At 50.2% G+C, this 263,338-nt stretch overlaps 14 protein-coding genes, 2 long non-coding RNA genes and 1 pseudogene across 27 annotated transcripts; 8 read left to right on the top strand and 9 right to left on the bottom strand.

The window, feature by feature from the left end:
• Positions 1-7,297: 7,297 nt before the first annotated feature.
• On the bottom strand, positions 7,298-13,041 carry LOC148108273 (cytochrome P450 2A13-like). The gene is made up of 8 exons (XM_087853379.1): positions 13,008-13,041; positions 11,738-11,887; positions 11,332-11,492; positions 9,997-10,173; positions 9,429-9,570; positions 8,837-9,024; positions 8,030-8,171; positions 7,298-7,494 (listed from the first exon to the last, which is right to left on the bottom strand). The coding sequence occupies exons 1-8, from the start codon at positions 13,039-13,041 to the stop codon at positions 7,313-7,315; spliced, it is 1,176 nt and encodes a 391-aa protein (XP_087709505.1). The 3' UTR covers positions 7,298-7,312.
• Positions 13,042-30,265: 17,224 nt separating this feature from the next.
• On the top strand, positions 30,266-36,878 carry LOC148108272 (cytochrome P450 2A13-like). The gene is made up of 9 exons (XM_087870805.1): positions 30,266-30,477; positions 30,762-30,924; positions 32,005-32,154; positions 32,400-32,560; positions 33,751-33,927; positions 34,353-34,494; positions 34,899-35,086; positions 35,733-35,874; positions 36,415-36,878. Exons 1-9 carry the CDS (start codon positions 30,298-30,300, stop codon positions 36,594-36,596), a joined length of 1,485 nt encoding a protein of 494 aa, XP_087726931.1. The 5' UTR covers positions 30,266-30,297; the 3' UTR covers positions 36,597-36,878.
• Positions 36,879-52,082: 15,204 nt separating this feature from the next.
• Positions 52,083-90,102, bottom strand: LOC148108271 (cytochrome P450 2A13-like; annotated as a pseudogene). Its single transcript, XR_015720863.1, has 10 exons — positions 90,007-90,102; positions 88,432-88,622; positions 88,200-88,362; positions 56,523-56,672; positions 56,117-56,277; positions 54,782-54,958; positions 54,214-54,355; positions 53,622-53,809; positions 52,815-52,956; positions 52,083-52,279 (listed from the first exon to the last, which is right to left on the bottom strand). The product of XR_015720863.1 is annotated as a cytochrome P450 2A13-like (transcript).
• On the top strand, positions 74,579-81,278 carry LOC123782814 (cytochrome P450 2A13-like). Its single transcript, XM_045783179.2, has 9 exons — positions 74,579-74,766; positions 75,044-75,206; positions 75,679-75,828; positions 76,066-76,226; positions 77,995-78,171; positions 78,598-78,739; positions 79,144-79,331; positions 79,996-80,137; positions 80,678-81,278. The coding sequence occupies exons 1-9, from the start codon at positions 74,587-74,589 to the stop codon at positions 80,857-80,859; spliced, it is 1,485 nt and encodes a 494-aa protein (XP_045639135.2). The 5' UTR covers positions 74,579-74,586; the 3' UTR covers positions 80,860-81,278.
• Positions 90,103-95,879: 5,777 nt separating the features above from the next.
• Positions 95,880-102,492, bottom strand: LOC123782854 (cytochrome P450 2A13). Its single transcript, XM_045783301.2, has 9 exons — positions 102,282-102,492; positions 101,835-101,997; positions 100,631-100,780; positions 100,225-100,385; positions 98,849-99,025; positions 98,282-98,423; positions 97,690-97,877; positions 96,884-97,025; positions 95,880-96,343 (listed from the first exon to the last, which is right to left on the bottom strand). Exons 1-9 carry the CDS (start codon positions 102,459-102,461, stop codon positions 96,162-96,164), a joined length of 1,485 nt encoding a protein of 494 aa, XP_045639257.1. The 5' UTR covers positions 102,462-102,492; the 3' UTR covers positions 95,880-96,161.
• Positions 102,493-104,605: 2,113 nt separating this feature from the next.
• On the top strand, positions 104,606-121,424 carry LOC148108270 (uncharacterized). The gene is made up of 6 exons (XR_015720858.1): positions 104,606-105,907; positions 106,705-106,786; positions 110,344-110,541; positions 118,331-118,431; positions 119,135-119,214; positions 121,146-121,424. It is a non-coding gene; the product is annotated as an uncharacterized LOC148108270 (long non-coding RNA).
• Positions 121,425-131,386: 9,962 nt separating this feature from the next.
• On the top strand, positions 131,387-141,255 carry LOC123782952 (cytochrome P450 2F5). The gene is made up of 9 exons (XM_045783512.2): positions 131,387-131,569; positions 131,663-131,825; positions 134,163-134,312; positions 136,987-137,147; positions 137,510-137,686; positions 138,118-138,259; positions 139,158-139,345; positions 139,928-140,069; positions 141,074-141,255. The coding sequence occupies exons 1-9, from the start codon at positions 131,399-131,401 to the stop codon at positions 141,253-141,255; spliced, it is 1,476 nt and encodes a 491-aa protein (XP_045639468.1). The 5' UTR covers positions 131,387-131,398.
• Positions 134,159-141,134, bottom strand: LOC148108269 (uncharacterized). Its single transcript, XR_015728112.1, has 3 exons — positions 141,030-141,134; positions 135,449-135,551; positions 134,159-134,296 (listed from the first exon to the last, which is right to left on the bottom strand). It is a non-coding gene; the product is annotated as an uncharacterized LOC148108269 (long non-coding RNA).
• Positions 141,256-143,852: 2,597 nt separating the features above from the next.
• LOC123783609 (cytochrome P450 2F2-like) lies at positions 143,853-147,705 on the top strand. The gene is given in 8 exon segments (XM_087870804.1): positions 143,853-144,361; positions 144,961-145,123; positions 145,539-145,688; positions 145,963-146,123; positions 146,340-146,516; positions 146,602-146,778; positions 146,780-147,374; positions 147,455-147,705. Coding segments are annotated over 8 exon segments (1,794 nt in total). The 5' UTR covers positions 143,853-144,172; the 3' UTR covers positions 147,637-147,705.
• A 53-nt stretch (positions 147,706-147,758) lies between these two features.
• On the bottom strand, positions 147,759-156,659 carry EGLN2 (egl-9 family hypoxia inducible factor 2). The gene is made up of 6 exons (XM_045783704.2): positions 156,538-156,659; positions 154,439-155,511; positions 149,505-149,624; positions 148,963-149,099; positions 148,675-148,742; positions 147,759-148,415 (listed from the first exon to the last, which is right to left on the bottom strand). The coding sequence occupies exons 2-6, from the start codon at positions 155,273-155,275 to the stop codon at positions 148,360-148,362; spliced, it is 1,218 nt and encodes a 405-aa protein (XP_045639660.2). The 5' UTR covers positions 155,276-155,511; positions 156,538-156,659; the 3' UTR covers positions 147,759-148,359.
• A 1,445-nt stretch (positions 156,660-158,104) lies between these two features.
• On the bottom strand, positions 158,105-166,604 carry RAB4B (RAB4B, member RAS oncogene family). Of its 2 annotated transcripts, none has more exons than XM_087870802.1 (8): positions 166,430-166,604; positions 165,187-165,267; positions 164,857-164,971; positions 163,422-163,484; positions 163,179-163,333; positions 162,027-162,122; positions 161,784-161,916; positions 158,105-160,316 (listed from the first exon to the last, which is right to left on the bottom strand). In XM_087870802.1, the coding sequence occupies exons 1-7, from the start codon at positions 166,443-166,445 to the stop codon at positions 161,801-161,803; spliced, it is 642 nt and encodes a 213-aa protein (XP_087726928.1). In that variant the 5' UTR covers positions 166,446-166,604; the 3' UTR covers positions 158,105-160,316; positions 161,784-161,800. The 2 variants fall into 2 exon arrangements, with proteins under 2 accessions (XP_087726928.1, XP_087726927.1); XM_087870801.1 differs by having other exon boundaries at positions 158,105-158,475; positions 166,430-166,603.
• Positions 166,605-167,373: 769 nt separating this feature from the next.
• On the bottom strand, positions 167,374-169,809 carry MIA (MIA SH3 domain containing). 3 transcript variants are annotated; one of them, XM_045784708.2, is made up of 5 exons: positions 169,677-169,809; positions 168,830-168,901; positions 168,610-168,743; positions 168,021-168,131; positions 167,374-167,470 (listed from the first exon to the last, which is right to left on the bottom strand). In XM_045784708.2, the coding sequence occupies exons 1-5, from the start codon at positions 169,768-169,770 to the stop codon at positions 167,447-167,449; spliced, it is 435 nt and encodes a 144-aa protein (XP_045640664.1). In that variant the 5' UTR covers positions 169,771-169,809; the 3' UTR covers positions 167,374-167,446. The 3 variants fall into 3 exon arrangements, with proteins under 3 accessions (XP_045640664.1, XP_045640580.1, XP_045640747.1); XM_045784624.2 differs by having other exon boundaries at positions 167,374-168,131; XM_045784791.2 differs by lacking the exon at positions 169,677-169,809 and having other exon boundaries at positions 168,830-168,959.
• A 603-nt stretch (positions 169,810-170,412) lies between these two features.
• SNRPA (small nuclear ribonucleoprotein polypeptide A) lies at positions 170,413-189,123 on the bottom strand. Of its 4 annotated transcripts, XR_006777236.2 has the most exons (9): positions 188,975-189,123; positions 188,738-188,827; positions 188,196-188,290; positions 184,802-184,974; positions 176,084-176,263; positions 174,013-174,186; positions 173,576-173,664; positions 171,962-172,196; positions 170,413-170,541 (listed from the first exon to the last, which is right to left on the bottom strand). XR_006777236.2 is itself a non-coding variant. In XM_045784191.2 (8 exons), the coding sequence occupies exons 3-8, from the start codon at positions 188,266-188,268 to the stop codon at positions 172,037-172,039; spliced, it is 849 nt and encodes a 282-aa protein (XP_045640147.1). In that variant the 5' UTR covers positions 188,269-188,290; positions 188,738-188,827; positions 188,975-189,123; the 3' UTR covers positions 171,815-172,036. The 4 variants fall into 4 exon arrangements, 3 of the variants coding, with proteins under 3 accessions (XP_045640147.1, XP_045640212.1, XP_045640331.1); XM_045784191.2 differs by lacking the exon at positions 170,413-170,541 and having other exon boundaries at positions 171,815-172,196; XM_045784256.2 differs by lacking the exons at positions 170,413-170,541; positions 188,975-189,123 and having other exon boundaries at positions 171,815-172,196; positions 188,738-188,891.
• A 50-nt stretch (positions 189,124-189,173) lies between these two features.
• On the top strand, positions 189,174-195,426 carry ACTMAP (actin maturation protease). 3 transcript variants are annotated; one of them, XM_045783988.2, is made up of 6 exons: positions 189,174-190,124; positions 191,699-191,761; positions 192,233-192,357; positions 192,643-192,772; positions 192,868-192,938; positions 193,711-195,426. In XM_045783988.2, the coding sequence occupies exons 1-6, from the start codon at positions 189,817-189,819 to the stop codon at positions 194,046-194,048; spliced, it is 1,035 nt and encodes a 344-aa protein (XP_045639944.1). In that variant the 5' UTR covers positions 189,174-189,816; the 3' UTR covers positions 194,049-195,426. The 3 variants fall into 3 exon arrangements, with proteins under 3 accessions (XP_045639944.1, XP_045640019.1, XP_045639827.1); XM_045783871.2 differs by having other exon boundaries at positions 189,176-190,124; positions 191,693-191,761; XM_045784063.2 differs by lacking the exon at positions 191,699-191,761.
• Positions 195,423-211,331, bottom strand: ITPKC (inositol-trisphosphate 3-kinase C). The gene is made up of 7 exons (XM_045783614.2): positions 210,087-211,331; positions 205,824-205,923; positions 203,345-203,558; positions 202,573-202,777; positions 199,524-199,625; positions 198,827-198,898; positions 195,423-196,856 (listed from the first exon to the last, which is right to left on the bottom strand). Exons 1-7 carry the CDS (start codon positions 211,191-211,193, stop codon positions 196,653-196,655), a joined length of 2,004 nt encoding a protein of 667 aa, XP_045639570.2. The 5' UTR covers positions 211,194-211,331; the 3' UTR covers positions 195,423-196,652.
• Positions 211,332-214,668: 3,337 nt separating this feature from the next.
• Positions 214,669-231,741, top strand: COQ8B (coenzyme Q8B). Its single transcript, XM_045784868.2, has 15 exons — positions 214,669-214,720; positions 215,144-215,248; positions 215,384-215,503; positions 215,651-215,717; positions 217,514-217,591; positions 220,494-220,616; positions 220,761-220,846; positions 222,096-222,236; positions 222,325-222,406; positions 223,146-223,239; positions 225,112-225,253; positions 225,400-225,507; positions 227,549-227,614; positions 230,441-230,527; positions 230,906-231,741. Exons 2-15 carry the CDS (start codon positions 215,147-215,149, stop codon positions 231,185-231,187), a joined length of 1,578 nt encoding a protein of 525 aa, XP_045640824.2. The 5' UTR covers positions 214,669-214,720; positions 215,144-215,146; the 3' UTR covers positions 231,188-231,741.
• Positions 231,742-232,616: 875 nt separating this feature from the next.
• Positions 232,617-254,895, top strand: NUMBL (NUMB like endocytic adaptor protein). Of its 3 annotated transcripts, none has more exons than XM_045785002.2 (10): positions 232,617-232,857; positions 236,365-236,449; positions 238,036-238,172; positions 239,115-239,189; positions 239,278-239,352; positions 240,258-240,398; positions 247,360-247,549; positions 248,983-249,288; positions 252,187-252,309; positions 253,208-254,895. In XM_045785002.2, the coding sequence occupies exons 1-10, from the start codon at positions 232,834-232,836 to the stop codon at positions 253,834-253,836; spliced, it is 1,785 nt and encodes a 594-aa protein (XP_045640958.1). In that variant the 5' UTR covers positions 232,617-232,833; the 3' UTR covers positions 253,837-254,895. The 3 variants fall into 3 exon arrangements, with proteins under 3 accessions (XP_045640958.1, XP_045640947.1, XP_045640937.1); XM_045784991.2 differs by having other exon boundaries at positions 238,033-238,172; positions 248,986-249,288; XM_045784981.2 differs by having other exon boundaries at positions 232,618-232,857; positions 238,033-238,172.
• The last annotated feature ends 8,443 nt before the right edge of the window (positions 254,896-263,338 follow it).

The following is a 263,338-nucleotide window of genomic DNA, read 5'->3' as shown; positions in this document are numbered from 1 at the left end:
TTTTGACATCAATCTCATTATCAACTTCCATCTCAAGTGACAAGTCAAATTATCCAGAACCAGTTCTGATGTTCTACATAAACCTACCTAAATCCCCATTATAAATTTCTATAATCAATCCCATCCCAATCCTATTGGTCAAAATGAATTCATGGTTTTCTCCCAACTTCTAGCTCCATCTTCGATCCCAAATACTGTCCAATTTGACTGGTCTCCAATACTGATTCTCCATCTAAATTCTACAAATCCAGTCACCAAATCCCACACATTATGTGACAGAAAAACAGAAGGCTATCTATCTAGAATTTAATGCCCAATGAAAAATGTCAACAAATGAAGGAAAGTAGACTTTCTAAAGTCTATGACATTGGAATGAAATCATCAGCAGCAGATCTGCACTACAAAAGATATCAAAGGAACTCTTTCAGGCAGAAGGAGAATGGTACCAACACGATGTCTACAAACGTCCTAAGAACTGCAGAATGATAAATATGTACGTAAATGTAAAGGACTTTTTTTTCTTAAGTAGGGTATGGAACCCAGCATGGGAGCTTGAACTCACAACACTGAGATCAAGACCTGAGCTGAGATCAAGGGTCAGACACTCAACCGACTGAGCCACCCAGGCGTCCCGACTTCTTTCTTATTTTTAAAAACTCTTTAAAATGATTTGGGTGTTAATGCAAAAATAATGATGATACATGGTAGGATTTCTAACACATGCAAAAGGCCAGGAGGAAGAAAATTGCACAGTGCTATCCTTAGGTTCTTACAGATTGTGTGAGGCGGTACATATTACTTGAAGGTAGATTGTGATATGTTCAAGATACCCAATATAAACCTAAAGCAAACACTTAGAAAACCAGATTTGCAACTAGGAAATAGCACTACCGTGTATAATGAATTCACCTTAGTGTTTTACATTTATAAAATGAATCCTCATCATAATGTGTGAGGTAAATTCTACTTTAACCTAATTTTATTTTATTTTACTTTTAAAGGAGTTTCCACATCCAATGTGGGGCTCAAACTCATGACCCTGAGATCAAGAGTTGCATGCTCTACTGACTGAACCAGCCGAGCACCCCTAGCCTCATTTTATTTATTTATTTTTAAGATTTTATTTATTTATTTATTTATTAGAGAGGGGGAGAGAGAGAATGTGAGCAGGGGAGGAGCAGAGGGAGAGGGACAAGCAAACTCTGAGCTGAGTGCAAGCCCGGTGAGGACCTGATCCTACGACCTTGAGATCATGACTTGAGCCGAAATCAAGAGTCAGCCACTCAATGGACTGAGCCACCCAGGCACCCCTCTAACCTCATTTTGAAGAAGAAAAAGAGATAAAGATATTTAAAGCTCTATTCCTTGATCTTTGATCCTTCATAACTTGTGGGTAAACAAATGTATCAGGTGACTCTACAGGTTTCAGTTAAATGACATTTTGTTGTTGCTTGAAATTTTGATGTCATTACATTACAATTTGTCATTTTGTTTTGCACGATGCTCCAGAATATTCTAGCTGCATCCTGTTAATATTCAGCGGTGTATTTTGTACTGTGCCACTGGGTCTTGCAACGTGTTCTGGGCTTCCCCCTCGCCATCCCACATGTCCCCACAGAGAGGCCCAGACTCAATGACAGCGCCTGTCCCTTCTAAGGCCCCCACTCACAGTCCACGTGCAGGAGGAGATCTACCTCATGGTGGGGCATGCAGGGCTATAGGTGCTGGAGGACCACCAGGCCTTGCCTTACACGGGCCCCAAGATCCATGATGTGCAGGGCTTGCCAATGTCATTCCCTGAACTTTCCATCCGTGTCTCTAGGGCATACCACTGATTTCCTCTTCCCCTACAGCAGGGCACAGATGTCATCACCCTCCTTAGCTCTGTTTGCCACAACCCCAGCCAATTCTTGATGCCCTGCGAGTTCAACTGTGAGCCCTTTCTGGATGCCAGTCAGTCCTTCAAGAAGATCCCTACCTTCATGCCCTTCTCAGCTGTTGACTACGGACAGGGTGGGAATCACAGCCTTGGAATGCCCAGATTCCCATTCTCCTACGTCCACCCCAGCCCTGATCCCACTCCCCATCCTCACTGCCTCCTTTCCAGTTATGGAAACACAAGCAGCTTCAAACAGTGTCTGCTTCCTGGGCTCAGAGACACCCCCAGCTCTGACTATCCAGTTCTGGAGTTATAGGCAGAGAGCGATGAAACCCTTTGAGGTAGAGCTTACACCGACATTGTCATCTGGTGCAACAGAAGCAGTTCTAGTTTTTCATATTTAGTCTACCACTAAAATGGGGGGAAATATTAATGTTTACATAGTAGCAGAAAAATGGAAGAATTGTAAGAGGTAACACTTAGGATATTGCCAACCGTGTGCACCCGGCACTTGCGAGAAAGACTACAGGAACGGTGAAGAAGGCACAGAAGCCAGGCCTCCCCTTCTGCGGCTCGGCTCTGTCACTGTTAGCTGTGTGGCCTTGAGCAAGTCACAACCTCTCTTCTCATCTGTCATTTCAGCTCACACCTTGTCCTAACTCCAGGACGTCCCCTGGGCGAGTCGCAGGCGCGCCTGGAGCTCCTCCTCTACCTCACCGCCATCCTGCAGAGCTTCTCGCTGCAGCCGCTGGGGGCGCCCGAGGACATTGACTTGGCCCCAGTTGAATCGGGCGGCAAAAGGCCGCCTAGGCTCGTCCCAATGCGCCTGCGCAAGCGTTGAGTTTTGTTCCGTTTTGTTTTGTTTTGTTTTGTTTTGTTTTGTTTTGTTTTGTTTTGTTTTGTTTTGTTTTTCCCCCCACCCGCCCACATGGGCTGCTCATTCTCTTCGTTGTCACACTCTTTTGGCTGGATCATCCTTGCCATCAAACCCTCCCACTCTCCCTACCATCAGTCTTCTGCATGCTCTGTCGCTCTCGCACGCTTATCTACCAACCCGGAGTCAACAAAAGACCTCAAGGAGGAGAAGCCTTATGTTTTAGCCACTTAAAGACCCTGAAACTTGCCTGTGTCTCTCCCCTTTCTCTGGAGCTTTTGTTTCGTTTCCTAGGAAAGTTATCTTGGAAATGAACACGACACAGTGGGCCCGACTTTAAGGGAGGTGGATGGTTCAATGGTTCGTGGCGAAAGAGAGTGAGGTCACCTCTGCCGGTTCTGGCTGCAAGGAGGATAAACACAGAGATGAAACTCTCACATCGGGGAAGCCACAGTGTAGACTCTGAGTCCCTGGAGGCAGGCTTGGGGGTAAGGACTGTGAAGGACTAAAGAGGAAGGGCAGAGAAAGAAGAACCAAGGTGGAAAAACCTACAAGATACTCTGGACAGAGAGAGAACAGGAGGCTAATAGAGGGATGGGCAGAGAAAGGCACGTGGAAAGCGAGAAACAGAAAGCGAAAAAAGGACACAAGAGAAAGAGAATAAGAGCTAACCTGTTACCCATAACGAATCACCTGGCCCCTAGGATTCTAAACGCTTGAAACATATACTCACTCATTTATGTCCCAAAAGAGACTCATGAACTAGATCCTGAGATATCATCTCTCCTTGGAGACTGGGGAAATGAGGCACAGAGGGACTGAATCACTTCCAGGGTCACATAGCCAGGGAGAGACAGGGCTGGAGTTAAAAACCCAATTTGTCCGGGCCCCCGTGTCCGTGATCTTAATCACTGCTTCTCAATAGAAAAGGAAAACGCAAGGGGGCGTCTGGGGGGCTCAGTTGGTTAAGCGGCTGCTTTGGCTCAGGTCATGATCCCAGCGTCCTGGGATCAAGTTCTGCCTCTGGCTCCCTGCTCAGCAGAGAGGCTGCTTCTCCTTCTGCCTCTGCCCCTGATCATGTGCTCGCTGTCTCTCTAGCTCATTCTCTATTTCAAATAAATACATAAAATCTTAAAAAAAAAAAAGGAAAGAAAAAGACAAGAATGTTATTCATTCTCATTAGTCAGTGCCCTGCCATTGGTATGGTTAATACTTAAAATATCACCCTGCAACTAGTAAGTACTCGGCACTGTACTAGTTAGTAGAATTATATTGGAGAACATTTAACTTCTTTTAACTTGTTGTTTTTTCTTCTTTTGGAACTCTGGCTTGATTTATTTTGGGTAACAAATTTATTTGGGCAACAAACAAACCTGTGTGTCTCCTCAGAAACATATGGTCTTTTGTCGACAGAGCAGAGACTGGACTTGGGTCCCCTCAACCTGACCACAAAAATCCAGCATTTTTTTTAAGATTTTATTTTTTAAGTAATCTCTATGCCCAACATGGGATTTGAACTCACAACCCCCGAGATCAAGAGTCGCATGCTCCAACAACTGAGCCGGCCAGATGCCCCTACAGCTACCTCCATAAGAAAAAAAAAGTTGAAACTCTATGCTTCTTGACTAGCATATCTTGCAGGAATGGGGAGGGAGGATGCTTACTGAAAAGGGGATGCTGACTACTAAGACCAGACCAAACCAGTCTGCACCAACAGGGGCCCCCAGTCCTGAAGTTTCACCAACATTTTCCCTCATTATAATACTAAAAATCATGCCAAGGGTGGAGAGGTGTTTTGTGTTTTTTTTGAAGATTTATTTATTTATTTATTTATTTATTTGAGAGAGAGTGTGTGAATGGGGGGAAAGGCAGAGGGAGAGGGAGAATCTCAAGCAGACTCCTTACTGAGTGCGGAGTCCCAGGCAGGGCTGGATCTCAAGACCCTGAGACCATGACCTAAGTTGAAACTAAGAGTCGGGCGCTTTACCTACTAAGCCACCCAGGTGCCCCCAAGGGTAGAGATTTTTTTTTAAAGATTTTATTTATTTATTTATTTATTTATTTATTTATTTATTTATTTCACAGAGTGAGAGAGCATAAGCAGGCCGACTGGCAGACAGAGGGAGAAGCAGGCTCCCCGCTGAGCAGAGAGCCCAATGCGGGACTCGATCCCAGGACGCTGAGATCATGACCTGAGCTGAAGGCAGACACTTAATCGACTGAGCCGCCCAGGTGCCCCCGAGGGTGGAGATTGAACACGGTGATTAGACAACGCAGGAAGAAGTATAACCTTTCAGTGAACAGGTACTAATAAATCCCCATTCTATATGCTTAGATGTCATGCTTTTCCCACCTAAGTTTCTTAAAAAAAAAACTCTCCCTGACCTCTCCTCGGAAAGTCAGCCTGAGGATCCTTCCCTTTGTGCTGCCTCCCTTGTGCTGGAGCATAAGCCCCGATAAAGCTTTGCCTGTGCTTTTAAATTCTGAGTCCAGCCTGGTTTCTACTGTCGCTGAGTCCGAGGACCCAAGTCCAGTAACCTTTTCGTACAATATTGCATCACAGTTGGAAAGATCTGACTGTCTGGTACTCATTAATATTCTCAGGAATTCAAAGTACACTATATCTAATCTCCAAAATCTTCCCATGCCTTCAATAAAAATTTCTTTTTTTTTTTTTTTAAAGATTTTATTTATTTATTTGACAGAGATACAGACAGCCAGCGAGAGAGGGAACACAAGCAGGGGGAGTGGAAGAGGAAGAAGCAGGCTCCCAGCGGAGGAGCCCGATGTGGGACTCGATCCCAGAACGCCGGGATCACGCCCTGAGCCGAAGGCAGACGCTTAACCGCCGTGCCACCCAGGCGCCCCTCAATAAAAATTTCTAAACATCTAGAAATGATCCTTGTGATGGCTGTCCCCCCTTCATTACATGTTGCTTCACTTGCCAGCATTCTTTTCTGAGGAGTTTGAGCTGAGTAAGATCTAAGGAGGTACTTTGTCTCCAGACAATAATAGGATATTTATTTGCATGTGACTTTCAGTTCCAGACTAATTTTTATGCCATAATTCTTTTTTTTAAACAGATTTTATCGATTCATTTGAGATAGAGAGCAAGAGAGAGCACAAGCAGGGGGAGCAGCAGAGGGAGAGGGAGAAGCAGACTCTTCACTGAGCAGGGAGCCGGAAGTGGGACTCCATCCCAGAACACTGAAATCACGACCTGAACCGAAGGTAGATGCTTAACCGACTAAGCCACTCAGGTGCCCTTTATGCCATAATTCTTATATTTTCAACTGAATCGTTTTCATTGGTATACACACTGTCACCTAAATTCAGTATATATAAAATAAAAGTCATTATGGTCTTACCAAACTCTACTCCATGTATAACGTTGACCTGAGCAATCACAGAGGCCTTGTTATTCATCACTTTGAAGTGACTTTTAACCCTCTCTTTTAGGGTGTCAGTAAATCCTTCCATCTTTTAGTTCATACATTTTCTTTCGTGTGTGTGTGTGTGTGTGTGTGTGTGTGTGGAAAGAACGTTTAACATGATAATTACCCTCTTAACAAATTAAGTGCCCAATACAGTTGTCAAGTACAGACACAATGTCGTGCTGCAGATTTCTAGAACTTATTCAGCTTCCAAAATGGAAACTGTACCCATTGACTAGCAACCCCCCCTTCTCCCCCTTCCTCTAGACCCTAGCAATCACCGTTCCATGAGTTTCTGCTTCTAGGAGTCTGGCTGTTTAAGATCCATGCTACAAGTGGATTCATACCCTGTTTGTTCTTCTCTGATTGGCTTATTTCAGTTGACATAAAATCCTCAAGGTTCATGCATGTTGTCACATATGGCAGGATTTCCTTTCTTTTTATGACTGAGTGATATTCCATTGTATGTACATGTCACATTTCCTTTATCCATTCATCTGTCAATGGATATCTAGACTGTCTATCTAAAAATTATTTCTTTCTACAGTGTTTTGTAGCTTTCAGCATACAAGTTCTGTGCCTGTGTTGTTAGATTTATAGTTACCTATTTCACTTTTGTGAGGACTATAAATGGTATTGTGCTCTTAATTTTTATTCCTAGGGTTCGTTGCTGGTGTATAGAAAAAACAACACAAAAAATTGTAGTATGTTTAGTGACCTTGATAAATTCATTTATTAGGAGGTTTTTTGTCGTTGTGGTAGATTCCTTGGGAATCAGTTAGGATTTGTCACCTGTAAAATGGATATAAAGACTGTTCTCTGTTGCATAGGTTTCCGAGCATTAAGTGAGGTGAACGTGTTAACTTTTAGCATGGACCTGACAGAAAATATTTACTCAATAAGTAATTTCCTTTCCTCTCATACCACTTCTGAAAGATCTATCTCTACCAAGGTGAACAGAGCCCATTTCTTTCCTCTTCCATCCTCTTTGCCCTTCCTATTTCCCTAAGCCACCTCCTTGGGGCTAGCCCTGCCCTTCAAAACCCCGCCCCTCCCCATAGCCACGCCCCTCCCCCTCCCTCTGCTTTGTCCCCCAACCAGCTGTACCTTCCCACAACCCCTTGTTTAGCGGGGCTGGAAGCTCATGGTGTAATTTCGTGGGATGGTGGCTAAGCCCACGAGCTTGGGGGACACGTCGATGTCTCTGGGCAGCTGCGGGGACTTGAAGCGGAAGTTCTGCAAGATGTTGGTGAGGAAGAGAAAGAGCTCCATTCTAGCCAGGCCTTCTCCGAAACAGTACCGCTTTCCTGAAGACACAGAATGGGAGGGCTGGAGGTGAGGCCTGCTCTCACTGCCCCCTTGCCCCACTATCCACCTCCAACTGCTTTCTCCCAGAGAGGAGAGGCTGGAATATTGTGGCCTGAGAGATTTTCAGAGACGCCTCTAATCTCTGAGCATCATTTTCCCTTGTGCATGGGATGGGGGTGAGGTAGCTGTAGCAATGGGAAATTTAGATGCCCCTTCTCTCCAGGTACACACTCAGATATGCCTGCTGGGCTCTCATCTCCAAGCGAGGAATCTAAAGAATTTAAGTGACTTTGGACAAATCTCTGACTCACTAAGGGCTTTGATTTGCCCCATCTCTGAAACAGGTGTGATCATCCTTATCCTTTAGCTTAAGCTCAAGTAGTTATGGGGGTTGCAGCTGATGGGTCCCAAGGTAGATCACGAGAGGGACTTCCATGCTGGAGAAAGACACCAGGCTACACCTTGAAGAGGAGAGCTGGGATGAAGGAGGCCCTGTTGGTGGGAGCGGTGGCTTGGCACAGACTGGTCTCTTACCAATGGAGAAGGGCACAAAAGCATCACTCTTCTTAAACTGCCCATTCTCATCCAGGAAGTGCTGGGGGTGGAAGTCACGGGGGTTGGAGAAGAACTTGGGGTCTCTCAGCACGGAGCCCAGCATAGGGAACACTTCGGTGCCCTGGTGAGGAGGAGAGGGGGTATTTGATAAGCCAGAGTCGGGGTAGAGTATGCTGAAAGTGCATGGAGGTTAGAGGGATAATAGGGGTGCCCCAGATGATGAGATATGGGAGGTGTGGGAGTGTGGGTCCTCTCAGGGAGGAGCTTTGGGAGACAAGAAATTCATGTCTCTGAGATAGGAAGCTATGCAGACATGGGGTTTATGTCTCCTGAAAAGGGAAATTTGAAGAAAACAGGTTCTGTGTGTCTTAGGACAGAAGGTGTGGGGCATGTGCAGTTCATGTCTCCCAAGGCGGGAGGTTGAGAGGACATGGGGGTTCATGTTTCCAGAGACAGGAAGTTTTAAAGACATTGGGTTTGTGTCTCTCTAGGCGGGATGTTTGGGGGACATGAGACTCGTGTCCTTGAGGGAGGAGGTCTAGAGATGAAGTTCATGTCTTTTGAGAGAGGACATTTAGGGACATGGGGTTCATAATCCCCGCAGCAAGAGCTCTGGGGGAGATACAGGGTTCAAGAATCTCTGAGTGGGAAGGTTAAAGGGTCATGGTGGTTGAGGAAGTGTTTGATTGAGGCAGTGGGACAGGGGCTGGGAAGCTTCTAAGGGGAATGAGGTGCTGGGTCACAGGGAGCAGGATGGAGGTCCCCCTAGGCAAGACAGGAAAGTACCTTGGGGAGGAGGAACTCTCGAAACCTGGTGTCTTTGGTGACTCTGCGGGCTAAGCCCATGGGGATTATGTCTCCAAATCTTTGGATCTCGTGGATCACTGCCTCTGTGTAGGGCATCTTGGCCCGATCCTCAAACTTGGGCTGACGGTTCTTGCCAATTACCCGGTCAATCTCCTCATGGACCTTGGCTGTGGGAGGAAAGGGAAAGTGTTTAGGCATCCAGGGGTCTCAGGGCAGGGACGATAGTCCAAATATGCACATCCACGTGTGATGTGGACATAGACCATTCGAAACAGACCTTGGCCATAAACATGTTGGTGCAGCGTCCTATTCACCTGGTCTCAACTCTATGTGGTCTCACATACATCTGACTCAGCACAGGAGCTATTTACCCATCAGTTCAGGTATTTTCAGTATTTTAACAGCCAGTGAAACTCAGCTGGTGCTTATCAGAGAGTATCACCTAGCATCTGGATAACAGGGTATGGCTGAGGTTCCAGGGATCTAGGAAAGGTGGGGACATTGCAGTGGGCTCAGAGGAAGTGTGAGGGTCTGTGGCCCCCACCTCACTGCCCCACCCCCACAGCCTTACCCTCCACATCTGGGTGCTTCATGAGCAGCAGGAACCCGTACCGCAGGGTTGTGCTGACTGTCTCAGTGCCCGCAAAGAAGAGGGCCAATGTGGTCATCACCAGGTTCTTCAAGAAGAACTCCGTGTTGGGGTTGTTCTGCTCCTGCAGGGAGACAGGGCTTCAGGCCAGGCCCACTGCCCTCAGGGCTCTCAGAGGCCTTCCGGGGTCTTCCATTTGGACCCAGCTCTCTTAGGTCCAGACCAGAGGTGGGAAGAGAGACCCTACTTCTGCCAGGGCTTTGTTCAGGTGGATGGCTCTGCCCAAACGCCCTTCCCACACTCTTTCCCCGGCTGCCTACCTGTCCTTTACTCATCAGCCCTGGGTCACTTTTTACAGTAGGAATATGAGGAGAGGGATACAGACAGCAAGTGGGCGGTGTGAAAGTGTTGCTTTATGGATCCCACACAGATCCAGCCCATGACAAGTGCTGGCAGATGGATCAGCCACCATTAATGTTCTTGAGATTGTGAGGATGTTATGAGGGGCTGCCTGGGTTTGCAGCTCTCCGCACTGGCTGCTGGGCTGTACCTCCTGCATGCGGATGAGGAAGGAGTCGATGAAGTCCCTCGGGGAGTTGGGGTCCAGGGTGCGTTGGTTCTGCTCCACCTTCTTGGCTATGAAGTCCTCCAGACCCTGCAGCTCCTTAAATGCCTGTTGCTGTGGCCCTGGCAGGTGTTTCATCACTGAATAGAACATCTCATAGAGCTGAGGATGGGGAGAGACGAAAGGCAGGAAGGATAGTTGTTAGCGGGCTGGTTCTGATGGGAGCCGGACCTTTCTTGGAACAAGGAAGGCACTGGGTTAAAGGCATCTGTCCAGGTGTTTAGGATTTATATGGAGCTTGATGAGAGGAGATAGCTAAGTTTTCAGGTGAGTTACGTGTGAGGGCCCCTGTCCCAGAATGTAGGTGAGAAGGATTGGGACACATATCCAGGTTTCAGGTATTTGGGTGTGGCTGGATTGGAAAACGCATCTAGGTGTTCAGATATTCAGTTGCTGTTGAATTGGGAGACTCTTGTTCAGGTGTTTACCTATTTTTTTCTGACTGATATAGTGAGTCACCTGTTTAGATCTCTAGGTGTGGAGTAGGCTAGTTGGAGACAACTATCCAGATATTTAGAGGATATAGAATGGTGGCTTCTGTGTAGGGGTTGAGGTATTAGAGGGGGGCAGGTATCAATTGTTGAGGTGGGGGAGATACCTGTTCATGTGTTTCAAATATTCACAGAGGTGTTGGGGGGCACTTCTGTAAGTGAGTCAACTGGGTTGGGGGACACTATTTGGGTGTTTGGGGAAACATCTATCCAAGTATTTACATGTGTTGGGGTCTTCTCCGTTGGGGCACCTGTTCTGATGATCAGGTGTTTCAGTGGGCTCTGTAGGGGCACTTACCTAGGTCCAGTAGGCTGGTTTTGCTCACCTGTGTACATGCCAAATGATTTTGGTGGGCTGTATTTTATAGCACCAGGTGTTCATGTATTCAGGAGGTGGGCTGAGGTGGTCACTTGTGAAGGGGTTAAGATATTAAGAGATGGACTATCTCAATAGGGACCAGCAGGTGAGCTGAGATGAGGACACATGCCCCAGGCAGCAAGGCTGGGCAGATAACATGCCTCTTGCCTGCAGGCTCTGTTCTTTGTTTGTTTGGTTTGGTTTTTGTATTTTTGGTGGGGGGAGCATCTGTTGAGATATCCAGGTGTCCTTGGAAAGTGGGTATTCTGGTGTAACTGTTCACTGTCCAAGAGCAGTTTTGATGGAACCTGGTCTGGAGGAGGATGGGAGTTCGGGGCACCTGTCACCGAGTGGGAGAGCAGTTGGTAGGTTGTGGTAGGGGTGTTGTAGAGCCAGACTGGGATGGGTTACCTGCCCCATAGAGGTAGCTGTGAACTGGAAGCTTCCCAGCATCATACTCAGCAGTGACAGGAACTCTTTGTCCTCATAGTCAAAGCGGTCCCCAAAGACAATGGAGCTGATGACATTGGACACTGTTCGGCTCAGGAAGAAGGTGGGATCGATGAAGGCACCTGGGGAATGGGATGGGGTTGGGGAGAGACAGGGATTTGGGGGAGCGTCAACTGGGCAATCTTATGCCTGCCCGAGAATTAGAGGAGGGCACTGGAGTGAGGAGCCAAATTTCCAGCACAAGACCCTTGAGCCTAGAGCCCCGATGCCTTCCCCCAATCCAGTCCCCTTCCGGAGGAGAAAGCTCGCGTTTGCGCGCGACCTTGTGGATGTACTCCTCCTGCTTGCTCACTCCCGCCCAGCTCACCGCGCGTGTCCCGGAGGGCCTCGATGAGGAAGCCCGCCTCCTCCTGGATGCGCTCCTCAATGCCGCGCTTGCCCACTCCAAAGTCCCGCAGGGTAGTGATGGAGAAGCGCCTGAGCTGCTTGGCGCGCTCCCCATTGCTGAACACCACGCCTGGGGAGGGAGCATAAAGGTGTGGTGAGGCAGGAAGGGGCCCGGACAGAGGTGGGCAGAGAGCAGGAGAGGGAGGATGGGCTGGGGGGAGGGGAGACAGGAAGAAACACAACTCAGGGTCAGAGAAATACTAAAAGAGATAGAGACCAGGTTGGAAGAAAAGAATCAGGGAAAAGGCAAGTCAGATGCCAGAGAAACCGAGATACATAAACACAGAGAAAGAGGGGCGCCTGGGTGGCTCAGTCTTTGGGCGTCTGCCTTGGGCTCAGGGCCTGATCCAGGCGTTCTGGGATAAAGCCAGGCATTGGGCTCTTCTGCTGGGAGCCTGCTTCTTCCTCTCCCACTCCCCCTGCTTGTGTTCCCTCTCTCGCTGGCTATGTCTATCACTGTCAGGAAAATAAATAAAATCTTAAAAAAACAAACAAACAAACAAAAAAACAAAAAGCAACAACAACCACAAAAAAAAAAAAAAACCGAGAGAAAGAGGGAGGGAAGGAGAGGAGGAGTCTGACCTTTGTGGAGATCTGAAAAGTGACAATAAAAATCATGAAGGATCCTAACACTGAGCTAGAGAAAGAGGAAAATGTGCAGAGAACAGAGAGGGTCTGGAGAGAGAAGATGTTTCCAGAGATGGAGGCAGGGGTGTGAAACAGAAACAAGGTGAGATTCTTTTTTTTTTTAAGGTTTTATTTATTTATTCGACAGAGATAGAGACAGCCAGCGAGAGAGGGAACACAAGCAGGGGGAGTGGGAGAGGAAGAAGCAGGCTCATAGCAGAAGAGCCTGATGTGGGGCTCGATCCCAGAACGCTGGGATCACGCCCTGAGCCGAAGGCAGACGCTTAACCGCTGTGCCACCCAGGCACCCCTGTTGTGCATCTTCTTATGTATACATCTGTGTGTGTGTGTGTCACTCCGGGCAGGTACATGGGGTCTCTGCACGTCTGAGCTCATGTGTGTATCAGTGTGTCCGTGTTGGTACATGTATTTATGAACACACCTGTCTGTGGAGTGTCTGTGTGTGCAGAAGTTGGTGTCCGTACCTGTTTGTGTCTAGACATGTACATCTGTGGGAGCACATGACAGGGTGTGTGTGCAGGCCAGTGTGCCCGAATGCACACCAGCCTCTTTGTGTTGGCGGGCAGCTGAGTACATGCTTTGGAGCATGCCTGTTGGAGGACGTCTACATGAGTGTCTGTGTGTCCACCCTGACGTCTGACTGTGCATTCACACGTGCATGTGACCATAAATGGGTGTGTGGATGGACATTTTATGAGTGCATTCTGGCATTGTGTGTAGGCATGTGGGCCACGCTGTGTACACAGATCACCTCATTTGTGCTGATCAAAAAACTTCTAACTGGTTAAGACTGCATTTCTGGGGGAGGTTGAACTGCCATTAGGTTAGATATTGAGCCTGGTTTGTTGACTTGGCCTAACATAAGTGACTCCATTTGGGGCCTGTGGTTTTCTTTTTTAACAGTTTTCAGGCAGTACAAAAATAGGCAGCAGGTGGATTTCCCTAATGAACAGTAGCTTGTGACCCATGACATAATACCTTAGAACGGTATTTTAAGTATAAGCCACATTGAATCAATGCTGTGGTTAGGAACCAGGTCCCAACCCCACCACTTACAAAGGGTGGAGTCATAGGTGAGTTACTTCCGTTCCCTGTCTGTACAATGGAGATCCATCTCTCCAAACCATGGGAAGGGTGACCAACAAATAGTAAGCATTATTTAAGTGTGACCTTTCTTTTCTATTTTTTTTCCCCTCACCAGCATCTGGCACCTAGTAGCCATTTGATAAATCTTTGTGAAATTTAAATGAACAGAAACTTCAAATTCGAGGATTTCTTAGAACCATTCCGTCTTGGGATCTGATGGAATCAAGCCATCAGAAAAGTAGCTGATAGGTGTTGAGTCCCTATAAGTGGCAGATGCTAGAGGAGTCCACCGAGTCATTATAATAACCTCACAAAAGAGGCATTATCGTGAGCCCACGGATGCTGAGGAGGCTCTGAGGGGTGATGGGGCGAGAATGCACCCCACGCCCTCATGATCCCGGTACAGATATGAGCCGCCCTCCCACCCTCCCCTGTGCCCACAGGAAAGCGCATCTGCCTGGGCGAGGCCATGGCCCGCATGGAACTCTTTCTCTACTTCACCTCCATCCTTCAGAACTTCTCTCTACACTCGCTGGTGCCCCCCGCTGACATCGATATCACACCCAGGGTCTCAGGCTTTGGCAACATCCCTCCCATCTATGAGCTCTGTCTCAAGGCCCGCTGAGCGCCGCCTATTGGGCGCGGAAGGAACCGTCGGAGAACAGAGCTCTGTCCACAAATACAGGTCCACCACCTCATCTCCTCTAAGGTGGAGAGGAGCTCACGACAGCTTCAATTTCTCCCAACAGCTGTAAGAGAAGGCACTATTCCTACTGTCATGGGACTGCGGGTCAGGGAGGGTCACCTGCAAATATAGAGATCTATATGGGCTGCATCTAGTGGAGAAGAAATGCGCTGTCCGAGATTTCAGCAACAATCTGGAGGATTTGTGTTCTCCTGTTCCCCTCTGCGAGTGCTTTCCGTCTCCACCAAATTCTTGTTGTAGAGTCTATGTCTTTATGTGATAGTGACCCAAATGTAGTTCAGTATTCTTCTCCCTGATTATCATCTCCCACATAAAATAAAATAAAATAAAATAAAATAAAATAAAATAAAATAAAATAAAAGCAGCCAGGGTATCGAGGCTGTTGTGTGTAGCAGGCATCTCGTGTGTTGTGTGCACTGTTGGGTATAGAAAACTACTTAAAATGACCTTTTAGACGTCCCTGTTATTAATTATCCTTTCTAGCAATCCACCACCAGAGATTTCCCACTTGATGGTCCACATTCCCCCTTAATACTCCATTCCCAACCATCTTGCTGGCTCCTTGCCCCAACCTCCTTCAATCGTCTCTTCCTCTAAACCTGCCTTCCTGGTCTAGAGGGCACTTCTTTCACAACTCTCAGATCCAAATTCTCCCCATTCCATTTTAAAGAATAGTTCAGCCACCCCGACTTCTCTTATTCTATTTCCAAACTCCATCAACTTGCTCAGTGGATGAAAGCTTTCCCTCATACTTCATTTAATTCAACCAACATTTATTGAATACCCAACATGTACCAGTATCTTCTTCAAGTACTTGGGATCCATCAGTGAACAAAGCAGACCAAAACTCCTGCCCTGGTGGAGTTTCCTTCTTGTGGGAGAGGTAGACAATGAAGAATAAACATAACAAATAAGTAAATGATATAGTATGTTAGAACAGCAGAGACTCCAGGATTGGGATTATGATCAGGACGGGGTAGGTCTCACAAGGTGTTGGAGAAGGGTTTCTGGCAGGGAGATAAAAAAAAAAACTGCAGAGTTGTAAAGCAGGAGGCTGTGCATGTGTGTTCTAGATTCCACAAGGAGACTGTAGCTGGAGTGGAGGAGGAAGAGTAAGGGGAATGGGAAGAAGGCAGGGCATTAATAAGGGCCAGATTGTGTGGAGCCTCGTGCACCTCAGTTAGGACCTTGGCTTTTAGCCTGAGTGAAATGATGGTTCCTGGTGAGCACAGGGTGACATACACTGACTGACATATTTTAAAAGCAAACTCTGGCTGCTGCATGAAGAATAGATTGAGGGTGGGAAGCAGAGATACCTGTTGTACAGGCAGGGAGAAGTGATGGGCTTGGAATCTGCTATGAAGATGGAGCTGGTAGGGTTTGCTGATGAATTGGATGTGGCGTGGGAGAAAAAGAGGGTGAGGAATGAGACCTCATCCTTTGGAATTTCTCTTTTAACCTCATATGTCCAGGTACATGAGTCCCCATAATAGTTGGCTTTGTAATTTTAGGGAACATAGACTGTGGCTACTCAAGTATATACGTTTGCTGTAAGTTTATGAATAAGTTCATATTATTTTGTGAATCCCAGAGACCCAGGCTCAGAATATGAGTAGGAAAAAAAAAAAAGAGTTAACACTCAGGGGCTGATGCCGCCACTGTCCCCTCAGGGAGCCCTGCAACACTGGACACTGAACCATGGCTGTGGGACTCTTGACCCATTGCCACCACTGTGGACAACTTCCTGATTGTATTTGTCATTTTGTATTACTTCCTCATGATTCAAAGTTCCAGGCAGGACTATTCGGTTAATCACACGTTAAAGTCTTAGGGCTCAGGGTTTGGTGAGGAAGAATAAATGGTCCCTCTAGCTGCTGTGGTGGATGGCCCCTGACCAAGAATCTCACAACTGGGATTCTCCCAAAATTGGAAGGGATTTTGAGATGGGATAGGCAAGAAACAACAAATGTCGTTCCTTACATACAATATGTCCATTGGCTCTTCTGGAAAGCAAAGGCTGGGTTGAAGTTAGGAGGGCAAGCATTTCATGGAGGGGTAATGCCTGTGAATGATAAGAGAGGGAAGAAACAGAATGGTTAGAAAGGTCTTCAAACCCAGGTGTAGATGTGACACACTTGTGGGATGAAAAAGGAAGGAAAATTGGTCAAGAATAGACCTAGATCTTCATGCAGAGCTGACAGAGTCTCAATCCATCAAAAGGTACATCGAGATTGAAGATTGTCTTTTAGGAGTGTCTCATATTGGACACAAACGGTCACGCCCTACCCCAAAACTGTCCTCAGTCTAGAGCTTTCTTGGGAGGGCACGGACTTGACTCCAAGCTGAAGTAGATCCTGACGGTACTGCTGCTGGAGGCTGTCAGCTCACTGCTCTCTTTGCAGCTGAACAACAAGTTCTCGAAGGGGGATCTGGAGCACATCTCCATGCCCACCACAGACATAGACATACAAACACACATCATTACAGCCCTACTGCTCTTTCCATGAGTAGTCTTTAGAGCTACCAACTCACTTAGCAAGTATATAGCCCAATGGTCATTACACATTATTAGCTGTGAAAATCTGATGCCAGATTTTGTGTGCAAGTCCAATTCATGAAATAGGGAAAAGGATTGCTAATCTCCCTCTGCATGAAGCACCGAAGAGCTCTAGACCCTCAAGGATCCTTCACTTTCTCTCATGAGGAGAAGTCCCCAGGGCTACAAGGCATGCAGCCATTCCAGACACATTCCTGTCCTCAGTCCTGCACACTATTGGAATCTGCTGACATTAAGGTGACCAGGAAAGAGTCAATGACCACATGACTCACAGTCCAGCATGTTAATTACTGGTATCAAAGAAAACCAGTAATTAGATAGGTTTCCTCTAACAAAAACAAAAACCAGAGTTATAGAACAGAAAGACAAAAGAGGCAGAAGGAAAAACTAGGCAACGTGGGGACCATGAACTTCAGTTTTCTTTTCTTGATTGGGCTGCTGATAAACTTGCAGCTATTAGAGGCTGGTTCTGCCCTTGGGCAGTTAGATGGATCATCAATAAAAACAAATCAAATTCTTGATTGGATTGTCCAGGAGATCTTGAGACTTTAAATCTGTAGATTGTGAAAGGCTCTCTCTATCCATATCTATCACGTCCTTAGCACCTTCGTGTTTGTTTTTTTATCATTTCCTTTCCAGAATTTCCCACACTGCTCCCTCATGAGACACATGTATTGTCATTCTTCTCAAAATCTGTCAATTTAATGATCAAGAAAAGGTGACACGCTATGCTTTAAGTTTTTATTTCTTTGATTAGTAACGAGACAGGACTTTTGTGTGTTTATCCTTGCATTTCTACTTTCACGAGTTGTCAGTTTATATCCCTCACCCATGTACCTACTCTATATTCAGAATTTTTCTCATTGAGTCTATCAATTTGTCATGCAATGAAGATGCTGACCTTTATTCTTGGCTTTGGGTAAAGAGAGTTCATGATGCATTTGACCTTGAATTCACAGGGTTTTTTTTTTTAATAACAAAATTATTACTTTTGAAGTCAAATTCTTTCTAATTTTTTGTGATTTGTCTACTTATCTCGAGTTTTAGCAATATCTTCTCTGTCTATACCTTTTGACCCAATAGTTATGCTTCAGAAAGTGTGCAAAGATGGAAACAGGGGCGCCTGGTTGGCTCAGTCGTTAAGTGTCTGCCTTCGGCTCAGGTCATGATCCCGGGGTCCTGGGATGGAGCCTCACATCAGTCTCCCTGCTCAGAGGGAAGCCTGCTTCTCTCTCTCCCACTCCCCCTGCTGGTGTTCCCTCTCTCGCTGTGTCTCTCTCTGTCCAATAAATAAATAAAATCTTTTAAAAACAAAAGATGGAAACACAAGGATGTTCATTTCAACTGTGTTTATAAAGACAAAAATAAGACAAATAACCCACATATGCATTTTCTAGCAGAGCAGCATGCATTGGTTGACAATCCCAAGGGAGAAGAACACCATGCACTGGTTACCAATCCCAGGAGAGGACTCCAACTACATGAAGGGAAGGAAAAATCATCACCATGACAACCACCAAGAATAGAAGTCCAAACACTTTTGCCAACTGGATCTTGGTATCAGAGTTACTAAGGAAAATACAGTGCAGTCAAGTATTGGACGGAACAATGGTGAACTGACACAGAGGAGAGACAGCTACATCAGCTTTAATGGTGCCCATTCATCCCTCATGACCAGCAGGTCTCTTCTAGCAGGTGACACAGGACAATTCACCTCTACTGCACCTCTCTTGTGCCACATGGAGGGACCCTGTCCCCATTCTGTGGGGACAGATATAGCGGTGGGGTTAGCCAGGTGCTGTATGCTTAAACAGAATAAAGAAGTACTCATTGAGCTTAAGCAGGAATAGGTATTCTTAGCCAAAGTGATAAGCCCAGCACAGCCTGTGTAGACTCTTTATCTCCTGGTGAGGAAGGGTTCCAGGCCCAAGAATCATCTGTATGTGGCTAGGGGGAGGGGGGTGTGTCAAATGACTGTGCATGTTGAGACAGGCTCTTCCAATATCCATCTATAGGGAACTGACATATCTCACACAATAAGATACTAAGCAACCAATAAAAGTGAAAAGTGAAATTTAGGCAACATAAAATTACATTATAATTTGTAGTGAAATATTTGTATTATGAAACTATCTTCTGTAAATTTTTGGACAAACAGAAGACTCCATCTTTCTAACCAAGCCCTAGCTGAATTAATTGGTGCTTTTCCTCCAATAAGAAAGATCCGGAACTTGAAAAAAATTACTAAAAATGTTTTCAATGAAGTCTCTTTGATTTTCTACTTGATACAATTTTAAGTGAAAAGCAGATGTTACCTGAGCAACTTTCTTGGTTTTTGGAGGCTGGGCTTTCTTCTCTCCACCTCAAGGATCTGAGCATTGGCAAACCCTCCCAATGTAAGAAGGGTGTGCAAAACAGACTCACTGAAGGAGAGAGGATGACAACCTCATTGCTCCCAAGGGCTGAGCTATCAAGACTCTCTTTAACCACTGAAATTAATGACTTTAATGACACCTAATTACAAGCCTCTCTTTCCCATTTTGACCAAGAGAGGAGGAGTGGAGGGGTACTTCCTCTTCCTCTAGACCTGCACCTTCCGGCAGGATTGCCACTAGCCACATGTGACAAGTGAGCACTTGGAATACAGATAGTGAGAGGAAATCACAATTGATGAGGGCGTGTTGCTACCTTGTTATTAACTCCAGTCCACAGTCTCCCTAGGGTTCACCCTAACTGAGAAAGACAAATCCTGCAGCATCTCACTCACATGTAGAATCTCAAAAAGCCGCTTCTATAAAAACACAGGTTAGATTGGTGATTCCAGAGGCTGGGGGCTGGGGGAAATGGGGGATGTTGATCAGAAGGTACAAACTTCCTGTTACAAGACAAGTAAGTTCTGCAGATCCATGTATAGCATGATGACGGTACTTAATAGTTATTATATTACATACTTGAAAATTGATAAGAAAATAAATCTTGAATGTTCTCACCACCAAAGAAAATAATGATTATATGAGGCAATGTGTTAACTAGCCCTATCCTGGTAATCATTTTGCAATATATATGTGCACCAAATCATCACGTCGTACACCTTCCACTGACACAGTGCTACATGTCAGTCACAGATGAAACTGGAAAAGAAACCCAACTTCAGATGAGCCTTGAATATTATAAAGCAGCCTATCACAAGATGCTGGGGAGCAAGGTTTCAGGCAAAGGGAACAGTAAATGTAATTGCGTACTAACATATGCTTATGTGCATTCAGGAAGGTCTGGAAGAGAGTTTACCTAAATAGAAAGTCTTATTTCTATGAGAGTGGATTTAGGGTTGAACTGCTTACCTTTTCCTGGATAACAAAGCACAACACTTATCGTTGGATAAATATTTTTTGAACTTAGGTTTCTGAGGGTCAGCTGGGGGGTTGCCAGTCTGGGTTCAGCTTGGCTAGGTGGCTCCCCTCCCCATGGCCATCATCTTCCTCATGTCCAGTGGCCCAGCCCAGCCCTGTTCTCATAGTGCTGGCAGAGGTGCAGGAGTGAAATTTCAACTGCACAAGTGCCTTTCCTGTCTTCAATCACTCCACATCCATGACTCAAAGCAAGTCCCTGGTCCACGCCCAAGATCAAGGTGTGAAGACATACACTCTATCCATGGGGATGTGGAGAAGGAGTAGACGTTTCTGAATGATAATTTACTCTGAGTTTTACTTTTTTCTTTATTCTTTTCTGTGTTGTTTAAATTATTTTAATAATCAGTGTGTATCATTTTAACATCAGGGGAAAAGAAGTAATAAAGCCATTCAATTTAAAACACAAGAGAAAAGGGATGCCTGGGTGGCTTAGTAGGTTGAGTGACCAACTCTTGATTTTGGCTCAGATCTTGATCTCCGGGTTGTGGGATTGAGCCCTGCTGGGCCTGGAGCTTGCTTGGGTCTTGCTCCCCCTACCCCTCCCCACCTTGTGTGTGTTCTCTCTCTCTCTCTAAAAAAAAAAAAATTAACAAAAAATTTTTAAAATAAGTAAAACAAAAGAGAACAGAGCTGTCCAACTATTTACTTATATTTATTACTGCCTAGTTTTTAAACCATTAAATTTTTGGTGAAACTTATTATATGAGTTTCTTAAGGCTACCATAATGCATTGCAAGCCTCTGTCCTAGTTTCTGCCAGCTGCCTGCAACCCCTGGCATTCCCTGGCTTGTTAGCCACATAACTCCAATCTCTGCCTCTGTTTTCTCATCGCCCTCTCCTCTGTGTGTCTGTCTTCAATTCTGTCTGTCTCATCCCTCTCTCTTTCTTTTATAAAGAAACTTGTCATTGGATTTATGGCCCATTCAAATAATCCACAATGTTCTCCTCATTTCAAGAGTCTTAAATTAATTACACCCATGAAGTCCTTCCTCCCAACAAGGTAACATTCACAAGATCTGGATATTAGAACACAGACATATCTTTTGAGGGTCACCATTCAACCCGCTATACCTATTATACGTACTAATGACTGTATAAAATATACAAGAACTGTTTCAAGAAAAGAAGATGAACACTCACCATTTCACCTAGGAACTAAAACATTAAAACTTTATTTATTTATTTTTTAAAGATTTTATTTATTTATTTGACACAGAGAGAGACAGCCAGCGAGAGAGGGAACACAAGCAGGGGGAGTGGGAGAGGAAGAAGCAGGCTCCCAGTGGAGGAGCCTGATGTGGGGCTCGATCCCAGAACGCTGGGATCAACCCTGAGCCAAAGGCAGATGCTTAATGACTGCACCACCCAGGCGCCCCAAACATTAAAACTTTAGAAATCCACTCTGTCCTTTTCCAATCATATCCCTTGCCTCCCCTGAGAAATGATTTCCATTCTGAATTTTCTGTTTTCTATTTATCATTCTCTTGCCCTTCTTTAGAGATTTCATAGCATTAGAAATTTAAGCTTTACGTGAACAGATTTCACTCGAACCGACCTGTTCTTAGTCCTCTTCGTGTTTCCAACACCTGCCTGGTAGATTGCAATACTGTGTAGTGGTTAAGAGATCCAGCTCTGTGCACAGACGCACCTCGATTCCAGTCTTGGCTCTGCAACTTCTGAGTTGGTGACCGCAGCTTCTTCACTTGAAAGCTGTAAATAATAACACAATCTATCTCACAGAGCTGTTGCTAGAATTAAGCAAGGGTCATGCATGCAGATCACTTAGCATATTCTTGGCACATGGCATTCAATGATCATTAGCTATAATAATAAACACAGCCACTATTATCTGCTGGCTTGTTATAAGATGCTATTTTCTTCCTTTCTGTTTCCATGTCCCTTTCCCCAAGTGGGTTCCTGAGCAGAAGGCCTGTGACCTAAATTCCTGGACACACTCAGAATGTAAGTTGCATTGAGTCAGATGTTGGACTGTTTGGTTGACTGCTATATCCATAACACCAGACACTGTACCCGGCACATAGTAGGTGTTCTATTAATATCCACTTAATAAGTAAACTGCTTGTCTAAATTTTCTGTCCATTTCCTAATCTCATTCACAATAGGCTCTCCTCTCAAGAGCACAGCTTTCCCTAACACTTTCTCCAATGAAGATGACATATTTGACCATCTCCATTGAGACTCAAAGTCAGAAGGTAGGTCAATACTTCTTGCGTCTGAACCACTTGACCTGGAGCATAGACATAATTCGTGCTTTTAAACTCTCTCAGCTTAATTCCAACGTTATGGGCATGCCAAGGTCAATCTCCATCAATTGCTTTTTCTTTTGAGTATGATTATATATTTCTGTATCTTCATATGCCTAGTTATTTTGGATTTTATCCTGGATTACTTGTCATCAAGTAATACATTGTAAAGACTCTGGATTCTGTAATGTTCTACTGAAGAATCTTAATTTGTTTTTTTCTGTTTTGTTCCAGGGAGCAGTTAACTTGGATGATTTCAAATGCAGAGCTCTGAAATCTCCTTTCAGTCTTTTAGACTTAGCTGGTACTACATGGAGTTTCCCAGCACATGAGTACTTCAACAACAGGTCAGAAATTTGGACAGAGTTTATACAGAGATTTGGGGCTCCCCCACTCTGGCTCTCACCTTTTGGAGACCCTATCATGGCTACCACCAGGGACTATAATCACCCTTTTTCTGTCCTCTGGTTCTACAACTCAGAAAACTTACAAAGTTTCTGCTTGGGTTTCAGCCATCCTCAAGGCAACTCCCTTCTGACGCCTATCAGTATCTGCCTGCATTGATCCACTCTCCAGTGATATCAGGGAATCAAGGGTTTTTTTTTTTAAACATTTTATTCTGGGTTGATAGCTATTATTTTCAAGATGCTTCATCCAGTAGGAGCTACTCAACCATTACCAGAGACAGAAACGCCCCAGAGCACTTCTAGAGTATGACCCCCCACACCTTCTTAAGAAAACCCTTCCTTTTTGGAGTCTCTCCTTCGTCCCTGTCTTCTGTCAAACTTCCTCCCTCTCTCTCCTCCAAGACCTGCCCTGCTCCTGCAAGAAGGCACACCACTGGCATGAGCATGAGCTGTCCCAACAACCAGACAGAAAGAACCTTGACTTTCTTCTGCTCCTTGGCTTTCCCCTGACCCATCTCAGCCACACTCGTGCCGCTCACCCTGATCCCTGCTGCCATCTGAAACCCGAATACAAACACTTCACTCTCTGGCCAAACCCCTTGTTCTACTCACTCTCCACTGAGGTGACACTGCTTGGCCAGGTCTTTGGTCATTGTTCCAAAGAACGCAAACCCAACAGAAAGTCAAATATCCCTCCTATTGAGAGGCATGTTTTATTTTTATTTCTTTTTTCACATTTGGAATCTGCTGTGTTAGGCTTACAGGGAAGTTTTTCAAGAACCACAGGATTATCAGGAACAATTTTCTGGTGGCTCATAAAGAGAACAGGTGGGGCTTGGCAGTCCAGCGTGGTGGTTAAGAGCATGAAATCTAGAATCAATAACACAAGGCCATGCCCAAGTTCTGCCCCGATCAGCCATGGAGCCCAAAACAACTCTCTTCCACCTCTCTGGGCCTTGCTTAACTCATCTGCAACTGGGGATGGTGAACCCAGCCTCATAGGCTTGCTGTGAAGACTTCGGTAAGATCATGCCCATAAAAAGCTTCACACAGTAAGATCATAAGCTCACTGAATGCTACCATTACCAGTAGTATTAGCATTTAAATTTGAACCAAGAAGGCTTACCTAAGATTGTCACTTGGGAATGTTCTGAAAGTAGTTAGAGGTGGTTGGTTTCTCAAGTCTGTGAATGTACTAAAGGCCACTGAACTGTTTGCGTAAAAAAGGGTAATTTTTTAATAAGTATTTCTTGATTTTTTAAAAAAATTTTTATTAAGTTATGTTAGTCACTATACAGTACATCCTTTGTTTTTGATGTAATGTTCCATGATTCATTGTTTGCGTATAACACCCAGGGCTCCATGCAATATGTGCCCTCCTTAATACCCATCACCGGCCTATTCCAATCCCCCACCCCCTCCCCTCTGAAGCTCTCAGTTTCTTGATTTATTTTTTGAAATTTATGTATTTATTTATTTAAACTGTATGCTCAACGTGGGGCTTGAACTCACAACCCCAAGATCAAGAGTTGCATGCTCTACTGACTGAGCCAGGCAGGTGCCCCTTCACTTCAATTAAAAAAAACATTCTCATTTGGGAGAGGGTCATAGATTTCAGCCACACTTGTGGGCATGAGCCAGTTTTTTTAGAGAGTTTTGCGTCAGGCTAGGGGGTAGAGGACAGCAAGTTGATTGATGAGGTTGGCAGAGGGAGCAGGGGGTGTAGCAGTCACATGTCTGCTGTGTCCCCTCATCTCACATGTCCAAACCTGGCTTGTGAGGCTCTCTGCCCTGCCCTCCTCTCCTCCCCAACCTGTGAGCTTATCCTGCAAGACCCAGTTCAAACGACAGTTTCTAGGAAGCCCTCCCAATCCTCAGCTTCAAGTACCAAATTATTGCCCATAATTATCAATGAATACTAACGGGATCATTGAGGACTTTAGTTTATTCGGGTCTGCTCTCCCTCTAGTCTAAGAAATCCCTTAAGCAGGGATTGTGCCTGGTTCCCAACGTGTCCAAAGTGGAATTCATTATCTCCTTCCTCAGACCTGCTCCTGATCTGTGTCCCCAAACCAATACATGACACTGCCATCCACCCCCACACTGGGCTCCTCCTCACCTTACCCCACACAGCCAACACATACCCAAGTAAGAACTGGTTCTTCTTTCTATATCTTCCTCCAACACATGCCTCCTCTCCATGCTCATGGCCCTGTCCTCTGTCCCCTTAAGCCTACAGAAGCCACTTCCCTGTCTCTGGACCTCTAGTCTCATCTTCCTCCAAAAATCTGAACGATCTCTCTGAAACACAAATTTGGCCATTTGGTTCCCCTGCTTAAGATCTTTCTGGGGCTCCCCATCATCTTAGGACAGAGTCCACACTCCCCACCCAGTCCCACCAGGTCCAGCAGGTCTGACTCCTGCTGATGGCTACAGCCTCATCAGTGCCCATGGCCCAGTTCCTTTCACTCTAACAGCACCCGACTATGCTCCACTGCCTTGGCACTGGGATTTCTCTGCCCAGATTTCTCCCTCCCTGCTGTCCCCATCCTGCCTTGGAAAAATCCCTCCTTAGCCCTCTAGTGGCTCAGCCTGAACTTACAAGGTTGAAGCAGGGCTATCTCTGGGCCCCTACAGACACCTGTGCCCCCTATCCCCCCCCCCCCCCGCCCACCCCTCTGCCTGTGCCTTCTCATACCAGCCCTGTGCATTCTGAGCTTCACTGACATGTGGCTGCTCCGTCTGCCCTGTGGACTGAGAGCTTCATGAGGGCAGCGCCCAGGGTCACCACTGCGTCCTCAGCATCCCTCAGCACAGGCTGGGACGGACTGGCAGGTTGACTGAGCACTGGCTGGATGACTGTCTTAAAGGTGCTGAGTGGGTTAGGGGGCTGGGGGACACTATGGGAGAGAATTTTATGAGTGGATGTTTGAGTTGATCCAGTAGGAGTTGACCCACCTCCGAATGCTCTCAGGACACACCTATCCCATGCGGGGTTTTTGGCCTCGTGTGACCCTTGAAAACTGAGGGATGCAATACCCTGAAAAATAAGGGAAATACTTGTGTTTTTAAGAAGGGAAGTGGAGCTGGGCCAGGGTTGTGTTTGAAAGCAAACAGGCACAAGCAGATCTCAGCCATGTGTACACAGAGTGGCCCACATGCCTACACACAATGCCAGAATGCACTCACAAAATGTCCATCCACACACCCGTACATGGTCACATACGTGTGAATATACAGTCAGACGTCAGGGTGGACACACAGACACTCATGTAGACGTCCTCCAACAGGCATGCTCCAAAGCATGTACTCAGCTGCCCGCCAACACAAAGAGGCTGGTGTGCATTCGGGCACACTGGCCTGCACACACACCCCCTGTCATGTGCTCCCACAGACGTACATGTCTAGACACAAACAGGTACGGACACCAACTTCTGCACACACAGACACTCCACAGACAGGTGTGTTCATAAATACATGTACCAACACGGACACACTGATACACACATGAGCTCAGACATGCAGAGACCCCATGCACCTGCCCGGAATGACACACGTATACAGATGTATAAATAAGAAGATGTGCAACAGAGGCATCTAGGAGAACCCACTGCACACACTGGCATGAACAGAAAGATCCAGAAACACACAAGAGGGTTGAAGGACAGGCTGACTTGCAGGGAAGACAAAAATAAGACAGACAGACACAAGGGGAGAAACAGATGTTGGGCAAGGTGCTGTGCGGGGCCATGCCTCCCCACCCCAAAACAACCTGAGGGTTTACCCCTGATCCACCCTCCTCACACAGTGCCTACTGCACCGTCCCTCCAGAAGGCCACCTCCAAGTCAATGTTCCATTCGCAGCTCCAGGGGGAAGGCTCAGCTGTGCCAAAGAAGGAAGGGCAGTCAGGTTCCCACAGGCTTCCTCTCCCTATCTCCTTTCCCGAAGAAAACGTATTTGGTACTTTAGACCAGAGAATATAATATCTGAAAGGGGAATTTAGAGAATCCCTTACTCATATCCTGATACTGCAGATTAATAGGAACAGCTACTATTTTTTTGGCACTTACTGCCGTGCACTTCAAACCCATTAATCGATGACTTCTCCCATAATAGGCTAAGAGATACAACCTGTCATTGGCCCCAGGAGGATCAGAGAAGCGAGATGACCTGTTCAAGGTCCCACAACAAAGAAGCAATAAGGTATTCCAATCCATGCCTTAACTGTGCTCTTAACTGCTGTACCATTGTCTGGAAAGGGAAACTGAGTCCCAGGGCGGGAAAGAGATTTTCCTGGGCATGCCCCTAACTCATCCTGGAAGCTGTTGCCCAGGCACTTGCACACTGGCCTTGCACTCTCCAGCCCTTGGGGGAGAAGGCATGTGATGACAGAAGTTGGCCTCACTCCACGTTCCAGGGTTACCAGCGAGGCCAAGCACACTTGACCTCTCTGTTGCCAAGCACTTTTGTTGGCCATATTCCCTGCTCCTCCCCAGGTCACGACAGGCTGTTTGAACACTCAGTGCCCTGGCTGGTGCCAACTTCGCTGACAAACAAACTCTTGAAATTCTACCTCCCTCCTTGCCAAGGAACAGCAAGGGGAAGGGGGGGGGGCCAGGCTTGCAGCCAGCCCAGGTGTAGGCTGGTGTTTGGGATTAAGGGGACTGATACCTGCCAAGCCTGTGCTAATATTTCCCTCCTCTGCTCCCTTTAAAACCAATAAACAACTTTCCTCTCTGCTTTGTTCTCTGCTGTTTGTTCCCTCCCCACAGAATTCCAGCTCAGAGGACTAGAACACTTTGAGCAACGTGCCAGTCCTGAGAGTGCTAACCTCACCCACTGCACTTGTCCAAAGTTAGAGCTGGCATCTGAGCAAATGGGGGGAGGTTTCCAACTGTCAGATGCTGCCTCTGCCCATCGGGGCCCCTATCAGGACCATGGAAGACCAATCCAGCACCCACATGCTGCTCATGTCAGAGCTGGCTGGGACCACCTTAGAGCTACAGGGTGCCACCCTTATGACCCCCTGAAGCCAGCCCCAGTCGCCACCGCAGCCTCCTCTCAGACCCTCCTGGCAGCAGAGGTGGCTCTGTGAGTGTTCTCCTGGCATCAAGTTCAGTCTCAACTTGCTGTCAGCCCCAGTGTCGAGCAGGGGCGAGCTGATGCCAATGGCAGAAGTTGCTAGCGTACCTCTGACAATGCCAATCCCACACCACTTGCTAAACTTGGTCTCCACTTGGCTGTCAGTATGGGCTAGGCCAGTCAGTGGAGGAAGGAGAGGACAGGGTTCAAATCGCAGCTCCCTACCTGCTACCTGGGTGACCTCGAGCAGTAGGGAGGCTTGCTCTTCTGGACAGCAGATGGAAGATGCTATGAACGGAGCCCCCCGGCTAGAAGGATCCCATGAGATCACATGTCCACACACTGGCTCTTCACAATTAGTGCTCACCAAAGGCCAGCGCCCTATTATTAAGGAAGAAGGTCACTGAGGGAAGGACAGCAGGAAGGACACCATCTTTCCCTATTCCCATTTTCAGCCTCCAGGGCCTGGCTCTCTCCCCACTGGGGACTTTTCCCAACCGTCTCCCACCGTCGCTCCCTCTGTGTGCTGCCAGCAGCCCTGCTGAACCCGGAATCACCCCAAAGGGACCTTCCGCACCCTCGCACTCCACCTCCTGCCCTCAAGTTCTCCCTTTCCACTCGGGGAAACCCAGCCCCAGAAAGGGGGAGTAAGCATGCAGAGCGGGAGACACAGGAGCCCCTCCCTCCCTCTGTTGTCTGTCCTCAGTATTCTCACATACCAAGTGGGGAACATTAGTAGCACTACTACAAACAGCAACAATGGAAATGATGAACCTAGTGAGCTCCCCCAAGGATCTGGGTAGGACCGGTGAGGCTTTCTGTCAATGACACCCCTTGAGACAGTTGGGACTATTTGGCACCATATGGATGCTTGTCATTACCATTTCCAAGTCCTGCCCAGGCCCTCTGCCACAGAGACCACAAGTTACTCTTCTTTACTAAGAAAGGTTCCACTTAAACGTGCCTCTGGACTTCTACCCCTTTCCCAACCACAGAGGGTCAGTGACACTGATCCTGACCTTGCGTTGAGGTCCCAGTGGGGATTCTGGGCACCAGAGTTCAAAGCAGTGGCGGGTCAAAGCCTGGGGCAGGTGCGGACTCTTGGATCCTGCTGGACTCCCGTATACTTCTTCTGGGAATCGCCCATGACAGGCAGGGGTCCTCCCTCCCCCCGAGACCCTCAAATCCACTCCCTGGGATCTCCCCTCCCAAGACCTTTTTTTATTATTAAAGTATGCTCCACACCCAGTCTGGAGCCCAACGCTGGGTTTGAATTCACAATCATGAGATCAAGACCTGCGCGGAGATCAAGAGTCCAATGCTTAACTGACTGAGGCACCCAGGCACCCACTCCCCTCCTGAGACCTTTAAATGTACATCCCTCCTCATCAAAAACCCCAAATCCAAATCCACAGCCACACATGCTGTCCCGTTTCAACACTCTTTTCTTTCTTTCTTTCTTTCTTTCTTTCTTTCTTTCTTTCTTTCTTTCTTTCTTTCTTTCTTTCTTCTCTTTCTTTCTTTCTTTCTTTCTTTTTCTTTCTTTCCTTCTTTCTTTCTTTCTTTCTTTCTTTCTTTCTTTCTTTCTTTCTTTCTTTCTTTCTTTCTTCCTTTGAGAGAGAGCGAAGGAATGCTTGGCAGGGGGGCAAGGGAGGAGACAAAAAGGGGCAGAGGGATCTGTGGGCAGAGGGCAAAGCGAGGGGGAGGGGCAGAAGGAGAGGGAGGGGCAGAGGGAGGAGAGGGAGAGAGAGAATCTTAAGGAGGCTCCCCATCCAGCCCAGCTTGGAGCCTGATCTTGAGCTTATCTCACAACCCCGAGATCATGACCGAGCCAAAATCCAGAGTCAGCGGCTTAACAGATTGAGCCACCAGAGTGCTCCCCATTCCAACACTCTTAAACCCGGATCTCTGGATTCTTTTCTCTGGAGACCTCAACATCTACAATGTTAGGGTCCCTTCTCACTCTGAGACCGAAAATCCAAAGCTCAGGGGGCTCCACATACAAGTATTCTAAACTCTTCAGTTCAGGAATTTGTCTACTGCTTCACTCAATTCTATAGCCCTGGGGTCGTCCCTCCTGAAGGGGCAGCACACTCTGTCTTGGGGCCTACTCCCTGTTAATCCTCCTGGGGTCCCCTCCTCCTGCCATCTGGCTGTGTGCCAAGCTCAGCGATGAGTCCAGGGTGGGGGGGGGGGTATAGCTGGGAAGTGAAATGGTACAATTATATAATCAGCACCAAACTCCGCCTTTCTCTCCCGCGTGGTATAAAGGCAAACCACCCCAGCCATCACCATCTGACCTTGTCTCCCGGTGCCACCATGCTGGCCTCAGGGCTGCTTCTGGTGGCTTTGCTGGCCTGCCTGACCCTAATGGTCTTGATGTCTGTCTGGAGGCAGAAGAAACTCGGGGGGAAGCTCCCTCCAGGACCCACCCCGTTGCCCTTCATCGGGAACTACCTGCAGCTGAACACACAGCAGATGTCCAACTCTCTCATGAAGGTGTCAGGACACGGGACGGAACGGGTGGAATGGGGTGGGGCTAGGAGCCTGCCTCACTGAGCTGGGACTTGGTGGCAGGGGATGGGGCAGGGTTGGACCAGAGTCTTAAGAAAGTGGAAATTTGCAGGTTGGGCAGCAGGGTCCTAGACGAGAAAGAGCAGGTCTTGGGATGTCCAGCTCCTTGAGTGTCAGAACCTGGGGGAAATACACGCATAGGTGAGGGCTGGGCACAGGGCCAGTTCCCAGTGGGGGCCACAGCCTCTAAGCACTCCTACCTCCTCCAGATCAGTGAGCGCTATGGCCCGGTGTTCACAGTCCACATGGGGCCCCGGCGCATCGTGGTGCTGTGTGGACACGAGGCGGTGAAGGAGGCTCTGGTGGACCAGGCTGAGGAATTCAGTGGGCGAGGCGAACAGGCCACCTTCGACCGGCTCTTCAAAGGCTATGGTGAGGAGCTCTGGGTGGGGGCATGTGGCCAGGCACACTTGATGGCCTCAGTTTCCCCGCTGTTCTTCTCCTGACTCGCTGGCCCAAGGCTGTGGCTGAGTTTTACCCCTGCTTCCCTCTGTCCTGTCCCTGGTTATTGTGGCCTCTCCCTGGTCTTCTCTAGCTTGACTCAGGGTGTCTGCGTCTCTATTCCCCCTGCTTCTCGTCCCATCTCCTTGTTCTCTCTCACGGATGCCTCTTCTTCCTCTGGGTCTGGGAGGAGCTCTTGGGATTTCTGTCTTGGAACCCCGGTCCTCCATCCTGGTGTCCTTGCCTCTTCCTCCCTCTCAGCTTCTGAGCTTCCCCATGCCTCTGCCTCCCTCTGTCTGCCTCTTCCTCCCCTGTGTGAGAATCTCACCTTGTTTCTGTTTCACACCCCATGCCTCCATCTCTGGAAACATCTTCTCCTCTCTCCAGACCCTCTCTGTTCTCTCCACATTTTCCTCTTTCTCCAGCTCAGCGTTAGGATCCTTCATGATTTTTATTGTCACTTTCCAGATCTCCACAAAGGTCAGACTCCTCCTCCCCTTCCCTCCCTCTCTCTCTCTCTCTCTCTCTCTCTCTCTGTGTGTGTGTGTGTGTGTGTGTGTGTGTGTGTGTGTGTGTGTGTGTGTGTGTTTTGAGATTTTATTTATTTACCCGACAGTGATAGAGACAGCCAGCCAGAGAGGGAACACAAGGAGGGGAATGGGAGAGGAAGAAGCAGGCTCCTAGCGGAAGGGCCTGATGCCCGGCTCTATCCCAGAATGCCTGGATCACGCCCTGAGCCTAAGGCAGACCCCCAACGACTGAGCCACCCAGGCGCCCCTCTTTCTCTGTGTTTATGTATCTCGGTTTCCATGGGCATCTGACTTACCTTTTTCCTGATTCTTTTCTTCCAACCCGGTCTCTATCTCTCTTAGTATTTCTCTGACCCTGAGTTGTGTTTCGCCCTGTCTCCCCGCCCCCAACCCATCCTCCCTCTCCTGCTCTGGGCTCACCTCTGCCCACCTCTGTCCCAGCCCCTCCCTGCCTCACCACACCTTTATGCTCCCTCCCCAGGCGTGGCCTTCAGCAACGGGGAGCGCGCCAAGCAGCTCAGGCGCTTCTCCATCACTACGCTGCGGGACTTTGGAGTGGGCAAGCGTGGCATTGAGGAGCGCATCCAGGAGGAGGCAGGCTTCCTCATCGAGGCCCTTCGTGACACGCGCGGTGAGCTGGGCGGGAGTGAGCAAGGAGGAGGAGTACATCCACACGGTTGCGCGCAAACGCGAGCTTTCTCCTCTGGAAGGGGACTGGATTGGGGGAAGGCATCTGGGCTCTAGGCTCAGGGGTCTTGTGCTGGAAGTTTGACTCCTCACTCCAGTGCCTTCCTCCAATTCTCAGGCAGGCATAAGACTGCCCAGTTGACGCTCCCCCAAATCCCAGTCTCTCCCCAACCCCATCCCGTTCCCCAGGTGCCTTCATCGATCCCACCTTCTTCCTGAGCCGAACAGTGTCCAATGTCATCAGCTCCATTGTCTTTGGGGACCGCTTTGACTATGAGGACAAAGAGTTCCTGTCACTGCTGAGTATGATGCTGGGAAGCTTCCAGTTCACAGCTACCTCTATGGGGCAGGTAACCCGTCCCAGTCTGGCTCTACAACACCCCTACCATAACCCACAAACTGCTCTCCCACACGGAGACAGGTGCCCCAAACTCCCATCCTCCTCCAGACCAGGTTCCATCAAAACTGCTCTTGGACAGTGAACAGTTACACCAGAATACCCACTTTCCAAGGACACCTGGATTCTCAACAGATGCTCCCTCCACCAAAAACAAAACAAAACAAAACAAAACAAAAACACAAACAAAAACCAAACCAAACCAAACAAACAAAGAATAGAGCCTGCAGGCAAGAGGCATGTTATCCACCCAGCCTTGCTGCCTGGGGCATGTGTCCTCATCCCAACTCACCTGCTGGTCCCTATTAAGACAGTCCATCTCTTATATCTTAACCCCTTCACAAGTGACCACCTCAGCCCACCTCCTGAATACATGAACACCTGGTGCTATAAAATACAGCCCAACAAAATCATTTGGTATGTACACAGGTGTGCCAAACCAGCCTACTGGACCTAGGTAAGTGCCCCTACAGAGCCCACTGAAACACCTGATCATCAGAACAGGTGCCCCAACGGAGAAGACCCGTACACATGTAAACACTTGGATAGATGTTTCCCCAAACACCCATATAGTGTCCCCCAACCCAGCTGACTCTCTTACAGAAGTGTCCCCCATCACCTCTGTGAATATCTGAAACACATGAACAGGTATCTCCCCCACCTCAACAATTGATACCTGCCCCCCTCTAATACCTCAACCCCTACACAGAAGCCACCATTCTATATCCTTTAAATATCTGGATAGTTGTCTCCAACTAGCCTACTCCACACCTAGAGATCTAAACAGGTGACTCACCATATCAGTCAGAAAAAATAGGTAAACACCTGAACAAGAGTCTCCCAATTCAACAGCAACTGAATATCTGAACACCTAGATGCGTTGTCCAATCCAGCCACACCCAAATACCTGAAACCTGGATATGTGTCCCAACCCATCTCACCTACATTCTGGGACAGGGGCCCTCACACGTAACTCACCTGAAAACTTAGCTATCTCCTCTCATCAAGCTCCATATAAATCCTAAACACCTGGACAGATGCCTTTAACCCAGTGCCTTCCTTGTTCCAAGAAAGGTCCGGCTCACATCAGAACCTGACCACTAACAGCTATCCTTCCTGCCTTTCTTCTCTCCCCATCCTCAGCTCTATGAGATGTTCTATTCAGTGATGAAACACCTGCCAGGGCCACAGCAACAGGCATTTAAGGAGCTGCAGTGTCTGGAGGACTTCATAGCCAAGAAGGTGGAGCAGAACCAACGCACCCTGGACCCCAACTCCCCGAGGGACTTCATCGACTCCTTCCTCATCCGCATGCAGGAGGTACAGCCCAGCAGCCAGTGCGGAGAGCTGCAAACCCAGGCAGCCCCTCATAACATCCTCACAATCTCAAGAACATTAATGGTGGCTGATCCATATGCCAGCACTTGCCATGGAGGGACCTGTGTGGGAACCATAAAGCAACACTTCCACACTGCCCACTTGCTCTCTGTACCCCTCTGCTCATATTCCTACTGTAAAAAGTGACCCAGGGCTGATGAGTAAAGGACAGGTAGGCAGTCGGTGAAAGAGTGTGGGGAGGGCATTTGGCCAGAGCCATCCGCCTGAACAAAGCCCTGGCAGAAGTAGGGTCTCTCTTCCCACCTCTGGTCTGGACCTAAGAGAGCTGGGTCCAAATGGAAGACCCCGGAAGGCCTCTGAGAGCCCTGAGGGCAGTGGGCCTGGCCTGAAGCCCTGTCTCCCTGCAGGAGCAGAACAACCCCAACACGGAGTTCTGCTTGAAGAACCTGGTGCTGACCACACTGAACCTCTTCTTTGCGGGCACCGAGACGGTCAGCACAACCCTGCGGTACGGGTTCCTGCTGCTCATGAAGCACCCAGATGTGGAGGGTAAGGCTGTGGGGGTGGGGCAGTGAGGTGGGGGCCACAGACCCTCACACTTCCTCTGAGCCCACTGCAATGTCCCCACCTTTCCTAGATCCCTGGAACCTCAGCCATACCCTGTTATCCAGATGCTAGGTGATACTCTCTGATAAGCACCAGCTGAGTTTCACTGGCTGTTAAAATACTGAAAATATCTGAACTGATGGGTAAATAGCTCCTGTGCTGAGTCAGATGTATGTGAGACCACATAGAGTTGAGACCAGGTGAATAGGACGCTGCACCAACATGTTTATGGCCAAGGTCTGTTTCGAATGGTCTATGTCCACATCACACATGGATGTGCATATTTGGACTATCGTCCCTGCCCTGAGACCCCCAGATGCCTACACACTTTCCCTTTCCTCCCACAGCCAAGGTCCATGAGGAGATTGACCGGGTAATTGGCAAGAACCGTCAGCCCAAGTTTGAGGATCGGGCCAAGATGCCCTATACAGAGGCAGTGATCCACGAGATCCAAAGATTTGGAGACATAATCCCCATGGGCGTGGCCCGCAGAGTCACCAAAGACACCAAGTTTCGAGAGTTCCTCCTCCCCAAGGTACTTTCCTGTCCTGCCTAGGGGGACCTCCTACCTGTTCCCTGTGACCCAGCACCCCAATCCCCTTAGAAGCTTCCCAGCCCCTGTCCCACTGCCTCAATCAAACACTTCCTCAACCACCAACATCAGAGATTCTTGAATCCTGTATCTCCCCCAGAGCTCTTGCTGCAGGGATTATGAACCCCATGTCCCTAAATGTCCTCTCTCAAAAAACATGAACTTCATCTCTAGACCTCCTCCCTCAAGGACACGAGTCTCATACCCCCCAAACATCCCGCCTAGAGAGACACAAACCCAATGTCTTTAAAACTTCCTGTCTCTGGAAACATGAACCCCCATGTCCTCTCAACCTCCCGCCTTGGGAGACATGAACTGCACATGCCCCACACCTTCTGTCCTAAGACACACAGAACCTGTGTTCTTCAAACTGTCCTTTTCGGGAGACATAAACCCCATGTCTGCATAGCTTCCTGTCTCAAAGACATGAATTTCCCTTCACCCAAAGCTCCTCCCTAAGAGGACCCACACACCCACACGTCCCATATCTCATCACCTAGGGCAACAATTCTCCTTCCAACCTCCATACACTTGCAGCATATTCTACCCCGACTCTGGCTTATCAAATACCCCCTCTCCTCCTCACCAGGGCACCGAAGTGTTCCCTATGCTGGGCTCCGTGCTGAGAGACCCCAAGTTCTTCTCCAACCCCCAAGACTTCCACCCCCAGCACTTCCTGGATGAGAATGGGCAGTTTAAGAAGAGTGATGCTTTTGTGCCCTTCTCCATTGGTAAGAGACCAGTCTGTGCCAAGCCACCGCTCCCACCAACAGGGCCTCCTTCATCCCAGCTCTCTCTTCAAGGTGTAGCCTGGTGTCTTTCTACAGCATGGAAGTCCCTCTCATGATCTACCTTGGAACCCATCAGCTGCAACCCCCATAACTACTTGAGCTTAAGCTAAAGGATAAGGATGATCACACCTGTTTCAGAGATGGGGCAAATCAAAGTCCTTAGTGAGTCAGAGATTTGTCCAAGTCACTTAAATTGTTTAGATTCCTCGCTTGGAGATGAGAACCCAGTAGGCATATCTGAGTGTGTACTTGGAGGGAAAGGGCATCTAAATTTCCCATTACTACAGCTACCTTACCCCCATCCCATGCACAAGGGAAAAGGATGCTCAGAGAAGATTAGAGATGTCTCTGAAAATCTCTCCAGCCACCATATTCCAAGCCACCATTTCTCCCTGGGAGAAAGTATTTGGGGGTAGATAGTGGGGCAAGGGGGCAGTGAGAGCAGGCCTCACCTCCAGCCCTCCCATTCTGTGTCTTCAGGAAAGCGGTACTGTTTCGGAGAAGGCCTGGCTAGAATGCAGCTCTTTCTCTTCCTCACCAACATCTTGCAGAACTTCCGCTTCAAGTCCCCGCAGCTGCCCAAAGACATCGACGTGTCCCCCAAGCTCGTGGGCTTTGGTACCATCCCACGAAATTACACCATGAGCTTCCAGCCTCGCTGAAGGAGGGGCTATGGGAGGGCAGGGCTGGGGGGGAAGAGAAAGGTGGAGGGAGGGATTAGGGGTGGGACTACTGATAAGGGTGGGGTTAAGGGAGGGGCGGGGCTAGCCGGAGGGAGGTGGCTTAGGGGGAAGGAAGGAGCAAGGTGAATAGGAGAGGAAGGTGAAAGGAACGGACCCTGTCTGTTGACCTTGCTAGAGATAGATCTTTAAGAGGTGGGGTAAGAGGGAGAACCTCTCACTATACTGTTAATAATAATAATGCCTATTATTTATTGTATCAAACTCTGCGTCAGTTCTGTGCTAAAAGCATTACACACTTACATCACTTAATGCTCACAAACCTATGTGTCAGGGAACGGTGTTCATGCCCATTTTACATGTGACAAAGCTTAACTGATTCCCAAGGAATCTACAAGAAGAAAAAAAAATCCTCTTAAAAAATGAGTTTCGTAAGGTCACTAAACATACAAAAGCCTTTTTTCTTTTTTTTTTTTTGTATATATTTTAGGAAATCAAAATTAAAAACACAATAACACTTCAGTCACTGAAAAAAACAAAATACTTAAGTATAAATCTGACAACACATGTACAGATCCTGTAGGGTGAAAACTACAAAATACTGATGAAAGAAAGAACTTGTATTTTTAAAATATTTTATTTATTTATTTGAGAGAGAAAGAAGGAGCACAAGCAAGGGGAAGGGTCAGAGGGAGAGGAAGAAGCAGACTCCCCACTGAGCAGGGAGCCCTATGAGGGGCTTGATATCAGGACCTGAGCCGGAGGCAGATGCTTAACTGGCTGAACCACCCAGGCATCCCCTGAAATTACATATTTTTTAAATAGAGAGACATACCATGTTCATAGATTGGAAGATCAGTATAGTAAAAAAGCCAGCTCTCCCCAAATTGATATATAGGTCTAACGCAATTATTATAGAAACGACAACAAGATTTTTTTGGTATGGATTTAGACATTAATTTGAAAAATTATGGAAAGGCAAAGAAAGAGCTAAAACAATTTTGAAGAAGGATAAAGAATGAAGAATCACACTTTCCAATGTTCCCTTGGGATTCAGCAAAAGCTCTGTTTAGAGATGAGTTTGTAGCCTTACATTTTCATACTGGAGAGGAAGGAAGTCTAAAAATTAACATAAAAATTAAGTGTCCATCTTTTAAAGTTGGAAAAAGAACAACATAGAAAATTCATAGATAGAGGTGCCGGGGTGGCTCATTTGGTTAAGCCTTCAGTTCAGGTATTGATCCCAGGGTCCTGGGATAGAGAGGGGAGGGGGTAGGGGAATGGGATAGGCTGGTGATGGGTAGTAAGGAGGGCACGTATTGTATGGTGTACTGGGTGTTATACACAACTAATGAATCATCGAACTTTACATCAAAAACCAGGGATGTACTGTATGGTGACTAACATAATAAAATAAAAAAATATTATTATAAGAAAAAAAAAAAAAGAATGTGGGATAGAGCCCTGCGTTGGGCTCCCGGCTGGGTGGGGACCCTGCTTCTCTCTCTCCCCCTGCCTGCCCCTCCCCCTGCTTGTGCTCTCTTCCTGTCACATAAATAAATAAAATCTTAAAAAAAGAAAAAAAGAAGGAAAATCCAAAGATAGCATAAGGAAGGAAACAAATATTAATGCAGAAATTAATGGAAAAAAACTTTTAAGTTGTTTTGAAGACTACGGATTCAATATCTATTGTCAACTTGGCTACACTTCCTCTTTTTTTTTAAATTTTGATATAGTTATAGATTCACAAGAAGTTGTAAAAAAAAAAAAAGTACAGAGAAGTTCTGTGTGTTCTTTCTCCACTTTCCCCTAATGGTAACATTCTGCATAACTATAGTACAATACTAAAAGCCAGGAAATTGGTGTTAGTACAATCTACAGAACTTGTTCAGATTTTACAAGTTTTACATCCACGTGTGTGTGTATGTGTGTGTGTGTGTGTGTGTGTATGTGTGTTTCAGTGCAATTTTATCACACCTGTAGATTCAGGTAACCACCACTCATATATAAAACAAAGGACTTATATACAGAGTATGTAAAAAAAACTTTCAAACCTGAACATAAGAAAACAAACAACCCAATTTAAAAATGGGCTAAATTTTTGGACATGCACTTCACTAAAAAAGATATGTGAATGACAAGCAAGCTCATGAATCAATGTGTAACATCATAGTCATTAGGGAAATGCAAAATAAAACCTAATGAGATACCCCACACACCTATTAGAATGACTAAAATAAAGAATAATAACAGTACCTAGCATTGGCAAAGATGTGGAGCGCCTGGAATTCTTCTATATTGCTGATGGAAATGCAAAATAGTGCAGTTACTCTAGATAACAATTTGGTGGTTTCCTTAAAAGCTAAATACACATTTAATCAGATGACCCAAAATCCCATTTCCAGGTATTTATTCTCAAGAACTGAGAATTCACGTTCACACAAAACCTGCACATGAATACTTGCAGGAGCTTTATTGATAATCTCCACAAGCTACAAACAGCCCAAATGTTTTTCAGAGTTGAATGCATGAACACACTGTCAGATTCATCCAACAATACTACTCGGCAATGGAACTAACAACCGTGGATACACACAGCTTGGATGACCTGCAAAGGCATTGTGCTAGGTCAAAGAAGCCAGTCTCAGGAGGTTGTATACTGCCTTATTTCATTTATGTGAAATTCTGGAAGAGGCAAAAATCTTGAAACAGAGAACACATCCATGGTTGCCAGAAGGTAGAGGTGGGGTAAGGATATGAATACAAAGTATAGCACAAGATAACTCTTTGGGCTGTTGAAATTATTCAGTATCCTATCTGCAGTGGTGGTGATAAGAATCTATGCCTTTGTAAAATCTCCTTGTAAAAAGCAAATTTTATTGTATGTAAAAACAGGTTTTTTAAAAAGAGTAACTAGGATTTTTTTTTTAAGGTGAGCCAAATCTGTAGGCAGATTACGGGACAAAAATCTTATCTGCAGATGATCTAAAATGTCCTGTTAGCTTGAGGTCACTGTGAACAGTCATGCGGCTTTTTAAAAAAGATTTATTTATATATTTATTTGAGAGAGAAGGAGAGAGAGCACACAGGGGGAGGGGGAGAGGGAGAGAGCCTTAAGCAGACTGCTGAGCATAGAGCCCAACACGGGGCTTGATCTCATGACCCTTGGATCATGACCCTGAAACCAAGAATCAGACCCTTAACTGACTGTGCCCCCCGCCCTCCAGGCGTCCCATCATGTGGCATTTAATAATCCTATCTGTAAAGGCTTGACTATAGTGCCTCGTGAAACTGTGAGACAACAGACACTAGAAACTGAAAGGACTTTCTTCAAAGTTCATTTCTGTGGAGTTTATGGAAGCCCAAAGTTAGGCTTTGGTGCGATGCCACATTAAGTGTCTATTGAAAAAGGTTTTGCCTTCCAAAGGATTAAAAACTGTGCTGGAAGAAATGCATAGGAAAACATCGAGCAACTCCAAATTGAAGTCTGGACAGTTTCCCAAACAATTATTCTCTGCTATTCAAAATATCCAGGTCCAGAAAGACAAAAGCTGAGAATCTATTCCAGATTAAAGAAGACCAAAGACATTACAACTAAATATAATGTGTGCTCACAGATCCTGAAGTGGGGGAAGTATTTATGCTTATCAGGTAAGTGTTTTGCACATATTTTCTCCCATTCTGGAGGTTGCCTTTTCATTTTGTTATTATTCATTTGCGGTGCAGAAACTTCTCAGTGACGTACTCCCACTTGCTTATTTTTGCTTTACAATTCAGTGACTGGATAAAGAAAATGTGATACACACACACACCGTGGAATGTCATTCAGCCTCTCTCATACCTCAATAGCAAAAAAACACCTCAAAATAAAAAAAGAACCCCCAAATGAAAAAAAAAAACCCACCAGATTAAAAATTGGACAGAGGACATGAAAAGACATTATTCAAGAAAAGACAAACAAGGGCACCTGGGTGGCTCAGTCAGTTAAGCATCTGACTCTTGATCTCAGCTTAGGTCTTGATCTCAGGTTGTGAGTTCAAGTCCTGTGTTGGGCTCCATGCTGGCGTGGAGCCAACCTTAAAAAAAATGACATACATATGGCCAACAGATATATGAAAAGGAGCTCAATATCACTCTTCATAAGAGAAATGCAAACCAAACCCACAATGAGATATTACTTCACATCTTTTGGCTATCATGAGATAAGAGATAACAAATACTGCTGATTTAGTGGATTGGAACCTTTGTGCAGCACTGGTGTGAATGTAATTTGGTAGACTACCAATTTACTACCACGATGGAAATCGGAATGGCTGTTCCTCAAAATATTAAAAATAGAACTACCACGCAATCCAGAAATCCACTTCTGGGTACATGTAAAAAGGAAGTGAAAACACTATCTCCAAGAGATAGCTGCATTCTTAAGTTCGTGGCAGCATAATTCATAGTAGCCAAAATATGGAAACAACCTAAATGTCTGTTGACGGATGAAAAGGTCAGGAACCATGGCAGTGGTTACTCTATAATGCTTTAGTCAGGTTTGAATTAATCTCTTTAATGTGCCAAGGGGTGCACTGGATGTTTTCCCCTATACCCCTACGGATCTGGACCCTTGCTGTAACAGAGGCTCGGGCAGCAGCAGCATAGGAATCGGAGGGTTCTGGTGAGCAGTCCACTCGTAGAGTGTGGACCTCAGCATGCCACCTACCATGGCTTATTTCCTCTTCTCTCCCTCTCTTTTTCAGCTCCCTAGAGATGGCTCTTTCATGAGTGGCCACCCAATGGATTCACGCATCGCAGGGTATAGCCCTTCCTCTGAGTGCTCTGTATCTGGGGCCAAAGCCTGGTTGGGACAGATGACTAATCAGCTACAAGGTATAATCTTTCCCCTGAGTCTAGCATGAGTCACAGCTTCATTCTGAGACACACAAATAAGCCCAGACAAAGACACATGGTCCATGGCCACATTAAGGAGTCCCTGTTACCATAGTCCTGTCCCAAAATGCCTACTCGTTAGTGGAACTTTCAACTTAAGGTCGGCTAAATGAGAGGTTCAACAGTACTCAGCAGTGCACCACAAGGCAGCACAGCTCTACTCACCATCACCTTACCTAGTTGGGGAAGCTAGTTTGTGTGCAAGTCCTTAGCCTGTCTTCTGATTTAGTGATTGGCAAGATAGAAGGGCAAGGAGAGGGAGGAAAGCAGAACTTCAGTCGGCCCCCAAACCGGTCCAGCTCCTAGAATACCCAATCCCACCTTGGCAAGTATGAGAAAGAAGCAGAATTCCCTTCTATGAACTTGCAACCCCCAATTAACTCACACCCAAAAGTACCTGGATGCCTGCAGAAGACTGGAGCTGAAAAGGCACCACATCCACCGACTCCTTTTCTGAGTCCAACTTCTCTCCCACATACTACTAGAACTTTCCCCTCTATTTCTAGGCACAGAGTGTGTCTTGGGGGAAAGAAAATCCACTCCCACTCCTCCAGAGTCTTCTCCTGAAGGCTGTGTGATTTCACACCTCCTGTTCCTATAGCATTCTGTCAAAGGGTCATGACCACATCCAGTGTGCGGTTTGTTTTCTGAACAGCTGAATCTGGGAATGGAGCTGGTTAGGCAAGAGAAGAACTGGGCCAGAGAGCAGTGGATTTGAAAGAGAGTGACTCAGAAAATCCTGCAGGTGTGGAGGCCCCTCCCACAGCACCTGGAGTGGGGATTCCCCCATGTATCCATGCAAATCCACGGAGGAGACAACACACTCCAATTATCGAGATGTGGCAGCTGAATGGGATGTGATGGAGAGAGAAATAAGTAACAGGAGAATTTGGGGAAAGGAGTAGCTAAGAAGGAAGAAAGGCAGAGTCCAACAACACAGAGCCTGAGGGGTGCTGAGAGACAGATACTAGAACTGAGCCAATGGATTTCTGACATTTATGCCACTCGGGGGTGGTACTTAGTTCCTGCAGCCCTGGCAAGCTAATATGTCTAGCAGGGCCAGGAACAATGACTCAGTGGGAGGCACCCAGCACCTCCCTCCCCATCATCTCCTTTGGGCTTGATGCAAAAGGCCCTGATAATATCTGGGAGCTGCTGACAGTGGTGATTCAAGAACATAAGGGACCTGGTCAGTGCTGTGTGGTTCTCAGGCTTCCTCCCCAGTAGCTTGGGGCCATAGTTCATCAGTTCTGCAGGCAAACACTTTGTGAGAAATATCCTGGGTGTGCATGTGGAGAACCTGTTGAAATCCCTGAAAGAGGTGATGGGGAAGGCAGGGATGAGGGAGGAGAATGTGGGCACCTGCTCTTCCACCCCTTTCTCCAAGCTGACAGTCAGCAGAGCAGGGCAGGAGTGGGGGGGAGTGGATGAGGAACTCAGGAATGGGAGTTCTGGTTTCAGATAGGAGATGAGAGCGTGAAGGTACAATGGGTATGTTTTAGAGACGTGGATCTTAGCCCACCTCTGCCACTGAAGCTTTGTGTGGAAATTCACAGCCCCCAAAATAGACAAAATCCCTGTCTTCATGGAGCTTACATTCCAGAGGATTGAGGTGTCTATGATTCTAAAGTTTCATGGTTCTAAGACTGGTTGGATCCAAGGATAAATGTTTTCAGGATTTTTCTGTTACCCCAAAAAACAGTCACAATGTACTATTCTGAGGGTTGCCAACTTTCTCACTCACAATGTCTACCACATAGGATTCCAGGGACTATGAGGAAGAGAGGGACAACCCCTGGATCTCCTCATCCTACATCTCCCAGCTCAGCCATTTGGGCACCATGGGGAATTCCCTATTGCCCAGACAATGAACCAGGGGGATGGTCAGAACTGCTCTGGAACTTTCTCCCACTGCCCTACCCTCTTCCCTGCACAAAACCCCTGAGGCACCTGTTGAACAACGTCAAATGGGAACCATGTCAACTGGGAACTATGAAAAAGATGTAGAAATGTGGAAAGATGGAGACAGACACAGGGAAGAGGAGACAGAGAGATGGAGGGAAAAAGAGAGGAGGAGAAGGGAGAGAGGTGACCTCTCTCTCTCTCTCTCTCTCTCAGTTTCTCCCTCTCTCCAATGTCTCTCTGGGTGTAAGTTCTGTCTCTTTCTTGCTCTATCTCTGCCTCTGTCTCTCTATCCCTGTGTAAGTCACTCACTGCCAAGCTCTTTCTGTCCTTTTCCCTGTTTCTCTGTCTTCCTTGATGTCTGTCTGGTTTCCTCTTTGTCTCTCTGACTACCTCTTTCTTCATGTTTCTCTCTCTGTCACTGCCTCTTATGCCTCTGCTACTCTTTCTCTCTCTCCTTCCTGTTCACCTTCCCACCCTTTCTCTCTCTAGACAGATTCCCTGTCTCTATTCCTCTCTGCTTCTTTTCCTCTCCTCCTCTTCCCCTGTATCTGGGATCTAGGGAAGGCACGTACCAAATGGAGATGAGAGAGGCAAAGATCCCCTGCCCAGCCACAATCTCTCCCACTTTTCCTTTCAGGTATTGCCTGTAACCGCCCTCACCATGGACATTTTGAGTACAGCCATCTCCTGCCCCTGATTCTTACCTGTCTATTCCTGACCCTCAACTCAAGATGCAAGGACCAACTTCCCCCAGGGCCCAGATCCCTCTCAGTACTGGGGAAATTCTGCACCTTGGCTTCCCAAATGTGCTGATGTCCCTCAGAGAGGTGTGGGCCCCTCAGCTTGGGGAGGGGAAACAAGGGAGCCAAATGTAAGCTCGGTCTTGCTGCCCATAGCTGAGTAAGGAGTATGGCTCTGTATACACCTTGTATCTGGGATTCAGGCTACTGGTTGTCCTCAGGGGATACCAAGCAGTGAAGGAGGCCCTTGTGGACCATGATAAGGACTTCATTGACCAGAATGACTTCCTCTTATTTTCCAAGTTCAACAAGGAAAATGGTAAGCCTGTTCCTGCTCTCCTGCATCCCAAAAAACACTTTCCTCATTATGGCAGCATGAAAGAGGGAGATAGTTCTTCCATCTTGGTGTCCTTCAGGGTCACTGATCTTGCTAGCGACATGAGAAGACATTGAAACTGCAGAGTCCAGGACCAGGGATAAAGTTGTCCAAACTTCACCTTCCCCAGATACAATAACTATCTTAACGTGTATTTTATTCCAATCCCCCTTTCCATTTCAAGCTCATCCCAACCATTCTCATCCCAATCTTTATTTTGACATCAATCTCATTATCAACTTCCATCTCAAGTGACAAGTCAAATTATCCAGAACCAGTTCTGATGTTCTACATAAACCTACCTAAATCCCCATTATAAATTTCTATAATCAATCCCATCCCAATCCTATTGGTCAAAATGAATTCATGGTTTTCTCCCAACTTCTAGCTCCATCTTCGATCCCAAATACTGTCCAATTTGACTGGTCTCCAATACTGATTCTCCATCTAAATTCTACAAATCCAGTCACCAAATCCCACACATTATGTGACAGAAAAACAGAAGGCTATCTATCTAGAATTTAATGCCCAATGAAAAATGTCAACAAATGAAGGAAAGTAGACTTTCTAAAGTCTATGACATTGGAATGAAATCATCAGCAGCAGATCTGCACTACAAAAGATATCAAAGGAACTCTTTCAGGCAGAAGGAGAATGGTACCAACACGATGTCTACAAACGTCCTAAGAACTGCAGAATGATAAATATGTACGTAAATGTAAAGGACTTTTTTTTCTTAAGTAGGGTATGGAACCCAGCATGGGAGCTTGAACTCACAACACTGAGATCAAGACCTGAGCTGAGATCAAGGGTCAGACACTCAACCGACTGAGCCACCCAGGCGTCCCGACTTCTTTCTTATTTTTAAAAACTCTTTAAAATGATTTGGGTGTTAATGCAAAAATAATGATGATACATGGTAGGATTTCTAACACATGCAAAAGGCCAGGAGGAAGAAAATTGCACAGTGCTATCCTTAGGTTCTTACAGATTGTGTGAGGCGGTACATATTACTTGAAGGTAGATTGTGATATGTTCAAGATACCCAATATAAACCTAAAGCAAACACTTAGAAAACCAGATTTGCAACTAGGAAATAGCACTACCGTGTATAATGAATTCACCTTAGTGTTTTACATTTATAAAATGAATCCTCATCATAATGTGTGAGGTAAATTCTACTTTAACCTAATTTTATTTTATTTTACTTTTAAAGGAGTTTCCACATCCAATGTGGGGCTCAAACTCATGACCCTGAGATCAAGAGTTGCATGCTCTACTGACTGAACCAGCCGAGCACCCCTAGCCTCATTTTATTTATTTATTTTTAAGATTTTATTTATTTATTTATTTATTAGAGAGGGGGAGAGAGAGAATGTGAGCAGGGGAGGAGCAGAGGGAGAGGGACAAGCAAACTCTGAGCTGAGTGCAAGCCCGGTGAGGACCTGATCCTACGACCTTGAGATCATGACTTGAGCCGAAATCAAGAGTCAGCCACTCAATGGACTGAGCCACCCAGGCACCCCTCTAACCTCATTTTGAAGAAGAAAAAGAGATAAAGATATTTAAAGCTCTATTCCTTGATCTTTGATCCTTCATAACTTGTGGGTAAACAAATGTATCAGGTGACTCTACAGGTTTCAGTTAAATGACATTTTGTTGTTGCTTGAAATTTTGATGTCATTACATTACAATTTGTCATTTTGTTTTGCACGATGCTCCAGAATATTCTAGCTGCATCCTGTTAATATTCAGCGGTGTATTTTGTACTGTGCCACTGGGTCTTGCAACGTGTTCTGGGCTTCCCCCTCGCCATCCCACATGTCCCCACAGAGAGGCCCAGACTCAATGACAGCGCCTGTCCCTTCTAAGGCCCCCACTCACAGTCCACGTGCAGGAGGAGATCTACCTCATGGTGGGGCATGCAGGGCTATAGGTGCTGGAGGACCACCAGGCCTTGCCTTACACGGGCCCCAAGATCCATGATGTGCAGGGCTTGCCAATGTCATTCCCTGAACTTTCCATCCGTGTCTCTAGGGCATACCACTGATTTCCTCTTCCCCTACAGCAGGGCACAGATGTCATCACCCTCCTTAGCTCTGTTTGCCACAACCCCAGCCAATTCTTGATGCCCTGCGAGTTCAACTGTGAGCCCTTTCTGGATGCCAGTCAGTCCTTCAAGAAGATCCCTACCTTCATGCCCTTCTCAGCTGTTGACTACGGACAGGGTGGGAATCACAGCCTTGGAATGCCCAGATTCCCATTCTCCTACGTCCACCCCAGCCCTGATCCCACTCCCCATCCTCACTGCCTCCTTTCCAGTTATGGAAACACAAGCAGCTTCAAACAGTGTCTGCTTCCTGGGCTCAGAGACACCCCCAGCTCTGACTATCCAGTTCTGGAGTTATAGGCAGAGAGCGATGAAACCCTTTGAGGTAGAGCTTACACCGACATTGTCATCTGGTGCAACAGAAGCAGTTCTAGTTTTTCATATTTAGTCTACCACTAAAATGGGGGGAAATATTAATGTTTACATAGTAGCAGAAAAATGGAAGAATTGTAAGAGGTAACACTTAGGATATTGCCAACCGTGTGCACCCGGCACTTGCGAGAAAGACTACAGGAACGGTGAAGAAGGCACAGAAGCCAGGCCTCCCCTTCTGCGGCTCGGCTCTGTCACTGTTAGCTGTGTGGCCTTGAGCAAGTCACAACCTCTCTTCTCATCTGTCATTTCAGCTCACACCTTGTCCTAACTCCAGGACGTCCCCTGGGCGAGTCGCAGGCGCGCCTGGAGCTCCTCCTCTACCTCACCGCCATCCTGCAGAGCTTCTCGCTGCAGCCGCTGGGGGCGCCCGAGGACATTGACTTGGCCCCAGTTGAATCGGGCGGCAAAAGGCCGCCTAGGCTCGTCCCAATGCGCCTGCGCAAGCGTTGAGTTTTGTTCCGTTTTGTTTTGTTTTGTTTTGTTTTGTTTTGTTTTGTTTTGTTTTGTTTTGTTTTGTTTTTCCCCCCACCCGCCCACATGGGCTGCTCATTCTCTTCGTTGTCACACTCTTTTGGCTGGATCATCCTTGCCATCAAACCCTCCCACTCTCCCTACCATCAGTCTTCTGCATGCTCTGTCGCTCTCGCACGCTTATCTACCAACCCGGAGTCAACAAAAGACCTCAAGGAGGAGAAGCCTTATGTTTTAGCCACTTAAAGACCCTGAAACTTGCCTGTGTCTCTCCCCTTTCTCTGGAGCTTTTGTTTCGTTTCCTAGGAAAGTTATCTTGGAAATGAACACGACACAGTGGGCCCGACTTTAAGGGAGGTGGATGGTTCAATGGTTCGTGGCGAAAGAGAGTGAGGTCACCTCTGCCGGTTCTGGCTGCAAGGAGGATAAACACAGAGATGAAACTCTCACATCGGGGAAGCCACAGTGTAGACTCTGAGTCCCTGGAGGCAGGCTTGGGGGTAAGGACTGTGAAGGACTAAAGAGGAAGGGCAGAGAAAGAAGAACCAAGGTGGAAAAACCTACAAGATACTCTGGACAGAGAGAGAACAGGAGGCTAATAGAGGGATGGGCAGAGAAAGGCACGTGGAAAGCGAGAAACAGAAAGCGAAAAAAGGACACAAGAGAAAGAGAATAAGAGCTAACCTGTTACCCATAACGAATCACCTGGCCCCTAGGATTCTAAACGCTTGAAACATATACTCACTCATTTATGTCCCAAAAGAGACTCATGAACTAGATCCTGAGATATCATCTCTCCTTGGAGACTGGGGAAATGAGGCACAGAGGGACTGAATCACTTCCAGGGTCACATAGCCAGGGAGAGACAGGGCTGGAGTTAAAAACCCAATTTGTCCGGGCCCCCGTGTCCGTGATCTTAATCACTGCTTCTCAATAGAAAAGGAAAACGCAAGGGGGCGTCTGGGGGGCTCAGTTGGTTAAGCGGCTGCTTTGGCTCAGGTCATGATCCCAGCGTCCTGGGATCAAGTTCTGCCTCTGGCTCCCTGCTCAGCAGAGAGGCTGCTTCTCCTTCTGCCTCTGCCCCTGATCATGTGCTCGCTGTCTCTCTAGCTCATTCTCTATTTCAAATAAATACATAAAATCTTAAAAAAAAAAAAGGAAAGAAAAAGACAAGAATGTTATTCATTCTCATTAGTCAGTGCCCTGCCATTGGTATGGTTAATACTTAAAATATCACCCTGCAACTAGTAAGTACTCGGCACTGTACTAGTTAGTAGAATTATATTGGAGAACATTTAACTTCTTTTAACTTGTTGTTTTTTCTTCTTTTGGAACTCTGGCTTGATTTATTTTGGGTAACAAATTTATTTGGGCAACAAACAAACCTGTGTGTCTCCTCAGAAACATATGGTCTTTTGTCGACAGAGCAGAGACTGGACTTGGGTCCCCTCAACCTGACCACAAAAATCCAGCATTTTTTTTAAGATTTTATTTTTTAAGTAATCTCTATGCCCAACATGGGATTTGAACTCACAACCCCCGAGATCAAGAGTCGCATGCTCCAACAACTGAGCCGGCCAGATGCCCCTACAGCTACCTCCATAAGAAAAAAAAAGTTGAAACTCTATGCTTCTTGACTAGCATATCTTGCAGGAATGGGGAGGGAGGATGCTTACTGAAAAGGGGATGCTGACTACTAAGACCAGACCAAACCAGTCTGCACCAACAGGGGCCCCCAGTCCTGAAGTTTCACCAACATTTTCCCTCATTATAATACTAAAAATCATGCCAAGGGTGGAGAGGTGTTTTGTGTTTTTTTTGAAGATTTATTTATTTATTTATTTATTTATTTGAGAGAGAGTGTGTGAATGGGGGGAAAGGCAGAGGGAGAGGGAGAATCTCAAGCAGACTCCTTACTGAGTGCGGAGTCCCAGGCAGGGCTGGATCTCAAGACCCTGAGACCATGACCTAAGTTGAAACTAAGAGTCGGGCGCTTTACCTACTAAGCCACCCAGGTGCCCCCAAGGGTAGAGATTTTTTTTTAAAGATTTTATTTATTTATTTATTTATTTATTTATTTATTTATTTATTTCACAGAGTGAGAGAGCATAAGCAGGCCGACTGGCAGACAGAGGGAGAAGCAGGCTCCCCGCTGAGCAGAGAGCCCAATGCGGGACTCGATCCCAGGACGCTGAGATCATGACCTGAGCTGAAGGCAGACACTTAATCGACTGAGCCGCCCAGGTGCCCCCGAGGGTGGAGATTGAACACGGTGATTAGACAACGCAGGAAGAAGTATAACCTTTCAGTGAACAGGTACTAATAAATCCCCATTCTATATGCTTAGATGTCATGCTTTTCCCACCTAAGTTTCTTAAAAAAAAAACTCTCCCTGACCTCTCCTCGGAAAGTCAGCCTGAGGATCCTTCCCTTTGTGCTGCCTCCCTTGTGCTGGAGCATAAGCCCCGATAAAGCTTTGCCTGTGCTTTTAAATTCTGAGTCCAGCCTGGTTTCTACTGTCGCTGAGTCCGAGGACCCAAGTCCAGTAACCTTTTCGTACAATATTGCATCACAGTTGGAAAGATCTGACTGTCTGGTACTCATTAATATTCTCAGGAATTCAAAGTACACTATATCTAATCTCCAAAATCTTCCCATGCCTTCAATAAAAATTTCTTTTTTTTTTTTTTTAAAGATTTTATTTATTTATTTGACAGAGATACAGACAGCCAGCGAGAGAGGGAACACAAGCAGGGGGAGTGGAAGAGGAAGAAGCAGGCTCCCAGCGGAGGAGCCCGATGTGGGACTCGATCCCAGAACGCCGGGATCACGCCCTGAGCCGAAGGCAGACGCTTAACCGCCGTGCCACCCAGGCGCCCCTCAATAAAAATTTCTAAACATCTAGAAATGATCCTTGTGATGGCTGTCCCCCCTTCATTACATGTTGCTTCACTTGCCAGCATTCTTTTCTGAGGAGTTTGAGCTGAGTAAGATCTAAGGAGGTACTTTGTCTCCAGACAATAATAGGATATTTATTTGCATGTGACTTTCAGTTCCAGACTAATTTTTATGCCATAATTCTTTTTTTTAAACAGATTTTATCGATTCATTTGAGATAGAGAGCAAGAGAGAGCACAAGCAGGGGGAGCAGCAGAGGGAGAGGGAGAAGCAGACTCTTCACTGAGCAGGGAGCCGGAAGTGGGACTCCATCCCAGAACACTGAAATCACGACCTGAACCGAAGGTAGATGCTTAACCGACTAAGCCACTCAGGTGCCCTTTATGCCATAATTCTTATATTTTCAACTGAATCGTTTTCATTGGTATACACACTGTCACCTAAATTCAGTATATATAAAATAAAAGTCATTATGGTCTTACCAAACTCTACTCCATGTATAACGTTGACCTGAGCAATCACAGAGGCCTTGTTATTCATCACTTTGAAGTGACTTTTAACCCTCTCTTTTAGGGTGTCAGTAAATCCTTCCATCTTTTAGTTCATACATTTTCTTTCGTGTGTGTGTGTGTGTGTGTGTGTGTGTGTGGAAAGAACGTTTAACATGATAATTACCCTCTTAACAAATTAAGTGCCCAATACAGTTGTCAAGTACAGACACAATGTCGTGCTGCAGATTTCTAGAACTTATTCAGCTTCCAAAATGGAAACTGTACCCATTGACTAGCAACCCCCCCTTCTCCCCCTTCCTCTAGACCCTAGCAATCACCGTTCCATGAGTTTCTGCTTCTAGGAGTCTGGCTGTTTAAGATCCATGCTACAAGTGGATTCATACCCTGTTTGTTCTTCTCTGATTGGCTTATTTCAGTTGACATAAAATCCTCAAGGTTCATGCATGTTGTCACATATGGCAGGATTTCCTTTCTTTTTATGACTGAGTGATATTCCATTGTATGTACATGTCACATTTCCTTTATCCATTCATCTGTCAATGGATATCTAGACTGTCTATCTAAAAATTATTTCTTTCTACAGTGTTTTGTAGCTTTCAGCATACAAGTTCTGTGCCTGTGTTGTTAGATTTATAGTTACCTATTTCACTTTTGTGAGGACTATAAATGGTATTGTGCTCTTAATTTTTATTCCTAGGGTTCGTTGCTGGTGTATAGAAAAAACAACACAAAAAATTGTAGTATGTTTAGTGACCTTGATAAATTCATTTATTAGGAGGTTTTTTGTCGTTGTGGTAGATTCCTTGGGAATCAGTTAGGATTTGTCACCTGTAAAATGGATATAAAGACTGTTCTCTGTTGCATAGGTTTCCGAGCATTAAGTGAGGTGAACGTGTTAACTTTTAGCATGGACCTGACAGAAAATATTTACTCAATAAGTAATTTCCTTTCCTCTCATACCACTTCTGAAAGATCTATCTCTACCAAGGTGAACAGAGCCCATTTCTTTCCTCTTCCATCCTCTTTGCCCTTCCTATTTCCCTAAGCCACCTCCTTGGGGCTAGCCCTGCCCTTCAAAACCCCGCCCCTCCCCATAGCCACGCCCCTCCCCCTCCCTCTGCTTTGTCCCCCAACCAGCTGTACCTTCCCACAACCCCTTGTTTAGCGGGGCTGGAAGCTCATGGTGTAATTTCGTGGGATGGTGGCTAAGCCCACGAGCTTGGGGGACACGTCGATGTCTCTGGGCAGCTGCGGGGACTTGAAGCGGAAGTTCTGCAAGATGTTGGTGAGGAAGAGAAAGAGCTCCATTCTAGCCAGGCCTTCTCCGAAACAGTACCGCTTTCCTGAAGACACAGAATGGGAGGGCTGGAGGTGAGGCCTGCTCTCACTGCCCCCTTGCCCCACTATCCACCTCCAACTGCTTTCTCCCAGAGAGGAGAGGCTGGAATATTGTGGCCTGAGAGATTTTCAGAGACGCCTCTAATCTCTGAGCATCATTTTCCCTTGTGCATGGGATGGGGGTGAGGTAGCTGTAGCAATGGGAAATTTAGATGCCCCTTCTCTCCAGGTACACACTCAGATATGCCTGCTGGGCTCTCATCTCCAAGCGAGGAATCTAAAGAATTTAAGTGACTTTGGACAAATCTCTGACTCACTAAGGGCTTTGATTTGCCCCATCTCTGAAACAGGTGTGATCATCCTTATCCTTTAGCTTAAGCTCAAGTAGTTATGGGGGTTGCAGCTGATGGGTCCCAAGGTAGATCACGAGAGGGACTTCCATGCTGGAGAAAGACACCAGGCTACACCTTGAAGAGGAGAGCTGGGATGAAGGAGGCCCTGTTGGTGGGAGCGGTGGCTTGGCACAGACTGGTCTCTTACCAATGGAGAAGGGCACAAAAGCATCACTCTTCTTAAACTGCCCATTCTCATCCAGGAAGTGCTGGGGGTGGAAGTCACGGGGGTTGGAGAAGAACTTGGGGTCTCTCAGCACGGAGCCCAGCATAGGGAACACTTCGGTGCCCTGGTGAGGAGGAGAGGGGGTATTTGATAAGCCAGAGTCGGGGTAGAGTATGCTGAAAGTGCATGGAGGTTAGAGGGATAATAGGGGTGCCCCAGATGATGAGATATGGGAGGTGTGGGAGTGTGGGTCCTCTCAGGGAGGAGCTTTGGGAGACAAGAAATTCATGTCTCTGAGATAGGAAGCTATGCAGACATGGGGTTTATGTCTCCTGAAAAGGGAAATTTGAAGAAAACAGGTTCTGTGTGTCTTAGGACAGAAGGTGTGGGGCATGTGCAGTTCATGTCTCCCAAGGCGGGAGGTTGAGAGGACATGGGGGTTCATGTTTCCAGAGACAGGAAGTTTTAAAGACATTGGGTTTGTGTCTCTCTAGGCGGGATGTTTGGGGGACATGAGACTCGTGTCCTTGAGGGAGGAGGTCTAGAGATGAAGTTCATGTCTTTTGAGAGAGGACATTTAGGGACATGGGGTTCATAATCCCCGCAGCAAGAGCTCTGGGGGAGATACAGGGTTCAAGAATCTCTGAGTGGGAAGGTTAAAGGGTCATGGTGGTTGAGGAAGTGTTTGATTGAGGCAGTGGGACAGGGGCTGGGAAGCTTCTAAGGGGAATGAGGTGCTGGGTCACAGGGAGCAGGATGGAGGTCCCCCTAGGCAAGACAGGAAAGTACCTTGGGGAGGAGGAACTCTCGAAACCTGGTGTCTTTGGTGACTCTGCGGGCTAAGCCCATGGGGATTATGTCTCCAAATCTTTGGATCTCGTGGATCACTGCCTCTGTGTAGGGCATCTTGGCCCGATCCTCAAACTTGGGCTGACGGTTCTTGCCAATTACCCGGTCAATCTCCTCATGGACCTTGGCTGTGGGAGGAAAGGGAAAGTGTTTAGGCATCCAGGGGTCTCAGGGCAGGGACGATAGTCCAAATATGCACATCCACGTGTGATGTGGACATAGACCATTCGAAACAGACCTTGGCCATAAACATGTTGGTGCAGCGTCCTATTCACCTGGTCTCAACTCTATGTGGTCTCACATACATCTGACTCAGCACAGGAGCTATTTACCCATCAGTTCAGGTATTTTCAGTATTTTAACAGCCAGTGAAACTCAGCTGGTGCTTATCAGAGAGTATCACCTAGCATCTGGATAACAGGGTATGGCTGAGGTTCCAGGGATCTAGGAAAGGTGGGGACATTGCAGTGGGCTCAGAGGAAGTGTGAGGGTCTGTGGCCCCCACCTCACTGCCCCACCCCCACAGCCTTACCCTCCACATCTGGGTGCTTCATGAGCAGCAGGAACCCGTACCGCAGGGTTGTGCTGACTGTCTCAGTGCCCGCAAAGAAGAGGGCCAATGTGGTCATCACCAGGTTCTTCAAGAAGAACTCCGTGTTGGGGTTGTTCTGCTCCTGCAGGGAGACAGGGCTTCAGGCCAGGCCCACTGCCCTCAGGGCTCTCAGAGGCCTTCCGGGGTCTTCCATTTGGACCCAGCTCTCTTAGGTCCAGACCAGAGGTGGGAAGAGAGACCCTACTTCTGCCAGGGCTTTGTTCAGGTGGATGGCTCTGCCCAAACGCCCTTCCCACACTCTTTCCCCGGCTGCCTACCTGTCCTTTACTCATCAGCCCTGGGTCACTTTTTACAGTAGGAATATGAGGAGAGGGATACAGACAGCAAGTGGGCGGTGTGAAAGTGTTGCTTTATGGATCCCACACAGATCCAGCCCATGACAAGTGCTGGCAGATGGATCAGCCACCATTAATGTTCTTGAGATTGTGAGGATGTTATGAGGGGCTGCCTGGGTTTGCAGCTCTCCGCACTGGCTGCTGGGCTGTACCTCCTGCATGCGGATGAGGAAGGAGTCGATGAAGTCCCTCGGGGAGTTGGGGTCCAGGGTGCGTTGGTTCTGCTCCACCTTCTTGGCTATGAAGTCCTCCAGACCCTGCAGCTCCTTAAATGCCTGTTGCTGTGGCCCTGGCAGGTGTTTCATCACTGAATAGAACATCTCATAGAGCTGAGGATGGGGAGAGACGAAAGGCAGGAAGGATAGTTGTTAGCGGGCTGGTTCTGATGGGAGCCGGACCTTTCTTGGAACAAGGAAGGCACTGGGTTAAAGGCATCTGTCCAGGTGTTTAGGATTTATATGGAGCTTGATGAGAGGAGATAGCTAAGTTTTCAGGTGAGTTACGTGTGAGGGCCCCTGTCCCAGAATGTAGGTGAGAAGGATTGGGACACATATCCAGGTTTCAGGTATTTGGGTGTGGCTGGATTGGAAAACGCATCTAGGTGTTCAGATATTCAGTTGCTGTTGAATTGGGAGACTCTTGTTCAGGTGTTTACCTATTTTTTTCTGACTGATATAGTGAGTCACCTGTTTAGATCTCTAGGTGTGGAGTAGGCTAGTTGGAGACAACTATCCAGATATTTAGAGGATATAGAATGGTGGCTTCTGTGTAGGGGTTGAGGTATTAGAGGGGGGCAGGTATCAATTGTTGAGGTGGGGGAGATACCTGTTCATGTGTTTCAAATATTCACAGAGGTGTTGGGGGGCACTTCTGTAAGTGAGTCAACTGGGTTGGGGGACACTATTTGGGTGTTTGGGGAAACATCTATCCAAGTATTTACATGTGTTGGGGTCTTCTCCGTTGGGGCACCTGTTCTGATGATCAGGTGTTTCAGTGGGCTCTGTAGGGGCACTTACCTAGGTCCAGTAGGCTGGTTTTGCTCACCTGTGTACATGCCAAATGATTTTGGTGGGCTGTATTTTATAGCACCAGGTGTTCATGTATTCAGGAGGTGGGCTGAGGTGGTCACTTGTGAAGGGGTTAAGATATTAAGAGATGGACTATCTCAATAGGGACCAGCAGGTGAGCTGAGATGAGGACACATGCCCCAGGCAGCAAGGCTGGGCAGATAACATGCCTCTTGCCTGCAGGCTCTGTTCTTTGTTTGTTTGGTTTGGTTTTTGTATTTTTGGTGGGGGGAGCATCTGTTGAGATATCCAGGTGTCCTTGGAAAGTGGGTATTCTGGTGTAACTGTTCACTGTCCAAGAGCAGTTTTGATGGAACCTGGTCTGGAGGAGGATGGGAGTTCGGGGCACCTGTCACCGAGTGGGAGAGCAGTTGGTAGGTTGTGGTAGGGGTGTTGTAGAGCCAGACTGGGATGGGTTACCTGCCCCATAGAGGTAGCTGTGAACTGGAAGCTTCCCAGCATCATACTCAGCAGTGACAGGAACTCTTTGTCCTCATAGTCAAAGCGGTCCCCAAAGACAATGGAGCTGATGACATTGGACACTGTTCGGCTCAGGAAGAAGGTGGGATCGATGAAGGCACCTGGGGAATGGGATGGGGTTGGGGAGAGACAGGGATTTGGGGGAGCGTCAACTGGGCAATCTTATGCCTGCCCGAGAATTAGAGGAGGGCACTGGAGTGAGGAGCCAAATTTCCAGCACAAGACCCTTGAGCCTAGAGCCCCGATGCCTTCCCCCAATCCAGTCCCCTTCCGGAGGAGAAAGCTCGCGTTTGCGCGCGACCTTGTGGATGTACTCCTCCTGCTTGCTCACTCCCGCCCAGCTCACCGCGCGTGTCCCGGAGGGCCTCGATGAGGAAGCCCGCCTCCTCCTGGATGCGCTCCTCAATGCCGCACTTGCCCACTCCAAAGTCCCGCAGGGTAGTGATGGAGAAGCGCCTGAGCTGCTTGGCGCGCTCCCCATTGCTGAACACCACGCCTGGGGAGGGAGCATAAAGGTGTGGTGAGGCAGGAAGGGGCCCGGACAGAGGTGGGCAGAGAGCAGGAGAGGGAGGATGGGCTGGGGGGAGGGGAGACAGGAAGAAACACAACTCAGGGTCAGAGAAATACTAAAAGAGATAGAGACCAGGTTGGAAGAAAAGAATCAGGGAAAAGGCAAGTCAGATGCCAGAGAAACCGAGATACATAAACACAGAGAAAGAGGGGCGCCTGGGTGGCTCAGTCTTTGGGCGTCTGCCTTGGGCTCAGGGCCTGATCCAGGCGTTCTGGGATAAAGCCAGGCATTGGGCTCTTCTGCTGGGAGCCTGCTTCTTCCTCTCCCACTCCCCCTGCTTGTGTTCCCTCTCTCGCTGGCTATGTCTATCACTGTCAGGAAAATAAATAAAATCTTAAAAAAACAAACAAACAAACAAAAAAACAAAAAGCAACAACAACCACAAAAAAAAAAAAAAACCGAGAGAAAGAGGGAGGGAAGGAGAGGAGGAGTCTGACCTTTGTGGAGATCTGAAAAGTGACAATAAAAATCATGAAGGATCCTAACACTGAGCTAGAGAAAGAGGAAAATGTGCAGAGAACAGAGAGGGTCTGGAGAGAGAAGATGTTTCCAGAGATGGAGGCAGGGGTGTGAAACAGAAACAAGGTGAGATTCTTTTTTTTTTTAAGGTTTTATTTATTTATTCGACAGAGATAGAGACAGCCAGCGAGAGAGGGAACACAAGCAGGGGGAGTGGGAGAGGAAGAAGCAGGCTCATAGCAGAAGAGCCTGATGTGGGGCTCGATCCCAGAACGCTGGGATCACGCCCTGAGCCGAAGGCAGACGCTTAACCGCTGTGCCACCCAGGCACCCCTGTTGTGCATCTTCTTATGTATACATCTGTGTGTGTGTGTGTCACTCCGGGCAGGTACATGGGGTCTCTGCACGTCTGAGCTCATGTGTGTATCAGTGTGTCCGTGTTGGTACATGTATTTATGAACACACCTGTCTGTGGAGTGTCTGTGTGTGCAGAAGTTGGTGTCCGTACCTGTTTGTGTCTAGACATGTACATCTGTGGGAGCACATGACAGGGTGTGTGTGCAGGCCAGTGTGCCCGAATGCACACCAGCCTCTTTGTGTTGGCGGGCAGCTGAGTACATGCTTTGGAGCATGCCTGTTGGAGGACGTCTACATGAGTGTCTGTGTGTCCACCCTGACGTCTGACTGTGCATTCACACGTGCATGTGACCATAAATGGGTGTGTGGATGGACATTTTATGAGTGCATTCTGGCATTGTGTGTAGGCATGTGGGCCACGCTGTGTACACAGATCACCTCATTTGTGCTGATCAAAAAACTTCTAACTGGTTAAGACTGCATTTCTGGGGGAGGTTGAACTGCCATTAGGTTAGATATTGAGCCTGGTTTGTTGACTTGGCCTAACATAAGTGACTCCATTTGGGGCCTGTGGTTTTCTTTTTTAACAGTTTTCAGGCAGTACAAAAATAGGCAGCAGGTGGATTTCCCTAATGAACAGTAGCTTGTGACCCATGACATAATACCTTAGAACGGTATTTTAAGTATAAGCCACATTGAATCAATGCTGTGGTTAGGAACCAGGTCCCAACCCCACCACTTACAAAGGGTGGAGTCATAGGTGAGTTACTTCCGTTCCCTGTCTGTACAATGGAGATCCATCTCTCCAAACCATGGGAAGGGTGACCAACAAATAGTAAGCATTATTTAAGTGTGACCTTTCTTTTCTATTTTTTTTCCCCTCACCAGCATCTGGCACCTAGTAGCCATTTGATAAATCTTTGTGAAATTTAAATGAACAGAAACTTCAAATTCGAGGATTTCTTAGAACCATTCCGTCTTGGGATCTGATGGAATCAAGCCATCAGAAAAGTAGCTGATAGGTGTTGAGTCCCTATAAGTGGCAGATGCTAGAGGAGTCCACCGAGTCATTATAATAACCTCACAAAAGAGGCATTATCGTGAGCCCACGGATGCTGAGGAGGCTCTGAGGGGTGATGGGGCGAGAATGCACCCCACGCCCTCATGATCCCGGTACAGATATGAGCCGCCCTCCCACCCTCCCCTGTGCCCACAGGAAAGCGCATCTGCCTGGGCGAGGCCATGGCCCGCATGGAACTCTTTCTCTACTTCACCTCCATCCTTCAGAACTTCTCTCTACACTCGCTGGTGCCCCCCGCTGACATCGATATCACACCCAGGGTCTCAGGCTTTGGCAACATCCCTCCCATCTATGAGCTCTGTCTCAAGGCCCGCTGAGCGCCGCCTATTGGGCGCGGAAGGAACCGTCGGAGAACAGAGCTCTGTCCACAAATACAGGTCCACCACCTCATCTCCTCTAAGGTGGAGAGGAGCTCACGACAGCTTCAATTTCTCCCAACAGCTGTAAGAGAAGGCACTATTCCTACTGTCATGGGACTGCGGGTCAGGGAGGGTCACCTGCAAATATAGAGATCTATATGGGCTGCATCTAGTGGAGAAGAAATGCGCTGTCCGAGATTTCAGCAACAATCTGGAGGATTTGTGTTCTCCTGTTCCCCTCTGCGAGTGCTTTCCGTCTCCACCAAATTCTTGTTGTAGAGTCTATGTCTTTATGTGATAGTGACCCAAATGTAGTTCAGTATTCTTCTCCCTGATTATCATCTCCCACATAAAATAAAATAAAATAAAATAAAATAAAATAAAATAAAATAAAATAAAAGCAGCCAGGGTATCGAGGCTGTTGTGTGTAGCAGGCATCTCGTGTGTTGTGTGCACTGTTGGGTATAGAAAACTACTTAAAATGACCTTTTAGACGTCCCTGTTATTAATTATCCTTTCTAGCAATCCACCACCAGAGATTTCCCACTTGATGGTCCACATTCCCCCTTAATACTCCATTCCCAACCATCTTGCTGGCTCCTTGCCCCAACCTCCTTCAATCGTCTCTTCCTCTAAACCTGCCTTCCTGGTCTAGAGGGCACTTCTTTCACAACTCTCAGATCCAAATTCTCCCCATTCCATTTTAAAGAATAGTTCAGCCACCCCGACTTCTCTTATTCTATTTCCAAACTCCATCAACTTGCTCAGTGGATGAAAGCTTTCCCTCATACTTCATTTAATTCAACCAACATTTATTGAATACCCAACATGTACCAGTATCTTCTTCAAGTACTTGGGATCCATCAGTGAACAAAGCAGACCAAAACTCCTGCCCTGGTGGAGTTTCCTTCTTGTGGGAGAGGTAGACAATGAAGAATAAACATAACAAATAAGTAAATGATATAGTATGTTAGAACAGCAGAGACTCCAGGATTGGGATTATGATCAGGACGGGGTAGGTCTCACAAGGTGTTGGAGAAGGGTTTCTGGCAGGGAGATAAAAAAAAAAACTGCAGAGTTGTAAAGCAGGAGGCTGTGCATGTGTGTTCTAGATTCCACAAGGAGACTGTAGCTGGAGTGGAGGAGGAAGAGTAAGGGGAATGGGAAGAAGGCAGGGCATTAATAAGGGCCAGATTGTGTGGAGCCTCGTGCACCTCAGTTAGGACCTTGGCTTTTAGCCTGAGTGAAATGATGGTTCCTGGTGAGCACAGGGTGACATACACTGACTGACATATTTTAAAAGCAAACTCTGGCTGCTGCATGAAGAATAGATTGAGGGTGGGAAGCAGAGATACCTGTTGTACAGGCAGGGAGAAGTGATGGGCTTGGAATCTGCTATGAAGATGGAGCTGGTAGGGTTTGCTGATGAATTGGATGTGGCGTGGGAGAAAAAGAGGGTGAGGAATGAGACCTCATCCTTTGGAATTTCTCTTTTAACCTCATATGTCCAGGTACATGAGTCCCCATAATAGTTGGCTTTGTAATTTTAGGGAACATAGACTGTGGCTACTCAAGTATATACGTTTGCTGTAAGTTTATGAATAAGTTCATATTATTTTGTGAATCCCAGAGACCCAGGCTCAGAATATGAGTAGGAAAAAAAAAAAAGAGTTAACACTCAGGGGCTGATGCCGCCACTGTCCCCTCAGGGAGCCCTGCAACACTGGACACTGAACCATGGCTGTGGGACTCTTGACCCATTGCCACCACTGTGGACAACTTCCTGATTGTATTTGTCATTTTGTATTACTTCCTCATGATTCAAAGTTCCAGGCAGGACTATTCGGTTAATCACACGTTAAAGTCTTAGGGCTCAGGGTTTGGTGAGGAAGAATAAATGGTCCCTCTAGCTGCTGTGGTGGATGGCCCCTGACCAAGAATCTCACAACTGGGATTCTCCCAAAATTGGAAGGGATTTTGAGATGGGATAGGCAAGAAACAACAAATGTCGTTCCTTACATACAATATGTCCATTGGCTCTTCTGGAAAGCAAAGGCTGGGTTGAAGTTAGGAGGGCAAGCATTTCATGGAGGGGTAATGCCTGTGAATGATAAGAGAGGGAAGAAACAGAATGGTTAGAAAGGTCTTCAAACCCAGGTGTAGATGTGACACACTTGTGGGATGAAAAAGGAAGGAAAATTGGTCAAGAATAGACCTAGATCTTCATGCAGAGCTGACAGAGTCTCAATCCATCAAAAGGTACATCGAGATTGAAGATTGTCTTTTAGGAGTGTCTCATATTGGACACAAACGGTCACGCCCTACCCCAAAACTGTCCTCAGTCTAGAGCTTTCTTGGGAGGGCACGGACTTGACTCCAAGCTGAAGTAGATCCTGACGGTACTGCTGCTGGAGGCTGTCAGCTCACTGCTCTCTTTGCAGCTGAACAACAAGTTCTCGAAGGGGGATCTGGAGCACATCTCCATGCCCACCACAGACATAGACATACAAACACACATCATTACAGCCCTACTGCTCTTTCCATGAGTAGTCTTTAGAGCTACCAACTCACTTAGCAAGTATATAGCCCAATGGTCATTACACATTATTAGCTGTGAAAATCTGATGCCAGATTTTGTGTGCAAGTCCAATTCATGAAATAGGGAAAAGGATTGCTAATCTCCCTCTGCATGAAGCACCGAAGAGCTCTAGACCCTCAAGGATCCTTCACTTTCTCTCATGAGGAGAAGTCCCCAGGGCTACAAGGCATGCAGCCATTCCAGACACATTCCTGTCCTCAGTCCTGCACACTATTGGAATCTGCTGACATTAAGGTGACCAGGAAAGAGTCAATGACCACATGACTCACAGTCCAGCATGTTAATTACTGGTATCAAAGAAAACCAGTAATTAGATAGGTTTCCTCTAACAAAAACAAAAACCAGAGTTATAGAACAGAAAGACAAAAGAGGCAGAAGGAAAAACTAGGCAACGTGGGGACCATGAACTTCAGTTTTCTTTTCTTGATTGGGCTGCTGATAAACTTGCAGCTATTAGAGGCTGGTTCTGCCCTTGGGCAGTTAGATGGATCATCAATAAAAACAAATCAAATTCTTGATTGGATTGTCCAGGAGATCTTGAGACTTTAAATCTGTAGATTGTGAAAGGCTCTCTCTATCCATATCTATCACGTCCTTAGCACCTTCGTGTTTGTTTTTTTATCATTTCCTTTCCAGAATTTCCCACACTGCTCCCTCATGAGACACATGTATTGTCATTCTTCTCAAAATCTGTCAATTTAATGATCAAGAAAAGGTGACACGCTATGCTTTAAGTTTTTATTTCTTTGATTAGTAACGAGACAGGACTTTTGTGTGTTTATCCTTGCATTTCTACTTTCACGAGTTGTCAGTTTATATCCCTCACCCATGTACCTACTCTATATTCAGAATTTTTCTCATTGAGTCTATCAATTTGTCATGCAATGAAGATGCTGACCTTTATTCTTGGCTTTGGGTAAAGAGAGTTCATGATGCATTTGACCTTGAATTCACAGGGTTTTTTTTTTTAATAACAAAATTATTACTTTTGAAGTCAAATTCTTTCTAATTTTTTGTGATTTGTCTACTTATCTCGAGTTTTAGCAATATCTTCTCTGTCTATACCTTTTGACCCAATAGTTATGCTTCAGAAAGTGTGCAAAGATGGAAACAGGGGCGCCTGGTTGGCTCAGTCGTTAAGTGTCTGCCTTCGGCTCAGGTCATGATCCCGGGGTCCTGGGATGGAGCCTCACATCAGTCTCCCTGCTCAGAGGGAAGCCTGCTTCTCTCTCTCCCACTCCCCCTGCTGGTGTTCCCTCTCTCGCTGTGTCTCTCTCTGTCCAATAAATAAATAAAATCTTTTAAAAACAAAAGATGGAAACACAAGGATGTTCATTTCAACTGTGTTTATAAAGACAAAAATAAGACAAATAACCCACATATGCATTTTCTAGCAGAGCAGCATGCATTGGTTGACAATCCCAAGGGAGAAGAACACCATGCACTGGTTACCAATCCCAGGAGAGGACTCCAACTACATGAAGGGAAGGAAAAATCATCACCATGACAACCACCAAGAATAGAAGTCCAAACACTTTTGCCAACTGGATCTTGGTATCAGAGTTACTAAGGAAAATACAGTGCAGTCAAGTATTGGACGGAACAATGGTGAACTGACACAGAGGAGAGACAGCTACATCAGCTTTAATGGTGCCCATTCATCCCTCATGACCAGCAGGTCTCTTCTAGCAGGTGACACAGGACAATTCACCTCTACTGCACCTCTCTTGTGCCACATGGAGGGACCCTGTCCCCATTCTGTGGGGACAGATATAGCGGTGGGGTTAGCCAGGTGCTGTATGCTTAAACAGAATAAAGAAGTACTCATTGAGCTTAAGCAGGAATAGGTATTCTTAGCCAAAGTGATAAGCCCAGCACAGCCTGTGTAGACTCTTTATCTCCTGGTGAGGAAGGGTTCCAGGCCCAAGAATCATCTGTATGTGGCTAGGGGGAGGGGGGTGTGTCAAATGACTGTGCATGTTGAGACAGGCTCTTCCAATATCCATCTATAGGGAACTGACATATCTCACACAATAAGATACTAAGCAACCAATAAAAGTGAAAAGTGAAATTTAGGCAACATAAAATTACATTATAATTTGTAGTGAAATATTTGTATTATGAAACTATCTTCTGTAAATTTTTGGACAAACAGAAGACTCCATCTTTCTAACCAAGCCCTAGCTGAATTAATTGGTGCTTTTCCTCCAATAAGAAAGATCCGGAACTTGAAAAAAATTACTAAAAATGTTTTCAATGAAGTCTCTTTGATTTTCTACTTGATACAATTTTAAGTGAAAAGCAGATGTTACCTGAGCAACTTTCTTGGTTTTTGGAGGCTGGGCTTTCTTCTCTCCACCTCAAGGATCTGAGCATTGGCAAACCCTCCCAATGTAAGAAGGGTGTGCAAAACAGACTCACTGAAGGAGAGAGGATGACAACCTCATTGCTCCCAAGGGCTGAGCTATCAAGACTCTCTTTAACCACTGAAATTAATGACTTTAATGACACCTAATTACAAGCCTCTCTTTCCCATTTTGACCAAGAGAGGAGGAGTGGAGGGGTACTTCCTCTTCCTCTAGACCTGCACCTTCCGGCAGGATTGCCACTAGCCACATGTGACAAGTGAGCACTTGGAATACAGATAGTGAGAGGAAATCACAATTGATGAGGGCGTGTTGCTACCTTGTTATTAACTCCAGTCCACAGTCTCCCTAGGGTTCACCCTAACTGAGAAAGACAAATCCTGCAGCATCTCACTCACATGTAGAATCTCAAAAAGCCGCTTCTATAAAAACACAGGTTAGATTGGTGATTCCAGAGGCTGGGGGCTGGGGGAAATGGGGGATGTTGATCAGAAGGTACAAACTTCCTGTTACAAGACAAGTAAGTTCTGCAGATCCATGTATAGCATGATGACGGTACTTAATAGTTATTATATTACATACTTGAAAATTGATAAGAAAATAAATCTTGAATGTTCTCACCACCAAAGAAAATAATGATTATATGAGGCAATGTGTTAACTAGCCCTATCCTGGTAATCATTTTGCAATATATATGTGCACCAAATCATCACGTCGTACACCTTCCACTGACACAGTGCTACATGTCAGTCACAGATGAAACTGGAAAAGAAACCCAACTTCAGATGAGCCTTGAATATTATAAAGCAGCCTATCACAAGATGCTGGGGAGCAAGGTTTCAGGCAAAGGGAACAGTAAATGTAATTGCGTACTAACATATGCTTATGTGCATTCAGGAAGGTCTGGAAGAGAGTTTACCTAAATAGAAAGTCTTATTTCTATGAGAGTGGATTTAGGGTTGAACTGCTTACCTTTTCCTGGATAACAAAGCACAACACTTATCGTTGGATAAATATTTTTTGAACTTAGGTTTCTGAGGGTCAGCTGGGGGGTTGCCAGTCTGGGTTCAGCTTGGCTAGGTGGCTCCCCTCCCCATGGCCATCATCTTCCTCATGTCCAGTGGCCCAGCCCAGCCCTGTTCTCATAGTGCTGGCAGAGGTGCAGGAGTGAAATTTCAACTGCACAAGTGCCTTTCCTGTCTTCAATCACTCCACATCCATGACTCAAAGCAAGTCCCTGGTCCACGCCCAAGATCAAGGTGTGAAGACATACACTCTATCCATGGGGATGTGGAGAAGGAGTAGACGTTTCTGAATGATAATTTACTCTGAGTTTTACTTTTTTCTTTATTCTTTTCTGTGTTGTTTAAATTATTTTAATAATCAGTGTGTATCATTTTAACATCAGGGGAAAAGAAGTAATAAAGCCATTCAATTTAAAACACAAGAGAAAAGGGATGCCTGGGTGGCTTAGTAGGTTGAGTGACCAACTCTTGATTTTGGCTCAGATCTTGATCTCCGGGTTGTGGGATTGAGCCCTGCTGGGCCTGGAGCTTGCTTGGGTCTTGCTCCCCCTACCCCTCCCCACCTTGTGTGTGTTCTCTCTCTCTCTCTAAAAAAAAAAAAATTAACAAAAAATTTTTAAAATAAGTAAAACAAAAGAGAACAGAGCTGTCCAACTATTTACTTATATTTATTACTGCCTAGTTTTTAAACCATTAAATTTTTGGTGAAACTTATTATATGAGTTTCTTAAGGCTACCATAATGCATTGCAAGCCTCTGTCCTAGTTTCTGCCAGCTGCCTGCAACCCCTGGCATTCCCTGGCTTGTTAGCCACATAACTCCAATCTCTGCCTCTGTTTTCTCATCGCCCTCTCCTCTGTGTGTCTGTCTTCAATTCTGTCTGTCTCATCCCTCTCTCTTTCTTTTATAAAGAAACTTGTCATTGGATTTATGGCCCATTCAAATAATCCACAATGTTCTCCTCATTTCAAGAGTCTTAAATTAATTACACCCATGAAGTCCTTCCTCCCAACAAGGTAACATTCACAAGATCTGGATATTAGAACACAGACATATCTTTTGAGGGTCACCATTCAACCCGCTATACCTATTATACGTACTAATGACTGTATAAAATATACAAGAACTGTTTCAAGAAAAGAAGATGAACACTCACCATTTCACCTAGGAACTAAAACATTAAAACTTTATTTATTTATTTTTTAAAGATTTTATTTATTTATTTGACACAGAGAGAGACAGCCAGCGAGAGAGGGAACACAAGCAGGGGGAGTGGGAGAGGAAGAAGCAGGCTCCCAGTGGAGGAGCCTGATGTGGGGCTCGATCCCAGAACGCTGGGATCAACCCTGAGCCAAAGGCAGATGCTTAATGACTGCACCACCCAGGCGCCCCAAACATTAAAACTTTAGAAATCCACTCTGTCCTTTTCCAATCATATCCCTTGCCTCCCCTGAGAAATGATTTCCATTCTGAATTTTCTGTTTTCTATTTATCATTCTCTTGCCCTTCTTTAGAGATTTCATAGCATTAGAAATTTAAGCTTTACGTGAACAGATTTCACTCGAACCGACCTGTTCTTAGTCCTCTTCGTGTTTCCAACACCTGCCTGGTAGATTGCAATACTGTGTAGTGGTTAAGAGATCCAGCTCTGTGCACAGACGCACCTCGATTCCAGTCTTGGCTCTGCAACTTCTGAGTTGGTGACCGCAGCTTCTTCACTTGAAAGCTGTAAATAATAACACAATCTATCTCACAGAGCTGTTGCTAGAATTAAGCAAGGGTCATGCATGCAGATCACTTAGCATATTCTTGGCACATGGCATTCAATGATCATTAGCTATAATAATAAACACAGCCACTATTATCTGCTGGCTTGTTATAAGATGCTATTTTCTTCCTTTCTGTTTCCATGTCCCTTTCCCCAAGTGGGTTCCTGAGCAGAAGGCCTGTGACCTAAATTCCTGGACACACTCAGAATGTAAGTTGCATTGAGTCAGATGTTGGACTGTTTGGTTGACTGCTATATCCATAACACCAGACACTGTACCCGGCACATAGTAGGTGTTCTATTAATATCCACTTAATAAGTAAACTGCTTGTCTAAATTTTCTGTCCATTTCCTAATCTCATTCACAATAGGCTCTCCTCTCAAGAGCACAGCTTTCCCTAACACTTTCTCCAATGAAGATGACATATTTGACCATCTCCATTGAGACTCAAAGTCAGAAGGTAGGTCAATACTTCTTGCGTCTGAACCACTTGACCTGGAGCATAGACATAATTCGTGCTTTTAAACTCTCTCAGCTTAATTCCAACGTTATGGGCATGCCAAGGTCAATCTCCATCAATTGCTTTTTCTTTTGAGTATGATTATATATTTCTGTATCTTCATATGCCTAGTTATTTTGGATTTTATCCTGGATTACTTGTCATCAAGTAATACATTGTAAAGACTCTGGATTCTGTAATGTTCTACTGAAGAATCTTAATTTGTTTTTTTCTGTTTTGTTCCAGGGAGCAGTTAACTTGGATGATTTCAAATGCAGAGCTCTGAAATCTCCTTTCAGTCTTTTAGACTTAGCTGGTACTACATGGAGTTTCCCAGCACATGAGTACTTCAACAACAGGTCAGAAATTTGGACAGAGTTTATACAGAGATTTGGGGCTCCCCCACTCTGGCTCTCACCTTTTGGAGACCCTATCATGGCTACCACCAGGGACTATAATCACCCTTTTTCTGTCCTCTGGTTCTACAACTCAGAAAACTTACAAAGTTTCTGCTTGGGTTTCAGCCATCCTCAAGGCAACTCCCTTCTGACGCCTATCAGTATCTGCCTGCATTGATCCACTCTCCAGTGATATCAGGGAATCAAGGGTTTTTTTTTTTAAACATTTTATTCTGGGTTGATAGCTATTATTTTCAAGATGCTTCATCCAGTAGGAGCTACTCAACCATTACCAGAGACAGAAACGCCCCAGAGCACTTCTAGAGTATGACCCCCCACACCTTCTTAAGAAAACCCTTCCTTTTTGGAGTCTCTCTCCTTCGTCCCTGTCTTCTGTCAAACTTCCTCCCTCTCTCTCCTCCAAGACCTGCCCTGCTCCTGCAAGAAGGCACACCACTGGCATGAGCATGAGCTGTCCCAACAACCAGACAGAAAGAACCTTGACTTTCTTCTGCTCCTTGGCTTTCCCCTGACCCATCTCAGCCACACTCGTGCCGCTCACCCTGATCCCTGCTGCCATCTGAAACCCGAATACAAACACTTCACTCTCTGGCCAAACCCCTTGTTCTACTCACTCTCCACTGAGGTGACACTGCTTGGCCAGGTCTTTGGTCATTGTTCCAAAGAACGCAAACCCAACAGAAAGTCAAATATCCCTCCTATTGAGAGGCATGTTTTATTTTTATTTCTTTTTTCACATTTGGAATCTGCTGTGTTAGGCTTACAGGGAAGTTTTTCAAGAACCACAGGATTATCAGGAACAATTTTCTGGTGGCTCATAAAGAGAACAGGTGGGGCTTGGCAGTCCAGCGTGGTGGTTAAGAGCATGAAATCTAGAATCAATAACACAAGGCCATGCCCAAGTTCTGCCCCGATCAGCCATGGAGCCCAAAACAACTCTCTTCCACCTCTCTGGGCCTTGCTTAACTCATCTGCAACTGGGGATGGTGAACCCAGCCTCATAGGCTTGCTGTGAGGACTTCGGTAAGATCATGCCCATAAAAAGCTTCACACAGTAAGATCATAAGCTCACTGAATGGTACCATTACCAGTAGTATTAGCATTTAAATTTGAACCAAGAAGGCTTACCTAAGATTGTCACTTGGGAATGTTCTGAAAGTAGTTAGAGGTGGTTGGTTTCTCAAGTCTGTGAATGTACTAAAGGCCACTGAACTGTTTGCATTAAAAAGGGTAATTTTTTAATAAGTATTTCTTGATTTTTTAAAAAATTTTTTATTAAGTTATGTTAGTCACCATACAGTACATTATTAGTTTTTGATGTAGTGTTCCATGATTCATTGTTTGCGTATAACACCCAGGGCTCCATGCAATATGTGCCCTCCTTAATACCCATCACCGGCCTATTCCAATCCCCCACCCCCCTCCCCTCTGAAGCTCTCAGTTTCTTGATTTATTTTTTGAAATTTATGTATTTATTTATTTAAACTGTATGCTCAATGTGGGGCTTGAACTCACAACCCCAAGATCAAGAGTTGCATGCCCTACTGACTGAGCCAGCCAGGTGCCCCTTCACTTCAATTAAAAAAAACATTCTCATTTGGGAGAGGGTCATAGATTTCAGCCACACTTGTGGGCATGAGCCAGTTTTTTTAGAGAGTTTTGGGTCAGGCTAGGGGGTAGAGGACAGCAAGTTGATTGATGAGGTTGGCAGAGGGAGCAGGGGGTGTAGCAGTCACATGTCTGCTGTGTCCCCTCATCTCACATGTCCAAACCTGGCTTGTGAGGCTCTCTCTGCCCTGCCCTCCTCTCCTCCCCAACCTGTGAGCTTATCCTGCAAGACCCAGTTCAAATGACAGTCTCTAGGAAGCCCTCCCAATCCTCGGCTTCAAGTACCAAATTATTGCCCATAATTATCAATGAATACTAACAGGATCACTGAGGACTTTAGTTTATTTGGGTCTGCTCTCCCTCTAGTCTAAGAAATCCCTTAAGCAGGGATTGTGCCTGGTTCCCAATATGTCCAAAGTGGAACTCATTATCTCCTTCCTCAGACCTGCTCCTGATCTGTGTCCCCAAACCAATACATGACACTGCCATCTACCCCCACACTGGGCTCCTCCTCACCTTACCCCACACAGCCAACACATACCCAAGTAAGAATTGGTTCTTCTTTCTATATCTTCCTCCAACACATGCCTCCTCTCCATGCTCATGGCCCTGTCCTCTGTCCCCTTAAGCCTACAGAAGCCACTTCCCTGTCTCTGGACCTCTAGTCTCATCTTCCTCCAAAAATCTGAACGATCTCTCTGAAACACAAATTTGGCCATTTGGTTCCCCTGCTTAAGATCTTTCTGGGGCTCCCCATCATCTTAGGACAGAGTCCACACTCCCCACCCAGTCCCACCAGGTCCAGCAGGTCTGACTCCTGCTGATGGCTACAGCCTCATCAGTGCCCATGGCCCAGTTCCTTTCACTCTAACAGCACCCGACTATGCTTGGCACTGGGATTTCTCTGCCCAGATTTCTCCCTCCCTGCTGTCCCCATCCTGCCTTGGAAAAATCCCTCCTTAGCCCTCTAGTGGCTCAGCCTGAACTTACAAGGTTGAAGCAGGGCTATCTCTGGGCCCCTACAGACACCTGTGCCCCCCATCCCCCACCCCCGCCCACTCCTCTGCCTGTGCCTTCTCACACCAGCCCTGTGAATTCCGAGCTTCACTGACATGTGGCTGCTCCGTCTGCCCTGTGGAGTGAGAGCTTCATGAGGGCAGCGCCCAGGGTCACCACTGTGTCCTCAGCATCCGTCAGCACAGGCTGGGACGGACTGGCAGGTTGACTGAGCACTGGCTGGATGACTGTCTTAAAGGTGCTGAGTGGCTTAGGGGGTTGGGGGAACTATGGGAGAGAATTTTATGAGTGAATGTTTGAGTTGATCCAGTAGGAGTTGACCCACCTCCGAATGCACTCAGGACACACCTATCCCATGCGGGGTTTTTGGCCTCGTGTGACCCTTGAAAACTGAGGGATGCAATTCCCTGAAAAATAAGGGAAATACTTGTGTTTTTAAGAAGGGAAGTGGAGCTGGGCCAGGGTTGTGTTTGAAAGCAAACAGACAGGCACAAGCAGATCTCAGCCACATTTACACAGCATGGCCCACATGCCTACACACAATGCCAGAATGCACTCACAAAATGTCCATCCACACACCCGTACATGGTCACATACGTGTGAATGCACAGTCAGACGTCAGGGTGGACACACAGACACTCATGTAGACGTCCTCCAACAGGCATGCTCCAAAGCATGTACTCAGCTGCCCGCCAACACAAAGAGGCTGGTGTGCATTCGGGCACACTGGCCTGCACACACACCCCCTGTCATGTGCTCCCACAGATGTACATGTCTAGACACAAACAGGTACGGACACCAACTTGTGCACACACAGACACTCCACAGACAGGTGTGTTCATAAATACACGTACCAACACGGACACACTGATACATACATGAGCTCAGACGTGCAGAGACCCCATGCACCTGCCCGGAGTGACACACACACACACAGATGTATACATAAGAAGATGCACAACAGGGGAGCCTGGGTGGCACAGCGGTTAAGCGTCTGCCTTCAGCTCAGGGCGTGATCTCAGCGTTCTGGATTCGAGCCCCACATCAGGCTCCTCCGCTATGAGCCTGCTTCTTCCTCTCCCACTCCCCCTGCTTGTGTTCCCTCTCTCGCTGGCTGTCTCTATCTCTGTCGAATAAATAAAGAAAATCTTTAAAAAAAAAAAAAAGAAGATGCACAACAGAGGCATCTAGGAGAACCCACTGCACACACTGGCATGAACAGAAAGATCCAGAAACACACAAGAGGGTTGAAGGACAGGCTGACTTGCAGGGAAGACAAAAATAAGACAGACAGACACAAGGGGAGAAACAGATGTTGGGGGGCGCCTGGGTGGCACAGCGGTTAAGCGTCTGCCTTCGGCTCAGGGCGTGATCCCGGCGTTATGGGATCGAGCCCCACATCAGGCTCCTCTGCTATGAGCCTGCTTCTTCCTCTCCCACTCCCCCTGCTTGTGTTCCCTCTCTCGCTGGCTGTCTCTATCTCTGTCAAATAAATAAATAAAATCTTAAAAAAAAAAAAAAAAGAAACTGATGTTGGGCAAGGTGCTCTGCGGGGCCATGCCTCCCCACCCCCAAACAACCTGAGGGTTTACCCCTGATCCACCCTGCTCACACACTGCCTACTGCACCGTCCCTCCAGAAGGCCACCTCCAAGGTCAATGTTCCATTCACAGCTCCAGGGGGAAGGCTCAGGTGTGCCAAAGAAGGAAGGGCAGGCAGGTTCCCACAAGGCTTCCTCTCCCTTCCTCCTTTCCCAAAGAAAACGTATTTGGTAATTTAGATCATAGAATGTATAATCCGGAAGTGGGTGTGGAGAACCCTTTGCTTGTGTCCTTCTTCCTAAGGATTAAATAGGAACAGCTAATATTTGTTGGGACTTCATACCCATGAGCCAATGACTCCTTCCATAATAGGCTAACAGGACAATTCTGTCATTGGCCCCTGGAGGATCAGAGAGGTGAGATGACCTGTTCAAGGTCCCACAACAAAGAAGCGACAAAGGATGCCAATCCATGCCTTAATCTTGCTCTTAACTGCTATGCAGGCTGGTGGCTGGGTTTAGGGGACTGATACCTGGCAAGCTTGTGCTAATATTCTGGCTCTCCTTTTCCCCCTTTAAAACCAACGAACATTCCCAGCCAATGTGCAAAAACAAAACAAAACAAAACAAAACAAAAACCAACTAACAACTTTCCTATCTCTGCTCTGTTCTCTGCTCTTTGTCCCCTCCCCCACAGAATTCCAGCTCAGAGGTCTAGAACACTTTGAGCAACATGCCAGTCCTGAGAGTGCTAACCTCACCCACTGCACTTGTCCAAAGTTAGAGCTGGCATCTGAGCAGATGGGGGGAGGTTTCCAACTGTCAGATGCTGCCTCTGCCCATCGGGGCCCCTATCAGGACCATGGAAGACCAATCCAGCACCCACATGCTGCTCATGTCAGAGCTGGCTGGGACCACCTTAGAGCTACAGGGTGCCACCCTTATGACCCCCTGAAGCCAGCCCCAGTGGCCACCGCAGCTTCCTTTCAGACCCCCCTGGCAGCAGAGGTGGCTCTGTGAGTGTTCTCCTGGCATCAAGTTCAGTCTCAACTTGCCGTCAGCTCCAGTGTTGAGCGGGGGCGAGCTGATGCCAATGGCAGAAGTTACTAGCGTACCTCTGTGTCCAATGCCAATGCCAATCCCACACCACTTGCTAAACTTGGTCTCCACTTGGTCGTCAGTATGGGCTAGGCCAGTCAGTGGAGGAAGGAGAGGACAGGGTTCAAATCGCAGCTCCCTACCTGCTACCTGGGTGACCTCGAGCAGTAGGGAGGCTTGCTCTTCTGGACAGCAGATGGAAGATGCTATGAACGGAGACCCCCGACTAGAAGGATCCCATGAGATCACATGTCCACACACTGGCTCTTCACAATTAGTGCTCACCAAAGGCCAGCGCCCTATTGTTAAGGAAGAAGGTCACTGAGGGAAGGACAGCAGGAAGGACACCATCTTTCCTCACTCCCACTTTCAGCCTCCAGGGCCTGGCTCTCTCCCCACTCGGGACTTTTCCCAAACCTCTCCCACCGTCATTCCCTCTGTGTGCTGCCAGCAGCCCTGCTGAACCCAGAATCACCCCAAAGGGACCTTCTGCACCCTCGCACTCCACCTCCTGCCCTCAAGTTCTCCTTTTCCACTGGTGGGGAAACCCAGCCCCAGAAAGGGGGAGTAAGCATGCAGAGTGGGAGACAGAGGAGCCCCTCCCTCCCTCTGTTGTCTGTCCTCAGTATTCTCACATACCAAGGGGGGAACATTAGTAGCACTACTACTAACAGCAACAATGGAAATGATGAACCTACTGAGCTCCCCCAAGGATCCGGGTAGGACCGGTGAGGCTTTCTGTCAATGACACCCCTTGAGACAGTTGGGACTATTTGGCACCATATGGATGCTTCTCATTACCATTTCCAAGTCCTGCCCAGGCCCTCTGCCACAGAGACCACAAGTTACTCTTCTTTACTAAGAAAGGTTCCACTTAAACGTACCTCTGGACTTCTACCCCTTTCTCAACCAAAGACAGGCGGTGACACTGATCCTGACGTTGCGTTGAGGTCCCAGTGGGGATTCTGAGCACCAGAGGTGACTCTGTGTTCAAAGCAATGGCGGGTCAAAGCCTGGGGCAGGTGTGGACTCTTGGATACTGCTGGACTCCCGTATACTTCTTCTGGGAATCGCCCATGACAGGCAGGGGTCCTCCCTCCCCCCAAGACCCTCAGATCCACTCCCTGGAATCTCCCCTCCAGAGAGCTTTAACTGTACATCTGTCCTTAGCAAAAAGTCCGAAAGCTATGGCCATACATGCTGTCCCATTCCAACACTCTTAAACCCAGATCTTTGGATTCTTTTCTCCCAAGACTCCCTAATCCATAATTGTTGGGTCACTCCTCACTCTGACCTCAAATCCAAAGCTCAGGACTCTGAATCCATACATTCCAAAATCTTAAGGTTCAGAATTTGTCTACTGCTTCACCCAAGTCTACAGACTCTGGTGGCCCTTCCTGAGGGGCTACACATTCTGTCTTGGGACCCACTCTCTGTTACTCTCCCTGAGGTCCCCTCTTCCTGACTTGCTGACTTGTCCCAAGCTCAGCTGTGAATCCGGGGGTGGGGGTGGGGAGACACTATAGCTGGGAAGTGAAATGGCACAATTAACAAACAGAACCAAAGTCCACCCTTCACTCCCGGGTGGTATAAAGGCAAACCACCTGAGCCAGCACCATCTGACTGTCTCTCCCGGTGCCACCATGCTGGCCTCAGGGCTGCTTCTGGTGGCTTTGCTCACCTGCTTGACAGTAATGGCCTTGATGTCTGTCTGGAGGCAGAGGAAGCTCTGGGAGAAGCTCCCTCCAGGACCCACCCCGTTGCCCTTCATCGGGAACTACCTGCAGCTGAACACACAGCAGATGTCTGATTCCTTCATGAAGGTGTCAGGACGTGGGATAGGTGGAATGGGGTGGGGCTAGGGGCTAGCCTAATTGAGCTGGGACTTAGTGGCAGGGGATGGGGCAGGGTTGGCAGAGTCTTAAGAAAGTGGAAATCTGCGGGTTGGGCAGCAGGGTCCTAGACAAGAAAGAGCAGGTCTTCGGATGTCCAGCTCCTTGAGTGTCAGAACCTGGGGGAAATACATGCATAGGTGAGGGCTGGGCACAGGGCTAGTTCCCAGTGGGGGCCACAGCCTCTAAGCACTCCCACCTCCACCAGATCGGGGAGCGCTATGGCCCGGTGTTCACAGTCCACCTGGGGCCCCGGCGCATCGTGGTGCTGTGTGGACACGAGGCGGTGAAGGAGGCTCTGGTGGACCAGGCTGAGGAATTCAGTGGGCGAGGTGCTCAGGCCACCTTCGACTGGCTCTTCAAAGGCTATGGTGAGGAGCTCTGGGTGGGGGCGTGTGCCCAGGCACACTTGATGGCCTCAGTTTCCCCACTGTTCTTCTCCTGACTCGCCGGCCCAAAGCTGTGGCTGAGTTCTACCCCTGCTTCCCTCTGTCCCTGTCCCTGGTTATTGTGACCTCTCCCTGGTCTTCTTCAGCTTGACTCAGGGTGTCTGTGTCTCTATTCCCCCTGCTTCTCGGCCTATCTCCCTGTTCTCTCTCATGGATGCCTCTTCTTCCTCTGGGTCTGGGAGGATCTCTTGGGATTTCTTACTGGAACCCCGGTCCTCCATCCCTGCGTCCTTGCCTCTCTCCTGATTCTTTTCTTCCAACCCAGTCACTTCCCTCTTTCAGTATTTCTCTGACCCTCAGTTGTATCTCTCTCTGTCTCCCCCACTCCCATCCCATCCTTCTCTTACTCCTGCTCTCTGCACACCTCTGTCCCCGCCCCTCCCTGCCCCACTAGGGGTGACGTTCAGCAACGGGGAGCGCGCCAAGCAACTCCGGCGCTTCTCCATCATCACCCTGCGGGATTTTGGAATGGGCAAGCGCGGCATTGAGGAGCGCATCCAGGAGGAGGCAGGCTTCCTCATCGAGGCCATTCGGGGCACAGGCGGTGAGCAAGCCTGGGAATGAGCAAGGAAGAGGGGTACACCCACAGAGACCCGTATTTTCTCCTCCAGGAAGGGGACTGGACTGGGGGAAGGCTTCGGGGCTCTAGGCTCAGGGGTCTTGTGCTGGAAGTTTGGCTCCTCACTCCAGTGCCCTCCTCTAATTCTCAGGCAGGCATAAGACTGCCCAGTTGACGCTACCCCAAATCCCTGTCTCTCCCCAACCCCATCCCGTTCCCCAGGTGCCTTCATCGATCCCACCTTCTTCCTGAGCCGAACAGTGTCCAATGTCATCAGCTCCATTGTCTTTGGGGACCGCTTTGACTATGAGGACAAAGAGTTCCTGTCACTGCTGAGTATGATGCTGGGAAGCTTCCAGTTCACAGCTACCTCTATGGGGCAGGTAACCTGTCCCAGTCTGGCTCTCCAACACCCCTACCACAACCCACCCACTGCTTTCCCACACAGAGACAGGTGCCCTGAACTCCCATTCTCCTCTAGTCAGGTACCCTCAAAACCAGCCCCCACTCTTGGACAACTGAACAGTTGCACCAGAACCCAAGACAGGTGCCCAGTACCCAGTTTCCAAAGACACTCGGATATCACAAGAGTAGCGCCTCACCAGAAGGAGAATGAGAAGAAGGAGGAGGAGAAGAAGTGGAGGAGGAGGAAGGGGATGGAGAAAGAGGAGGAGGAGGAGGGGAGGAGGAAGAAGAGGAGGAGGAGGAAGGGCAAGGAAGGTGGAAGTGGACAGAGGAGGAGGAAGAGGAGGAGGAGAGATGGGAGGTGGAGGAGGAGAAGGAGGAACAGAAAGAGGTGGAGAAGGGGTAGGGGAAGAAGAAGAAGAAGAAGAAGAAGAAGAAGAAGAAGAAGAAGAAGAAGAAGAAGAAGAAGAAGAAGAAGAAGAAGAAGAAGAAGAAGAAGAAGAAGAAGGAGAAGAAGAAGAAGAAGGAGAAGAAGAAGAAGGAGAGGGAGGGGGAGGGGGAGGGGGAGGCGGAGGAGGGAGGGGGGAGGAGGGAGGAGGGAGGATGGGTAAAAGAAGAAAGCGACCAGAGCCTGCAGACAAGAAACACATCCTCATACCAGCTCTCTCACCTAGGCTGGTGTTTCCATTCCGACTTACCTTAATACCTAACAGTTCCTCCCTGTTAAGATATTCCGTCCTTCCATCTGAATATCTTAACACCTGGACAAGTAACCACATCAGCCAACCTCCCAAACACCCGAACACCAGGTGCTATAAAATCCAGCCCATCAAAATCATTTGATATCTACACAGGTGTCCCACACTGGCCATTAGAATAGCTAGGAAGTGCCACCTACTAGCCCAGTTAAATATCTGAACATCAGGACACGTTCCAATAATGATCCCCTAAATGTGCAAACATACCTGGACAGACTGCTCCCCAAGCACTGAAATAAGTATCCCCCAACCCAGCTCACTCAAACACCTACAGATGTGCCCCCTATCGGCCCATGTGAAAACCGAAACACATGAAGAGGAGTCTCCCCTCACTTTAACACCTGCACACCAGCCCCACTTAATACCTGAACACCTGAACAAAAGCCCCCAATTCAGATCCCCTAAATATCTACACAATTGTCTCAAACTTCTGAGACCACATGAATGCTTAAACACCTACACCTGTGTCTCCCAACCAAACCCTGCCTGAATAACTGAACACCTAGATGCGTTCTCCAATCCAGCCACACCCAAATACCTGAAACCTGGATATGTGTCCCAATCCTTCTCACCTACATTCTGGGACAGGGGCCCTCACACTTAACTCACCTGAAAACTTAGCTATCTCCTCTCATCAAGCTCCATTAAATCCTAAACACCTGGACAGATGCCTTTAACCCAGTGCCTTCCTTGTTCCGAGAAAGGTCCGGCTCCCATCAGAACCTCCCTGCTAATGGGGCGCCTGGGTGGCTCAGTCGTTAAGCGTCTGCCTTTGGCTCAGGGCGTGATCCTGGCATTCTGGATTCAGCCCCACAGCAGACTCCTCTGCTGGGAGCCTGCTTATTCTCCCACTCCCCTGCTGTGTTCCCTCTATCGCTGGCTGTCTCTCTCTCTCTCTGTCAAATAAATAAATAAAATCTTAAAAAAAAAAAAAGAACCTCCCTGCTAACAAATATCCTTCCTGCCTTTCTTCTCCCCCCATCCTCAGATCTGTGAGATGTTCCATTCAGTGATGAAACACCTGCCAGGACCACAGCAACAGGCGTTTAAGGAGCTGCAGGGTCTGAAGGACTTCATAGCCAAGAAGGTGGAACAGAACCAACGCACCCTGGACCCCAATTCCCCAAGGGACTTCATCGACTCCTTCCTCATCCGCATGCAGGAGGTACATCCCAGCAGCCAGTGCGGAGAGCTGCAAAGCCAGGCAGCCCCTCATAACATCCTCACAATCTCAAGAACATTAACGGTGGCTGATCCATCTGCCAGCACTTGCCATGGGCAGGACCTGTGTGGGATCCATAAAACAACACTTCCACACCGCCCACTTGCTGTCTGTACCCCTCTCCTCATATTCCTACTGTAAAAAGTGACCCAGGGCTGATGAGTAAAGGACAGGTAGGCAGCCAGGGAAAGAGTGTAGGAAGGGCGTTTGGGCAGAGCCGTCTGCCTGAACAAAGCCCTGGCAGAAGTAGGGTCTCTCTTCCCACCTCTGGTCTGGACCTAAGAGAGCTGGGTCCAAATGGAAGACCCCGGAAGGCCTCTGAGAGCCCTGAGGGCAGTGGGCCTGGCCTGAGGCCCTGTCTCCCTGCAGGAGGAGAACAACCCCAACACGGAGTTCTGCTTGAAGAACCTGGTGCTGACCACACTGAACCTCTTCTTTGCGGGCACCGAGACGGTCAGCACAACCCTGCGGTACGGGTTCCTGCTGCTCATGAAGCACCCAGATGTGGAGGGTAAGGCTGTGGGGGTGGGGCAGTGAGGTGGGGGCCACAGACCCTCACACTTCCTCTGAGCCCACAGCAGTGTCCCCACCTTTCCTAGATCCCTGGAACCTCAGCCATACCCTGTTATCCAGATGCTAGGTGATACTCTCTGATAAGCACCAGCTGAGTTTCACTGGCTGTCAAAATACTGAAAATATCTGAACTGATGGGTAAATAGCTCCTGTGCTGAGTCAGATGTATGTGAGACCACATAGAGTTGAGACCAGGTGAATAGGACGCTGCACCAACATGTTTATGGCCAAGGTCTGTTTCGAATGGTCTATGCCCACATCACACGTGGATGTGCATATTTGGACTATCATCCCTGCCCTGAGACCCCCGGATGCCTAAACACTTTCCCTTTCTTCCCACAGCCAAGGTCCATGAGGAGATTGACCGGGTAATTGGCAAGAACCGTCAGCCCAAGTTTGAGGATCGGGCCAAGATGCCCTACACAGAGGCAGTGATCCATGAGATCCAAAGATTTGGAGACATAATCCCCATGGGCTTAGCCCGCAGAGTCACCAAAGACACCAGGTTTCGAGAGTTCCTCCTCCCCAAGGTACTTTCCTGTCCTGCCTAGGGGGACCTCCATCCTGCTCCCTGTGACCCAGCACCCCATTCCCCTTAGAAGCTTCCCAGCCCCTGTCCCACTGCCTCAATCAAACACTTCCTCAACCACCATGACCCTTTAACCTTCCCACTCAGAGATTCTTGAACCCTATATCTCCCCCAGAGCTCTTGCTGCAGGGATTATGAACCCCATGTCCCTAAATGTCCTCTCTCAAAAGACATGAACTTCATCTCTAGACCTCCTCCCTCAAGGACACGAGTCTCATGTCCCCCAAAATCCCGCCTAGAAAGACACAAACCCAATGTCTTTAAAACTTCCTGTCTCTGGAAACATGAACCCCCATGCCCTTTCAACCTCCCGCCTTGGGAGACATGAACTGCACATGCCCCACACCTTCTGTCCTAAGACACACAGAACCTGTGTTCTTCAAACTGCCCTTTTCAGGAGACATAAACCCCATGTCTGCATAGCTTCCTATCTCAGAGACATGAATTTCCTGTCTCCCAAAGCTCCTCCCTGAGAGGACCCACACTCCCACACCTCCCATATCTCATCACCTGGGGCACCGTAATTGTCCCTCTAACCTCCATGCACTTGCGGCATACTCTACCCCGACTCTGGCTTATCAAATACCCCCTCTCCTCCTCACCAGGGCACCGAAGTGTTCCCTATGCTGGGCTCCGTGCTGAGAGACCCCAAGTTCTTCTCCAACCCCCGTGACTTCCACCCCCAGCACTTCCTGGATGAGAATGGGCAGTTTAAGAAGAGTGATGCTTTTGTGCCCTTCTCCATTGGTAAGAGACCAGTCTGTGCCAAGCAACCGCTCCCACCAACAGGGCCTCCTTCATCCCAGCTCTCCTCTTCAAGGTGTAGCCTGGTGTCTTTCCCCAGCATGGAAGTCCCTCTCATGATCTACCTTGGGACCCATCAGCTGCAAACCCCATAACTACTTGAGCTTAAGCTAAAGGATAAGGATGATCACACCTGTTTCAGAGATGGGGCAAATCAAAGTCTTAGTGAGTCAGAGATTTGTCCAAGTCACTTAAATTGTTTAGAGTCCTCGCTTGGAGATGAGAGCCCAGCAGGCATATCTGAGTGTGTACTTGGAGGGAAAGGGCATTTAAATTTCCCATTGCTACAGCTACCTTACCCCCATCCCATGCACAAGGGAAAAGGATGCTCAGAGAAGATTAGAGATGTCTCTGAAAATCTCTCCAGCCACCATATTCCAAGCCACCATTTCTCCCTGGGAGAAAGTATTTGGGGGTAGATAGTGGGGCAAGGGGGCAGTGAGAGCAGGCCTCACCTCCAGCCCTCCCATTCTGTGCCTTCAGGAAAGCGGTACTGTTTCGGAGAAGGCCTGGCTAGAATGGAGCTCTTTCTCTTCCTCACCAACATCTTGCAGAACTTCCGCTTCAAGTCCCCGCAGCTGCCCAGAGACATCGACGTGTCCCCCAAGCTCGTGGGCTTAGCCACCATCCCACGAAATTACACCATGAGCTTCCAGCCCCGCTAAACAAGGGGTTGCGGGAAGGCACAGCTGGTTGGGGGACAAAGCAGAGGGAGGGGGAGGGGCGTGGCTATGGCGAGGGGCGGGGTTTTGAAGGGCAGGGCTAGCCCCAAGGAGGTGGCTTAGGGAAATAGGAAGGGCAAAGAGGATGGAAGAGGAAAGAAATGGGCTCTGCTCACCTTGGTAGAGATAGATCTTTCAGAAGTGGTATGAGAGGAAGGGAAATTACTTATTGAGTAAATATTTTCTGTCAGGTCCATGCTAAAAGTTAACACGTTCACCTCACTTAATGCTCGGAAACCTATGCAACAGAGAACAGTCTTTATAACCATTTTACAGGTACAAATCCTAACTGATTCCCAAGGAATCTACCACAACGACAAAAAACCTCCTAATAAATGAATTTATCAAGGTCACTAAACATACTACAATTTTTTGTGTTGTTTTTCTATACACTAGCAATGAACCCTAGGAAATAAAAATTAAGAGCACAATACCATTTATAGTCCTCACAAAAGAGAAATAGGTAACTATAAATCTAACAACACAGGCACAGGACTTGTATGCTGAAAGCTACAAAACACTGTAGAAAGAAATAATTTTTAGATAGACAGTCTAGATATCCATTGACAGATGAATGGATAAAGGAAATGTGACATGTACATACAATGGAATATCACTCGGCCATAAAAAGAAAGGAAATCCTGCCATATGTGACAACATGGATGAACCTTGAGGATTTTATGTCAAGTGAAATAAGCCAATCAGAGAAGAACAAACAGGGTATGAATCCACTTGTAGCATGGATCTAAAACAGCCAGACTCATAGAAGCAGAAACTCATAGAACGGTGATTGCTAGGGTCTAGAGGAAGGGGGAGAAGGGGGGGTTGCTAGTCAATGGGTACAGTTTCCATTTTGGAAGCTGAATAAGTTCTAGAAATTTGCAGCACGACATTGTGTCTGTACTTGACAACTGTATCGGGCACTTAATTTGTTAAGAGGGTAATTATCATGTTAAACGTTCTTTCCACACACACACACACACACACACACACACACGAAAGAAAATGTATGAACTAAAAGATGGAAGGATTTACTGACACCCTAAAAGAGAGGGTTAAAAGTCACTTCAAAGTGATGAATAACAAGGCCTCTGTGATTGCTCGGGTCAACGTTATACATGGAGTAGAGTTTGGTAAGACCGTAATGACTTTTATTTTATATATACTGAATTTAGGTGACAGTGTGTATACCAATGAAAACGATTCAGTTGAAAATATAAGAATTATGGCATAAAGGGCACCTGAGTGGCTTAGTCGCTTAAGCATCTACCTTCGGTTCAGGTTGTGATTTCAGTGTTCTGGGATGGAGTCCCACTTCCGGCTCCCTGCTCAGTGAGGAGTCTGCTTCTCCCTCTCCCTCTGCTACTCCCCCTGCTTGTGCTCTCTCTTGCTCTCTATCTCAAATGAATCGATAAAATCTGTTTAAAAAAAAGAATTATGGCATAAAAATTAGTCTGGAACTGAAAGTCACATGCAAATAAATATCCTATTATTGTCTGGAGAAAGTACCTCCTTAGGTCTTACTCAGCTCAAACTCCTCAGAAAAGAATGCTGGCAAGTGAAGCAACATGTAATGAAGGGGGGACAGCTATCACAAGGATCATTTCTAGATGTTTAGAAATTTTTATTGAAGGCGTGGGAAGATTTTGGAGATAAGATATAGTGTACTTTGAATTCCTGAGAATATTAATGAGTACCAGACAGTCAGATCTTTCCAACTGTGATGCAATATTGTACGAAAAGGTTACTGGACTTGGGTCCTCGGACCCAGCGACAGTAGAAACCAGGCTGGACTCAGAATTTAAAAGCACAGGCAAAGCTTTATCGGGGTTTATGCTCCAGCACGAGGGAGGCAGCACAAAGGGAAGGATCCTCAGGCTGACTTTCCAAGGAGAGGTCAGGGAGAGTTTTTTTTAAAGAAACTTAGGTGGGAAAAGCATGACATCTAAGCATGTAGAATGGGGATTTATTAGTACCTGTTCACTGAAAGGTTATGCTTCTTCCCACGTTGTCTAATCACCAAGTTCAATCTCCACCCTCGGGGGCACCTGGGCGGCTCAGTCGATTAAGTGTCTGCCTTCAGCTCAGGTCATGATCTCAGCGTCCTGGGATCGAGTCCCCCATTGGGCTCTCTGCTCAGCGGGGAGCCTGCTTCTCCCTCTGTCTGCCAGTCTGCCTGCTTATGCTCTCTCACTCTGTGAAATAAATAAATAAATAAATAAATAAATAAATAAATAAAATCTTTAAAAAAAAATCTCTACCCTTGGGGGCACCTGGGTGGCTTAGTAGGTAAAGCGCCCGACTCTTAGTTTCAACTTAGGTCATGGTCTCAGGGTCTTGAGATCCAGCCCTGCCTGGGACTCCGCACTCAGTAAGGAGTCTGCTTGAGATTCTCCCTCTCCCTCTGCCTTTCCCCCCACTCACACACTCTCTCTCAAATAAATAAATAAATAAATGAATCTTCAAAAAAAACACAAAACACCTCTCCACCCTTGGCATGATTTTTAGTATTATAATGAGGGAAAATGTTGGTGAAACTTCGGGACTGGGGGCCCCTGTTGGTACAGACTGGTTTGGTCTGGTCTTAGTAGTCAGCATCCCCTTTTCAGTAAGCATCCTCCCTCCCCATTCCTGCAAGATATGCTAGTCAAGAAGCATAGAGTTTCAACTTTTTTTTTTCTTATGGAGGTAGCTGTAGGGGCATCTGGCCGGCTCAGTTGTTGGAGCATGCGACTCTTGATCTCGGGAGTTGTGAGTTCAAATCCCATGTTGGGCATAGAGATTACTTAAAAAATAAAATCTTAAAAAAAATGCTGGATTTTTGTGGTCAGGTTGAGGGGACCCAAGTCCAGTCTCTGCTCTGTCGACAAAAGACCATATGTTTCTGAGGAGACACACAGGTTTGTTTGTTGCCCAAATAAATTTGTTACCCAAAATAAATCAAGCCAGAGTTCCAAAAGAAGAAAAAACAACAAGTTAAAAGAAGTTAAATGTTCTCCAATATAATTCTACTAACTAGTACAGTGCCGAGTACTTACTAGTTGCAGGGTGATATTTTAAGTATTAACCATACCAATGGCAGGGCACTGACTAATGAGAATGAATAACATTCTTGTCTTTTCCTTTCCTTTTTTTTTAAGATTTTATGTATTTATTTGAAATAGAGAATGAGCTAGAGAGACAGCGAGCACATGATCGGGGCAGAGGCAGAAGGAGAAGCAGCCTCTCTGCTGAGCAGGGAGCCAGAGGCAGAACTTGATCCCAGGACGCTGGGATCATGACCTGAGCCAAAGCAGCCGCTTAACCAACTGAGCCCCCCAGATGCCCCCTTGCGTTTTCCTTTTCTATGTGAGAAGCAGTGATTAAGATCATGGACACGGGGGCCCGGACAAATTGGGTTTTTAACTCCAGCCCTGTCTCTCCCTGGCTATGTGACCCTGGAAGTGATTCAGTCCCTCTGTGCCTCATTTCCCCAGTCTCCAAGGAGAGATGATATCTCAGGATCTAGTTCATGAGTCTCTTCTGGGACATAAATGAGTGAGTATATGTTTCAAGCGTTTAGAATCCTAGGGGCCAGGTGATTCGTTACGGGTAACAGGTTAGCTCTTATTCTCTTTCTCTTGTGTCCTTTTTTCGCTTTCTGTTTCTCGCTTTCCACGTGCCTTTCTCTGCCCATCCCTCTATTAGCCTCCTGTTCTCTCTCTGTCCAGAGTATCTTGTAGGTTTTTCCACCTTGGTTCTTCTTTCTCTGCCCTTCCTCTTTAGTCCTTCACAGTCCTTACCCCCAAGCCTGCCTCCAGGGACTCAGAGTCTACACTGTGGCTTCCTCGATGTGAGAGCAGGAGTTCCAGCTCTGTGTTTATCCTCCTTGCAGCCAGAACCGGCAGAGGTGACCTCACTCTCTTTCGCCACAAACCATCGAACCATCCACCTCCCTAAAGTCAGGCCGACAGTGTCGTGTTCATTTCCAAGATAACTTTCCTAAGAAACGACACAAAAGCTCCAGAGAAAGGGGAGAGACACAGGCAAGTTTCAGGGTCTGTAAGTGGCTAAAACATAAGGCTTCTCCTCCTTGAGGTCTTTTGTTGCCTCCGGGTTGGTAGATAAGCGTGCGAGAGCGACAGAGCATGCAGAAGACTGATGGTAGGGAGAGTGGGAGGGTTTGATGGCAAGGATGATCCAGCCAAAAGAGTGTGACAACGAAGAGAAAGAGCAGCCCATGTGGGCGGGTGGGGGGAAAAACAAAACAAAACAAAACAAAACAAAACAAAACAAAACAAAACAAAACAAAACGGAACAAAACTCAACGCTTGCGCAGGCGCATTGGGACGAGCCTAGGCGGCCTTCTGCCGCCCGATTCAACTGGGGCCAAGTCAATGTCCTCGGGCGCCCCCAGCGGCTGCAGCGAGAAGCTCTGCAGGATGGCGGTGAGGTAGAGGAGGAGCTCCAGGCGAGCCTGCGACTCGCCCAGGGGACGTCCTGGAGATAGGACAAGGTGTGAGCTGAAATGACAGATGAGAAGAGAGGTTGTGATTTGCTCAAGGCCACACAGCTAACAGTGACAGAGCCGAGCCGCAGAAGGGGAGGCCTGGCTTCTGTGCCTTCTTCACCGTTCCTGTAGTCTTTCTCGCAAGTGCCGGATGCACACGGTTGGCAATATCCTAAGTGTTACCTCTTACAATTCTTCCATTTTTCTGCTACTATGTAAACATTAATATTTCCCCCCATTTTAGTGGTAGACTAAATATGAAAAACTAGAACTGCTTCTGTTGCACCAGATGACAATGTCGGTGTAAGCTCTACCTCAAAGGGTTTCATCGCTCTCTGCCTATAACTCCAGAACTGGATAGTCAGAGCTGGGGGTGTCTCTGAGCCCAGGAAGCAGACACTGTTTGAAGCTGCTTGTGTTTCCATAACTGGAAAGGAGGCAGTGAGGATGGGGAGTGGGATCAGGGCTGGGGTGGACATAGGAGAATGGGAATCTGGGCATTCCAAGGCTGTGATTCCCACCCTGTCCGTAGTCAACAGCTGAGAAGGGCATGAAGGTAGGGATCTTCTTGAAGGACTGACCGGCATCCAGAAAGGGCTCACAGTTGAACTCCCAGGGCATCAAGAATTGGCTGGGGTTGTGGCAAACAGGGCTAAGGAGGGTGATGACATCTGTGCCCTGCTGTAGGGGAAGAGGAAATCAGTGGTATGCCCTAGAGACACGGATGGAAAGTTCAGGGAATGACATTGGCAAGCCCTGCACATCATGGATCTTGGGGCCCGTGTAAGGCAAGGCCTGGTGGTCCTCCAGCACCTATAGCCCTGCATGCCCCACCATGAGGTAGATCTCCTCCTGCACGTGGACTGTGAGTGGGGGCCTTAGAAGGGACGGGTGCTGTCATTGAGTCTGGGCCTCTCTGTGGGGACATGTGGGATGGCGAGGGGGAAGCCCAGAACACGTTGCAAGACCCAGTGGCACAGTACAAAATACACCGCTGAATATTAACAGGATGCAGCTAGAATATTCTGGAGCATCGTGCAAAACAAAATGACAAATTGTAATGTAATGACATCAAAATTTCAAGCAACAACAAAATGTCATTTAACTGAAACCTGTAGAGTCACCTGATACATTTGTTTACCCACAAGTTATGAAGGATCAAAGATCAAGGAATAGAGCTTTAAATATCTTTATCTCTTTTTCTTCTTCAAAATGAGGCTAGAGGGGTGCCTGGGTGGCTCAGTCCATTGAGTGGCTGACTCTTGATTTCGGCTCAAGTCATGATCTCAAGGATCAGGTCCTCACCGGGCTTGCACTCAGCTCAGAGTTTGCTTGTCCCTCTCCCTCTGCTCCTCCCCTGCTCACATTCTCTCTCTCCCCTCTCTAATAAATAAATAAATAAAATCTTAAAAATAAATAAATAAAATGAGGCTAGGGGTGCTCGGCTGGTTCAGTCAGTAGAGCATGCGACTCTTGATATCAGGGTCATGAGTTTGAGCCCCACAATGGATGTGGAAACTCCTTTAAAAGTAAAATAAAATAAAATTAGGTTAAAGTAGAATTTACCTCACACATTATGGTGAGGATTCATTTTACAAATGTAAAACACTAAGGTTAATTCATTATACACGGTAGTGCTATTTCCTAGTTGCAAATCTGGTTTTCTAAGTGTTTGCTTTAGGTTTATATTGGGTATCTTGAACATATCACAGTCTATCTTCAAGTAATATGTACCACCTCACGCAATCTGTAAGAACCTAAGGATAGCATTGTGCAATTTTCTTCCTCCTGGCCTTTTGCATGTGTTAGAAATCCTACCATGTATCATCATTATTTTTGCATTAACACCCAAATACTTTCTAAAGAGTTTTTAAAAATAAGAAAGAAGTCGGGACACCTGGGTGGCTCAGTCGGTTGAGTGTCTGACTCTTGATCTCAGCTCAGGTCTTGATCTCAGTGTTGTGAGTTCAAGCTCCCATGCTGGGTTCCCTACCCTACTTAAGAAAAAAAAGTCCTTTATATTTACATACATATTTATCATTCTGCAGTTCTTAGGACCTTTGTAGACATCTCTGTTGGTACCATTCTCCTTCTGCCTGAAAGAGTTCCTTTGATATCTTTTGTAGTGCAGATCTGCTGATGATGATTTCATTCCAATTTCATAGACTTTAGAAAGTCTACTTTCCTTCATTTGTTGACATTTTTCATTGGGCATTAAATTCTAGATAGATAACCTTGTTTTTCTGTTACATAATGTGTGGGATTTGGTGACTGGATTTGTACAATTTAGATGGAGAATCAGTATTGGAGACCAGTCAAATTGGACAGTATTTGGGATCGAAGATGGAGCTAGAAGTTGGGAGAAAACCATGAATTCATTTTGACCAATAGGATTGGGATGGGATTGATTATAGAAATTTATAATGGGGATTTAGGTAGGTTTATGTAGAACATCAGAACTGGTTCTGGATAATTTGACTTGTCACTTGAGATGGAAGTTGATAATGAGATTGATGTCAAAATAAAGATTGGGATGAGAATGGTTGGGATGAGCTTGAAATGGAAAGGGGGATTGGAATAAAATACACGTTAAGATAGTTATTGTATCTGGGGAAGGTGAAGTTTGGACAACTTTATCCCTGGTTCTGGACTCTGCAGTTTCCATGTCTTCTCATGTCGCTAGCAAGATCAGTGACCCTGAAGGACACCAAGATGGAAGAACTATCTCCCTCTTTCATGCTGCCATAATGAGGAAAGTGTTTTTTGGGATGGAGGAGAGCAGGAACAGGCTTACCATTTTCCTTGTTGAACTTGGAAAATAAGAGGAAGTCATTCTGGTCAATGAAGTCCTTATCATGGTCCACAAGGGCCTCCTTCACTGCTTGGTATCCCCTGAGGACAACCAGTAGCCTGGATCCCAGATACAAGGTGTATACAGAGCCATACTCCTTACTCAGCTATGGGCAGCAAGACCGAGCTTACATTTGGCTCCCTTGTTTCCCCTCCCCAAGCTGAGGGGCCCACACCTCTCTGAGGGACATCAGCACTTTTGGGAAGCCAAGCTGCAGCATTTTTCCCAGTAGTGAGAGGGATCTGGGCCCTGGGGGAAGTTGGTCCTTGCATCTTGAGTTGAGGGTCAGGAATAGACGGGTAAGAATCAGGGGCAGGAGATGGCTGTACTCAAAATGTCCATGGTGAAGGCAGTTACAGGCAATACCTGAAAGGAAAAGTGGGAGAGATTGTGGCTGGGCAGGGGATCTTTGCCTCTCTCATCTCCATTTGGTACATGCCTTCCCTAGATCCCAGATACAGGGGAAGAGGAGGAGAGGAAAAGAAGCAGAGAGGAATAGAGACAGGGAATCTGTCTAGAGAGAGAAAGGGTGGGAAGGTGAACAGGAAGGAGAGAGAGAAAGAGTAGCAGAGGCATAAAGAGGCAGTGACAGAGAGAGAAACATGAAGAAAGAGGTAGTCAGAGAGACAAAGAGGAAACCAGACAGACATCAAGGAAGACAGAGAAACAGGGAAAAGGACAGAAAGAGCTTGGCAGTGAGTGACTTACACAGGGATAGAGAGACAGAGGCAGAGATAGAGGAAGAAAGAGACAGAACTTACACCCAGAGAGACATTGGAGAGAGGGAGACACTGAGAGAAAGAGAGAGAGAGAGAGAGAGAGGTCACCTTTCCCCTTCTCCTCCTCTCTTTTTCCCTCCATCTCTCTGTCTCCTCATCCCTGTGTCTGTCTCCATCTTTCCACATTTCTACATCTTTTTCATAGTTCCCGGTTGACATGGTTCCCCTTTGACGTTGTTCAACAGGTGCCTCAGGGGTTTTGTGCAGGGAAGAGGGTAGGGCAGTGGGAGAAAGTTCCAGAGCAGTTCTGACCATCCCCCTGGTTCATTGTCTGGGCAATAGGGAATTCCCCATGGTGCCCAAATGGCTGAGCTGGGAGATGTAGGATGAGGAGATCCAGGGGTTGTCCCTCTCTTCCTCATAGTCCCTGGAATCCTATGTGGTAGACATTGTGAGTGAAAAAGTTGGCAACCCTCAGAATAGTACATTGTGACTGTTTTTTGGGGTAACAGAAAAATCCTGAAAACATTTATCCTTGGATCCAACCAGTCTTAGAACCATGAAACTTTAGAATCATAGACACCTCAATCCTCTGGAACGTAAGCTCCATGAAGACAGGGATTTTGTCTATTTTGGGGGCTGTGAATATCCACACAAAGCTTCAGTGGCAGAGGTGGGCTAAGATCCACATCTCTAAAACATACCCATTGTACCTTCACGCTCTCATCTCCTATCTGAAACCAGAACTCCCATTCCTGAGTTCCTCATCCACTCCCCCCCACTCCTGCCCTGCTCTGCTGACTGTCAGCTTGGAGAAAGGGGGAGAAGAGCAGGTGCCCACATTCTCCTCCCTCATCCCTGCCTTCCCCATCACCTCTTTCAGGGATTTCAACAGGTTCTCCACATGCACACCCAGGATATTTCTTACAAAGTGTTTGCCTACAGAACTGATGAACTATGGCCCCAAGCTACTGGGGAGGAAGCCTGAGAACCACACAGCACTGACCAGGTCCTTTATGTTCTTGAATCACCACTGTCAGCAGCTCCCAGATATTATCAGGGCCTTTTGCATCAAGCCCAAAGGAGATGATGGGGAGGGAGGTGCTGGGTGCCTCCCACTGAGTCATTGTTCCTGGCCCTGCTAGACATATTAGCTTGCCAGGGCTGCAGGAACTACGTACCGCACCCGAGTGGCATAAATGTCAGAAATCCATTGGCTCAGTTCTAGTATCTGTCTCTCAGCACCCCTCAGGCTCTGTGTTGTTGGACTCTGCCTTTCTTCCTTCTTAGCTACTCCTTTCCCCAAATTCTCCTGTTACTTATTTCTCTCTCCATCACATCCCATTCAGCTGCCACATCTCGATAATTGGAGTGTGTTGTCTCCTCCGTGGATTTGCATGGATACATGGGGGAATCCCCACTCCAGGTGCTGTGGGAGGGGCCTCCACACCTGCAGGATTTTCTGAGTCACTCTCTTTCAAATCCACTGTGCTCTGGCCCAGTTCTTCTCTTGCCTAACCAGCTCCATTCCCAGATTCAGCTGTTCAGAAAACAAACCACACACTGGATGTGGTCATGACCCTTTGACAGAATGCTATAGGAACAGGAGGTGTGAAATCACACAGCCTTCAGGAGAAGACTCTGGAGGAGTGGGAGTGGATTTTCTTTCCCCCAAGACACACTCTGTGCCTAGAAATAGAGGGGAAAGTTCTAGTAGTATGTGGGAGAGAAGTTGGACTCAGAAAAGGAGTCGGTGGATGTGGTGCCTTTTCAGCTCCAGTCTTCTGCAGGCATCCAGGTACTTTTGGGTGTGAGTTAATTGGGGGTTGCAAGTTCATAGAAGGGAATTCTGCTTCTTTCTCATACTTGCCAAGGTGGGATTGGGTATTCTAGGAGCTGGACCGGTTTGGGGCCGACTGAAGTTCTGCTTTCCTCCCTCTCCTTGCCCTTCTATCTTGCCAATCACTAAATCAGAAGACAGGCTAAGGACTTGCACACAAACTAGCTTCCCCAACTAGGTAAGGTGATGGTGAGTAGAGCTGTGCTGCCTTGTGGTGCACTGCTGAGTACTGTTGAACCTCTCATTTAGCCGACCTTAAGTTGAAAGTTCCACTAACGAGTAGGCATTTTGGGACAGGACTATGGTAACAGGGACTCCTTAATGTGGCCATGGACCATGTGTCTTTGTCTGGGCTTCTTTGTGTGTCTCAGAATGAAGCTGTGACTCATGCTAGACTCAGGGGAAAGATTATACCTTGTAGCTGATAAGTCATCTGTCCCAACCAGGCTTTGACCCCAGATACAGAGCACTCAGAGGAAGGGCTATACCCTGCGATGCGTGAATCCATTGGGTGGCCACTCATGAAAGAGCCATCTCTAGGGAGCTGAAAAAGAGAGGGAGAGAAGAGGAAATAAGCCACTGTAGGTGGCATGCTGAGGTCCACACTCTACGAGTGGACTGCTCACCAGAACCCTCCGATTCCTATGCTGCTGCTGCCCGAGCCTCTGTTACAGCAAGGGTCCAGATCCGTAGGGGTATAGGGAAAAACATCCAGTGCACCCCTTGGCACATTAAAGAGATTAATTCAAACCTGACTAAAGCATTATAGAGTAACCACTGCCATGGTTCCTGACTTTTTCATCCGTCAACGGACATTTAGGTTGTTTCCATATTTTGGCTACTATGAATTATGCTGCCACGAACTTAAGAATGCAGCTATCTCTTGGAGATAGTGTTTTCACTTCCTTTTTACATATACCCAGAAGTGGATTTCTGGATTGCGTGGTAGTTCTATTTTTAATATTTTGAGGAACAGCATTCCGATTTCCATCGTGGTAGTAAATTGGTGGTCTACCAAATTACATTCACACCAGTGCTGCACAAAGGTTCCAATCCACTAAATCAGCAGTATTTGTTATCTCTTATCTCATGAGAGCCAAAAGATGTGAAGTAATATCTCATTGTGGGTTTGGTTTGCATTTCTCTTATGAATAGTGATATTGAGCTCCTTTTCATATATCTGTTGGCCATATGTATGTCATTTTTTTTAAGGTAGGCTCCACACCTGCATGGAGCCCAACATAGGACTTGAACTCACAACCTGAGATCAAGACCTAAGCTGAGATCAAGAGTCAGATGCTTAACCGACTGAGCCACCCAGTTGCCCTTGTTTGTCTTTTCTTGAATAATGTCTTTTCATGTCCTCTGTCCAATTTTTAATCTGGTGGGTTTTTTTTTTTCATTTGGGGGTTCTTTTTTTATTTTGAGGTGTTTTTTTGCTATTGAGGTATGAGAGAGGCTGAATGACATTCCATGGTGTGTGTGTGTATCACATTTTCTTTATCCAGTCACTGAATTGTAAAGCAAAAATAAGCAAGTGGGAGTACGTCACTGAGAAGTTTCTGCACCGCAAATGAATAATCAACAAAATGAAAAGGCAACCTCCAGAATGGGAGAAAATATGTGCAAAACACTTACCTGATAAGCATAAATACTTCCCCCACTTCAGGATCTGTGAGCACACATTATATTTAGTTGTAATGTCTTTGGTCTTCTTTAATCTGGAATAGATTCTCAGCTTTTGTCTTTCTTGACCTGGATATTTTGAATAGCAGAGAATAATTGTTTGGGAAACTGTCCAGACTTCAATCTGGAGTTGCTCGATGTTTTCCTATGCATTTCTTCCAGCACAGTTTTTAATCCTTTGGAAGGCAAAGCCTTTTTCAATAGACACTTAACGTGGCATCGCACCAAAGCCTAACTTTGGGCTTCCATAAACTCCACAGAAATGGACTTTGAAGAAAGTCCTTTCAGTTTCTAGTGTCTGTTGTGTCACAGTTTCATTAGGCACTATAGTCAAGCCTTTAGAGATAGGATTATTAAATGCCACATGATGGGACGCCTGGGGGGCGGGGGGCACAGTCAGTTAAGGGTCTGATTCTTGGTTTCAGGGTCGTGATCCAAGGGTCATGAGATCAAGCCCCGTGTTGGGCTCTATGCTCAGCAGTCTGCTTAAGGCTCTCTCCCTCTGCCCCTCCCCCTGTGTGCTCTCTCTCTTTCTCTCTCAAATAAATATATAAATAAATCTTTTTTAAAAAGCCGCATGACTGTTCACAGTGACCTCAAGCTAACAGGACATTTTAGATCATCTGCAGATAAGATTTTTGCCCCGTAATCTGCCTACAGATTTGACTCACCTTAAAAAAAAAATCCTAGTTACTCTTTTTAAAAAACCTGTTTTTACATACAATAAAATTTGCTTTTTACAAGGAGATTTTACAAAGGCATAGATTCTTATCACCACCACTGCAGATAGGATACTGAATAATTTCAACAGCCCAAAGAGTTATCTTGTGCTATACTTTGTATTCATATCCTTACCTCACCTCTACCTTCTGGCAACCATGGATGTGTTCTCTGTTTCAAGATTTTTGCCTCTTCCAGAATTTCACATAAATGAAATAAGGCAGTATACAACCTCCTGAGACTGGCTTCTTTGACCTAGCACAATGCCTTTGCAGGTCATCCAAGCTGTGTGTATCCACGGTTGTTAGTTCCATTGCCGAGTAGTATTGTTGGATGAATCTGACAGTGTGTTCATGCATTCAACTCTGAAAAACATTTGGGCTGTTTGTAGCTTGTGGAGATTACCAATAAAGCTCCTGCAAGTATTCATGTGCAGGTTTTGTGTGAACGTGAATTCTCAGTTCTTGAGAATAAATACCTGGAAATGGGATTTTGGGTCATCTGATTAAATGTATATTTAGCTTTTAAGGAAACCACCAAATTGTTATCTAGAGTAACTGCACTATTTTGCATTGCCATCAGCAATATAGAAGAATTCCAGGTGCTCCACATCTTTGCCAATGCTAGGTACTGTTATTATTCTTTATTTTAGTCATTCTAATAGGTGTGTGGGGTATCTCATTAGGTTTTATTTTGCATTTCCCTAATGACTATGATGTTACACATTGATTCATGAGCTTGCTTGTCATTCATATATCTTTTTTAGTGAAGTGCATGTCCAAAAATTTAGCCCATTTTTAAATTGGGTTGTTTGTTTTCTTATGTTGAGGTTCGGAAGTTTTTTTACATACTCTGTATATAAGTCCTTTGTTTTATATATGAGTGGTGGTTACCTGAATCTACAGGTGTGATAAAATTGCACTGAAACACACACACACACACACACATACACACACACATGGATGTAAAACTTGTAAAATCTGAACAAGTTCTGTAGATTGTACTAACACCAATTTCGTGGATGTAAAACTTGTAAAATCTGAACAAATTCTGTAGATTGTACTAACACCAATTTCCTGGCTTTTAGTATTGTACTATAGTTATGCAGAATGTTACCATTAGGGGAAAGTGGAGAAAGAACACACAGAACTTCTCTGTACTTTTTTTTTTACAACTTCTTGTGAATCTATAACTACATCAAAATTTAAAAAAAAAAGAGGAAGTGTAGCCAAGTTGACAATAGATATTGAATCCGTAGTCTTCAAAACAACTTAAAAGTTTTTTTCCATTAATTTCTGCATTAATATTTGTTTCCTTCCTTATGCTATCTTTGGATTTTCCTTCTTTTTTTCTTTTTTTAAGATTTTATTTATTTATGTGACAGGAAGAGAGCACAAGCAGGGGGAGGGGCAGGCAGGGGGAAAGAGAGAAGCAGGGTCCCCACCCAGCCGGAAGCCCAACGCAGGGCTCTATCCCACGTTCTTTTTTTTTTTTCTTATAATAATATTTTTTTATTATATTATGTTAGTCACCATACAGTACATCCCTGGTTTTTGATGTAAAGTTCGATGATTCATTACTTGTGTATAACACCCAGTACACCATACAATACGTGCCCTCCTTACTACCCATCACCAGCCTATCCCATTCCCCTACCCCCTCCCCTCTCTATCCCAGGACCCTGGGATCAATACCTGAACTGAAGGCTTAACCAAATGAGCCACCCCGGCACCTCTATCTATGAATTTTCTATGTTGTTCTTTTCCAACTTTTAAAGATGGACACTTAATTTTTATGTTAATTTTTAGACTTCCTTCCTCTCCAGTATGAAAATGTAAGGCTACAAACTCATCTCTAAACAGAGCTTTTGCTGAATCCCAAGGGAACATTGGAAAGTGTGATTCTTCATTCTTTATCCTTCTTCAAAATTGTTTTAGCTCTTTCTTTGCCTTTCCATAATTTTTCAAATTAATGTCTAAATCCATACCAAAAAAATCTTGTTGTCATTTCTATAATAATTGCGTTAGACCTATATATCAATTTGGGGAGAGCTGGCTTTTTTACTATACTGATCTTCCAATCTATGAACATGGTATGTCTCTCTATTTAAAAAATATGTAATTTCAGGGGATGCCTGGGTGGTTCAGCCAGTTAAGCATCTGCCTCCAGCTCAGGTCCTGATATCAAGCCCCTCATAGGGCTCCCTGCTCAGTGGGGAGTCTGCTTCTTCCTCTCCCTCTGACCCTTCCCCTTGCTTGTGCTCCTTCTTTCTCTCTCAAATAAATAAATAAAATATTTAAAAAATACAAGTTCTTTCTTTCATCAGTATTTTGTAGTTTTCACCCTACAGGATCTGTACATGTGTTGTCAGATTTATACTTAAGTATTTTGTTTTTTTCAGTGACTGAAGTGTTATTGTGTTTTTAATTTTGATTTCCTAAAATATATACAAAAAAAAGAAAAAAGGCTTTTGTATGTTTAGTGACCTTACGAAACTCATTTTTTAAGAGGATTTTTTTTTCTTCTTGTAGATTCCTTGGGAATCAGTTAAGCTTTGTCACATGTAAAATGGGCATGTACACCGTTCCCTGACACATAGGTTTGTGAGCATTAAGTGATGTAAGTGTGTAATGTTTTTAGCACAGAACTGACGCAGAGTTTGATACAATAAATAATAGGCATTATTATTATTAACAGTATAGTGAGAGGTTCTCCCTCTCACCCCACCTCTTAAAGATCTATCTCTAGCAAGGTCAACAGACAGGGTCCGTTCCTTTCATCTTCCTCTCCTATTCACCTTGCTCCTTCCTTCCCCCTAAGCCACCTCCCTCCGGCTAGCCCCGCCCCTCCCTTAACCCCACCCTTATCAGTAGTCTCACCCCTAATCCCTCCCTCCACCTTGCTCTTCCCCCCCAGCCCTGCCCTCCCATAGCCCCTCCTTCAGCGAGGCTGGAAGCTCATGGTGTAATTTCGTGGGATGGTACCAAAGCCCACGAACTTGGGGGACACGTCGATGTCTTTGGGCAGCTGCGGGGACTTGAAGCGGAAGTTCTGCAAGATGTTGGTGAGGAAGAGAAAGAGCTCCATTCTAGCCAGGCCTTCTCCGAAACAGTACCGCTTTCCTGAAGACACAGAATGGGAGGGCTGGAGGTGAGGCCTGCTCTCACTGCCCCCTTGCCCCACTATCTACCCCCAAATACTTTCTCCCAGGGAGAAATGGTGGCTTGGAATATGGTGGCTGGAGAGATTTTCAGAGACATCTCTAATCTTCTCTGAGCATCCTTTTCCCTTGTGCATGGGATGGGGGTAAGGTAGCTGTAGCAATGGGAAATTTAAATGCCCTTTCCCTCCAAGTATACACTCAGATATGCCTGCTGGGCTCTCATCTCCAAGCGAGGACTCTAAACAATTTAAGTGACTTGGACAAATCTCTGACTCACTAAGGGCTTTGATTTGCCCCATCTCTGAAACAGGTGTGATCATCCTTATCCTTTAGCTTAAGCTCAAGTAGTTATGGGGGTTGCAGCTGATGGGTTCCAAGGTAGATCATGAGAGGGACTTCCATGCTGTAGAAAGACACCAGGCTACACCTTGAAGAGAGAGCTGGGATGAAGGAGGCCCTGTTGGTGGGAGCGGTGGCTTGGCACAGACTGGTCTCTTACCAATGGAGAAGGGCACAAAAGCATCACTCTTCTTAAACTGCCCATTCTCATCCAGGAAGTGCTGGGGGTGGAAGTCACGGGGGTTGGAGAAGAACTTGGGGTCTCTTAGCACGGAGCCCAGCATAGGGAACACTTCGGTGCCCTGGTGAGGAGGAGAGGGGGTATTTGATAAGCCAGAGTCGGGGTAGAGTATGCCGCAAGTGCATGGAGGTTAGAGGGACAATTAGGGTGCCCCAGATGATGAGATATGGGAGGTGTGGGAGTGTGGGTCCTCTCAGGGAGGAGCTTTGGGAGACAGGAAATTCATGTCTCTGAGATAGGAAGCTATGCAGACATGGGGTTTATGTCTCCTGAAAAGGGCAGTTTGAAGAACACAGGTTCTGTGTGTCTTAGGACAGAAGGTGTGGGGCATGTGCAGTTCATGTCTCCCAAGGCGGGAGGTTGAAAGGGCATGGGGGTTCTGTTTCCAGAGACAGGAAGTTTTAAAGACATTGGGTTTGTGTCTCTCTAGGCGGGATGTTTGGGGGACATGAGACTCGTGTCCTTGAGGGAGGAGGTCTAGAGATGAAGTTCATGTCTTTTGAGAGAGGACATTTAGGGACATAGCGTTCATAAATCCCTGAAGCAAGAGCTCTGGGGGAGATATAGGGTTCAAGAATCTCTGAGTGGGAAGGTTAAAGGGTCATGGTGGTTGAGGAAGTGTTTGATTGGGCAGTGGGACAGGGGCTGAGAAGCTTCTAAGGGGAATGGGGTGCTGGGTCACAGGGAACAGGTAGGAGGTCCCCCTAGGCAGGACAGGAAAGTACCTTGGGGAGGAGGAACTCTCGAAACTTGGTGTCTTTGGTGACTCTGCGGGCCACGCCCATGGGGATTATGTCTCCAAATCTTTGGATCTCGTGGATCACTGCCTCTGTGTAGGGCATCTTGGCCCGATCCTCAAACTTGGGCTGACGGTTCTTGCCAATTACCCGGTCAATCTCCTCATGGACCTTGGCTGTGGGAAGAAAGGGAAAGTGTTTAGGCATCTGGAGGTCTCAGGGCAGGGACGATAGTCCAAATATGCACATCCATGTGTGATGTGGACATAGACCATTCGAAACAGACCTTGGCCATAAACATGTTGGTGCAGCGTCCTATTCACCTGGTCTCAACTCTATGTGGTCTCACATACATCTGACTCAGCACAGGAGCTATTTACCCATCAGTTCAGATATTTTCAGTATTTTAACAGCCAGTGAAACTCAGCTGGTGCTTATCAGAGAGTATCACCTAGCATCTGGATAACAGGGTATGGCTGAGGTTCCAGGGATCTAGGAAAGGTGGGGACATTGCAGTGGGCTCAGAGGAAGTGTGAGGGTCTGTGGCTCCCACCTCACTGCCCCACCCCCACAGCCTTACCCTCCACATCTGGGTGCTTCATGAGCAGCAGGAACCCGTACCGCAGGGTTGTGCTGACCGTCTCGGTGCCCGCAAAGAAGAGGTTCAGTGTGGTCAGCACCAGGTTCTTCAAGTAGAACTCCGTGTTGGGGTTGTTCTGCTCCTGCAGGGAGATAGGGCTTCAGGCCAGGCCCACTGCCCTCAGGGCTCTCAGAGGCCTTCCGGGGTCTTCCATTTGGACCCAGCTCTCTTAGGTCCAGACCAGAGGTGGGAAGAGAGACCCTACTTCTGCCAGGGCTTTGTTCAGGCGGATGGCTCTGGCCAAATGCCCTCCCCACACTCTTTCCCCGACTGCCTACCTGTCCTTTACTCATCAGCCCTGGGTCACTTTTTACAGTAGGAATATGAGCAGAGGGGTACAGAGAGCAAGTGGGCAGTGTGGAAGTGTTGCTTTATGGTTCCCACACAGGTCCCTCCATGGCAAGTGCTGGCAGATGGATCAGCCACCGTTAATGTTCTTGAGATTGTGAGGATGTTATGAGGGGCTGCCTGGCTTTGCAGCTCTCCGCACTGGCTGCTGGGCTGTACCTCCTGCATGCGGATGAGGAAGGAGTCGATGAAGTCCCTCGGGGAGTTGGGGTCCAGGGTGCGTTGGTTCTGCTCCACCTTCTTGGCTATGAAGTCCTCCAGACCCTGCAGCTCCTTAAATGCCTGTTGCTGTGGCCCTGGTAGGTGTTTCATCACTGAATAGAACATCTCATAGAGCTGAGGATGGGGAGAGACGAAAGGCAGGAAGGATAGTTGTTAGCGGGCTGGTTCTGATGGGAGCCTGAGCTTTCTTGGAACAAGGAAGGCACCGGGTTAAAGACATCTGTCCAGGTGTTTAGGATTTATATGGCGCTTGATGAGAGGAGATAGCTAAGTTTTCAGGTGAGTTACGTGTGAGGGCCCCTGTCCCAGAATGTAGGTGAGATGGATTGGGACACATATCCAGGTTTCAGTTATTTGGGTGTGGCTGGATTGGACAACGCATCTAGGTGTTCAGATATTCAGTTGCTGTTGAATTGGGAGACTCTTGTTCAGGTGTTTACCTATTTTTTCTGACTGATATGGTGAGTCACCTGTTTAGATCTCTAGGTGTGGAGTAGGCTAGTTGGAAACAACTATCCAGATATTTAAAGGATATAGAATGGTGGCTTCTGTGTAGGGGTTGAGGTATTAGAGGGGGGCAGGTATCAATTGTTGAGGTGGGGGAGATACCTGTTCATGTGTTTCAGATATTCACAGAGGTGATGGGGGGCACTTCTGTAAGTGAGTCAGCTGGGTTGGGGGACACTATATGGGTGTTTGGGGAAACATCTATCCAAGTGTTTACATGTGTACGGGTCTTCTCCGTTGGGGCACCTGTTCTGATGATCAGGTGTTTCAGTGGGCTCTGTAGGGGCACTTACCTAGGTCCAGTAGGCTGGTTTGGCACACCTGTGTACATACCAAATGATTTTGGTGGGCTGTATTTTATAGCACCAGGTGTTCATGTATTCAGGAGGTGGGCTGAGGTGGTCACTTGTGAAGGGGTTAAGATATAAGAGATGGACTGTCTTAATAGGGACCAGCAGGTGAGTTGGGATGAGGACACATGCCCCAGGCAGCAAGGCTGGGTGGATAACATGCCTCTTGCCTGCAGGCTCTATTCTTTGTTTGTTTGGTTTGGTTTTTGTTTGTGGTTTGTTTTGTTTTGTTTTGTTTTGTTTTGTTTTGTTTTGTTTTTGGTGGAGGGAGCATCTGTTGAGAATCCAGGTGTCCTTGGAAAGTGGGTATTCTGGTGTAACTGTTCACTGTCCAAGAGCAGTTTTGATGGAACCTGGTCTGGAGGAGGATGGGAGTTTGGGGCACCTGTCTCTGTGTGGGAGAGCAGTTTGTGGGTTGTGGTAGGGGTGTTGTAGAGCCAGACTGGGACGGGTTACCTGCCCCATAGAGGTAGCTGTGAACTGGAAGCTTCCCAGCATCATACTCAGCAGTGACAGGAACTCTTTGTCCTCATAGTCAAAGCGGTCCCCAAAGACAATGGAGCTGATGACATTGGACACTGTTCGGCTCAGGAAGAAGGTGGGATCGATGAAGGCACCTGGGGAACGGGATGGGGTTGGGGAGAGACTGGGATTTGGGGGAGCGTCAACTGGGCAGTCTTATGCCTGCCTGAGAATTGGAGGAAGGCACTGGAGTGAGGAGCCAAACTTCCAGCACAAGACCCCTGAGCCTAGAGCCCAGATGCCTTCCCCCAATCCAGTCCCCTTCCAGAGGAGAAAGCTCGCGTTTGCGCGCAACCGTGTGGATGTACTCCTCCTCCTTGCTCACTCCCGCCCAGCTCACCCCGCGTGTCGCGAAGGGCCTCGATGAGGAAGCCTGCCTCCTCCTGGATGCGCTCCTCAATGCCACGCTTGCCCACTCCAAAGTCCCGCAGCGTAGTGATGGAGAAGCGCCTGAGCTGCTTGGCGCGCTCCCCGTTGCTGAAGGCCACGCCTGGGGAGGGAGCATAAAGGTGTGGTGAGGCAGGGAGGGGCGGGGACAGAGGTGGGCAGAGGTGAGCCCAGAGCAGGAGAGGGAGGATGGGTTGGGGGCGGGGAGACAGGGCGAAACACAACTCAGGGTCAGAGAAATACTAAGAGAGATAGAGACCGGGTTGGAAGAAAAGAATCAGGAAAAAGGTAAGTCAGATGCCCATGGAAACCGAGATACATAAACACAGAGAAAGAGGGGCGCCTGGGTGGCTCAGTCGTTGGGGGTCTGCCTTAGGCTCAGGGCGTGATCCAGGCATTCTGGGATAGAGCCGGGCATCAGGCTCTTCCGCTAGGAGCCTGCTTCTTCCTCTCCCATTCCCCCTGCTTGTGTTCCCTCTCTGGCTGGCTGTCTCTATCACTGTCGGGTAAATAAATAAAATCTCAACACACACACACACACACACAGAGAGAGAGAGAGAGAGAGAGAGAGAGAGAGAGAGGGAGGGAAGGGGAGGAGGAGTCTGACCTTTGTGGAGATCTGGAAAGTGACAATAAAAATCATGAAGGATCCTAACGCTGAGCTGGAGAAAGAGGAAAATGTGGAGAGAACAGAGAGGGTCTGGAGAGAGGAGAAGATGTTTCCAGAGATGGAGGCATGGGGTGTGAAATAGAAACAAGGTGAGATTCTCACACAGGGGAGGAAGAGGCAGACAGAGGGAGGCAGAGGCATGGGGAAGCTCAGAAGCTAAGAGGGAGGAAGAGGCAAGGACACCAGGATGGAGGACCGGGGTTCCAAGACAGAAATCCCAAGAGCTCCTCCCAGACCCAGAGGAAGAAGAGGCATCCGTGAGAGAGAACAAGGAGATGGGACGAGAAGCAGGGGGAATAGAGACACAGACACCCTGAGTCAAGCTAGAGAAGACCAGGTGAGAGGCCACAATAACCAGGGACAAGACAGAGGGAAGCAGGGGTAGAACTCAGCCACAGCCTTGGGCCAGCGAGTCAGGAGAAGAACAGTGGGGAAACTGAGGCCATCAAGTGTGCCTGGGCACACGCCCCCACCCAGAGCTCCTCACCATAGCCTTTGAAGAGCCAGTCGAAGGTGGCCTGTTCGCCTCGCCCGCTGAATTCCTCAGCCTGGTCCACCAGAGCCTCCTTCACCGCCTCGTGTCCACACAGCACCACGATGCGCCGGGGCCCCACGTGGACTGTGAACACCGGGCCATAGCGCTCACTGATCTGGAGGAGGTAGGAGTGCTTAGAGGCTGTGGCCCCCACTGGGAACTGGCCCTGTGCCCAGCCCTCACCTATGCGTGTATTTCCCCCAGGTTCTGACACTCAAGGAGCTGGACATCCCAAGACCTGCTCTTTCTCGTCTAGGACCCTGCTGCCCAACCCGCAAATTTCCACTTTCTTAAGACTCTGGTCCAACCCTGCCCCATCCCCTGCCACCAAGTCCCAGCTCAGTGAGGCAGGCTCCTAGCCCCACCCCATTCCACCCGTTCCGTCCCGTGTCCTGACACCTTCATGAGAGAGTTGGACATCTGCTGTGTGTTCAGCTGCAGGTAGTTCCCGATGAAGGGCAACGGGGTGGGTCCTGGAGGGAGCTTCCCCCCGAGTTTCTTCTGCCTCCAGACAGACATCAAGACCATTAGGGTCAGGCAGGCCAGCAAAGCCACCAGAAGCAGCCCTGAGGCCAGCATGGTGGCACCGGGAGACAAGGTCAGATGGTGATGGCTGGGGTGGTTTGCCTTTATACCACGCGGGAGAGAAAGGCGGAGTTTGGTGCTGATTATATAATTGTACCATTTCACTTCCCAGCTATACCCCCCCCACCCTGGACTCATCGCTGAGCTTGGCACACAGCCAGATGGCAGGAGGAGGGGACCCCAGGAGGATTAACAGGGAGTAGGCCCCAAGACAGAGTGTGCTGCCCCTTCAGGAGGGACGACCCCAGGGCTATAGAATTGAGTGAAGCAGTAGACAAATTCCTGAACTGAAGAGTTTAGAATACTTGTATGTGGAGCCCCCTGAGCTTTGGATTTTCGGTCTCAGAGTGAGAAGGGACCCTAACATGGTAGATGTTGAGGTCTCCAGAGAAAAGAATCCAGAGATCCGGGTTTAAGAGTGTTGGAATGGGGAGCACTCGGGTGGCTCAATCTGTTAAGCCGCTGACTCTGGATTTTGGCTCGGTCATGATCTCGGGGTTGTGAGATAAGCTCAAGATCAGGCTCCAAGCTGGGCTGGATGGGGAGCCTCCTTAAGATTCTCTCTCTCCCTCTCCTCCCTCTGCCCCTCCCTCTCCTTCTGCCCCTCCCCCTCGCTTTGCCCTCTGCCCACAGATCCCTCTGCCCCTTTTTGTCTCCTCCCTTGCCCCCCTGCCAAGCATTCCTTCGCTCTCTCTCAAAGGAAGAAAGAAAGAAGAAAGAAAGAAAGAAAGAAAGAAAGAAAGAAAGAAAGAAAGGAAGAAAAGAGTGTTGAAACGGGACAGCATGTGTGGCTGTGGATTTGGATTTGGGGTTTTTGATGAGGAGGGATGTACATTTAAAGGTCTCAGGAGGGGAGTGGGTGCCTGGGTGCCTCAGTCAGTTAAGCATTGGACTCTTGATCTCCGTGCAGGTCTTGATCTCATGATTGTGAAATCAAACCCAGCGTTGGGCTCCAGACTGGGTGTGGAGCATACTTTAATAATAAAAAAAGGTCTTGGGAGGGGAGATCCCAGGGAGTGGATTTGAGGGTCTCGGGGGGAGGGAGGACCCCTGCCTGTCATGGGCGATTCCCAGAAGAAGTATACGGGAGTCCAGCAGGATCCAAGAGTCCGCACCTGCCCCAGGCTTTGACCCGCCACTGCTTTGAACTCTGGTGCCCAGAATCCCCACTGGGACCTCAACGCAAGGTCAGGATCAGTGTCACTGACCCTCTGTGGTTGGGAAAGGGGTAGAAGTCCAGAGGCACGTTTAAGTGGAACCTTTCTTAGTAAAGAAGAGTAACTTGTGGTCTCTGTGGCAGAGGGCCTGGGCAGGACTTGGAAATGGTAATGAGAAGCATCCATATGGTGCCAAATAGTCCCAACTGTCTCAAGGGGTGTCATTGACAGAAAGCCTCACCGGTCCTACCCAGATCCTTGGGGGAGCTCAGTAGGTTCATCATTTCCATTGTTGCTGTTAGTAGTAGTGCTACTAATGTTCCCCCCTTGGTATGTGAGAATACTGAGGACAGACAACAGAGGGAGGGAGGGGCTCCTGTGTCTCCCGCTCTGCATGCTTACTCCCCCTTTCTGGGGCTGGGTTTCCCCGAGTGGAAAGGGAGAACTTGAGGGCAGGAGGTGGAGTGCGAGGGTGCGGAAGGTCCCTTTGGGGTGATTCCGGGTTCAGCAGGGCTGCTGGCAGCACACAGAGGGAGCGACGGTGGGAGACGGTTGGGAAAAGTCCCAAGTGGGGAGAGAGCCAGGCCCTGGAGGCTGAAAATGGGAATAGGGAAAGATGGTGTCCTTCCTGCTGTCCTTCCCTCAGTGACCTTCTTCCTTAATAACAGGGCGCTGGCCTTTGGTGAGCACTAATTGTGAAGAGCCAGTGTGTGGACATGTGATCTCATGGGATCCTTCTAGCCGGGGGGCTCCATTCATAGCATCTTCCATCTGCTGTCCAGAAGAGCAAGCCTCCCTACTGCTCGAGGTCACCCAGGTAGCAGGTAGGGAGCTGCGATATGAACCCTGTCCTCTCCTTCCTCCACTGACTGGCCTAGCCCATATTGACAGCCAAGTGGAGACCAAGTTTAGCAAGTGGTGTGGGATTGGCATTGTCAGAGGTACGCTAGCAACTTCTGCCATTGGCATCAGCTCGCCCCTGCTCGACACTGGGGCTGACAGCAAGTTGAGACTGAACTTGATGCCAGGAGAACACTCACAGAGCCACCTCTGCTGCCAGGAGGGTCTGAGAGGAGGCTGCGGTGGCGACTGGGGCTGGCTTCAGGGGGTCATAAGGGTGGCACCCTGTAGCTCTAAGGTGGTCCCAGCCAGCTCTGACATGAGCAGCATGTGGGTGCTGGATTGGTCTTCCATGGTCCTGATAGGGGCCCCGATGGGCAGAGGCAGCATCTGACAGTTGGAAACCTCCCCCCATTTGCTCAGATGCCAGCTCTAACTTTGGACAAGTGCAGTGGGTGAGGTTAGCACTCTCAGGACAGGCACGTTGCTCAAAGTGTTCTAGTCCTCTGAGCTGGAATTCTGTGGGGAGGGAACAAACAGCAGAGAACAAAGCAGAGAGGAAAGTTGTTTATTGGTTTTAAAGGGAGCAGAGGAGGGAAATATTAGCACAGGCTTGGCAGGTATCAGTCCCCTTAATCCCAAACACCAGCCTACACCTGGGCTGGCTGCAAGCCTGGGCCCCCCCTTCCCCTTGCTGTTCCTTGGCAAGGAGGGAGGTAGAATTTCAAGAGTTTGTTTGTCAGCAAAGTTGGCACTAGCCAGGGCACTGAGTGTTCAAACAGCCTGTCGTGACCTGGGGAGGAGCAGGGAATATGGCCAACAAAAGTGCTTGGCAACAGAGAGGTCAAGTGTGCTTGGCCTCGCTGGTAACCCTGGAACGTGGAGTGAGGCCAACTTCTGTCATCACATGCCTTCTCCCCCAAGGGCTGGAGAGTGCAAGGCCAGTGTGCAAGTGCCTGGGCAACAGATGAGTTAGGGGCATGCCCAGGAAAATCTCTTTCCCGCCCTGGGACTCAGTTTCCCTTTCCAGACAATGGTACAGCAGTTAAGAGCACAGTTAAGGCATGGATTGGAATACCTTATTGCTTCTTTGTTGTGGGACCTTGAACAGGTCATCTCGCTTCTCTGATCCTCCTGGGGCCAATGACAGGTTGTATCTCTTAGCCTATTATGGGAGAAGTCATCGATTAATGGGTTTGAAGTGCACGGCAGTAAGTGCCAAAAAAATAGTAGCTGTTCCTATTAATCTGCAGGATCAGGATATGAGTAAGGGATTCTCTAAATTCCCCTTTCAGATATTATATTCTCTGGTCTAAAGTACCAAATACATTTTCTTCGGGAAAGGAGATAGGGAGAGGAAGCCTGTGGGAACCTGACTGCCCTTCCTTCTTTGGCACAGCTGAGCCTTCCCCCTGGAGCTGCGAATGGAACATTGACTTGGAGGTGGCCTTCTGGAGGGACGGTGCAGTAGGCACTGTGTGAGGAGGGTGGATCAGGGGTAAACCCTCAGGTTGTTTTGGGGTGGGGAGGCATGGCCCCGCACAGCACCTTGCCCAACATCTGTTTCTCCCCTTGTGTCTGTCTGTCTTATTTTTGTCTTCCCTGCAAGTCAGCCTGTCCTTCAACCCTCTTGTGTGTTTCTGGATCTTTCTGTTCATGCCAGTGTGTGCAGTGGGTTCTCCTAGATGCCTCTGTTGCACATCTTCTTATTTATACATCTGTATACGTGTGTCATTCCGGGCAGGTGCATGGGGTCTCTGCATGTCTGAGCTCATGTGTATCAGTGTGTCCGTGTTGGTACATGTATTTATGAACACACCTGTCTGTGGAGTGTCTGTGTGTGCAGAAGTTGGTGTCCGTACCTGTTTGTGTCTAGATATGTACGTCTGTGGGAGCACATGACAGGGGGTGTGTGTGCAGGCCAGTGTGCCCGAATGCACACCAGCCTCTTTGTGTTGGCGGGCAGCTGAGTACATGCTTTGGAGCATGCCTGTTGGAGGACGTCTACATGAGTGTCTGTGTGTCCACCCTGACGTCTGACTGTATATTCACACGTATGTGACCATGTACGGGTGTGTGGATGGACATTTTGTGTGTGCATTCTGGCATTGTGTGTAGGCATGTGGGCCATGCTGTGTACACATGGCTGAGATCTGCTTGTGCCTGTTTGCTTTCAAACACAACCCTGGCCCAGCTCCACTTCCCTTCTTAAAAACACAAGTATTTCCCTTATTTTTCAGGGTATTGCATCCCTCAGTTTTCAAGGGTCACACGAGGCCAAAAACCCCGCATGGGATAGGTGTGTCCTGAGAGCATTCGGAGGTGGGTCAACTCCTACTGGATCAACTCAAACATCCACTCATAAAATTCTCTCCCATAGTGTCCCCCAGCCCCCTAACCCACTCAGCACCTTTAAGACAGTCATCCAGCCAGTGCTCAGTCAACCTGCCAGTCCGTCCCAGCCTGTGCTGAGGGATGCTGAGGACGCAGTGGTGACCCTGGGCGCTGCCTTCATGAAGCTCTCAGTCCACAGGGCAGACGGAGCAGCCACAAGTCAGTGAAGCTCAGAATGCACAGGGCTGGTATGAGAAGGCACAGGCAGAGGGGTGGGCGGGGGGGGGGATAGGGGGCACAGGTGTCTGTAGGGGCCCAGAGATAGCCCTGCTTCAACCTTGTAAGTTCAGGCTGAGCCACTAGAGGGCTAAGGAGGGATTTTTCCAAGGCAGGATGGGGACAGCAGGGAGGGAGAAATCTGGGCAGAGAAATCCCAGTGCCAAGCATAGTCGGGTGCTGTTAGAGTGAAAGGAACTGGGCCATGGGCACTGATGAGGCTGTAGCCATCAGCAGGAGTCAGACCTGCTGGACCTGGTGGGACTGGGTGGGGAGTGTGGACTCTGTCCTAAGATGATGGGGAGCCCCAGAAAGATCTTAAGCAGGGGAACCAAATGGCCAAATTTGTGTTTCAGAGAGATCGTTCAGATTTTTGGAGGAAGATGAGACTAGAGGTCCAGAGACAGGGAAGTGGCTTCTGTAGGCTTAAGGGGACAGAGGACAGGGCCATGAGCATGGAGAGGAGGCATGTGTTGGAGGAAGATATAGAAAGAAGAACCAGTTCTTACTTGGGTATGTGTTGGCTGTGTGGGGTAAGGTGAGGAGGAGCCCAGTGTGGGGGTAGATGGCAGTGTCATGTACTGGTTTGGGGACACAGATCAGGAGCAGGTCTGAGGAAGGAGATAATGAGTTCCACTTTGGACATATTGGGAACCAGGCACAATCCCTGCTTAAGGGATTTCTTAGACTAGAGGGAGAGCAGACCCAAATAAACTAAAGTCCTCAGTGATCCTGTTAGTATTCATTGATAATTATGGGCAATAATTTGGTACTTGAAGCTGAGGATTGGGAGGGCTTCCTAGAGACTGTCATTTGAACTGGGTCTTGCAGGATAAGCTCACAGGTTGGGGAGGAGAGGAGGGCAGGGCAGAGAGAGCCTCACAAGCCAGGTTTGGACATGTGAGATGAGGGGACACAGCAGACATGTGACTGCTACACCCCCTGCTCCCTCTGCCAACCTCATCAATCAACTTGCTGTCCTCTACCCCCTAGCCTGACGCAAAACTCTCTAAAAAAACTGGCTCATGCCCACAAGTGTGGCTGAAATCTATGACCCTCTCCCAAATGAGAATGTTTTTTTTAATTGAAGTGAAGGGGCACCTGGCTGGCTCAGTCAGTAGGGCATGCAACTCTTGATCTTGGGGTTGTGAGTTCAAGCCCCACATTGAGCATACAGTTTAAATAAATAAATACATAAATTTCAAAAAATAAATCAAGAAACTGAGAGCTTCAGAGGGGAGGGGGGTGGGGGATTGGAATAGGCCGGTGATGGGTATTAAGGAGGGCACATATTGCATGGAGCCCTGGGTGTTATATGCAAACAATGAATCATGGAACACTACATCAAAAACTAATAATGTACTGTATGGTGACTAACATAACTTAATAAAAAATTTTTTAAAAAATCAAGAAATACTTATTAAAAAATTACCCTTTTTAATGCAAACAGTTCAGTGGCATTTAGTACATTCACAGACTTGAGAAACCAACCACCTCTAACTACTTTCAGAACATTCCCAAGTGACAATCTTAGGTAAGCCTTCTTGGTTCAAATTTAAATGCTAATACTGCTGGTAATGCTAGCATTCAGTGAGCTTATGATCTTACCGTGTGAAGCTTTTTATGGGCATGATCTTACCGAAGTCTTCACAGCAAGCCTATGAGGCTGGGTTCACCATCCCCAGTTGCAGATGAGTTAAGCAAGGCCCAGAGAGGTGGAAGAGAGTTGTTTTGGGCTCCATGGCTGATCGGGGCAGAACTTGGGCATGGCCTTGTGTTATTGATTCTAGATTTCATGCTCTTAACCACCACGCTGGACTGCCAAGCCCCACCTGTTCTCTTTATGAGCCACCAGAAAATTGTTCCTGATAATCCTGTGGTTCTTGAAAAACTTCCCTGTAAGCCTAACACAGCAGATTCCAAATGTGAAAAAAGAAATAAAAATAAAACATGCCTCTCAATAGGAGGGATATTTGACTTTCTGTTGTGTTTGCGTTCTTTGGAACAATGACCAAAGACCTGGCCAAGCAGTGTCACCTCAGTGGAGAGTGAGTAGAACAAGGGGTTTGGCCAGAGAGTGAAGTGTTTGTATTCGGGTTTCAGATGGCAGCAGGGATCAGGGTGAGCGGCACGAGTGTGGCTGAGATGGGTCAGGGGAAAGCCAAGGAGCAGAAGAAAGTCAAGGTTCTTTCTGTCTGGTTGTTGGGACAGCTCATGCTCATGCCAGTGGTGTGCCTTCTTGCAGGAGCAGGGCAGGTCTTGGAGGAGAGAGAGGGAGGAAGTTTGACAGAAGACAGGGACGAAGGAGAGACTCCAAAAAGGAAGGGTTTTCTTAAGAAGGTGTGGGGGGTCATACTCTAGAAGTGCTCTGGGGCGTTTCTGTCTCTGGTAATGGTTGAGTAGCTCCTACTGGATCAAGCATCTTGAAAATAACAGCTCTCGACTCAGAATAAAATCTTTTAAAGAAAGGGGTGCCTGGGTGGCAAAGTTGGTTAAGTGTCTGCCTGAGGTTCAGGTCATGATCCCAGGGTCCTTGGATCGAGCCGTGTGTCCAACTCCTTGCTCAGCAGGGATCCTGATTCTCCCTTTCCCCCTGCTTCCGCCTGTTCTTCCCTCTCCACCCTCTCCTCCCTCTCCTCTCTGCTCATGCTCTCTCTCTCTCTCTCTCTCATATAAATAAATAAAATATTTTTTTAAATATTTTATTTATTTATGTGACAGAGAGACAGCCAGCGAGAGAGGGAACACAGCAGGGGAGAGGGAGAGGAAGAAGCAGGCTCCCAGCCCAGGAGCCTGATGTGGGACTCGATCCCGGAATGCCAGGATCACGCCCTGAGCCAAAGGCGGACGCTTAACGACTGCCCTACCCAGGCGCCCCAATAAATAAAATATTTAAAAAAAAAAAAAAGAAGTTTCATACTTTGCTGTTGGGGATGCATAGTCATACAATCCCTTCAGGAAACTGGCAGTTTACTAAAACTGAACATATGCTTAACCAATGAGGAAGCAAAATCTTGGTATATATGCAGGAGTGATGAGTGCATGTCCCACAAAAGGTAAGTACTAGAATGTTCACAACAGAGTTGGTCAAAATAGCCAAACACTGGAAACAACCCAAATGTCCATCAGCTGTAGAGTAGGTAAGTAAATAATAGCCTATTCATACAATGACAGTCTGCATAGCAATTTATTTATTTATTTATTTATTTATTTATTTATTTATTTATTTATTTATTTATTTTAAAGATTTTATTTTATTTATTTGACAGAGACAGCCAGCAAGAGAGGGAACACAAGCAGGGGGAGTGGGAGAGGAAGAAGCAGGCTCCTAGTGGAGGAGCCCGATGTGGGGCTCGATCCCAGAACGCTGGGATCACGCCCTGAGCCGAAGGCAGACTTAACGACTGCGCCACCCAGGCACCCCTGCATAGCAATTTAAAAAGGAACAAGTTACAGGTACCTGCAAGGTGAGTGATTATCATAGATGTGAAAAAAAGCCAAACACAGAAGAAAACATACTCTGTGACTCCATTTATGTGAATTTCAAAAACGGGCAAAACACATTTGTGAAGGTCAGGACAGCCGTTGAGTGCGGAGTGAAAACGACTGGATGGGACCCGGAAGAGTCTTCCAAAGTATCAGAAACATTCTGAGTAGTATCTACATGGTCTCATACAAATGTAGAAATTCTTCAAGTCCATTCATTCAATATCCGTGCTCATTACTGCATGTAATTTATAGTTGCCAAAGGAAGAAAAAAGCAAAAAATTGAACAGGAAACAGCAAAATATATACAAGAATGATAGTTTGCTTAAAGTAGATTCCTTTGGGGGCACCTGGCTGGCTCAGTCAGTAGAACATGGGACTTTGATCTCAGGGTGGTGGGTCGGGCATGAAGCCTACTTAAAATAAATAAATAAATAAATAAATTTTAAAGCAGTTTCCTTTGACTGAGGGGTGTTAAAGTTCAGAGGATACATTGGAGCAAGCCGATTTCACTTTATATCGATTTATAGGTTTTGGAATTTGGAACCAAGTGTGTTACTTGTTCAAACAGAGTAAGTTAACAAACCTGAGCAGAGGGTATGTCTGTTTCCAAATGAAGGAAGGAGAAATGATTGGGCCAGCTCCCCAAGAAAAACTGGGCGGGGCTTAGCAGGGTTGCTATAATCACCAGTAATGGTCATGGTGTTCTAATAGTCTTTAGGTTCTATTTGAAGGGCTTCACATTTAGTGACTCACTTAATCCTCTCAACAATCCTTTGAAGCAGATACAATTATTACATCCATCTTACAGATAATCAAACTACATCCCAGCTAAGCTGAGTCATTTGCCCAAGAGAGAGCAGAGAACAAGAGGCAGACGTGGGATTTGAGGCCAGACAGCTTGATCTCAGAGCTGTGCACTTAACTATGGTGTTACACTGCCTCTCTTGACAAGCACCATATATATATATATTACATATATATATATATATATATGTATATATGTATATATGTGTATATATATATATATATATATATATATATATATATATATATATAATCCCAAAAATGAGCTTCTAGGATTATGGCTCTTCTGCTACATGTCACATGTTCAGATGTGGTTCCCCAGTTATGATGAGTGAAGTTGAAGTCTCTTCCAGCTTCTACCTTGCGCTCTGCCTGGACCAGTTCCTTTTCCATCAACATGTATGCAAGGTGACCTACTACAGGTCACTTCTGCCCTCAAAGTAAGAGTCCCGCTAGGGTCCTTGGAGTCTTTTTGTGGCATCAGACTTAAACCAGACACATCCCAATCTATGAGAGGGGCTCTAAGAAAAATGAGCTTCGGGGCACCTGGATGGCTCAGTCGGTTAGGCGTCTGCCTTCAGCTCAGGACATGATCCTGGAGTCCTGGGATTGATCCCTGTGTCAGGCTCCTTGCTCAGCAGGGAGCCTGCTTCTCCCTCTTCCTGCCACTCCCCTACTTGTGCGCTCACTCTCTCTGTCTGACAAATAAATAAATAAAATCTTTTTTAAAAAGAAAAAAAGAAAGAAAAATGAGCTTTGAAAGAGGAAATGTTAGAATGTCCTAGCAGGTTCCTTGACCCCTAGATAAATTTATCTCACTCTAACCCAGAGACCAGCTCTCCACTGAAGAAGAGATTTGCCCTGGACACATTTTATCCCTTATCAATATCCCTTCCTTTGAGAACAGTGCCTCCTCCATTGCATTGAAAACTTGCTCAAGTTCATGTGTGGTTTGGGGTGGAGAAGGTAGCGGTGGGATCATGATGCAGGCACAACCAATCACAGAACACCACTCCTTGCCACCACCATGATTTCATAAGATATGGCCACATGACCACTTGGATTTCTTCCTGAAACTTCTACTCAAGCTACTGGAGAAAGAGTTGTCCCTTCTCTAAAAATTAGAACTATAAATATAACTTATCAGTCAGCTTAGACTAAGTTATACGGCACTAAGGAATGATTCAGCAAGGATACAGTACTCACGAAAAATCATGCTTGTTGCTAATTAGCTATGGATTTACTTCATGTGTTCTTTGTTGCTGGACCAATGCTGAAGAGGGAGCATCTACCTGGGATAGGCCAGTACCATGCGAAGGAAGAAAAGTAGCAAAGCAATTAGATGATCCTTAAATTTTATGCTTACCAGCTCATTTTCAATCACAGTTTATTCCCCAAAGCAAGTTAAATGGGCAAAATGCCCAGTAGGGAAGGAATATAATCTTCCAAAGACAAGGTAGGCCTAAGACTGTCAAAGACCATCTTACAACCACTTGGGGGAAATCCTAAAAGAGAACAAAGTCATACATAGACCAGTAGATCCAAAAGATGCAGTTATGAGAAGACTCATCTGAGCACCTGAATCCAAACTCAGGGTGAGTTAACAAATTACCATTTTTGCTAAAGTTGGGCTCAACTGAGTCTCTACTACTTGGGACAGAAGAGTCCTGACCCAAGGCTATTGGAGAGGCTTTTGTTTATCCCAGTCCTACACCTCTTCCAGGGATTTGAGGGATAATGCAACTCAAACTGGAATCTGTTCTAACATGAACAGGTATGACCACGAAGATACCTAGAAGCAAACAATTTCTCTTCTTCATTCTCCCTAACGAGCCACGCCTTGATGCACGGATCCAAAGCTGTAGAGTAAGAACTTGAGAATCACTCACTCTCTAAATCTTAGCATCACTCATATTGAGAGACTACATCTGAAGATCCCCTAGAATGGCAGATCTCTATTTGAAGAAGTTGGTATTTCTTCCCAACACCCATCAAAAATCCCTCCCACCATTGCACAACGAAGAAGGTGGCTACATTTGGCTTGGTTCTGTAAACGGAGGGCTCATTCCAGAGAAGGACGTGGGACTGGCTGATTAGTAGGCAAGTGAGGATGGATGGGAAGAGGGAAGAACAATTAATCCTATAATCGCAGAGCTAACAGAGAAGGTAGGTGTGACCATATGTCAGCAGAGGTGCTGAGCTGAATCATCTTCGAGCCAACAATTCCCCCCTGCTCTCCCTTGACCAAACTGTTGCCGTGCCCAGCTCAAGAATTTCGAAAGGTGACTCCCCATTTAGTGAAAATCTCAATTCATGACATTAGTTGGAAGGTTAAACAGCTCTAAGAGGTCTAGAGGTGGGGGAGGCGGAAGAGATGGCTTCTAGCCCAGGACCTGTCACCTCACCCTATACTATCCTAGCTCCCACAGTTGGCCACTGTTTTCCCCTTCTATGAAATGGGGATGGTGATGACCTCTGCCTCCTCACTCAAAAGTCTCACTTTTAGGTCAAAATGGAAACCAGATGGTAAAGGGCTTGGAAAACTGCCAGTGGCTGCAGGGATAGGAGCAATTAACAAGTGCTGAGCGCCTTCCATCAAGCACTGCCTTTTCTATGTGCTTAATCCTTACAGCCCCCAAAGGGAGATATGGTGATTACTCCCATTTTACAATAACATGAATAACATGAAGCAGGAGGTGCCTGGGTGACTCAGTCCGTTAAGCATCTGCTTTGGCTCAGGCCATGATCCCAGTGTCCTGGGATTGAGTCTGCATTGTCTCCCTGCTCAGGGGGAGTCTGCTTTTGCCCCTCCCCCCTGCTCATACTCTCTCTCTCTTTCTCTCTGTCTTAAAGAAATAAATAAAATCTTAAAAAAGAGAAAATCTTAAAAACATTAAAAAACAAAAAACAATAACATGTAGCAAAAAGAGATTAAGTAACTTGCCCGTGTCATACAAGACAGTCTGGATTCAGGGTGCTTGCTCTTGTACACCATACTATCTTAGGGATTCAGACTCAACACCGGTTATCTGTTGGGTCATATATGTCTCAGCAACCCAGCTTCCTTCATCCAGAGCCCTTTGACCTGATAATCAAATATCATCTACACCTGTCCTAAAAAATAGCAATCAGATAATAATAAACAACAATTGTTGAGTGACTGTTTTGTTTAGCCATATAATAATAATGATAAGGGTTAACATTTATTGAGCCTGTCAGTAGACATGATAACCATTTCTCTTGGGTGGTGTCACGCATTTTCACAACAAATTCGAGAGGAAGGGATGGTATCAGTGGTATACTGGGAAGTGTCTAACAGCTGGCTCTCTGCAGTTGGGGTGGGGGGATGCTCTGAATTCTAGCTGATTTCAAGCTATTAACTCAACATAAAGTCACTAAGCAGCAGAATTGTGAAGAGATGCGCAGTGGCTCTCGTGAATTGGTACTGGCCTATTCCAGCACACCACTAGTTTATGTTCATTTTACAAAAAGAAAAAGTAAGATTTCAGTAGGTGAAATGATTTGCTTAAACTCACAGAACAAGTAAATGGTGAATTGGGTATTTGAACCAAAGCAGTTTAGATGCAAAGCCAAGACTCTTAATTGCTGTCCTGTACTGTCTTTCTGGGCTGGGTTCCTCCTTGGACCACAGAAAATTCATAAAGATTATCCACTAGGAGGAATTAGCAGATTTATTCCCTGGAGAAACAGTTCCTCACTTGCTAGTGTCCCCTAGCAGAGACTAAAGTCCTGATTATAGAATATTAAATGGGCACATAATCTTTACTATCATGAGCTGATTAAAAATTTATTTATTTATTTTTGGGGCGCCTGGGTGGCACAGCGGTTAAGCGTCTGCCTTCGGCTCAGGGCGTGATCCCGGCATTATGGGATCGAGCCCCACATCAGGCTCCTCCGCTATGAGCCTGCTTCTTTCTCTCCCACTCCCCCTGTTCCCTCTCTCGCTGGCTGTTTCTATCTCTGTCGAATAAATAAATAAATAATCTTTTTTAAAAATTTATTTATTTATTTTAGAGAGAGAGCGTGTGCGAGAAGGGGGAGGGGCAGAGGGAGAGGGAGAGGGAGACAAGCAGACTCCCTGCTGAGTGGGTAGCCCAATGTGGAGCTCAATCCTAGGACCATGAGATCATGCCCTGAGCCAAAATCAAGAGTCGGACACTTAACCAACTGTGCCACCCAGGTGCCCCGAGCAGAGTATTTTATCTTACCTACCAAACTACAAAGTTGGATGCATGCAGCAATCATCTATTGTCAAGTGGAAATGGTATATGGATATATGAACAAGGTAGTTGTATGAGCAGTTGGCTCAGATTTGGTTGACACCAACTCCTGGTGCATTGTCTTCTCTTTCCATTTACAACTTTGGCTTCATGGGGAGGTTTCTTATGATCAGTTGATCAAAGACAAAACAAAAACAAAAAACCCTCAGGCTTGGTTTACATATGTTTCTAAATGTTATGCTGACACCAACTGGAAATGGACTGCTTGCTGAAGCATTAAAATTCAGTTAGGGCCACTCCTGAAAGGAAGTGAATAAGTGAGAACTCCCAGTAGTATATTTGACCCGACTGGGAGATATCCAGACGTAGGAATATATAGTAACTTGTGAGAAGCCATGGATCCTTTAGCCAAGTGCTCAGGGACTTTGAAGAAAAAAGATTGATGAAAAGCAGATCTGGGGAAGAGGCATTTGGACAGACCTCTCAGAATGGCCTTAGACGTTTTGGGTGTTGTTGTTGTTGTTGTTGTTTCTGATATGAATATTCAGTAAGGCACATCCAATATGGAGTTTGTGCTCAGTAATCACATGTACAGGGTGATCCATACTGTGGATTTCACTCATTCTCCACCTCCAGCCACCTAAGTGCTTCCTCAGTTGGCCCATATATAAAACAGTGTCAAGAGTGAGGACTGTGGGGGCGCCTGGGTAGCGCAGTCGTTAAGCGTCTTCCTTCGGCTCAGGGCGTGATCCCGGCGTTCCGGGATCGAGTCCCACATCGATCGAGTCCCACATCGGGCTCCTCGGCTGGGAGCCTGCTTCTTTCTCTCCCACTCCTCCTGCTTGTCTTCCCTCTCTCGCTGGCTGTCTCTCTGTCACATAAATAAAATAAAATCTTTAAAAAAAAAAAAGAGTGAGGACTGTGCATGAGCTGAACAACACAGACTTAAGTTCAGCAAGGCTAACTTCCTTACCTCCAATGCTAAGAGCCTGCCACCAGCAGAGACCAAAGTAGCTACTTTGAGTAAGTGACTGATACATGATCCTATTTCTCCTACAGGATTCAAGAATCAGTGGTGGAATGGGGCATGGCACGTTTCATTAATAACTCACTTGCAGGATTTTTTCTCCCTGCAATTTTAAGCTCTGCAATTTGGGAGGTCTTACTTCCCAAAAGAAAAAAACTTTCAACAGAGCACCCGGCACTGATTCAATTGAAAGGGAAGTGAAGATTGCATCTCAACATTTTGGGCTTCTTATCCTACTGTACTAATGGGCAAAGAAACACTATTAGATGGGATGGGTGATCTCAATTAGGAAGGAAAGATTGGGTTGCTGATACACAAGTGGGGCATAAAGAAACATATCTGGCACTTAGATGAGTCTCTGGGTACTTCTCAAGACTTCTATGTCCAATAAGAAAGGTTCGTGGAAAATTACAACAACTGCAAAAAAATCAAGCTATTGAAGATTTAGATAATTCAGATACAACGTTTTGGGTCACATCACCCGTAAATGACCCAAACCGGCTAAGGTCCTCGTTAAGAGGAAAAGAACATGCAATTTGGTAGTGGTAGAAGAAAATATAAATATCAGGGCCAGGAGGATATGGTGGTGAGGATAAGGTGCCAAGGCACCATGGTTTCCATGCATGGGGAAAATGTTGAATTTTACCAAACTTGGGTGGGATGTTTCTGAGATGGCAGGAGTTCCATGCTGGGGAGACCTAGCTGGGATAGCAAAATGGATCATGGTGGGACAGGCAAACTGATGACTTTGGGGCCCTTGATTCCTTACGACTATTATTCTCATTTTGCTGGTGAGGAAATGGAGTCTCAGAGCCTTTGAATGACATGGCCACGATTACACAGCTAAAAGGTAGCCATACCCAGACTTGAATCAGATCTTTTTGGCTCTTTCTTGCCCTTTCTTGTTCTACACACAGGCTAAAGAAAAGTCAAGTATGAAGTAACTTAACCTTCAGAGCCCTGTGTGTTTCATAATACCATAGTTATCCAGTTCCGAATGTTTTCAGATTTGTGTGAACAGCTCAGGTTCCAGTTTGGGATGCTTTCCATGGGGGAGGGATGGGAGGGTACGAGGAAACCCCAAATCCACGTGTCTTGTTTCATAACGAGCACATTAATAACAAGTGCCTGTTCAGACTGTAACCATCCACGTGCACTGTCTCTTGGCAAGAAGCTGAAAACTTTTGACTCACACACTCTTCGACGTATGGCATAAAGATTCATGAAATCTGGAAACAACACTCTGAGTACCAAAGACTTGAAATATTATAATCATCGTACACAGAATCATAGTCCGTTAAAAATAAAAATGTTCTAATATGAACCTTCAAAAATTTCTCTTAACTACTGTGATCAGAGATTCCAAGATGAAAAACAAACACATTCACACACCTCATTTATTCAATTTATTATTCCAGATACCTGCCTATCATTAACCAGAAATCTGGTATCCCTATCTTGAGAATTCTTAGTAGCCTCCAGGACAGTTCTCCAAACATTTCGGATTATGGATTTAGTCTAAACCAGCAACTGTGGAGCTGTGGATTGGTACAACCCCTGAGCACGGTTTAACTATATCAGCCAAAATTATAAAGATATATGTATTATTTGACTCAGCAATTCCTCATCTAATAGTTACCCTATAGATTTACCCAAATGTGTGCAAAGTGACCTATGTGCATCTATGTGTTGCAGCTTTGTGTCATAGTGAAAGATTGGAAATAACTGTAGTCCAATGACCAACCACACAAAACAGCCATACAATGGAATGCTGTGTCAGGATCCCAGCAGGAAAGGTGAGTCACACACAAATGGAATCATTTGGAGTTTAATGAAAGGACTATTTACAAAACTGAGGGAAATCCAGCAAGGGGCACTGGAATACCTGTAAACTAGCCACCATGAGGCTGCCCTGCATCCTTGAAGGTGCAAAGGCAGGGAGCAGTTGCTGGAACCCGACGAGACCTATAGGTACAAAGAAGGCCAACAGGAGGCATGGCCAAAGCAAGTTACATGACCAAGCATGTCAGCGGGGACAGGAAAGTGTAATCTTCTCCTAACGAAAGGACCAGTGGGAGGGAAGAAGGCATTTTGAAAATAAAACAATCCACCACTGACAAGGTAAGCCTTAGACTTCCAGCAGCTCTCCTCCCATCGCAGGGATAATGCCTGTCAGATGGTAAAGTCAGAAAGAAGTGGGGCACCTGGGTGGCTTAGTCAGGTAACCATCTGACTATTGATCTCGGCTCAGGTCTCTATCTCAGGGTTGTGAGTTCAAGCCCCACATTGGGCTCCATGCTGGGTGTGGAGCCCACTTAATAAAAGTAGATGGATAGATATATAGATGATAGATAAGGCAAGCAAGGAGTGCAAAGAAGGTGATTCTTCTCTTTGCTTCTGGTACTATTTGCAGGCACACCCATGTTCTCTGTTAACTTTGGGATTTTGGAGATTAACCTTCATTCCTTCCTCTCTGTTGTCTCTCCCTGTGTGTGGCAGTCAGCCGACCTCAAATGCTTCTCCTGAAGGGGCTCTGAGTTAGCAAACAGCTGGTTCCAGCCTCCCCTTCTTCACAAGTGGTGAGTAGGAAGGATTTATGATGACTGGTGGAAAGAAACCTTATTTTCTTAGAAGAGATTTGCTACCAAGGAGAAGCTATGGATGTCATCTGCAAAGATGAATGCAGAAGAATCTTGGAATCTAAATTTTTGGGTGTCCCTGATTCTAAGATTTGGGGAGTCTGAGAGTCTCAGATGCTTATTCTGGTACTAAAATTTGTTTCTAAGTGTCAAGGGATGACTCATCTTGAAGAATTAAAAAATAATGACAAAATAAGTGGCAGATATCAGCGCACTTCCCTTCACAAATTGTATTATCCCAGGATGGCGTGGTGAATGAGAGTGTGGGCTCAAGAGGCAGGCTGCACTGAATTTCGCTGTGTCTCAGTTTACTCATCTGTACAATGAAGATAACAGCAGCAACTAACTCTTGGGATTGTTGTAAGGATTCAATCAATTGAAGATTTAAAAGCACTTGGAACAATGCTTTACATGTAGGGAATACTGAGCACATGCTTAATGGTTACTGGAGCCATTGACAGTTTCCAAGCTCCTGGCCATCTGGCTACACTTTGGCTTTTATGGAAGACTTTCAAGGAAGGGAGCAATGGCCATCATCATATCCGAGATTACATAGGGACTTGTGGCAAACCCTGGGCAAGATCCCAACACCCCTGCCTTCCCTAATTCTTCCCTTTCCTACACCCCAGAGATGCCTGAGATTTCAGCTGAGAGCTGAGCTGGGTTTCGCTGTTATGTGGGGAGTGGCCCTTCCAAAGTGTGGAGTGGGGATGGGCTTGGTTTGGACAAGAAAGATCTGGAAAGTTGGTGGTACCTCTCATTCACCACGCCATCCTGGGATAATACTGAGCCAAAGAAATCAGGCATAAAGCACGTTCTGCACAATCCCCTTTATATAAAAAATAAAAGGGGCACCTGGGTGGCTCATTTGGTTAAGCATCTGACACTTGATTTCAGTTCAGGTCATGATCTCAGGATCCTAAGATTGAGCCCCAGGTCAGGGTATGTGCTCAGAGGGGAGTCAGCTTGAGAGTCTCTCCCTCCCTCTTCCTCTGCCCCTCCCCCAGCTTGCACTATAAGTAAATAAATAAATAGCAAATAAATAAATAAATAATAAAATCTTTAAATAAATAAAAGCTAGTATCTTTTAAAAAATAAAAAAGAAATCTCACAGGGCACAGAAAAGATAAATATCAATGAGTGGGAGAAGACATACCAACCTGATGTCCTCTGAAAGAAAGTGTGGCTACGCATCTATAGTATAAAATTGACATTATGGCAAAAGGAAATGTCCGAAGTACAGAAATAAAAGAAGTAAAACCAATGAATTGTTTAAGTAGCAATTAGTAGAAGTTTATTGTGTACACACCAGAAAGAGTTTGCAAACCAGGAGCATCCAAAACATAGAATGAGGCTCAGGGGCATAGTGCTGCTATAAAACGCTTATACAGGGAGAAAGCAGTGACTATTTATTCTTCACAGTGATTGGTTATAATATTGGCATTTTCTTAAATGAAAGTTTTCTCTTCTTTTAAGATTTTATTTATTTATTTGAGAGAGAAAGAGCACAAGCAGGGGAGGGGCAGAGGGAAAGGGAGAAGCGGACTCCACGCCGAGCAGGGAGCCCTGACATGGGGCTCGATCCCAGGACCTGAAATCATGACCAGAGCCGAAATCAGATGCTCAACTGACTGAGCCACCCAGGCGCCCCTGAGGATTTTCTTAATCATTGATCCATGGTTACCTTATATCAACCTTGGGAAACAGGGCAAGATTTGCACATCATTTCCAGAAGCATAAGCAAGAAATGACCCAGGTCAAGTTAATCTTCCAAAATAAGCTACATGAAGCTTAGTTTTTAATAACTGCACTGGTTTTGTCTGGTCAGGGTGTTTTCAAGGCTGGTCTCTGTTTGTTTTTTATTTTAACAGAATTATTAGGAACAACAGGAACATTGTGATAAAAGGAACAGTGCACCAAGAAAATATACAAATCCTGACATATGACAATATAGCTCTAAATTACAAGATTTTAACTTACCCCAGCAGTAAGTTTGATAAATCAAACAGATAAAAAATTAATAGAGGTGCAGAATATTTGAAAAAGATAATTAGGTTGATCCAATTAACAACTGTAGATCCCTAAACTCTTCATTTGTGAATCCTCATTCCTTTCAATCACATGTGAGGTTTTATAAATATTAGCGACAAACCAGGCCAAGACATAAATGTTTATAAGTATTGAGGAAATAATATCACAGACAATACAGTCTGGTCACAATGGAAAGAAAGAAAGAAGAAAGGAAGAAAGAAAGAAAGAAAGAAAGAAAGAAAGAAAGAAAGAAAGAAAGAAAGAAAGAAAGAAGAAAGAAAGAAAGAAAGAAAGAAAGAAAGAAAGAAAGAGAAAGAGAGAGAAAGAAAGAGAAAGAAAAAGGGGGAAGGAGGGAGGGAAGAAAAGAAAAGAAAAGAAAAGAAAAGAAAAGAAAAGAGAGGGAAAGAAAGGAAGAAAGAGAGACAGAGAGAAAGAGAAATCAACAGTAAAGATGAGATCAAATACCAAAATGCTTAGAAATATTAAAGCATACTGCTCTATAACAGATGAACCAAGTAGAAATCATATTGGAAATTAAAAATATTTACAGCTGAATCTACATCTCAACACTTAGAGGAGGCAGGTAAAGCAGACTTTCAAGAGGAGTGCTTATATGTGAAAACAGGAAAACTGCAAATTAAGGAGTTTAGCATCCAATATAGGTAAATAAAAAAAAAAATAACAGAGCAATCCGTTCTAAAAGGAAAAGGGAAAGAAATAATAAACATGATAGCAGCAATGAGTGAAGCACAAAACAACAGAAACAGTAGAGAGAATCTATGAAATCAAACACTACTCCTTTAAGAAGAAAAAAGTTGTTTAACTTCTTGTAATAAGTGTGGTAAACAGAATTCTAAAAATGATCCCCCAAGGACCAACACCTTCATATAATCTCCTTCCCTTGGGTGTGGGTGGGACATGTGAATAGGATAGGATGTCACTCCCATGACTATGTTACATTATATGACAAAAGGGATTTTGCAGATGTAATTAGAGCACCAAATCCACTGACCTTGAGGTTAATCATAAAGTAAGATCATTCCAGGAGGGCCTGACCCAGCCAAGGGCTGAGCCCTCCAAAGGGGCTGGGGCCTTCCAACCAAGAGCTAGCAAGCAGACCAAATAGTAAACTCCTATAAACCAATCAGAAAAAAAAAAGAAAAGAAAAGAGAAAAGAAAGGAAAAGAAAAGAAAGGAAAGGAAAAGAAAGGAAAGGAAAGGAAAGGAAAGAAAAGAAAAAAGAAAAGAAAAGAAAAGAAAAGAAAAGAAAAAGAAAAGAAAAGAAAAGAAAAAAAGAAAAGAAAAGAAAAGAAAAGAAAAGAAAAGAAAAGAAAAAAAAAGAAAAAAGAAAAGAATACTCAGAGGCAGTCCACAGTGCAGGAAATTGAACGGCCAACACACGTGCTCAACTCAGCAGCCAGCCAATCGGAGAAAAGTAAATGAAAGCAAGATAGATTTTCACCCTCATTGGATTAGCAAAATTTTATAACTGACAGGATGGAGGATTGAATGACAACACAGGAGTCTTTTTTTACATACTGTTGGTGGGAGTATAAATTAGCTCAGCTGCTTTGCAGAGCAATTTGGCAATGCCAAGTTCAAGCCAGCAACCGCAGCTCTAGCGATCGACCCTAGAGAAACACTCACAGCTGTGCACAGGAGGTAACCCAGATAAAATGTCACCTCCGTGAGAGCAGGGCATTTTTGTCTGTTTTATTCTTTGCTCTATCTCCAGTGCTTATACTTAGTTGGTGTTCGATTAATATTTGGTGACTCGATTAATGAATGAACTAAAGATGTGGTGATATTGGGAAAGATTGCTCTGACTCCATTGAGGAGGTGAGGACTGACAAGAGGCAGGAAGAGGGATGTACAATGATACAGCTGGAAAGAGACAGTGTCTCCTCCAAGAGGACTCTCATGAAGGCCAGTTCAAACGGAGTGACTGTCCCAGTTGCACCACTCAGTTATTCCCTGGTAAACTCATCTCCTTCCTCCTCTGATCATGGACAGCCTGAGGGTCTCTGCCTCAGCTCTCACCCGAGAGGTCCTTACGCTCCTCTTTAGTAAACCGAGAGTCAAGCACTGTGTGCAATGGGACTCATCACTCAGCAACCGTGTTCCAAGACCTAGAAAACGAAGTCTGAGCTCCTCAGCCTGGCATTCCATGCCTTTTAATACGTACCGTCCCCGGGGCACCTGGGTGGCTCAGCTGTTCAGCATCTGCCTTCAGCTCAGGTCATGATCCCAGGGTCCTGGGATCGAGCCCCGCATCAGGCTCCCTGCTCGGCGGGAAGCCTGCTTCTCCCTCTCACACTCCCCTTGCTTGTGTTCCCTCTCTTGCTGCCTCTCTCTGTCAAATAAATAAATAAAATCTTAAAAAAAAAAAAAGAAAGTACCGTCCCCTACACTCAAATGCCCCCAGGCCACCAGCAAGAGATTTGGACTGGGAGGGGTCTGGGGACTGAGAGCAGGTGCCCCATCTAAAGTGGGCAGCCACCACCAGCCCAGCAGACAATAGGACAGTCCTCCTGTCTGTTACTCTCACCTCTGGGATCTTCCACCCCTGGGAGTATGTCTTTGCCTGACACCCACACCCATCCCGTGTGAGAACTCCCCTCCCAGTGTCTTCTAGCTGTGCTTCTCTGATTCTTGCCCCTTCATCCCCGGTAGCTCTTCTCCAGAGCTCCCATGCTTGCAGTTTTCCCATGTTTTCTCCTTATAAAGCCAGCCCCTCCTCGAAGTCCTTCAAGTGTTCTCCCCCGAATGTTATCTGTCCCACTGATATGGAATAGCTGTGGTTGTTTGATTCTCCTGCAACTTTCTTCCACGTGTTTCTCCTTGGCTTATCCTCCAATCTCTTACTTACTCTCCACAAATTGCTCTATCTAGGGGAACTGGTTATAATGCTGTGTTCTCACCTGCAGTGATGTGTCTGCGGGAGGAGAGAGGGTTCATCCTCTTCTGCTCCACTCAAATCCCCAGTTCCTGTCTTTACTTCCTCAGTTCCCCCATCTTTGCTTCGAACCTGAGGTCAAGTCTTCACGTCTATGACTGAATAAGGAAGCCACATTGGCTTCATCAAGCCACTGCCCTTGACCCTTTGCATGCCAAAGGGAGACTGAAGGGATAGTGAGGGGGAGTGTCTGTGAGTCCCCAGGGTTGAAATGGAGAAGGCTCTGGAGGGATGTGACTGCTCTTTTCTGCAGGGATCTCCTTGTGCCCAGGAGCAGAGGAGGAGGAGAGAGTACCACCAAGCATTCCACCAGGCAGACAGATAGGAAGTAGTCTCAGCAAAGGATGTGGCGGAAGTGGGAGCAATTTCTTCTTTTTCTGCAGGAATCCAGGTATTCATGTTAATAGAGTGGGTTTGGGATTCTCAGGTTCTAGAATGCGACAGTTCAAACCCCTTCTTAACCTTTCCTGGGATGACAAGGGGCTCTCAGAGCTGGATTGGCCCTTGGTGGAGCAGGAGCATTCATTTTGCTCCCCTGCTGCCCCTGCCCTCCCCTGCCACTACCTCAGGAAAGGGTCACGACTGGGGCACAACCCAGCTGTAAGCCGACACTGCCACAAACCACCTCAGCCTCCTGTTTGGGATTCTCCCCTCCCCCTTTTCATCAGCTCCCCACCTGGGAAGAAGATCTGGGCGCCTTTACCTGGGCTTTGGGAGCTCCAGGAAGGACATTAAGAACAGTTAGTTCTCAGATGCCAGGCTTTTACACTGTCAGGGGCTCTGCCAAGCATGTGACCGGCTTGAGTTCACAGAGGTCTCTCAACAGCCAGATGGTGCAGAGACCAATACCCCCATTTGTCAGAGGAGGTCACGATGGCTCACTTATCCAGGACACACGGAAAGGACCAGGTAGAGCTGGGATTCATGCCACAGTCCACGCCTCTATAATACCTGCTGGTTCACTAAACATTCCTTGAGCACCTACTATGAGTCAAGCACTGTGGACACTTCCAGAAGGGCAAAGGCTGTAAACAGATAAACATTTATATTCTAACATCTGGGAGCAGTGAGTGCCTCCAGAAGATACAGCAATTCATGGCTGCAGAGGGATGGAGGTGCCTGTTTCCCATAAGGTGATCAGAAAGGCTTCTGTGAGGAGGAGAATTTGATTAGAGATCTGAATGAAGGAGTGAGCCACGCAGACGAGTTTGAAGAACAAGAGAAGGCAGCCTGTAGAGCTACACGCAGAATGCAGATTTTTTTTAAAGATTTTATTTATTTATTCGACAGAGATAGAGACAGCCAGCGAGAGAGGGAACACAAGCAGGGGGAGTGGGAGAGGAAGAAGCAGGCTCATAGCGGAGGAGCCTGATGTGGGGCTCGATCCCATAATGCCGGGATCACGCCCTGAGCCGAAGGCAGACACTTAACCGCTGTGCCACCCAGGCGCCCCTATTTTTTTAATTGAAGTATAGTTGGCACATGATGGGACATTGGTTCAGGGGTACCACGTGATGATTGGACAACTTTATAGGTTATGCTATGTTCACGGTAAGTGGAGCTCCCATCTGTCACCAAACAATGCTATTATGCGATCGCAATACCATTGACTATATTCCTTATGCTGTACCTTTCATCCCCGTGACTTATAACTGGAAGGCTGTACCTCCCACTCCCGTTCACCCATTTAGCCCTTCCCCCTCCCTGATCTGGGAACCATCAGTTCTCTGTGCTTATGGGTCTGGTTTTTTTTTAAGTTTTATTTATGTAAGTAATCACTACACCCAACATGGGGCTCGAACTCACAACCCTGAGATGAAGAGTCACATGTTCTTCCAACTGAGCCAGTCAGGCCCCCCTCATTGTGGTTTCGATTTGCATTTCCCTGACGATGAGTGATGTTGAGCATCCTTTCATGTGTCTATTGGCCATCTGGATGTCTTCTTTGGAGAAATGTCTGTTTGGGTCCTCTGCCCATTTTTTATCAGATTGTTTGCTTTTTTGGTGTTCAGTTGTATATGTACTTTATATATTTTGGATTTTAACCCTTTATCAGATATACCATTTGCAAATACCTTTTCATACACAGTAGGTTGTCTTTTTGTTCTGTTGATTTTCTTCGCTGTTTTGTTGGTTTTCTTCACCGTGCAAAAGCTTTTTATTTTGGTATAGTCTCAATAGTTTATTTTTGCTTTTATTTCCCTTGTCTTAGGAGATACATCTAGAAAATATTGCTAAGGCAGATATCAAAGAATTTACTGCCTATGCTTTCTTCTAGGAGTTTTATGATTTGGGGTCTTAAGTTGGGTCTTGATCCATTTTGAGTTTATTTTTGTGTATGATGTAAGAAAGTGGTCCAGTTTCATTATTTTGCCTGTAGCGGTCCAGCTGTCCACCATTTATTAAAGAGACTGTCTTTCACCATTGTATATTCTTAGAATGTAGATTTTTAAAAATCTTGTTTCACATGGTATTAGATGAAGCTTATCTCATAACCAAATCCTCCCAACTTCTGATCCCTTTGAAAATCCAGAGCTGTGTCCTTTGGTGTCCTCCATCCTCACTCCCCAACACACAGCATCCATAGCTCCTCACTCCCCAACACACCCAACCACAGCTTCTGCGCAGAGCAGCCCACTGGGTTTCCAACACTGAATGGTGCTGTCCAGGTGAGAGGTTCTGAAAAAAATTCTCCTCCACCGTGCAGAGGAGCTTGGGACCTGTAAGGAGTTCCTTCCACCACAGGATAATGGAGCCTGTGCCAGGACATATCTCCCCAAACTCTCCCTATTCCTTGACGTTCAAGCTAGAGGTACTTAGAAAACATATGACAGGAAACTCATTTCATTCATTTAATCAATCAGCAGCTCTAGGGATGCCTGGGTGGCTCAGTCGGTTAAGTGTCTGCCTTCGGCTCAGGGTGTGATCCCAGAGTCCTGGGATCAAGCACCACATCAGGCTCCCTGCTCAGCTGGGAGCCTGCTTCTTCCTCTCCCACTCCCCCTGCTTGTGTCCCCTCTCTTGCTGGCTGTCTCTCTCTCTGTCAAATAAATAAATAAAATCTTTAAAATAAATAAATAAGCAAAAATAAAAATGTGCATTCTAAGGGGCGCCTGTCTGGCTCGGTCAGGGGAAGGGAGGTGTAGCGTGTGACTCTTGATCTCGGGGTCATGAGTTCAAGAGCCCCACACTGGGTATAGAGATTACTTAAATAAATAAACTTCAAAAAAATCTGCATTCTAAGAATATACAATGGGGAGTTTATAAATATTCATAAATTGGAGGAGCCTCAGAAGACACAATGTGAGATTCTAGATGAGATCTTGGAATAGAAAAAGGACATTCATGGAAGAACTGATAAATCTAAATAAAGTGTAGTCAGTAGCGTTGTACCAATGCTAATTTCCTAGTTTTGCTCATTGTACCATGATTTTGCAAGGTGTCCTCATGAGAGAAAGCTAGGTGAAGGGTAAGCAAAACCTCTCTGCACTCTGCAACTTCTCTGCACTTCTGAAAGGATTTCAAAATTTGTAATTTTTTAAAAGACTCTTCAAATACCTGCCATTTTTAATCTTCCTTGGTATCTTTCCACTGCATGAAAGCTTTTAATCAGATAATAAAAGGGACTCCTGAAACTCTTAACATCATTTCCCTCATTAATTACCCTAAACCACAGCTCTTTGGTGTTGTATCTATTGACCACTCCTGTGTGACATTCCCCCCAGCCCCCTTCACTGCAGAATGGCTTATAGGCAAAATGCGAGGTCACTTCTGGAACATCTTAGAACGACCTAGCTTGTATCTAGGTCAACTTCTAATTTCAGTTTCAGCATCAGAGAGATGGGTAGAGACCAGACATATGGCTAAACATCCTACCATGCACAGGATAGCCCCCATACACACACAAAGAGTTATCCAGCCCAAACGTCAATAGTATCAAGGTTGAGAAACCCTACAACACAGCCCTCCCTACCCCACGTTTTCTCTGTAGCAGGAGAGCAAGTCAGACTACAAGAAGAACTCAAAGCCCTTCAAAACCCCTTCTCGTGAATGCTAGGTTTCCCAGTGAGGCAGTCCCATCAGGACCCTCTCAACCCAGTTCTAGGGTCAGGGAAAAGTAACTTATAGGCTTCAGGTGGGTCCAGTCCTGCCCCCTCCCCCAGAAGTAGGAGTAGATGCCAAAGGAAACTGGAGATATATAATCCCATAATCAAGCCTTCACCCCTCTTGCAGGACCTGCCCTAACCAGCCTCTCTGGGACTTAAACAAGAGCATGGGCCCCACCTCCATCTTGCCACATGCCTGGGACCTGAGGTGTCAAGTTCCCCAGGACCTTCAAGCACTTCCTCCCTCACGTCCATGGGAAAGGCAAACACGGTGTCTACCCACGGAACTGTGGGGGCACCCGCACTTCCACCTAGCTTCCCAGACCCTTGACCTCAGGGGTTCTCTCCCCTACCCTAACTCCTAGGACTGGAGTCCTAGCCTAGATCCATGCTTTTGCAACCTGCCCTTCTGACCTGGCCAGTTTCTGGGGCAGGAACCTGAAGTAGACACAGCTGGTGGGGGCTGAGGAGAGCAGGGGGAAGACTGTGTAGGCAGAAGGTGGCAGGGGAGTCATTCAAATCTGAGGTCCAGGGGTGCTGGGTGGCTCGATCAGGAAAGCATTAGACTCTTGATTTCAGGGTTATGAGTTCGAGCCCCACATTGAGTACAGAGATTACTTAAAAATAAAATCTTTAGGGGTGTCCAGGTGGCTCAGTCAGTTAAGCGTCTGATTCTTGGTTTTGGCTCAGGTCATGATCTCAGGGTCATGAGATCGAGCCCCACATTAGGCTCCATGCTGAGCGTGGAGCTTGCTTGGGATTCTTTTTCTCCCTCTCCCTCTGCCCCTCCCTGCCCCACTCACACTCTCTCTGATCTCTCTCTAAAACAAAAATAAAATCTTAAAAAAAAAACAGAAAACAAATCCAAATCTGAAGTCCATTCTCCTCCACTTCCCCCAAATTCTCCCTCAACCTCAGCTCACCTCAGTCCTGCCCACTGCAGTCTGACTCATGGAGGCATGAGAGACAGAAAGAGAGATACTCCCAGAGAGTCAGGAAGAGATGGTGACTGAGAAGGACTTACAGGAAGAGGGAAGCAGAGAGAAAGAGAAAAAGCACAGAGAGAATTAGAGACAGAACAGAGATGAGAGACCCAGAGACACAGAGGGTGAGAGAACGAGAGAGGCAGAGGTATAAAGAGAGACCAAAAGATTCAGAGGCAGAAGCAAAGTGAGACACACGGAATTTCAGAGACAAACCGCAAAGGACAGAGAATGGGAGAACTCTAGCCCAGAGCAGAAAGGAACTTGCCTGGGGTCACGTGACCAGTCAGGGGCAGAAATGAACGTGAACCCAGAGAAATAGAGCCGAGTGCCCAAAACACCAAAAAGACCCTGCCCCAATCCGCAGCTGGTTTTGCCGAGCCCCGAAACCCCAGATCAGACATAAAACCACCAGACCCAGGTCCCCAAATGGCAAAAAAAAAAAAAAAAGGAAATTTTTGGGACACGTGGGTGACTCAATTGGTTAAGCCTGACTCTGATTTCAGCTCAGGTCATGATCTCAGGGTCGTGAGTTGGAGCCCAGCGTCAGGCTTACACTGGGCATGGAACCTGCTTCAGATACTCCATTTCCCTCCCCTTCTCCCCGCTCACGCCCTCTCTCTCTCAAATAATTTTTTTTTTAAATGGGAAAAATCTTGCCCTCCTCCAGGACAAATGGCTGCTACTGACCACAGTAAGGAGAGCTCAGGTCAGCCTCAAAGAGGCCATTGGAGGGCTCCCAAGGGGTGGTACCCACCCGAGGCATCACTCCAGCTGGCGGCCAGCCCCGAGCCACTCGCAAGGTAAGGCAAGAAAATGGAAGGGATTATAAGTCATTGGGAAAACTAGGGGCGGGGGTGTGTACAGAGATGATTTAAGAGCAGCCCCCACCCCCGAGGCACACCCAGAGCTGCAGGGCACAGAACTGGAGCCGATCGCACCTCCGCTGCCCGAAAGCTCGCAGGTAAAGGACCAGGTGCAGGTCACAGAGGAGGGTGGCTCTCAAGAGAGGGGTCAGCAGCTTCACCTCCCTGTCGCTAAGACTGGCTGGGATCTCCCTCGTCACCTCCTCCAAGGGTTCTCTAGGTCTCTGGGCTTGTCTCTCTGGGGCTTTCTCTGGCTCTCTGTTGGTTCCTTGGACACGTTTTAGAGCCCGCAGCAGGGCTGGGCACCGGCAGCTCGGTACTGGTGCTTTACCCAGCAGGTGGCATCTCTGCGGACCGAGTCCCTGGCGTCAGAACCCCTGATTCTTTTCCCTCTGCTTCTGCTTCTGCCCCCTCCTCTGTTTCAGTCGGTCTTGATCTCTGTCTCTGCATGTCTCTGTCTAATGTTCCATGTGAGTGTCTGTGTGTCTGTCTTGGTGCATCTCTCCTTTCTGTGTCACTCTCTCTCCCTCAGTCGCTGTTTAGTTCTGTCTCTCTTTCCTGCCCTTTCTCTTTCAGTGTCTGTCTGTATGTCTCTCAGGAAGTATGTGTCTCTCTGTCTCTCCATCTCTCTCTTCTGTCTTTCTCTAGCTCTGTGTCTTCATTTGTCTGTCTCTGCCCCTGTGTATCTCTGTCTCTTACCACTGTCTCTGTGTGAGATTTGGTCTCATGATAGATGTAGATAGATAGATAGATAGATAGATAGATAGATAGATAGATAGATAGATGATAGATAGACATCTATAGATACTCAGATATCTCGCTTGGTTTTTCAATATCCGACATTATCTCCATGTGTCTCTCTGTCTCTCTGTCTGTCTCTGTTCTGTTGCTGTCTCTCTTACTGTCAGTCTCTCTGTATTTTGACTGTCTCTGCCTCTACTGTCCACCTGTCCCTGTGTCCTCTCTCTCTTGCTCCCCTCCTTTCCACTTCTCTTCCCTTATCCCCAGGGCTTTCCCCATCCCTGCCTCTCTCTACCTCCTTTCTTCTCTTCGCCTGCCCTCACTCACTTCTAGGGCCTGGGGAAGTCAAGTCCCAGGAGAGGAGGAGTGAAGGGATCTCACTCCCCTCCCAGTCCTGCCCTGTCCCACTCTCCCCCACAGATGCCTGCAGCTGCTTTCACCATGGACAGTCTGAGCGTAGCCATCTTGCTCGGCCTCCTGGCTCTCACCTGGCTGTTCCTGATCCTCAGTTCAAGGGGCAAGGGTCAGCTGCCCCCAGGCCCCAGGCCCCTCCCATTCCTGGGAAACCTGCTGCAGCTTCGCTCCCAAGACATGCTGACCTCTCTCACCAAGGTGCAGGGACCTAGGCTTGGAGGAGGGGGCAGGAACGGGGGGAGGGGTCTCAGGGCTCCAGAACCCCTGTGACGTCTGTCTTCCTACTCCCAGCTGAGCAAGAAGTATGGCTCGATGTACACAGTGCACCTGGGCCCCAGGCGCGTGGTGGTCCTTAGCGGGTACCAAGCTGTGAAGGAGGCCCTTGTGGACCAAGGGGAGGATTTTAGTGGCCGTGGTGACTACCCTGTCTTTTTCAACTTCACTAAGGGCAATGGTAAGCCTGTCCCCTGTTTTCTCCACCCCAACTCATTCCACACTGAGGGAAGGGATAAGGGTAGGAGACTGTCCTCCCAATTTTTGTGATACTCAGGGCCACTGATCTCACCGATGACACCAGCTAGGATGCCAGACAGTGCTAGTCTAGGTAGAATCTGTTCCACCTTCATCCATCCCCACATCCCACCGCCATCTTGAAATGCACTTCCACACCAATCCCCACCTCCATCCAACTCCAACCCCATTCTCACCCCAATCCCTACCTCTAGCGTAACCACGTCAATAAATTTCCATCTCAGTCAAGTGGCCAAATTATCTGGCCCAGCCCACATTGCCCACCTCCACCCTGTCCTCATCAACCTTACCTCCATGTTCCCCATTCCAACCTCAACTTCATCTTTATCTGCAACACTGAGTCATCTCCCTCCCTCCATTCCCATTATGAACCTTCTCCCAGTCCCCGTGTTAAAATTTGTTATCAACCCCATCCTAACCCTTCATTCAAACTGAACTCCACCATATTTTTCTCCCCAGCCCTATCTTCTATCTCAATCACCTATTGAAGTTTTTGGTCCCCAGTTCCATTTCCAACCCTAAACAAACTACCATCACCAAAACCAACCCTGGCACATATCTACCCAAGCCCAAGCTCAATCTCAACCCCAATCTACCAATCCTTCCCATTCTACACAACTCCATTCCCATAAACAACCTCAAACCCAATTTTATCATGAGTCCCATAATCCTCCCTTACCCCGCCTTCTTTTCCCATCACAATCCAAGCCCAGATCCACCCATCCAGCCACTCGCATCAACTCCAAACCTCATCTATCTCAATATCCTGTCCTCCTTAGGTTTGAAATCACCTAGTCTTGTGGGTTTTCTTTTCTTTTCTTTTTTTTAACGTTAATCTTTATTCAAAGGAAGCCATATGACAGGGCCCAATAAATGACAAAGGAGAGAGAGAGAGAGAGAGTAAGTTGGCAGAAAGTTGCTCTGATTGAAAAGGACATCCTGGAGACTTGCATCTTGGACTATTTTTCTTCCCCTAAAGAAGCCCTGGGGCTCCCCCCCCATCCCCCTCACTAGATAGGTCCCAGCTGCTCCAGAATTTGGAAGTAAAGAGCTCTGGTTAAAAGCAAAAATCCACCTATTGTGTATTGAATACACTTTCCACCTTCATGTCCCCTTCCTGGGCTTGATCTTATGACCTCACCTGTCCAGGGACACTAAATGCAAGGAGGTGGACACAGAGCAGTTGAGAAATCACCTTGCTACTTTTGCACAGAGAAAATCTGGATACGTACATTATCTGTTACTAAAGATAGCCACCATCTAATTCTTCAATACATAGTGCAGAGGGTAACAAACAACAGGGTTCTGTGGCTTACTGGCTGTGTACCTTTTGGACAAGTGGCTTCCTCTCTCTGACCCTGAGTTAGCTAGCATGAGAAAGTTGTTACAAGTCAATGAGATAATGCTGACAATGCAGGGGAAGCACTGAGATTTTTTTTCTTCTTTAGCATCTAGTTCTTTGCTTGTTCCAGGGAAATCAGAGATAAACACATAGGAGACCTTCTTCTACTATAGCCCCATCAACAGACTATGACCACCTACAGTGGTCAGGGCTGGGGTACGGGATGCCAGGGAAACTGTGGGAGCCCAGAGGAAGCACCTAAGCCAGGCAGGGAGGGAGGGCCAGCAAGGTCTTCCTGGAAGAAGGGACCTCTAAGTTGAGACCTAAAAGATGAAGATCACCAGTCAGGAGCAGACAGAGGGTGAGGAAGTTCTGGAAGAAGGACCAGCCTGTGCAAAGACCCCTGAGTCCAGGGAAAGAAGAGAACAGGGTCTGTCTTGTTCCTGGATGAGGTCCTAATGTCTCAGTGTTTATTTCTCTGGCTTTTCTCCCTTATTTGTCTTTTCATTAATTAATAAGCAATCACCAGCACGTCCTATGGGGTAAGCCCTGCACTGGACAATGCTAGGGACACAGTGGTGAACAAGACAGCCCCTCCCTCCCTCTACTCCCACCCCCACCATCACAGCTTAGAGAAGGAGATAGCCCGATGGCCAGGCTGTAATAATCCAGAGTGATCAGGTCTGGGTTGAGAGAAACAGAGACAGAGTGATCAGGACTATGGTGAGGAAGCCCAGGGCCCTATGGAAGCTCAGAGGTGGCCCCTGACCCAGCCTGGAGGGTTAGGAAGGACTTCCCGGGAGGGGGTAGATTCCAAATTCTCAGTCTCTCTCCCAGAAGACACCAGGAAAGGGGGCTCAGATGGCAGTGATCTTGGGGACAAGTCATCAGTTGAGCTGGCCCCTCCCCTCTCTCCAGGCATCGCCTTCTCCAACGGGGACCGGTGGAAGGTCCTGAGGAAGTTCTCTGTCCAGATTCTGCGCAACTTCGGGATGGGGAAGAGGAGCATTGAGGAGCGGATCCTGGAGGAAGGCAGCTTCCTGCTGGCAGAGCTAAGGAAAACCGAAGGTTGCGGTTCCCGAATGCAGTAGATACCCCTAACTCACACCCATCCTACTTAGTGGTCAGAACTGCCAGATAGCTTGGGCACCCACTCAAAACTCCGGGAGACCCCTCGCTTGGCCTGGCAGGAAGAGTGGTGTCCCCTGGAGGTGGATTGGCTTCAGGTGCCGTGTTCCTTGAGGTATGCGCTGTCTCTGTGTGGTATTTTATTTGTTTGTTTTTAAGATTTGTTTATCAGAGAGAGAGAGAGGGAGAGAGAGTGGGCAGGGAGGAGCAGAAGGAGAGGATCTTCACACCGACTCCCTCGTGAGTGTGGCAACCCACCTGGGGCTCGATCTCCTGACCCTGAGATCATGACCTGAGTGAAAACCAAGAGTCCACCACTTGACCAGCTGAGCCACCCAGGCGCCCCCTCTGTGTGGTATTTTTTCTTTAAACGAAAGGTTGTTGTGGTGGTGGTTGTTTTAAGATTTTATAAATTTATTTGAGAGCGAGAGAGAGAAAGCACGAGACAGGGGAGGGTCAGAGGGAGAAGCAGACTCCTGGCTGCGTGGGGATCCCCATGTGGGACTCGATGGGGGGGAGGGGGCGGAACTCCGGGATCATAACCTGAGCGGAAGGCAGACACTTAACCTGAGCCAGCCAGGCGCCCCTCTGTGTGGTATTTTGAACGCAGTTTGTATAATTGGGGTGGATGACGATGACGATGATGATGCTGATGATGGCGACACTCTTGTGGGGCCCTGTGTTAAGCACATTTTCATGCATAAGCCCCTTAAGCCTCGGAAGGATCCATTTTGCAGATGAGGAGACAGAGGCACAGAGAGGTTAACTGACTGGCTTGAAATGATAAAACTAGTCAGTGAAGGAGCCGAGATCTAAACCCGTGCCTGAGGTCCGCACTCAACACGCTGATGCACGTTTCCTGAGTGCTTTCTGGGGACCGGGCACCGGACTAAACTCTTCACGCAGATGAACACATCTCACTTCCCCTAAAACCCTGGGAAGTTATTACAAGCGATAAACCTGAGGCCCAGAAGGGTTAAGTCACGTGCCCAGGAAGTGGCAGAGTTGGGATGTGAACCCAGGTCAAGGCTGTGCACCCACGAAAAAAAATTAAAAATAACCAACACTTGGGGTACCTGAGTAGCTTGATTAGGCATCTGACTCTTGATCTCAGCTCGGGTCTTGATCTCAGGGTCATGAGTTCAAGCCCCTCTTTTCGCTCCATGCTGCGTGTGGAGCCTACTTAAAAAAGAAAAATAAATATAAATAAAAATAACCAGCACTTACATGGTACCTACCATATGCCAGCACTGTTCCAAGAACTTCACGTATCTTACTGCCTTGAATAATCACTCAAACCTAAGAAGGAGACCCTATTACAAACCGCAATTTACAGGAGAAGAAACAAGCAAAGAGGTAAACAGCCCTCTACCCTGATCTCCAAATCTTGCTGGCTTTTGGGGGGGGGGGGTAAAGGGGTGGGAAATGTGGCCAGTGATGCCGCAAGGATTAAATAATAAGATGTAAATAAAGGAATAATGACTACCTGAGCTAGTTTTCTATGGCTGCTATTTTTTTTTTTAAAGCCACAAACTTAGTGACTTAAAGCAACACAAATTTATTGTTGTACCGTTCTGGAAGTCCATAAAACTAAAATGGGTCGGCCAGGCTGGCTCCTTCTGGAAGCTGTAGGGGAGAATCCATTTCCTTGCCTTTTCCAGCCTTGAGAGGCGCCCTGCATCCTTGCCTCGTGGCGCCTTCCCCTATCTTCAAAGCCAGCAACATAGCCACCTTCCAAAATCTCTCCCTCTCTTCTCTCTCTCTCTCTCTCCACCAACTCATCACCTTTCCTTACTCAGACCCGTCTGCCTCCCTAGTGATTACATTAGTCCCACGTGGATAACCCAGAATAATCTGCCCATCTCAAAATCCTTAACTTAATCACGTGTTCACGGGCTCTTAGAGATGAGGACATGGACATTTGAGGGGGACCATTATTCAGCCTACCTGGTTCATACAGGCTCAGGACCGGCCAGGCCCTTAGCCAGCCACACTTTCACCGGCTCCCTACAACAGCTCCATGAGAAGACTGTCATCAAGCCCATTTTGCAAACGAGAAAACCGAGGCTCAGAGAAGGGAAGTCGGTTCATCCGGCCACACCGAGACTGAGAGGACAAGCCAAGATCCAAACTATGTGGAGCTAATGCCAGACTCAGTCTCCTGGGCCACGCGTTGCCGTAATAGCTAATGTGTTCTTTTCTGTGATTTGTTCAGTCGTCAGATCACTGGGTGTCAGGTGTCGTGTTGAAGGTGGTGTGCCATCGCTGGCTGAGGCTGTAGTATTGTCAGGCACTGATGTGATATTGTATTGTGTTGATATTGTATGTATGTTGTTTTGTCTTGTGCGTGCTGTGTGTCCTATCGTGAAGACTAGCCTGTTCCGTTGTTTGGTGGTGGTGTCGTTGTGCTGAAGGATTTTGTGAGTTCTGTCTGCCTGGCGTGTTGCCAAGGACTCGCGGGGTGTGGGATGTCACGCTGCAGGTCACGTGGCCAAGACCGTTTGTTCTGTGCTGCGAGGCTGGGTTGGATGCTGTGCCCTCTAGAGCTGTTGCCGCTGGGGGTCTGGTGTGTTGCACAGTGCGCCCCCTGACCCACTCCTCCCCTCGCTCTCAGGCAAGCCCTTCGACCCCACGTTTGTGCTCAGCCGCTCCGTGTCCAACATTATCTGCTCTGTGATTTTCGGCAGCCGCTTCGACTACGACGATGAGCGTCTGCTCACCATTATCCGCCTCATCAATGACAACTTCCAAATCATGAGCGGCCCCTGGGGAGAGGTCAGGAGGCCTAGTTCGGGCGGGACAGGGTTGGGGTTTATCCAGTCCTGGGAAAGGGGAAACAGAGGCAGAGGCGGGGGGGGGGGGGGGAGGATGCGATTGACTCTGCCTGGCCACGCCCCCTTCCTGTCTGGCTCCGCCCCCACGTCGCACCACCGGGTCAAGGTCAAGCTCCCCAAGTTGCTACAGATACCTAGACCCCCCGCCCCACCTCGGTTTCCCAGAACCCAGCTGACCTACAAGGTCCCGCCCATGCCTACCTGCTCCACCCTGACCTTACTGGCAACCCCCCCACACACACGCACACGCACGCACACACGCTACCTGACCCTCCAAACCCCTCCGATTCCCCTTATCCCCAGTTGTACAACATCTTTCCGGGCCTCCTGGACTGGGTACCCGGGCCGCACCGACGCCTTTTCCGGAACTACGGGTGCATGAAGGACCTCATCGCCCGCAGCGTCCGCGACCACCAGGACTCCCTCGACCCCAGCTCTCCCCGGGACTTCATTGATTGCTTCCTCAACAAGATGGCACAAGTAAGCCTGGCCTGAAAGTCTCATCTCTGGTCTGACCTGCTGCCCCCGCCTCAAACCCACGAGGATCCCGGGCTGAGCGGGTTTGAGAATGGTGTCCCTACATCTGGGGAGTGAAGTTGGAACATCTGGCTCCGCTCTGCTGGAGCCCGGAGCCACTCGGGGCTCACCGCCAATTAACAGCTCATTAAGAAGTCCTTAAGGATCTGTTAATCGTGGGCCCTGTGGCTGAGGTTTTCTCTACCAGCCCTTACGCGTGCTCCCCAGCTTCCCTGAGGAAAGAAAGTTAAGCAGAGGAGGGACTGAACGGACGCACCCAGAAGGAGTCCTGCAGATCTATGCGGAGCGGGTCGCACGGACTCTGAGCTTGTGGTCAGTGTCCGGGCCGGATCTCCCGGCCCGGGCTCATACCCCTACCCCCTCGACCCCCGCAGGAGAAGCAGGACCCGCACAGCCACTTCCACATGGACACCCTGCTGATGACCACACATAACCTGCTCTTTGGTGGCACCGAGACCGTGGGCACCACCCTGCGCCACGCCTTCCTTGTACTCATGAAGTACCCAAAAGTGCAAGGTGCGTGAGCCCCAAGTCTGGCCCGGAGATCCTGGACACAGCGCTCTGGGGCACACCTGCTCGTGCCCCACCAGCCTCAACTAGCCTACCTCTAAGCCCCGCCGACAACCAACGGGCGCCGCTCCACCCAGCATGCCAGATAGCCCAGGCCTCCAGTTTATGCCTGAGAGCCCCAGGCAAACCCACACGGAGGCCAACCCCATCCACAGGGCTCCCGCGGTCCACAGTCCGCTGGAACCTGGACTTCGTGGTCTCTGGTCTTGTTTTGGGCCCACCTCTGACCCTGACCACACACCACGCGTCCGGCCTCAGAGCCCCGATCTCACAGTCGGCTAGCTAGAGCCTGGCCCCGAGCCTCAGTCGCAGGGCCAGCCAGGAACCATCAGTCTGACCCTCACAGTCTCACCACGTGCCCACACAGAATGGTCTGGGACCCCACCACCCCAAACCTCGCCTCTGGGCGGATCCCGGAACCCTGGCCTCCAGCAGAGTCTATTAGGGTCCATACCGCCTGCCCCACCCCCCGATCTCTCCTAGCTTTCGCACAGTCCACCCACTCGACCCACACTCCATCCGGCCTGGTCCTCGAACCTCGCCCGCAGTCCCATCCCAGACCTGGATTCTGGGCAGCCCCTCAGCCCTGCCCGCACAACCCCGCCCCCACAGCCCCGCACAACCCCAAAATTTGGTTGGCCCTTACACCGACCAAATTTTCGCCCTCAACTACGTCTCCCAAACCAACCCTTCCCCTCGAGGCTCCCGCTAACCATCACAGGCATCTCTGCAGTGGCGTCCCTACTGAGAAGCGTTGGCTGGACCCCGCCCACACATGCATACGCTTCTGCCCCCCCAGTCGAGCCCACTGGGACCCTTGACTAAGCTCCGCCTCCACCTCCAGCCCGCGTACAGGAGGAGATCGACAGAGTGGTGGGTCGCGCGCGGCTGCCGGCGCTGGAGGACCGAGCGGCCATGCCTTACACAGACGCGGTGATCCACGAGGTGCAGCGCTTCGCAGACGTCATCCCCATGAACTTGCCGCACCGCGTTACTCGGGACACAGCCTTTCGCGGCTTCCTGATACCCAAGGTGTGCTGGGCACCTGGCAATGGACGTCTGGCACACTAGGAAGAGGCATCCAAGATTCGCCAATGGCATCTGGGTCTCTAGCAAGGAGGATCCCAGGCCCTAGCAATCAGTACCCAGGGCCTTAGTGACGGGCACCCCAAGTTCTAGCAACAAACATCTGAAACTCTTAAATCCAGAACCTCAGCCCCTTCCTAGGATCTATTCAGCACTATAATGGACACGATCCTGACCTGAACCCCAGTCCCCTTCCCCATAACAGCTCCCCTCCCTAGGACCCCTCTCCAGCATCCCCAGGGTAAAACACTTCATCCTGGGGACCCCCTATGCCTTAATACTGTTCTGAGAGAACTCTCCCTATTCCCAGAAACCCCAAATCTGTTCTGACAAGGGGAGGTATCCCTCATCCCTGTCAACACAGCTTCCAGAACCCATCACCTGGAACCCAAGACAGCGACACACATTTCCTAAATCCCTGTTGGAGTCCTAAGCTCCATGTCCCATTATCAAGTCCTCCCTCAAATTTCAGCTTGAGAATCTCCCAGATCTTCTACCCCCACTAATTCTGCCTCCCCACCCACACAGGGCACAGATATCATCACCCTTCTTAACACAGTCCATTATGACCCCAGCCAGTTCCTGACGCCCCAGGAATTCAACCCTGAGCATTTTCTGGATGCCAATCAGTCCTTCAAGAAGAACCCTGCCTTCATGCCTTTCTCAGCTGGTGAGAGCCTTGGAGACAAGAGTCAGGGTCTTTTGGGCCCCATATTCCTACGCACATTCCTCATTCCTAATTCCACTCTCCAAACCCTCTGGCTTCTTCATCCCACCGCATCCTCAGCTTTGGACGTGCAGAGACATTTGTTCTGCCTCCCAACTCTGCTCCTATAGGCAGATAATGGCTAAAATCCTTATGGAGGGAGGTGGGGAGACAGGATATTAATTCAACTTGGAAGTGGTCACCGTCAGTCTCTCCACTAGGTGGCGGAGGTGAGCAGTTCTAGTTTCCTTGGCTTTGGTCTTTATCCTGCGGGGGGGAAAAATCTTCCCCGTTTAACCCAGTAGCAGAAATAAAAAGGGGGAGGGAGGAATAATAATAATAAGCCACTTACCATATTGCCTACTGTGTGCCAAGCGCTACCTCTAAGAAGAGCTATTAGAGTGGTGGAGGGTTAGGTTTTCTAGCCAGACCCCAGCTCTGTCATCTCCTAGCTATAATGGCCTTGCATGTTACTTCACCTGTGTGTGCCTCAACGTCCACACCTATAAAATGGAGAATGATAAGGCCCACCTCTTGAAATTGTTATGAGGATTAAATTAATATCAGTATAGTGCCTAGAGTAACATACGACACGCAGTATGACATACATGGCATTATAGTCTCATTTCTTTACCTGAATTTACCATTCACAACAATCTAAAGAGGCACTACTATCATCCCTATTTTATTTTTTATCATCCCCATCTTAAATACCCAGAAACTGGCTTGCCCAAGATCACAGAACTAGTAACGTCAGAGCCCGAATTTGAACCCATGAACTTGTCTTTGTGTTGGCCAGATCCTTTTTGGTCCCGGATTTACTTAAAGCACCTTTCCCAGACCTTTAGACCGGTGGCTCTGTGACGTCTCCAATCATTAGCTTCGTATGTTTTTCTCCGAGCATTTGGGACTGCAGCGCCTCACCCCATCTTATGTCGCCGCTCCTCCGCACCCTCCCACTCCCGCAGGTCGCCGACTGTGCCTGGGCGAGTCGCTGGCGCGCATGGAGCTCTTCCTCTACCTCACCGCCATCCTGCAGAGCTTCTCGCTGCAGCCGCTGGGGGCGACCGAGGACATCGACCTGACGCCGCTCAGCTCCGGGCTCGGCAATTTACCGCGGCCTTTCCAGCTGTGCGTGCGCACGCGCTGACGCCGCGGCCCTTCCAGACTCGCCCGCGAGCCGGGAGGGGGCAGCGGGGAGGAGCTCGGTCCCCTTGTTCGTTCCCCTGTGCCCCCATCCCTCTCGCTCTCACGCTCGCTTCCCCGCACCTGTGCCTGCCGCCTGCCCACCCTCCAGTCCCCAACTTGACCTGGTCTGAGCCCCCAGGGGCAGAGAAACGCAAGGGGAGGGGGAAGAGCTTGCCTCATTCCGTTGCGCGTCCTTTGGGGGACTGTTTTTATCATTTTCTAATAAAGTATCTTTATGAAAGATTCAAATCTGCCCGGGCTGAATTACAGGGAGGAGGGCAGCCTCCTAGGATGGGGAGAAGGAACGTCTGGCTCAAAGGAGACCCCGAACTGACTAGTTCTACCCTCACGCTTAGAGGGGCTAGAAATTGGGAGAAATTGTTTCCTGGGGTAAGGGCTGGACGACAGACTGACGACAGAGAGTTAGAGAAACCAAGGCAGAGAAAAAGCCGCCCAGAGATACACAGACCGGGTCTGCAAGAGATGCAGGGTGCCCTACAAAGATGAGATGATCGAGATGGAAGCAGGGAGAACGTGACAGAGCGGGAGACAGACACAGAGACGGAGAAAGAACACTGATATTTACACAGTGCTTCCTATACACTCTAAACCTGCCCATTTAAATCTCCCTATAAGATAAAGAGGCATTATACACTTTTAAAAAGATTTTATTTAAGAAAGAGACAGTGAGAGAGAACATGAGCAGGGAGGAGAGGGAGAAGCAGACTCCCCACGGCTGGGAACAAAACTCAGACTCCAACCCTGCTCCCTTCCACGTCACAAGTCAGATGCAGAGGGATACAGGGACGGAGAAATGGGGAGACGGAAGAGAGACAAAAAAAGAAAGAAATGGCCAGGGAAGGCCAGAGAGGAAGAGCACTGAAGGGGAGAAGTAAGGCACTGGAAGACCATTCAGACTATTCCTTTGTCTTGCAATTCCGGGACAGCACGGGGCCTCCCAACCTGGGACTGGATTTGTCAGCCTGACATCCTGCTGACAGAAGCTTTTCTCAAGAAAAGGTGCGTCTTCAGATCCATGGAGCCACAGTCAGGCAGAGCAGTGGTGGCCCCCCAGCCATGGGTGGAGGTGGCCCGGCGACCCTACCCTAAATGGGGCTCCCCAAGGCCATCGAGAAGCTGGGACATGCTCTGCTGAGACTTATAGGCAGTCCCCACACCAGGCGTTGGCTCCTTAATCCCTATGCTGTTCCCACCATGGGCCAACCAGAGAGTCTGCCCCAAGGCCCCAGGCAGGGACAGGGAGGTGGAGAGAGAGAGGGAAAGACTCCGAGGTCCTGAGGAAGAAAGGAGGTAGCCCCAGGAAGAGGCAGCAAAGAGAAACACATGGAAATACTAATAAAGAGCTGGAGAGAGATAGGAGAGACAGAGAGATGCAGACAGACAGACAGGAAAGATCCTGAAAATCAAGACGGGGAGTGAGAGATACAGGGAGGCACTGACAGGAAGGAAGAGACAGATGCCTGGAGAGAAGGGAGACAGGAGATTCTAAAGCAGAGCTAGAAATTGAGAGGAACAGAGATGAAGACAGACAGAAATCTGAGAGCAGAAAGAAAAGGGAGCTAGAGAGATAGGAGCCTTAAAAGATGAGACATAGAGACAGCAAGGAGAGAGACAGTCACAAGGATTCAGCAAAAGAGACAGAGGAAAATAGAGTCCGAGTTAAAGACAGAAACAGACAGAAATCGCGGTAAAGAGAGTTAGGCATTCGCTCTACATTTACTGAGCACCCACTGTGTGCTGAGTACTGTTTTAGTGCTGGGGATGCAGAAGTGGACAGGACAAACGCCAGCTCTTGAAGAGACCCAGAGAGAGCAGCTCATGGAGGAGAGCCTGACGCAGTGGGATGGGGTGGGATCCGGCGAGGGCACACCCCACCGCGCCCCCCTGCTGTCTGTGGAGTCCGCACCCTGGAGCAGGGGCCCTGCCGCAGACCCGCTGCTAGTCCCCAGGGTTCCTGGACGGAGAAAGCCTGACAGGTCGGGAGCCCCAGGGCAGAGACAGAGGCAGGAGACGGGGAAGGGGAGCTGAAGGGAAAAAGAAACTGAGAGGGATACAGACAGGAACAAAAGCAGACAGAGTAAAACAGAGGCGGAAAGAGAGAGCGAGATGAACAAAGAAACACAGAGGAAGAAGCTGAGAGATGAAACAAAGATAAACAGAGAGAGACAGAGACCCTGAGAGACACTCCCAGAGACAAGGCCAGTCCCAGACGCTGTGCCGCCCCCGTCCTCTCCCCAGGTCTGGGCCCTGGGCCAGGCACCTGGCGGAAGGCTGGATCCGGCCAGGCAGGGGCCTGCGGGAGGGTGGGCCGCCTTCCTGAACAGTGTACCGGTACAGCATTCACGGTTCCAAGAGCAAGGGCAGGGAAGTGACAAGGGTTCAGGCGCCGGTCCCCAGCCATCACCAGCACAGGGCACAGGAGCGCCAGGCTAATGGGTATGTCACCAGAGGTGTTTTGGGAAGTGTATTTGGAAGTCAGGAATGTATTTAGGAATCAACATAGGGTACAGCATTCAGGGGGTCACGGGCCCAAAGGTGGCCAGGGGACTCAGAAGTGCACACCTATGGGCCAAGAAGATGGATCCAAAAGACCCAAAGGCTCAGTGGGTTGCCCCTGTTGGTCAGGTGTATTGACACAGAGAAACTTGTGCAATAAAGCAGCCAAATAGGGCAGGCTGTGCCTGGCACAACGGTGACAGAGCTGGGGGGCTGGGTGGAGACCTTAGTTTGGGGAAGCTGCAAAATGAGCAGCCTGGAGACGCCCACCTCTCCCACTCCCGGTATCCACCCCGACTCCACCCAAGACCCAAAGGGAATCAAATAAAGGCCAAGGGGGCAGGCATGGAGGATAAGAGGGCATGATGTTCACAGGCCTCACAGCGCTGCTGCTGCTGCTGCTGCTCCTGCTGCTGGCCCTAGCCAGGAGGGGTTGGGGTGCCTGGGGCACTCAGACTCAGGGGGCCCTACCCCCCGGGCCTACACCACTCCCACTGCTGGGGAACCTGCTGCAGCTGGAGTCCGGACGCCTGGACCGTGCACTCATGGAGGTAGCCCCGACGGTGGGTTGGGGGACTGGAAGTCCTGGTTCTCTGAATGAAGACAGCTGAGGGCTCTGACCCCATGAGTCCTGGGGAGGGTTGAGGGGCCCAGAGTCCTGTGTTCCAACAAAGAAGGAGACTACGGGTGGAAGCTGGGAGCCTGGACATCTGCTTGAGAGAGGAAAGGGACAGTGGGCCTGAGTTCCTGGTTCCTGGCAGAGTCGTCCTGGGATCCCTTCTTCCCCGCCCCCAACTCCTGGGTCCTGAGGGAGGAGGAGCCTGGAGTGAGAAGTCAGGCGGAGGGGCGGGGGTGTCAGCTCTCCTGGTTCAAGGTGAGGAGAGTACCGAGGGCCCAGACACCTAGTTCTGAGGGTGCAGGGGGCTCGGGCTCTGGTCTTGTAGATCCAAAGGGAAAACAGAGCTGGGGGCCTGGACTCCGGCGGAAGGAGGAGGAAGGAGGTGGGGATCTGACCTCCTCCGCCAGTAATGAGGGGATGAGATGGGGACTCCTGGGTCGGAAGGAAGAGGGAGCTGGGGGAGGAAGTTCAGGGATGGAGGAGGTGGTCAGAAGCCCCAACCAGGACCCGCTGAGCACCCGCTCCGCGTAGCTGTCTGGCCGCTGGGGCCCAGTGTTCACAGTGCGGCTGGGCTCGCGCCCTGCAGTGGTGCTGTGCGGCTACTCGGCGCTGCGGGACACATTAGTGCTGCAAGCGGATGCCTTCTCCGGCCGCGGGGCCATGCCTGTTTTCGAACGCTTCACTCGCGGAAACGGTAAGTCCCAGGCGGCGGAAGCGCTGGCCTGGACCACCCAGTTTGAGCGATCGGGGGCGGGGCCAGGGAGATGGGGCGGGGCCGAACGAGAAGGCCAATGACGGCCAACGGTGAGAGGGTGGGGCGGAGCTAAAGTATAGGGGCCGAACTGGAAGGGGCTGGTTCCTGATGCAGCCAATAGAAGAAAGAGAAGAGCCCAAGCGTCAAAACCGAAGACAGCAAGCACTGGTTAGGGATCGAGACCATCGGCGGTGGGACCAACGTGTGGATAGGGCCGAGAAGGCTGAGGTTGCAACCAAGAGATCTGGAAACCAGCAGAATTGAAGGGTTGCTAGGAAGCCGGCTCCAAAACTGGACGCTTCCAGGATGGGGCGTGGCCAACTCCCCGGCACGCCCCTTCTCTGCCCACGCCCAGGCATCGTGTTTTCTAACGGGCGGCGCTGGCGGACGCTGCGCAATTTTGCGATGGGAGCACTAAAGGAGTTCGGGCTGGGAACGCGGACCATAGAGGAGCGCATCCTGGAGGAGGCGGCTTATGTGCTTGGCGAATTTCAAGCCACCATTGGTGCGGCCTGGTCGGGAAAGGAGAGTGGGGCCTTTTGTGGATGTGGCCAATGATCAAGAAGGGGCAGGGCGGGGCGACTGGCTAGCTCTGTCCCTAGAGCCAGCGACTCCCCATCTGGGTTGTAGGTTCCGGCCCCAGGTTTGGTGTAGAAATTACTTAAAAATAAAATCCTTAAAAAGCAAGGGGGGGGTGGGGGCGGAAAGGCATCTGTAGTGGAACGAAGTCAGTAAGCCGAGCCACAGAGAAAAGACCCCCGTCCTGTTCCCACTCCCAGGAGCGCCGTTCGACCCCCGAAGGCTACTAGATAATGCTGTCTCTAACGTTATCTGTTCGGTGGTCTTCGGGAACCGCTACGGCTATGAGGACCCAGAGTTCCTGAGGCTCCTGGATCTCTTCCATGACAACTTCCGAATCATGAGTTTCAGATGGGGCGAGGTGAGAGGGCCAGCCTCAGCCCCTCCCTCCTGTGCCTAACCTATGCCAAACCCGGGGTACATAGACCTACCGACCTTGGATGTATAGATCGAGTCTTAGAATCTTGGAACGGAAGAGTTCTAGAACTTAGAACATCAAAGTCCTGGTGCAAGCTCCCCGCAGGAGAACTAGTGGTCTTGTTCAAGGTCCTGTTGCGGTCTGCCCCACTACCCCCAGATGTACAACATCTTCCCCTCCCTCCTTGACTGGCTCCCGGGCCCACACCACGGAATCTTTCAAAACTTCACGGAACTTCGGTTCTTTATCTCTGAGCAAATCCAGCGGCACCAGCAGACACGGCAGCCTGGGGAGCCCCGCGATTTCATCGATTGCTTCCTGGATCAAATGGATAAGGTGCAGGCCCCTGCTACCGTAAACTCTCCCCATGCCGCCCACCAGGAGATGCCAAGCACGCCGCAGCACCCATCTCTGTCCGCAGGAACAAGACCCAGAGAGCCATTTCCAGGAGGAGACATTGGTGATGACGACGCATAACCTTTTCTTCGGGGGCACGGAGACTACGAGCACCACTCTGCGCTATGGGCTTCTCATTCTGCTTAAGTACCCAGAGGTGGCAGGTCCAGGAGCTGGAAAGCCTGGGGTGAGGGGGCTAGGGTTTGGGGATGGCTGGGGGACAGGGCGTGCGCAGCTCACACTCTCTGCCCACCCCAGCCAAAGTGCAGGCCGAGCTAGATGCTGTGGTAGGGCAGATGCGCACCCCGAGGCTGGAGGACCGTAAGCGCCTGCCCTACACCAACGCCGTGCTGCACGAGATCCAGCGCCTCATCAGCGTGCTGCCGTTGGGGCTGCCACGTGCCCTCACCCGTGACACCCACTTGCGCGGCTACTTTCTGCCCAAGGTGCCCACCAAGCATGGAGATTCTGTGCGGGCCTGGGAGCACCTATACCTGGAATCATCAGCCCTGAGCATGTGCAATGCCAATTCACAAAGCCCTGGTAGCAGGAAAGAAGGCCCGCCTTCCCACTGGCTTTACAATGGGGTCTTGGATGGAGGAAAGGCAGTGACTAACCAAGTCCCCGGGGGTTACCCCTGTGTACCCCCCCACCAGGGTACCTTTGTGATTCCTCTGCTCGTGTCTTCACACCGGGACCCCACCCAGTTCAAAGACCCAAACTGCTTCAACCCCACCAACTTCCTGGACGACAAGGGCAACTTCCAGAGCAACGATGCCTTCATGCCCTTTGCCCCAGGTCTGGGCCAGGAAGGGAGGGGACAAGGCTGGGCAGGCCCCCAGAGGCATGGTGCCCACCCTGCATCCCTGTGTCCTCAGGAAAGCGGATGTGCCTGGGTGCAGGCCTGGCGCGATGGGAGATCTTCCTCTTCTTCACCACCATCCTGCAGCGCTTCTGCCTGCTCCCTTTGGGGAGTCCCAGCAACATCGACCTCACCTCGCAGTGCACTGGCCTGGGCAACATCCCCCCAGCCTTCCAGCTCTGCCTAGTGGCCCGCTGAGTCAGGCTCAGCTGCCCTCTGCTCTGGCTCCCAGACCTCCTTACCCACTTTGGTCAATAAAGGCCCTGAACTGCAGCTGGATGGGTCTCCTTACCAGTAAGAGGGAGCAGGAGAAGCAGATGTTTGCAGCTCTGAGGTAAACTTTTACTTCTTTCTTGGCTGACAGGACTCTTCACGCCCATGCTCCTCCCAGCACCTTTTCTCCTGCCCACACAGTGGCAGCCTAGTCCAGAAGGTGCCATGGCCACAGGGCTTGGGGAGTCCCCTCACATTCCAGGCTGGAGGCGTGGGGGCCTTAGGGAAACCGTCCCCCCAACAAACCTTTGCCAGCAAGAGGCCATGACATCCCCAACCCCTCATCCTGCATCCTGGTGGGAGGTGGCAATGCCTCCTTCCAACTCTCCACGTCTGAGAGGAGCACAACCAGACAGGGCAAGCCGCAGGGCCCCAGCTCCAGTGATGTCAGCTCCCGGCAATGGCCCCTGCCCAGATCGCAACCCCAGCCCCCATCACAGGGCAGCAGAGGTCTCTCCTCCTCCTTGGTCCTCAGCGTCAGACGGAGCCCTCCACACCAGGCAGGACAGAGGCAAAGCTGGAAGCAGCAGCGGTGGCAGAAAAGGAGCAGGCACCCAGACTGGTGGGCTGCTGCGCCAGCAGCACGGGGCCAAAGGCTCTGCCGAAGTCAGGGCAAGCTGTCTGTCCATGCAGCTCTGGGGCTGGCCACTAGGTGGGCGTAGTCGGCTGTGACACAGGTACTTGGACACCTTTCTGTCCGGATGCTAGGGGTGAGACAAGAGGAGACAGGGAGTCATCAGGGAAGGGACACAGAAGCCAAGAAAAACATGGGAAGATGGAGGAGAGGACCGCATGCTGGGGCTACCAGGAGAGAGGGCCGTCGAGGGAAGATGGCCAGAGGAGAGAAAAAAGGAGTCGCAAAATTTAGGAAGAGATTGACAAGGTGGATAAGGGGACTTGAGGCCTTGTGAGGTACATGGAATAGGAAGGGTTTGAGAGGGGTGATGTTTGGGAAGCAGGTACCTAGCTGATACTTGTCTTTGGCTGCTGCCCGCTCCTTAGCATCAAAATACCAGACAGTGATGGCGTACCTGGGGATCAGAGCAGCCCCGAAGGGCAGTTAGACATCACTTTTCTTCAATTCCAGCCACCACATCCACAATGACACTGCAGTCCACCCTTCCGAGCCTGGTTCTGTTCCCACCTAGTCCCCTCTAAGCTCTTCACATCCTAGCCCTTCCTGGGGTCTGACACGACTTTGTTGGCACAGTGCAGGACACCTGAGCCCACCCCCGCAAATATCGGTCATACCTGGTGGCATAAGCTGGTTTCACCTCGTGGGGGTTCCGCCGATCAGACCAGAAAATAAGCAACCGATCAAAGAGGGGCTCGATGTTGGCAACCACAGGGCGGCCCTCAGGGAAGATCTGCAGCAGGCCGCCATGCACCTGAGGGCAGGCCAGAGGGTGAGGCAAGAGGCTGGCGGGTCCAGCCTGAAGCCTCTGCCTTGCATCACCCCACCCTCCGGAGCCTGCGCTCTGATATGGCGGCTGCACATATCCCTCCCTCCCACCACTCAGCCTCTTAGAGTGAATGAATGACAGCCCAGAGTCTGCATCACCATGGAGCCAGGCAGAAAGCTACAGAAGACAGGAGATGGGACGGGGGGGGGGGGGGGGGGGACGGACGGACGGACGGACGGGGCGGGGGACGGGACGGGACACAGACGGACAGGACTGCACTGCCCTGCTGTGGGCTGAGAAGAGGAACCGAAGGATGTTAGAAGCTGAGCTGGGAGTGTAAAATGGCGTGGATGCAGCCGCCTCACCCCCACCCTCACCGTCACCCCCTACCTTGACATCCCAGTTCTGATTCAGGTAATAGATACAGGTGATGCAGCGCCCATCGCCGTGGGGATTGTCGACATGCCTCACGTACCCCAGCCCGTTGCCTGGGTAACACGCCACCATGGCCTGGCAGAGACAGATGGAGTGGGCTTAGGGGGCGAGGCAGGGATATTTGGGGAAGCAACCATTACCTCCTCTTTCTCACCCCTCCTGGCCCCTCGTCTCTCCCCGGACTTCTCCAAGGGCTCCAGCCCCCAGACCTCCTTGTCAGCCAAGCCACCAACTGTCAGAAGCCTCAGCCCTTGGGCCCTGATAGCCCACTCCCCATACACACATGCCCAGAGCCTGGTACCCATATGGGGCTCAATGAATAACTAAGAGTTTTGTTTTTTTAAGGATAACCTGACCCTCACCCCCACCCCCACCAGACCTTTCAGAATAAAACCAATTTACATGTTTTCTGGTATGGAGGGATGTGGCCTCACAGCACTGCACCAGGGGTTCTTGACCTTGGCTTCAGCATGGAATCACCTGGGATGCTGATGCCCAGGCCCATCTCAGAGGTTCCAAAATACTTGGTCTAAGGTGGAGCCTGGCATTTGTAAAGGTTCCCCCAAATAATTCTAATGTGCAGCAATGTTGAGAACTGATGTTCTTGACTACAAAGAACCCCCACTAAACAAATGCTGTGTTTCCTACACATATGAACAAGTACCAAAGCCCTGAGTGTGACTAGATCCTGAGCTCCAGCCCCTACTCCAAGGATAGCCTGCTGGGTAGCCCTTGACAGTCCCATCACCTGAATGGGCCTCAACGGCCTCATCCGTTAAACAGGCTAATAAACACCTCCTGTTTACAGACCTGGTGATTCCTGGCCCCCAAAGACCTTGGCTTCTGTCTATACAGCTCTAGCCAAGGGTTCTGATCTCCTCTCCCTGGTGGCTGCTGTCCCCCTTGACCATGTGGAGGTCTCGGCCCCAGCTGCTCCGGGACCTGTTTCACATCAGGGAGCTGACAGAAAAGTGGATGTGGAGCGAGGGAAAGGGCCCATGCGTTCCTTCAGACCTAACTCCCAGGTTCAAGGCCCAGTGCTACCACACCAGCTGTAACATCGGGCAGGAGACTTCACTTCCTGTCTCAGGTTCCTCATCTGTGAAATGGAGCTGATAAACTACTTCACAGGCAGTGTGGGAATTGAAGAAGACAAATGGAGGGCACCAAGCATAATGCCTGCCACGTGATGGAAAGCCGAGGCACAGACTGAAATGACATTAAAAAACAAAGTCCCTGTCCTACTCTTTGCCCAGAGCCACTTGGGAGGGCTGCATAAGGCAAACAGGGGAGTACTGGCATGCAGACCCTCCAGCTCCTTGGACCACGTGTCTTGATACCTTGACCCACACTCATTCCAGGCCAGAGACGGCCACCTGCTGCTCCCCACTAACGCTCAGCTACACCTGTGGGCCAGAGCCCCAAAACACAGCCGGGGATAAACATTCCTGATCAAAAAGATGGGCATCTGCTGCCAAACAGGAGGCCGGCCTAGCACTCCCAGGCCAGCCAGCTTGACTCAATCTTCAGCCTGCTTCCAACACGTTACTCCCCAGTCCCACCCCCACCACGAGCGGTGGGCAGCTCTGCATTAAACCTGTGTGTGTACCCGAAGCACCACAGCACCCGCCCCGGGAACGAGGCCAGGAGGGCTGCAGCCGGGAGAGGCCACCCAGCAGTGGAGAGCCATGCTTCTCTGGCCGCACCGGGGCAAGACCTTGGCCCCCACCCGCCCCCCCCAGGTTCAGGAGAACCTTCTTTGCACTGTTCACTCACTACAAACGGGTCAGTGCCTTGAGCAACCACCTCACTGGGAGAAAAGAACGTGGCTAAGCCCAGGTGGCTGCAATCCGTGAATCACTGATGAAGGACGGGCAACCCCTCCCCAGATAGAATCCAAGCAAAGATTCTGCTGGTTCTGCACAAAGATGGGGTGGGGACAGGGGTCCAGTGCTGCAGCCTCTTTCCCACAATCCATCTCCACACAGCGGCCAGAGACCCTTTCCTCCAGCTCTTCATTGCTCAAATCCCTTCAAGACCCCCACCACACCCCGAGAAAATACAAAACATCAATTTCGTATTTTCACAGCCTCAGCCCCCAAGGTCACCAATCTCAACTACTATTGCCTTCACTCTGCCCCAGCCTCTCAGGCCTCCTGACTGCCCTCTGACCAGTCCAGGCTCATGCACAAGGCCTCTGCCCCTGCCTGGAACACACCTCCCCTGGTCCTCCTTGTTATTCACATCTCAGATCAAAGGGCACCTTGAGTACTCCAGCTGAAGGCATCTAGGCTGATTTTCCATTCCACCCCTCTCAAGGTGAGATCAGTCCAGGTACTTGTTTACCTAGTACTAGTCCAACGGGCAGTCCCGTGGAAGCCCCTGGGGCCAGGCGTGTCTCCCTAGCACCCAAGCAGTAGCTGCTTACGGAAAGCACTCCTCTGGGTCTCAGGGCCTCCGCTGCGTCCTGCCCTGCACATCCTCACACAGGGTCTCCCACTATGCAGGCAGGGACAGCGTCTGTGTTCTGGCGCAGAATGGGAGTCATGCATGAAGGCTAGGCACAGAAACAAGCCCTTTAAACTCCCATCAATCCCCCACATACACACCTTGGTGCGGAGGGGGGCATCCTCTGGCCCCAGAGAAGCACCTACTTCCTGCCCCCACAAAGGAAAGGGACTACAAGCAGAATGACATGGAAGCCCACTCTTCACCCTGCCATCTCAGGGAAGGGGCAGCTAGTATCAGAGCCAGGAGACTAAAGAATTAAAGACTATTGGTGACAATGTGCCAAAAGCCCCAACACCCACACCACACACACACACACACACACACACACACACACACACACACACACACACAGTATGTTTGAATCTGGGGACTGAGCCAATGACAGCAGGCCCCACCTCCAAGCTGCTCTTAAAGGGGCAACCAAGCAAGCCAGGCCCCCCCTGTGGTCCCCTATGGTTGTCCTTGATGCCAATGGGAGTCAACTCTTTCCCACCTGCAGGTCAGCTGAGCAGAGGGACTAGAGACAGCTAGAAGAGAACACAGGAGCTCCATTCAGGAATGACCAACAGGCAGGTTGTTGCTGGCCCCAGCCACACTGGTGATCTGCCCCCACCACCTCTGTGATCACCCACCTCAGCACCCCACACTCTTATTTCAGAGCCTGGGGGGGGGAGTCCAGAGGTGGTCGTTGAAGGTGGGGAAGCCTGGAGTGGGCGTCTCACCAGGGTGGGGGGAGGGGGGGTCTGAGAACTCCCATGATTGGGTTGGCTCCTCCCTCCCTTCTCAGTCTAGCCAGGTTTGTTCTTACCTCCCAGGACAACAGAAATCACCCAGAGCTAAAACAGTCCCAACACCCCGAACCCCCAGTCTTCGCTAGGGCCCTGCCCCCAACCACATCCCAAGGCACCAAAGGGGAAGACATCTGCTCACTCTACTTTGCCCTCCCCTCCTAAAACTGCCAAAGACTAGCTGGGGACTTGACTGATTTTCTTATCCCATGGATGAGCAAACTGAGTCTGAGGAAAGCATGCTGCCCTGGGCCATTCAGTTCTCACGACTCTCCTCAAACTCCCTCCTGCAAGGATGGGTGACCTGGGGTGAAGATGCTGAGCACCTTGTGGCCAGGGAGACTCCCTCTCATCTCTCCTGCCTGCACAGGGGCAAAGCCCAGGGAAGGGCCTCCTCTCGCTCTCCAGCTATCAAGTAATGGGAGGGAGGGGGAAGTAGGACAAGTTTAGCTGGGTAGGGGGGGGATGCTGGCCTTGGCCCGAGGGAGCCTGGGTCCCTGAGCCAGCTCCACCCGGAGACAGAAGCTGCACAGAGGCAGAACCCAAGATGGGATCAGAGGGAAGAGGGAGGAGACATCAGGAGCACAGCCTCATGCCCGCAGGGAAGCAAACAGCCCTGCCATCACCCAGGCATCACTGGTGTGCAGTAGGCACTCCCTACGGGGACTTAGCCAAATGACACTAGCCTTGGACTCAAGGCCAGAGCCCTCCCATCCCTCTATGAGGAGGATTATTGTGTTGGAAGGCCAGAAAAGCCCAAAAGACCACTGTCTTGTGCAGAGCTCCTGACCCTAGGTTCTCGAATGGGCAGCTGGAAGCTGAGGAGGTGCTGATGACTGCCCATAAACTAGACAAATGAGCATTTTTCTTAAAAGAGGGTCTGTGGTTTCAGCAGATTCTTGAAAAAGCCCAGGTTCCAAAAAAAAAAGTGTATTAATAACTACTGTAAAATAAGAAAAAGGTACCAAGAAGGGACACAGAACAGAGAATCAAGGGAACAGATCAGAACCGACAAGAATACAGTGGTGGACAGACAAGAAGGATACAGGACAGGCATTAGGATGGGGAAGCACAGGAAAGATGAAGGACAGGACACACACACCCCCACGCCAGTACACAGGCACCCAGTGCCACCCTCAGGAAGCTGTCCTGCCCACAGATGCCACAGTATGGCACAGGGGAGTACAATGTAGTCCAGCGCCAAGAGCAGTGGGCAGCACCTCCTCCCTCAGCCCGGCACGGGCCTCACCACTGCCACCCTCCCCACTCTGCCTCCTGGTTCTCCTGCCTGGGAGACAGAATGGACAGACCAGAGGACAGACCAAAGACAGGCAACTGAAAGGACAGACAAGACAGAGGTGGATAAAAAAGAGGCAAACAGGGAAAGAGAAAGTGCACAGACCCCCAAAATCCTCACAGTAGGGAGAGCCCAAATCAAACTCCAAGACCAACGCTCACTCCACTGGAGCTGCCTACATCCTTCTGTGACCCCAGAAGCCTATCTCCAAGGGCACCGATACTCAGAGCACCAAGTATCCAACAAGCGGGTGCTGGGGGGGCCCCCTCCATGCAAGGCCCTTACAGCCTTACCTTGGTGCGCCCATTGATGATGTAGCCACCCAGGCGCCCAGCGCAGTGGCGAATCACAGCATCCACGTGGGCCATGAGGACCCCGATGCTTCGGCAGCCCGGCTCATGGCCTTCCACCCAGGCAATCTGGTCCCCACGAATGCTGCGTGGCGGGATAGCCCGCTGGCTCACCAGCTGCCCGTCACGCAGGCGCCCGCTCCGCTTCAGGGCCTCCACCTCGGCCAGCACGCAGCCACCCAGTGCCGCCCCAAGGAAGCTGTCCTTGACACAGATGCCGTAGTACCGCATGCAGGGCACGATATAGTCCAGGGCCAGGCGCTCAGGCGCGGTGGGCAGCACCTCCTCCCTCGGCCCCACGCTGGCCTCGCCATTGCCACTGCTGCAGCCCATGCTGCCCTCCCCTTCAGCCTCTGCCTCCTGGTTCTCCTGCCTGGCCCAGGACCGCTTGCTGGGTGCTGGGGCATCCCCACCATCCTCTGCCCACTTCCGTTTGGGGGCCTCAGGCCGGGCGCCCTGGGCCGCCAGTCGCTGGCACCCCTTGGTGACCAGTGCTGCAGCGCCCTCACTCTGCAGTGGGCGCAGCTCACCACCATCCTGCCCGCAGATGCCCTCCCGCAGGGGGCTGGCTGTCGTGGAGGTGGCTGTGGCCCTGGGGGTCCCACTCCCCGCCGAGGCCTCACCAGGTGCTCCTGGGCGGTGGTAGGAGGGAAGCAGGGGACAGGGCAGGTAACTCTCCACCCCCATCCTGGCCCGACCAGGCTCCAAGGGCTCTGACACAGAACCCGGCAACTGAGGGAGAGCCTGACTCAGGGGCTGCGGCTGGCACGGGCTGTCCATGGCAGCAGCGTCTTCATCCCCCGGGCATGGAGGGCACGGCCCGGGCCCATGGTGCCACCCTCCTCCGCCTCCGCCTCCTCCACTTGATGCAGCTGGGGGCCGGGGCGGCTGAGCCTGGCGTAAGGCAGGGTGAGGCAGGGCAGGCAGCAGAGGCTCTTCTCACACCCTGGGGGTGCTCGCTGGTCCCCAAGTCCTCTGCTGCCCCTAAGGGCTTGGGAAAGGACCCGTCAGGGTGGCTGAAGGGGGAGAAAGAAAAAAAAGAAAGTGAGAAGAGCTAGAGGCACTCCGACCGGGGCAGGGGGTGAGGGGTGGCAGGGGCAGTAAAGAGGAAGACAGATTTGGCTACACGGTCCCCCAAAACGCAAGGCCACGTTGGGGAGAAGACCATGGGAATTGTGGGGGGGGGGCAATCAAGAAGAGAAGAGGCAGTGAGGGAGGCAGTAGGAGGAGTGAGGCTGGGGAGATGACCCGAAGACACAGGGCTGCGGTGGGGGCTGCGGGAGAGCATCCTCGGACAGACACAGCGAACAGAAAGAACAGAGGAGGCCTGAAGTAGAAAAGGAATGCTGGAGCAGTGGGCAGCGGGAGATCTGCCTGGGGACTCCAGAGACACACGGCGGGAACGGGGGAAGGGGGATCCACAAGCAGAGCAAACAGGGGAGCCCAAAGACAAAGAGAATGGGGGGCCCAGAGACGGAAAAACCGACCGGGGAGAAGCTGGGAGGGCGGGCCTGAGACAGCCGGACAGAACGGGGCGGAGGGGTCAACCTAAGCCCAACGGGAGGAAGCCATCCGGCGGCTGACACACACCCAGACGGAAGGGAGGGCCTAAGACAGACAGACAGACGGAAGGCAGCCGCGGGAGGAGGGTCCACGGCGACGAGGGGAAGGGCGGGGGAGGATTCACGCACTCGGGGACAGGACGGGAGAAGGCGGCCCCTCCCAAGACCCTTCGGTGTGGGCCTCCCGGCTCGGGGCTCTGTAGGCGACAGAGGCCGGGCCTAGGGACGGCTCGGACCCCGCGCCCCCCACCTCGGCTGGCGCGCGCTCCCCGCCCCCCACCCCAACCCCCCAACGGCCGGCACTCAACGTGCTCGACGCGTTCCCTCCCCCACACCCTACCCCCACCCTTCCTTCCCCGGGGTCGCCGCGCTCCGCCACGCCGGGCAGGCGCGCGCCCCCACAACCCGCCGGCTCGCGCCAGTGCCCGGGCTCGAGCGCCTTCTTCGCCCCGTTCCCTTCCCTCCCCGAGCTCTCCTCACCGAGCTTTTTCCTCCGGCCTCGGCGCCGTCGTTTGTGCCAGCCGCCCAGCGCCGCACAGCGCGCCATACCCCGCCCCCACCTCCCGCGACGCTCCGCCCCCGCCTCGCCCGGTGGGCACGTGACCGCGCCCGCGGAGGAGACGGTGCGTGCGCAGGCGCGAGCTGCGCGGGGCGGTGCAAGGAAGTTCAGAACACACCCCCTCGAGATTGGGGAAATGGGTCGGTCGCCAACGTGAGGCTCATTTGCATACTGTACTCCGCCCCTTATGGGCGAGAGGAGGAAGACTGTTAGAAAGGGCTGGATCCGGGAGGGGTGGGGGGAGTTCAGCAGTTAGGCCAGCGACGTGTGAGGGGCATGCAAACAATTAGCATAGGCCGGCCCACCCTCTCAGAGTCCCTAGCCCCGGAGAGTGACGCGTACCCGGGCCGGACAGCGGCATGCAAATGATGTTATTTACATGGACAGCCCCGCGTTCTCGAAGCCCAAGAACAGGACAGTGAGAGAGAAATGTCTGCGCAGTTAGTTGAGAAATGTATGTAAATGCGCAAATTAGTAAGTAATTTACCTAAGTACTTTCTGTGACGGAGGGAAAAAAGTGCGGAACGTCCCTCAGAGAGGAAGACAGACTGGAAGGGATGCCACAGTATGACCCGCTCCACCCTGCCCTTTCGGGACAATTGTGGTACTCTGAATAAAGCGACCTAGTAAAGCTACTCAGAGTACGCAGAGAAGACATTTATCTAACAGCCTCGGGTCTAAGAACATTTTTGGGTGACCCAGCCTGGAAGGACTATGCAGATGCGGTCATTTAAATGCCTCGCTCCTCCACCGTCGCCAGGGCGTGAGTGGGGGCGCTCAGAGGCTCAGGCCTACCCTGTGGATGGGCTAGTGCTGACTTGGGGATGGCAGAGAAGTTGGGGGTGGCATGAGGGGGCTGCACCTGTCCCTGGCAGAGTACCTGTATTGTCAGTTCACCAGGACACAAAGAGATAGACACCGGTTGCAAGTATGCACAAGTCAGTTGCACAAAGGCCTACAAAGTTCTCGGGGGCATACTCAGGGTTTATGGTCACACGCAGCTGTATCAAGGGTGCCAAATTCACACAAGACAAACACAGACCTCAGGGGCATAAATGCACAGTCACACATGCAACAGTCAGACGCTGCCTGGGGTCTCCAAGCATCAAAGATGCATGGAGATCACCTATAGGCCCGAATTTTCATTCCCTGGCCTTGGTCCCAAACACCACCAGCCTCATGGATGCAATCGCCAAGGACACAAAGTAGTCACAAGCAACAGTGTCACACTAACAATCAGCACATATTCACACACACATCACAAACACAGGCCATCAGTGCTACACAGGTGGGCCTCCAGCATGCCTTGTCACAACACTGGCAGTTACAGACTCCCTCCACAACACCACCTGAGTCATGGTGTCCCCTCCACACCATATCCAATCCAGAAACATGACCCCCACACACCATGACACATGGTTCTTCCATCAGGGACCTCTTCTGTCTCCCCTCCCTCCCCATCACCCCAAAATAAGAGAGGCCAAGACACAGGTGTAAACAATGCTTTATGGGGGTGGAGTGGGGACGGGAAGGCCTCCGGGCAATAAATAACACGTACTCGCAATGGCAGGGAGCTGGGGCCAAATGCCCTGGTCTCAGGCTTTGGGAACTCTTCGAGTATGGTTAGGGGTTCCGGGGGGACAGGGGTTAGCCAAGACAGAGGAAGCAGCAGCAGGTACGGATTCCCCCTTCCCCCATGGCTCAGTCTTGCCCCTCAGCCAGGCCCCACTAGGCCAGGGAAGGGGGATAGGTGGCGGGGCAGCTTCTCTGGGGCCAGGACAGGTGAGGGGCTCGGCCTCCCAGGGCCTGGGTCTGGGCCCTGGCCAGAAGGGCAGGGCTGGTCCTGGAGAACGGGTGAGCTGAAAGAAAAGTGTGTGGTGAACTAAAGGGACCCTGGGTCAGCCTGGCTGGTGTCTCTGTCTCATTTCTGGGTATCTTCCTGCCCTCCTATCTGTGTTTGTCTGTCCATAGCTTCCTCTTTCTTCCAGAGTTTCTACACTGTCTGGTTCTCTATTTCTTGTCTGCAGGTAATTTGGGGCTGTCTCTCTGAGGGTACTTGCATATCTCCCTGTTTGTCTCAGAGGGCTGACCCCTTAAGTCTGCAGAGGGGTATCTCAGTATCTAAATTTCACGTCCCCACCTTGGTATCTCTGTGTCCCTCTTGTTCCTGGATCACCCTAGCTCATTCCAGTGTTTTCCAAACTGAGGAGACACCTTCAGTTAGTGGTTGTTGCTTCAGCTACAGATAGCATTACCTGGGAGCTTCTAGAAATCTGGAAATCACTTCAGAATCTCTGGGGGTGAGGCCCAGGCATCAGACTCTTTTAAAGCTCTCTAGGTGATTTCAATGGGTAGCACTGCATTAGTGGGTTGGGAAATCAGTGTGGTGGGCCTTGGCCAATTTTTCAATGAAACAGAATAAAATAGAATAGAAAATATCAGAGGGATGGGGCGCCTGGGTGGCGCAGCGGTTAAGCGTCTGCCTTCGGCTCAGGGCGTGATCCCGGCGTTGTGGGATCGAGCCCCACATCAGGCTCCTCCACTATGAGCCTGCTTCTTCCTCTCCCACTCCCCCTGCTTGTGTTCCCTCTCTCGCTGGCTGTCTCTCTCTCTGTCAAATAAATAAATAAAATCTTTAAAAAAAAAAAAAAAAGAAAAGAAAATATCAGAGGGGTATTGGTCATGTCATAAGAGTATCGGTCCATACCGACAGCAAGCAGATTGGTGTGTGTCAGAGGCTGGGGATGGGGGGTGGGAATGGGGAGTGATTGCTTAATGAATATGGGGTTTCCTTAGGGCAATGAAAATGTTTTGGAACATTTTCATGGCTAATGTATGCCATGTGAATTTCACCTAGATAAATAACAAAAAACAAAGAATATTGGTGCTATAAAAATGTTTCAGCTTTATGTGTGTGTAACTGCATCAGACTGAGATGCGTAAAATGTATTTTCTCCTACAGATTGCAGTCAACAAGGTTTGAAAAAGCACTGTCTCATTACCTTTGATTCACTGAAGGCAAACTCTGAAACGGACACTATCCTAAGCCCTCAGGTGAATACACACCCATCCATTTCTACGCAGCCCAGACTCTTTAAAATGGATAGTAAAAAGAAAAATAATAACCAGCCCTCATTTCTTCACTAAGCGTCAGCCCCTCTGCTAAGGACTTTACATGAATTAATGTAATTAATCTTCTCGACACCCAGAGGAGGTAGGTACTATTATTAGCCCCAATTTTACAGGTAAGGAAACCAAGAACCCAGAGTGATTAAGTAATTTGCCCAGAGTCACGCAAGTAGGAAGTGACAAGTCAGAGTTCAAACCCAGGCAGCCCAGCTCTGGAATCTCTGACCTGTCACCTCCTTCCCTTCCAGATGGGGAAGACAAACACAATAATGTTCAAGTGTTCAGAGCTGAATGCTTTAAAAAGTAGGGGGCAGCTGTGAGACCAGCCGGCTAGAGGTAGTGACCCCAACTGGGAAGCTGATAAAGGTATCCTGCAGGAAGAATCATTCTAGCAAAGACCAGATGATGAGGGGCAGTTGGCGGAAGAAAGGAGGCTGGAGGACAGGCACGCCGAGCCGAGGCACAGCAGATGCGGAGGCATGGAAGGAAAGAGGGCTGCCTGAAACACTCACCCTTGGCTCCTCTCTCTCAAATGCCATATCCATTCATCAGGAAATCATGTTGGCTCTGCCTTCAAAGTATATCCAAGGTCTGAGCTCTTTTCCCCACAGCCGCCCTGGAGCCGCCAATGGTTGGAAGCCAGGGCGGGGCGGGGGGAGGGGGGGACGTGAAGCACAGGGGGAACTGGCAAGACATACACACTCTCGAAAAGATGGGGATGGGACCTCATCCTGTAGGACCTTGCAAGCCCAGCAAGGAGTATGGAAGCAAGGCTTCCTGAAGGAGGGGAAGGAGGGAAGAGAGGGAAGGAACAGTGTTCCTGGCAGAGGGAAGAGCATGAATAAAGACCCAGAGAAACGGGAAGAACTTCAGGGTGGCTGCAGCGGCCTGAGCGGTGGGGAGAGGTGTGAGTTGAGGCAGGTGAGGCTGGCAGGGGTAAACACCAGGCTAGGAGCTTCGGCTCTGTGCCATGGACCCTGGGAGCCATGGGTGGTTTTAAACGGGGGAGGGACAGGATCAGATTTGTGCTTTAGAAAGACCCAGTGGCTACATCAAGAGGGGGCGAGACTGGAGACAGAGACCAGGGAGGATACAAACCTAGCCACGTCTCAGTCCCTCCTCTGCCCGTCCCCCCCGCCATCTGTCTACCATTGTCTCTCAGTCTGACTCTGCGGTAGTCTCTCACTGGTCTCTCAGCAACCACTCCTGCCCACCGCCCCCCTCCTCTATATGTGGCCAGAGGGATCCTAGGAATACCTGAATCAGGTCCTGTCCCTTCTCTGCTCAGAGCCCTCCCATGGCTCCCATCCGACTAGAGATATAACCCAGAACCTCCTCATGGACAGCAAGGCCCTGTCTGCTTTCCCCCACCTCTGACTTCTCTCCTGCTCACCTCCCCTGCCCCCCAACACACACACATACTCCACTCCAGCCACACCGGCCTCCATGGACTTACTCAACCAGGCCAGGCATGCCCCTACCTCAGGGCCTTTGTACTGGCTGTTCTCTCTGCCTAGAATACTCATCCCCCAGGGACCCATATGTCCCCCTCATTCCCCTCCTTAAGGTCTTTACCCAAATGTCACCTTTTCAGTGAGGGTTTCCCTCATCACTGAAAATCTCCACTCCTCCCCCCTCCACACTTTCCCTTTATTTTTCTTTATAGCTCTTATCTTCCTAACTACTATATCATTTTCTCATGTGTCTTGTTTATTGCCAGTCTCCTCCCAAGAGCATGTTGGCTCCACGAGGGCAGGGACTGTTTGTTTGGCCCACTGCTTGCACAGGACCTGGCACACAGCAGGCATTCGATAAATATTTGCTGAATTATGAATGGGTGGGTCAGAGATCCAGGGCAGAGAGCTGGTGGCAAGATGGATAGGCCATCCCCGAGGCCAGGACGCTGGCTCCTTTCACTCGACTGTATTTGCATCTTTCTCACTCTTTCTCTCATTGCCCCTCCTTTTCTGTGTCTCTGCTCCATATTCCCCCCTTGCCGGAACCCCACCCCTGTCGTTCCTGGGCCCCAGGCTCCCACCTGGCTCAGCACACGTCTCAGCAGCCACAGGGCTGAGGGGCCACGGCCTGGGCGCTCCGAGGCTGCCTCAGTTGGCGGAGTGAAGCATCCCCGTACTGAATGCCTGAGCCCATCCTCTCGGGGTCGAGCTCGCCTGGGGGGGTGCAGGGGAGAGGTCAGGACTGGTCGCCTGGAGACCCCTGGGCCCTGCCTTCCTCTCCCACTCCCACTCCCACTCCCACTCTGGGCAGTCAGGGGCCTCACCTGAGTCGATTTTGTTCAGGATGGTGCGGGCACACTTCAGGAAAGCCTCTTCCACGTTCTCACCTGTGAGGGCACTAGTCTCCAGGAACATCAGCTCTGGGGGACAGGGCCTTGGTCAGTCCCCACCCTCCCCTTGACAATGATCTGCCACCTCTCATTCTGCTCCTCAAGCTTCCACCTCTGCCCTCACTCCAGGCCCTTGCCCTGGGCCCCCCTCCCCAGGTGGTTCCTGCCTGCACACCTCCTCCTCCAAAAAGTCCTCTCTGACCTCCCAGCATGCATCAGGTGCCCTCTCAGCCCCCTGGGCTCCCAAAGCCCCCTGTGCCTCCCCTCTCCCGGCCCTGACCTCTCTGGCCTGTCACTGTCTGGAAAGGGTCCTGTCTCCCTTCCCTACCCACTGGACTGTGAGCCCGTGAGAGCTGGGCCCAGGGTGTCTTTAACGCTATGTCCCCAGCACCATCTAGGACAGGCCCAGGCCCACCACAGTTTGCCCTTTAGCCATGTGACAAGGCCTCACAGAACGTAAGAGCCAGGACTCAAGCCCACATCTTTCAGGATGGCAAAACATCCTCAAACCTGGAGGTTACCAACTGGAGGGACGACAGACCCTGAGCTATAAGGTGTTTGGCCAACACAGAAGTTCTCAAATGAGTTTATAGTCGCACACCTTTTGATGTGGCTGTCGGTCTGGTCCACACCCCTAATGCTAGTGGCTGCTAACTTGGGGTCTACCCTGTCCTATTTCCCTTATTCACAAAACAGACCTGTCCCCTCGAGCCATCAGAGTTTGCGACCTCCATGTTACACCAACACCCTGCACTGGTTGAAGGCTTCTTAGCAGCCAACATTAACCAAGCGCCCGCTCCCGAGTCCAGGGAGTGCTGGGGGCTCTCTTGGGACCGACCCCCTTAACCATCATGTACTACGTGAGGCAGAAACACTGTGATTCCCACTTCCCAGATGAGGAAATAGGACCAGAGTGGTCACACAGCTCACATGTGGCAACACTCGCATTTGAACCCAGACCTCTCAATCTCCACATTCCCCTGCTAGGCACAGCTACAGAGAGCCCGGAGGCCCATGGGCCCCAGTGGATGGCCCCTGCTTTTCTGCTGAGCCCCCTTCCCCACTGGCCCACCATAGGGTCCTCACCATTCTCCTGGGCAAAGCGGGAGGCCTCTAGGAAAGTGACCTCGCGCTCGGGGTCCAGGTCTTTCTTGTTGCCACAGAGGATAACCACGATGTTGGGGCTGGCCAGCGTGCGGGCGTCGGTCAGCCAGGCAGCCAGCGAGTTGTACGTCTCCCGGCTATAGAGAAGGGAGAGAGGAAAGAGGGAGGCAGGCACAGGATAGGGGCCCCACCCACGCCCTGCCCCACTCTCCCCGAATCACCCACCTGGTGATGTCATACACCAGCAGGGCTCCAGCCGCCCCTCGGTAGTAACTCCGTGTCACCGACCTGTGAGGCCAGGGGGACCCAGTCACCCCCGAGGCTGGGGTCTGCCCTGAGATTGCCCCCCTCTGCGGAGAGAGACTGGTGGTTCGGAGGCCCCCCCCTTTACTGCTGGCCCATCCCCCAAAAGCTGGCGGTGGTCTGGTGTCACAATTTCCTTCTCTGCTGGTCTCTCTGCCTCCCTCAATCTCTGTCTCCCTTAGCTGTCTGTCCGCCTGCCTCTGTCGGAGTCTCTCCCTGTCTTTGACTCTCCCTGCGTCCCTGTCTTTATCTCTTCATTGGCCTGTGTCTTTCTGCCTGTCACTCTGATGTGTCTCTCATTCCCTAGGTCTATCTCTGTCGCTCTGCCTGTGGTTCTCTCATCCTCACTCTTGATTTCTCGTGCATTCACTCATTCCTCATTTCCTGCCACCTCCCCTTCGCCCAGTCCTGGCCAGGCACTCTGCAACTACCTCTGCTCGTCCCTCTCCTGCCATGTCCCAGGGACGCCCTGTTCCCAGGGTGGCAGACTGCGCATCTCGATGTCACCTGTCTGGGTCCCCCTTGAACTCAGGCAGTCATTTCACAAGCATTCACTGAGCACGTACTGCAAACCCAGCACCAGCCGCATACCCTTCGCCCTGTCTCTCTCTCACACAGCGAATCAATGCACCAATATTAACTCAGCAGCTACTATGCCCTGGCCTGGGGCCCACACCTCTCCACGGACTCGATTCCCTCATGTCCCTCCTCTCTCTGTCTCTGTTTCTCACGCTCAGGGTTTCCATGCATCCACCACCTTGTCTACAGCCATTTCCTGAAGGTTCTTTCCAATCTGCCACACACACCCATTTCTCCATCTGTCTGGCTCTGCCTGTCCCACCCTCCCGGTTTCTGGCTCTGACCTGTTTCTCTTTGTGTTTATCACCCTTCCCTTGCTCTTCTCAGTGTCAGTCTTTCTCTGTCCCGTTCAGAGTGTACCTGTTTTCCAGTTTCCCTCTCTTTCAATCTCTCCCTTTCCACGTCTATCCCTTGCCCCCACCCCAAGCGCCTCTCCCTGGGCACAAGTCTCCATCTTTCCAGCCATCTATTGGATGGCCTATATAGGGTCGATCTATTGCAGTCTCTCTAGGGTCTGTGAGTCCCTTCATTATACTCCTTTCTCAACCTCATTTTCCCTTGCTATCCCTGCTCTCTTTCCAGGATCCCTGCTCTCTCTGGCTGAAGGTACCTGTACCCAGTCTCCGTCTCTCTCCCTTGGCCCTGCCTGCCCTCTCAATGTCTCTGTGCTCCTGTTGGATCTCCAAGTGACTGCACACACCTCTCTCTCCTCATCTCCCTCTCCCATTTTCTCTCCTCTCTCCTCTGCCCCCCTCCCTTGGGAGCCCGGCCCACCTACCGAAACCGCTCCTGGCCGGCTGTGTCCCAAATCTGGAGTTTCACAGTCTTCCCACCCACGTTGACCACCCGAGATCCAAACTCCACGCCGATTGTGTGGTTGGAGTCCTGTTTGACTGGGAGTGGGAGGAGAGAAGAGGCAGTGCAGGGGCTCAGAAGATTCCCTGATCCCAGGCCTCCTCAGTCTGTACAAAACCATTCTCGTTGCTGGGGTGACTGAGGCTCAGGGAGGATCTAGCAAACACGAGGGCCAGGCAGCCAGCCCTGCCCCTGCCCCCACCATGCCCACACCCACAGTTCAGTGCCCCCGGGACCACTCCCAGAAACTCACACTTATTCTCAATGAATTGATGAAGGAGACATGATTTGCCAGTTCCTGCACTGCCAATCACCAGGAATTTGAAGAGGAAGTCTGAGCAGATGGAGCCAAGATCAGGGAAACCCGTACGGAGAGAATGATAGAGGGCAAAAGATGGAAACCAAGAGACCGTCACAGTTACAAGGGGACAAACAGACACAGGCAGAAACAGAGCAACAATAACAACAGCAACAGACAATTCTTATACAGTGCTTACCATGTAACGCACAGTTCTAAAGTTCTTTACTACAGCAAGCTCACTTATTCCTCAGAAAAACTCTATGAGGGAGGTATACTAACAAGTATCCCTGTCTTCCAGATAAGGAAAATGAGGCCAGAAAGGTTAACTGGCTTGCCCAGGATCCCACAGCTGGGCAGGGCTGGGATTCGAACCCAGGTCAACCGGCTCCAATGTTCAAAAGCTTAGCTATTACCTTGTTGAAGCCTCTTGAGAAGCCACATTATCGAGGACCACAGGCTTGCCCTTGCCCCTCACGACTTCACCTCCTACCACCCTGGCCTTCAGTCTATTCCCTGAAAATGGCAAGCTGGTTCCCGCCTCAGGATCTTTGCACTTGTTCCTTCGGCTTTTCCCTACTTGTTGAAGGAATGTGGCTCCTTCTTACTCTTAAACTAGTGCTGTTTCTGCCGCACCCTGTCCTTCCACCTCCTCTTCATCCATTCATCCAGATTTTCCAATTCTGGGTCCCTCCATCCCTCCCTTTACCCAAGGCACTGCCCCTAGTCTCAAGTTTAAGCACCACCCCTTGCCACTAGTCCCTCCCACCACCTAATTCAAGGACAACTCATCCCCAACCACACTGCGGACCTCTCAAGCCACAGCAGTCTCAGGGTCCACAGCATCCCCTTGGGGTTCTCGCAGCCCACCATCCTCAAGCCCTGCCATTCACACAGTCAGCCTCACCCCATCCACTCAGGCTCCGCCCACCCTTTCCCTCACGGCCTGCGCAGGTCCATCAAGACGGGCTCCCTCAAATCCCGCCCCAGATCTCTTTAACCTACACACCAGACCCTCAGGCTCCGCCCAAATCGATGGAGCTCTGCCTCGGACCCACTAAACCCCGCCCAGCATCCACTAGGCCCTGCCCCATGCCAGACCCCGCCCCCTGATGCATAAGGCCCCGCCCCATTCCCCAAAGGCCGCATCCTCCCCGGGCTCAGACCCCAGACCCCGAATTCGGCCCACCACCCTCACCGTAGGTCTCGGCCATGACTCGGTCGCGGCCGCTTGGGGCCGCAATATGGCGCCGCGGCCGCGCCTGCTCCTCGGCTGGCAGCCGCTCCGCTCCGGCTGCAGCCCCGGCTCCTTCCTACTCCCGGGGCCGGCGCCGCCACTTCCGCCTCCACCCCCCTACGGCGCGACCCGCTAGGGCTGCGGGATACCAGGCCACGCTTCCCAAAGGCAGGGATTGGCGAGCTCGGCGGCCAGGAGGCGGGACAAAAGGCGCGGATTGGCGGCGTGAGAGGGGACGGGCCAAAGGGGGAGGGACCAAGGCGAGCGATTGGCGGAGCAAGTGGGAAGGGACCGTACAGAAATGCTTAGCCGAGCTGAGAAACGGATTTGGTCAGGAGAACGGATGCAGAGTTGAGACTCCGGATTGGGTAGGAGCGGACCTGGGGGCGGGGACATGACTGCAAAGAAGGGGGCAAGGACAGAATTGACAGACCCTGAAGAGGAGCAGATATTGAGCTGGCGAGCCCTCTTTCTGACCTCAAAGGCAAGAAAGAGGAAAACTCGGGCGGGGGGAGGATACGTGCAGACTAACTTCCCACCTCCCTTTGCAGATGATCTTCCACGAAAACCTCTATTCTGTGATTTATGTCTTCCTCATGGTCCGATTGACTCATTCCCAATAATTCAACTCCCTCCAATTGGTCTAGAAAGGTCACAACCCACACCCGGGCTGTTCAGGTTATTCCGCCTTCTCATTCGCTGTGTCTAGTATCTACGCTTAGGAGCCCACCTCCGGTACCCAGCATGGAGCGAAGAGCTTTTAATCGGTGGAACTCTGCCTAGCAACCACTGACGTTACCACAGTCAGGGGTCTGACTGGCTAAATTCAGGAACCTGGGGAAGCATTTCCTTTGTTACACCTCCTCCCCGCACCCCCCCCCCCATAAAGACCACAGAGACCGGCAAATTTTGCACTTGGCTGATATATTTGCATAAAGCCGGGAAGAAAAAAACAGCAGGGACAGTGGTAGGCTGAGCTCACTGGCAGAAGAAATCCCATTTCTGAAAAAGAGAAAGGGAAAACAGTGGGGAGAAAACCAGCGGTCACACCACAAAGGATCTAGTGGTTTTAGCAAAGGCTGTAGCGGCAGGGGCCAGGTTTGGCCAAACACGTGCTATGCAAATTAGCCCAGAGCCCCTTAATCTTTGCACCTCTCAATCTGACAGGCACTTAAAAATCACTCCCCATTTTACAGATAAGAAAACTGAGGCAGAGGGGCGCCTGGGTAGCGCAGTCGTTAAAGCGTCTGCCTTCGGCTCAGGGCGTGATCCTGGCGTACCGGGATCGAGTCCCACATCAGGCTCCTCCACTAGGAGCCTGCTTCTTCCTCTCCCACTCCCCCTGCTGTGTTCCCTCTCTCACTGGCTGTCTCTCTGTCACATAAATAAATAAAATCTTTAAAAAAAAAAAAAAGAAAAGAAAACTCAGGCAGGAAATTTGTCCCAGCGCACAGAGCTACGCTGCCAGGGAGCCAAAGGCAGAAGCATTTCTGCCATCATCACAACCCCAGGGCCCTCCCTCTCGATCCCTGTCAGCCCCCAAGACACTCACATCTGTCTTCACATCGATTTTGCCAGGTTTCAGAGTCTGGTCCTCACGTACAACACTACTGGGGAAGTAGCCCAGGCGAGCAGCTAAATCTCCATAGTAATCTCCCTGAACCTGGAGAGGAAGAATTCAATGCCAGGGTCTGGGAAGACAGCAAACTCGTTCCTGCTGAAGACCATAGCACTTTTCTTCCTGATCTCCAGATGGCTGGCTCCATCCTTGTCACTCAGATCTCAGCTTACAGTCACTGCGTGCAGGCCTTCCCTGACCACCTGAAGTAGCCCCTGAGTCAGTGTGTATTAATTCTTGGAGGAGCACATATTTGCTGATATCTTTTGATGACTTGTCTCCTTCCATTAGAATAAAAGGGATCATTCGCTGTTGTATCTTCGGGGTCTGGAACAGAGCCTGGCACTACAGTGGGTGCCCCATAATTGCTCAACAAGGTAAAAACCAAGTAGATCACAATACCCCCTCCCTCCTGCCAAACTATTTCAGTCCATCCCCTCAAATCTTCCCTTTGGGAGGAAAATTAGGGTATACTCCCACCCCAGCCCCACATCCTTTCCTCTTCTGTTCTCCCAAGACTCACGCTGCCTCCCCAGAAGAGCCGCCCTCGGCCCTTCAGCTTGGAGAAGACGTACACAACTTGGCCCCTGTGTATGGTCAGGAAACGGCAGTCGGGGGCCATGTAGTCCTGAAGGGCCACGGCCATGGAGATGGGGTCTGGGGAAGGAATAGAAGGGAATGACAGCACCCTCTACACGGGCTGGCAGCCCAAGCCCCCAGGCTCCCCAACCCCCAGCTCTTACAGCTGCATTCCTCATCAGCACACAGCTTGCGGTCAGCCAGCTTGGGCATGGCGCGGCCCCCGACACTAGGCCCTGGGAAGGCAGACAGCAAAACGATGACACCGAGGAACACTGGCAAGCCAGCCATCATGGACTTCGAGCAGGAGAGTGACCGAGGGGGAAATGGGTCTCCAGTTTCCTTCTGCCCTCCCTCTCTCCAGCAACACAAGGAAACCTGTGTTCTCGGTCCAGTCTCCACCCTTAACCAGTTCCAAATTTCTCCCACGACACCTAGAGGTTGCTACCCAGCCAGAACCACTTCAAGGCCAGGGTGAGGGCTGCCTGCCCAAGGAAATGCCCAGATGGGCCCAAGCAGTCCAGGCCACTCCAAGTGAGAGCCACCCCCCTCCCCCTCCACAATCAGAGGCCAGACAGGCAGGCTGAGATATTCAATTCCATCTTCTCTTGAGGCTGCTTGGGTACCTGGGCCCCTCTGCTGCCCCCTCCAAGAACAGAAAACAGGGAGCTAGTACAGAAACTACCTTGGAATTTCCTGTGCTCAGGACAGAACAAGGCAGCCTTTTGATCGCCAGGAACAGCCCCCACTCTCAAGGACCAAGTATTATATGCTGGGTCTTAAGGCTAGCAATGCCCTACCATAATCACTATTTATCTTCATAAGCCACTTCCTGACTGGGTGACCTGGGCTAAGCGATTTCTCTTCTGAGAGCCTCGCCTTACTCCTCTGTAAAATAGGGACCAGGAAAGCTAACCGTTACTTAAAGACCACTCTGCACATAATTTTTATCTTATTAACTCAAATGGACACTCAACATCACCTTAAGAGGGCTGTTATAACCCCACTCACCATGGAAATGGCAGGGGAGAGCCTTCAGAAACTTGCCGAAGGTTAGAGCCAGGAAGCCGAGGGGCCAGATTTGGCTCAGGCCCACACCCATCATTCTCTGAGTATGGAGTTGTCCATTGTCGCCAAAGGTCAGGAGAAAACAGAGGCGGAATTTGAACTCAAGTCTCAACCTCTAAAAACTGCGTCTCCAATAGATCCCCGTGCCAAGGTCACTCTCCTGGGTGGCCATCTCCCGTCCTCGGGCATTCTCACCTTTGGCCTCAAGTTCAAACTTTTGTGAGGGGGAAATGGATTGGGTGTGCATGGACTTGGGGGTGCGGAAGAATTCATCAGCGGCAAGCCTGGACCTCAGCCAACTCCATGCACCCAATACACAGCACCGCCACCATGGATGGGAGAAGGAGCTCTGCTCAGAAGTCACGTCCAATGATAGCCTTTCCTTGATCACCCGGGACCATTCCCAGCCCCGTGGCCCCAGTTGTTTATCAGAACACAGTATTTGCAGTTAGCTTGCCTATTTCGTTTACCACTGCGTGTCTTGTGCCAAGAACAGTATTTAGCACGACAGGTACTTAAGTATTTGCTGAGTTTATAGTGCTTCCTGAGTACCTGGCAGTGGGGGTGCACTGGGGGTAGTGGTGTGTACCAACAAGAAATACCACGGTACTAACATGCAGGAATTTTTCCCTTACACGGGAAGAAAATGAAGCTTGGAGTGGGGACATCAATTGCTCATGGGGAACAGAAAGAAGAAGAAAAACCAGGACCTGTGGCTGCCAGTGTGGTGGGCGAGACATTTCCACTTGCCATTAGCAATAAGACTTGCCTCTTAGCGGAGACAACGATCCCTTTCTCCTTTCAGATCCTACAAGGAGAAAGACTGTATTTGGTGCTGTTAAGTCTTTACCACTGCAAACACTGATGTTCCTCTTTAACAGAAAAGAGCAGAGCAGGAGGCGGCTTGGGCTGAGAGCCTTCACGGAAGATGACCACACAGAATTTAACAGTCTTCTAAGATTTATTTTTGTGGTCAATTTTCTACTTCTGGCAAATGATCTCATTTTTCTGTGTACATGGCCTGAAAAAGGGTCTTAAGCAATATATGTATTTTTGAGTCAATTAAAAAAATGTCCAGAGGCGCATGGGTGGCTCAGTCGGTTAAGCGTCTTGACTTCAGCTCAGGTCATGATCTCAGGGTTCTGAGATCGAGCCCCCTGTTGGACTCCCTACTCAGCAGGGAGTCTGTTTGTCCCTCTTCCTCTGCCCCCTGCAACCCACTGTCTCTCGCTCTCAAATAAATCTTTAAAAAAAATTTTTTTTCCGGATCAGGTGTGCAAGAGCCTGCCAAAGAAGGTCCCTCTTTTGATCTCCCCTCTTACCCATAGCTTCAGCCAGATTACATGACTGTCCAATCAGAAACTCCATTTCCTACACTCCCCTGCAGCCAGGGGACTGGAGGATGTGGTTCAGACACCTGCCTGAGGCTCCTGGCTGGCAGGTGGCCAGCACGGAAGATCAGCAGTGTTTGAAGTGGCCATACCCTTTGTGCCTGGTCAGTAGCTTCCCATGTGGGATGGGCACTTCCATCAGCAACAGTGGCGCCTTCCTGAAGTCCAGACTGCAGCGCAATCAGAGACTGCAAGCTTCAACTCCAGAGTCTCAAACCCAGGCTACCACTCCTTCTATCCTTCCAATGAATTCCTGAACACCCAGTTCCCTTCCTTTTCTTCCACGAGTATCTAGTGTGATTTCTCGGGACTGTTGCTATGACAGAGGACATTTGTGTGAAGATTCAAAAAAGGTGAAGAAAAACCTTTCTGGACACTCTATCATGTTAAAAAAACATACGAATCTACAGAGTGAATAATGTGCCCTTAAACGTGGCATCCTTGTGTAGTACACAACCTGCCCAACTGGACGTGGCAGACTGGGTTTCAATTTCCTGCTCTGAATGCTGATTGAGACAAAACAGGCATTTTTCCAAACTAGGAAAGATGCCTGACGCTTAGACAAAGTTACTACACTATTCTCTGTTTTCCCAAGGTTGCAAACCCCAACATGCTGAGGGGTCCCAACACCCTATTCTGAAGTGCAAGAAAAGGCGGCACAGAGGACAAGAAAATAAAAACGACAAATGGTTGTGAAAAACCAGACCTCAAAAACACCACTTTAATTCCGGCCTAACAGCGCCAGGTGCAATGTCTGGGGACAGACTCTGGGTACAATGCTGTGTGGCGACCACTCACTCACACACGGCTCTGAGAAGGCCCCCGAGGGGGACTTACCTTCAGGGGGCTGAGCCAAGGGGGAAAAGGGGTGGCCCCAGAACAGTGGGCAGGGGAAGGCAGGGGGAAAAGGTGCTACTTCTTGGCGAAGGAGATCTTCATGGCGTTGTTCTGCGTGATCTTGAAGCCCTGCAGTGCATCACGAGCAGCCCCCGCCTGGACCTCGTTGTCAAACTCCACAAAGGCGATGTCGTGCCGCCCGGGGACCAGGCGGACCTCCTTGAAGCCAGGGAACCTGAAAGATGGGAAGAGACCTCAGGGATCCAGACTCAGCATCTCCCCCAAATGCTCTGGCATCTAGAGCGTGGAGGCCAAAGATGCTAAGATCCTACAACGCACCCCAAATGCACCCAGTGCTAATTGGGGTAACCCCAACACAAGCCAAGTACACACAGGTATCATTTAAGGAAGTACCTCAACGGGAACACCTATGCCTATGCAACCACAACTCAGAACAAGAAACAGGACACATGGGGGCGCCTGGGTGGCTCAGTCGGTGAAGCGTCTGCCTTTGGTTCAGGTCATGATCTCAGGGTCCTGGGATCAATCTCCGCATTGGGCTCCCTGCTCAACAGGGAGCCTGCTTCTCTCTCTCCCTCTGCCCCTCCCCCTGCTTAGGCTCTCTCTCTCTCTCTCTCGGTCTCAAATAAAATCTTCAAAAAATAAAAAAAAATTAAAAATAATAGTCATAAAAAGAAACAGGACACTGCCCCCACCCCGTCCTTCCCCAGTCATAACCCACCCACCCCGTTCCAGAAATAAACACTACCTTGACTTTTTATGATCCGCTGTTTCTCTCATTTCCCCCTTCTCTTCCCTAACTTCCTTCCCCATCGGGCAACCATCCTCTTGCTTGCTGGGGACACTTTCTGCCGCTGTTCTTACAAAGTACGTATTGTTTTACAGAAGGATATACGTGTGATATTTTTTCTGCCTTACGGAGTTTCTCAAAATTCCCTGTCGGCACTGTTACAAAGAACCATCCGCGCTGCTCTGTTCCTCCAACTGCCCCAGAGCAGGCCACGGCCAGTAGCACGTCTGACCTCTCTCCTTTGCCCGGGCCGCCTCCAACTCCCCACCGCCCGGAGGAATGAACCCCACACCTCTTGGGACTCGTCTTAAGAGGATCTTTAGGATACTAAGATTAGAAGCAGGGTCGTCAGGTGAGCACATACCCCCTCCTTTACTGAACAGTGAACAGTTACCCTACGCGATAGCCATACGGTTTACACCCCATTACCAGCACGTGAGGGTTCAATCATCCCCACCCCCCACCAATGCAGTTTGATTCTGTAGCTGATTTGGGCCTCGAGCCAGTGCTCGATGCCATCTCACTGTTACTTTATACGCACCTAGCATTTTTCTGATTTAGAGGCTGCCAAGACGAGGCCCAGGGACTCCCCCACCCCGGACAAAGGTGAGGAAGGTCCCGTGCTGCTATGCCCTAGGCTTGCCATTACCACACCTCCCACCTTTTAGGCCTCCAGTCACTGTCCTGCCTAAAATTCCTAAGCAGGCTCAGGGCTCCACCAGCAGAACTCTGAGGCCTGGCCCCATGGTGCCATCTCCTGGCCGTCGCCCTCTGGCCCCTGCCCAGCTACTGGCCCCACTTACTGGTTGAAAAGCATGGATAGCATGAGTTCGTTGGTCTCCTCGGGCAAGTTGGTGAGGAATAAGATGTGATTTGGTGGATTTTCTGAAAGCTGCAAGGAAGTGACAGAGCCCATGAGTCTAGTGGGGGACCTACTGCCTTCCTGTTTCCCACCCCCGCCCCACTTGAATTCTTTCTGGCCCCTTTACTTGACATCCCTGATGTTGCCTGTCTACACCGCCTTGCCCCCCCCACCAGAATACAGGCCACAGCGGGTGCTCCACAGAAGTTCACCGGGTCCGATAAAGTTCTGGTCGCCGCTCCAGCCTCACCCTGACCCTCCCAAGCTCCCCAGCAGACCTGTCAATCCCTCTCTGCCCCTACAACAGAACCCCCACTTGTCCCTTTTTATTCCCATGTTCTAGCTGTTTATGAGATCCCAGGGGAAAGAGACACTTACAGGCTGGGCAGGTGGCATCTGCCCCGGCATAAGCTGCTGTGGGGGCATGGCCCCTGGCGGGATCTGGCCAGGAGCCAGGCCTGGAGGAGGGATCATGCCAGGAGGCGGCATGTAGGGAGGCTGGCCAGGCATGTGGTGCATGATGCGGGGCGCTTGGGTCATCGGAGGCATGCCCTGCAGAGAGAGAGAGGGCAGGGCTGAGCGGGGTGGCTGACCCGCTGGAGGCAGAGAAGACCAGACAGTATCAGGAGACCTAGGGTGTGAATGACACAGGGAGAGAGCCCAAGGCACCCACGGAGACAAAGGTCACCCAAAGGAAAACGGATGGAGCAAAACTGACCCAGGCTCAAGGTGGACAGCAAACTAGAAACTTAAAAAAAAAATTTTAACATAGAAAAACTGGCCAATGTGATCCAACTGTTTATCAGTGTAGGAGTAAAAAAAAAAAAAAAAAAAAAAAAAAAGACTGGAAAAAAATCAAATGCTAACACCTATTAACAAAAGGAGTGGAAATAAACACTATGAAGAGCATGCTATGCTTTTCCTTCCAGAAACACACTTTAAGGGAGGAGAGAGAAAAACCGGACCTACAGAGAAAAGAGGAACAGACAGTGGAAGGCAGAGACGGACAGGGACAGAGACGGGCAGGGCAGAGGCAGAGAGAAATGGGAGGCGTGGTGGGGAGGCGGGGAGAAGGGAGCTCTGGCGCCCACAGGCGCACAACTCATGCCTCCAGGGGAGACAGGATGGCCAGAGCGGGAACCACAGGACTCAAAGGTTGACAAAAAGCTGGGTGTGGAACAGGGGAGTAGGTAAGACCAGGGAGGCTGGGCAGGAACCCCGGCTCCACTGCTGACGCCAGACAGAAAGTGAGCTGGCATTGATGAAAGCCGGACAAATAGTGTGTGACTGGGCACAAAAGCCAACGTGGAGACCCAGAAGCAAGGAGTAGATGCAATTCATCTAGCTTTTCTGAAGTACTTCGTGCTTTCTCCGTGCTGCTTAGAAAACAGGATGTTTCTACTTCTCGGGCCCTCACAAAGGTCATGAAGAGAAATTCCTGTTTCCTTCTAGAAGCTTTATTGTTTTAGCTGCCACACTGAGGTCTACGATTCATCTCAAATTAACTTATATAGCGGAATTAAGACTAATTCATTGCCTCATAGACATCCAATCCGTCCAGCATCATTTTTTAGCAAAAAAAAGAGAAAAATCCTTTCACCACTGGACTGCGGGTGGAGCCTTCACCCGCTGAGAAACCATGCCTGTGTGGACCTATTTCTGGACTCTCTTCTGCCACCTGGTCCATCTTCCTCCCCAACATCACATTATCTTGATGACTAGAGCGGGCCCCCCAGCTTCATTCTCCTCATCAATCTGGCCTTGCCTTTCCGCACGCCTGTGGCAATGGGCCACTAATGTCCCCCAAATTCCTGCTGGCATTTTGATTGGAATTGTGTTGAGTGTTAGACCAATTTGGAGGACTGGCATCTTAACAAGTTTTGAGTCTCCCGTCCATTTGCTGAATTCACATCCCATTTCTCTCAGTGATGGTCTATATTTTTAGTGGGTGGTTTTTGCACACCTTTTGTTGGATTTAATCCTGAGCTATTTTTAAATCTGAAGTCTACTTGTTTGCTGCTAGCACAGAGGAATAAAACTGACTTCTTCCACACTGACCTTATCTCTGGCGAGCCTGCTAAATTAAATTCACTAATTAATCCAAAAAAGTTGGTTCGTGGCTTCCTCTGGATTTTCTGTATAGACATTAAGGCACAGACAACAAGATCAAGGTCAAGGGGAGAAAGAAACCAAGGAACGGAAACACAGAGAAAGAAAACTCCCAAAAAAGTCAGGCCAGCACAGAAGCATTTCCAAGTGCAGTCCATCACCCAAGTGCGCAATCCCTCAGAGAGAGGCGTACAAGTTCTGAAAGGAAATGGAAAGGGAGGGGGCCAGAACCCCAAGGGCAGACCTTCTACCCCCCCCCCAACCCTGTGCCCACAGGCCAGGCCACAAGGCTAAGGCAGACCTGATGGGGAAAGAGCAGCATCTCTGGGCCCTGGCTTACCGGGACAGGCCCCTGGACAGCCCCCACCACGGGGGCAGCTGCCCCACCCTGCACGGCCTTCTTGGCTGCTGGGGTCTCCTGGCTCTTGGGCTTCCTCTTCTCCCGCTTGCGGTCCCGCTCCACGAAGGTGCCCTTCATCTTGGCAATGATATCCGAGTCAGTCTTGGCGTACTGAATGCGCTGCCAAACAGAGAGCGGAAGGGTGAAGAGCCTTCAAGGCCAAATTGCCTGGGTGCAAAACCAGACCTTCACCAGAAGCTCGGTAAGGTTACAGAAATCGCCTGGCCTTAACAACCTCATCTGTAAAATGGGGATTGTGGAGATTTCCTGACTGTTAAGGACTAAAGGGACTTAAGTGCTTGGAACAGTAGCTGGCACACTTACCGTGTTAGGTCAGTGGGTTGCTGGGATTTTGAGAAGATGGGACAGTCCTGAGCATCGGGCCAAAGGCAGAAGCCTAAGGAAACAAGGCCAGGACAGGAACACTATGCGGGGGGGGGGGGGGGGGGGGGTGTCACACAAGAGTTTAGACCCCCAGGCTAAAGCTCATTCTCACCGATCTATGGAGAACCTCTACTCTGGGGGTACAGCAATGAGCCCATCAAATGCCCCTGCCCTCATGCTGTACTTGGCGAGAAAGATACAATGAAAAAGATGAAAAAGTGGCTGACTCAGAGCATGCAACTCTCAATCTCAGAGTTGTGAGTTCGAGCCCCGGGCTGGGCGTGGAGCCTACTTAAGAAAAAAAAAAGAAAAAGGTAAAAATCGAAAATTTCGGAATGTGGCTAAAAGAGGCCTCAGTGAAGGGGAGTTAAGATGGCGGAGGAGTAGGGGACCCCTTTTTCAGCCGGTCCCCTGAGTCGAGCTGGATAGGTACCAGACCAGCCTAAACAACCACGGAATCAGCCGGAGACACAGGAAGATACATCTGGATCTCTACAAATGAACATCTCCAGCGCTGAGTATTGAGGTACGAAGTGGGGAGCCGTGAAACAGCGCACAGATATCGGAAGATAAACGGAAGGGGGAGGGAGCCGCCGCGTTCGGGCGCCGGGAAGCGGCAGCCACCTGCACGGGGGAGCAGACGGACTCACGGACAGCACCGAGAGAGTGGGCGGACTGAGACCGGTGAGCCGGGAGCACGCGCCACCAGGCATCTCATGGAACACCGGAATCCCGGTGTGCTCACGGGATCCAGACTGAGACCGGGAGCTCCCGGAGCGCTCGCAGGGCGGCTGGCGGGCCACCTGCACGGGGGAGCGGGTGGACTCGCGGACGGCACCCGCGAAACAGCAGACTGAGACCCTGAACCAGGTGCGCGCGCCACCAGGCTTCTCACGGAACTCCGGAATCGCGGTGTGCTCACCGGGCATAGACTGAGACCGGGAGACCCGGGAGCGCGCGGGGCGGCTGGCGTTTGTAGAAACACAAAGGACAGAGACGCAGCGGCCCTGGAAGTGAGGGCAGGGACGCCGGGTGTAGGGCGCACATCCTGGACGCTGCAGGGTTGAGCAGCACCAACAGTAACAGAGTTAAAGTGGCCAGATCATCAGTGGAGAACGGGCTGCAATCCCTCTGTTCTGTGACAATTCGGCCTCTGCTGCTCTGACTCTCAGAAGAGGCATAGCCGGCCGCCAGGGAAAGCCGCCAGAGAACAAAAGCCTGGAAATACCGGCTCAGAGAGTGCCCATCCCCATCCTCCCTCGCAGGGGACACGGAGACTCTACCCAAACAGGGTTGCCTGAGTATCGGCGCGGCAGGCCCCTCCCCCAGAACACAGAAGGCAGGCTGAAAAATCAAGAAGCCCACAACCCGGGCGCCTGGGTGGCGCAGTCATTGAGCGCCTGTCTTCGGCTTAGGGCCTGATCCCGGCGTTCTGGAAAGGAGTCCCTCATCGGGCTCCTCCGCTGGGAGCCTCCTTCTTCCTCTCCCACTCCCCTGCTTCTGTTCCCGTTCTTGCTGACTGTCTGTCTCTCTCTCTCTCAGATAAATAAATAAATAAAATCTTTAAAGAAGAAGCCCACATCCCTAAGATCCCTATAAAACAAGGGGCACGACCTGGGACCCAGTCAATAATTTGGGCTCTGGACAACCCCACAACCTCTCCTCATCAGAATGACAAGAAGGAGAAGCCCCCCCCAGCAAAGAAAAGACAGTGAGTCTGTGGCCTCTGCCACAGAAATAATGGATATGGATGTAACCAAATTATCAGAAATGGAATTCAGAGTAACGATGGTCAAAATGATGAGTAGACTTGAAAAAAGTATTAACGAAAAGGTTACTGAGAATATAGAATCCCTAAGGACAGAAATGAGAGCGAATCTGACAGAAATTAAAAATTCTATGAGCCAAATGCAGGCAAAACTAGAGGCTCTGACGGCCAGGGTCACCAAAGCAGAGGAAAGGGTTAGTGAATTGGAGGATGGGTTAATAGAGGAAAAAATGAAAATAGAAGATGGTCTTAAAAAAATCCAAGCCCACGAATGTAGGTTACGGGAGATTACTGACTCAATGAAACGTTCCAATGTCAGAATCATTGGCATCCCCGAGGGGGTGGAGAAAAACAGAGGTCTAGAAGAGATATTTGAACAAATTGTAGCTGAAAACTTCCCTAATCTAGCGAGGGAAACAAACATTCGTGTCCAAGAGGCAGAGAGGACCGCTCCCAAGCTCAACCACGACAAACCTACGCCACGTCACGTCATAGTGCATTTGCAAATATTAGATCCAAGGATACAGTATTGAAAGCGGCCAGGGCAAAGAAATTTCTCACGTACCAAGGCAAAGGCATCAGAATTACGTCAGACCTGTCTACACAGACCTGGAATGAGAGAAAAGGTTGGGGGAGCATTTTTAAAGCTCTTTCAGAGAAAAACATGCAGCCAAGGATCCTTTATCCAGCAAGGCTGTCATTCAGAATTGATGGAGAAATAAAGACATTTCAGAATCGCCAGTCATTAACCAATTTCGTAACCACGAAATCAGCCCTACAGGAGATATTAAGGGGGGTTCTATAAAGGTAAAAAGGCCCCAAGAGTGATACACAAAAGAAAGTCACAACCGATACAAACAAAGACTTTACTGGCAACATGGCATCATTAAAATCATATCTCTCAGTTCTTAGCGCTAATGTAAATGGTTTGAACGCTTCCATAAAACGCCACAGGGTTGCAGATTGGATAAAAAGAAATGACCCATCCATTTGCTGTCTACAAGAGACTCATCTCGAACCCAAAGATGCATTCAGACTGAGAGTAAGGGGATGGAGTACCATCTTTCATGCAAATGGACCTCAAAAGAAAGCTGGGGTAGCAATTCTCATATCAGATAAATTGGATTTTAAACTAGAGACTATAGTTAGAGACGCAGAAGGGCACTATATTATTCTTAAAGGAAGTATTCAACAAGTGGATATGACAATTATAAATATATATGCCCCCAACAGGGGAGCAGCAAGATACACAAGTCAACTCTTAACCAGAATAAAGAGACATATAGATAAAAATACATTAATAGTAGGGGACCTCAACACTCCACTATCAGAAATAGACAGAACACCCTGGCAAAAACTAAGCAAAGAATCAAAGGCTTTGAATGCCATACTCGACGAGTTGGGCCTCATAGATATATATAGAACACTACACCCCAGAACCAAAGAATACTCATTCTATTCTAATGCCCATGGAACATTCTCAAGAATAGACCATGTTCTGGGACACAAAACAGGTCTCAACCGATACCAAAAGATTGAAATTATCCCCTGCATATTCTCAGACCACAACGCTCTCAAATTGGAACTCAACCACAAGGAAAAATTTGGAAGAAACTCAAACACTTGGAGACTAAGAACCATCCTGCTCAGGAATGACTCGATAAACCAGGAAATCAAAAATCAAATTAAACAATTTATGGAGACCAATGAGAATGAAAATACAACAGTCCAAAACCTATGGGATACTGCAAAGGCAGTCCTAAGGGGGAAATATATAGCCATCAAAGACTCACTCAAAAGAATAGAAAAATCTAAAATGCAGTTTTTATATTCTCACCTCAAGAAGCTGGAACAGCAACAGAGGGACAGGCCTAATCCACACACGAGGAAGCAGCTGACCAAAATTAAAGCAGAAATCAATCAAGCAGAAACCAGAAGTACAGTACAGCAGATCAACAGGACTAGAAGCTGGTTCTTTGAGAATCAATAAAATTGACAGACCACTGGCAAGACTTATCCAAAAGAAAAGAGAAAGGACCCAGATTATTAAAATTATGAATGAAAAAGGAGAGGTCACGACGAACACCATTGAAATTGGAAGGATTATTAGAAATTTTTATCAACAGCTATATGCCAATAAACTAAGCAATCTGGAAGAGATGGAATCCTTCCTGGAAACCTATAAACTACCAAGATTGAAACAGGAAGAAATTGATTTCTTAAACAGGCCAATTAATTATGAAGAAATTGAGTCAGTGATAAACAACCTTCCAAATAACAAAACTCCAGGCCCGGACGGTTTTCCTGGGGAATTCTACCAAACATTCAAAGAAGAAATAATACCTATTCTCCTAAAGCTATTTCAAAAAATAGAAACAGAAGGAAAGCTACCAAACTCATTCTATGAGGCCAATATTACCTTGATCCCCAAACCAGGCAAAGACCCCCTCAAAAAGGAGAATTACAGACCGATTTCTCTAAAGAATATGGATGCCAAAATCCTCAACAAGATACTTGCTAATAGAATCCAACAGTACATTAAAAGGATTATCCATCATGATCAAGTGGGATTCATACCTCGGATGCAAGCGTGGTTCAATATTCGCAAATCAATCAGCGTGATACATCATATCAACAAGAAAAGACTCAGGAACCAAATGATCCTCTCAATTGATGCCGAAAAAGCATTTGACAAAATACAGCATCCTTTCCTGATTAAAACCCTTCAGAGTGTAGGAATAGAGGGTACATTTCTCAATCTCATAAAAGCCATCTATGAAAAGCCTACTGCAAATATTATTCTCAATGGGGAAAAGCTGGAAGCCTTTCCCTTAAGATCAGGAACTCGACAAGGATGCCCACTCTCGCCACTATTATTCAACATAGTACTAAAAGTCCTTGAAACAGCAATCAGATGACAAAAAGGGATCAAAGGTATTCAAATCGGCAAAGAAGAAGTCAAAATGTCTCTCTTCGCAGATGACATGATACTCTATATGGAAAACCCAAAAGAAGCCACTCCCAAACTATTAGAAGTTATAGAGCAATTCAGTAACGTGGCGGGATACAAAATCAATGCTCAGAAATCAGTTGCATTTCTATACACGAATAACGAGACCGAAGAAAGAGAAATTAGGGAATCCATCCCATTTACAATAGCACCAAAAACCATACGTTACCTTGGAATTAACTTAACCAGAGACGTAAAGGACCTATATTCTAGAAACTATAAATCACTCTTGAAAGACATTGAGGAAGACATAAAAAGATGGAAAGATATTCCATGCTCATGGATCGGAAGAATTAACATAGTTAAAATGTCCGTGCTACCCAGAGCAATCTACATTTTCAATGCTATCCCGATCAAAATACCGAGGACATTTTTCAAAGAACTGGAACAAATAGTCCTTAAATTTGTATGGAACCAGAAAAGGCCCCGAATCTCCAAGGAACTGTTGAAAAGGAAAAACAAAGCTGGGGGCATCACAATGCCGGATTTCGAGCTGTACTACAAAGCTGTGATCACAAAGACAGCATGGTACTGGCACAAAAACAGACACATAGACCAGTGGAACAGAATAGAGAGCCCAGAAATGGACCCTCGGCTCTTTGGGCAACTAATATTTGATAAAGCAGGAAAAAACATCCGGTGGGAAAAAGACAGTCTCTTCAATAAATGGTGCTGGGAAAATTGGACAGCTACATGCAAAAGAATGAAACTTGACCACTATCTCACACCATACACAAAAATAAACTCCAAATGGATGAAAGACCTCGATGTGAGACAGGAATCCATCAAAATTCTAGAGGAGAACATAGGAAGCAACCTCTACGACATTGGCCAAAGCAACCTTTTTCATGATACATCCCCAAAGGCAAGAGAAACAAAAGAGAAAATGAATTTATGGGACTTCATCAAGATTAAAAGTTTCTGCACAGCCAAGGGAACAGTCAGAAAAACTAAGAGGCAGCCCACGGAATGGGAGAATATATTTGCAAATGACACTACAGATAAAGGACTGGTATCCAAGATCTACAAAGACCTTCTCAAACTCAATACACGAGAAACAAATAAACAAATCAAAAAATGGGCAGAAGATATGAACAGACACTTTTCCAATGAAGACATACAAATGGCTAACAGACACATGAAAAAATGTTCAAAATCATTAGCCATCAAGGAAATTCAAATCAAAACCACACTGAGATACCACCTTACGCCAGTTAGAATGGCAAAAATTGACAAGGCAAGAAACAATAATTGTTGGAGAGCATGTGGAGAAAGGGGATCCCTCCTACCTTGTTGGTGGGAATGCAAGTTGGTACAGCCACTCTGGAAAACAGTGTGGAGGTCCCTTAAAAAGTTAAAAATTGAGCTACCCTATGACCCAGCCATTGCACTACTGGGTGTTTACCCCAAAGATACAGATGTAGTAAAGAGAAGGGCCATATGCACCCCAATGTTCATAGCAGCAATGTCCACAATAGCTAAATCGTGGAAGGAGCCAAGATGCCCTTCAACAGATGACTGGATTAAGAAGCTGTGGTCCATATATACAATGGAATATTACTCAGCTATCAGAAAAAACGAGTTCTCAACATTTGCTGCAACATGGACGGCACTGGAGGAGATAATGCTAAGTGAAATAAGTCAAGCAGAGAAAGACAACTATCATATGATTTCTCTCATCTATGGAACATAAGAACTAGGATGATCAGTAGGGGAAGAAAGGGATAAAGAAAGGGGGGGTAATCAGAAGGGGGAATGAAACATGAGAGACTATGGACTATGAGAAACAAACTGAAGGCCTCAGAGGGGAGGGGGGTGGGGGAATGGGATAGACCGGTGATGGGTAGTAAGGAGGGCACGTATTGCATGGTGCACTGGGTGTTATACGCAACTAATGAATCATCGAGCCTTACATCAGAAACCGGGGATGTACTGTATGGTGACTAACATAATATAAAAAACCATTAAAAAAAAATAATGAGGACATACAAAAATAAATAAATAAAAGAGGCCTCAGTGAAGTGACACTGGTGTAGAGACAGAAAGAGAGAGGGAGGGAGATCTAGGAAAAGAGCGTTCTAGCAAAGGAAATGGTAGACAAGGTATGCAGCATGTTCAAGTTCAACAGGGTGGGGAGGGGGGAGACAAGATCACAGAGGCAACGAGCGACTCTGGAGGCTGTGCTGAAACTTGGGGTTTTTCTCCTGAGAAAGCTGGGAGCCACGGAGTGTCCTAAGCAGGAAGCGAGGAGATTTCACTGGTGTGCTGGAAGCAGCACTGGAGCCACGCAGGGAGAAGAGCCTGTGGGGAGCAGGGGTCCAAGCAGAGACCAGCACTGCCACAGGGGAGGACAGCCACAGGGCAGCATGGTGGTTCCGAAGGCAGGCTTGACAGACACCCTGATGGAACTCGCTCCTGCTTGAGTGTTTGAAATGGTCTGAGCGGTGATCTGGGGAACAGATCTGGTCTTTATACTTCAAGAGCTAATTCCCAGCTGCTCCAGAAAGTCATGGAAGATGTGCAAAGTTGGGGTTCACACCCAGAGGCGACAGCAGGCAAATCAGTACACTCTCCACATGGAAGGGAGGGTTCCAGGCTACCCCATGGCTCCCGGGGCCCACTGTCTTCCACAGGAGGTGACCCGCCTGGGACCTGGACATACCAGCACTTGCTGTTCCCTCCCCAGGGGAGTTGGTTCAAGGAGGCATATTCCCATCAGGTGAAACTCAACTGACAAAGGGATAAGGGAAAAGGCCCCAAGAATCAAAGATGGCTGCCAGTGATGGGGCAGGAATGCTAGTTCAGGGAGGGCACTTTAAGCCATTCCCCACCTCCCAGAATGCACCCACCCTGGCTGTCCACTTGGTCTCTTGAACCCCTGCAACCCACCCGTTTCTACCCATTCATGGCCCCTGCCCTGGTCCTGCCCCGAACTCTCACACCTTGGGAGCCCTACCCAGCCTTGCCTAACCTCCCACCTCTAATCCACTCTCCCCAACAGCCAGTCACCTCCCTAAACCCTTCCATGGCTCCCCAGCATCCCCACCCCACGCTCACCCTTCGCTCCAGCCAAACCAACTTGACCTACTTCCTCAACTACAAATGCTCCCGGTTACCTAACACTTTTTCCCCCAGCTTCCCCAGCTAGTCCTTCTCCTTTGAGCCTCACATCCAGAAAGCCTTCCCTGAGCCCTGGGTGAGGTGTCTCCCCCAAGCTCCCCCAAGCTCCCCCAAGCTCTGTGCACTTCCCCTATCCCAGCCCTGACCCCTCTGGGTCGTCACCATCTAGGGTCTGAAAGGGCAGGGCTGGGGGCTCCCTCGGTCACTGGGTGTCCCCACCCTACGCCCTAATACAAAGAGCAGTGAATGCTGACAAACAGCCAGACAGACTCCCAACTTTAGGGGACCGGACTACAGGTGACAGGAGGTCCAGACCCACCCCATCTGCCACAGCACTCTACAGCACACGCACACCCTCCACACCCACAGCGCTCACCATGGGCTTGTCGTAGAAGGGGAAACCCTGCATGGAGCGCAGGGCGTTGGTGGCGCTGCTGACCTCCTTGAAGATGACAAAGGCCTGACCCCTCATCTTCAGGCTCCGGGAAACCAGGATATCCAGGATCTGGCCAAACTGGGAGAAGATGGCGTAGAGGGACTTCTTCAGCTCTGCAGGGGGAAGAAGGGAAGGCCTGTGGGTGACTGGAGGTCTTGGTACCTTGTCCTGGGGTCTGAGTTCCTTTTTCAGAGCCTAGTGAGGCCCAGCAATCCCTCAAGGGCCAGCAATCCCAGAAGCAGCCAAGAACCACTGGGGTGGGTTGTGGGGGCGCCTCTGAGAGCACGGAGGATACCGGTACCTGCCCACCCCCCCCAACCCCCGTGCTGCTGGATGAAGAACAGGAGGCCCACATAAAAAAGGGCCCATGACGAATGCTCGATAAATGTGAGCATGCTTTTCCCTGTCACTAGCACCTTGACCCATGCCTGTGTGAGGTGGCCCTGGCCACCTTCTCCAACTTGGTCTCCCCACACTCCACCCCACTCCCTATCTCCAGTCACACTGGCCTCACAGCCCTTTCCCAGGCCAGTATGAAGATGCTGCCTCAGGACCTTTGCCCTGGCTGCTGCCTCCACCACAAGGACCTTTCTCCTGATGGGTACAAAGCTGCCTCCTTCTAGTCAACCAGGTCTCAGGCAAAGTGTTCCCACTTCAGAGACCTCCCCCGACCATCCTGTCTTAATAAAGGTGCCCTGTAGTCACTCTCCCGTCTCCTCATACCCTACTTGCTTTTCCTTTGCGGTATTTCCCGCCTCCTCACATCACATCTGCTTACTTGTTTTAGCCATCCTCACCTACAAGCCCCTCCAATTTGCTTACTGCAGTGGCCCCAGGCTGAGCGCAGACTCCAGCACCACGCTCCTCCAAAAACACTTGCATGAATAACGATAACATTAAATGTTTTATGGAAAAAACTTCACTAAATTCTCACAATCACTTCGTGAGAGAGCAACCAGAACGGTCTCAATTTTACTAACAGGGAAATGGGCTCTCGGAGGATTTGTCACTGGCTCAGAGTGTCCTGAAGGTACCGGGGAGAAGCTACAGAGCGGGGACCTGAATCGGGACCCAAGTCCACCTGAACCCCATGCCACCGTATCTCACTGACAAACTACCACACCTGACAGGAAAAAACACCAATCTTATGCAAAGAAGGCATCTGAGGGACACCTGGGTGGCTCAGTCGGTTGGGCGTCTGCCTTTGGCTAGGGTCATGATCCCAGGGTCCCAGGATTGATTCCCGCATGGAGCTCCTTGCTCAGCGGGGAGTCTGCTTCTCCCTCTGCCGCTCCCCCTGCTTGTGCTCTCTGACAAATAAATAAAATCCTTAAAACAAAAAACAAACAAAAAACCAAAGGAAGCATGTGAGCTGAAGACACCTGCTGAAAGACTATGTGAGGGAAGAAAAGAAAATAGTGGAGTAAATAGGGAAGCAAAGGCATTTTGGGAAAATTCATCAAAAATTCTCCTGATGCCATTTCTGGTGTTTCTCTCTACCCCCACGAACCCAGTTTGGGCCTCGGTCATTCCCCCGGACTCTGGGCCTCTCTCCCTTCTCCCCTCTTGCCCACTCAAGTTCACCCTCCATGCGTCACCCTCACACCAGTCTGTGTCCCTGGCCTGGCTCACTGATGGCCTCAGGACAAAGTCTAACGGCCCACCTGCCCACAAGATCCCGTGAACCATCTCTGCTCATTGGAAGGCATAGAGGGACTGCGACACAAGCCTCACACACAAAACTACTTGTCGTTTCCAAAATGGCTCGGGCTCTCTTTGGCCGCCAGACATCTGCACATGTTGGTCCAGGCTCGGAACACTCTTCTCCCTCACCACAACACACACACCGCTTCCTCTACCTGGAAAGCTTCTCTGAAATATCTAGTCTTCTATGAGAGGGAACAAACCCCTCTGTCAGGGGTGCCCCATCCCAGTCCTGGCCACTCTGCTTGTGCTTCCCTGATCACGGCCCTGGCTACTCTGGGCTACCATTGTCTGAAAGCAGGTCTGCCCTCCCCACAGGACTGTGGCTCCATGAAAGCAGGGCCATGGGGCACCTGGGTAGCTCAGTCGTTAAGCGTCTGCCTTAGGCCCAGGGCGTGATCCCAGGGTCCTGGGATGGAGTTCCACATTGGGCTCCTCCACTGGGAGCCTGCTTCTTCCTCTCCCACTCCCCCTGCTTGTGTTCCCTCTCTCGCTGGCTGTCTCTCTCTCTCTGTCAAATAAATAAATAAAATCTTAAAAAAAAAAAAAAAGAAAGAAAGAAAAAAAGCAAGCAAGCAAGCAGGGCCAGGACTCTGTCTCCAGTGTTTCCCCAGCATCACAGAGTACTGGCTGGGCATGATACTCTCAAAACACATAGGGGATTACGTGGCTTGTCTGGTTTTCTGCAATAGTAACTTTATTGGTAACCTCAAACTTAATCCCAGCAAACTCCTTTGGTTCTACCCGAGATTTTTCTTAAGGAGATAATATGAAGTAAATTTTATCCAGCCCCTAGTAACAACCGGATACCATAAAAGGAAGGACCGCATGGATGTTTGGCTTTGTAATCCATATAACATCCATGCAAAGAAAGTATTAGAGCTTTACTCAATTTTCAAATATAGAAAACAAAATTCAATAAAAGCGATAAAGAAAATGGAAAAATACGTCTAATGTCAAGAATCGAGTTCTTAAGTCGAATTCCACACTGGTGGCCTCAACCACGTTACCTTGCTGTGTGACCCTGGGCAAGTCACATCACTGGAGTCTGGTTCTTAATCTGAGAAAGAGGAGTAACAGCTCCTTCCTGAAGGATTGTTGTGCAAATTTAATGCAGTAAAGAGGTACGAATCAATACCTGATTATGGTGTTAGCCATCTTACCATTATTTCATTTTCTTTTTGAAATCAAACACCTCCATCGTGGGCTGGTAACTGAAAACACCGCGGTGACCAAGACCGTCCCAGCGCTCACCCTCAAGAAGCTCACAGACCAGCAAAGACAACCCCATTAACAGCCCAGAACAATGAGGGCTTGAGTGGAACATGTCCAGGGCCTATGGGAAGTCAGAAGCAGGCACCTGAGGGGAAAGAGGACGCCAAAGGCCTCTGGGAGGAGTCCTATGAGCTGAAACCTTGAAGGATGAACAACAGTGACCAGGCTAATGGCCAGAGTGTAAGATGGACTGGAGGTGCGTTAAAGACACAGGAAGCAGCGTGTACAAAGGCTGAAGGATTAACTCTGACAGTTTGGCTGGAGAAAGCGAAGGAGGAAAAGTGAATGCGGGGGATGGAAAAGGGGGCCGGCTCCTGCGAGGTAACCTGGAGTCTGGACTATCCCCAGAACTCACCATCCTTCTTGATCTTCTCGTTGAGGTTGTTGATATAAATAGTGTGGTTGGGGCGGGTCTCGGGAACTGCCATGGAGAGAGGTGCCGAGGTAGAGCTGAAAGAAGGAAAAAAGGTAACTTCAGTCCTGGGTTTCTCCAAATTCTTTGCTCCAAAGCGGGCTTAACGGGCTGCTCAGGGATCTTCCTTCCAGGAGGAACTCAAGAGAGGCGGGAAGGAGGCACAGCTTGGAAAAAAAGCGAAAGCAGGACACTTGCTTCCTCACCCCGCGTGGTAGAGGGAAACGTCCAGAGGTTTACTATGAGTCCCAAGATGCTCTACGCGGAGCGTCCTAAGTGACGAATCCCATTGGCCCACGAGCTCAAAGGGCGGCCCAGGAGAAAAAACCCGGATGTATGAGCCAGTTAAAGAAAGAGACGACTCTGATTCGCCCTAACCTCGCGCAGCGGGAAGATAGTTTCCCCACACGAGGCGCAACAAGGCCCAGGCGGCAAGCGCTCCGGTCGCCCGGCGTCGACGGTCGCCGTTGCCTGAGATTACTCACCAACAGAGCCGCAGCTCCAGCAAGTGTCGCCTCCTACGTTTCTGAGAGCAGACTACAAAAGCTTCCTCTCCTGGTCCCGCCTTTGTCTTTCTGCAAACCAATCCCGCGCGGAAACTCAGTACCTTGACAAATCAGAGTCAGTCTCGCCCCTGGGCCCAAATCTTGCCAATCAAAACGACATTTGGGTTCCCGCCTCGGCAGAAAACCCCGCCCAACCCGGCCCGATGCTCTACGGACCAGTCAGCGAAGGCCACGCCTCCTCACGCGCTTCCTCCCAATGGAGAAGCCGCTCAAGCTTCGGTCTCTTCCGGGGCGGTCCTTTAAAAGCCTCTTCTACCGGCCACGGCCCCGGCTTCTCTTGTCACGTGACGCGATAGGGGCGGACACGAGTCGCGTCACGAGTCGCGAGTCCCGTCACGTGATGGGGGGAAAATGTGTGCTGCGGCCGCCATTTTGCTGGAAGGGGAGGCGCGTTTTACTTTCAGGCTGCGTTACTTAACTTGCCTGTATCGCGGCTCTCAGCCTCCTCCGATCTCTGAGCCTTCCCCAACCTACAGGACTTTTCCTTTTGCGCTCTGATTCTAGGACCTTCTCCACGACTAAGCCATTCTCCCTGCCAGGTGCCCTTTTGATCTCCTGACCTCTGATTCAAAGTTCAGCTCCAAGGTTCGGAACTAGGGCCTGGGATGTGAGGGGTTACAGAGCCTAAATTCCCTGGTCTTTAGCCCTCGGCCCCCCAGATCCCACCCTTTGGGCACCCCACCCTAGATCCAAGCCTTCATTTTCCCAAATCTGACTCCGGAGTTTCCAAACCTCGGCTCGGATAATAAAGTAACTTAAGTTCCCCTCCTGGAGCCTTGCAGCCCAGCCCCAAACCACAAATCTAGTTCCGGCTGAAGGACCCGCCCTGTTAACTCCCTGCTTCCATGGTTCCAGGTGTCAGTCCTGGTCTTTGAGGCCCACTACTCAGCACGCAAGTTCTGGAACTCCGCGCTAAAACCTTCAGAACGTTCATCCCCGCGACTAACTCATTTTAGACATTCTTGACCTTCCAGCACTTGAATGCCATAGACCCCAAAATGAGTTCTTCTTGCTCTCCTCCCGTCGAGTCCCCAGCCCCTCCACAAACCCCTGTTCCCCAAGCCCCCATCACTCCAGTTCCTCTACCCCCAAACACCCCTAATTTAGCTTTTCCACCTCCCTCAAGTCTCCAGGCCCCTATTCCCCCACCCCCACCGCCGCCTCCACCTCCTGTCAGGGGACTGGCTCCCCCTCATGTGTTCGGCCTAGAGAAGAGCCAGCTCCTGAAGGAGGCCTTAGAGAAGGCCGGCCCAGTCCCCAGGAGCAGAGATGATGTGAAGAGACTCCTGAAGCTGCACAAGGACCGGTAGGGTCTCACCGAACCACCTGGCCCCAGGTCACTTGAGCTGTCTCCTCTTGGGGTTTCCCATTTCCTCAAGGTCAGAGAGCCTGAGTGCCTCAGCTCCCTACTTAGACCCAGTCAGGGTGTGCCTGCACCAGAGAGAGATCCTGCCCTCACAGGCACCTAGTCCAGTGGCAGAGGCAGAGCCCTCCCTCACCAGGGACAGCCCCGAGTGGTCAGAGCTGTAATGAGGGAGCACTGAGGGCGGGCCTGGCTGAGCTGGGAGTTAGTGGGGCCTGAGAGCTGCCCTGGGTGTGATGAGGACAGTAAACAGCCTGTGCAGGGCGCAGGCTGAAACGAAGAGGTGTTCTTTTCAGGAATCTGCAAATATTTCTTTAACAGGACGGGGGGAGGTGGTATAAACATGGGATTTCACAGGTTGGACGGGGGCCAGATCACACAGGGCATGGGCGCCACGTGGAGGGAGGTGGACTATCCTGAGGACCCTGGCAAGCTGTGGCAGGGCTGTTCACGGGGAGGGAGGCTACCTGTGGGCCCAGAGGTGGTGAGACAGTCGGGGGGTCCAGGAGGAAGCTGGGGCACCCAGAGACCCAGGTGGGAGGGAGCTAGGCCCCAGACTCACGGAAGAAACTTCCAGCGCTCTAGACAAGTTTATAAGCTGTTTGGTTAGGACATTTGTAAGGCACTATTCTAAATGTGTTTAGGTATTTATTTCAACCTCTCAGTGATTTTGTAAGATAGGACCTATTGTGTCATTTTCCAGATGAGGAAACTGAGGCTTATGAGGTGAAGTCACTTAGCCACTCTTCACTTGGAAGAGCCCAGTTTGCACTCTGGCAGCAGGCCTTCATGCTTTTAGCCACTGTGCTGTGTTACCATCTTCCATCAGGATGGTGCTTCAAACGGAACCAGGAGTTTTGGGTTTTCCCCCCAGCCTTCCTTGTTCACTGGCCTGGAACAGAAATACTGGATAAGCATGTTGCCCGGCCCCTGCTGAGCCCTGGGGCTGCATCAGGATCAAAATTTTCTGAGTGACTTCCCCAAGGGTGGGGTGGGGCAGGCCTCCAAGGGCTCATTATCCAGGTGATGTCCTGGGCCTGGAGCATACCCTTACCTGGTTCTACTCTAAGCCAAGTTAAGGGATTTTCATCCCTATTAAAGAGGCTTGAGAAGGGTTGAAAGTCACAGGAAGGGTTTGGGTAGAGAGACATCCCTTCGAGAAATTTCCTGTAATAAATCCATTTTTCTGGCTCCGAGTTGCAAAGATTTTGCACATCTGTTCTTTGCCCCTATAATAACCGAGAGAAGGAGCAAGGAGCAGCAGGTGGAAGGATGATTCCCACTGAGCAGATGAGGACATGGAGGCTCAGGAAGGGAGACGTGCCTCATCAGGGGAGAAGGAAGTCAGCATCAGAGACTGGAGCTGCCCTCTGGCCTTAGGACAGCCAGACCTGGGTTCCTTTCCCCACCCCTCAACACTCCACTCCCAGTCACACCTCACGGGGGCGGGGGTTTGGGGGGGGGGGATCTAGGAGCTGGTTCCCATGTGATCTGAGCACGCTCTGATTCAGTTTCAGAAGTGACTTGCAGTGGATCCTCTTCTGTGCCGACCTGCCCTCCCTCATCCAGGAAGGTCCTCAGTACGTGCCCTGATCTGGGACTCTGACCCCTCTCTGCCTTTGCTGTGCTTCCTGAGGACCGATCTGTAGAGTGGGAGGCCTGGGTTCATCCCAGGCATCTTGGGAGGAGGCAGAGGGGAGGGAAACGGGGGCTGGAGGGTGGGGTCCCTGGTGCATGCGCAGTAAACTGTTGGAACAGACAAGTAAGCAAGTGAGCAGTCTTCACCTCTGACTCTGCTTCAGCCCCTCCTCCTGGAAGCCAGGTGACCTCTCTCCCCACCTTCCTGCCCTTCCTGCAGCCCTCCAGCCCTAGCCTTAGGCCGAGGTCACCCACTCCCCCATGAAGCAGAGTCAGGTCTCCCAACCAGGACTGGGAAAAGGGAAACTCCCCCAGCACAGCAGACCTGTTCCTTACACTCCAGCTTCCGGGGCAGAGGGGGCTCAGTAAAGACAAGACTTAGGGGTGGAAGGACTGGGCCTGTCTCTCCCCAGGTGTGGGCTGGTGGCCTTGTGGATGGCAGGCACGCTCCTGGCACCGCCCAGCGGCGTCCCCCTGGAGAGACTGGTGCAGATGGCCGTGGAGAGAGGCTACACAGCCCAGGGAGAGATGTTCTCTGGTGAGTTGGGTGTAGAAGGGTCTCAAGCCAGTCCTGTGAGGGGACTGTATTCCAATGCTCAAGCCCTTCTCCCTGTCCCAGTAGAGTATTGGGAGGTGGACTCTGGAGACAGGTTGTCTTCATTCTCAGCCCAGCTCTGCCCCCTCCTGCTGGGTGGCTGTGGACAAGCAGCTTACCCTCTTTGTGCCTCATTTTCTGCATTTGTATGAAGAGGTGGCAGTTGCAGTGATGATTCGAGGTGCAGCCAGGCACACAGCTATCCATCTGTCTCTGTCACCCTTGCAGTGGCCGACATGGGCAAGCTGGCCCGGGAGGCACTGGGCTGCGAGGCTGAGCAGCTCTGCGGTGGCCTGGGCGGTCCCAACAGAGCCCGTGTCCTGCAGCACCTTGTCTCCGGACATCCCCTGCTCATCCCGTATCCCAGGGCCCAGAAGGAGCTGGGTGGGGATGGAGAAGTGTGGGCGGGTCCCAGGGCCACACCACAGCTTTGGCCTTAACCCCCTGCACCAGCTACGACGAGGACTTCAACCATGAGCCGTGTCAGAGGAAGGGTTACAAGGCCCACTGGGCCGTGAGCACAGGTGGGTCTTCCCCCCCCCCCGTACTCCTATATGCTCACCCTGTTTTCCCCAGCCCCCCATTACCCCCACACTCTCAACGTGACACTGGCCCTTCTCCCGTACTAAGGCGGGGACCAGGGCTGGGCTGTCCCCATCCCCACAGGATACTTAGTAGGGACCTGGCAGGCAGCAGGTGCCTCAGTATCTGCCAGTCAGGGTTTCCATGAATAGAAGCTCAGAACATGGACTTTAGGATCAAACAGTTTAGGCTCCAGATCTGGTCCAGCCACTTCCGGGCTCTGAGACTCTGGGTTTTCCTTCCTCTGTCTGGAAATTGGGGTGACAGTGGGCAAAGCATATAAAAGTCTGAACGGCACAGGCACGTTGCATGTGGCGGTCAGTGCTGGCCTCAATCGGCCTTGTTGTCTTCATTCCACCCACCTGCAAGAAGGCTGGTTTGCATGTTAGGTGCCTGGGAGGCTCCCCATGCCTGGGTCCGTGGCCTCGAGGGCTCCGGGCTCCTCTGAGCATTCTCTTACTAGACCGCAGGAAACCACTGGGTGATGATGCCTGCTTGGTTGAACGCCACCTCCCCGTCTTTGCTACCAGCTGTAGAAGCCAGGATCTAAAAGCCTGTAACCCTCAAGCCGGACACCCTGGGTCCAGTCCCAGCCCAGCCGTGTGCCCCACCGACTGCTCCGTGACGCGGTGTGGAGGCAGCACCCACACCTACCCCAAAGGGCAGCACCGAGTCAGGGCTCACTCCCGCTCACAGCCTCCCCTCTCCTCGCAGGGGTCCTGCTGGGTGTGCGGGCCGTGCCAAGCCTCGGCTACTCCGAGGACCCCGAGCTGCCAGGTCTGTACCACCCAGTGCCCAGCACACCCCGCCAGCCACCAGCCCTGCCAGAAGAAGGTTCCCCAGGAGCCGTCTACCTTCTGTCCAAGCAGGGCAAGAGTTGGCATTACCAGCTGTGGGACTACAACCAGGTCCGGGACAGCAACCTACAGCTGACAGATTTCTCGCCCTCACGGGCCGCCGACGGCCGGGCGTACATGGTGCCTGCTGGCGGAGTGCGGGCCGGCCTCTGCGGCCAGGCCCTGCTCCTCAGACCACGGGACTCCAGCCACTAGCCTGCGGCAGCCCTGAGCCACACTGACAGGGCCCCGGCCACAGCTTGGCTCTGTCACCATAAGAGTGCTTGTTTCTCCGTTCACAAGAGCCCGCAGGTGTGGGCTGCGTTCCCAAGGACCTTCAGCCAGAGATCCTCCATGAGGAGTCCCCCTCCTGCCCCAGTCCATGGGTCCCAATCCCCTTCTCCCACGCCCACCCCCCTGTATTGGGCTCCTGATGTGTGGCTGGGGTTCAAGCCAGGAGCCAGCCAGCCAAGCTCCCTCTCCAGGGAAGATACTTGACCACAGCTCAACCCACAGGCCCTGTCTGCCCGACCTGAATGTTGGAGCCAGCCATTTCTCACTGGTGACCAGCCTCTTCTAAAGCACCCTCCTCTCTCTCTGGACACGTGCAGGAGCCTCCTCACCGGACCGCTAGCTGCCGCCCAGCATCTGTTCCCATGGAACCTAGGAAGCCTTGCCTTTCAAAATGCAACCCAGGTCTTACCACTTGCCTCCAGAGAAGCTTCCAGCAGATCGTGGTTGCTCACAGAATAGGGATTAAACTCTCTCAGCCCCAGCTCATCATGCTTTCTGCCACCAGCCACACCGGCCTTCCAGGTCACTCGAGTGTCCTATTCCCCTGCACCCAAGCCTCTGCTAACAGTAACTCCTTAATTCTGTTTTGGCTCAGAAGACTCCCTAGCCCCAGGTACGGCCCCTCCCCCACCATGTGTTCTGATTTAGAAACGGACAGAAAGTGCTTCTGTGTGCCAACCCCTTTGCCCAGTTTAACTCAGCAAATTCTCTAACTACGGAAGGAAGGTACTAGATCTTCCTCTATTTTACAGGTGGAGAGACTGAGGCGTGGAGAAGTGCCGTCACTGGCCTGAGGTCACATGGCCGGCAAGTGGCAGGGCCAGGATTCAAACCCGGCAGTTAGTAGCTATACAAATGGGGGTGGAGAAAGAGGTTATTGATTGAATGAAAACCTGTTGCTTCCACTCTGAACAAGTCTGTCTTGGTCCCCGGTGTAGCCAGTGCCCGGCAAAGGGTCTTACTTAGAGCGGCTGTACAGTGTGGTGTTTCTTCCCTGAAGAGGAGCGCCCCTGCTCTCACGCCTGTGCCAGAGCACCCTGGCCCTGCCCCCCTGGTTGGTGCTGTCTGGTGCACTGTCCTAGGAGGCCCTGAGGGTGCAGCTGGGAGCTGTCTCAGTCACTCATCTGTTCCCTACATTGTCCCACACAGCCAGGCACAAGAGCAGCAGCTGGGTGAATGCCGAGTGAAGCGGCCTCCTGTGCACCCCAAACTGCTCATGATCCCATTACCCCACCCAGCACTAACGGGGAGCTTTGAGCCCACACACCCCAGATGCGAAAGAAAAAATCCACAAAGTTGACCGTGACTGTGCAATTTATTGGGGCGTCGTCATGGGGGGGGAAGCACACGAAATGATTTTGCCTTCTGTTCCCCAACACTGCCCCAGCTAACGACTACCTCTCTCATATAAATAAGTATAAAGACGGTCAGTAGAAAAGGAGCACACCTCCTCAGGCCTGGAAGACACATGAGCTTCAGCTTAGGGAAGAGGGAGGCACCTGGTTCCCAGCCTCAGAGGCTAGGAAAGCCAAAGGTTCAGGTGCTGGAGGGGGGGGGGCATCACCTATCCTTGGCTGTGCTACTAGGGTCTTTGGTTTGGACCAGGCTTACAAGCCCCAGGCCACAGCCAGTGGCCCCACCACCCTGCACCTCTGATTCCCAAACCTGCTTTTCCATGGCTGAAAGCCCTTCCTGCCACCAGCTGGCCAGGAGCAAGGGAAAGGGGGTAAGGGGTGGAAGGAGGAAGTCTCAAGGCTGAGGCTGGTGCCCAAGGAACAAGGTTGTGCTGGTCACAGTGCCAGCACGGGGATGTGGCTGTGGTTTTGGTGTGCAGGGCTTCAGCAGAGCTCTTTCAGGAGCGGGGAGGATCCCATGGGGCCAGGGGGGGAGGGCAGGACAGGGTGAACTGGGTCCCGCCCCACAGCAGCAGCTCTCAGATCGGCCCCATGGTGTCACACCCTCCCCAGAGTCTGTCAGCACTGGAATGGCTCCCAGATGAACGGATGGGGCCAGAACAGACAGGTGCTCCTGCCTTTGTTCACATGTGAGGCCTGGTTCTCCAGCACACCAGTGATGAGAGTGACCTTCCCCCGGCCTCCAGGAGCCAGCTCGCAGCCGAGGGGGCTGACAGGAGGCAGTGATTACAGTCATTCCTACGGTGAGAGGCACCACATCACGCCTGTGCCCTGTGGCATCCGAGTTGTGTTCTGTCAGGGCTCATGGTTTAGTTATGGTCTCCAGCAGCCCCTCAGAAACTGTCCTGGCTAGTCGGAGGACCCAATCTGGTTCTGATTCACCGTGGGATGTGGCCATGTCATACCCATCCTCCAGTTTTAAAACCTCCCTATCATGAAAGGGCCTGGCGCTACCTGGTCTCCAAGGCCCTTCGGACCTTCCACTCTGGTCTCACGTGGTGTACAACACAACCTCTCCCATCCCCGCGGTCAGCCCCCCATAGCCAATTTCGGGGTACCACCAGCCAGATGGGCACCATCCAATAAATAAACCTGGCAGTGGGCAAGTGGGTCAACCCTGGGCCAGCCCCTGAAGGAGGTGGATCAAGTTGTCCAGACCCCAGAGGTACCCATCCTCGTGGTTGCCCTCGGCCCAGGGCAGTCGGTGGCTGAGCGTCTGGTGGTCAGGCAAGGCCACTGTCTTGCCGAAGTCAATCATCCAGACCCTGGCCAGGCCAGTGTGGTCATGCACAAAGAGGAGGGAGCTGCCCACCACCTGTAGGGAAAGAGGTCGGAGGTTAGGGGCAGGAGCAGGCACCGGCCTCGGGCCCCTGCCCGACAGGCAGCTGAGCAGGGTGATGAACTCTGGAGCCAGGCCGTCTGGGTTCCAATCCTGGCTCTGCCACTGACTGGCTACGTGCGCTTGGACAGGTGACGTAACCTCTCCGTGCCTCTGCTTGCTCCTACGCAAAGTGGGAATAACGGAGTGATAGTGCCATTTACCTCGAAGGTGGCTGTGCACATTACAAGTGGGAATTCATCCACACAAAGCTCTTACGCCAGCTGCCAGTAGAGCAAACGGACGGCCGATGTTAACCATTACCCTTTCCCACGCTGGGGTACAAACTCAGATGCCTGCAGGATCTCGCATGGGTCAAGAGAGCCCGGCCGGCACTACGAAGTGGATAATGGCTCCCCCGTGGAAAGACCTCGGACTGCAGCTGGTGATGATGTTCCCTCCTCTGGAGAAAGGTGATGACGGTAACAGCCCCCCTCCCGCCCCCCGCTAAGGTCACTGGCAGCATTCCACGACACACACACGCTCATGAAGGGCCTCGCGGTGCTTGGCACACAGCCCTCGGTAGATGCTGGCTTGAAGGGAGTTTTTTAAATTAGAAATAGTACTTTCGATGCCTTCATGGAACTCCAGGTGTGCAAGGCCCCCCCCTCTTCTAGTCGGGTTTCAAACCCCACTGCTCCCAGAGAACCCGGGTGCCGGGCGGGTGAGCAGATGGCCGGCAGGAGAGGCAGCCGCCGCCCCGCTCTGTTTGGCTGTTGGCATACGGCGAGCAGCCCGGTTGTTGCCACGTCTCCCAACGGGCCGGGGCAACCGGAAGTCCCGATTCTGGTGTCAAGTCTCATGTCTGAGATGCTGGCAACTCATTTTTTCAAATGCTAAGTCACCAGGTGGGTGACACCGAACCTGAGCGCAGAAGAGAGGAGGTCCCCGGGCCTCCCCTTTGGGACTTGCGAGCAGAGCCCAAGGGGCAGCGACGAGGACAATGAGGGTGACATTTAACGATAAGGAACACGACAGTCACAGCTGGCACACACTGAGGGCTGACTACGGGCCGTGCTTCCATATGTATTAACCTGCCTTATCCTCGCCCCGCCCGGGAGGCTGGTGCCCTGTTAGCGCATCCTGCCTGTCAGGAGACGGGTCCCAGGCCCAGGTGCTGGGGAGTGCAGACCGGGTTCAAACCCGGAGGCCCGACTCCCCGATCAGGGATCTCTGGGGAGTTGGGGATACCAGGAAAGAGAAGTGAGGGGGACCTGAGCGGGAGTGGTAGAAGAGCTTGGAGAGAAGAGGGAGAGGACACACACACGCAGTGAGGTCGCCACTTCACGGACTTCCTGCGACAGCCCAGAGAAATTACTGTTTCCTAAGAGACGCAGGCTGCACAGGGGAGGGGGGAGGGAGGGAGAGAGCCACTGAACAGGATGGCTGACACCGATAATTGGAAATCATTACAATTACAAAGTAATTTTAAGAGCAAGAAGTTAGGGCGCCTGGGTGGCTCTGCCTTCAGCTCAGGTCATGATCCCGGGTCCTGGATCGAGCCCCGCATCAGGCTCCCTGCTCAGTGGGGAGCCTGCTTCTCCCTCTCCTTCTACCCTTTGCCCTGCTCACACTCACTCTCTCTCTCTCTCAAATAAATAAAAAAATGTTGTTTTTCCCTGTGTTAAGAGGACGCTGAGGCCCTAGAAGGTTAAGTCACATGCCCAGTGTCGAAGAGCCTTCCTTGCAGACCACCTGGCTCGAGCCTCTGTTCCCAGCGATCCCATCTCCCTGAAACCCTCTCTGCCACCTACCCTAAAGAGCAAACCCCAAAACGTGGGGGTTCCCCTTAATAGCTTTGCCCCGTGACTCTGTCAGCAGTTTCTCTTTGGTGCCACCCGGATGCTGACACCCCCCACCGCCCCCCACACAGGGCCTTCTGCTCCCACGGCCGCCAGGACTCCCACCTCGTGGGTTTTGAAGAAAGGAGAGTTCTCCAGAGCCTCTCGGAGTTCTTCCAGGCGAGCCACGTACTTTCTCTGTGTGGGAGGAAGCGTTTCTTGGTTAGCACAGGGACTCTGTGGGTCCTTCCCCACCCTGAGAGCTGACATCTTATACCCCCAAAGGAGCGGGTGGAACCCGGCCAGGATGGGCTCAGGGGAACCGCGGGGAAAATGGGAGGCGGGGGGAGTCTTGGAAGCCTCTGGGTGGCACAGAGCAGAGTGTGGTGAGAGATACATGAATACCCACAATTCCTAGCAGCTCCTCCAACCGAGAGTCCCTTTAATCTCGGCTTGGTCAGAGGACTTGCTCTGGCCAATAAAACGGGGCAGAAATGATGGTGGCCTTTCCAAGCCGTCCTCCATTTTCACTCGTTCTCTGGGCCACCGGCTCCTACCCTGAGAATGCGCCCAGGCTCGCCTGCTGGAGCGTGAGAGACAAGTGGCCAAGTCGTGAGCCGAGACAGTAAGCCCATCACCAGACGTATGAGCAGGACCCAGGAGGGGTCCAGCCGGCTCTCGCCAAGCCACCAGCTGACCGCCGATGGTCAGCAAGGCAGGCCGGTAGCGGCCAACCCGGGCCTACAGCAGACCACCGCCTCAGGAACAACAATGACGGCGGTGGTCTTAGCTGCTAAGTTCAGGGCATGGGTGCCCCGCTCACCAGGATTGCACGGTTCCCATCCACAAAGTCCTCCAACACCTTCGTCACCTGCTCCAGCTCCTGGGTCTTCTTGAAATTGGTGTTGCAGGTCCCGTTGGCCTTCTGCAGGGCAAGGGGCGAAGGCAGAGCGTCACACCTTTTCCTTCCCGAGCAGGACACCGAGCAGCCTCAGGCACCACCCGGGACCACCTGCCTGTCCCCCCGCTCCTAGCTGTTCAGGAGGAGCGGCCAGCTCACCCGCCAGCCCAGCCCCACCCAGCCTCAAGGCGCACTCCAGAGCAACCGGTCCTTCCCAGGCTAACCTTGAACCCCCTGGCTAAGCCAGGCTAGCCCAGTGGACTTTGGAGAGGGGTGGGTCTGGCTTTGAACAGTGACTCTGCTGCTTCCTAGCTGGCGGCCTTAAACAAGCTGCTTCGCCAGCCGTGGCCTCAGTGCCCACATCTGGAAAATGGGGATTGTGTTGGTATTTACCACCGTTAGGTTAAAGCTGGTATAAGGATCAGAGGAGACTGGATGTGTGCAGGATGCATGGCACAGTGCCTGGCACACAGTTAAGTAAGCACTGCCTAATGAGACTGTTATTTTTTTTTTATATCTGAGAAGGGCACAGAGAAGCCACCTGAGTCATTCCGCCACACTCTGTCAGGTGCCGTGTGGGCGCTGATAACATGGAGGTAACAGGACAGACACACAGTCAGGTGAAGGAAGCAGGTATGGTATAAGATCATCACAAAGGGAAATAAGAATAATGAGGAAGTAAAGAGATGGCCCTGATCTGGCAGGGTAGAAATCAGGGTGGGCTTCCTGGAGGAAGTGAAATTTAAAAGCAGACAGAAGGGGCGCCTGGCTGGCTCGGTCTGTAGAGCAACTGCCTTCAGCTGGGGTCATGATCCCATAGTCCTAGGATCGAGCCCAACGTCCGTCAGGCTCCCTGCTCAGAGGGGACTCTGCTTTTCCTTCTACCCCTCTCCCCTGCTCATGATCTCTCTCTCTCTCTCTCAAATAAATAAAATCTTTAAAAATTAAAAAATAAATAAAAAATAGGGCCGCCTGGTGGCTCAGATGGATAAGCATCTGTCTTTGGCTCGGGTCATGATCTCTGGGTCCTGGGATCAACCCCCGAGTCAGGCTCCCTGCTCAGTGGGGGAGTGGTCTGCTTCTCCCTTCACCCCTGCCCTTCCCTGTTGTGCATGTGCGAGCGCACTCTCTCTCTCTCTCTCTCTCAAACAAATTACATAAATAAATAAATAAGTATTAAAGTAAAAAATAAAGTAAAAGGAGACAGGAAAACGACTGGGAGTCAATCAGGGGAACAGTAGGGGGAAGAGCATGTGCAAAGTTCCTGTGGCAGGAAAGTACAGGACTCTTTCAAGGAAATGAAAGTGCTTCACTGTGGCCTAAAGGTAGAGGAGGAGGAAGAGACGGGGGGGGGGGGGGGGGAGAGATGAGGCTAGACCCTGGAGCTCCCTCTAGGCCAGGGAACTTCTCTCGAGGGGACTAGGGAGCCATGGAATAGGAGACTAACAGTAGGATGTACAAGTAGAAAGATGGCTCAGGCGAGGCCATGGGGAAACAGGCACTCTCATGCACCGCTGGTGGGGTGCACAATGGTCCCACTCCTGTGAAAGGAGCTTGACAATCTCAAGCAAAATTCCCAATGCACCTCATCTTCAATTCTGTCCTCCTGCTTCGGGGAATCTTGTCTACAGCTAAACCTACCCACTCGCAAAGTGTCTTGTGTATAAAGTGATTCACTGAGGCACTGTTTATAATGGCAAAGAGTGGAAACCCAGGTGGCCATCTGTAGGGGACTGTGTCTCATCCACAGAGAGCTATTACACAGCTGAGTAAGACAGGAAGGGAGGAAGGGAGGAAGGAAGAGAAAGGCAGGCAGGCAGGCAGACTTTCTATGGAATGATATGGAAAATTCTCCGGGGCTATATACTTCCTTTTGGAGGAGGAAAATTTAGGATATACAGTTGCATTTGTTTGTATTTGCAGGAAGAAACAGAAGAAACCATCAAGTAGTTCTCCAGGAGCAGACGGGGGTGGGGGGACAGAATGGGGAGGACAGAAGCAGGGCTGGGAGAGAGATTTCCCCTCTATACCCTTTTATATTATTTTGATTTTTGAACTGTGTGAATACCTCTTCAAACAACTAGGTTTAATTTACAAAAAAAAAGGAGAGAAAGAAAAAAGGAAAATCTTTCCCCAAACGGGGGAAAAAGGATCCTTCCAGCTGCCATGTCAGATGAGGATCAGAGGGGGTGAGACAAGGACCTAGGAGCCCAGAGAGACTACGGTGGGAGAGACCAGGGAGGCTAGGGAGGGAGAGACCAGGGAGGCTAGGGAGGGAGAAACCAGGGAGGCTAGGGCAGAAGAGACCAGGGAGGCTAGGGCAGAAGAGACCAGGAAGGCTAGCGGGGGAGAGACCAGGGAGGCTAGGGCGGGAGAGACCAGAGAGGCTAGTGGGGGAGAGACCAGGGTGGCTAGGGCAGAAGAGACCAGGGAGGCTAGGGGAGAAGAGACCAGGGAGGCTAGCGGGGGAGAGACCAGGGAGCCTAGGGCGGGAGAGACCAGAGAGGCTAGTGGGGGAGAGACCAGGGAGGCTAGGGCAGAAGAGACCACGGAGGCTAGGGCAGAAGAGACCAGGAAGGCTAGCAGGGGAGAGACCAGGGAGGCTAGGGCAGAAGAGACCAGAGAGGCTAGTGGGGGAGAGACCGCTAGGGCAGAAAAGACCAGGAAGGCTAGTGGGGGAGAGACCAGGGAGGCTAGGGCGGGACAGATGGATGGACTAGGGCAGGGCCATGGGGAGTGGAGCAGACAGAATCAGTAGCTGTTCAGGGAGACAGATAAACAAAACTTGGACACTGATAGGGGTGAGAGAGAAGCAGGACCTCCCCGAGCCCCTGTCTATTCATCTTCCACAGTCTCCTGCTCTTTCTCCACATCCTGCTTCTTCCCAGCTTTCCCTGACACCCATGTTCCCCAAGAGGCCCTGCCTCTGATCTAGCACTCAGCCCCCAGGCTAGCAGCTCCTGGCCCTCACCTTGATGCCCTCAATCCGGAAGCCCAGGGTGGAGGTCGAGCTCACGGTCTCCCTCCACTGCATGTAGCGGGGCTTGGTGACAGCACCCTGGGCATGTTCCTCAGGGGTGGGGGCCCTGGGGTCCACAGCCACCATCTTCTCATACATGTCCTTCCGGGGCCGGGGCCTTTCTCGGGCCTTCACTAGCTCCTCCTCCAGGTAGGTCCTGGGACACAGAGGACGTGACAAAGAAAACTATGAGGAACAAAGATGGAGGACATACTCTCTGATATCAAGACAAGTTATAAAGCCACAACATGGCACAAGAATAGGCAATTAGATCGATGGACAGGAACAGAGTCTAAAAACAGACACACATGTGTACATTTACCCAAGTCATGACAAAGAAGGCCCAGCAATTCAGTGGGGAAAGGGAAGTCTTCTCAATAAATGGTGCTGGGTCAATAGGATTGCCATATTGGGGGGGGGGGGCTTCAATCCCTACCTCACACCATGTATAAAAATTAATTCTAGATGGACTGCAAATCTAGATGTGAAAGTTAAAACAATAAAGATTGTAGAAGAAAACAGGAGATCACACAGTCTTGGAGTAGGCAGATTTCTTAAACACAAAGCTACTAATCATAATGAAAAATGACAAACTGGCCTAAATGAGAAGTGCTCCTGTTTATCAAAAGATAACTATTAAGAGAGTGAAATGGGGGACGCCTAGGTGGCTCAGTTGGTTGAGCATCCCCAGACCCTCTGCCCCCTTGGCTGACCCTCAACCTACCTGCTGCCCATCTTGCAGTCCATGATGGAGGGGCCCTCAAAATCCGCCAGGAGATCTTCCATCTGGTTGAAGGCCTGGCCATCCCGCTGCACCATGCCATAGTAGGTGGGCACGAAAGGCCGCAGGGGGTCACTCATCAATTGCTCCAGGCTGCGCTGCTCACACTGACAGAAACGCTTTAGGATCCGACCATCCTCTCCTGCCTGGAAGTTGCCTACAGGCAGCACAGTCGACAAGAGCGTCAGAAGCTGCATCAGCCAGAGATCTTCTCATCTCCCGGATGCATCTTACCTGACCCTTCCGAAAGCCTTTCTCTCCCTCCCTGCAACTCTCACTGTCTTGGCCTCTGTGTGGCAAGGACAGGACCTATGGCTGCTCCTTGTCGAAATGGAGTCCTGTTCACAGCACTGTGTCCTCATTTGTTTTGTCATTTTAGATTGTGAGCTCATGATCGGCTGTGGGGCTCTGTGTGCGGTCTGAGTCGAGAGCATGATGCTCCAGAGCAGATCTGCATTTGCTCTGGGCACCTGGGGGGCTCAGTCGGTGAAGCGTCTGCCTTCGGCTCAAGTCATGGTCCCAGGGTCCTGGGATCGAGCCCCACATTGGGCTCCCTGCTCCACGGGGAACCTGCTTCTCCCTCTCCTCCCTGCTCCTGCTCTCTCTCGCTATCTCTGTCTCTCTCTCCAATAAATAAATAAAATCCTTAAAAAAAAAAAAAGATTTGCACGTGCTTCTGCCTGGAGTTCCACTGTGCTAACCCCTGGGACCAATTTAAGTTAACTGACAAATCTGGCATTTCCTGGACCCTGCAGACTGTGTAGATTAGAGTTATGAATTCTTATGGGAGCAAATTGTATTTTCAGATTATATTCTCCAAAGATGGCCCAACAATAGCTCCTGCCTCACAGGTCCTTCTAGAATTTCACCACTCCCCATCAAGAAGCGGAATCTAATTCTTCTTCCCCCCTTGAATCTGGGAGGGCTGATGACAGAAGCAACCCTGTGACTTTGGAGTCTAGGTCACAAGAGGAGACGTGATTCCCACTTTGCTGGCAGAGACGCTTGCCTTTGCAGTGCTGAGCAGCCCCGGAAGAAAGCGGACTAGTCCGAGTCCACCATACTGTGCGGAAGCCCAAGCAGCAACACAGAGAAGCCACATGGAGGCGGCCCCCGCTGACAGCCAGCCAGCAACTGATCGCGAGGCATGTGAGTGAATGAATCTCAGAAGTTTCTGCCTTGCAGCGTTCAAAAGAGTTGTCCAAGCTGAGTTCCCAGAAACCATGGCACAGCAACGAGCCGTCCCTGCCAAGCCCTGTCTGGCTTCCTGACCCCAAACATGTGAGTGTAATAAAATGGTCCTTTTCTTCCACTAAGTTTTCTTTTAACCACCACTACCTTCTGAGGGGTTTTCTGGTATTTTAACTCAGCTAGAGTAACGCGAACACATAGAGATGGCAGCCGTGTGGCGGGGGGCGGGGGTTGGCTTTTCAACAACTCGAATCTAGGGACGAAGAAGGTAGGTAAGTTCCCTTCTTGTCTTCCTTTGCCGGTGGGCCCACCTAATTTTTCTAGTCCCCGCTGGTACCCTTTTTTGTAATAAAGTTTTATTGGAACACAGACACACTCCTGTGTTTAGGTATTATCTATGGCTGCGTTCATGCTGTAACAACAGAACTGAGTAGCTGCGACAGAGACCATACGGCCCACAAAACCTCGGATGTTTACTATCTAGCCCTTTACAGAAACTGCTACGTGCTGGGCATTGTACTACCACGTGCCACAGACGTCACGCTCGGGCCTGCGGAAAACCGTTACAGCTGCCGTTTATTGAGGGCCTATAATACTCTGGACATGAGGAGAGAACAAGGAATGATTATTTCCATTTCTGAGGGGCCTGTGTTTCAATCTTCGTAGAGATTTTGGTTTATCATTAATTTTTAAAATATTTTATTTTCTTTTTATTTTAAGCAGGCTCCACACCTAATGTGGGCTTGAACTCACAACCCAGACATTAAGGGTCGCGTGCTCTACCGACTGAGCCAACCGGGTGCCCCGTTCATACACATTTTGATTTTAACCCTTCAGTTAAGCCCGCAAGGGAGGTATGATTATCTTCGTATTACAGGTGAGAAAACCAAGGCCCAGGGAGAGAAAGTAACTAGCCCAGGACCCCCATATATAAAGCGCAGAATGAGGATTTGAGCCCAGGACCACGTTTTCCCCAGGGTTGAGGATTTGCTCCCCGTCCCCCTGGCGCTGAGACCACAGGGAACAGCCCTCAGCCCTGATGTATGGATGGCCCGGCCCAGGCCCATGCACTTCTCATAACAGCCTCATGAGGTGGAGACAGTCCCCAAGCCCATCTGACAGCTGGGACAACCTGAACTACAAAGAATGGCTCTAGAACTTTCTTTCCCCAGCCCAGGCATCTCTGCCCAGCCTGTCTGCCCCCTGCCGTCCCACACACCCCTGCTCTCACCAGCGTGTCCCGACAGCTGGACCCAAGGGTAGTGTTTTCGGAAGGAGACCATGAAGGGCGAATATCTCAGAACCGTCTTCAGCTTCTTCCAGGGTTTGTTCTGTGTGGGGCAGAGCAGGGTGGGGTCAGTGCCAAGGCTGGGGAGGGGAGGGGGTAGGATGCTGCACTGAGGGAAACCAGGTGGACTGGGGGTCTTTCCAGGGCCAGGGGGCTTCTTGCGATCGCTGCTCCCAAGCTCACTGGGGTGAGCAAAGCCCACTACTTCAGCTATCTCGAGATCCCCCAAAGGCCTCAGCAAAGGTGAGGAAGAGCCTGTCCATTGTTCTTTGTCCTTCTCCAGTGAGTAAAAATAGGCCAGGTCTTTTCACAGTCACAAACAGCCCCCAAGTCTTCCCCTCCACAGACACACACCAAACACCTGGAAATGTCACTTCTGTCCTGAAACCCAGTCAGAGCTTCTGGAGAAGATGACAGAGGCAGGAGCTGATGAGTGGAGGCTGAACCACACAGAAAGAGAAACAGAGCCAGATGGCAAGGTGACGACAGAGGCAGAGAGAAGGGCACAAGAGATGGCGACCGGGACAGTCATGAGAGCTGCTCCCCAAAGGGCTCCAGCCCCTCCCCCTTCCAGGGACGTCCCTGCCGTCTTGACCTTAGGTTACTGACGTGCTTTGGCCAATGAAATGTGAGCAGAAGCTTGAAAGCCAGTACATGATTCTCCGTGTCCTTTGCCCTGCTGTAAAAGGGGGTGGGATGCGTGGAGAGAGAAAGAAAAGCTTCCTCAGTCTGGGCCCTGAGTGAAGACAGCATGGAGCAGGGCCCCCTCACCCACCAGTGGCTCATGGTCCCTGTGCAGTATGAACAAAAATAATCCGGTGTTGTTCCAAGTCACTAAGTTTGGGGGCTGTTTGTTACTACAGCAAACCCTGACCTAGCCTGACTAATACAGAGACAGGGTTACCAAAAGACCAAGAAAGCATAGCAAGACAGAAAGGGAGACACGGATACAAAGTAATGACAGGAAAGAAAAAGATAAGTAGAAACAAAGAAAGAGAGAGAACTAGCAATAGAAAACCAGTACAGCAAACTGAAAACAAAGATTTATTTGTATCAGGTTGACTCAGTCAAGAGGTTCTTGAGACCGGGTCAGCGTCTGAGTCACACGCATGAGCACGCGTGCACACACATGAATACATTCTGCGCCAAGGCACAGGCCCTGAGGCAAGTACTAGGAGAAGCGGTCCTCTCCACAGAAGGAAGCTGTGTGGCCCATCCCCCACTACCCTGGGGTCAAAGCCATGTTCTCTCCCACCTGCTCAGAGCCCAGCTACCTAGCAGACGTCTACGTGATGGTGGGAAGGTCAAGCAGAGGCAGGGTGTTGGGACCGCAGGATTCAGGAAAGGCCAGTCCTTCCACCCTCCAGCTGCCAGCCGTGGAGAGGAGGTGATTAATAAAGGTTCCTGTTTACTAAGCACCTGGGACATTCCAGGCACAATGACAAAGACTCGGTGAGCCATAACCTACTTAATCCTAAAACACAACCCCAGGAGGACTGCTGCCTCTGTGTTACAGAGGAAACAGAGGCTCAGAGAGATGAAGTCCCTTGCCTAAGTCATACAGCACAGTGCTGGGGTTCCAACTCAGAACCCACAGCCCTGGGCTTACATGCTATACCCCTGCTGGACTATGAAGTCTGAAGGCAGGGATTGGGATTATCATGGTTACACCTGTGTCCCCAGCCCATGACTCGCACACAATAGCTGCCCAAAAACGTTGCTTGAAGAAGTTTAATTTAACGGTCTTTTTTTTTTTTTTTTTATCATTAAGCAGATTCAGTATCTTGTCTCTTTCTTAGACCTGACGGTTAATCCGGGCTTTCTTAGATCGTTTCACGTTGGTCTCCTCTCCCATGCCCCCTCCTCCAGGAAGCCCTCTCTGATACCCCAGGTGCGGCCAATCACACCACCCACCCCCAGTGGTCTTCTACAACACTCGGTTTCCCCCATCATCCCAGCCCTGACCTCTCTGTATGGTGATGGGTCTGTCTTCTCCACTGGCCTGGGAGCCCCATGAGGGCAATGCAATGTCTCAATCACTGCTGTGTCCCCAGCAAAACCAACACAGGGCTGGACACATAATAGAGGCTCAGGCTGTTGGTTGTCTGATGAGGAGGACAGGATGGATGTGCGAAGGAAGGGAAATAGGAAGGAAAGGAAGAAAGTAGTGGGACTTTAAGGTCGGATGGGATTTCAAAATGAAGCGAGAAGGAAGGAAGGGTTTGTTTTCTGGGCAGTGAGAGCAGCTTGAGCAAGGAGGGGAGGCAGGATGGTGTGTCCTTGGGCTTCGCGGCAATAGAGGGGGGTCAGGAGGGGAGCAGGGAAGCTGAGCATGGGAAGCAGTCTGGAGACAGGAAGCTCTGAACACAGGACTGAACTTCTGATCGCTATCTAGAGGGCCCTGGGGAGCCACGGAAGGTGCTGAAAGCAGGGAAGTTTCCAAAGTTGATCACAAGTGGGTCTTGGAGGCAGATTCTGAAAGGATGAAGAAAAACTGGACACAGGGAGGTCTGGGAGGAAACAAGTGAGGGACAGATCCACCCATACACCCCAGAGGTTCAAATAACTGGGTTTTAAACTCAGCCAGAACTGAGTTAGAATCCTGGCGCCGCCTGGGGCGCCTGGGTGGCACAGCGGTTGGGCGTCTGCCTTCGGCTCAGGGCGTGATCCCGGCGTTATGGGATCGAGCCCCACATCAGGCTCCTCCGCTGTGAGCCTGCTTCTTCCTCTCCCACTCCCCCGCTTGTGTTCCCTCTCTCGCTGGCTGTCTCTCTCTCTGTCGAATAAATAAATAAAATCTTAAAAAAAAAAAAAAAAAGAATCCTGGCGCCGACCAGGCTTGACCGATCCTAAGCAAGTGGCCAAACCTCTCTAAACCGGTTTCCTCCTCTATAAAATGGACATAATAATAATCCCAATCTCATAGTGATGTTATGAGGATTCGGGGTTAACACACACACACGACACTTAGAAACGTGCCTGGTATTCCAAGGGTATGAATCCCAGCTGTGTCTTCCAAAGTGTGTGACCTTGGACAAGTGCCACGGCCTGTCTGGGCCTCAGTTTCCTCATCTATAAAATGGGAATAGTAATACTAGCTACCTCACAGGGCTGCCATGAGGATTAAGTGAGTTAATATGAGCGAGGAGCTTGTACAGAGCTGGGCATAAGTGAGCGCTAGCTATTTTTTCCCCATCCCCTTCCAGGTCAGCTGTTCTGAGATGCCAAGAATGTGAGAGTAGGTGGAGGGAACAGCTAAGGCAGAAGGACCAGAGGGTCAGCTCCAGGCAGGTTGAGGCAGCTCTGTCTCTACCTGTAGCCACATGTGTGAGCACGTTCCTAAGGGAGGCCTGTGGGGTGAGGGGGACTCAGGGCAGACTCCAGCCAGAGGCCCCACGAGAACGGAAGGACCCAGCAGGCCAACCCACTGGCGGCTCTCACACCTGCCTCGGTGCTGACCCTCCCTGAACCTGCCCTGCCCAGCCCTCCTGATTCACCAGGGAAGAACCGCACCCAAGCTGGGGGTGAGGGTAGAGGATGTAAACAAGAGTCTGCAGGGGGCTCCGTGGGGAGCTGGGGGGGCAACGGGGAGACCAGAAGGTCCCTGGCTACGCTGGGGGTCCTTAGCATTTTGGGCTCACACAGCCCTTCAAGAATCTGATAAAAGCTGGGGGGCTCAATCCCTACAAAAGTGAATGGCTAAAGGGTGGTGAAGGTTCATGACCCCTTAAAACAGCCACAGGAATCTAGACTAAATAATTTGGGGTAAAAAGTGCACCCTTTCTGTTCTCCTCTACTAGAGCTCTTCAGATTTTGAGGTTACATACTTCCTAGAAGATCCGACAGAAGTCAAACATGCCTGCTGCAAAAATATATGTGTATACACACACAGACGCACACAATTACACAATTTCAGGAGTTCCTGGGCACCATGAAGTCGGCCAGTGGCTGTCCATTTTAGACCCCAGGACTGGAGGCAGTCGGGGAGGAGAAAAGGAAAGGATTAGGAGGGTGCCTGGAGTGGGCTGGTAACCTGGCTGTCAGAGGGAGGAGGTCGACAGATGGAAGAGGTACCCGGAGATGAAACTGTTGGTGGCTGCTAGAAAACTTCTCAAAGCAAAGGCAGGGGGATGGGATAAAGGTCTGAGGGGATGGAATAAGGGGTCTGGGGGGATGTGGCTCAAGGGAAGGATGGTTCCCACTCACCCCAGACCTGTCCTCGGGGTCGCTGGCACCTCCGCCCCCGGCCACCACATCATCCTCAGACTCGTCGAAAGAGGAGGCAGAGGAGAAGCCGCCACTGCCCCCCTCAGCCCGGGAGGGGGGTCCCATCGGCTGAGCCTCAGGCTCAGGTGTTTCAGGAGTGATGATGAGGCGGGGCACAGGGGTCAGGGGATTACACTCCAGGTGAGAGTACAGAGGAGGCCCCAACTTCCCAGGTTCTGGTTCCTCTAATAGGCCATCCTGCTTGGACTCCCCCAAAAAACAGTCTGTCCCAGGTTCTGTCTGCGGTCCATGAGTATCTTGTATCTGGGGACCATCAGTGCCAGGCCGTGTCCAGGAGCCAACAGTATCTTGCTGTGTTGGGAAACCATCAGTGCCAACCTGTTTCCAGGATGTTTTAGTATCCTGTTGTATCTGGGAGCCATCAGTGTACAACTCTTTCCAGGAGCCATCAGCACTTGGCTCTGTTGAGGGACCGGCCCCCTCTGGTTGAGTCCGGAGGCTGGACCTGTTCTTATGGGTCCGGAGGTTATCAGCCAAGGTCTTGGCCCTCTCTGGTTGAGTCTGTGACCCACGTATCTCTACCTCCGTCCAGGGCCCATCAACTCCCGGCTGCGTCCAGAGGCTGGCCCTCTCTGGCTGAGACTGGAGGTCAGACCTGTGTGGACCAGTCCAAAAGCCATCTGTCCCAGTTTCCGTACAGGGACCGGCTGTCTCCAGTTCTGACCAGTGGCTGCTCCTCTCTGGACATGTCCGGAGGCTGGATATGTGTGGCTCCGTCTTTTGGCCGGGCCGCTCTGTCTCTGCTCCGAGACCAGCTGCTTTAGGCTCAGCCTGTCCGTCTGTCCCCGGCTCAGGCCCGAGGCCGACCCTCTCGGGCTCGATGTGGAGGCTGGACCCCTCGGTCCGGGCCCGGGGCCCGCTCCCGTCCGGCCGCCCCGCCGGGCCCCCTGCGCCCGGCCCAGGTCGCTGCTGCCCCGGCTGCCGCCGCCGCCCCCCTCGCGGCGCCTCCAGCCCCATGCGGGCCGCTCCCGGTAGCGCCCCGGCCTCTGCCTCGCTCAGGCTCCCTCGGCACGGGCAGCGCCTCATGCCCGCTCCCTAGGTTCGGGCTTCGACCCGACCCGGCCCCTCCTGCCCCTTTAAATCCCGCGAGGGGTGTGGCTGGGGAGCCCCGACTCGCGGGTTCCGGCCCGCGGAGTCCTGCCCGTCCGGCCACGCAGGGGTTAAACGATACTCTGCCCCCCCCCCACCGGGAAAGCCCCGAAGCACCGCCCCGGACATGACGCAGAGGGGACGGGCCTTGCCTGATCCCGCCCGCTTCTGTTGGAGGGGGTGGCCTCTGAGCGCTCCAAGCTGGTCCAGGTTGGTTGTGAGCCGCCGCGGTCCCGGCTGCGGGCTAGTGGGGCCCATTCCTAGACCCCCGCAACTAATCCGACCTTCCTACACCCTCTAGTGACCAGTTTAGCCTCCCTGTAATCCTCGGTGACGAGTCCAGCAGCGCGCCCATTCTTCAGTCAGAGCCTGGACTGACTTTCAAAGACTTCGAAATCCTACTGACCTAAGTTCAAGACCCGCCTCTGCCACTTAACTAGCAGTGTTACCTGCAGTGTGTGACTTACAACTTCCTTCCTGCCCCAGCCCCAGGCTCAATTTTCTCACCTGTGAAATGAAGATACATAATATTATTATTTCAGAAAATGTGTGTTCGATGCCACAAGAGCCAAGCGTTTTTACTAGCAGGGATATTGAGGCCCAGAGCCGTGAAAGAATTTGTCTAAAGGCAAAGTGAGGTTAGATGAGGGGCAAGCCAGGACCTTAACTCTGAAGCTAGGATGCCTGGCTTCAGATCTTGGCTCCAGCACTCACTTCTTGGATGCTCTTTCCCTGCAGACTTGTCTCCTTTGAGCCTCTATTTTCTCATCTGTGAAAAGGGGATAGCGGTGGATAATTTCCTCACAGGACCGCTAGGGGAGTATTTATTAATTTGCAACAACATTTACATTTGTTTACTTGTTTTGTGCCAGGTGCTGTACTTACCAGTTTATACCCCAACTCTTGTGAGGTGGGGATCATCATCATTCCCTTGCACAAACAGGAAAACAGGCACAGAAAGACAAAGCAGTGAGTCCAAGATCACACATCTAAGTTGTGTAGATTTGAACTCAGGCCCATTTAATCTAAAGTCTGGGCTTTTGGTCCCTACAGGGTGATATAATTTGCTTTTGAGGCTGGGGGTGTGAGTGAAAGAGCCAGAAGTTGAGAGTATTTTCTCTAAATTGGATCATGTCCTCCTCTGCTCAAAACCCTCCATGATTCCTATCCCACAGGGTAAAAGCCATAGTCTTCACTGTGACTCACTATCCCCTAAGGGACCTGCCTCTAATTACATCCCAGACCTCCTCTCTGTCTTTCCCTCTCACTCACTACGCCCATTGGCCTCCTTGCTATTTCTCTGAGATATTTTCCACCACAGGGCCTTTGCACTGGTTGTTCTCTCTGCTTGGAACGTTTTTCCCTCAGATATTCCAGTAGCTCCCTCCCTTGCCTCTTTCAGGTCTTTATTCAAATGTTACCTCCTCCGTTACCTCCTCAGCGAGGTCTTCCCTGACCACTCAAAATCTGTTTAAACTTGGAGCGCCTGGGTGGCTCAGTCGTTAAGCGTCTGCCTTCGGCTCAGGGCGTGATCCCAGAGTCCTGGGATTGAGCCCCACATCAGGCTCCTCCGCTGGGAGCCTGCTTCTTCCTCTCCCACTCCCCCTGCTTGTGTTCCCTCTCTCACTGGCTGTTTCTCTCTCTGTCATATAAATAAATAAAATCTTTTTTAAAAAATCTATTTAAACTCAAAATCTCTCTACTCCTTGCCCCCTTCCCTGGTTTATTTTTCTCTTTAACATATGTCACCTTATTAAATATACTTATTTTTTTCGTTTATTTTGCCCCTCATTGGAAGCAAGCACCAAGAGAGTAAATATTTTTGTCTGGATTACCCCTTGTTGTGTCCCCTAGAAAAGCCTAGAAAAGCATATGATAAGTGCTTAGTAGGAAATTTGGAAAGAATGACTTTTCCATAAGAAATTTCTCTCATGTAATAGAACTCTTGTTCTGTACCAGGTCTTGCGCCAAGCTCATTACAGACACTATTTCACTGCATCTCTTTCTCTAACACGGAGCAAGACAGGATCCACAGCCCCATTTTACAGATGGAACACTGAGGCTCAGAAATCTGCCAGCCTCTAGCCTTTGCTTGTAGCCTTTGATATGACCTCATAAAGGGAAAGCATGTAGCACCGGGCTTGGCACTATCAGCCACAGTCCTGTAGGGTTAATTATTGTCATAGGTGCTTTTTATATATTTTTGCCCCCAAGGGTGAGCTGTCACCCAGCTCCTGAGTCAGACCCTTACGTCTGGAGGGTGACAGGGGGTGTTTTGTCCTGAAGTTGAGTCATGTGGGAGTGGGGCATTGGGCACAGACCCAGGGCTCTAAAGTGAATCATCTCTTCACAGACCGGTGAGAAATCATAGCAGGAGCCCCCTAACAAATCATACAGGCTGGGAAGATGAAATCCAGAGAGTTGGGGCTCTTCTGAGGTCATAGCACAGGGACAGAGACAGGGAGGTCTGGTTCCAACAAAAGGGGTTAGACAGTTGGGGTGGGGGGAGGTTACGTGAGGAAAGCGTCACATCCCTCCTTCTCCCAGTGGTGGGAAAGATGCCCCAGCCAGCTGCTTCTATTCCAGACTGTGAGGAGGGGTGAGTCAGCCTATTGTGGGGGGAGCAGGCTTTAAGCCTGCCTGCCCTCCCCCCGCCCCCCAAACACACACCCAGATGGGCTGGGAGCTGGTTTTCTGGGATGCCAGGGCTCCTGACTCAGCAGTGGGAATCTTGGCTGAGTGTGTTCTGGGAAATGTCAGGCCTACAGGAAACGGAGGGCTCCCACTCACACCATCTCGCAGGTGGGCGGGGAGCAGAGAGAGAGAGCAGGCAGTATGAGAGAACAGGGGCCCAGTGTGCAAGGGGCTGAGTGTGAGGAGGTTTATGTGTACGGGAGAGTTGAGAGTATGAGGAGACAGTTGACAAGCAAGGCAAGGGGGGTTATATGTGCAAAGGAATAAGCTGGATGCAGGGATGTGGGTGTTTGAAGCAGAAGGTGGATATGCAAAGTGGAGGGGGGTCCCAGTGCAAGGGACATGTTTGCTGGGAAGATGTGTGTTCAAAGGAGAGACGTCCAGTCCGCTGGGGGTAAAAATAAGCAGGTTGGCAAGATGTTCGTGCAGAGAAGAGATGGGGAGTTTTTGCGGATGTTCGCAAAAAAGACGGTGTGGGGAAAAGAAAGGTCTGCCGCGCATACGCCACAGTGAGGTGCGTGGAAGGGCATAAAAGGGCACGTGTGCAGCCCCCGCGCTGCCCCCGCGGTGCCCCAACAATCCCAGCAGGCCCCAACGCCCACCCTTAGGCTCCGCCCCCAGTGCCGCCCCTCACGCACAGCGGGGCGTGCTACGCGCCAGTCAGTGAGCTGCTGCTCTGCCATTGGCTAGCTGACCGGAGGGGGCGGGCGTGCAGAGACTCCGGAAGCGCAAGAGGTTCCCGCATGTAGCGGACCCGGATCCTGGGAACAGTGGGTGCTTAGCAACGGGGGGAGGTGCCCAGTAACCGGCCGGGGGGGGGGGGGGAGAGGCAATTGTGGGTGCCTAGCAACAGAGAGGAAGGCGGTGCCTAGCAACGAGGGGGGCTCAGAGGAGTAAAGAGGTAGCCCTGGAGGATCTGTGGGTGTCTAGCAACGGGGGAGGACCCTAGCAACGATGGGGAGTGGGACAGGGCGAAAGTGGGTTTTGGGAGGTGCGCAGGAAGAGCTCTGGGTTCCTAGCAACCAGAGAGGGAGCCAGGAGAAACTGGGGAACTATTAACAGGAAAGGAAGTCTTTGGTGGGTGGGAATCTTAGGGTGGACACAGAGGAATGTGAGGGCTTAGCAAAGACAAGGGCAGAGCAGAGAGGTCAGTGCCAACTCCTACCCGAGTAATCCCTCCCATTCTCCCCCAGGCAATGTGGCTGGAGGTGGGGGGCTTACTACGGGGGACCTGTGGACAGCTGGGCCGGACTGTTGGTTTACCTTGTGGGGCCCTGGGGCCTGGGCCTCACTGGTGGGTAAGAGACTGGAGAGGGTCTCCAAGGGGGAGAGGATGAGGGAGGTTTTAGGGTGTAAAATGACAGGGAGGTATCCAAAAGGGTCACGCAGATCCCATGTCTTCTACTCCTTACCAATATCCACTTTTCTTGCAGGGACCATGTGGGGGTTCTTGGGCCCAAATGTTTCATAAGGATGGGCCTGGCAGAGGCCTGGGTGAGGAGGACATTCGCAGGATACGGGAAGCCCGGATCAGGAAGACCCCCCGGCCCCAGGTATCACTGTCTCCCACCCACCTAGCAGCACCCCCTGAAGGCAGCCGGCCTCCTAAGCTTGGGGAAGGGTATGGTGGCAGGTTGGGGTTGGACTCCCTGGGTACTGTGCTCCCCTTCCCACCCTCAGACCTTCTCCCCATTTCCCAGCTCAGCGACCGCTCTCGAGAACGCAAGGTGCCCGCTTCCCGCATCAGCCGCTTGGCCAACTTTGGGGGTAGGTGTGACTGTGGGAGATTGTGACCTAGATCAGAGGAGGCCACGTTTACAGAATTAAGCAAGGGGGAGAGGGTGAATCAGAGACAGGGAGAGGAGTGAGAGATGGAAAGAGAAGGAAGGCAAAGGCCTGCAAAGCCAAGAGAAATAGAGAGGAAGGTAACATTTATTGAGCATTTGGAATGTGCAAGGCCCGATGTACACTCGATCTCTCTGCACTGAATTGATGAGTGTTAGTTTCTACTCTATAGTTGAGGAAATGGAGGCAAAGGGAAGTGAAGTGACCTGACCCCAGATTATGCAGCAGGATTGTTCACACTTCAGGTCACAGTCTGCATGAAATAATTCAGGGGGTTGCAACCAACATTAAAAAGAATAGAATGGGGGGGCCCTGGGTGGTCAGTTGGGTAAACGTCTGACTTTGTCTCAGGTCATGATCTCAGGGTCCTCGGATGGAGCCTGAGCTCAGCTGGGAGCCTGCTTCTTCCTCTCCCTCTGCCTGTCTCCCTGCTCGTGCCTCTCTCTCTCTTTCTCTCTCTCTCTCTCAAATAAATAAAATCTTTTAAAAAAAAGAATAGAATGGAAAATATGGGTGTACATGTAGAATAAAGGAAATTCTTGTTTCGTGAAACATACATATATCTCTCTACTGTTATAATGCATGTGTCCTCTTTAGTGTGCATCATGGTTCAAAGATTCACAGTAGGAAAAGGAAGTTAAATACACTGGTTAGAACTTTGACACCAGGCTGCCCGGGGTTCAAGTGATTCTGCCTCATTCTCACTTTGTGACTCTGGACGAGTTACTTAACCTCTCTGAGCCTCGGTTTCCTTTTCTTTTTTTTTTTTTTTTAATTTTTTCAAAGATTTTATTTATTTATTCGACAGAGAGAGACAGCCATCGAGAGAGGGAACACAAGCAGGGGGAGTGGGAGAGGAAGAAGCAGGCTCATAGCGGAAGAGCCTGATGTGGGACTCGATCCCGTAACGCTGGGATCACGCCCTGAGCCGAAGGCAGATGATTAACCGCTGTGCCACCCAGGCACCCCTCGGTTTCCTTTTCTGTGAGGACAAAATGAGTTAATGCATATAAGTCACCAGGAATGGTTCCTGGCATGTAGCAAGCATCCAGAAAATGCCAGGTACGATGATTTGCAGAGATGGTGACTGTGAAAGAGGCAGAGAGACTCAAGATGTCTTTAGCAACAAGGAGACAGGAGGCAGAGGAAATCAAAGCCAGAGGGATAACATCAAAAGGAGGGACAGAGAGAAAGAGGCGTGAACTGATATGCCAGGAGGAGGGAAGGGGGAAGACGGAGATAACTAACTTAGACAAGGAGAGGTGAACATGAAGGTGAAGTGTGGACAGAGAAATGGGAGTCATAGGAAGACCGACCCAGGGGGGATCATTTCGGGGCCTTCTTACTCTTAGCCGCACACTAGAATCTCGGGATGCTTAAAATATATATATGAATTCCAAGGCTCATCTCAGGCCATAGAACCTCAGCCTCGTATTTACAAAAGCTCCTCACATGGCTCAGATGTGCAGCCAGGGGTGAGAACCGCTGACCCGGGAGACAGACGTGGACACAGTGATGGAGAAAGAGGTAGCCGCACCTCGAAGGGAGCCCCAAGGAGGGAGAGAGTAAGAGACTGAGTTGGGAACAGAGACAAGCAGAGAGTTGCCAACAGAGTGCTGGGGGACAGATTGCTTAGGGAGAGGCTGAGAGCAGATAGGGGGTCGAGGGACAAGGCCTGGGGGGCAGGCAGGCACCCAAGCTCCTCTCTCACTCCCCAGGACTGGCTGTGGGCTTGGGGCTGGGAGCGCTGGCTGAGGTGGCCAAGAAGTCCCTTCCAGGAGGACGTCTGCCATCAGGTGAGTGAGTGAGCCACACTGCCTGAGTTCAGACCCTGGCCTTGCTGTGTGACCTGGGCTGAGTGGCTTCACCTCTCTGGGCCCAGTTTTCTCATCTGGAGAATGCATGATCATGTACCCACCTCTCAGGGTCATCGTGAAGCCGCCTGTCGTGTGAGAAAAATAATTGGAGTTGAATTCCTAAAACTCTGAGCAGGAGAGAAAAGCTGAGAATAGGAGTGTCAGGGAAGGGGAGGGGTGTCTGTGCACAACAGAGAGAAAGACGTGTGTGGAGATTAGCACTGGGGGCTAAGATTCACCCACAAGCCTGTGTCCGGAAGCAAAAGTGGGGCTGGATATTTGGGGTGAGAAAGAGACTAAGGCCATAGTAACGACAGATGCAATGTGTGACCCATGATTGGATGTCAGCTTGAGAAAAATAACTGTTAAAGACTTTTGGGGACAACTGGGAACATCTGAATTTGGACTGAAGAGCAGCTAGAATTCTTGTTCATTTTCTGAGGCGTGATGATGGCCCTGTGATTGAGTAGGGGAATATCCTTATTTTTCGCACAGGTTGTGTGCAACTACAGGCAAATGGGCCTGCAAAAAATAAGGGCGAGTGTTTGGGCACATACACACAGATAAATTATGCAGGTGAGGCCGAAGGTGAAAAGTTTGAATCGGAAAAAAAAGAAAAAAGTTTGAATTGGAGATGCGGGTATCCGTGATGCTGTGCATGTGACTTTTCTGTTCATTTGGATTTTTTTTCTTTTTTTCAAAATGTTGGGTGTAAATGGAGGATTAGGCTTGAGGTAAGGCCAAACTGAGTCTACACCCTGCTTTGCCACTTCTGTGCTGTGTGACCCAGGGCCAGGCATTGTACCTCTCTGAATGTCTTGCTTCCTCACCTTGAAAATTGAGGCATTGGGGCGCCTGGGTGGCACAGCGGTTAGGGCGTCTGCCTTCGGCTCAGGGCGTGATCCTGGAGTTCCAGGATCGAGCCCCACATCAGGCTCCTTTGCTATGAGCCTGCTTCTTCCTCTCCCACTCCCCCTGCTTGTGTTCCCTCTCTCGCTGGCTGTCTCTATCTCTGTCAAATAAATAAATAAAATCTTTAAAAAAAAAAAAAAAAGAAAAGAAAATTGAGGCATTGGTAGTGCTTACTTTTTGGCTAATTGTGGGGATTCAGCCAGAGAATCCACAGAGACGCTTGGAATTCTGCCTGGCACAGGGCGAGCCCTAGCTAGATAAAGAGCTCAATAAAATTTTTTCATGAAATAAATAAAAGCTTAATAAACACTTTATTGAATAATCCTGTAATTTGCATGTGGAGCTGGGCACATCTCCTAAGTGTATAGCTTGGTTCGTTTTCACAAAGTGGATACATCTGTGTGCCCAGATCAAGAAACCCTAAGACAACAGTTCTCAAACTTTTCAGTCTCAGGATCCCAGCACCCCCTTACAACTTAGGGATGGATAAACAAAATATGTTATATTCGCACGATGGGACATTATTCCGCTATAAAAGAGAATAAAGTACTGATCCATGCTACAATGTGGATGAATCTTGAAAACTATGCTAAGTGAAAGAAGCCAGACACAAAAGGGTCACATACTGTATGATTCCATTCATATGAAATGTCCATGGAGACCACAGATTAATAGTTCCCAGGGACTCGGGAGGAGGTGGTTGGGAGAAATGGGGGAGGTGACTGCTAATAGGTGTGGGGTTTCTTTTTGGGCTGTGAAAATGTTCCAAAATTGCTTGCGGTGATAGTTGTACAACTCTGAATGTACTAGAAGCCATGAACTGTACTCCTTAAATGGGCGAGTTCACGATTTATGAATTATATCTCAATAAAAAATAGAATGAGAACCCCAGAGAACCTGCTTATGGATTATATTTTAGCGTTATATTTATGGATATTTACTGCATTAGAGATTAAAGTGGTTTTTTTATGTTTCAAGTTTTATTTAAATTCTAAATAGTTAACATATAGTATAATATTAGTTTCAGGAGAAAACAAATTTTTAGAACGCAGGAATACACACACACATGCATTCCATCAGCCGTCAGAGCAATGGCATCATCACAGGTCATGGAGTTTCTGGAAAACTCCACTGAGTATTTATGGGAGAATGAGAGTAAAAAAGGGGCAAATAACATTAATATAATTACGAAAATAGTTTTGATCTCACAGAGCCTCCTGAAGGGTCTCAGGGACCCTCAGGGTTCCCGGAACCACACTTCGAGAATCACTGCCCTCATTCTCCAGAAGCTCCTATCTGCCCCGTCTTGGCTACTCATGCCACCAAGGGAAACCACCGTCTTGGCTTCTGACTGCCACGATTAGTTGTGACTGGTTTTGCTCTTCACGCAATGTCATCAGACGGCGTGTCCTCATATGTGTCTGGCTGCTTTTGCTTCACATTCTGTCTGAGGGATGCCGCCATGTTGCTGTGGGTAGATGGCGGTGGTGTATGGCGTATTCAGTGCTGTTGGCGGTGGTGTATGGCGTATTCAGTGCTGTTGGCGGTGGTGTATGGTGTATTCAGTGCTGTTGGAGTCACTTTGTGACTGTTCCAGCATGCTTTTGTTCATTCTGTGGACAATTTGGGGACCATTGGGTTATTTCCAGTTGGGGACCATTTTGGAATAACTGTCAGCGGACACACATATGCCTTTTCTTGGGTATATACCTAGGAGAGAAATCACATCAGCTGCAGGTGTGTGCTCTGCTGGAAACTTCCCAAAGGGCTTGTGCCACAACACTCATCAGCAACGTGGTATTTAGACTGCTCCATACCCTTGTCAGCACTTGGTATTGTCGGTTTCATTTTAGCCATGCCGGCGGTTATGCAGTGGTGCTATCATGATTTTTTGTGGTCATAATACTAATGATTATTCTCTCCACTCCAGAGAGCAGCTCCCGGCCAGGCTCCAGCCCTTTCCTGTCAGAGGCCAATGCCGAACGGATTGTGCAGACCTTGTGTACAGTTCGGGGGGCTGCCCTCAAGGTTGGCCAAATGCTCAGCATCCAGGGTACGGCATGACCCTCAATTCCTGACCCTGGACCTCACTCCTTCCGCACCCCCACCCACCCGCCAGCACCGCCTTCAGATATTCCGGCAGAGGCCCCGCCTCGCCTCCTCCCTCACGGCTGCTCTTGTCTCCCTGTCTCCCCAGACAGCAGCTTCATCAGTCCTCAGCTGCAGCGCATCTTCGAGCGCGTCCGCCAGAGCGCCGACTTCATGCCGCGCAGGCAGATGCTGGTGAGTGCCCGTCAGGAGGCTGGTGAGGGAGGCGTGCTCCACCTGCCTGACACTCCCCCACCCCTCAGGCTTCATTGCTGAAGCCTCAGTTTCCCCATCTGTAAAATGGGGATCACTAAAGCACACATCTCAGAGAGTTGTTGAGATGATGACATGAGGGAATGGTGCAGAGTACTTAGTTCAGTCCCTGGTGGGCTCAGGGCTCTGTCACGGCTACTAAAGAGGCAGGAAGTGGCTAGGGGCCGGACTTTGTGAGTGCAAATCCTGGCCCTGCCAGGTACTGCCTGAGTGATCTCAGACATGTGGCCTGACCTCTCTGTGCCTCAGTTACCTCATCTGTAATTGGCCAGAGTGGTAACAACACCCACATCCTAGGGTTACGTAAATTAGTATATGTAAAGCACTTCGAAAGGGCCCCTGACACACCGTGAGTGACATGCAAGTTGTTGCTATTATTAGTACTACGCTTTTTTAAAGATTTATTTACTTGAGAGAGAGTGCAGGCATGTGAGTGGGGGCAGTGGGGGAGGGGCAGGGAGAGAGAATCTCAAGCAAACTCCACACTGAGTGCAGAGCCCGACATGGGGCTCGATCTCACAACCCTGAGATCATGACCCGAGCTGAAATCAAGAGTCAGATGCTTCACCAACTGAGCCACCCAGGCGTCCCCAGTACTAGTTTTTTTAATTAAAGGAGATCATGTCTGTAAATAGGTTGGTGCAGCACGTGGCACCCAGTAAGTGCCCAAGACATGAACTGTTCTTCTAGTGATTGGGTAAGGGTGTGGAATCCTCATCCAGCTGCCTACCTTCCTTCCAATCTCTGCTCTGCTCACTTGCCTGGTGACCCTGCGTCATTATGGCCCCTCTCCAAGCCACTCCGGACAGGTCCCGGCCCACAGGAAGCCCTCCGTAAATGTTGGCTCTTCCTTATTGCATTAACTTCGAGCTGATAATACAATCTAGGAGTAGAATGAAGGAGTAGCAGTCCCCACAGTACCCCACACAGCCTTGGGAGTACAGGCTGAGGCTGGGCCTCCCAGTCTGCCAGCACCTGGCTTGCCACCTCGGCCAAGAGACTTCTCTGTGAGCCTCAGTCTCCTCATCTGTAAAGATGGGTAGTAGCCAGGAGCATAGCCCAGAGCCCAGCATATGGTGAATGGGCTTATTCACATAAAAAGCACTCAGCATAGGGAGTGAACTCAGCTGCCCGTAACTGCAATGATGATTGTTTCAACCACTGTCCCCAGAAAGTTCTCGAAGAGGAACTCGGCAGGGACTGGCAGGCCAAGGTGGCCTCTTTGGAGGAGGTGCCCTTTGCTGCTGCCTCCATCGGGCAGGTGCACCAAGGCGTGCTGAGGGACGGGACAGAGGTGGCTGTGAAGATCCAGGTGAGGGGGGAGGCGGGGCAGGGCTGGGAGTGGGCACCCTGCTGTCCCAGAGGAATGACTCCCGCCCTCCGTCCTTCCCTGCTCACAGTACCCAGGCGTGGCCCAGAGCATCCAGAGTGATATCCAGAACCTGCTGGCGGTGCTTAAGATGAGCGTGGCCCTGCCGGAGGGTGAGGCGCCACTCCACCCCGAGTGTGGGAGGGATGCCCCGAAGGGAGAAAGTGGGGCTGGATGGAGAAGACACGCCAGCTCGGGGCAGGGTGTGCCCGAATGTGTGAGCGTGGGCGAATGTGCAAGTCTGTGTGTTTGCGACAGAAAGAAGGGACACCAAGGCAGGGAGACCCCAGGGAGTCTGAATGTGTGGGAAAAAGCCAAACTTAGAGATTCTGACAGACCCAGAGACAGAAGCCCGCACTGAAATTCAGAAGCAGATACACAGGGTGCCCAGAGAGGGCCTGGCGGTCTGGGAAAGAGCCACAGAAGCAGGAAGGGAGTGTAAGCGGGACCTCATGTGTGGGTGCGTGTGTATGTGTGCGTGTGTGTGGCCTGGAAGTAAGATTTTGAAGCCCTGAGGACAGCATGAGAGACTATGAAACAGACAGGGTAGGTAGCATGTGTGACCATGAAAGAGATGCCTGGGGCCTGGCATGCGTTCCTAAGAAAGAGACCCCAGGAGGGAGGCTGCAGGAGAGGCCGCAGCTGTGTGAAGGATGGAGGGGAGGTGTGTGTGGACAGATGATGTAGTAAAAGGCATGGAGCAGAAGGTGTGAGGGACTGTGACAGACAGACAGACAGTGAGAGACATGACTGGCAAGAGAAGACACCCCTGAGTGGAAGCCTGGGGCGGGGGTGGCTGTCATGGTGGGGACAGGCTGTGGCCTTCCCTGCCTGACATGGCTGCCCCCTCAGGCCTGTTTGCTGAGCAGAGCCTGCGGGCCTTGCAGCAGGAGCTGGCCTGGGAGTGTGACTACCGTCGTGAGGCAGCTTGTGCCCAGAACTTCAGGTGAGCTGAGCCCCCTGCAGGCCCCCCAGGACCCCTTGCTCCCCTCCCAGGATGAGCGGGAAGTGGACGTCTCCACAGTGGCTGGCAGCTGGAGGCCTGGGGTAGAGCCAGCAAACTCTTTTTCTTCTCATTTGTTCATCCCTCCCTCCATTCACTCCTCACTTGATTTATCCCCTGTGTCCTCTGTGAGCGGGGGCACGTCACTTCCTCTCTCTGTGAATTTTCTCACCTGTCAAATGGGATGCATGACCACTGTCGTCTAGTGGGGGAGATGGACTTGTCAACAGGCCCTTAGTTACACCATGAAATACCGCCACACCACTGGACGGACAAAGCATACACAGCCTGACAGCATCACGGGCGGGAGAGAACGGGGCTCCAGGCCATCCCTTAGCCACTGTGGGCAGGAGGAGGCTTTGAGATAAGCATTTTGGAGAGCAGCCTGGCCTCATCGAGGCCCAGTATTCATATACAACCTGGTAACCACCCTCCTTGCTAAACAAATGCTCTAGGGACACTTTGGCTGGTGTACACCATCAGCCTGTTCCAGAATGCTCAGAGCAGCGGTCGCCCCAAACTGGACACGACCCAAATCTATCAAGTTCATCCAGCAAGGTGGATAAATAAATAACGGTATATTCACCAGCGGAATATCATACAGCAGCGAAAATGAATGAACTCAGCTACAGGGGAACAATAGGGTTGTGTCTTAGAAGCATCGTGGTGTGCAGCAGTTAATTGCACCCAGTGAGGTCCTCCCCTCATGGCCCATGGGTGTCCTGGGCCAAGGTCTGTAGATACGGCGCGAGAGCAGGGGCAGCAGAGGGCAGTGGTCCTGGGCATGGGCCCTGGACTCAGATGTGGGATCCAATCCCAGGTCAGCCCTTTACTGGCTGGGTGGCCTGAATCCGCACCCTCAGGAGAGCATCCTCCTCATAGGGGGGTGAGGGGAAAAAGGGGATCGTGTCCATTAAATGCTTGGCACAGGGCCTGGCCTGTGAGGAGCGGTTCAAACATCCGAGATTTTATAAACAGTGACAAAAATACAAGAAGTGGGACCCTGAAGAGAAGAGTATGAAGTGAGCTTGGCCGGGACACACCTCTGCGGGATCTGGAAACCCCTTCCCTCCAGGATTTCCCAGTGCCCTTAGAATAAAACCTGGATCATTCCCCAGCCCTCCCCATCGCCCTACCCGCCCCCCAGCCATCCCACAGGTCTCAGCCACGGATTTTGCTCATATTCTTTGCCTCCCAAATCTTACACTGACGCGCTTAACTCAATCTGTTATTGGTCTGCCCGTATATGTGTTAAGAGTATGGTCTCTGGTGTCTGGGGGGCAGGCCCAGAGCTCATCCACTGCTGTCACGCATCGTCCCACACAGGGACGGACACCAGGAAGGAGTCAGTACTAACTGGTGTTCAGAGTAATGACTCCAAGGAGTGGCCAGTGAGTATCACTGTGGACTTGGAGATTTGTATATCAGCAACTCTTTTTCTGAAAAGGTTAATTCATAAACTGATGAAAAAGTAATGCTCATCAGGCTTAATACATGGAGCTCTATCCTGGGGCAACCGGAAGTCACAGACGTGTTTCCGGTAGGGAAGTGGTAACTGGGGCTCCAGCAGCACCCAGCTTAGGGATAGGGATAGGCACAGAGTAGGCACTACGGAGATACTTGATGAATGAGTGAATGAATGAATGTCAGTCCAGCCAGGTATTGGCCATCACTCAGGACAGACAGGCAGGAGGGGGGGAGGCAAGACATAGACTGTTCAGGGAGTGCTTCTCAGAAGAAGAGGAGGAGGCCTTGAGCTGGGCCACGGGGGCCTGAAGCATGAAGTCTCGTCCCTTCCCCTCCCTCCTGCCCCAGGCAGCTGTTGGCAGATGACCCCTTCTTCCGGGTACCGGCTGTGATTAAGGAGCTGTGCACAACGCGGGTGCTGGGCATGGAGCTGGCTGGAGGGGTCCCCCTGGACCAGTGCCAGAGCTTGAGCCAGGACATCCGGAACGAGGTACGGGGTCTCGAGGGACAGTAGGGAGGACGCTGCCTCTGGGCAGGGCTCGTAGGGCTGGCCAAACCCACAGTCCGCCTCCCGGCCAGAGAGAGCTTTATAGGAGTGGACGACTGTGAGATGTCTGTTACTCCTCCCTGCTCCAGATCTGCTTCCAGCTCCTGAGGCTGTGTCTGCGGGAGCTGTTTGAGTTCCGATTCATGCAGACGGACCCCAACTGGGCCAACTTCCTGTATGATGCCTCCAGCCACCAGGTTGGTTCTTTACGATGTGGATCACGGTACATCAGATGCTTTAACAGATAATTCCCTATATTTCAGTAGCACAACACAATAGCAGTTATTATCCACATGACGGGCTGGAGTGGCCCTCCTCCACATGGTGACTCAGGGACCCAGGCTCCTTCCCGTCTGTGATTGTGCCATCCCCTAGGCCTTGCAGTGCTCTCCTTCCAGTGAAAGGGGAAAGAGAGGTTAAGAGGGTAGTGCCCTGCCTAATTGCTTTGGCCAGAACTGACACATTGTTTCCCATACCATTCCATTGAGAAGAATTGGTCACATGGCCTATCTAGGTGCAAGGGTTGTTGGGAAATGGAATCTCCGCTAGGCAGTGGTTCCCTAGCGGCACAACTTTTGGAAGGCAGTTAGTCATCACTCCCACACCCGGCTTTCATTTAACACACCAAGATTCTGCTGCCCCTTGACAGTGATGCCAAGACAACCCTAGTCCTCGCCTTCTCAGAGTTCCCAGTCCAGTGGAGGGACCCACATGTGACCAGATGGTGATAACCAAGTATTTAGCACCATGATGGGGAAGCACAGGCCAGAGTGGTCAGTGACAGGGGAGGCACAGGGGGCTATGGGGAGCCAGGGAAAGTGGCTGACCCGGCACAGGGTAGGTGAGGTCAAGGTAGGCTTCTCAAAGGAAGTGCCATTAAAGCTGAAACCAACCAGAAAGATGAGAAGGGGACGGCCACCTGAAGAGCAGGGAAGAGTGTTCCTGGCAGAGGACACAGGGTGGCCAATGGCCTGGGGTAAGGGTTTGGACTGAAAGTGAACGTGGCTGCCAAACGCTCTCCAAAGTGATCTGTACCCATTCCATCCCCAGATGGATCTTTCGAAAACACAAATCTGGCCAAGCTGTCCCTTCCACAGCTCCCCAGCCCCTTGAGGATCAAGTCTGAGCCCTTTGCTGAGTGCAGTGTGGTCCCGCTGAGTCTCTAGCCTCAGTCCCTTGCCACTGCCTCCCTGCTAAGTGCACAGATAGCCTGTGTCGCTGCTAGGCTCACACCATAGGGAAGTGTTTTTCTAACTCAGGGTGAGGGGGGCAGTGATATGAGTCCTGACATCAATTTATTGGGTCTCTACAGCATTTTTTGTTTTAAAGCCACGGAATAGAAGATACCATTGTGCCGCAGATGGAAGGGATCCATATTATTTCAGGATGCTTTTGTTTGACTTTATATTTCGGTGTGCCTGGGCCCTGGTGCCCAGATACAATCTGTATTTCTTGCTATGGGTTGTGATCAATAGTGTGAATTCCACTGCCCTGGAGAAACTCTTATACATGTGCCCATCAGGTGCTGTTTTTAATAGTAAAACCCAAAACAACCACAGTGTCCATCAGCCAGATAAATGCACTGTGATATATTCACACGATGAAGTCCTTCACAGAAAAAATGAACGAGCTAGGGCTGCCCATAGCAATGGGGATAAGTTGCAAAACCATGTTGGGCACAAAGAACGAGCCACAGGATAACTGTCATAAATACCGTTTATATGAAGTTTTAAAATACGCAAAACATGCCTATTTATTGTTCACAGGTACACACATATGTAGAGAATGTAGAAATGCACACATGGGAGTTTCAGGAAATGATAGTTTAGTAATGATAATCTCAGGAAAGTGGTGACCCTGGAAGAGAGGATGGGGGGTTGGGATCAGGCCGGGGTCCCTGGGAGGCTCTGCCTGGATTGGTAATATTTACTATTTTAAGTGGAGTGCTGGGATATGTGGGTGTTCATTTTATTTTTCCACATATTTTATTATTCTTTAGATTTTTTTCTATACCTAAAACATATTATTATAAAGATAGGACCAACAATATAAAAGCAAGGTCCTTCAGTTTCATATGGGGGTGGGTAAGTGTGGAGATGGGAGGCCAGGAATCCAGGCAGGCAGCAGGGCGGGGACTCTGACGAGGGACAGTGTGGGAATGGACCTGGGGCCCCCCACCTCAGACAGTGGGGAGTGGTGGTGGACTCCCAGCATCCCTTTCACCTTCCCTTGTCCCAGGTGACCCTGTTGGACTTTGGTGCAAGCCGAGAATTTGGGACCGAATTCACAGACCATTACATCGAGGTGAGTCCCTCCACCCCTGGGGGCTTTGAAGGGCCTCAATCCTGATCCTGAGGTGAGGGTGAGAAGGAGATATATAGTATCTGGAATTAAGAAATTGTAAATAATAGCAGTAGTAATAGCTAATAAATAAAAAGCCCTTAATATGATGTCAGGTACTGTTTTAGGTTGCTATCCATGGTAACTGATCTAAACCATAGAGTAACTGTATGGGGTCAGGACTATTTTTAAGCACTTTTTAAAAATTGTATTTATTTATTTGAGAGAGAGAGAGCACACACGAGTGGGGGGAGGGGCGAGGGGGAAGCAGACTCCCTGCTGAGCAAGGATCCCAATGTGGCACTGGATCCCAGGACCCTGATATCATGACCTGAGCTGAAGGCAGACACTTAACACACTGAACCACCTAGACGCCCTGTGTTAGGACCATTTTTAGTCCCACTTTACAGCTGAAGTTCCTGGAGCTCAGAGAAGTGAAGTCACTTGGCCCAGGTCACAGCAGACCTGGGATTCAGACTCAGGGAGCCTAGGTCCAGAGCCCATGCTCCCAAACCCTGACTAGCCCCTGTTGGCCCACAGTGGCCATCCTGCCCCTTCCCCACACCCCAGGCTGTCCCCGGCCTTGGTATTCAGCCTTACACTAGCATACCTCCCTGGCCGGCTCCTCCTTGGGGGGCAGCTCTCTCCCCAGGAACATCTGTTGCCCATCATTTCTACCCACCTACCTAAGGCATATATCTCATTAATTTGTTGAGATTGGCTACTTGGCATGGGTCTTCTACTCATTTACTCATCAATTCCAACATTCTCTGACACCCCCCTGTGCCCAGCCCTGTTCTGGGCAATACCAACCCAGTGACTAATCAACCCAGTCTCCGCCTTCACGGAGCTCACAGACTAGGATGGGGATAAACAGTAAGAACCCAGAGTGGTCAGGGCTGGAATGGGGGAGCACAGGAGACTGTGGGAGCCCCGAGGAGGAGCCTGGGCCAGCCTAGGGGGTCAGGGAGAGCTTCCTGGAGGAAGAGGCATCAAGAGTTGAGACCTGAGGGATGAGACCAATCAGGAAGAGGCAAGGAAAGTATTCCAGACTGATAAACCTCCAAAGGCCAAGAGGAGAGAAGGGATATTTCCATTAGAGCAACGCTTCTCAAACTTTAGTGTCTATGAGACGCTCACGGCCCCCACTACCAGCATGAGCCTAATAAATGCAGACCGTGGTCTGGAGGCCGGCATAAGATGCTGCATTTCTAACACTCCCAGCTGATACCAAAGCTACTGGTACAGGAACCACACTTTGAGTAGTCAGTCCTCGAGGACCAAAGGGAAGTTCGTTTCTGACTGGGCCAGCAGGTGAGGAGTGGAGCAGGAGCCAGCTATGAGGCTGCAACCAAATCACCCTGAGTCTGGAAAGCCGCGCTTTGCACCTTGTACTTTATCCGGGTGCTGTGGGGACCCACAGAAGGGATTTGAGCAGGGGAGGGACAGAGCATTAGAAAACTCCCTCAGGACAGCAGGTAGCCTGTCAGACTGGGGGCTGGGAGCCCAGGGAAGGGAAGAGAGGACAAGGCCTGGGGCTCTGGCTTGGGGACTGGGGGATGGTGGGGCCACCCCTGACATAGGAATAGGAAGGAGGAGCTGGCAACCCCCTCGCCCCCCCCCCCACACACACACAAAGTCTCCTTAGGCCCTCTCTCCAGGCCACTTGAGGCACAAAGCCATGGCCTTTCTCTGGGTAGCTGGGACATCTTGTGTGTCCCCCTACCCACCCCCCTCCAGGCCTATTTGGCATGGCTCTCCTCCGGTCTCCCCAGCCTTTTCCAGTTTAAAAAAGCCCCGTCACACTGGTCCCTGAGGACCACAGGCCTGACAGATGGCCAGACAGCCTCGGGCAGGGGGAGCTGAGACAGACTAGAACTGCCAGATTGAATCCTGTATTCCCCTTCCTCCCGAGAAAGTGGTTAAGGTTTTCCCTCCTGGCCTTGCTATTTCCGTGAAGTTGGGACCTTCACATCCATCTCCTAATAACGGTAGCTCCTCACGGTCACGGCGGTTCCTACATGCAGGCACAGTGCCGTGCCCTCCACAGACACCTCCTCCTGCCTCCCAGCAACCCCCGTAAGGAAGAGCTTTTCATCATCCCCGCTTCACAGATGAGAAAGCAGAGGCAGGCCCAAGGCAAAGTGCCTTGCCCAGACTCTCTCAGCCAGCAAGTGGCAGGGCTGGGATGAAGCCTCGCACCCTCAACTCAACTCCTGCTCTCCCCACGTGCACCCATGGCTGGAGAGGTGCATCGCTCCACACACTAATTTGCTAAGCAGAGGTTCACCAAGGGCCTCCTGAATGCCAGGCCTTGTCCCACAAGTCCGGTTGGGACTAAACCTAGCCGGCATCCCTGGGACTCCAAGCCCGGTGTAGGAGACAGACATCAACCAGGCAGGTACAGAGATTGCCCAGTGGCAACCGCAGTTGGAGTTCTGGGTCATGGTCACATCCTTGTCCAGTTGAATGTTTGGACCCATGAATAGCACTTGACATTTAATTTCCTCCAGCTGTTGCACCGTGGTAGTTTCCAGGCAGGCTCTACATTCTAGGCCAGGTGGGAAAAAACCCTGACTACCCCCTCACCACCCTGCCCACATACACACACCCAGGCTCTGGAACAGTCCTGAGGGAGATAGAGACAGGGGCAAGGTGAGGAGGGAGAGGCTTCTAGGGGAGAGGGCTTAAGTAGACCAGAATGTAGGGAGGGCCAGGCCAGTTTTCAAGACTCCTCCTTGAACCCCACTCCCTTGGCCTTTGACCTCTGCCAAACACCCATTTCCCTAGGTGGTGATGGCAGCAGCCAATGGAGACAGAGACCGGGTCCTGCAGAAATCCCAGGACCTCAAATTCCTCACGGGCTTTGAAACCAAGGTTGGTGGGCTGCTTATCTCTACTGGGGGGCTCTGGGGAGGAGTGGGGGGAATGGAGGCTGCTTGGCTACTCAGAGACCCTAGGAAAATGGGCCCCATTTATCTATTCTAGAGGGAGAGAGTAGGGGGCTGCTAGTGGGTACTGGGGGTGGGGAAGTGGAGGCTGTTTCTCTGGTGTAGAGAATGAGGGCTACTTGTCTCCTGGAGGTTCTGAGAGGAAGTAAAGGGCCATTTTGGGGAGGCCTAGGGGCTCTGGAAGGAATGGAGGCTGCCTATGACTCCTCAGGGAGTAGGGGGCTTGTGTTTATACTTGAGAGTGCTCGTTAAGTGGGGGGCTGTACCTCAACACACCGTGCCTCTTGTTCTCCCCTATCCATAGGCATTTTCTGATGCCCACGTGGAGGCAGTGATGATCCTGGGGGAGCCTTTCGCCACCCCGGGCCCCTATGACTTCGGGGCAGGTGACACTGCCCGCCGAGTGCAGGGCCTCATTCCCGTGCTGCTGCAGCACCGGCTGCGCCCACCACCCGAAGAGACCTACGCCCTGCACCGCAAGCTGGCAGGGGCTTTCCTGGCCTGCACCCGCCTCCGCGCCAACATCGCCTGCCGGGACCTCTTCCAGGACACCTACCACCGCTACTGGGCCAGTTGCCAAGCATAGCCACTGCCTGCGGCCTCCTGACCAAAAGGGAAGTCTGGTCAGACCCCGTAGACAGCCTCCATCCCAGGATTCTGGCCCCAAAGCAGGCCATCCCCTGCTGTCCATTCTCCTGCAGGTCGGGGAGCACCCCCTTTGGGCTTCCCAGTCTTGCCTAACTCCCTTCCTGGGGGCTGGGCAACCCTGAGGCTAGGGAGCTCCCAGCTTCACAACCCCATAGCCTGCTCTCCCCACTCCAGAGTGGGCATCCAGGAACTCTGCGCCAGGGATTAATTTATTTTTGCCAACATTTAAGAGCCTTAGGGCCCCTGCCCGCTGGCATGCATAACCAGACTCCTGTAGGTGGGGAGCCCCTCACCTCTGCCTCAGGTCTCCCACGGATCTGGACAGTGAAAGGGGAGGGCGGTGGTTGGTGGAGGCAGCCCTCACCTTTGCTGCCCTCACCCCTCTACCAGCTGCGTTCTCCCCATTCTCCCGGGCTCCATCTTTTCTGTGTGTTGGGAGGGGGTAGGGGAGGGGGTTTGAAACTTCAGATGGAATAAAAGCGGCCTTCCCCCTCCCGTCTCCTTTCACTGCGCTGGGGGGTGGGGCGGGGGGCGGGGAGGAGCTCTCAGCCAGCCTCCAGGTGCAGATGGCCAGCCCCCTCCCATCCTCTGGTCTGAAAGCCCCAACCCAGCCTAGGCCATCTGTTGCCGGGAACCTCCTTCTACCCTTTCCCTCCCACCCGCCCCTCTTCCCGCCCCTCCCGCACGTGCTGACCACCTGCTCGAAAGGCTGTGGCAGCTGAGAAGGCCTGCCCCCCCCTCCCAGCCTCCCCGCTCCCTCCCCTCAGCTCCCGGCAACCTCGCCTTTGCTAATGGGCCGTAATGCCCCTGCCAGCTGCTTTGCCAAACCCACAGGACTGAGCGGGAGCGGGGGTGCAGTGGTGACCGGAACCGCGCGCTGGTCCCAACCCGGCGCCCCCGCCCCCAAAGCCGAACCGCTCGCGCACTAGGACGCCGGGGTCTCTTCATTCCCCCTCCCCTTCCTTGCAAAAAGTGCCTCGTCACCGCTTCTGCCCGCCCCCGCTGGGCTGGGAGAACCGTGGGGTTAGCTAGAAGATTTGGGTATGTGGGGCGGCAGAGAGATTCCCGAAGCAACTCTTTTACGGACGTGGAACAGAAGGGGACCTGAGGTCAAGAGTCACAGAGGGGAAGAGAGCCCACGCCTGGACGGGCCTGGGGGAAGGTCTCTGCGAGGCTCACATGCTGGCTCAGCCAAGGACTGGCCAATGGGCGTGGCGGGGCGGTGGCCGCACCAGAGAAGGCGGGGTCATATCTGCGTATAGGCGTGGCCTGCAGGCCAGGGGGTGGGGCTTGAGCCGGCCAGGCGCCGGGCTGGGGCGGGGTTTTCTTGCATATCCCGCAGGCGGCGGGCCAATGGGCGGGGCTGGGGCGGGGAGCCGAGGCAGGAGGGGCGCTCCCCCGCCCCCGGAACGGAATCCTCCGGGGAGCGGAGCAGGCTCGCGCGCGTGCATCCCGCACCATCCCCCGGCCCCCGGCCCCGGCCCGCGTCAGACCGAGCTGCCGCCGCCGCCGCCACAGCAGCAGCAGCGCTCGGGGATCCGGGCCCAGACGGGGCCGCGGGAGGCGGGGGCGCCCGGGCCCTGGATGTCCCGCAGCGCGGCGGCCAGCGTGAGAAGGGCGGGAGAGGGGGACTCGGGTGGGGGGCGGCGCCGCTGCTGATGTGGCGGAGGGTGGGAGGCGGCTGCGGCGCCCGGATGGAGAGAGGGTGCCAAGGCTGGGGAGGGTGGGCCTGGGTGGGGGTCCTGAATAGGCCCCCTCTCAGCCGAAGCTTGAGAGACAGGGGTCCGGGGCACAGGCCTTCTCTTGCCAAGGCCCTGGAGATAAGGATCTTGGACATAGACCTGTCCCTCAGAAAAAATCAAGGGCAGGGGGACAGATTCTAGGTAAAACTCCCTGGGCAAGATTTTGGGGATGGGGTCCAGGACACAACCCCCACATCAAGCAAGGGCCTCCAGGAGGCCATTCCGGAGCAGACGCAATCCCTACCCCTCCCTGCCTGAGGTGGTCTGTGAGCACAACAACCCTCTAGCCAAGGTCTTGAAGATGGGGGTCCCTGGGCACAGCTTCCCCACCAAGCCAAGGCCTGAGGGAGATTCCAGGCACAGTCTGTACCCAGGCCTCAGAGACGTCCTGAGCACAGCATCCCCCCCAATCCTTGGGCGGTGTCCCAGGAATAGCCCCTTCTCAAAACAAGGTCCCTGTGCCTGGGACTCCACCACCCACCCAGCCTGAATAAAATAGGGAAATTTCAGGCAACCCCCAAAGGCTTGGTCAAGGGTCCCTGGGGCTGCCCAGCTGCCTGGGAGTGGCCCCACCCACAGACAATGCGCTGCCTCCCTCTCCTGGGTATGGCCCCCAGGCTCCAAGATTCAGGCTGGGGGTGGGGGGCGGCTCCCCAGGGACCAAGTGCAGCCCTGTCTGTCTGCAGCGTCTGCGGGTGACGGCGGCTTTGTGTGTGGTACCTGGGGGGAAGGGGGAAGCAGGCGATAGGGAGGTGGCTAAGAGTGTGACCTGGTGTTTGTGTGACTGTGGCTGTGTGTGCGCGCATGTGTGCTGGAGCTGGTGACTCTGAGGAATCCTGTGCGTGTGTCTGTGTTTTGTGCTGGTGGTTGTGTCTAGTAATGTATGCGATGGGGTCTGCATGTGACCCTGGCATTTGCGTGGCTCTATGTGTGTGTGACAGCTGCTCCTTGTCCAGAACCCTGTACTTTGTAGTCTGTGTTTGAGTGTGTGTGTGCATGGTTGTGACTGTGTGGTTGTGTCTGTGATTACATCTTTTGTGACCCAGGGTGTGTGCTTTGGAAACCATAACTGGGTTGTGACAGTGTGTGTGTTGGGTCTGGAGTTGGGCGACTGTGTGCCTGACAAGCTGTGGGTGGAGTTGGGACTGTGTACGTGGAGTTGTGTCTATGACTCTATGGCCATGTGCCATTCTCCCAATGACTTGTGAATGTTTGTGGTTGTGCCTATAACTGATTATATATGTGGGTCACACATATGTCTATGTGACACATAACTGTCCCTGCAACTCGGGGTATGTGACTGCCGTTGTAAATGAAGACACATCGTGCCCGGTTGAGGGTTGGCCCTGTGAGCGGTTGTGTGTTCATGGCCACATCTATGTGTGTGACCAGGATTGTATAAGTGTCCCCGTCTAGCTCTTTGTGTTGATACTCAGTGTGCGCGTTTATTGTGTCTGCGTGTGATTTGGGTGAAAGATTGGAGTAGGGGTCTGAACCCCTGACTGATTATTAATAGAGGGCTATTTCATCGTGTGTGACTCAAGCTCTAGTTGTGTCTGTGGTGACACCAGGTAACGGTGTTTGTGTGTTGGGGGGGTAATAGGTGACTGTGGCTTCTAGATTTGTGTGCGACCTGCTTGTCTGCGACCCTGGGTGATTATATGTACTTATGTCTGTGTTGTGGCCCGTGAGAGTGCACGTGTCTATAGCCGTGTGGCTGCCTGGTGTGCATGTGTCCCTGTGTGCGTGCTGGACTGCATGGGTTTCCATCTGTGTGATTTGGTGACCGGGTGACTCTCCTGACTGCGTACATGGCTCTGTCATGAACCGTGTCTTCTGTGGAGACACAGCCATAAGCGCCATGTCCGGGTCACCGCATTTCTGAGTTCTGTCTCTTCATCCCTGTGTGCTTATGACGTGTGCAATAGAAAATTGTGTGCCGACGTCTCTCTGTGTGAGATACTGTGTGTCTGTCCACCCAGGGCTGTGACTCTGTGTGGCCACAGGCTTCTCCCTGTGACCTGTGTGTTTGCATGAGGAGAGGCCGTGTGTCTGTGATGGGGTGACAGGGTGCAGCTGGGGATGGGACACTGGGGGACTGTTTCATGGCCAGGGTGTATGGCGGGTAAAGATGCTGTGTCCATTTCTGAAATGTGTGTGGCGGGGACTCTGAGCCGGCAACTGTCTGGCTGTACCTGAGCATGGCTATCCCGAGGGACAGTTGTCTCTGGGTGGTCCTATGCATGTCTTCAGTGTGCATGCCTGTTCCTCTATCACGCACAGGCCATGGCTGTCCCTGTCTCTGGGTGTGATTGGTTGGGCAAGACTCTCCATGTAAGTGTGGCTGATTACTGTGACCACACATGTGTCCCTGTGACTGGGTGTGTGTGACCGTGACAGCACGTGACCCAAACAGCGTGTCGGTGTGGCTGCTACAGTTGGGGGCTGAGAATCCGTGTGCCGCTGTGTGCCTGGAGGTGATGGGGCACCTGTGGCTGTGGCCGCGTGTGGCGGTGTGGGACCGAACGTGTGGCGGTGTATCTGCCTGCACCCATGACCAGATGTCATCGCGCAGCAGTGGAGCGCATGTGACAGGTGTGTGTGGCTGGGAGCATGTCTGTGTGTGACTCTGTGCTAATGGGCAACCTCTCACCAGGGAGGTGACATGCTTGGTGTGACTCTAGGTGCTGTGACACGAGTATGTCGGGTGGGGGCCTGAGAAGATGTCATTGGGAGTGAGTGCTGCTCCAGTGGGTGTCCCCGGGCCCGGCTCTCCATGTGGCTGAGAGAATAAGAAGTGACCAAACATCCAGGAGCCGATGTGACCAGATGTTCGTGGCAGGGCCTGGGCAGGCTGGGACTTGATATTTGCAGGGACAAATGTCCGTGTCTGTGAACACAGATATGTGACCAGACGTTATAGTGGCTGCAGCTGTTTATGTGTGTCTGTGTGATCTGGTGTGTGCAGCTGGTGGTGGTGTCTGTGTGTAGCCACACGTGCAGAGCTGTGCCCAGGTGCCAGGGACCGCTGCAGACCTGAGCTGCATGCATGCATGTGACTGTATGTTTATGTGTAGCCTGGACATGCGTCTAGAGGTCAAGGCCACTCCCTCCTCACACCATCCCCTTGGGTACTGAGGGCCTCCTGAGGCCAGGACATCCCCAACATGTGCCCCCTGGAAACACACCTACTCATTCCTGGGTCCTTGCTACCAGGTGGCTGGTCTCCCTAGTAACAGTTGCTATGACAACTGGGGCTCTCATCAAGGAGCCTGAGATGGGGGGGTTGGCTGTTGTCCAAAGAGGGGGCAAGGTAGGGGACTGAGCCCCAACCCAAGCCAGTTTCTCACCTTCTCCTCCCTTCTTTGGGCAGGGCGGACCCAGGAGGCCTGAGCAGCATCTGCCCCCAGCCCCCTGTGGGGCCCCGGGGCCTCCCGAAACCTCCAGGACGGAGCCAGGTGAGTGACCAGCTGGGGCCAGGGCAAGGGCTGAGTGAGTGCGTGGGTCTGCCTTGCACGACCGGAGGAACGGTCCCTGCGCTCACACGGGCTTAATCACACTCATGAGGGCACACCCTCGAATGTCTTCCCTGCACACTCAGTAACCATCAAACCCTCACAAATAACACGCATGAACACACTCTCACAGACAACAACCTCCTGCTCTCACACATCTACCCAGATACTTGGTTGCATAGACACACCTTCAGAACAACACTCATGAACCCACACTCCCTACAACAGCCACACGCTCTGACACACGCACATCCTCCCAAACAAAAGCCACAGACACACGGCCTCACCACCAACAGTGGCACTCTTGGCCAGAGACACGGGCTCTCGGATGACTCTCAGTCACACACTGTCGTAGGCCACAGCCATCGAAGACAGTAGCCACACCCTCACACAGACACGCAGCTTCAAAGACAATGGTCAGGGACACACCGTTCTGAAGACAACTGCTTGGTGCTCAGACATCTCCTCGCGGGCAGCGTTCCCTGACACACATTCCACAACCACCCTCGCACTTAGATACCCTTCAGCAGCAAGCTTCGGGGACCTTCACTTACAGACCCCTCACAGACAGCATTCCCAGACACACACTTTCACAGACAACCATTCTCAGATCCGTGTCCTTCTGTACATAGTCTTCAGAAGTACACACACTCACAGACCATCCCTGCGTGCTCAGATCTAGACACCATCAGGAATACACCAGCTGCACACTTGCACACACACACACACACACACACACACACACAGGGTCCCCGTCTGCTAGTGGTGCTCTATCCTGGTTGGCCCCTCATGCTCCTCCTGGGACTGTCAGGGTGGCTTATCAGTCAGTGAAGACTGTCTTAGTCAATGAAGACTGTCCCCACCTCCACTGTGGCCACCTCCACTCCTCCTCCTTTGTCTGACAGTCACAGGTGCACACGGCTCCTGAAGGGCTCCTGCCTTCGACTAGACACAGTTGACAGAGGGGCGGATCTCAGAGGCACAGAGACGAGCCCCCAGCCCCCACACATTCTGGCTTGGGTTCTGGACCTCAATCCTTGGACTTTCTGAGTCCCCCCGCATAGAACGCATGCAACTCCCAACTCTTGTGCTCTCCGACCATCTCTTCCCCTGACCTCCTACCCCTAAAACCCCTGGACTCACGACCCGTGGCCCCTATGCCTTCTAACCCATTAGTTTGGATCCTCATACCTCTTGACTGTCACCTCCCTCATCTCCAGACAGCTAAAAGCTGTGATTCATGACCCCTCCCATCCTTGACCTCCATGCACCTAGCCCCAAGTTTTTCTTCTGAAGCCTCACTGCTGACTCTGACCCTCCCTTCCCTGCCTTCCCGGTGTCCCCTGACTGCTGCTGATGCATGTGCCCTGAATGCCATGTCCTCTGACCCAGTGACTCCCCCTAACCCTGTAACCCAAATCCCATGCTATCTGACCCCATGTTTCCTGAGCACTGTATCCATCTCCCTGGAGCCCATGCCTCCAGCCCCCACCCTTGACCCGTGCGCCCCTGTCCTGTGTCACCAGAAGGCGCGGGCACCATGAATAAGTTACGGCAGAGCCTGCGGCGGCGGAAACCAGCCTACGTCCCCGAGGCATCACGCCCCCACCAGTGGCAAGCAGACGAGGACGCGGTGCGCAAGGGCACGTGCAGCTTCCCGGTCAGGGTGAGTGGGCGGGGCCGTGGGCGGGGCGCTGGTAGAGGTCAGGGTGAGTTGGCGGGGCCGTGGGCAGGGCGCTGGTAGAGGCTGTGAGCTTACTTAAGGTTAGAGGGGGCATTCCCAAAGAGCTGTGGAGCCTGCTGGAGCAGAACCCCACGGCCTGGGCCCTTCAAACGCGGGATCAAACCCCAGCCCACATTCTCTTGTACCAGGAGTGTATTACCCGGGGGGTCCGAGGGGGGGTTCGGGGGGCGGTACGGGACCTTCTTCCTGGAGTCACCCTATTCTGCTGGAGCTCACAATTTCCAAAATGCCCTGGACGACACTTTACAACACATACTGCACTTCGTGAGGGAGACAGCAGGATTCAGGTTCAAATCCCAACTCAGTCCCGGCCTGGCTGGGTGACCACAGCCGATGGTCACAACCCCTCCGTTTTCTTTTCCCTTACCGCAGAAGGAGACAGAGTGTGAGGGTTCCATTTGGAGGTGTGGGAAACGCTGGTGGGGCTGAGGAAGGGAAGGCAGCCAGTAAAGGGCGTTTCACTAACCAACAGCTGTGGGCACCCAAGCTTGATGCCCCTGGGACGAATGCTGGGAAATAGAGCCATCCCAGCCATGGGGTGAGGGAGCTGGGGTACCCCAGCTCCCATCGGGTCATCAGTGGGCCAGTCCTGGAGCCCCGAGATGCATACACTGGCGACCAGAAGGAAGAGGGTGACACGTTAAGGCCCAGGAAGAGAGGCAAGATGGGAATCAGAACTACCCACCTGCTTCAGTGTCCCCATCTGCGTGTCTGGGATGGGAAGAGAGGACCCACCTAACAGAGTGGATTAATATGTATGATGGGCGAGGGACCTTGCGTGACATGTCGCAGCTGCTCAGGGGACACTGGGAAGGTATTGGTTACTGTGCTGATGTCCTGTCCTCCCGTCTCCTCCCCGCCAAGTACCTGGGCCATGTGGAGGTGGAGGAGTCCCGGGGGATGCATGTGTGTGAAGATGCCGTGAAGAAGCTGAAGGCGGTGAGTGAGGGGTGGAGCCGGGAGGGGGCCAGCTCAGACCCCGAGAGGCAGCCCTGACCAGGCCCTTTATCCTCCTCCCCTGCCCCAGATGGGCCGCAAGTCCGTGAAGTCTGTCCTTTGGGTGTCAGCCGACGGGCTCCGAGTGGTGGATGACAAGACCAAGGTAGGAGGCCTATGGGGGTGGGAGGGGGCATCAGTGGGCCCCTCGCCTCCCCCAGCTTGAACCGTGGCTTAGGACGCCTTCCCACCCACCTCCAGGATGTCCCTCCCTCCGGGGCCTTCTAGACCATGTGGTCCCGCAACATCTTGGCACACCTCATAGTCATAACTCAGACCTGAGTCCTGCAGTTATTATGGGGGGCACAAGTAGGGGGTGCGAGCACAGGCTGAGGAGCACCCACGTATCTGCTGGGTGACCCAGAGTATGAGATTTAACCCTTCTGTGCCTCAGTGGCCTCATCTGTGGAATGTGCCCCTAAATGAGAAGGTAGGTGCGCGCAGTGTAAAACAGTGCGTGGTGCAGCGCAGTGCTCAGATCAGTGGGCGGATTTTAGCTGTTCTGTGTTTATTGTCAGTGTCCCGGCCAGAGGGGAGCATCACATGGCCCAGAGCTGAGTATCTAGTTGCTCACCGTTGATTTCCCTCCCCAGAGACTGCCCAAGGAGGCCACAGCACATGACAAGAGTTAGGTTAACAACTAAACGGGATTGACACCTTTGTACAGGCAGTTCCCTCGCCCCAAAAGACTGTTCCCTGCCTTTTTGCCTAGTGAATACCTCCTCGAGAAAGCTCTGCCCATCTCCTCACAAGTCGAATCAGGCACCTCTTCGTGGTTCCCAAGGGTCCCTGTGCCTCCCCCATCCCGGCCCTGACCCCTCACCTGTGTCTCTCTCTGGTAATGGGCCTGAGTCCCACGCTAACCCATGCGAGCAGGGCCCTTCTCTGTTTCAATGAGTGCGGGGTCCCCACCCGGTTCAGGACAGGACAGAGAGCAGACGCTAAGGGAGTGCTGAATGAATACATGAAAGAGTTCAAGTTCCTCCCCTGGTTTCCCTGGCCACCTTCCAGGACCTGCTGGTAGACCAGACCATCGAAAAGGTCTCCTTTTGTGCCCCTGACCGCAACCTGGACAAGGCTTTCTCCTACATCTGCCGGGATGGGACCACCCGCCGCTGGATCTGCCACTGTTTCCTGGCGCTCAAGGACTCTGTGAGTATCACCGAAGTTGGGAGGAAGCGGGCTGACTCGTCTCACCTACGGAGTCGGGCCGGCCACTCACCTCTCCTCTCTGTGCCCCATGTCCTCACAGCTCCTAACTTAGAGGACTACGGGGAGGCTGGCGGGGGTTGATACAAAGTATTTGGAATGACAGCTGGCACATCAGAAGCGCTCAGGAAAACATTAATTACCATCGTCCTCATTATCCATAGTTCTGCATGTTTCTCTTATTTTTCTTTTTTATGAGGGGCGTATGCGTATAGTAACATGCGCAGGTGGTCTGGGCACAGCTCCATAAACTCTTGCTTACGTCACAACCCCAGCTAGGTCAAGTGGTAGAGTTTCCTGCCCCCAGCCGCTCCCTCGGGCCCTTCTCAATGATACCCCCAGGGTGCCCACACTTCTTTCAGCCTCGGTTCACGGTGTCTGCAGTTCTTTCCATTTGGGGCATCAAGGTCCCCTCTGAGAATCTGATGGAAGCCACAAATGGACTGTCTTCTCAGAAATATTCTCATAGTTAGGATTCTGATTCTGGGACAGAAAACCCCCAGCTGCCAGTCATTTCAGTGAGATGGAAGTTTGTTCCTGGTTCATGTGAAAGACATCCAGAGGCAAGAAGTGCAGGACTGGTGTGGCTCCTCTGTTCTCATCAAGGGCTGCGGCTCCTTTATCTTGTCATGGCACTGGAGTGTGGCCTCCACTCCATGATCCAAAATGGGTGCACATGCTCCAGTCTTCGCATCTTCATTCCAGCTACATAAAGGAGGGAGGCATGAAGAGGGCCACGTAACAAGTACATCCCATTGGCTAGAATGTAGTCATGTGGACATCCCTTGCTGCAAAAGATGGTGGAAAATATCATCTTTATTCTGTCCTATCCCCTGGACCCTGACCTCAGACCTCACCCAACTTGGTAGGAAAGCACAGTCTCAGCTCCCTGCATTAGCTAATGTTTTATGGCGGCTGGCAGCAGAAACCAATCTGGCTAACTTAACTCCAAAATGTTATAATAGGGGGGATCTCACAAAATCAAAGGGCAATCAAGAGCATTAAGCCTCAGAAAGGTCAGGAAGCAGGGCAGCCTGGGACACCACGTAGGGGACAGTTCCCTCCACTGCACTGCTGCAGAGAGGAGTCCAGCCTCCAGTGTCCTGGGTTAAAATTCTGACAAGAGGGCATGGGATTGGCCTGGCGTGGGTCAGGCCCCCCTTGGTCGGGGGAACGTGGAGCACGCAGACTGACTTATCCAACATGGAAGCGCAGCTCCCCAAAGGGAATTTGGGGTGCCGTTATCAAAAGCAAGGGGAATGGATACTGGGCAAGTAAAACAACATGTATCCCTCTCAGATTGTCACGGGATTCCTTCGTATTTCAGAAACCCCCACCCCAAGAGCTCCAAACTCCCCAAACTGGTCAGTATTGCCAACTTTCTCACTCATACACACAATCTCAGACCTCAAACCGGGGGTGGAAAACCAATGTGAGAGTATGAGGATGGATTGGTCAGTACTGGTGAGCGCCTGCCTGGGGCTAGCATGGAACTGTCAGAAACCCAGAGCCCCGAGCGACTGCGTCTTCCCTGAGCATAGCAAGCTAAGTTGTATCAGCTATCTGTTGCTGCGTAACAAATTGCTCCAACGTTTCGTGGCTTAAAATGACAGTCATTTAATATCTCTCGGGGTCTGTAGGTCAGGAATTTGGACGAGGCTCAGCTGGGTGGGGCTGGCTCCAGGGTCTCTTACGCCGTTACAATCCAATGGTGTCCAGAGCTGTCACTGCAGGAGCGCGGCCAGACAGCCTGACTCGTCATGTATCTCAGGACATCTCCACAAGGTCTCTCCAGCAGGGGGCTTCAGGAGAGCTGGACTTCTTACGTGGTGGCACGGAGCTCCAAAATTAGTTGAGAGAGAGAGAGACAGAGAGAGAGCTCGCACCAAGAGGAAGTTGTGTCACCTGCTTGGTCTCGGTCTTGGAAACCACACAGCCTTGTGTCTGTGGAATTCTGCTTGTCCGGGCAGTTGCAGAGGTCTTCCCAGGCTAAGGGGAGAGAACACAGACTCCACCTCTGATAGGGGAGTGACGAAATTCTGGAAGAGCCGGCAGTGGTTGTGGCTATTTTTGGAAAACACGTGGCCACGTGGTTATTGTGGATTCAGTGTCACACCACCTGGCTGTGGGGCACGAGGCCCGAGTGACTTTCCTCTCGGGGACTCAGTCTCCTCCGCTGTGAAATGGGGATGTTAGCAGTGGCTGCTCACAGGTGTGTTGGGGAAGCATTCATTAGGATCACACCCAGAAAGTTCTACACAGAGTCCCATAACACATGTTCAGTCACTAGGAACGGTTGCTATCATTTGAAAAGTACTTGGGGGGCGCTTGGGTGTCTCAGTCGTTAAGCGTCTGCCTTCGGCTCAGGGAGTGATTCCAGGGTCCTGGGTTTGAGCCCTGCGTCGGGCTCGCTGCTCCACTGGAAGCCTGCTTCTTTCTCTCCCACTGCCCCTGCTTATGTTCCCTCTCTCACTGGCTGTCTCTCTCTCCGTCCAGTAAATAAATAAAATCTTAAAAAAAAAAAAAAAAGAAAAGAAAAGTACTTGGGGGTGAGAATCAAAGCAAGAAGAGAGCAGGCCATCTCCCCTGGGTAAAGAGCGTGACCTTCTCTGCGTTCCCTTCCACTTCTGAGCCTCAGGTTTGAAGCATTAAGCGGTAAACTCCCAGGATTCCCCAAGTGTACCTTTATTTTTTGAGGTGCAATTCACGCAAAATTCATCATATGAAAGCATACGCTGCAGTGGCATTTAGTACGCTCTCAACCTTGTTCGTTCACCACCTCTCTCTAGTTGCCAGTATTCTCATCGCTCCTAAAAGGAACCTCAGGCCCATTAAACCGTCACTCCCTGTGCCCCACACCCTCCTCCCCGCCAAGCCTGGCAACCGCTAGTCGGCTTCCTGTCTCTGTGGCCTTACCTCTTGTAGACAGGTCATGCAAACGGAATCATACGGTATGTGGTCTTTGCCACTGGCTGTTTTCACGTAGCACCATGTTTTCAAGGTTCATCCTTGTTGTAGCTTGTATCGGTACTTTTTTTTAAAATGGCTGAATAATATTCCATTGTATGGATATATTACATGTCATTTATCTTCTCATCCACTGATGGACATTCAGGTCCTTTCTACCTTTTGGATATTGTGAATAGTGCTGCTATGGACATTGGTGTGCAAGTATTTGTTTGAATACCGGCTTTTAATACTTTGGGGTCTATACCTAGAAACCGGGTTGCTAGATCATATAGTAAATTTATGTTTAAATGTTTGAGGAATTGCCAAATTGTTTTCCACAGAGGCTGTACCGTTTTACATTCCCACTAGCAAAGTACAGGGTTCCAATTTCTCTACATCCTGGCCAGCACTTAATACTTTCCTTTTTTTTTTTTTTTTTTAATTATAGCCACTCTTGTAGGTATGGAGTGGTATCTCAGTGTGGTTTTGATTTGCATTTCCCTACTGACTAATGATGTTGAGACTCTTCTTATGTGTTTGTTGGCCATTTGTATAGCTTTGGAGAAATGTCTATTCAAATCCTCTACCCATTTTTTTTTAATTGGGTTGTTTGTCTTTTTATTGTTGGGTTGTAAGAGCTTTTTATATATTCTGGACACTAGATACTTATCAGTTATATGATTTGCAAAACTTTCACTCCACTCTCTGGGTTGTCTTTTCACTTTCTTGGTAATGTCCTTCGATGTACAAATGTTTTTAATTTTGATGAAGTTCAATTTATCTATGTGCATTTGATGTGATATCTAAGAATCCATTGCCAAATCTAAGGTCATGAACACTCTGTGTTCTATTCTAAGAGTTTTATAGTTTTACCTCTTACCTTTAGGCCTTTGGTCCATTTTGAGTTAATTTTTGTAAATGGTGTGAAGTAGGGGTCCAACTTTATTTTTTCCATGTGGATATCCATTTGTCCCAGCACCATATGTTAATTGGACTGTTCTTTCTCCATTGAAGTCGTGGTACCCTTACGGAAAATCAATTGACCATAGATGTGTAGGTCAATATCTGGCTCTCAATTCTTTTTTTTTTTTTAAGATTTTATTTATTTATTTGACAGAGAGAGACAGCCAGTGAGAGAGGGAACACAAGCAGGGGGAGTGGGAGAGGAAGAAGCAGGCTCCCAGCGGAGAAGCCTGATCTGGGGCTCGATCCCAGAACGCTGGGATCCCGCCCTGAGCCGAAGGCAGACGCTTAACGACTGCGCCACCCAGGCGCCCCCTGGCTCTCAATTCTATTTCATTGATCTATGTTATCCTTATGGCTGTGTCACATTATTTTGATTACTGTAGCTTTGGAGTACTATTTTAAATCAGAAAGTGTGTGTTCTTTTATTCTGTTCTTTTCCAAAATTACTTTGGCTCTTCTGGTCCTTTGCAATTTCCAATTTTAGGGTCAGCTTTTCTATTTCTGCAAGAATCTATTGGGATTCTGATGGGGATTGCATTGAATCTATAGACCACTTTGGAAATACTGCTATTGTTAACAATATTCAGTCTCCCAATCCATGAGCATGGGATGTATTTCCATTTATTTAGGTCTTCTTTAATTTCTTTCAGCAGTGTTTGGTAGTTTTCAGCATGCATGTCTTTCACTTCCTTGGCTTAATTTATTCCCAGCCATTTTATTATTTTATTTTATTTTATTTTATTTTATTTTATTTTATTTTATTTAAGAGAGAGCACGTGTGCACATGAGTGGGGGGCGGTGGGGACAGTGTGGTCAAAGGAGAGGGAGAGAACCTTTTTTTTTTTTTAAGATTGTATTTATTCATTTGAGAGAGAGAGAGAACATGAGCAGGGAAGAGAGGCAGAGGCAGAGGGAGAAGCAGACTCCCTGCTGAGCTGGGAGCCCAACGTGGGGCTTGATCCCAGGATCCCAGGATCATGACCTGAGTTGAAGGTAGACACTTAACCATCTGAGCCACCCAGGTGCCCTGGGAGAGAGAGAATCTTAAGTAGGCTCCACACCCAGCACAGAGCATGACAGGGGGCTTGATCTCACAACTCTGAGATTGTGATCTGAGCCAAAATCAAGAGTCAGATGCTTAGCTGACTGAGCCATGCAGGCGCCCCATTTTATTATTTTAGATGTTATTGTAAATGGGATTGTTGTAACTTCATTTTTGGATTGTTCGCTGTTAGTGTTGGTAGGTATAACTGATTTTTGTGTGTTGATCTTGTATCCTGCAACTTTGCCAAATTTATTTATTACCACTAATAGTTCCTTTGTGGATTCTCTCTGATTTTCTATATATAATATTATGTCATTTGTAAGTAGAGAAGATGTTACTTCTCTCTTTCCAATTTGGATGCCTTTATTTTTTTCTCTTGTCTAATCACTCTAGCTAGAACTTCCGGTACAGCGTTGAATAGAAGTGATGAAAATGGGCATTCTTGTCTTGTTCCTGTTCTTAGGGAAAAGCTTTCACTCTCTCACCATTGAGTATGATATTAGCTGTGACTTTTTATCAGGTTGAGGAAGTTCCTTTCTATTCCAAGTTTGTTGAACTTTTTTTTTTTATCATGAAAGGGGGCTGGATTTATCAAATACTTTTTTGGCGTTCATGGAGATTATCATGTGGCTTTTTTCCGTCTTTCTGTTAATGTGGTGTATTACACGGATTGATTTTCATAAGTTGAACCAACCTTGCATTCCTGGGATAAATCTCACTTAATCATGGTGCATAACCCTTGTCCTGTGCTGGTGAGTTCAGCTTGCTAGTATTTTGTTGAGGATTTTTGTTCCCAAGTTTGTCTTAACAGGTAGCTGGGCATCTTAGTTAGGAAACAGAAGTCAGACCGATCTCATTCTCATCCTAACTCTGCCACTCGCTCCTTGTAATGGGTGTGTTGACTAAGGCTCAGCTTCTTCATCTATAAAATGGGTTCGTAAGCATATCCACCTCCTGGCATGATTGTGAGGATTCCAACAAAGGATGGACAGATTTACGGGGACACCTATGTGGTGTTTCCCTGTGCCTGGCTCTTGGGCTGGCTCCCTGTGCTGTATGCCTTGCATATATTAGTTCATAGATAAATCTTGCAACAACCCTGTTAAGTGAGTGCTGCGAGGGCCCCCATTTTACAGACCAGGAGGCTTGGGCACCAAGAAGTGAAGTGGATTTCTTGAGAACACACAGCTGGAAAGCAGGAAGCCAGCATCATTGTGGCCTTGGAGCCTCTCAAGGAGGCACTCAACAGGGCTGTTGTTTTCACCCCCCAGGTTTTATGACAAAATGTTTTCTAGCTCACAGGGAAGCCAAAAGACTTGTATGGTAACCAGTCACCTGTACACCCACCACCCAGATCCTGCCATTAGGTGTGTCTGTGCTTACTCTATCGCTCAGCTGTCCATCCCATTCTTGATGCATTTCAAAGTTGCAGACATTGGAAGACTTCCCCCAGACACTTCGGCATGCATATGGTGAAGTAGAATTCATTCGTTTCCAGCTCCTTTTCTTTTAAAGTGTTATACATGCCGTGCACAGACCCAGCTATGTTAACAACCGCATATACCTGTATCACCCGAGCCCCTATCAAGACCTAGAACATTCCTCCACCCCAGCCAACGCCTCCTGCCCCTTCTCAGTGAGTTCCCACCCCCACCTCCTAAAGAACAGCCAGGCTTCCGACTTTTTTCACCATAGATTAGTTTTGCTAGTTCTAGAACTTCATTTAAAGGGAGCCATACAGCACTGCACTCTTGTTTCTGGCTTTTTCCTTTACTCCGAGCTGTCATCTGTTTCCCTCCCGGTGCAGATACACACCGAGGCCTGGGGCAGGGGCAGGGGACTTGTCCAGGATCACCAACACCGAGCTGCTGGCATCCAGGGCTTTTGGCGTCCAGCCTGCACGGCACCGCCTGTGCAAGCCCGGCCTGACCTGTCTTCCCACAGGGCGAGAGGCTGAGCCACGCCGTGGGCTGTGCCTTTGCAGCCTGCCTGGAGCGGAAACAGCGGCGGGAGAAGGAATGCGGGGTCACGGCCGCCTTCGATGCCAGCCGCACCAGCTTCGCCCGCGAGGGCTCCTTCCGCCTGTCGGGCGGCGGGCGGCCCGCCGAGCGAGAGGCCCCTGAGAAAAAGAAAGGTGGGTGCTGCCCAGAGGACAGGGCTGGGCCCAGAGTGGGCCCCCCGGTGTGTGGGTGGGGGACTGGGGATCCAGTGTGGGGGGAGAGCGGCAGAGGCACCGGGACTCTGCAATTTACAAAGCAGAGCGCCAGCCTCAAGGTGCGGTCAGGGTTTAGAGAGCTGGCGTCTTCGGCAATGTTCTGCCGGCCACAAACCCCGGCGGAGCTCGCCAGCGCTGCGCTACCTGCCAGCTCAGGGAGGTTCGGAGGTGGTTCAAATGGAGTATCGGGGCCGGTTAGTGGGTGGTGAAGCCAGCCTGATGGTTTGTGGCAGACAGGCACAGAAAAGAATAGAAAATATCAGGTTAGCTGAATGGAGTAAGGGTGAGTGTCCTTTAATGACACTTTTATTGCAAGATATGTATTTGCGTGTGTATGTGTTGGGGGGGGACGGGTTACCGAGTGAAAGGTTTTTCATACTCTGATGTTGCCATCAAGAAAGATATTTGGTAATCTCTACCATTCTAGGTAAGTGGCAAATACTTTATAAATTCTAAAACAGTGTGGTTTTTATTTTATTATTATTATTTTTTTTAGAGAGAGAGAGCATGAGCAGGGGTAGACAGAAGAAGAGGCAGAATCCCAAGGGGTGAGGTGTGGCTCAGTCCGCGAAGCTTCTGCGTTCAGCTTAGGTCTTAATCTCAGGGTCCTGGGATCGAGTCCTGCATTGGGCTCCCTGCTTGGTGGGGAGTCTGCTTCTTCTCCCTCTGCCCCTCCCCCTACTCGTTCTTGCCCACGATCTCTCTCTCTCTGTCTTTCAAATAAAATCTTTTTTTTTAAAGGTTTTATTTATTTGAGAGAGAGACAGAGAGAGCACAAACAGGGAGGGGAGAAGGAGAGCGAGAGGCAGGTTAGGGTATTGGCTTAGGACACAGACTGGAGTCAGCCTGCCCATTCCTAGCTTCGTGGCTTCAGCAGAGTCACTTACCATTGCTGGGCCTTGGTGTCCACATCTGTAAAACGGGGATAATGGTCATATCAACTTCACTGGGGAGTTGCGAGGATCGAATGGCTCGATACTTGCAAGGCACTTGGAACAATGCCTGATACATGCGTCATGCACCAAATACGTGTTCGTTAAATTAATCAGAAAGGGAGACAGAAGGTCTCAGAAGGGAAAACAGCGGAAGCAGCGAAGAAAGCCAGACCGGGGACAGAAAGCGAGAGAGACCCAGAAGGTCAGGTTGGAGGAGGAATCCCCGAGGGCCTCCTGGGGCAGGCGGTACTGGTGTGGTGGGGATGAGAGACATTTCAGGGCTCTGACCAGCCTGTCGTGAGGACAGGACACAGTGGGTAAGGAAGGCAGCACTGGAAGATGGTTAAGGAGACTTGGTGGGAGACGAGCGAATGCCTAGGCGGGGTATCCAACCACCCGTCTCCCCCATGTCTCCAGCAGAGACAGCAGCTGCCCCAACTGCGGCTCCCGGCCCTGCTCAGCCCGGGCACGTGTCCCCAACACCAGCCACCACATCCCCTGGTGAGAAGGGTGAGGCAGGCACCCCAGTGGCTGCAGGCACCAGTGCGGCCGCCATCCCCCGACGCCATGCCCCCCTGGAACAGCTGGTTCGCCAGGGCTCCTTCCGTGGATTCCCGGCACTCAGCCAGAAGAACTCACCTTTCAAGCGGCAGCTGAGCCTACGGCTGAATGAGCTGCCGTCCACACTGCAGCGCCGCACTGACTTCCAGGTGAAGGGCACAGGTGAGCCTCGGGCTCGGCGGGAAGGAACAGCAGGATCAATACCATACCACCAGCCGTAGTAAGCACCAGAGAGAGAGGAGGTAGTATACACCTTGATCAATTAGCACTGTCTGCCAGGGGAAAGGAAAGAGAGGTGGAACACATCGGGGTCTATTAGCAATTAGCAGCATCTGCCACCAGCAGGGGAGAGAGAGTATAAATCATGATTGATTAGTAATGTCTACTATTGGCAAGGAATAGCAGAAGAGTGGCACAAGCCACGATCAATTAGTAATGTCTGCTGTGGTTAGGGAAATAGGAGAGGTGGCTTACATCACAATTGATTAGCAAAGTATGCCAGGGGCATGGGAGAGGAGAGAAGCTGCCTGGATGCCATTGTTTGCTCAGGTGAAGGCTGAGACTCCAAGCATTTGGCCAGTGGAGCCATGAGATCTGGCTAGGTGAAGGATACAGGCTCAGGAAGGGAGGATTGTGATGGGTTAACAATGTCTGCCTGGAGCAGGGAGAGTAGAATGATGGCATATGGCACCATCTCCCACCAGGGTCTGCCATGAGCAAGAAAAAGGAGCAAGGTGGCACACCATATGATTAATTAGTGAAGGTTGCCATGGATAAGGGAGAAAAGAGAGTAGCAGAAGTTATGTTAGCTCAAGAAGGGGCTCCCAGAATTTGGCCAGTGGAGACAGGAGGTGAATAGCACACATGAGCACGGGGTCAGGGGTCAATGAGCATAGTGATGGGTCTGCAGTGTCGCCGGTGGGCAAAAGATCAGGCAGAGGCAGCACCCATCGTTGTTGACTAGCCATGTCTTCCAGGGGCAGTGCTGAGGAAAGAGGCGACACATCATCATCGATTAGCAATGTCTGCCCTGGGTGCTGCTAGGAGGGGCAGTGGAGCTGTTCTGTGTTTCTTAGAGGGGAGATGGAATTGCAAGGACCAGTGCTCTCTCCTACCCATGAGGTCTGGCCGGGTGAGGGGGAAGGTGAGCAAAGAGACCAGTGGGGAAAAAGCATCGTGTTGGATTACTCATGTCTGCCACAGGCCAGAAAGAGGAGAGGGGTGGCATAGGTCGTGATCTAAAAGGTACATCTGTGTGGGAAAGGGGAAGAGAGGTGGCCCAGTACCGTGTTCTGCCTGAGGGAGACAGGCAAGAGGGCTGCCTTTCCTCCCAGCTGTCCGTGAAGTCATGTGGTCTGGCCCGCTTTCCTGCTTCCATATGCCAACTCGGAGACACCCACCTCTTATGGCCTCGGGGATTGGTGTGGGAGGTGTCGATCTGTGTCCGGAAGGCCGGGCTGCTCCGAAAGGTGACTGCTGAGCGGATGCCATTGCTGGTTGAGCGTGACGCACACGCGCTCCCTGTCCCGCAGCGTCCCTCGGCCCTCACACTCTCATGCTTGCTGTCCCCATGCAGCCCAACATGGAGCACACCGTGGGGCTGTCACACACACTCCCTGGCTCCCCTTGATTTGGAAGCTTCATGCGCCTGGAGCCAGTGGCATGCTTGCTTGGGTGTGACTTGCCCCCAGAACTTCCAGATCCGTGGGGTCACACTCTGCCGCAGGCGCCATACACAGGAGTCACACACTCAATGTGACTCAGAAGTCACACACCCTCGGAAGTCACGGAAGCTGGTGTGACTGGAGTGAAGCACTGGTGGTTCAGTGGTAGAACTCTCGCCCCCCATTAACACACACTTGGGCACATATCCCGATAGCCCACACGATGTACACACACTCACAAACCACACACCCGGGTTCACGCACACTTGGAAGTCACATCTGCGGATTCACGCGCACTTGCAAAAACATCCGTGTGTCATACGTGGGCGGCTGGATTGGCTCACGCTTGGGAATCACAAGCAAGACGCCACGTGCCTGGATTTGGTCACACTGAGATGTCGCACCCTCCGAAAGCTGCACACCTCTTTGGACTAATAATCCAGTCGTCCCAGAATTGACCTGGAAACCACTGAGCTGCTGGGCACCCCCACGTCACACCTGCGAAGCCCCACAGCCGATTGCTTTCTGATGCTCATTGGGGCGTCCTGTAGGTTGCCTTGGAGACAACCACTTGCTGAGATATCACACCGCATTGGCATTTCTGCTGTTTTTTTGGTTTTTTGTTTTGTTTTGTTTTGTTTAAATATTCTGCATTTATGACACTTTTTTTTTTTTTAAGATTTTATTTGAGAGAGAGAGAGAGTGAGCGCACAAGCAGGGGGAGGAGCAGAGGGAGAGGGAGAGGGAGAGGGAGGTTCCCCACGAGCCCGATGCAGCTCAATCCTGGGACCCCAACTGAGCCCCCCAGGCGTCCCTCTGGTGTTTACTTGGATGGCACTTTGTTTATCCCAAGCCCTCGTGAGGCCGCCTTACCTGCTCCGGGCTTCCTGGCTGGCTGGCGTACGTGCGTCTCTGTCCTCATGATGGATGCTTTCAGCCAGGCCAGGTGTGGTGGCCGCTTCTCCCCCCAAAGTCGGACAGAGGATCCCCAGCCGGCACACGACAGTGTGGCCAACCTCCATCCTGGCTAGTCAGTCCTCTTGCACCAGATGTGGTTGGATGTATTTTTTAATTAATATATTTTGGTAAACATTTAAAGTATTCTGGTTTGTAGCTACACCCAGATCTGGAGGTCCTCCTGGGTTTTGGGGGTCCCTGGGACTGTCAGCCAGCACATGTCCCATGCCACTTGGCTGTTGTCTCACTCCGATGTCACCCCCACACATGGACACAGGGTTAGCCCATTTACAGCCACGGCTATGTGCTTACCGCAGAATGGACCCGTGACCTACACACCCCACGACCCCAGGTCATCATAGGGGGCCACCTGAGGGCACGGGGTCAAGGGCAGGGCCTGGGCCTCTTCGCTGACCTCCACCCTTCCCTGACTTCCCAGTGCCCGAGATGGAGCCTCCCGGGGCCAGTGACAATGACGGCATCAATGCTCTGTGCACGCAGATCAGCTCGTCTTTCGCCAGTGCCGGAGCCCCAGCACCCGGGCCACCGCCGGCCTCAGGAGGTAAGCCTCCCCCCCATCTCCAGCAGCCACCCCACAGTGCCCCCTGCTTGCAGCCCCCTGTGCTGTTCAGGGCTCCCTCCCAGACGCCGGGAACCTAGGAATCCCACAAGCTGAGAACCATGGATCAGCTAAGGGCTGTGAGACCATCCTAACACCATGGAATCCGTTTCAAGCCTTAGATCGTCTTAGAATCCCAAGGTCATCTCAGAGCCATGGGTTCATCCTAGAACCACGGGGTCAACTTAGAACCACGGGATCAATTTCAAACCTTCCTGTCTCAGAACCATAAAATTTAGAAATCTACAGCCTTAGGATCACGGGATGTTAGAAACTGCAGATTTGGAACCATGAACCTTGGAATCACCTTAGAGCCACGAGCTTATTCTAGAACCACAGAAGCGCTCGGAACTGCAGTATACATTTAGAACTCTAGAATCTTCGAAAGCACAACCTTAAAACCATTGAACCTCACTATGTTTGAACCGTACAACTGAGAAAGGTCCACGCAATCTTAGAATCTTAGCCTCCCAAAACAGTACGTTGTCAAAATAATCAGAACTAAGGGTGCTATGAAAAATATTTAGTAACAGGTTTAGAAATAGTTTAAATATTTTTAAATATTTAAAAATATTCAGTAACAGGCACTGACCAATCAGAAGGGAAGCTGGGCTGGTGATTGTCACTCTCGTCTGTACTTTTCCATCTTCGGACCTGAGAATCCCAGAACTGTATTTTCTTAGCACTTCAGAACCATTCCGTGGTCCGGGATGGTTAAGCCGTTTGCCCCAAAGTCAACAGAGCTAATGAGGAGCAGAGCTGCATGCAAGGCGCTCAGCCCGGCTGCAGGGTCCGACCCCCAGCCTAGGGTTCTCTCAACTGTCCCCTCTCCTCTCTCTAGGGACTTCTGCCTGGGGGGAGTCCTCCATGCCCCCCGCAGCTGCCTTCCAGCCCGGGCACAAGCGGACCCCTTCGGAGGCCGAGAGGTGGCTAGAGGAGGTGTCCCAGGTGGCCAAGGCGCAGCAGCAGCAGCAGCAACAGCAGCAAGCGGCCACAGTGGCCCCCGTGGCCCCCGCCCTGCAGCCCTTCCCTGCCCCCGTCGGGCCCTTCGATGCCACGCCCGCCCAGGTGGCCGTGTTCCTGCCGCCCCCACACATGCAGCCCCCTTTTGTGCCCGCCTACCCAGGCTTGGGCTACCCGCCTGTGCCCCGGGTGCCCGTGGTGGGCATCACACCCTCACAGATGGTGGCCAACGCCTTCTGCTCGGCCACCCAGCTCCAGCCCCAGCCCGCCACCCTGCTTGGGAAAGCCGGAGCCTTCCCGCCCCCGGCCATGCCCACTGCCCCCGGGGGCCAGGCCCGCCCACGCCCCAATGGGGCATCCTGGCCCCCAGAGCCGGCACCTGCCCCGGCCCCTGAGTTGGACCCCTTTGAGGCTCAGTGGGCAGCATTAGAAGGCAAACCGGCTGTAGAGAAGCCTTCCAACCCCTTCTCGGGCGACCTGCAGAAGACCTTTGAGATTGAACTGTAGCCCAAGCCGCCCTGCCCACCCCAGCATCTCCAGGTGCCCTGCACCTGGGCGTGGAGGCCCAACCTCTCTCTAGGCCCGCTCCCTGGGGCTGCGCCCCCCCAACACCCCCTCTCGCCCCTTCTCTTGATCACCCCCCACAACCACTACAGAAGTGACATTGGATGCCTAGATTGCGACAGGATGGAATTCAGGGATGGACCCGGCCTGGCTAAGGGACCCATTTCACTGCCAGACTTAGGCTGGCAATGCCCTTACCCCCTCCACCCCCCCACCCCTGCCCCAGACACAGCGGGATGGCCACAGTCCCACCTAGTGGCCTCGGTTCAAGTGACATTTCTCAGTTTCTGTTGTTGACCTTCGACCTTCCAGTGTTGGGTGGGATGGAAAAGGGATGCCCACTTTGGGGCTCTTCTGGGCCCCACACGAGGGCCCACCCCAGTCTGGTCATCCCCTCCCATACACAGCACAAGCAAAGGGCTTCCTTCTGCCCACCTGCTGCGTTCACTGCCAATGCTGTGCTCACCCCTATCACCCCTCTCCCCCACTTCGGGGGGCCCACATCTTCCTTGGGCCAAGGTCTCATGGGGGTGGGGGCCAAGTTGGGGGCCCAGGAGGTGGGGTAGGGGGAAGGGGAAGGAGATGCTCAGTTACCTCACGTCAGTGCCCGCTGGGGAAGGGTCCGGGACGAGGGGGGGGCGCCTGGCGGGTACTTTTCTATCTTTTATTTCCAGATTTTTTTGTATCTAAACTTACAGATTTGTATTATACAAGGACAACCAATAAAGGAAGAATATAATGATGCCCCTTGGGACAGTGGGGTTTGTGTCGGGGGGATGGTGTGGTGGCAGAACCGTTCTTCCTGAATCATCTCCTAAAATGAGAGGAAGTGAAAAGGGTCTCCCTGCACCATAACCTCTGAGTCATAACATGATAGCAGGGAATGCTGACCCAGCATTTGAGAGGCGGGTATTAAAGGTGACCCAAAGTTACCCCAGTTTCTAATTCTTACAGACTTTGAACCAAGGAATTCAAACAATTACAATCTGCTTCTAATCAGTATTGAAATGTTCTTTTTGTATTTTTTAGTTCAGTATGGAAATTTTCAATAACCAGGTTTGGAATAGTAGCTCTTTGAGCTGGAAAATTCTTGTTTGGTCAATTGCATTTTCTGTAAGTTAGGCCAAAGTGTCATCTGACATGGCAACATGTTTTAAAGTCTCTCTCTTGTTTCTTGGGTCCCTTGATATCATCTACAATTTATATATTTTAAAATGGGTAACACAAATTATATGTTTAAGTCTTCATAGCCCTTGAAAATGAGGTGACTGATTCTGTGAATCAGTATTATATTATATCCAGTATTATATCCCCAGCTGATGGACTGGGAAGTTCAGTCACCTGCCCAAGGCCGCATACCTGATCCACGGGGAAGCTGGGGTGAACCCAGCTCCTGGCCAACCTCAAGGCCAATCATTAAACCACTAGGCTGCTAGAGAATAAGCTTAAGGTCTGCCCTTAAGAGTTTCCAGCCCATCAAGCAGTTGTGGACCCTGGACTCCAGGACCTATGCCAGATGGCTCTGCCAGGGCACCTAGAGATCCCCAGGGAGGGAGCAAAGGACTCTGCTGGAAACGAGCCACGCGTTCTCATCTCCGAGCTTTGCAGACGCCATTCCCTCTGCCTACAACACCTTTCCTGACAGCACCTTTGCCGGAAGAGTGCTACTCTTTGTTCAGGCTTCTGTTCGGATATCAACTCTTCTTAGAAAGGGTGCCTGTTCCATTGCCCGCCCCTACCCCTCCAATCCTTTTAAAGTTTGGACAAATCCTTTCAAAGTTTAACCCTTTAGGCTGAGTCAGGTGCACCCTTCCCCACTTGAGCCCCCTGCTCCCTCCTTTCTGGAGCTAATTCAGTCCTAGCCCTGATCCATTCTGGGCAGTCGCTATCTGGGCCCTCACTGGACTGTGAATGAGGGGTGAGTCAGCTCTGCAAACTGCTGGCTAGGGAGAGGGGCAGAAAGGGCCTAGGACTCGGACAGACATTATTCGAACTTTTGGACTGATGGGGAAACTGAGGCCACGCAGCACACAGAAAATCAGGGACAGTCAAAACCCTCTTCCCTGTCACAGGCTGATCGTTAAAATCATTCCTCCCTGTGCCCAGAGCAGTTTTTCTCAGCTGCCCCCCCCCCCCCCCCGCCCAACACTGCCGGGAGATGTTCTGGTCCCTGGGGCTCCACAGGCCCATTATCTCCTGAGCACCTCCCACAGGCTCCTCTTAGCCCATTTCCCCATCTTCCCACACCCGACGGAGACTGGCTCTTCTCGGTGCTTCTCTTTCCACAGAGACCATAGCACAGATCTGGGGTTAACCTCCCACTCTTCACTTCCCCAAGCTTGGGCTCTCTCAGAATAGACCTAGAGACACCCCCGCCCTATCTGGTAACCTCCGCCCACCTAACGCCACATGCTGCGTTCCCACCCCTGCCACCAAGGTCACTTTGCGGGGATCATCCAGCCCAAGCTGGTTCAGCGCCCCCTTTCCAGTTCTGTTTGGAAAGCCCTGCCCACCTTCACTGCGGCTCTCCGCGCCCCGCCGCGCGCCCCTCGCGGAATAGGCCACTTGTGTCCCTCCCCGTGCTTTCTGGAGGGTTCCTCCCCTCGCGATGCCTTCTCTCCAGGAACCCGGGAGGCAGCGAGGGCTCTATTGGAACGTTCCACGCGCGTTAGTGCCTCGCGCCGCGCCCGTCTCCCGGCGCTCTTTGGAAAGCTCCGCCCCGCGCCACAGCCGAGGGGCGCCCCGCCCCCCAGCTGGAGGAACAGACCCCACTGCGCCGGCGCCCTGCCGCTCCGCGGGGCCCCGGGCCCCTCGCGGCCCCTACGCCCCGGGTCTCTGCGGAAAGAGCCCCCGCCAGACCGCGGGCTCCCGGAAGGCCGCGGGGATCAGCGCGAGCGCGGGAGAGCAGCTCCCCCTTGTGGCCCTGTCCTCGGCAGCTCGCGGCAAGCCGGATACGGAGCTCGGAAGGACAGACCCGCAGGACCGATGCTAAGGCAGAAAAAGTGCGAAAATACATACATGCATGCATGCATACATACGTGAAAAAATTGGCCTCGCGGTTGTGAACAACATTCTTCAGGCTCTGGTTCAGCCCTTTGCTCCTTTGGTGAGTGCTCCCTGACTCCTCCCATCATCCATTCCTCCAGCTCCTGCCTGAGCACCCAGCCCGGGCCTCCTGGTCGCGGTCCCCCCATCACGAGCTCACCATGTGATTAAACTTGGCTTCTTACACAGCACACAGAGCGGGGCAGAAGACAAGCCACACAACAGACAAGATAACAGAAGGGTGCAGGAAAGGGCACCAAGCAAACGCAAAGTCGGTCTGTGGCGTGCAGTTGACATAAGGCCTCGGTGGGGTCCGGGTCAGCTCTCGGCACTCACTGCTTCTGATGTTCAAGCAGGGAAGGATCTCGGTTCTGTTCGGAGATCCATCTGGCAGAGCCTTCGAGGGCAGTTGCCTTTTTTAAGTGGTCAGAAGGACATTTGCTGCCCAAATCCTGAATTTTTAAAGGGATTTCATCAGTTTGGGGTCTCTGCAGACCTCTTCTGGTTCTGCTCCTTATGGGTTCTGGGGTGTCAGCGGACGCCGGTCCCGGGGAGGTCTCCTAGCTGCGGTACCTTACCCGCTCGCGTTATCGCTTGACACGAGCCCCTGCTTGACATGAGAGACTCCATTTTGCTCTCTACACCCCCACCCCCTGGTCAGCCTGTGAAGGCAAGGACAAGGGCCGTCTCGTTCACCGTTCCTCCACAATTGGGGCACAGAGTAAGGCTCAGATGACCAGCAAGGCACCTCTTAGGGAGGATTTACTTACTCCCTCAACACACATTTTGCTTTGTTTGGTTTCATAGTTTTATTGAGGGACACGTTGGCGGCCCGGTTTGCCTTCGGCTCAGGTCATGATCCCAGGGTCCTGGGACTGAGCCCCACATCCAGCTCCCTGCTCAGGGGTAGGGGGATCTGCTTCTCCCTCTCCTCCTGACCCTCCCCACTGCTCATACTCTCATACTCTCTCTCTCTCTTTCAAATGGATAAGTTTTAAAAATTAAATAATTAAATACAATACTTAAAAATAGTTTTATTGAAGTATAATCTACATATCAAAAAATTCACCCATTTTAAGTGCTTCGATGATTTGGTGTTGATTTTACAGAGCTGTCAGCCATCACCACAATCCAATTTTAGAACATTTCCATCACCCTAAGAAGATTTCTTGTGCCCATTTGCAGTCACCCCCCAGTCCCACACCCAGCCCCGGGCAACCAGGGATCTGCTTTGCCTCATGTATGTATTCTTTTCTTCATTTTACATGCATTTGCTGAGTACTTGCTTCCATCGGATATTAGGTGCTGAGAATACACAGTGACACACAGAGGCTCTGCCCCTGGGGAAGTCAACGTCTGGCTGGGACATTGGCTAATGGGAAAATATGCCCACTTGCTCATTCATTCATTCAAAACTATTTAATGTTTATTGAGTGCTTTCCATGTGCCACGCACTACCCTAGGATCTAGAGATAGTGCAGTGACGGGGGGCAGAAGGACAAAAATCCTGCTCTGCTGGAGCTGATATTTTAATGAGAGGATAAAAAATAAAGAAATAAACAAGTAAAGTAGATGCCAGTTGAGTGTTTGAGTGTTAAGAACCGTTATGACGAGAAATAAACCAGAGCAAGGGATAGAAAGTGATGGGGTGAGGGGCACCCGTGTGGCTCAGTGGGTTAGGCATCAGACTCTTGGTTGTGGCTCTGGTTGTGATCCATCTCTGGGTCCTGGGGTTGAGCCCCACATTGAGGTTCCGGATGGGGCTCCCTGCTCAGCGGGAGTGCGCTTCTCCCTCTCCCTCTGCCGCTCCTCCCTGGGCTAGTGCTTGTGTGTGTGTGTGTGTGTGTGTGTGTGTGTGCGCGCGCGCACTCTCTCATTCACTCTCGCTCAAATGAATAAATAAAATCTTAAAAAAAAAACTCCCTCCCCCTCTACCTCCGACCCTCCCCCCCATGCGCTCTTGCATTCTTTCTGTCTTAAATAAATAAAGAAAGAAATCTTTTAAAAAAGTGATGGCTGTGATTTTAGACAGGGTGTTCAGGGAGAACGTCTCTGAGAAGCAACCATTTGATCACAGACCTGACCTATTTTATAATAAAGCGTGGAAAATCTCATGTAGGGGCGCCTGGGTGGCTCAGTCGTTAAGCGTCTGCCTTCAGCTCAGGGCATGATCCCAGGGTCCTGGGATCAAGCCCTGCATCGGGCTCCTCGCTCATCCAGAAGCCTGCTTCTCCCTCTCCCACTCCCCCTGCTTGTGTTCCCTCTCTCGCTGGCTGTCTCTCTCTCTGTGTCAAATAAATAAATAAAAATCTTAAAAAAAAAAAAGAAGAAGAAAATCTCATGTAATTTATTGAATACTGTGCTGCAAGTGAAAAACAGATGTTTGTATGGATACCTAATGGCTAAAAGTGAGTTGGTTTTTTACCCTCATGGTCATGGGGCTGCCTGGGCACTTGGGCTCGCTACCACTGCCCAGCACGAGGACAGAGTACTGTGCCGCGCATAAACGAATCCAGGAAAAGATCAAAATTCAAAATGTGAAGTACAGTCGCTATTGAATGCGTATTACTTTTGTACCATCGAAAAGTCAAAAAATTGCTAAGTTGGGGCCCATCTATATTTTGATGCCTCCCCACCACGCCCCGTCCCCAGTTCTGTTTGTACTCATGGGACCTCCTCTAGGCCACAGATCACTGGACCAAAGGGATACCATCCGAAGGGGTACTTTTGACACTGGGGCAACACTGTCCCACACACTGCAGCACATTCAGCATTCCTAGCCATCCCAGGCTTATGATGCCTTCAGAGCAGGTCTCGGAGTTCGGTTCAGGGCCCCGGGGGAGGTCCCAGAGACATCATGTTACAAAGTTAAAACTATTTCCATAATAATATCAATATGCTTTTTAGCTAATTCCACTCATGGAATGTGTGCTTGTGGGTTCTTGCATTTCATTTATTTATTTAGAAGTAGGATTTCATGTTATTTTTATTCGTCTAATTTTTTTAGAGTAATCTCTACACCCAGTATGGAGCTTGAACTCATGAGCCTGAGGTCAAGCGTTGCGAGCTCTACCGACTGAGCCAGCCGGGTGGCCCAGGTTCTTATATTTTAAAATTCTGTTTTAAGTTCTAATACAGTAAATATCAGTGGTTGTAGCCCACATAAATAAAAGCTCTTTGCTGTCCTCAATACTTTTAAGAAAAGGATCCTGCGATGAGAAAGCTCTAGAACAGCTGCCCACAGCAAACCTGTCCCAAGTCACTGTGACAGTCACAAAATGATCCCACACATTTCCAGATGTTGTCCAGCCACTGCCCCTGGGTGAGAATCGCAGCCATCTTTGCAGAGAATCAACTGGAGTCTCTGTCCTTCTTTCTCTTACTCCTGTAAGAGGATGTTGAATTGGATTTTTCCAGGACGGCCAGCGTTGCTACTAAGTCCCAAAGCTGGGGCCCAAAGTGGCCAACTACCCCATAGCTTAAGTTCAAGGTCTCCACAGTGGGAACCAGCCACCTACCCAAAGAATTCACTGAGAGGACACAAGACTGACCCAACTTCCAGCAACCTCCCCCCCCAGCCCCCAAAAAAGATGGAGCAGAGTAAGGAAGTACCAGCCTGTTTGGAGGGAAAGGAAAAGGTAGAGCTCCCTTGAGTCACAAGACCTTTCTCTCCCTCGTGAACTCTGAGTCACGTTTTAGCAGAAGTTCTTTTTTTTTCCCCGCAAATATTTGTTATGAAAAAATTTAGGGCTGCCTGGGTGGCTCAGTCAGTTAAGCAGATGACTCTTGGTTTTCGCGCAGGTCATGATCTCAGGCTTGTGGGATCGAGCCCATCTTCAGGCTCCGTGCTCGGTGGGGAGTCTGCTGGAGTCTCTCTCTCCCTCTGCCTCTGCCCCTGCTCTCTCCTCTCTCTCTCTAAAATAAATAAATAAATCTTTAAAAAACAATGTAAATCTATGGAAAAGTTGAGAGAATAGTACACGAACTCCCACATGGCCTCCACCTAGAATCAGCAGTTGCTAACATTCCGTGTTATTTCTTTTCCTCTCTCTCTAATACCCACACATGCTCACACACATGTGATCTTCGCGGAACCCTCCTGAGTCTTGGCTCCTAAAGACTTTATGTGTTCTCTAAGAATAAGGATATTCACTCCTAGAATGACAATTCCATTAGCACACCCAGAACCATGAGCAGCCATTCCATACAAAGATGTAGTATCCATGGCTCTGTTTGAAAATGAATGAAAATGAAATAAATCAGACTGATAAAGACAAATACCATATGATTGCACTCATATGTAGAATCTAAAAAAGCAAATGAAACAAAGAAACAAACAAAAAGCAGAATCACACCTATAAACACAAAGAACAAACTGATGGTTGCCAGGGGGGAGTGGGTGGAGGGTGGGCAAATGGGAGTAGGGAGTGGGAGATATAGACTTCCAGGTAGGGAATGAATAAGTCTTGGAGATAAAAGATACAGCAGAGGGAATGTAGTCAATGGTGCTGTAATAACGCTATAAGGAGACACAGGGTATCTACGCTTGAGGTGAGCATAGCATAACCTATAGAGATGCTGAATCACTGTGTTGTACAGCTGAAGCTAACGGAACATTGTGTGTCAACCATACCCGAGGAAAAAAATTCATAAAAACAGAATGAATGAAAATGAGAGAAAACAGTAGAAAGTCTGATGAAATTGCCATTAAGTTTCCCTACAGCCTTTATCCAACAGGAGAAAAAGAAATTAACATGGAGAGTAGGTGGAGGCAGTAACTAAAAAAACAAAAGGAAACTGTCATGTTTTGATCCCCAGGCATTGACACTTCTCAATAAAGGATTTCCACTTAGAATTGGGACGTGGAGGTCATGATCCCGGTGGACGGTATTGGTCACCATCGGGACGGAGGTGGATTTTAAGTGAGTACCAAGATAAGCCAAACTATAAGATGGCTGTTAAGAAATTTCCCATCCCGCCTATTTTCCTAGAACCCTGACACCCCTCTCTTTGAGAAGTGAGGTTTGTATGCCCTCTCTTTGGAAACTGCTTCTGACTCTTGTGTGAAACACACTGGGGGTCTGAGCGACTGGGTCAGAACTCCAAATGCCCTGGGGCCACTACCAGGTGAGGAAGCCCAAATCAGTCCACGTGGAGACACCACGTGGAGAAGCCCTGAAACAACGCGGGGAGAGAGAGCTGCCCACCCAGCGCCCAGCTGCTTCTCTGTCCCAGCTTCAGCCACCAACGGATTGCAACCATCTGAGATCCCAAGCCAGAACTGCCCAGCTGGATCCTTCCCCCAACCACAGCCATGGTGAGAGATAATAGGTTGACTATTGTTTTAAGCCGCGATGTTTTGGAGTGACTTGTTATCCAGCAATAGTAACTAGAAAGAGGGTGGCGTGCAGAAAATAAGTAGCTTCCGGAGAATTGCAGCCTCCAGAGCTGAAAATGATCATATAATGACAGCAACAGCAGATAACATTTAAGTGCTTTCTGTGAGCACCATTTTAAGTGCTTGGCATTAACCAACTAATTAATTCTGCCCAGCAACCCTAGGAGGAGAGCGTCGTTATTATCTCCGTCTTACAAATGGGAAACAGGGCACAGAAAACAGCAGGAATTGGCTAAAAATGGGAATCTGAACCCTGGCTGTAGCTTCAGCAGCTGGAGTGAACCACTCACCTTACCAATGAGGAGCATGTGACTTGGCTCAGCCAATCTGGGCATTCGGCTCCCCATGTCTCCCAGGCCACAGTGATTGGCTGTGAGATGAGCATGTGACTAGATCTGGCGTGGTCATGTGACCTCAGCCCACCAGTCAGAGCCAGCCTCATTACTTCAGCAGGGCAATCTGAGCCAGAGGTGCTCTCCTTTACCTTCGGAATATGAACGAGGTTCCCAGGGGCCGGGAGGGTGCTGGCAGCCATCTTGGGAGCTGGCGCTGAAAAAGATGGGGCCCAGGGATGAAAAGAAATAGGGTCGTTGGCGACATTGCTGAACTATTGTCTCGACTTTAGCTGTAGCCAGCCAAGAGTGGATTTTCCAGTTACAAATTTCCTTTATAGCATAAACCATTTATTTGAGTCAGCTCTTCTGTTATTTGCATGAGACTAATCAAAATATTTAACAACCAGTACTTTGGGCACTGAGCGGTCAGTATGGTTCCTTACTGTGCAAGACAGTGACATTTTCTTGCTGCATTGTGGGGAGGTCTGGGAAGCTCTGGGGGAGGAACCAGGGCAGTTGGAGTGGTCGTGGTGAAGGACATTTGCGGGCCTTGAGGCAGCGTGATTTACCAACCAAACCAGAAATATTTTAGTGTCTCAACAATCGACATAACAAGATAGTCCAGGCTGAATGTTCGCTTTGCTTGCTGACTGATACAGCCCCCTTT

This window comes from Ursus americanus, chromosome 21 (genome assembly GCF_024610735.1).
Source record: "Ursus americanus isolate L20-20 chromosome 21, mUrsAme1.1.p, whole genome shotgun sequence".
Taxonomy (NCBI): Eukaryota; Metazoa; Chordata; class Mammalia; order Carnivora; family Ursidae; genus Ursus; species Ursus americanus.
Note: the sequence above shows the minus strand (reverse complement) of the source record. Positions and strands in the feature narration are given on the sequence as shown.

Excerpts from the sequence above, each read along its gene's own strand:
- LOC148108273 (XM_087853379.1), bottom strand. The coding sequence starts at position 13,041 with ATGTACTCAGCTGCCCGCCAACACAAAGAGGCTG. Across the intron at positions 9,025-9,428 it reads GAAGCACCCAGATGTGGAGG|CCAAGGTCCATGAGGAGATT; the intron begins GTAAGGCTGTGG and ends TTCCTCCCACAG. Across the intron at positions 8,172-8,836 it reads GAGAGTTCCTCCTCCCCAAG|GGCACCGAAGTGTTCCCTAT; the intron begins GTACTTTCCTGT and ends CCTCCTCACCAG.
- LOC148108272 (XM_087870805.1), top strand. The coding sequence starts at position 30,298 with ATGCTGGCCTCAGGGCTGCTTCTGGTGGCTTTGCTGGCCTGCCTGACC. Across the intron at positions 32,561-33,750 it reads CAGCTACCTCTATGGGGCAG|CTCTATGAGATGTTCTATTC; the intron begins GTAACCCGTCCC and ends CCCCATCCTCAG. Across the intron at positions 35,087-35,732 it reads GAGAGTTCCTCCTCCCCAAG|GGCACCGAAGTGTTCCCTAT; the intron begins GTACTTTCCTGT and ends CCTCCTCACCAG.
- LOC123782814 (XM_045783179.2), top strand. The coding sequence starts at position 74,587 with ATGCTGGCCTCAGGGCTGCTTCTGGTGGCTTTGCTCACCTGCTTGACA. Across the intron at positions 78,172-78,597 it reads TCCTCATCCGCATGCAGGAG|GAGGAGAACAACCCCAACAC; the intron begins GTACATCCCAGC and ends GTCTCCCTGCAG. Across the intron at positions 80,138-80,677 it reads TTTTGTGCCCTTCTCCATTG|GAAAGCGGTACTGTTTCGGA; the intron begins GTAAGAGACCAG and ends CTGTGCCTTCAG.
- LOC123782854 (XM_045783301.2), bottom strand. The coding sequence starts at position 102,461 with ATGCTGGCCTCAGGGCTGCTTCTGGTGGCTTTGCTGGCCTGCCTGACC. Across the intron at positions 100,386-100,630 it reads GGCCCTTCGCGACACGCGGG|GTGCCTTCATCGATCCCACC; the intron begins GTGAGCTGGGCG and ends CCCGTTCCCCAG. Across the intron at positions 98,424-98,848 it reads TCCTCATCCGCATGCAGGAG|GAGCAGAACAACCCCAACAC; the intron begins GTACAGCCCAGC and ends ATCTCCCTGCAG.
- LOC123782952 (XM_045783512.2), top strand. The coding sequence starts at position 131,399 with ATGGACAGTCTGAGCGTAGCCATCTTGCTCGGCCTCCTGGCTCTCACC. Across the intron at positions 134,313-136,986 it reads AGAGCTAAGGAAAACCGAAG|GCAAGCCCTTCGACCCCACG; the intron begins GTTGCGGTTCCC and ends CCTCGCTCTCAG. Across the intron at positions 138,260-139,157 it reads GAAGTACCCAAAAGTGCAAG|CCCGCGTACAGGAGGAGATC; the intron begins GTGCGTGAGCCC and ends CTCCACCTCCAG.
- EGLN2 (XM_045783704.2), bottom strand. The coding sequence starts at position 155,275 with ATGGACAGCCCGTGCCAGCCGCAGCCCCTGAGTCAGGCTCTCCCTCAG. Across the intron at positions 149,625-154,438 it reads TCATCAATGGGCGCACCAAG|GCCATGGTGGCGTGTTACCC; the intron begins GTAAGGCTGTAA and ends TGTCTCTGCCAG. Across the intron at positions 149,100-149,504 it reads ATCAGAACTGGGATGTCAAG|GTGCATGGCGGCCTGCTGCA; the intron begins GTAGGGGGTGAC and ends GCCTGCCCTCAG.
- RAB4B (XM_087870802.1), bottom strand. Across the intron at positions 163,485-164,856 it reads GCCGGCCAGGAGCGGTTTCG|GTCGGTGACACGGAGTTACT; the intron begins GTAGGTGGGCCG and ends CTGGCCTCACAG. Across the intron at positions 162,123-163,178 it reads CCGCTTTGCCCAGGAGAATG|AGCTGATGTTCCTGGAGACT; the intron begins GTGAGGACCCTA and ends CCTGTCCCCCAG.
- MIA (XM_045784624.2), bottom strand. The coding sequence starts at position 169,770 with ATGATGGGTGTGGGCCTGAGCCAAATCTGGCCCCTCGGCTTCCTGGCT. Across the intron at positions 168,744-168,829 it reads TGCTGATGAGGAATGCAGCT|ACCCCATCTCCATGGCCGTG; the intron begins GTAAGAGCTGGG and ends TTCCTTCCCCAG. Across the intron at positions 168,132-168,609 it reads GGCTCTTCTGGGGAGGCAGC|GTTCAGGGAGATTACTATGG; the intron begins GTGAGTCTTGGG and ends CTTCCTCTCCAG.
- SNRPA (XM_045784191.2), bottom strand. The coding sequence starts at position 188,268 with ATGGCAGTTCCCGAGACCCGCCCCAACCACACTATTTATATCAACAAC. Across the intron at positions 184,975-188,195 it reads CGAGAAGATCAAGAAGGATG|AGCTGAAGAAGTCCCTCTAC; the intron begins GTGAGTTCTGGG and ends TTCCCCCTGCAG. Across the intron at positions 172,197-173,575 it reads CTATCCATGCTTTTCAACCA|GTTCCCTGGCTTCAAGGAGG; the intron begins GTAAGTGGGGCC and ends CCCATCTTTCAG.
- ACTMAP (XM_045783871.2), top strand. The coding sequence starts at position 189,817 with ATGAGTTCTTCTTGCTCTCCTCCCGTCGAGTCCCCAGCCCCTCCACAA. Across the intron at positions 190,125-191,692 it reads CTGAAGCTGCACAAGGACCG|TTTCAGAAGTGACTTGCAGT; the intron begins GTAGGGTCTCAC and ends GCTCTGATTCAG. Across the intron at positions 192,939-193,710 it reads CCACTGGGCCGTGAGCACAG|GGGTCCTGCTGGGTGTGCGG; the intron begins GTGGGTCTTCCC and ends CTCTCCTCGCAG.
- ITPKC (XM_045783614.2), bottom strand. The coding sequence starts at position 211,193 with ATGAGGCGCTGCCCGTGCCGAGGGAGCCTGAGCGAGGCAGAGGCCGGG. Across the intron at positions 203,559-205,823 it reads CCAGCTGTCGGGACACGCTG|GCAACTTCCAGGCAGGAGAG; the intron begins GTGAGAGCAGGG and ends TGCTGCCTGTAG. Across the intron at positions 196,857-198,826 it reads CTTTCTTCAAAACCCACGAG|GTGGTGGGCAGCTCCCTCCT; the intron begins GTGGGAGTCCTG and ends CTTTCCCTACAG.
- COQ8B (XM_045784868.2), top strand. The coding sequence starts at position 215,147 with ATGTGGCTGGAGGTGGGGGGCTTACTACGGGGGACCTGTGGACAGCTG. Across the intron at positions 215,504-215,650 it reads GGAAGACCCCCCGGCCCCAG|CTCAGCGACCGCTCTCGAGA; the intron begins GTATCACTGTCT and ends CCCATTTCCCAG. Across the intron at positions 230,528-230,905 it reads TCACGGGCTTTGAAACCAAG|GCATTTTCTGATGCCCACGT; the intron begins GTTGGTGGGCTG and ends CCCTATCCATAG.
- NUMBL (XM_045784981.2), top strand. The coding sequence starts at position 232,834 with ATGTCCCGCAGCGCGGCGGCCAGC. Across the intron at positions 240,399-247,359 it reads TCCTGGCGCTCAAGGACTCT|GGCGAGAGGCTGAGCCACGC; the intron begins GTGAGTATCACC and ends GTCTTCCCACAG. Across the intron at positions 247,550-248,982 it reads GGCCCCTGAGAAAAAGAAAG|CAGAGACAGCAGCTGCCCCA; the intron begins GTGGGTGCTGCC and ends CCATGTCTCCAG.